This window comes from Theobroma cacao, chromosome 4, assembly GCF_053813885.1.
Source record: "Theobroma cacao isolate CCN51 chromosome 4, ASM5381388v1, whole genome shotgun sequence".
In the NCBI taxonomy this organism is placed as follows: domain Eukaryota; kingdom Viridiplantae; phylum Streptophyta; class Magnoliopsida; order Malvales; family Malvaceae; genus Theobroma; species Theobroma cacao.
In genome coordinates, this window is record NC_142642.1 from 40,503,459 (window position 1) to 40,765,099 (window position 261,641).

Below are 261,641 nucleotides of genomic sequence, written 5' to 3' on the forward strand. Positions count from 1 at the left end.
TATCAAGCATCACAAGACAGAGTTGCCATGGTAGCAGTGGTCATATGTCAAAGCAACTTGTTGGGTGAACTAGTTGCATATGAACACCTTGTCTTAGTGGCCATCCAAGAGCCTGCCTTTGATGGATTTGATACAAAAGAAAGAAAGAAAAAAAAAAGGCATACATGATTGATAATTTGATGGTCCTAATAGCATCTATTGGAGTGGAAAACACTTCCCATAAATCACGCACCCTGTCCCTATAACTTCTTCATGTTTTTCCTTACTTCAATGCATGCTTGGATTGAATCCTTTATGATTATCATGATCAAGATGAACATAGTTATAAGCAAATCCTTCTAACCGAAAGATAATTTTAGCAATTTTCAACAACATTATGATCGACCGAAATGCAAACCTGGTAGCCTAACCCAAGGTAACCTAGATAGTTGGTCTAAGTTTTGAATCAAAGTTTCATGCAAGAGTCAAGGGTAAGAAGGGAGGAATTATTAGGGGAAAAGTAAAAAGAAAAAGAGAAAAATGATTGTATATTTTGGTGACAATGATTAAGCTGACAAAATTAAATCCAAAATTTAGCCACCTAAACAATGTCAAATGATGCAATTATATTCATAATGTTAGTTAATTAAGAAGATTTAGGCACCTAATAATCCATGCGTCTGGCTAGCTGTCGTCAATTTATTTGTGAATTTATGAAAATCATAACCCTCAATTCAATATATTTCCATTTTTTTTTCCTTCTTCTAAAATAAGATTTAGATTCTTATGTACGTAAATAAATTTTGATAATATAAATATCAACATTTAAGGGTTATTAGAAGAAAGATTTTTTTTTAACTAGAAATGAGGGCAAAATTCTCATAGCTTAGTATATTATATATTAGGTTCAATTTTTTTTTCTTGATCTTGAGATTTTAGTATTATTTTGCATGATGATATTTTTTATTACATTTATATTAAAATTGATCATTAGTTATATCGAAAGATGATGATAAAGGAAAATTAATGATGGGCTGTGGACCTACCTTACTTGGGCCCAAATTCTAATATTTTAACAAATGGGCCTCTATCTTTCAAGGTCCAAAAATAAAAAGAGCAGGGTCGGATGGCTTGGGCTCCAAAAAATGGAGCCCATCTTCCAGTTTGATTGGGCCTGAAAATGGTCGTAGTTACCCTCGAAACGACGTCACGGGAGTTGCATAGTCCGACGAATCTCACTTTGACATTTTTTGGTGTTCCAAGGTCCGCCACACACCCCACCCCCACCCTCCCCTTCACGGCCACTCGCAAGCTTTCTTCGAAGGCAAAGACTCACTCTCTGGCGCAAACTTTCCTCCGATTTCAGCTCTCAAATCGAAAAGCATAGAATATGGCGGCAGAATCTTCGTCTTCATCATCGTCAGAAGTAAAGACGGAGAGGAGAGGAATTCCGGGAGCTCAATTCGTTGAAGATGTAGAGACTTATCTCTCTCAAGCAGGCCTTGATGTCAACTCTGCCCTCGCTTTTCTCCAAGAAAGGTCCCTTTCTTTTCCTCTCTTATTTTTTCTCAATTCGCTGAGCTTCCTAGACTTCGAGAATCGTCCTCCTTTTAGTCCACCGCCTGCTATTTGGCTCGTGTTTACTCTCGGTTTGCCGGTGGCTTATTTTTTTCGTTAAAGTTCAATTTTTTATCCAATTTCGTTAAATTATGAAGTTGGGTTGCTTTTATCTCTGAAGATTAGTTGGGATTGAACGATTTTAGACTTATTTGGTTTAAGTTAATGAATTTGCAGGCTTCAGCAGTATAAGTTGGTTGAGATGAAACTTCTTGCTCAGCAACGAGATCTCCAGGTATCATGTTGGGATCTTTTTCTTTTACTGACTAGTATCTATATTTTATTGTATTATTTATTATTTCGATCCGCTATACTTAGTTTTACTTACCAAAATGGGGATTTCAGTTCCATTTCTACGCATTTGGTTGTGCTCATTGTGTGGGCAAAAGTTTTGTGTGAGGCTAGAGTTTTTGCTATTTTTATACTAGTTTGTTAATTGTTATTATGGTAATGTTTTTATGAAAAAAAAAATTGAAAAATCAAGGAGAGGTTTTATGGTCAGTGTTAAAATTTCAAATTTGGTAAAACAGTTGTCGATGAGCATAGATGTGTCGAGGGAAAATTGCTGTTGATTTATTTGATTATTAAATGGTCTTAATCCTTGATGTTAGAGATATTCCAGTAAGATGGTTCTCACTTGTAAAGTCCATATATGGGGTCCATGGTAATGTGCTTTGAATTTGATTACTTGCCAAAATGCTCGTTAGTCATTAGTTCATAGCAAGAAAAAGGAAGCCAGACTAAATCATAATTACACCCTTATGTTGATACACGATATTCATCTTGTAATGCCATTTTGTAAAAGCTAGATGGAATTGCAAAGAATTCGGCATGTTAACCTGTTAGAATTGGCCTTGCTAGTTCAAGCTTTTTGTACAGGCTTACACCGGAGAAAATATATCCAACTATTAGTTCTAGATACTGAATGCAATCAAGCTTATGCCGGGGATTTATTTCGGAACAACTTGATGTGTCACATCTAAGGCTGCATAAAGGTACATCTATGTATGGGGGAAAAAGGGAGTAATAGGAAACTACATAAAGGTAATAATAAATTTTTGTTTTCCACAGCTGTGGAGCATCGATGTTGGTGTGGTGAGCAAATATGGTCCATTAATTATCTTAATTATTTGACAAGAAAGAAAATTACAAAAGAATTAATTGTATTGACTCTTTTATTATTTTCTCATGTTTGCTTTTTCATGTTTTGTGGCTGTTTATCAACATAGCTGTGTGTTTGTGTGTTTCATTTTTTAAATGTTGAAAAGACAAGAGGATAATTTAACATGTAGGGGCTCAAAAAACTTTTTGGGGATACTGTCTTGAGACCCATATTTTATGGTGTTTTTTAAATTACATGCTAATTTATGTTGGGTTAATCTATGTTCATTCCCTGCCAAAAATTTAACCAGGCTAGACATTCTCATTCATGCTTAATTTTTATTGCATATATGTATATTGCTTCTCTTATGACGTGTTGTAAGAGTCTTGAATAATGCGCTTTTCTATTGTGGTCATCAGGCAAAAATACCTGATATTGAGAAATGTTTGGATGTGGTTGCCACTTTACAAGCTAAGAAGGGTACTGGTGAGGTTCGTCTTTCTATGATATTTGACTTTTAATATCGTGGTTCTTTTTTTTATAGAAGTTTTTGATTCTTCATTTTCCTATGATATACTTGGATAAGGTTTCCATATGAGATTTGCAATGTGAAGGACTATTCTGTCTTTCTGAGCTTCTGCATTGATAGAGTAGGAAACTCTCGGTGGTCTAAATGTGGTAATCTTGTGATCTGCTACATATAGGCCCATGTTGAATGAAATGCTCAAGGTTCAGGCACTATTTTTTATTTTGGAATTTGGGAATCTAATCGTTTAAGACATTTTTATGGTACTGGATTAGGTGTGAAATGCTCAGATCCTATAAATGCATGCTTGTTGTATAGACAAGCTTGAAGCCAAGAATTTAGGATTCTTTATCTTTTAAATATCTACTATATGCTAATGATTTATAATATTACTTTTGGCGTATATAGGCTCTTATTGCTGATTTTGAAGTCTCTGAAGGCATATATTCTCGGGCTCGCATTGAGGATAATGATTCAGTTTGTTTATGGCTGGGAGCAAATGTCATGTTGGAATATTCATGCGAAGAGGTCCAATAGTTGCAATTTGGATGATTACTGTTCCTGTGCATTAACAGAACAAGACTAAGTTATTCTGTTACTTTGTGTGCAGGCCACTACTCTACTGAAAAAGAATTTGGACAATGCTAAAGCAAGTTTAGAAGTTCTTATAGCTGATTTGCAGTTCTTGAGGGATCAGGTGACAATAACGCAGGTACTATTGTTGTTCCATAATATTACTTTCTTTCTTTACCTAGTGGGTTCCTAGTAGTGATTAATGAAACCCAGCTTCTGCATCCGGTATTGGTTGGTATAATTAGAACATTCATGGGATGTGTGCAACGTGGTTCAACCCAAGAGGTGCGGAACTATAAATTCTATTCGATGAAATGGATGGAAGAAAATAGAAGTAGCTCATCTGCCTTAATCATGCTTAATACCTGCTTGGTATGTGTACTATTTATCTTCAACATGTGTTGGCTTTCGTTCTTGATTATTTTAGTACAATTGCTCAGGTAACTATTGCCCGTGTCTATAACTGGGATGTTCATCAACGAAGAATTCGTCAAGCTATGGCCACAGCTAAAGATTCATGAAACTGAAAATATCATTCCTTGATATAGATGTGGAGAGTATGCTTCTATTCTGCCATTTCGTTAGTTTTGGTAAATGGGTTGTCTGGTGTATTTCCAGTGAATCAAAATTCCGTTTTAATGGTCGCCCCATATCTTCACTTTCCGTTCCTAGGTTCTGGTTCAATGAAGTGAAAAACACATGCTCATGATGCTAAGAGCAGTTTTGATACATGATAGTAGTAGAACTCTAGTGCATCAGATGCAACAGCTGTCTTCACTATGATTGTTAGTTTGTCAGGAGCGTTTTGTTGTCTGTAACTCCATGGCATCCATCTATATTTTTTCAGTTTAATTTATGCACTAGTACTTGAAATTTGTACGCTTTTTGAATCCACCTATTACAGCAAGCTTTTGGGTTCAAATTTGAAAGTTGAGATGATGATTTAATGTGAAAGAAATTGTCGGCAAAACTTGACCAGGATGAGATGACAAGTTGTTCAGATTACTGGGTCTTTTAAGCTGAGCCTTAAATGATGTCAGCAACACCTTATCCTGCCAGAAAAGGTGTTGTTTCTGGGGAATGCTTTCAATTATGTTGTTAGTATTATTGCTACTTGGGTCACAGAAATGACATTTGTTTTAGGCCTAATCTGTGATCAAGTGAGCCGATGAAAATCATTCGATTTTTGAAGCCTAATATTTGCTGGTCCCTTAGGAAGGACACTCTTCTCTTTTTATTGTCCTGTGTGTCAGGCTTGGTTTTTCGTTTCCTTTTTTCTATTGCTTGACATGAAGTTGAACCATGAATTCGGCTGGCAGACTGCTGCTTTCAATCGGCCCAGGTTTTCTCATGCGGACCCAAGCCTGTCGGTGGCATTTATAGTCAAAAGCATGGTTAAATTAGAAGAGTTTTTATCATAGGGGTGTGTCATGTTCTTTCATAAGAACAAAGTCTCATATTTGTCTTATTTTACCGTTGGATCAAGGGGTTGAGAAGCTTTCATCTATCCATCTGCTGATTCATAAAAGCTAATGTTTGCTCTCAAGGATGCAAAAAGGTTCATATATTTTTGCAGGCCAGCAATAGATTCATAGTCTTGGGGCACTCCATTTCCACAAGTTGGCTCATCGGCCCACAAATTGTACATCTGTCTTTACGTCCTGGTCTTCAAATCTTGGCTTGATATTGACAAAATAACACAATCCTGAAATGGGAAACTCTCATATGTATCATCCAAATCTTTTTCGTGTCATCTTTAAGAAAAACAAAAACACCCCAAAACAAGGGAGAAAGTCTGTGCAATCTTCCTGACATACGATCGATGTAACAGGACATTGAAACTATTGTTTCTCATGGCGCATCCATCATCCGGTGGCCCCCTGGGCCAGGCAGCTGTTCCTATCAACCACAATTTCTTAAAAATCCTTCTCCCAAGGTTGGACCCGGTAAAAAAAAGCTTGAATCTGATCATGGCAGTCAAGATGGAAAACGTCCACTGCACCAAACCAGCAAAAGGGTCTGGTTTCACGCTCGGTTGACCCTTGAAACCGGGCCCATAAAGTATTAAAGGCTGGTACCAGATTGCCATTCCTAAGCCCCAACAGCTACCGGCATGTGGCTTGACACTTTCATATTAGTCACTTGATCCGGCACCTGTTTTTAACTCCCCACCCTTTTGTTTCCTCTCCTGACATTCCATTTCTTGAGTAGTTTATACCTGAAAACTTTACATGCCCTGTAATATAAAAATCAACAGGATTAGATTATGAATTTGCATGGATCTTCTTTCTGTAAGACCTGTGATCTATAAACATCCTCATTTGACTTCCTGTCTTCAAAGATTAGATCTTTTTCTACAACTTGTGGAAACAGTAAACGCTTGATTGATGATCATTGATCAGAGATATATATATATATATATATATATATATATATATAACAAATATATTCTATCCTGAATCAGGTCCCTCTGAGCTGTATTGACATAGAATTTCTTCTAGTGGAAAGATGCTTGAAACACCTGTTCCATGTTTTAAACTTGTTTTCTCGGATAAACTATACTCAATGGGAGAAAAGAAAGAGGAGCAGCATCTCCTTCTTTCACACTGCAAAGTCGAGTATTATCCACTTTTGTTTTAATCTCTGTAAAAGTTAAAACCGCTAAATATTTAAAGACGGAAAGGATACGTAGAATATTACATGTCCTACATATATAACCCTAAGCTGACAAAGACTTACGTAGGAAGGAAAACATACACCTCGAACACATACGAAGATAACTCAAACAAAGAGAGAAAGGAATATGAGGGAAGGGCGGAAAAAAAAAAGAAAAAGAAAGGGAGAATAGCAAAGAGACGTGCACGCAAAGCGAGGGTGATTTGTCCTGAGTGGCCCTTGCTGTAATTAAAGTGGTTTTGTCTGGTTGTGTTAGACAGACGCGTTTTAACGTTGCCAATTTTTATAGTCGGGGGGACACTGTTGACTTTGACTCCCCATGTGCTTCTCCGCCTTTTATTTTTGCAAAAAAGGCAACATATTTTTCAAACCCAAAAAACCTGACGCTGCTAACTTCTCCTTGCCGCAATCCCCGCAATGCGGTTTCCCATTCCACTCCCTCTGCTTCTAGAAATCGTTCGGGGTCAACGGATTTCTCCTTCATTTGCAATGCTTGTCATGTTTTTTTTCTTTGTCATGAATTAATTAGACACACCGACCGGCTCTTCTTCTATTAATACCGAATGACGAAAAGATCCCTTGCTTCTGTTAATTTATTGGCGATGAAATTTGTCTCTTTGATCTCTATACTTAAGACCTTTGATGTAATTCGAGATGTCCAACGATTTGATGGGGAAGTTGCCTTGAAATTCCATTAAACAAGTGGTTTCATTGCACTTGCTTGGCTCGGTGTTTCTTGGACAAAACTCCATCAGTGAAAGAAGTGGACGAGCTTCTCTGCTTTTGGCTTCAAAGCTAGCAGTTAGTATGATACCTTTCAATATTAATGAAGCAGATCCATATTAGGTGACTCTTTGTACAAGAAGTTAAGGGAAACCCCAAGTCCACTTTTAACTCTCTTTTTTTAGTTTGAGAAAACAACCATTGCCATGTACTAATCTTGAAAAGAGGGAGAGCAAAAATATTCCAAAGCATATCAATTGTTTGACTTGGTCTAAACTTTGGTGGATGTCTATTTCAAGTTGTTGGGTTGACTCTATATCAAAAACTAGTCTTTCAAGAGAAAGATAGGAAGAGGCCAATTAAGTAATAATTATGTGGACTTGGTTATTAGGTTGTGAAACCACGAAACACGATACCATAGATCACAGATGATACAGAAGTTGGACACGTAAACTGATCATGATGCATCAAAAGCAGCATCAAAACTAATAACTATACGAATAATTTTATATATGCAACAATTTCATTGAATAGTTAATTGTGTAAGTGAAAGAGAAATCATGCGAGGATCCTGCTTAGGAAATAAAATAAACGAGGGAAGGAATAAGTGGTTAATGTTCTCTAGAATCTAGCTTTGTTTTCATAATATACGTAATCAACAAGGAAGAAAGTTTCCTCTTGCAATCACAACCGCCATTAGTGGATATGATGTCAACACTAATCTAGAACCAGAATCATAACTTGTGACATGCCATGAAGAAAATATTGTAAGCCAAGAATAATTTTTTTAATTAATTAATTAAAACACAAAGAACCCAAAACTTGGGTTGATTGTTCACATAACATAATCTTTTAAAAACTAATAATAATAATCAAAGAAGTAGTTGCTTTCACAAATTAATTAATAGGAAGATTGTTTAAATATGTCTATTTTTCTCCTCTATGAATTTTTTAGCTATTAATTTATTAGATTTGTTAATCTTTCAGGCTAATCAAGGAGAATCTTAAAACTGTGAGATAAACAAAGGGAGAGCCAAATATAATATGAAATTGGGGTTTTGCTAAAATAATCAAAACTTTGGTCTATCACAATAGTTAATTTTGCTTTCACATTGTAAGGCATAAAAGACTGGGGAAAAAACTGTTTGACAAAACTAGTTGGTTGATGTTACCAGAATCATTTGATCAAATGAATTCCATTTGCTGAGTTAAGGAAGTCAATCAAAGCCTTGTTGTCTTGATCTCTTCAAAAGCTTTTCTTATTATAAAAAGCTTCAAACACAAGGTCGGTTATTGATTAAGCATGACAAAGAGTTTTAAAAAACAATGGTTATGGCTTCTTTCTTAAACTATTGTTGCAGCTATACCTTCCCAAAATTCTCTTACACCCAAAAAATATAACTATCCAAGACAGTTTAATTAGTTGGAAAAGCATGAATTGGGGCAGTTGAGCTCCAAACTATACATTGATCCTCTCTAGGGAGAGCAACTTTGCAACAAGAAAAACCTAATATATATATATATAGAGAGAGAGAGAGTTTATATTCGATGTACTGTTAAAGATAAAATAAACTTATGTACATATATGCTGAGTCCTTTTGCTTTGTTAAAATTATAATTAGATATAAAATGAAAAGGAATGGTAAGGCCAACTACAGACTTTCCAGAAATAAACTTTGCAGTCAAAATTCTGCAATTATACAAATCTGGAAGTAGAAATGACTTGTATCAGATGTCTATCTGTGCGTTCTCATTCTTATTGAAGCAAGAAAAAGATCCTTTTGAACCCAATGTTTACGGTTACCAAGCATTAAAGTCGTTCAATTCACCTTTTCTTTTAAAGTTACTTTGTACGTAGAAAAGAAAAGAAAAGACTAAAATAAGTGGAATTTGATTCCCTTCTTAAAGAATAGTGATAATGATGGCAAAATCTAGTGCACTGCCTGGGGGGTTTGACAGATTCAAATTAAATCCTTATCATGGCCCATGAGCACACCAATCATCGAGCTATGATTTTTCTTGAATGATTGATTGTATATAGTTTGGATAAAAACTCTTATTAAACCCACCTTTTTTTGAAAAAAAAAAAGCAAAGAGATTTTTATTTGGATTAGGAGATTAGAGTTACTATTCCAAAATCAAGATTAAGAAAAAATTAAAGTAAGACTCATTGCATTGTAACTTTATAGAAAAGTGAAAAAGGTTTTACATACATGTTATATGTGCAGAATTCTTTTGATATAGATCAAACTCGGGATCCGTAACACTAAATATTTTGATTTAATCAAGCCATTTACAAATGAATTTGTCTCTTTAAATATGTGATACATAGGGTTTGTAGGAGATGATAAAAGGCTACAATCATGGGGTTTTGGACACTCCCACCGCCACCCCCAACCCCATCTGGTCCAACCCCTACGCCACCATTACCGCTAAACCCTAAACCCCTAAAAACCAAGGGGAACAAAATGTACTATGCATATATATATATATATATATATATATATGGGGGTAAGATCGACCGTGCTCTCCAGACACTCCAGCATGTGCAATAGCAAATTTCCATGTGCACGAAAACAGGACCAGAAAAATAAAATCCATCCCTGTCCTACTCTTATCCTTTCCATCCAAAATATCTATAGTTAAGACAAATAATTTATTGATCTTGATCTTGTATGGCACTACTAATAATTTAAAAACATTTATTTTATATCAAAATTTAAATTTTTTTATGATATATACTCAATACTTTTTAATGTAAAAAAACATCTTAAAAAACGAAAAATCGATAGGGAAAATTAAATGAGAGAGTAATATATATGTATATATTGAGATCATGTTTTTTAATAGTTGAAGAAAAAATGTTCAAAAGCTTTGACCTTTGACCAGTTCTTGGTTCACATAAATTAAACAAAGGACATTTGGCTGGTATGGTTTTAGACTTTTGGAACCACGGTCAATACTACCACTTTAATTTTTTTTTTATTTTTGCCCGGGTCGGTGTTCGATGTATCCTAGAGGGAGTTCGGTTGGGGTGGATTCCAAAGACCAAGCGCCATATCTTTGTCGTGTTCGCCACGCTCCATCCTCTTTTAAGATATGAAGCCTTCTTTTCGCATGCACGTGAATTGAAACTTATGTTAAAAACATAAATAAATAAATATAAAAGACCAAGTTTCTTATTTTAAGAACCAAATTAATTACAGAGTGATTTATGTCTGTCTCGTAATTTGTAACCTTAATCACCAAGTAATCCAGAGTCAACCGTCGTTTAACGATTTCTACCAGATTTTTTACTAGGTCTTTTTACAAAAAAACATAGAGATCTAGATGTTACTTATAATTTAGAGATCTTTTTCTACTTAATAAATATATAATTCATATTGAAAGTGTAGATTCATGATATTTTATACTTTAATTTTTTTTCAATTGGTATTATGGATAAGTTTTTACATAAAGTTAATTTTACTTGATAAAATTATTAAAATATTTTTAATTTAAAAATTAATATATAAGGTTAATTGAGAAAAAAATCGCATAACATCATTAAAAAAAAAATTATAAAAAGTGTATATAGAATTTATCTTATTAAAGCACGATAGATTTTAGACAGATTAAAAAGAAAATTGTAGTACTACATAAGTATAATATATAAATGGAATTTAATACTACTAGTTGATTTACTTGATCGGTGAAATGTGGGCAACAGCTGTGAGAAACTAGAAGGAGGCCAGAATATATGAACGGTCACCCATTTTCTATCCTTAAAAATGTCTCTCACATGTTTCATGAAATTAATTACTAAGATTTGTACCAGCTTAGAATATATATATCATATGTTAATAATAAATAAATAAATAAATAAATATATACTTTTCTTATTTTCCTTTCTTCCCCCTTATTGGAGGACAAGGGATGATGACGAGTAATGAATCTCATGGAAATTCTTAGTTATTGACCAAATTTAATAATAGTTATTAAATTATTAAATTCTCATTGGGGTTTAGGAGATTAATGACTGGTTGTAAATATGGAGACAAAATTTAAAGAGTATGATTTGATTACAAATTAATTTAATAAGTGTTTCTAGTTTAGAAAAACACTAAGCAAGTTGATGGAAAAATGGACTCATGGGCCTTGGAAAAAACTTGGATAGAAGACTCTGGAAGAAGGAAAATACAAGCTTAAATGATATATGACCTCAGAATCTACTACTACGTCATACTTCTCCTGGATAGGACAATGAATACTAATTGGCATTAACTCAGATGATGATTAATTTATTATTAAAATTAAAAATTTACATGGATATAAATCGAAATGTATGAATTTATTTATGAATAATATAAAAATAAGAATTTAATTGCATAAAAAATTTAATGATGATTAATTTTTTTAAATTAAGTTTTTATTTTTGTGTTATGTTCAAATAAATTTTTATTTTTTATTTTTAATAAAAATTAACAGTTGTTAAATTTAATATCAATCAATAATTTTTTTTACGTAATATAATATGACTGGATGATTTGATTAGAAGATCCATTCTATATAAGTTATTATGTAATTACTTCAATTGACAAGTCATATTATATAGACAAAAATACTAATCATTATTAGGAGTGATGGTTATTTATGTCCAGTTAGAGTTAAGATTTGTATGTATAGGGTAAGAGCTTAATGAAGTATAATAAAAAATAAAAATTAATTATATATTTAAAAAGAAATTTTAAAAATACTTTTTAATTTACCACGTACAAAGCATGAAAAAAAATATATTGAGGTACAAAGAAATACATAAAGAGGCCTATATGTAATGTACGGGCCATAATCTAGTAAATATAATCGGAAGACTTAATAAGTATTTAAGTCAAAATAAAATAATTAAGCCATAAAATGAAGAGAAATTTCTTCCCAAAAAACAAAAGGATGGGAATGGGGCGTGTATAGGAAGCAACCTTATTAGGGGGGGGGGGGGGGGGGGGAGAGAGGGAATATACTAAAACCGCGTAAAAAGTGCATTGTGCTTTGGAAAGAAGACTAATCAAGAAAAGGCAGCCGTTGGATCAAACACGTAGGATTGTCAAAGGAGACAAAAATACACCTGTAATTCAATCGTTGGCTCATCTGTCCATCGAGTTTCGGCCGCGATTGGGGGACCGGAAGGAAAGGGACGGGCCGTGCGTCGTGGCAAAATGTGGTTTCACGAAAAGAAAAGAATTAGCATATAATTTTTTTCTTTCTTTTTTATTTTCTTCTAGTGGTAGAGAAAACTTGTGAGAAATTTCTTTCTTTTTGCTTTTTATTTATTTTATTATTCGGGTGTGTTTTAATTGAATAATTGACAATGAAAGGTATTTGTTTTGGAATTTTGTTCCGTAGAAATCAGGCTGTACGTTTGGAATCAGGACAGTGATAACATGGAGAGATATATACCACACGAAAACAAAAGCTAGTTATCTCATATTTGGCGTGGGATAAGGATAACTCCCCTTCATTAATTTTTTTTATTATTTTTCATAATAAAAAATTAAAATAAAATTTTAAAAATTAAACTGTTTGAAGACAGCACCAGAGTATTACGTTAACGTTACTATAAACTCGATCTCTTGCAAATGCGAAAAAAAAAAAAAAAAAAAAAGGTAAATTGAAAAATTGGAAACTTAATAAGTAGTTGTTGACGGTGTTGGCTTGTCGGGGAAGAAGTGGGCGAGTGATGAGCTGGACAACTATGCTGACGCGTATATTGCGTCAGCATTCCCAAACGCGGTTATTTTCTTTTTCTTACAAGTACAAATCCTTTTATTGGTAATTGCGTTTCCTTTTTTTAATTTCCACATCTTCTTTGTAAGCTTTTTGTTTTTTTTCTTTTCTCTCTTATGGAAAATGGTAGCAAACCCATATGACAAAAGTACCCTCTAGCTATGGTTTTGTTGAATTCAAAGTATATTTTAAGCATGTTTCTTGTTTAAATTATTGCTTTTAATCTCTTTTTTGACTTGACGAAAATTAAAACATAAAAATTTATTTTGGTGTATTTTATATTAAAATTAAAAAAAAAATAGATGGAGGGAATATGACAATGACATGGGTGGAATTAAATAATTTGATTTTGTGAATTAATAGTAGCATATATCTTGCACATGGGGGGCTAAGAGTGAAAAGTTTTTCTAGTTTTATCTTTTCTCATTGTCTTTCTACGAAATGATCTTCAAATGAGTGAACAAAATCTTGGATAAAGATTCCAAGGAAATGATCAAATCAATCTTATTCATACTGAAAAATATTCGTAAAGGGTCCAAACCACATTTCCACAAAAAATAAACACAACTTTGGATCCAACCAAAAACAAAATATTAACCATGGGTTTTAGAGCTTAATTTCACTCCTCATATTTATGCCCAGACTTCTCAAATAAAGAAAAAAATGATTAAATTGTCATATATAAATAATGTAAAATTTTATTATATTATATAATATCTGAGTATTTGATTCATTGATCGGTGTATAATTCTCTATTTAGAGAGTAAGATTCGAATTTTTTTTTTCAATTAAAAAAATTTTATTGTATTATATATATATATATATATGTGATATTCCCAAATAGTAAAACATGTGAATTCAAATAATTCACATGAAAAATATCTTCCAAATATTGAAAATGTGATTGACACGTGTAACATTTGTCATAAAAAAGGATAGAGAAGCTTTGAATTCATGATGATAAAATACAATATTGAAAAATAATTAAAATATTAATAATTGGGACAGTCCATGTATAAAATTTATATATTTTTATTTAATCACATAAAGTTATTTTATAAATATATAAAAATTTTAAAAAATTTATTAATGAAGTAATAACATTTTATTCATTAATGAGATGTGAATCAATAATAATTTAAGGGCATAAACGGTATTTCAAGAAAGAGAAAATGGCTCTTATGTACAATTAATTTAAAAGAAGAAACAAAAACAATTAGTTTTAAAAAGGCGAACCGCGAAAAGAAATTAAAATAAAAAGAAGGCCATGTCCACACACGACCGGTTAAACCAGTCAACAATCCGCGTACGCAAAAGTGGACCCAAAAAGAAAGGGGGCGGTCCTTAAGCAATAAATGCGGCCAACACCGGCCTCCCTTAATCGTCCACGTACTGTACTCATAATTAACCGGCAAATGGCGGTCGCCTCTCCAAAAAAAAATCCAAGCTGTTCTCCAAATTCCCAACCCAAAGTCCATTCACACTTCATCACCCAAACACTCCCCATTCCCTCACTCTTTTTTAAATTATATTTAATTTTATTTTATTTTATATTTATATATATTTTTTGCTAGCTTTGTTTCTATTTAAAATTTCTTTTTGGGTGGTAATGCAAAGGATTTAAACTTTTGGGAAGAGAAAGAAAGAAAGAAGAGGGTTATGTTTTGTTTAAAAATGGAGGAGAGTATGTGAAGTCTATGGAGAAGAAGAAACCAGAGGGGGAAAAGAGAGAGAATTCGATGGCAAATTTGAGGTTTTCCGACGAGAATCCGGCAGCAAGTGGTTTTGGTGGAAGCATCTTTGACATGGCAGCAGGAGCATGTGAAGGTAGTGGTGGAGATAAGTGGGGGACTTTAGGCTTCATGGACTTGCTCGGTATCCATCAAGATTTTGCTGCTCCTTCTTTATTCGATTCCTTTCAGCCTCCGATTCTTTCATCATCACCACCACCTCCACCTCCACCATCGTCCTCTGAGCTTCACCAAGAGATATTACATGAACTACAACTGGAAAATAAGCAACTTATACAGAAGCAGCAGCAGCTTCAAGGACTCCCATCGCCGGCTTCCACCGTACCGGAATCTTCAGAGGTTTTAAACAACCCGGCAACGCCCAACTCTTCTTCGATCTCTTCCTCATCGAATGAAGCCGCAAATGATGAGCAAACCAAAACCGGGGATGATGAAGAACAGGATCAAGACAAGACAAAGAAACAGTAAGCCTTTCTTGAGTCTTCATCTTACTTGTCTATAAGCTATAGGCTTTGGTTCAGTACACGGTTTAAGGTGAAGAAAGGGAAGAAGTGATGGGGTTTTTAAATGGGGTTTACTTCATTTCTGTTGTTGAGTTAGATTTTGGGGAGTGTGGGGGAACCTTTTTAACTTGTCTTGCTGAATTTTTAAGTAAAGTTTTTTTCTGTGATGGGTTTAGGTTGAAACCCAAAAAGAAGAACCAAAAAAGGCAAAGAGAGCCGAGATTTGCGTTCATGACTAAGAGTGAAGTTGATCACCTCGATGATGGCTACAGATGGAGAAAGTATGGGCAGAAAGCTGTGAAAAACAGCCCTTATCCCAGGTATCAAAATCTAATCTAAATCCCCTCATCTTGGTCCACTTATGATTACTTTTTTTAATTCAATTATCGTTTACCCCAAGAATTCAAATCACCAAAAAGGGGTATACTTTAGTTGTTTGTTTTTTAATAAGATGATTACAACAGGAGCTATTATCGTTGCACCAGCGCTGGATGCGGGGTGAAGAAGAGAGTGGAGAGATCATCCGATGATCCCACGGTCGTCGTCACCACTTACGAAGGGCAGCACACTCATCCCTGCCCGATAACCCCACGTGGAAGCATCGGAATCTCACCGGATTCCTCCACCTTCGGTGCTGCTTCTGCTGCATCTTTTATTGTCCCACAACCTCAGTATTTACATCAGCAACAACCCTATATATATACCTCATTGCCTCCTTTGAATATCACCACCGCCACCGCCACCAGTTCTAGCTTCATCAATCCCTCGTTTCCCGCTTTCCTTCAAGAGAGACGTGTCGCTCCTCCTTCAGCTTCATCACTTCGAGACCATGGACTCCTTCAGGATATTGTTCCATCCCAGATGAGGAACGAGGCAAAGGAAGAGTAGTAGAATGGGGTTTTTAATTTTATCTTGCTGGTATGTAGTTCTTCTAACTAACTCAGGGGATTCATTTCTTTAGAACAAAGAACCCCTTCACCATTTTATATATTATTTGTGTAAAATCACTAGTTTTTTTTTTTAGTCTTTGGATAACTCGTTTTGTCCTTGGTTTTTTCTCTTGTGGTTATTCTTTGTATGTAGAGAGAGTATTCAATTATGGAGATATTGGGTTGTTTCTTTCTTTATTCTTCTTCCAGTTTGCTTCACTCCAGCCATTTTTCTTCTTCTTGCTTCTTGCCCATCCTTTTCTTCCTTCCCTTTTCCATTGTGTGTGCACCCTTATTTTCAAAGAGATAGATTAGCTAGCAAGGGTCTTTAGGGTTAGGGTTTTCCTTCATGAGAAAAGTCGTTATGATCATCAGATCACTAGTTTTTAGTAACTTTTTGTATGCATACAAAATTCTTCAACTTTATGGGAAAAGGTGCATTCTAGAATAATGGGTGTGGGGAAGCCTACCCTACGAAGGAAGAGAACCCTAAAGATGGGAGGAGGGCAGTGAAAAAACAGAAAATGTGTATCCTGGTGTACATGCATGGAGGAACAAAGGATGCAGCAATAACTTTTAACCATTCCCATTAGGCTTTTTTCCTTTGGAATCCCTGACTTTTTCATCCCTTTTAAGCTAATTAACTGATAAGGAGGTGGAGTTCAATAAATGAATGGTATATATATGAACATCTTTGCAAAAGGAAACGGAGTGGTGTTTCTAGATATTAGCGGATGGTACTGAGAAACTTTTTCTTGCGAGGATCTGGTTCCACACTAGTCTTTCCCCCATTTTGCACGGTCTCAGCTAGAAAAATGTACAGTCCCTCCGAACATGCTGAGCTTTACACGTATATGGCCATACAAGATATAAAGCAGAGACATTATGAATAAACTCTTGTGGAGAAATGGCAAATAGAGATTGGGAAAATTTTCAGTTGCATGCATTTTCATCAGCTCCTTTGGCTATCACTCAAAAGAATATTCATATGCCAAGACCAGTTTATATGCCTGTATGCTTCTCGGAAGTTTCAATATATAGGCATGCACATTACAACAAATTTGGGTTTTAAGTACATTTCTCTACGCATTGAAATCTTAAAAATTATATATAGTTATTTAAATTTTTAATTACAGTTTTTACTAGTGTACTTAATCTCTATAGTTATATATTATTCATGATGTTATTAATATTTTGTATAGTGTAATCAAATTTATAAAATATGTTATTGAAAATTTTTTTAATGGTACATTTTAAATTACACAATTGTAATCAAATTTATCGAAATGGTACCGGCATTTCATAGAAAATTAAAAAAAAATAAATCGACAAATTCCACTAGTAAACTTTGATATTTAACCTAAGTAACTATAGCAAGTCTCGGCCGACAATTGAAACCGGCCGACCAAGACAGCAAGAGGAGCTTATCTATTTCCTACCTAGACTAATAATAACCCTAGCTAGGATGACTCCTTAAGGACTTGAGTTCATTGATATATGCAAGAATGCTGCCTCGAGTATTGTTGGTGTAAATAACAGGAAACCTAAGACTCACAAATTTGTCTGTGAAACCATATACATGAGAGTGACGAGGACAGAGATCTAAACGTCATGCATTAGCTGGGGGAGAACCATCTTTGGAAACAAGATTTACATTGACAAAACATGTAAGACTTTGAAGATAAGGTGCGTGAAAGAATGATCAACTTTTCCCCCAAATTGTCTTGTCAGTATCTTCATCTAAGGTGGATCCCGTTTTGGAAGATTTTTGCATGCAACAGCTGGCTTGAAAAAGTAGATCCCGCATTTCCATTTCTATACGTTCTTCATTCTTTTGAGCAATTTGGGAAATTAACTTTGCATTGATCATTCACAGTGATCCACAAAGGAAAACGTTCTGAGGGGGTTCAAAGATTGTAGCTGAACCTCCATGTGCATGAAAAGAATGAGAGGGGGGCATTCCAAGTGAGTGTGACATGATCTGCAGAAACAGGCTGTCCAACAGAAGAAGTTGTGTGATGGCTTTGGAAAGAAGATATGTAGTGTAAACATGGGTAGGTTACCAGTTCACTCAACGTCACGAAGAAGAGGGGATAAAGATTGTTTGTATTTTTCCCCTCCTCACCCATGCTATGAACATTTCCTTAATTGGTGGGGTGAAGAGGGGGTTTGCTCAAGCATTGCTGGAAAGTGGAAAGTTCAAAAGATGGAAAAGCATACCCTTGTTTTTTTCCTAACATAAAAAGAAAGAGAAAGTTGCTGTTGATATCACAATCTTTCTAAAAAAAAAACCCAAAAAAAAAGAAAGAAGAAGAAGAAGAAGCTCTCATAGTTATCTTCAATGATAATAATTGGACTGATCAAATGCCTTTATAGAAATGATATCCATCAGCTGTCTTACATCTATGCTGAAAAGTTAGGTCAGGTCACTTTCCTAGATTTATATGAGATTCTTATTAGCTTAATTCAATTAAGAAATTGTTTTTGCTTTAAATAAAATATCAGAAAGCCGTACAAAATTTCTACACTACGACCTAATTAAGAAATAATCTTGAAAATATTCTCTCTATATAATTTTAGCACCTATTTAGTTGGTACATTAAAAGTGAAATAGGAAGCTGACATTTCAACTAGATGATAATACATTAAAAAGTATATATACTGGGTGTAGATGCAAATTAATCGGGAAAATGAGAGAGAAAAAGCTTACAATTATAAGGCTAATCAAGCCTATATATGTCCGGCCAGAAATGAGCTTCACAACCAAGAGTGTTTATATGGTGAATCATCCCCATCCCTCCCTTTTTTTTTGGCCTCATCTTCCTTAACCCTAAAATTTTTTTCGACAAAACTAACTTTGGGAGAAAAATTTGAATTCAAATATTTTCGAAGAAAAAATATGATTAGAAATTAGGTTATGTCTCGATGAACTAGTTTCGATAAATTGACAAACTAAATGAAACAATAGTAGTATATGTTATTAGATTTTATAATGAAAGGTTATTTAAGGTGAAATTAAACCTTTACTTGATATAGTCTTTGTAAAATGGAAAGTAGCTAGTCTCCTAATTTCGAAAAAGGATGGATAAGTACACGTAAAGTAGTGAAGGCATCCGGGGAGGGTATTATATTTATGTAGATGAGGTTCAAAATCAAAATCTTGTCATTCAATTTAAAAAGAAATAATAATTGAGAAGAATAAAGTTGTCTATGTTGAATTTGGAGCACATAGATTCTGTGCTAGAATTGTCCGAGGATCAATTTTCAGGATCAAAAGGTGAGCGCGCAACACTTCGTGGGCGGTGTTGTGTAGTGCTCTGTCGGACCTTTCTCTTGTTGGACCTACTCCGAGTCCTGCTTTCTGGACATGAATGGGGCCTGAAAAGCAAGAAACAACTTTTTCATAAGGATTGTAAATCAAGTAGTTTTGTAAGGATCTTTGTCGATATCTAACCCGATAATATAAGATATGAGTATTTTATGTTCCAATATCTTATATTCAGATTTAAAATGAATTCGGATAAAATTTTTAATGCTCGTCATAAGTTAGAGTAGATTTCAGATATCATCCTTACTTTTCCGGTCTCGTTTTCCAACAGTTTAAACACATAAAAAAAAAAAATTGGGCTAAAGTGCATCAATTCCTGTGTTTTGGATCATTCCTTTCAATGCAACAGCCGAAGCTCAACCAAATTTTAACAGGAAAGTAGCAATTAAAATCTCAAGAAGATATCGTTACAATGATTGATATACAAATATTTTACGGAAAATATGATGGAATTAACCTTCTCACTTCGCCCACAGTTGTAGGGTGTCCAAACCACCAATAGGCACTAACTACTCTCTCTGTCAGCACAAATACAATGGTGGCAGATTGCACTGTTTCTGTTATCCTTCAAAAGCTTCAAGCAGCACATGGCGTTAGGTATATGTGCGTTTCTCATGACGAGACATAAACTTGACCTCTTCCATGGCTTGACTGCTTCTTCACTTAACCACCCCATCGGCTTGGAAGTCCTCGATTGCTCCGGTATGCTCAAACAACAATCTTATATAAGAAAATCATCTTCACTTACAGTTCCACCATCTACAGAGTAGAAGATGGCCAAGCACTTAGTTTTCTGTTTGGTGATGCTTAAGCTTTCCATCGCATTTGCTAATGTGCCAAACACCTTGAACGAAACATGTCTCGATGACATTGATATCGTGCTGCAGATTAACTTGTATAAGAACAGCTGCCCAGAGGCAGAACCTATCATCTTCTCTTGGGTTCAAAATGCGGTATCCGAGGACTCCAGGATGGCAGCTTCGCTGCTTCGTCTTCATTTCCATGATTGCTTTGTTAATGCAAGTAGTCAATCTTTTACACCAGAGTTTTTTTTTTTTTTTTGTTAATCTCTCTTTTTAGATCATCTGGTAAACATAATCCAGGATGTGGGTTTTGCAGGGTTGTGATGCTTCAGTGTTATTGGATGATACTGAGGATTTCATCGGTGAGAAAACTGCACCACCAAACTTGAATTCTCTGAGGGGGTTCGAAGTGATCGATGCCATTAAAGCTGAACTTGAGTCTGTTTGCCCTGGAATTGTTTCTTGTGCTGATATTCTTGCAACGGTTGCCAGAGACTCTGTCGTTCTAGTAAGTAAATGCTTCTGATTCCTCCCATATGAAGTAGCAGTAAAACTTGTGCCCAGTTCTGTTAGAATGAGAATTCGGATTTGCAGGCAGGGGGTCCTAGTTGGGAAGTCGAGATGGGCAGGAAAGACAGCTTGGATGCTAGCAAAGCAGCAGCCACAAACAACATTCCAGGCCCAAATTCCACCGTGCCAACACTGGTTGCCAAGTTCCGGAACGTTGGGCTCTCGTTCAATGACATGGTTGCCCTCTCCGGTGATGATTTCGTAGCATTGATCACCTTTTTGCATTTTAAAACTTCGTTTTAAAAGCTTACTGAGAAAACCGTACAATATTTGACACTACGGACAGGTGCTCACACTATGGGAATGGCTCGATGCTCCACGTTCAGCTCAAGGCTTCAAGGCTCAAACGGTCCAGACATCAATCTGGATTTCCTCGAAACTCTGCAGCATTTGTGCTCGGAATCAGACAGCAACACCAGGCTTGCACATCTCGATCTAGCGACCCCAGCAACATTCGACAACCAGTACTACGTTAACCTTCTTTCCGGTGAGGGATTGCTACCGTCCGACCAAGCCCTAGTCACTCAGGATTACCAAACTCGCCAGCTTGTACTCTCCTACGCTGAGGACCCTTTAGCTTTCTTCGAGGATTTCAAGAATTCTATGTTGAAAATGGGAAGCTTAGGGGCACTCACTGGGAATGAAGGCGAGATTCGTAGGAATTGCAGGATCGTGAACTAATGAACTTCGATTGCCTAGAAAGTTACGGTGGTTAAGTTTCTACTCCCATGTTCGTCACTGTTGTCACTATAGTAACCTTAGCATTGAGTCAAATTAAACCCTGGAAACCCTTCCCCAGATTGGTACCAAGCCATCGGGAATTGAACTCCAGGAGTTCTATCTTTGGTCCTCATAGAATTTTAAAAAGGGTGTGCTAATTTGGAACCAAAACAAAGCTCTAATCTAAGCATCTGATTATGGCCACTAATATTATGTTACACAAATACAAATGCTATTACAGAGTCGATGGCATTGATTGCCCTAATTTTAATGGCACAGAGGCTCAAAATGCCAGTAACAGCAGGAAGCAAAGGCTTCCCATTTATATTCATGAGAAGATAAACTATTGACTACTGCTGAGGAAGGGGGCTAAAAGCTACTATTACACATCTGCTCCCTGGCATTTGAGCCTCAAGCAGTTTGCTGCTGCATCCATGACCTTGTCATCACTAATGGTTATTTTCGTCAGCAGCATTCTCCAAGAGGAAACTTGTTTCCCATCAGCAGGCTCACCTCAGCTTTCCAGTTTATATTCCTGGAGATGAAGTATCTCCCATTAGAGCAAACACAAAAAAATGATCAATGATACACAATGCATAACAAGGAAAAAACTTCAAGTTATGACCAATATCGCCTAAATATCTGGACAGTAGGTCGTCTCATTTAGATGATTTCTGCTGGTGTCAACCAAACTACATACAACAACTACGAAAATGTTCTCTATACATTTTCACTTCTCTAATTTTACTTTCTATTCTAATTTCTGGGTAAACAAGTAGAACCAAAGTCCTGGAGTGCCCAACCATCCAAGGATAAAAAGGCTAACAGAAAATCAAGCAAACTTTAAAACCTTATGGCTTATTCTTCCATGCCAAATCCTGCACAGTCTGAAGCCCCTGCAGCAAAAAGACCAAAGAAATGAAGTGTTGGTGAAAACTAGCTTGGAATAAATGAAAATTACAACACTTTATACCTGTTGGAAGCGTGTTGGATTATTGGGTGATGGTGCAACTGGTAATTGTCCATAACCAAGTTCCTGTAAATTTCAAAGATGCAAAATAGGAGATCTTATGAGACAATATACAGCTAAAAAAATGTGAAAACTCAAATCCCTTGCAAAACAAAATATGTGCAATATCATTGCAAAACAATTTCATGACAACTAATAAACAAAGTGTGGACTGAAAACATATCTTAAAAGATAGAACAAGTATTGAGGTTTTCTTTTTTTTTGGCTGGGATGTTAATATAAAATTTACCTGTGTATTTTGTTGATTTCTAACTCCAGAAGCTGAGTACTGGACTTCAGCAAAATAGAGTAAGCAATGGCACATCTAAAATTTTAAAGACAATAAAAGCTATGTTTAATTAGAAAATGTAAACAACTAACCGCTGAAGGAAAAAAGGGCAGCTGTAACTGCAGAGGATGGTGGATCTGGGTTTGAAGCTGGGTCTGGAACTGCACTTGTTGTGCTTGTGAAGCTTGCTGAGGAGGGTGTGACTGAGTTTGAGGCTGTTGAACAGGTGGCTTTTGTTGTTGTTGTTGTTGTTGTTCAAACAAAGCCAATTCTTCAGGCTTCTCCCACTGCATGTTGATACAGAATAAATTCATCATACCACATGAGAATTAACTAATTAAAGCAAAGTCCCCAACAGTCAACCAAGTCTCAAATATATGTCTCACCCTGCTTTCACGTGTTAGACTATTATGATAGTATTTGAATCCATCAGGAGAAGTATGCTCTGTCCAATGACATTCCCCCGGAGTTACTGTCGGTGTCATAACCGGTGCAGCAGGAGCAGATGCAGATGAAGGGACGTCTGTACTAGGTGTACTAGCAGGAGTACTGCCAGCAGCCTGTGGTGTCATCCCAGCCCACTGAGAGAGCACCAAGCAAAATTATCAGCATATTATAATTACAGCACAACTTCACAAGCAGATGACATTACAAAAATAAACTTATTCACCACCAAGGAAAATTTAACAGGGGAAGATAGCAGTTCAGGTACTAAAGATGCGAAAGGCACATTGATGTCAAGATGTGAGACACACAATGAGGAGAATTAGGATCCAATGATTAGAAGGGCATTTAAAATCCTTAATTTTTTTTATCTGCAGAAATCTTTTTCAGAAACCAAAACAAAAAAATTCTGAATCATGAAATGGATCCCTTGTTTTTTCCTGAAAAACAATTTGGTAAGCTCCAATTTCTATTACCTCTGTGCAATAACATCAGAGGCCCTGTATGAACCCAGCCATCGTGGCCCCACATACCTGCTGTTTAGAAGCCTGTGAATTCTGCTGCAACGTCATATTTTGATTTGAAGGTTGCATCAGCTGCAATTGTTGCTGCAGCTGGGAAAATGCCTGCTGAGATGATTGAAAGCTTGCTTGCAGTGTTTGTGTTTGCTGAGACAGCATCTGAGCTAGCTGAGAAGGGGACTGCTGAAGTGGTTGCAGCAGTTGCTGCTGCATAGGAACAGGCAACTGTTGTTGATTTGATGTAGTGGGTACAGAATTGGGCTGTAAATTGGGTGGTAAGTTGACACTCAAAGGGTTTTGTAGCACTGCAGCAGATGAAGCATTCTGCTGAATCTGAGGCCGAGAAGCAGGCAACTGACCACTCACAAAATGTTGTGAGGGAAGAGCTTGACTGAAGGGTGACTGAGTAGCAGAAAGAGGAACTTGTAGTTGACCAACATGCACAGCCTGTGACTGTGAGTATGACACCGGTGCTAGAGGGTGTAGTTGAAATGAGGGAGGTAGACCCTGAGGTGATTGAAGAGGCTTCTGTAAAGGTGAAATTTGCTGACCAACCGTCGGAACTAGTGGTGAAGGTTGATTAAATCCCTGAAAGGAAATAACCTAATTCAATCTAGAGCATGAAGAGTATGAAAGCATCAAAAACATATTCAATTTTCACAAACCTGTTGTGAAGTAGAAGAAGATGAAACTGCAGGGCCAGGAAGAGATCCATCTGTAGGGCCACCGAAAGGACCACCCTAGAGTGTTCACAAGGATAATAAGCAAGAATTTGCATGTAAAATAAAATTATAAACAAAAAATTTCCACACAACATGAAAATCATAACTGAATGCTTACAAAAAGGCATAGTATGAAAGACCTAATAGGATAAAAATAAAGAGAATATGACCACAATTTAAAGAACTCAGGCTCCAATTAACAGAGTACCCAACTTACAGTAAATGTAATTTGGTTATCTACACTTTTATGAAAGAATCTTTGCTTTATTAGGCAAAACAATTTGCCAGCTTAACCATAAAAAATAAAATGCAGAAATCAACCCTAAAATGGTTTCTTAAAGTAGACTTCAGCATTCCATCCACACAATATGTTCCCACTTACCACCAAAAAGGAATATTGCTGATTAACACAGTTGCATTAGAAAAACTAAAAGTGTGCCAGAGAACAATTATTCTTACTGGATTTAAAGGTATTGCTAATTCACCAGACCTAGGGAGCAACTGACTCCCCAAACTGCGAATACCAGGAGTTGGTCCCATATTCTGTGGACTCATAGGGTGCCAAGGATTAGGTGGAACATTATCCCCCATTGCATCACCAAAGTTGGGTGCTGGTCTGCAGCGGTTAACATGAAAACATAAGTACAGAAAAATAAGCCAAATGAAATAAGGAGACAGCCAAAATGCATTAGACTATGCCGCAACATGTTAAATGGGTTGAGGGTACCTAGGCCCTGGGGCCTGGAAACGAGGACCAAAACCTGGACCTCCAAATGCAGGAGCACCACCCCTGGAAAGGAAAGCAAGTTAAAAACAGAGTACAGTTAATTCAATCAATCAGTAACATATGCCAGAGGCAACAGAAATTATAGGATGAATCAACAAACAGATACACAATCAAGTTTGATCCAAAATGAAGGGTAAGAAAATGTCTAACTCAAGCTTCAACAAAAGAAACACCCTACAGCTAACCACCCATTCATATCCCAGTTTCAAATGTACAAGCTTGCACATAAAGGAATGAATAATAACACATCTTAGGAAAAACCTTGAGTCTCCAGCTCCAGGCCTGGGCCTCTTGGGATCAGCAAAACGGACAGTTAATGGTTGATCACAACCCTACGATGTAGAAAACAGATAATCAATCGGTAGCCTTTGATAATAAAATAAGTAAACAGATTATTAAGAAAGAAATTGAATAATTCTTACTCTCATTGTATAAATTCCATTGAGAGCATCTATAGCTGCTAATGCCATGTCTCTATCAGAGTATTTAACAAAACCACATCCTTCAAAATAAATTGTAAATACATGAGGAATGAAAAGAGAAAATCTAATGATAGTGGTTTTATATAAACATTTCAGACTGAACAGAAATTATCTACAATATACAATCTTTGATAATATAATATAGCAAAAGAAACAAAAACAGAAAGCATTCATCAAATCCGAGATGGCATATAAATCAAACTCAAGGACACACCACGACTCTGCTTCAACTCATCACGCATGAGGTAAACATCTTCAACTCGACCAAATCGAGAAAAAATCTGCCAAGGAAACAGCATTTAATAGCTTGACAGAATGTATAATCTACAGAAAAGAAAAATAAACTAATAAATAATGTAAAGTGTTACATAAGTTCTGAATAACAAGAACAAAAATTTTAGAGATATATGTGACAATTGGAGTGAGACTACTAAAGGTCATTGAAAGTAAGAATCGTCTTTTGCACCAGAAGAATAAAAGAATCAGAAAAAGACGGTATAATTAAACAAATAAATGTTTATATGACATACTTCCTGAACATCCATTTCAGTAGCTTGTCTGTTGAGTGACCCAACAAACAATTTGTACTCAACTGCACCTGTCATTAAGGAAACAAAATCAGTTATGGAAAATTAGATGATATTAGGATAACAAACATAAGTATTCACCACAACATAAGAAAGAAGAAGGTACAGATAAGTCTAGAGATTTCTGTCAATCGAGTGCTTTATTCTTCAAATCTGGGCCAACTAAGCATTAATCATTCTTCTACTAATGCTCACATAGGAAACTATATTGCTTGTAATATATCTAACAGATCATGTCCACTAGTTTTCTTTCCCCTTTAATGTTCATTTTCTTCAATCCTTTGGAGTTTCAATTATGAGACATAAATTCAACAATAAACACAAATATGCTTGGACAGTGCAAGACATGAGAGACACATGCATAAACACATGTCTAGGCTTTGGAAAGACTGTTATTTGACACCTGTGCCTGTCTCAAGAAGGATAACATGCCCCTCCATTCTAAAATTAACGGGCATCAAAAAAGAAAAGGGTAAATTAGAGAAAAATTGCATCTAATAAACCAAAAAGATCTTCTATTAACACAGATTCACACATGTAAATTACAGATCAAGCTTCAAAAACCTACAAATATGTAAAACAATTACCAAGGCGTTCTCGTTCCCCATCAGCATATCTGACTTGGATAGGACCCATTCCCTGTAAATACGCATATGAAAATGTAAAACTATTTCACTTATATGAGTATGTAAAACCATTTCGGTTATATATATAAACCAAAAATAGAAGTGGCAAAAGACCTCACCCCAGGCAGAGTATGTTGATTGTGCAAGGCTCTAATAGCCCTATCTGCTTCTTCTAAGGTTGCATATTTTATAAAACAACATCCTGCACAACCGTAGAGTTTTAATTCTGATTTGGTTAGGTCACTTACACCCCCAGAAATGGTGCAGAAGGGTAGACACACAAAAACTCATGAGACAGTAAAATACATGTCATGGAGATATGCTGTTAAAGACGCATATGAATGTAACTAAAAGGGAAAAAAAAGGATCCAAAACATCTATATTATTACCATAAAAATTCCACGACTCAAATACAGAGACTTAATATAAACAGATAATCTATTTTCATTTAGCACAAATAACACAAATAAAACAAATGTCAACCGCTATAATCATAATGTTCAAAAGAGAAATATCTTCAACTAAATCATTCATATCTCAGACAAGGCAGAGTACATGCACAAATATCTAAATTTGCATAACATCCCTACCACAAAAATCATAAAGAGAACATGGTTGATCTAGATAGTAATATGAAAGCAAAAATCAAATGATGGATTAAGCCTGACAGTTCTTTAAGAGAAGTATGTTAGTAAATCATAATGTGCTTTCAACAAAATATAATGCATTTTTAAGACAAGAAAGAAGAGAGCAGGCACATTGCAACGCAGAAATGTTGTTCTTTTCATATGTGGATAACATTTATAGATACAGACACCAATATCAACAACAGGGCACAGTTCTCTTCGTCAGCAAATAGCACCATCTCCACAGCCTACTACTGTTACAAGAAATGATGCAAATCTATAAAAAGAAAAAGCTTTCAATCACACAACTATCAACCAACGGTTTGCTACCCTCAACACAAAGACCCATGAGCAAAATTGTGCCAATCATCACAAATTTAAATCCATGCAGTAAATCCAGATAAAACCAAAGAACATACAGAAATACCCTGGCAAATAAGAGGGGAGCAAAAGAACATAAATAAATAGTATCTATCTAATAAGCTTGAAGCTGAACAGCATCAACAAGCCATGAAAATAAGCACCACAATGCTTACAAACAGAATTCTAGGGGCACATGGAGCAAGGAGCTTATCACACTATAAAGAAAATCGGCAAGGCAAGATCCCAGATATCATATTACATTTTCCTCTCTTTTCCTTTTACCATAGCTTCAGGACATGCAAGCCAAGTCAAACACGCCAAAAAGAATTGCTTGTCATTAACATTTACAAAACATAAGAATATTCCAATCTTAACTCTACCTCTCTTCCAATCAGCCCCAAATATATAACATAGAGGGCATCAGCACCAGGCACATGCACATGAAGACAGAGTCAAAACTCTACAGAAACAACTACTTGTCACTGACATTATGAACACATGAGAATATGCCAAGCTACATCCTTCTCTCCCAACAAGCCCCAAATAAGATAGACAATGTGCGGAGCAATAGCACCAAGCACAACAGGCATCTAGGCTTCCATGACCCTAGAACCAATGAACAGCCTTTTATACCTCTCCCTAATGACTTTCTTCCAGCTTCATTTATTAAAAATCTCTCAGCATATCTCTTCTAGCAATCTAGTTAAGCAAATAACATAGAATGAGTAAGCACATGACAAGATAAGAGATAATGAACAGCACTAATCTTGCTGTGCAAATAAGACATCCATCTCAGTTACAGTACTAACTCATTCAAGAACGGATGTAACAATTACCCTAGAAACCATCAGTTGTAGACTTGCAGTCAAAAGATTCATGCCAAAGAAAAGGATTTCACATTTCAGCATCTCCACACGCTTCTCAAGAATGAAAATGGTTCATCAAACATAAAATTCTCACATGACAAGAACCAGAAATCAAGTTCAATTTCAATAATTCTACCCAAAATTCATTGCTGTGTTGCTGCTTTGGAGTTGACATAAGTTAATAAGCTTAATTCACATCAAAACCACAAATATGTAAAATTCCATACCAAGAAAGAATAATTGTTGTATTGCTACCTTCACTTACCATGCATTCATGAATATATACACTCAGAGAAAACATCAACTCCTCACCGATATCCCATAAAACAAAATGAAACTCTGACCAAATCTACGAATAATTCTCAAGAGAATTGGAAGTCTAACCCCAGTCCTCTCTCAAGAATGTACAAACACATCTGTCTTGGCTGACCACAACAATGAATTATAAACCAAAGACAAGGTACAAAAAGAATACATGGACAAAAAATGGCTAAGAAACAAGGCTGAATACTAAACACAATGAAATGTAAGTAGAAAATTCAATGAGACATTTCCATAAAAAATTATCATCAATGCTATATTGCACTGACCAGCCATAAACAGAAAAACAGAAATGTTTCACAAAGCCATCTGAAAGGGGGGAAACTACAATTTCAGCAAACTATGCTGTACAATCCTAGCATCCAAAACCTCCAAGTTTGATGGTAATACAACCACTCTCATTGATTGGTTAGCTTGGCCACATAAACAACCATGCTCACCAAAGATCTACCATATATATTTGGGGCAAGTTAACCACACAAACGCCCTTAGCTCAGAAACACTTAATGGGAGAAACACAACTATTGGTGCTATAAAAGTAAAAGGTTATCAGCTCATGTCACCCCTTTGCCACAAGAAATCAGTAAAGTACACCATCAACAAAGAAAAAAAGTACCAAGACATCACATAAGTCATCACATACTCAACGTGTGGAGCAAAAAATTCTAAAATCATCCTGTTGCATCCATTGTACAACTGAAGCAGCGATTTGCTGTAAATGGTCAATAGCCCTCAAGATGACACTCAAACACATCCATTGCTCCATGCACATTAAAACTTCCATATTCAAAACAGCAATTAAAGTATGATAAAACAATAAGCTCCCTCATACAGCAAAATTCATCAGCATTCACAATCTCTAGAATAAGAGGCCAGCAGTAACGATGTAATAACCATGAGAAATAAAGAATACACACCAAGAAGCATCCAAAATCGACACCCTGACAGCCTTTAGATTTCCAACAGGACATAATTGGCAGAATAAAATAAACATCCACAGATAAAACCTATGCAACCCATTACTATATTGCAAACATTTGTGGAAATTAAAAATTGACCAAAACGCCAGCCTAGAGTATAAACACAAATTTGCTGAAATCTAAACCCATCAATTAAACAAACAATGGTAAGAATTGCTACACCAGATCGAAGTCACACAATACAGCAGTATCACCAACTAGTTTTGATTGCTAACAAAGAAAAATTCCCAATTTTTTTGCAATATTAAAAGCATATATACAAACATGAGCCTGCCACCAAAATAGTCAGGCCATCCAACCTATTAAAAAAGTTAATTAAACCAACCCGTTGCGATGCAAATATAACAATCCCACAAAAATATGACGTCTGTAATGTTGCGCATAACTTCAATGGGGCATATAACCAAGGAACTTTCAACACATAAAACTATAATACCATCCATATCCGACTAACATTCAACTTGAATCCATCTCAGCAACATAAAACTGGTCCACAGACATTGCAAACCCATTTAAAAAGAAGAATTTCCAGATTCTCCGAGATAACAAGCAACCATGGAAATCATCCAAATAAAAATGTAATATACACCATTCAACAGCAATAATCATAGGATTTCGTGCTTTTATATCTGTACAACAGTAGCAAGTCCTGATATATATAGCAATGGCAACAGACACTCTCATGAAAATTTATTGTTGGCTAATGCCCCCACAACAGAATCCATTATTTCAAAAATAGGATCTACTTGTGGTACAAATCCCATACTTTTTCTATACATAAACCAGTTTTTAGCAAGTTTACATTTCTCTCCTTGTTTGACAGAATCAACATTAAGAAAGGGAGGTGGCAACCAAAACCAACAAGCCCGAAACTTGTATCAAAAACAAACTGAGACGAAGATGAGCTTAAGTTTGCTCCTATCTGCCTCTCAGCGGACCTGAAATAAGATAGGTATAATAACATATATCTAACAATAAAACAACATTTATACATACCTTGGGGTTGTCCAGTTTTTTTATCTTTGATTAAAGCAACCTCTATCACATTTCCGTGTTCTTCAAATAAGGGCCGAATCTGACAAGTGAGAATAAATGACCACTGTTTAAGAAATAATACCAAAACAAAAAGAACAAATAGACCAAGATTACATGATATTAATGCTTAGAATGGTATTTATTCAATATATGGAATCGACATCCATCAGATGAATAAGTGAATTGAATTACATCTCTGGTAGCGTAAAGGAGAGTACAAACAGGAGTGTGATACTTTCAAAAGTACGAGGCAATAATGAACTGACTTACATCCTCTTCGGTGGCTGCCCTTGGTACAGATCCCACAAAAAGTTTGGCAAAATTGCCGCCACCTCCAGCAAATCGATCTGGCAAAGCAAAATATAAAGGATAATCAGTCTATAAGATATGTAAGCTATGATGTTAAGATGCAATTACAATGGTCAGAAACTAGTAAAGGAAAGTAAATTTTGAATAATAAAATCAAAGCTATGACAATTCAAGACAAAATAATCTGTAGCAGAAAACATCCATGCAGCCATGGAACAAGAAAACTGCAGTAAATAAGGAGCACATGGTAAATTCTTTGTAAAAAGAAAATTCAGCAAATTGAAATAAATGCAAAGGAAATCACCAAAAATTTTCAAATTAACGAATTACATAATAGTTCAAGCAGCAGATAAGTAAAAAATTACGATTGAAAAATATATAACATAAAAATATAAGCAATAAAACGGACCTCTATTGGGAGAACCTCCTCCACGGCCAGAGAAAGGATACGCGCGTTTCTGTCCCGTATGAGGCTGCTGCGGCGGATGCGGCGGAGGGGATGGATAATTACCCTCAAAACCCCCACCCATAGGCCGAAACCCTCCCCCACCACCACCACCACCTCCCATTGGCCGAAAACCTCCTCCTCCGCCACCGTGATGCTGACGAGGAGGACTGTCGAACAGGCGATGCCCTCCTCCTCCACTGCCACGGAAGTTGCTAGGGCTACGACGACGGTGATGATAGAAATCTTGGTTATCGAACTTGTCGTCGAAATTACTGTTGTTGTTGTTGTTGTTGCTGCTGCTGTTTTTTCCGCCGTAGCGGTTCATGGGAGGAGCGTCAGAGAACCGCGAGGGGCCTCGAGAGTGACGGTTGTTGTTGTCGTTGTCGTTGTTGTTATTGTAGTAAGATTCTTGGTTGTTACTATTGTTGTTGCTGTTGCCATAGCGGTCGCCCCTGTACCTATCCAGCTTTGCTGTATGTTAGCTGAAACTTGAAAGTCGAATCCCTGAATTTGAATTTTACAGTGTTTGGAAGAGAAAAGAAAATGAGAAGGAAAGAAAGAAAACGGCAAGTGCAGAAAATTTTGGTTGGAGTTTTCCCAGGGTGGGGGGCACAGGGCATGTAGATGTGACTGGGCTTTATAGGTTTGGGTTTGCTTTCTTACTGTAGTGCCACAGCCCATTTCAATCTTGACTGTTCTGTGGGCTACCCCACATAGGCTCAGTTCATGAGATACCAACTCCAACTCCCCTATTCTCATTATCATATGATTCCTACCGAATAAAATTCTTGTCCCGTGTCTAGTAAATTTTTTGTTTTAAGTTATTTGTTTTCTGTTATTAAGGTTTTTGATTTAGCTATTAATAATATAAGATTAGATGTGTAACATAAAATTATGAAAGATATATCATACAGATTACCAAGTGAAATAGAAAATTTTTTATTTTTTTTAATGAACTAGAGAAAAGAATCTCTAAGTTCTAAGTTTTAACGTATGGTATTTCATTTTTATTAAAATTTCAATCAATTAACAAATATTGAAAAAGATAATTACATCCGAACATTTGATTCAATAAGTTAATGCATGATTTCTTGCTTCGAAAATCAAGATTTCCTGCAAATATATTTATAAAATAAAAGAAGAAAAAAAAAAGCTTTAACATCTTCTTTGTATTAACATCACCAACATCTAAAATGGAGATAAAGGCTGACCCTGTGATAAACACTATAGAAGACTGAATCAATACACAAGTAAAATAAAAACCAGTATGAATATGATATTAATGACCTCAAACACCACAAATACAACATTCAGCAATTTGAGCAGTACATCCAAAGAAAAGAAATTTGATTCAATAAACATCATAAGAAAAACAGAAATTTCCCTGGGGTACATGAAGTAGAGATTCAATGAAAGTATTAATATGGTAATTTAAGCATGAATCAAGTACTTGCAAAACTTCAAAGGTCATGCAACCAAATTGAGAGCACACCAAGACAAGACAAATCAATCATATGTAAGCCCTTTTCCAGGATCATAAAGTAAAACACATTAAACTAACAGTGACTTAAAGCGGGGGCCTGAATTAGCATCCTGCTTGTTGTATCGAGGGAAGGCAATCAGTCAATTTTGCAGAGATAATACTAATAGTTGATTAACTTGAGCTATCACAGAAGAAGTAAAATAAGCACACACCAGGAGCATCACAAGTAGATATAATAGAGGTGCAAGTTCTAACCACGAATTTAGAACAAGAAGAAGCTCTAAGCACCAGTTGGGATAAAGCAAGTTCACCAATGAACAAGCGGTTTATAATGCTACAGCTACCCCTTAACCTCCTCGATACAAGCTTTGGTTAAACACACTTGATGCATAAACACCAAGGTCTATCTCAAGCAAGGCACTATTAATGTCATACTATGTAAAGAAGAAGGATCAAAACTCAGCTCTCTCAACAAAACCCAAGATGGAAAAACAGTTCAAAGAGGAGGGCTATTTAATATAACTCCTTTTTTGTTCTTTTAACAAGAAAAGAAACTGGCGTTAGTTGAAAGCCAGGAAAAAGATCTATACCTAGCATCAAACCACTTAATTACAATTCAACACCATAGACCCATGCCGGAAAGAAGAATTAATCTCCATGATTATCAGTTCACTTGCACCACAGAAACACAAATTTCTCTAGGACGGATGGAACAGAGACTTTAGCAAAATGATCAATCACACAACAAAACTTAATGGCATTCCAAGGCAGCAACATTTTATCAGATATAAAGGAACTAAACATTTTAGCAGCCACCAAGAGATCACTATCACATAAGTTTCAAACTGTACGGCATTAGCATATAAAATCCATATCCATGGAACAAAAGTAAACGTGTTTTAAGCATATATAATTCTGAACAACAAAACCCATTCTAACCAGCCAGTGAAGCAATGACACCTAAACCTTCACTCCTTAGTTCTCCCAATTCCAAACATTCAATGCCTTTCCCAATTCAGAGCTGACAAAAGCATCAACACAAGCATACTGGACCTGCTCTGGAGAAAGCCAATAAGCATCCCAATCACTAGCCCCAACCTCTCTAGGCTTCCTAACCCCACGAGCACCCAAAAGTACCCCAGCCAACGTCTCCATAGACAACTGCTTACTCAACCCGCATCTGTCAGCAGCAACATCACGAGCATCAACGATCCTCATAACGGTAAGCATATGATTCGACCTCATCAGCATGTCCTCATCATGGTAGTTCCAAACGCCGACGAAAGTAGCACGAGGATCAGCCAGGAAGCGGCGGAGAGCTTGGGGCACGTGAGTTGCATGCAGGAGTTGGAAGATGAGGCATTGGCGTCCAACGCAAAGCTGGAGAGTGGCTGCTGGAGCACGGTCTCTGGAAAAGGTAGGGGTCCATTGGACCCCAAGGCCGACGACGAGTGTGTCGCGGTGGAAACGGTGGAGACTGAGGACTCTGAAGATCCATTTGCGGACAACCGAGGGAGTGGCGGTTACTGTGGTGGTAATGGTTTCTGAGAAGAAATTCACTGTGAAAATTCTGAACCTTTCTGGGTTCGGGTTGATATGGGGTAAGATGGAAATGTGGTCGCCGTTCATGGTTGATTTGCGGACAGTTTTCAGGCTCTCGAAATGGGTTTGGTTTATGGTTTCTGGTCAGGGTTTTAGAAGGGTGTAGGTCGTACGTGCAGGCAAGAGACCAGGATAAAGATTGGGTGGAAATCGGTAAAACACTGGAGCAAAACATCGCCTGCTAAATTTGTTTTTATAATTTTTTTTGTTTATGATCATTTTACGTTAAATTAAAAATAAATATTTTTTATTCTTTCAAACAACGAAAGTATCTAATTATCTTTCATTTAATTATATATATCATAAGCAAAATCACATGTCGCTATCTTAACTAATAATGAGGAAAATTAAAAATTCGAGATTTGATAAAAATAATATTTTTACTTAATTAAACTTAGTACTACTAATTATTTTTAACCATTTTGAAACCAAACTTATAAACATACTATAATAGGCTAAGCAGGTAATTAGCTTACAATATAGAACTTATATATTACTAATGAGGATAATGTTCAAAATAATCACTTTATTTAAAATAATAGATCCAATTTATTGTCTTTTTTTATAAATATTGCATGAATATTTTTTTTCACGTTATACATAGAAAATGATTTATCAAAATGGCTGAGATGTCTTTTGATTACACACATTTTACTCAAATATTTATTTGCCAAATTTAATTCGTTGGAGTTGGAGAGTGGACTCATCAAACTATTCTCCTATTGTTTTCATGCATTAAAATGATGATGTGTTTCTTTTTTTTTTATAATGTCGAAATACTATATAATAAAAAATATATGTTTTAGATCCTCACTCAACTTAAAACTTCTAAAATATATATAAAATGAAATAAAAAATCACTTTTTAGGGAAAATTTCTTTTAACAAATTGTGTACTACAAATACTAATAATTTCTATCAACATCATATATTATGATAATTGCCTAGACAATATGACCATATAAATACAAGTGTTGTCTTGTAATTATGAAATGTTTTCACATATATATATTACTTTTAGCACAATCTATTTTAAATTTGATTTTTTTTTTTACTCTCCTTGTATTATGGATATTAAATAAAGTGTATTTTGGGTATATAAATATAGGTATTCCATCACTTTAGGTATATATTTTAGATTGAGAACATAGACTCGTGATATATAGGCTTGGTTGAAAACATTGACTCGTGATTTATAGATTTACTTAAAACTCTATTTTCAGAATTTAAAGTCACACAATATTAAGCTTAAATTTTGACACGTGACATTTGATAAAGGTTGAGCTCAAGTTTTAGCTCGTGACATTTGGTATTATAGTAAATTCGAATCTTCATTAATGTGAAATTTTCATGAAAGATATAAGAATCGAAGTAGACCTAAATTCGTATAAGAGTTATTGTCATCTACAAGTAAAGAATTAATACAATCCCTTACGAGTAAAGAACCAATGCAAGAAAGGCGTTACACAATTGAGTGTAGAATGTCATGGATCTAACATCTCTAAGAGATAAGATGAGTCTTAAGTATATAAACATGAATTTTTCACCACTTATCAAACGTGTTTTTTGAATTGAAAATATGAATTCGTGATTTATAAATTAATTTAAATTATTTTTTAAAGTTTAAGACTATACAAAGTTGAGTTTAAATTTTGACTCTTAACATAAAGTTGGGACTCGTGACAGGTTGTCATCTCAACTAGTAACATAAAATAAAAATATAAAAAATTGATTACATGTAATAGAATAATAAAAATTTATTTGAATTTTTTTAATAGTTCATTAAGTTTTTTAAAATATTGTGCTTTTCTTTAATATATTTTTCTTTAAAGAGATATCTTAAAATAAAATAATTTTTTTAAAAAACTCAATAATCTTAATTTTTTATTATAAAATTTTTTTTTCATAATTTTTAATTCTTCATATTAAAAAGCATTGAATATCTTATTGTAAAAAAAATCAAATTTTAATATCAAACACATAAAAGTTAATTTTTTAATTTTCATGAAAATAAAAAAATTAATATATATTTAGGAACCAAAAGAATATTCTTTTTAAAACAATTGAGAATGTTGAAAAACTCTTTTTTTACCTCCTTGTCCTATTTTATTTATTTATATTTTATTTGAAATGTTTGAAAATATTTTTTTTTCTAAAAACTTAATATTCTTACTTTTTATATATTACAAATTTATTTTTTTAATTAAAAAGTATTGAACATTAATGTTATAAAAAAAATTTAAATTTTAACGCGACTTATATAAAATTTAAATTTTTTGTCTTAATTTTTATAGAAAAAGTTTTTCAAAACAAAGAAAGTATTTTTTTATTACATCTATAACAATATTTACCTTAGCCGTAATTACCAATCAGAAATCACGGGCAGTCTTTTCGATTCTCGCGTATATCCAAGCTTTATTCCTTTTTTTCTCTAAAGAAACAGATATCCGCCACGTAACATGAAAGTAGCAGAGAGAGAGCCACGTAAAAGCAAAACAGGAAATAAAATATTCTATTGCATCACAAAAAAGGAAAATTATTTTTTAATTTAGTGGTAAATAAATAAATAAGATAAAAAGAAGAATTTAAAAAAGGGAGGACTCCTTGAAGAGCTTAATCCAAAGTCAAAAGCTGCTCAATTAAAACTGCTGCGGTGATCAAGAAAGAGAGACAGAGAGCAATGGCGAAGCACGAAGAGCTTCCGATTCCGATTTACTCTTCATTGGAACCGGTGTACGGCGAAGGATCTCAGCTGGAAGAAGCTCAGCTTCGATTCAATAAATTGAAGTCCAAGTTTCTGGAAGTCTTCGGTCACCCTCCCGATTTATTCGCTCGATCTCCAGGTCTGATTTTTTCTCTGTTTTTGGTTGGTTAAGAAGTAAGCGAGAAATTGAATTTAAATCTCTCATTGATATTTGCGTTTTGCATGTTTAGTAATTGTTAAATTGGAACTACGTTTTGGATAATTTTCTGTTTGGTCGCTGAGAAACATCTTGAGAAAAATAGACAAACAGTATTGACTAAAAACAACTAATTGAAACGGAAAAATAGAATTCTCCTTCTAGAGTTTTTTTTTTTTTTTTGGGTTTGGCTGTTTTAATTGTGAACATTGGTGATTCTTGAACTCGTTGATTAATCATGAATCGCTGTGCAGGGCGAGTAAACTTGATTGGAGAACACATTGACTACGAAGGATACTCAGTGTTGCCAATGGCAATCCGACAAGACACGATTGTGGCAATCCGAAAGCATGATAAAGGGGAGGCTGAAAAGCTTCTCCGAATTGCTAATGTCAATGATAAGTACACTCCCTGTACTTATCCTGCTGATCCTAACCAGGTTTATGACTTTTCTTTTTTCGGGCATGTGGTAACTTGATTGTTTTCTGCCAATTATAGTTATTGTCATGCTTATGTTACACTTTGCCAACAGTTTCTTTAGGAGTTTGTATATTTAACTTCCTTTTTCTGATTGCCTTGGTTCCTGCAACATGCAAAAATGCCATTTTTGTGAGTCTGTTGGCTTACAGTATTGCTCTGAATCTGTGTCAAAATACCTGACATTGTTTATTTTGCAGGAAATTGACTTGAAAAATCATAGATGGGGCCACTATTTCATTTGTGGGTGAGATATTGAATTCTTTTGCTCCGTGTATGTAGTTATTACAAATTATTGGTATATTTATCCTTTTCCACAAGTATACAAGTACCACTATTTCATTTGTGGGTGAGATATTGAATTCTTTTGCTCCATATATGTAGTTATTACAAATTATTGGGATAGTATGCTTCCATGAAATGGTGATGCTAGTAGTATTGGTCATGTAGGTATAAAGGTTATTATGAATATGCCAAGTCAAAAGGAGTGGATGTCGGTGTGCCAGTTGGCCTTGATGTTCTTGTTGATGGAACAGTTCCTACAGGTATTTTTTGCATCAAGATTTTGCTGCTAATTGAAACTAATTGAAACTAATTGAATAATTCTTTTATATAAGAAATTGACTCTTAAGCTTACATTTCTTTATTCTAGGTTCGGGATTATCAAGCTCTGCAGCATTTGTTTGCTCATCTACAATTGCTATTATGGCTGCTTTTGATGTTAATTTCCCAAAGGTATGCTATTTTCACTGAGGTAATCACAAGTCAAATTCCGAAATCCTAATTTCCTAACATCTCTGCATTTAACAGAAAGAACTTGCCCAAGTTACATGTGATTGTGAAAGGCACATTGGAACACTATCTGGTGGGATGGACCAGGTTTATTTTTTGCTACCACGATCATGCTACCAAATTACTTTGTGATTATTGAAAATTGTTTGTCACTTATTATCTTTTTCTTTATGACAGGCAATCTCTGTGATGGCCAAAACTGGGTTTGCTGAGCTAATAGATTTCAATCCTATTCGTGCAACTGATGTGCAACTCCCTGCTGGGGGCACATTTGTGATAGCTCATTCATTGGCCGAATCCCAAAAAGCTGTTACAGCTGCTATAAATTATAATAACAGAGTTGTTGAATGTCGATTGGCTGCTGTAAGTTAATAATCCCTTAAGGGTGTGTGTTGGCACGTGTGTTTCTACGGAGACTCACAATATGCATATTTTTTGAAATTTCAGATTGTGCTTGGTATAAAGCTGGGAATGAAGGCACCAGAGGCAATATCTAAAGTCAAAACACTTTCTGATGTTGAAGCGTTATGTGTTCAATTTGCCCGTGATCGTTATTCTAATGATCCTGTCCTTGCTGTCAAGGTTTCTATTATTTAATTTTCTACCTCCACAGAATTATGGTGTTTATTTCTTGTTTTATGTTTAAATATCAGTTGCCAACACTTGAATATTCATGATATTACTCTCTCTTCTATTGTGTTAAACTATATTTTAATTTTTTTCTGCAGGAATTTTTGAAGGAGGAGCCATATACAACTGAAGAAATTGAGAAAATCACTGAGAAGAATCTTCCATCAATCTTGGGCGATAATCCGACTTCTTTGGATGTGCTAAAAGCAGCCAAGCACTTCAAGTTGCATCAGGTACATTCTTTTGGTTGAAGTTGGATGGAATTTTATTGAACTAATATCGTAATTAATTAGGATTTAGGGTTTTTTTTTATATTGCTTGAACTGATATTCCATATTCTTTATTTTAATTAGTTAGATCCATAGGATTAAATAGTAGAATTTCAATGAGCTGCTTCAAGAAATTTACAAAGAAAATTGTCTTTTTTATTTTTAGAACCTATATCCTTCCGTATTTTCCTTAGACTTTTGTATATTGTGGTGGGTCATTATTCACATTTCACCCACTTGGTTATTTCTTTACTGGAACCAGTACCAGTGATCCTGAGGTAGTGCCTTCTTCCTTGTGTGAAATTTTGTTAGATTCTGCCACTGGTCTTGATATCATTTTTGTGTATTTTTAACTGTCATCATTAGCAAGAAATATTTTGGTATATTTGTTTATATTATGGTGTATTCATTTATCACTCGATTCTAATTTCCAGAGAGCTGCTCACGTGTACTCTGAAGCCAAGCGGGTTCATGCTTTCAAGGATACCGTGTCATCAAGCTTCAGGTGACTTATAAGTTTTTATAATTAGCTATGGTCTTTCACAAGTTCTCATAAAATTTTCAAGGGATTCTTACTCCTTAATTGTTCCCTATGGTGATTTTTAACTCTGTTTTAATGGAGCTATAATCATGCACTTGAAGATTGAATGTCAGCTGATTTTGTTGGTGCCTACAGTATTGATGTTGATTGGAGTTCTTTTGCTTGTGCAACAGTTGAATATATGATTGTTAACAAGGGCTAAAAATTTATCTTTCTCCTTTTCAAATCAATATCTAAATTGTTCTGTCTGAAAACTTACGGTTATAATTATTAACTTATTGTGTAGTGAGGAGGAAAAGCTCAAGAAGCTTGGTGATCTTATGAATGAAAGCCACTACAGCTGCAGTGTTCTGTATGAATGCAGGTACAACCATCAGAATGTGCATAGCCATTCAAACTTCTCTCTAAGATCATCACTATGACCTCGTTAGAAAAAATTATTTGCTACCCCATTTATTGTTTCATCAGAGCTGAGTGGAGCCTTTTCTTATGCATTATAATGATTTTTTGGTCATATTACCAGACTCTGATGTGTCCTATGGTTACAAAATTTTTCCACTATTACCGTTACAATCATTTTCAATGTTACTGATGGCAAGTCCACGTGCGTGCTAGTTACCATTTGCTGATCTTTCCTTGTTTTCTGTAACTAGCTGCCCAGAGTTGGAGGAACTGGTAAAAGTCTGCCGAGACAACGGTGCTCTAGGAGCAAGGCTTACCGGAGCTGGATGGGGTGGTTGTGCAGTGGCCTTGGTAAAAGAGAGTATCGTACCCCAGTTCATCCTCAATTTGAAGGTACAGCCTTTGTTAGCTTGTAATTTTTTGCTCACATTTCAAACGCCACGGACGCCAGAGCCTTAACATTTTGCTTCTGCATTATCAGGAACAATTCTACAAATCGAGGAGTGACTTTGGTCTCTATGTTTTTGCTTCAAAGCCGTCAAGCGGTGCAGCCATTCTTAAAGTCTAGTCTCACTGCTTAACTTATTCATTTTACCACAAAACATTATCCAACTTTACATCTGAAGATACCATTTCATCTGTCTCTAATCCTATCCAATAAAATATTCGATTGCTCTTAACAGGATGTTGCTTGATGAAACCTTTGGAGTTTTAAGTACCAACAAATTTCAATAAAAATTTTGATTGATTTTGCATTATTCGTTTGGACTAAATCCATGGAGAGATTCATCTGATTACTGGTGCAGAGACTATTCTTCGTACCTTGACACCAGGGGGACCCAACCAGCATTGGTGTTGGGTGGTGAGGTGAATTTTGATTAATGGCGGAGGCGCCACCGGACCACCGGTATTGTGCCCACTGTGACCCGACCCCCTCACTTGGGCTTGATCAGTCCAAAAATAAGGTAGTTGCTTTTGTCTTTGATGGGCCATGGCTGATTGCAAAAGATCCAAGCCCTCGTGCCCTTGCACCATAAAAATCATCTCAAACTGTTGCCCCCCACAGTTGACGTGTACTTTAAAAGGATTAGGGCAACTCATCTAATTTAGATATGGGATCCATAATATATCAAATATAAATTCTTTTGTCGTATATATATATTTTTTAACGTGAATTAGATAGTACTTCTGGGTTTTACGATTTTTCAAAAGGTTTGATTATATAGTCTTCAGAAAATTAAGTTGTGACAAATTGGCACTAAGTCATCGATTAATCACAATTTAAGTTGTTTAATATCTCAAACAAGGTTACCCCCATGAGGCCTAAATAATGTTTTTGTCACATATGTAAGATCCTTGTAACGTGATTGTAGGCTTGCTACCTGATATGGTCCCATCCAAATCTTGCATAGACTTGCATGCATGCACCCGTCCTTGTCCAGTAAACACATTAGAGGATCCCACATGGTAGGACATAAGACTTGAACTTACCATGCAAATTATATGCTCTTTTCCATCTCCTTTTTCTCTGTTTATTTAGCTATTATTTTAATTTTCTTAAAAGTTAAAGAAAAATGGACAAATCAACTTTTCGAAACAAATATCTTTGAGTTTTGATGAGTTTTAATTCATTGATTACTCGTTCTTTCTATTAAGAGAATAGTTTTTTGTTTTTCATATCCGAATTTGATTTTTTTTTCATTTCTCGATTATGAAAGTAAAAATTCGTAATATCGGAAATAATAATAATTGATATTTTTTGAATGGGACAAGATTTGAAAGAACTATGACTCCACCAAAAATCGTATCTAATAATGGTTAAGGCATGGGTCCAAATTAAGCTTCCCAACTAGATAGCATTGAACCCTCTTGCAATTAATCCAACATATTATTTCCATTTTCCTTTGTCGTTGGGCAGCATATAGCATCTTTATCTTTTCTGGGATGCATGAATTGAAAAAAATAAAAAAGGCATTATTTGTATCAAAACTTTATTCCCAACCCTTTCTTTGTCTTGGCTTCTTTTGGAAATTTCAGCTGCCTAGAGTTTGAATTTGATCACTAAGACTATCTGAATCTTACACACTTACAAAGAGATTTTTATATTGTTTCCTCGTATTTGTTTCCCTGAGGACAAGCTTATACAATTACAAGCCCCCATATTAAAAAATGGTGGATAACCATGGGATTGTGACATCACTAGCAGGTGGATATCTTGCAGCAAGGTCCCATAAAGTTTGGGTTATTACCTTCAAAGCTGACCGTAATGTCATTCATAACACAGGTAACATGCATTTTATTTACTTCATAGCCAATCATACAATTTAGAATCTTATCTCATATGCCTTTTTCAGTCCCCCTGAAAAAGTAAACAATAGCTTCATGGTTCATGAACGAGTAAAGAGAAAATGTTTTCTTGACCAAAACAATTTATTTTTGCAAAAAAATCCAAAAACTTAAATCAAACTTATAATATTATATTTCATTAATCTTTCATTATTGTTGAATGTATTTAGTTATTGAAAATCGTTTATGTGTTGTTAGATAACGATTATTCAGTTTATTGTGTTTTATAATGTTTTGAGTACTAACTTTATCGAAATCCACGTGATCGGTTTTAAAAATTTTCAACAATGATTGATAGATTTTGCTTTGGATTGCTTTTTATATGTTCTTCACTTTTGTAGACAACCATGGCCAATTGATTCAGCATGCTGAAAATGTTAAACGTGGAAACCAAGTCGAATTTTCTGAATAAAAATTACACCATTACAGCTAAAAAGTTGAATGAAGAAGAAGGGGGGGGGGGGGGGGGGGGGGGACAAAATTAGAAAAATGAAACGCATGGTGGCAACAAAAGGGAAATAAAAGGAAAACAGAGGAGCCGATGGGGACTGCCATGTGTCGGTGCAGTTCAATGACAGCATCGAGTTTATATTTAAAAACCCAAACCAGAAACCAAAGAAATAAAAGTAAGACTCCTTTTTTTCTCTTTTTTGGTTAGAGGGGAAAGAAGTTTCGAGTTTCTTACGTTTGAAACAGTGTCTTGTCTGTTCAATCTCCAGTTATCTAGTACTTTCCAAGTTCCCTCCTCACCCTCTCCCTCTCTCTCTCTCTCTCTCTTTTGTTTTTGAATCCAAAGCTGTTAAAACCTCCACATTGCATACATTTGCCAATCTGTTTGTATATATATTCTATGGTTTTTCGTAGATGGAATAAGGAAAACATATGCCTGGTTTCTAACTTGTTTTCTGTGCATCGGATCTGGGGTCTTCTTGCTTTCTTTCCAAGGTATTTTTATATATATATATACACTTATTTCTTTGATAAAGGAAGCTTTTTTACTTTATTGGGTGTTGATAAATGTGGGGTTTTGATTGGTACATTTTCCGGGTTTGAATGGTTTTCTTATGTTTGTGTTGCTTTTGTATGCCTCAAAGCTTTGTCCTTTTGCTCTGTTTCCGAGGCTGTTGATTTTTCATTTTTTTTTAGAAAAAAGATTCAAGCTTGCCTTGGTTTTTTTGTGGTCATTTTAGGATTTTTTGTGATTGAATTTTCTATATTTTGTCAATGGATGCTGGGTCTGATCTTTGCCTCATTGGGATTATAATTTAGAGGCTTGATATTGAGGGGGTTCTGGCTAATGAGCCTAATATAAAAGGAAAAGAGAAAAATTGTTGCTTTTTTATGCATGGTGGATTATACTTTTTAGTTGAGAGGAGACACAAGCGTGTATGATAAGTTAAATTGCATTTATTGAAGATATTTTCTGAGTTTAAAGTTGTAAAGTTGCCGTCTTTGCTGCTTCAAGTTAAAGTTTAAAATGCATCTTTGTGGGAGGCAATTTTTGTCATGGGATATTCAGGTTGAAATTTTGGTCTCAGAGGCTGATGCTTGATCATTGGGAGAAGCTGACCAAATAAAAGTAGATTGAGATTGTGGGAGTGCGTTGTGATCGATTGGATGGCTCATAGGGATAAAGATTTCGAACTTGACCTTGAAAATGGAGTAGCTGTTAGTGAAGAAGAAAATTATAGTAGAAGCCCTGTTTCAGGTGTTAAAAAGAAGGCACAGCTGTTGCTTGCTAAGGTTAAAGGGAGTTTCGCGGAGGGGTCAGATGATAGAGTATCCTTGTCTGGTGATGCTTCAAATTCTGGTAGGGTATATGTGGAGAATGTGCAGGTGGTGACAAGCATGAATATGGAGGGACAAGACAGTAAAGATACTAAGGAGATGAAATCAGTGAAGGAGAAACGTAAAAGCTTGAGTAATAAAAAACCTCCTAAACCTCCTAGGCCTCCAAGAGCTCCATCACTGGATGCGGCTGACCAGAAGTTAATTAGGGAGATAGCAGAACTTGCCCGGTTGAAGCGTGCAAGAATTGAGCGGATGAAAGCTTTGAAGAAGATGAAAGCTGCTAAGGCAACATCTTCTAACAGCAACATGTTTGCCATGGTGTTTACCATCATCTTTTGTCTTGTTTTTATTTTTCAAGGTAATTTTTCCTTACTGGGTAGTACAATCTTTTCACGAACTCCAATTATCCCAAAAGATTCAAATCCTCGGCTTGGCTTGTTTTGATAGTGGAGTATTTGTTATTTATGGTGCTTTAGATTTAATAATGTTTTAGCAGCATACTTGATTTTTGCCCTTCCGATTGTTTCTGGCTTAATTCTTTCAGAATGCTGGTAAAAGATGCTCTATCACTGTTTCTTCGTTTTCATTCCTTTGTACCTTTTCCTTATGTGGGATATTTGTGTTGTTTAAATTTGTTATCTAGGCTAAGGTTGCTTAAAGCTGAGAAATTAGTGATTAGTCGGTTGCTTACTTATCAGCCAAGAAAAAGTGATTGCTTACTTCTATTCGTTTTAAGATCTTAAGAAACAGTTCTTTTAACGTGCTAGAAATGGGAGCAATTTTAATACTACCATCGGCTCTATCTCAATTAATAATTGGAATGAGATCTGCAAGAATTCGATTTCGCAAGATACTTTATTTTTGCTAATTACTATGGTGCTCTTAGTTTCATCAATATCTGTTTAACACCTGCAAGAGCCAGTTGAAATATTTATGCAAATTAGTTTTAAGAGTGAACACAGCCTCTGTTTCTGAGCTCTGAATATGGACTGAGATTGTTTTTGCTCTTTTTCTGCAGGAATGTCATCCAGAGGTACAGTGGCAAGTCTTCAAGGATCTCCTGTGCCAGCAGGACCAGTGGAGGGAGGTCTAATTTCAGTTCAGTTCTTTGGGAATCCATCTCCAAGCATTCCCAATCAACCTGACTCCCGGTCTCCCGGGTTTGTAACAATCGCAGTGGCTACAAAATTCTATTGCATTTGCATATTATTGTTGGTTTTTAAAGTTGTTAAGAATTAAGATAACAGAGGCATGGTAGTCTTGCAATACTGATTTCTTATCTGCATTCTTTTCTGCAGTTTAGTGGAGCAGGTTGCCGGTTCAGAAGATCAGGAAAAGCTGAGAAGATTTTCTGGATAAAATAAAATGTTGTTTGAATGCAAAGGTTCTATCTGTGGCTATAGATACAAATCTTTGCGGTTCACAACTTCCCTTCCCTTCGAAGCCATTTCGCCGGACCCTTTTTTGCATTCACGGCCTTCAAATCTTTACACTTTGAGTTTGCTGGTAATTTATCCCGTGCATGTAAATGCTATTTGAAGTTGGGGGTGAGCTAAATTACCGTGTAAATTTTTGGTGGCTTTTGGCCATGGTCTCAATAATTAGCCTGGACAACAACTTTACCTGGTCAGCTTATGTTGTGGGATCATGTATTCTCTATAAAGATATCCCATTAAAGAGACTCAGAATTCAAATTTCTCCCCAGATGGCACGGCAAGATTTATGCAGCCAGTTATTTTTTTTTCCTCTTATACATCATGTTCATTAAAATATGCTGTAAGAAATTCCTAGATTCATGAGAACTATGTGATTTCAAAATAATAGTTTAATAACAATGTTCTTGTTGGATGATCTGACTCCAAAATATTTTTGGGATCAACACTCTCTAGTTGACTTGTGAATCAGAATATATTTATCTGTTTTGAGTCTGGACTCTGCAGAGTCTGTAGTGAAGAGAGGTCCTATTTTAAGCTTTAGGTAATGCTGGTTTTGGTGTCTTAGCAAACCTATTATCATTAACCTTTCTTGTTTTTCACACCGATCGTTGGCTCTCTAACTGTACAGTTCGAAACGCTTCTGGTAGGAAGTGTTTTCTTGTTTGTCTGATGGCCAGGCTAATAAGATTTATGTCTTGAGACCTCCTGAATCATGTTGCTTTCTACACATAGCATGCTGTTTGCGAGCATTGCAGATGTCAGAGCTTGATCTGATTGAATTATTTTTCAAATTTTGAAGGGAGAATTCAGTTGTGCGAAGGGGGCCTGTGAAAAACCAGTTTGGAGTCCTGAAATCCGCCTGTCAAGGGGATTACTCCTTCATGTCATGTGGATTCACGTGTGCATGTTTGTTTAATCTTTGTGAGTTGGACAGGTTTGAATTGCCACAGTGAAAGAGGCACCACCTCTCTATATCTTTTGAAATCATCATTTTTAATTGCCCTTCAAACCAAAGAAAGCACTAGATTTGGCATTGATTCAAATCATGCAGAGGAGTTCCAGACTCCTGAGAGAATATCCCCCCCAAAAAACAAAAACGTGACTAAAAAACCATACAAGACACCAATGCAATTATCCAGAAGATCATAACTGGATATTTAAAGCCAATTTAGAGCAATGGAGCCTCCCATCCCATCGCATTCAACACCCTGTCAGTGTGTCACTCTCCTGCTTAGTCCTTTTTCCAGTCTGCCAATCATTGGGCTGACTTAAAACCTGACAAGGCCCAAAGCCATTTCACCCCATACAATAGCCCGGAAAGAGGTGAGAGAACAAGAAAGAAAGAGGAAAAGGGGCCAAAAAGAAGAATGAAGACGCCAAGAAAAGATGCTAAATGTATGGTTGAACTTGAAAGTTGAAACTGCTGTCCGAACCCTGAAGTACAATACTTTCCAATCCAACAGAATAAAATTTACAGGCAGGAAATAAGTGCACAAGATTTGCGTGACTAAAAACAAGCAGAAAATGAACATTTTCCTCACAAGTAAAATTCATAATCAACCCTTCAGCAAAATCTTGACAATGGCTACGGCCACATCAGAGAGGCTATGAAGAAGTTTGTTTCTATCACTTAACGGTGATGCCATAGACCCTGAAAATTTCTTTTCACAAGCATCTGCCTCCTTAGCGGCATCAGATAACCCATCACTGGCAAATTCAAACTGACCTTTACTCAGGGCCTCGATGGCTTGAGGAAGATTGTACTTGACAACTGGAATGTAAAGTTCTGCGCAATAGGCCAATGCTCTCTCCATCTCCGGGTCCGATGCTTGGTTTATCTGCGCTCGGATGTAATTCAGTGTGTCAGTTGCATTTGCCAACAGGATGTCAGCCACCACGCTTGCTAGGCCTTTCACATCTGACTCGGTGCCTTTAGAGTTTGATCTCAAGGTAGAGATGCACAAGTCATAGAATGGTGTTTGCTTGCAAATTTGGTCTACCAGATCACCACATTGGATTGATGGTAGAGAAACTGTAAGAAGAAGAAGAAGAAGAAGAAGATGGAGAGAAAAGATGGGTGGGGAAGAGATTGAGGTTTTCATCTTGTTACCAATGACAGGAGGCCGGGGAGAGAGGGGTGATTGGTTTTTGCTGCTTGGTAATCAGATTGCATGTTCTTCTTATAGAATGCTAGGCTCTTTCTTTTTGGCCATGAAATGAGCACCTTTATTGGATTTAGTTTTTGTTTTTATTCGACCAAATTTCTCTGCGTTCCCACATGAATCAATGCCACACAACAGCCACATACATTGTCTCGTTTGTGGGTAGAGAGAAAAGCTTTCACTGGTTATGGATGGAACTTTCCTTGACATTATTATCTGCAAGGTGAAGGATGAAACTCTTAAATCACAAAGTTGCCAACAATTTGGTTTCATGTAGGATGAACCTTGTCCCACTTCTTTTGATTGTTCACGAGCCAAAGAAGCTGTAAACTTGGAAAGAAATGTGTGGTTAAAAGCTACTACGTCCTTTACAAACTAGACAAGGTACACGTGTTTGGCTCTCTTAAATTCCAGAGTTAAAAATTTTGTTTCTGGAATATTCTAAGTAGCCTTGATTGAAAATGGGGATGACTCCCATTAGCAATAATGGAATTGTTTCCATGGCTAATACATTCACGTGTTTGCTTCTTATGCTGATCACGGATTTTATGTACAATCATAAAAAAATGAAAGTTACCTGTCAACACTTTGACAGATAACACTGTAGCTTGAGTATTTTATTAGTACTTCAGAGGGTGTTCTCAGCCTCCTGATGTTTCCATTTAATTGGACCTTTTTTTCCTACTCAATTCTGTCATCTTTCACCTGACAGAATGCTTTAGGGTTTAATAGGCAAAAGGGGAAGGAAGCGGTACCTTCTTGAGAAATGGCGGCAGCGGCCATTATTGAGATTTCATGCACAACTCAAGCACGACTTTGTTCGTCTGGTGATTGGCCCGGGATCTTGTTTTCACACAAGTTAAATTTCAAGGACAGCATGGATATTGTTCCCTGAATTTATAAGTTTCTGTCTCCGAAGCCTGAATGGCAATCAGGATGTCGCCATTTTTTAAGTGTTTGCATTGTAATATTATGCACTAATTAAGAACTGCTGCAGCTCTGATTTTCTGTGAATCATATAATTTACGTGGTTCGGTATCTTTTTCTTCTCTTGTCCTTGTCTATGTCGTGGATGATGTGAGTTTTGAGCCTCTGATATAAGACAGCTTATACAACAATCATAGAAGGGTGTCTGCTTGCAAACCATTGATTGGGAATTGAAAGCAAAGTTTGATAAAAAAAAAAAAAAAGGTGAATGAAATGAAACTTTGTCATCTTTTCTGGCCAAAAAGTATCTGCAGATGCTTATCCTAATTGATAATAGTTTAGAGACGTTTGGTTCGAAAAAGTATCAATCAAACGGAAGAGAGCTTGGTAATTTTACTCTTCCCTGAGAATTAAACTTTTTTCTCTCTCTGTTCGATGCTATATGTGCCACCATGAAAGTGTACAGGCATGACTGCACCAACTCTGGTGCAATTCCAATTTGTACTAGTATAAATAAACTTCCTCATGTTGGCTGGAATAACTAGTTTCCTGTTAAAGTTTTATTAAAGATGGAAAATTGACATACATTGAAGTAACATAAACTTTACTCTTGTACGCGAAATTAAATACAAAAAATAAATAAAAGACACTACTCCTTTACATTTATTGAAATCTAACTTATGAAAGATTCAATTCGTCAAGATGCCCCTTCATTCATATTCATGGTTGGCACTTCATTCATTCATATTTTTTAGTGTCCGAGGAGACAGTACCGGAGGTGGAGCCGGCTCTTGCATGGTGGTCGTCGGTTGCATGGGAAGGGACGCCGTTGCCGACGGTTTGTCAGGTGGGTCCGTCGGCCTTGCGTTGGCCGGGACATGGGTGGAAGATGGAGGGGGGGGGGAGGCGCAGCGGGAGAGAGAGAGTTTGCATGAGTTTAGGAAACCCAGCTTAGGTGTAAATTTTGCAATAACTTCCTCGTGTTCATATTGATGATACTCTTCATTTTTGTCTTATTCTGTCTTTGTTACCTTGATATCATATCTTAGCAGAAAAGAAAAGACAGGACAAATCAGCTGTTTTCCTAATCCCCAAGACGGAAAGTGAATTGGCAGTTACTTGTTACCTCTCAGAATTTTGCTCAGGAAAAGATAGAAAGAGAGGATTTTTACCCCAGTTGTTCCATTGACAGATCCAAGCACACAGGATATGGTAAAATCCATGTGTTATCTTGGTTTGATATTTTCTGCAATTAGAGCCATTTCAATGACAAGGCTGCCGACACCAATGAGGCAAATTAATGAACGTTTACATCAGGGAATCACCCCTTTTTTGGCTTAATGACCAATCATTTCTGGTGCTTTGGATTTTAATGCCAGCCAGCTAAGGCACCATCAAAAGCAAGTGTAACTGCTTAACCTTAATGGTTCCATGTATATTTCATTTTGTCAATTTCTAAAATGAATAGACTCAATTCATCGTGCTTTGAATTTAAAGAATGGGCTTGCTTTGCAGGTTGTTTCCTGTATATAGAGTTTGCGGCAATTGGCACTATGCTGATGATAGCCTGAGAACCAGAAGCTGTAACCTTTTCTGTAGGGACAATAACTTCATGTTAGCAGTCTTTCTTTTCCAGCTTGCTAAATAAATATCAAAGTTGAATAGGAAAAACCATCGATGTGATTCAGAAATGTGTTTATTGAAGATCATTTGATAGTAAAGAGAACCAATCATCAGTATAGGTTTTGCAACATGGACAAGCTAGATCAGGGCTCAGAGTAACAATGAGGCAATGGATTGAAGCACAAGAGAGAGCTGATTCACAACCTTGTTGCTATCAGATATTGGCGACTTGGGTGGGTTTGCAAACCCCTTCTCACAACTCTGAGCTTCGTTGGCAGCATCAGTTGCACTACTGACAGCAAATTTCGGATTACCTTTGAGAATCGCCTCGATGGCTACTGGGATATCAGCCTGAATAATGGCGTTGTATTTATCAACACAGCCTTGCAAGGCCTTCTGCAACTCAGGATCTGTGGCACCTCCAAGCAATCCTGTAATCTGCTGCAGGTTTGCAGTGGCTTTAACATTGACATTATCAGCTGCTATGTGAGCTAGTCCAGCCACATCTGCATTAGAACTCCGAGGGTCAGACTGCAGAGATGAGACGCAGAGATCAAAAAAGGGTGTCTGTTTGCATGTTGTTTCTATCAGATTGCTGGCTGAGTAGCTTCCAGGGAGAAAACTGAAGGAAATTGCAGCCTGAAGTATGACTAAAGGGATCATATTTGCCATGTTCGGGTGTAGGAACACAAATTTTCGAAAGAGTTGAAACCTCAAATCACTTCTGTACAAAAATGTGTTTGGTGCAAATTTATGGGCTTGAGAATGAATTTTCTAAAAGGAAAAAACACATGGAAATGGAATAAAATCCTCCAATTTTAGAATATCCGCCTTCAATTGGAATAAAATTTGAATGTGATTTCCAATTAAAGAAATCAAGATAAGATACCTAAATTATACAAATTAATAAGTTTTTCAGAATCACTTTAATTAATAATTAATTATTTCATTCCTTTTCAGAAGATTCCTACCATATCTCCACATGTATCATTTGATATTAGACCACAAGAACAGATGTTGGGAAACTGACAAGATCAGGCCCTCACAGCAGTAATTGGGCAATGGATGCAACTATTGCGGAAAGATCATGCACAGCCTTGTTGCTACCAGAAATTGGCGACTTGGGTGGGTTTCCAAATCTCCTCTCGCAATCATCAGCTTCATTGGCTGCATCAGTTGCACCCTGGACGCCGAACTTCGGATTTCCTTTGGCAACAGCTTCAATGGTAACCGGCATGTCATACTTAATGATAGTGTCGTACAAATCAACACAGTCACGCAAGGCCGTCTGCAGCTTCGGGTCTTTAGCCGCTCTAAGCAACCCGATGATTTGCCTCAGTGTTGCAGTGGCTCTGGCTTTGACTTTATCTGCTCCTATGTGGACTAGCCCCGCCAAATCGGCCCTGGAACTTCGAGGGTCTGATTGTAGAGTAGAGAGGCAGAGGTTGTAAAAGGGTGTCTTCTTGCAAGTTGTTTCTACCAGGTTGTTGGCACCACCACGACCACCCTGCAATTCCAGGGCTGAAACAGGAAGAAAAGTGAAGGAAAATGCAATCTGCAGTAGAACTAAAGGGATGATGTTCTTCATCTTCTTTTGGGTGTTGGAAGGTTTGTGAGAACAGGCCGGTCCTTGGGTTATTTTGACACCTCAACCACCTCTATAAATAGTCATGAGAAACAAGTTTCTGCAGGAAAAAAATTATAAAATTTACATGCAATACATAAAGTGAAAAGGTATGTAATCCTTATCCTCTTTTAAGAAGTTTGAACTCTCAGGAATAGACAAGGAAGATAAAACTTTTGATCATGGACAATCTTGGGACCAAGAATTGGAAGATAGGAACAAATATCAGGGAAAAATAACATTATTAAACCAACATTTCATCTCCAAACAATCGCTTCTGATGGAAAAAACTGGAGCCCATCAAGAGACGTGGTAAGGAAAATTTGTCAAAGTCTATCATATACTTGAATTCACAGTTTGGGTATCTGTAGAGAAATCATCAAAGATTATGATGTGCAAAGTACATAGAATTTCTTTTATAGCATGATCGTTCATATCATGCTTTCAAAAGGGTCCTTCTTTTTGCCATATCCATCCAGCTTTCTCACTGGTTTCAATCTTTCTGCATGCAGAGGATAACAGTGTGAGTGGATTCCTTTTGTTTCATGCTTTTTTTCTTCCTTCTATCATCTCTGTTCATACTTTATGGACAAGATAATGTTTCAAAGGGCACGTAATAAAAGCACCCGTATCATCTCTTTCCAAAGAGGGCAAAGTGATAAACAAATCGTCCCCACACTCAAAAACAGGAAGAAAAAAAGAAAGGAATGGGGCTGGGAAAATGTTGCCAATTAACTAATGAAAGCATGTAATATTATTGAAAAGCCATTAGCCAATTAGCTTATATGGGCATTATTCTAGCTCGCGTATCTTGACATATGGTATGTTTCTTCTTATGTTAGATTTCTGTCATAACTTAAATTCTAAAAGCTTAAAAGGAGGAAGCAAACCACATTACCAGCAGCTCATGTGCTATTCTTCAATTAATTGTCCCTTTGACAAAAAATATGAAGAAACTCATTATGTGTCAAAGACTAACAGCTCTCCTTCTGCTTCCTCTAATCCTTGAATTCTTACTTCTTAGCAACACCAGCAGCTTCAGTTTCAGAGATCAAAAGGAGTGGATTTGATGCAAGAAACTTGCATTTAATGCTAGTAATAAAGTTGTCCATGATCTTTCTCTTGTGGCATCTAGCATTGTAGGTTTGTTGGGTTAATTCATTATCCAAGGCCGCGGCCATGGATTGAGTCTTGAATTTGAGGGGAGCATCTGATCAGTTTTTAAGCAAAATGGGGCTGGAGTTCATACTTAAAAGAGTAATTCAATAAAATGATAAGAACAAGAGAAAGATCATCTTTTCTTTCCTCTTCTCTTTTTTTTTTTAAACTTTTTCCTTCTATTTTTTTATCTTGATCAATGCATCTAATCGAAATCTTGGGTTGTTCCTCTTTTGTTAAAATCAAAATGGAATAAAAGAATCCTCCTTGAATTAAAAAAGATTGCAGGAATCAAAAATGGCTGCCAACTCAACGTAGATGATGCAAAGCACAAGAACCAATCTTTAATTAAAGTCATCCTTACTGTGATTTTTATGTTGACTGTGAAGTGAAATAATAATCTAATGCAGAACATACAAAACAAGCCCCCTTTTTGCTTCTACCCGCCACCAATCATGAACTTTCCTGTATCTTCTTATACAATTTCTAGTTTTATCCTATCATGAACTACGCAACCAAGAAAAATTGGAAGCCAAAATTCCAAAAGCAGGATAGCAAATTTAAATTTAATTTCAGAACATAAAATGAATTCTAACCCCCAGCACTCCGATACTCGGAGTCCCCATTTGTTGACAGGTATCCAACAACATAGTGTGGAAGATGCTGCGAGTATATAGGGATCCTCTGTTGGTTGCAGTCACTCATCTTCCAACTAGCTTTTGTTCCTTTCCTGCTCAAGGTATCAAATTGAGCATACTTGGCTAATTGAGAAGCTTGCACGATGGATAATTCCATTCTTCGCAGAAGGCCTTGATAGCCATTACTGATATTCCTCCAGAAGTCCTCCCTGAGAGATTCTATATCGATGACATTAGTCTTGCCTGGTTGTAAGCCCCAGTAGAAAACGACATTTGGCTCTGCCACATCCAAATCAATGTACTCTGCAGGATTAGGGTCACAAAGACCCTGTACCTCCTCAAGCTGCAACAACTAAACCTCAGAAAGTCTCGGACAAGACCATTAAGATGGAATATATGGATAACAGAGATCTAGAATTTTGAAAATGACAAAAAAAATTACTGAAATCCCTAGCAACATAAGCCTAGCAAATGCAATCAGTAAACCCGACCCGAAATAGTTACAAGGAAGAGGGACTTCATTCAACCTTTGAAAACTCAACTACTAAGCATGAGACATACAACCGTTATTCACCATAAACTTTGAACAAAGATGACACGAGAGAGCTTTTGTTGTTTTACATTTCATTCACTGCTTCGCACCCAAGATGCATCATGAGTATGTGATTCACTCTTCAAGTCCTAGCAAAAGCACCCCTCCTTCCTCTCTTCCTCTCCGTTTTACCCCCAAAATAAGAGGAAGTTACGACAGAAGATGCTTACCTTCAAGATAAGACAGCGAAAGCGAGACTTTATCCAACCCACCCAGTCTCCAAGCTCATCCTGCTTAGAAGCTGAAACAAAAATTTTGACAAATCGGGTATATGTCTGTGTGTATGGAAAAGGCTCCAATATATTGTCAAAATCTGACTTCAGAAGATCCTGCAATACCAAGAAAGTAATTTTCTATTGTAAATGAGTTTAGAAAAAGGTAAAAATTTTTAAAAAGACAAAACACTATAGGAGAAACAAATTCCTCTATTTTCTGTACTCACCTTCATTCTTAGAAATTAGAGGTACCATCTATAAATTAGACAAATAGATAAAGAGTTTTCCTACCTTCTCCCTCCTATTAAATTAGAAAAGTGGAAGGAAAAGGGGAGGAGTGGAAAAGAAGCCGGAGAAAGATAGGAGCTTATCCATTAAAGACCAATCATAGGAGGTAAGGGAAGGGCTTAGAAGAATTAGTTCTCCTTCCGCTTCAGCTGAATGTAGGTGAAAGAAAATAAACGAGAAAGCCACTAATGGAGTGGGCTTTTCAGATTTATGTGTTATATCCTCCTTGATTCCACTCTTTTCCTTTCAATTTATTCATGTTCCATCTTTCTGAGCCACTCCTTTCTGAACCTTCCCTTTGCTTTCCTCTATCTCAATGAAAAAAAAAGGACCCAAGCTTCACACCCAACCTAAACCATTTCCTTCCTTCCCCTTTCGTTTTCCTCACCCATCATTCAGATTTCAATGCTGGAACAAAGGAATAGGAATAACAAAGAACAAACTGTACCTTGGTTAAGTTGTGGCCTCTAAGAAGCTCAGCTCTGATTTTATAGAATGTGTTTTTGGTGATATTGCAACGGCAATATTCATAAGGATTACATGGCAACCGGATGGGCATAAATAACTGTGTCTCTGTGGGATTTATAGTATGTTGTGACATTCCATCTCGCAGCACTACTGGTGTAGGCCAAGGCCATAAGGCAAATGTCTTGAAGAAATTTGAAATTAGAGCACTCAAACTGGCATTTGGATCACACTGACAAACAAAAGCAGCAAGAATTGCCAAATGAACTCCTCCAAGAAATCCATTTAACTGCAACTCAATACAGAAGTAGTTGGTATAATTAGCAACATAATCATGACAAAAAGCTAAAACTCATGCAGAAGCATCCCATAAATAAGAACTTACTAGCAAGCATTGCACTTACATTCCCATACACTCCTCGCCTTTTTGCCCATAATTTGACACATCGTAACATTGACTGGAATTTCTATAGCACACCAAACACAAGATTTACAAAGACCGAAATTGCACAAAGCAGAAAACAGTGTTTCCAGATGCCACCAAAATTTACCAATATATAACTGAAGCAACAAGTACCTCCAAGTTTGGAACAAGCTGACAAATCCGCTTGTTTGCACGCACTCCAGACAAGCTTTTCCAACCAGTTTCACCAATATCACTCAGAAAGAACGGATTGAATATGTCCACGTTCTGCAGTTCACAGGCTATACTAATCAATTTTTCAAAGGCTATCAACTTTCTCTAACATAATATCTAATGCAAAGCTTCCATGCCTACCTCAGTAACAGCTAACACTTTAAGCCGCGTATAGGGAAGATCCATTGAGATTCCATCGAACTTAAACCGCATTAAGGGTACTTTTGCATCCTGCACGCAATGGATCTCAGATACCTCTGGTCTGCTCTTAAGCATGCTATACAGAACAACAAAAAAATCCTCCTGCATCACTACAGTTACCACTATTTGAAAATATAATAATCCAAACTTCCAAATTCAAAAACAAAGACAAACTATGCAGCAATTAATATCAACTTACTGCCATGGTGGCAAAGTAAGGACCAATGCATAAAGCATCGATGTCCGACTCTGGACCATGAACCTGATAAAAAAATCGGAAAGGGTTTAAAAATTCAGCTGGCAACCTATTGTGTATTAAGCAAGTTAGCAATAAGCAAGTTTTAAAGGGAAAAGAAGCTTACCCCAAGGGCGTAAGACCCATATGTTAAAACGGTGGCACTGGTTGCAGCGATATCTTGCCTAGGGAGGAGACGTTGCCAAGCTACTCGCTTAACCCACGCCATTACTATCTGCAAAGCAAAGAATTCCAGCCTTGAAATATGAAGAAAATGAATAAAATAATCAGATGGGAGAGATCAGAGGAGGTACTTTTTTAAGTTGTTCAACGACATTTTTCCTCTTCTCTTCTTCTTCTGGAGATGGCACCAGCCCCTCCTTCACCATTAGCTGAAGAATCGAGCGTGACCTTTCGTCTTCCATTTTTCTCTGATCCCAGCCTTTAGTAGCAGTGTTTCTTCTTTTCTGCTGTGGTTGTTTGGTTTTTTTGAGCAGAACAGGCAAGGACGAGGTGGGGGACGCTGGCCGGCTGGAGGAGTAGAGTGCGGTGGGAGCAAACACGTGGCGGAAAGTGGCGGGTGCTGAGTGTTCGTTTCTTTGTACTTCCGAAGTCCACGTGGACTTTATTTGTTGGCTGCGGTCCCTATCTTGTCGGGTTGCAGCTTCCTCTAGAATCTGGTCGTTATCGTTTACGGGCCCAATGGGCTGATTGGAACTTTAAATTAAGTGGGATTCCATTCGCGCAATTTAATCGGTTCAATTTACAAAAATATTTAAAATAATATTATTAATGATAAATTTTTTTATAAAAAAAATTAATTTTAAATATTGAATACTAACCTAATAATTTTGGATTTCAACTTAAAAACATGGTAAAGGCCGGAAGGAAGGATTTAGCATTGTCACGAGTTTTGCAGCCATGGATAGAAGAATTTCGGCGGCGGCTAAAACGTGTAAGACTAATCCTTTTGGAAGAACAGGAAATTAGAAAAATGCAGAGTTTCAATCAACTATGCATCTGATGAATTTCATCATAAGCATTTACGGCTTCACAAGCAACGATTGCCCTTCTACTTGGCCACCATGATTTCTCTCCCCCATTGAACAAAACTCTCATAACTTTATCAGCTCTAACCCAATTTAACCCCAGCATAGTTGCTAGCTTAGCTTATTTTCGATGCAGGTAACCTCATTTGAATCGATGAATTCTGATTGCTTTGATCAGCCCTTACCTAAGAAATTGACATGGTTGAGTAGCTGAATACCTTCCATTGCTCAAATCGAAACAAACTGGTTCAGTTTCCAACAAGAAATTGTAATATACTCCAATGGTAACAGCCCATGTAAGCTCATGAACATTTAGCAGGTGAAATATGGTAAAAAAGAAAATGAACCCAGACTTTGGCATACAAGGAAAAACCCAGCAAAGGTTTTCAATGATTAAGCAAGCTGGGAAATTATGAAATCGAAACAGAAAAATATAACAGGAAAAATCTAGAACCCAAGAAGAAGGGGGGGGGGGGGGGGGGGGGGGGTTACGAATTTCTAACTCTGTAAATTCAGATTAAAGTCGCTACCTTACTCAGCTTCTGTACAAAAATTTGTGTATAAACTTTTCTGCTTTTGCAGAAATCAAAGCGTACACCCACAGAAAATAAAGAAGAAACAGAGCATGGCGACTAAAGCTAAGGACTCCAGGACCGTGACGAAAGTCCACAACACGTTATCCACGATGGAAAAATCCAACCACCTGAAGCTCTGCAAACTCCAACCACTGGTCAGGTACGATAAGTTGAAGTCCGGCCACCTGAAAACCGACGTCGGCAGAGAGAATTCGAAGTCCGGCCACCGGAAAACTGACGAGTACCACATGGGGCACATCTGCCTCTGTTCTGCTGCCAAGTCTCCAAGAGGGAACTCCTCTAGCTTAACCATGAAGTTGGATTTAAGGCAAGTATTTGGTGGGATATTTTCGATTCTATTTTGTCTTTTTTAATACGACTAGCTATGAATAATAATAAAACTATATAGTAAAATTGATTTATTTAATTGGCTACGCTGGATTTATCAAAAGTCCACGTGATCCAGCGGGGATTGACCCGACTGCTTCAATTAGCTAAGCATTTGAATTTAATTTCATTTATATTTATCTGTTCTTATTTTTATTTTTCTATTTTTTTAAATGACAAATAATGGCGTAGACACTAAGCAGTTGTAACACGTGTAAAACGTGAAACTGATTTGCTTAAAAACAAAATTACTTATTCTAAAAAAACAAAATTATATAATTAATTTTATATATACAAAAAAATGATGGCGATGCTTTTCATTTTTTTTCCTTTTTCTGGTGCAAAATCTGAAAATTATTGTTCAAATATTGTGAGATTTTTGAGTAATTAAAAATAAAAAAGTATTGAAGTTAAAATAATTATTTTAAAAACATTTAATTATCTTAATTGAAGTCATTTATAGTCTATTACCAAATACCAAAAGCTTAACTTAAATTTCTCGTGATTGTTGGTTTTGTTAAAAATAAAAATATCAATAAAATGAAGTCATACTTATTGATTTTGTTGAGAAAATGATTAAAATTCATAATTCAATTTTTTTAAAAAATTTGTTAAAAAATATAACCGGACGAGTTGATAATTCCATCGATGGGTATCGTTTTCAATTATTCTTTTTTTATTATCACCTAAAACAAAAGTAATAATTTAATTCAAATGGATTAATGGAGCTTATATTAGTCACTATAGAAATGAGGTGTTTTCGTGTTGGCCAATTTTTGTTGTTGGTTGCCTTCTTGGTTAAGGCTTTGAAAGCTAAATGCCAAACCCCCATCAGTTTCAACTCTCAAGATATTTTGGTCAAGTGGGAAAAAAAAAGGCATGAATTTATTTACATTTTTACCTCAACCTACTTATAGATAACTGATGAGGGAAATTTTGTTAAGCACGCATGTTTAATCCAACACAGCCGCCACGTGTCTTCTTTTGTTTCGATGTCAATGAATTAGGTCATTTTACAGAATTGAGAACATTAGATATTTCTTTCATTAATTTTTTTTTTACCAAAGGTCAATTTATTACTTCTAAATTTAGATGAGAAATTATTTTTTAATTTCATATTTATATTTACATTCACCAATTAATTACATATCAAATTTTGATTTTGCTAACAAAAATTTGACATTATATAACAATATCGTACACAATTACTTTAAAAAATAATATCTAATTATATAAGGAAGAGTTTTCATCTTTTTTATGTTCAGTTCTTGATTTTCTTTTTTTGAAATATAAAAATATTTGTCACACAACTTGTAAATTTGAATACTAAAATCCGTTTTAAAAAATCAACATTTTTAATCGATTTAAGATTGAAATTGAAATAATCAAATTGAATTATTTATAGTAGTTTTAATGGAATTTATGCAATTAATCGTTTTAATAAATATGAGTTGATGATATTTTAATCGAACCCTATTAAATTTTGCTTTGCCCAACAAATTTAATTTCCCAAGTAGTGTGAAATATTTTAAATATCATCAACTCATATTAATAGTAGTAAATTATTTATTTTAAAAAATACATCCTAAAAAAGTAAATATATATATATATATATTTATCTCTTTAAAAGAATAAAATTTTGATTATTTATTATCCTCTATCTTTTAAAATAAAAAATTATCTACTAAAATATTCGAATATTTGATTTATTAGTTGATACATGATTTCCTTTTAATAAAGAGTAGAGTTCAAATTTAAAAAAAAAACAAGTGGGGAATTAAAGCATGACAAATTGAGAATGCACCAAATTTAGCCCTTGAATGATGGATGTTAAGGTTAACGGGCCAACTTAACATTACAATCATATATCTTAAAAGAATATAAATTCCACTTACAATTTTTTTAGGATTTTCATAAAAAATTTATTCTGTTTAATGAATTTTTTATGAATAAATTATGTTTCTAGAAAAATTACATCCTTAATTTTTTAATAAAATTATCAATAATACATTTTAACATAAACAATAAGTTAATTTTTAAATTAAAAATATTTATAATATTTTTACCTAACGAAATTAAATATTATGTGAAAAAAATTAAAACTATGATGGTAATGGAATTTACTAAACAAACCCTTAACCCTAGATTCCCCAACTCGTTCCTCGCACGTGACAAGCAGGTGATGAAGAAAAGAGGGGAAGGGCGCCGCAATGATCCAAGTACCGCAAAAATTACATATTCTCTCATTGAGACCGTTCGATGTCTCTCCACGTCAGCGATCCGCGTGGATTCTGGTGTCAACGGCTGAGATCGCAGTTGCAGAAGCTACTGGTAGAGAGAGCAAACAAGCTTCCTCTCTCTCTCTCCTTCCCCCCGCTCTCTCTCTTCCAAATTTCTGATTTTAATTCTGATTTTTATTTTCTGAGAAAAAAAGACGAGAGAAATTTTCTGTCGAGTTTTCTAAAGATGAAGTTGATGGAGGAAGAGAGGGAATATGAAGAGGAAAAGGAAATTAAGGTTACGAAGGAGGAAGAGGCGGACGGTGAGGACGAAAGTGAGGTAGAAGGCGGCGAAGAGGAAGAAGAAGACGACGACGACGATGAAGATGATGATGATGATGACGGGGAAGACGATGACGACGATGACGACGACGGAGGAGAAGAGGATGATGATGAGGAAGTGCAGGTTATTCACTCTTCCGGTGGTCCTCCGGTGCAGTCAGTGGATGACGATGAGGATGACGACGAGGACGAGGATGATGAAGACGACGACGACGGTGAAGGAGACGGCGGCGACGACGACGACGACGACAGTGATGACGATGAGGAAGGTGAAGGGGAGGTAAATTCTCTTCATCTACCTTAATTCCAGTTAATTAATTATCGTAATTATTTGTAAATTGTGTGTTTTTCAAGCATTTTTCAGCTGAAAATTTCAGATCCGGTGTTTTTCTCCCCCATTTGTTTGTTAATCGATTGATTCTTTCACCAATCTGAGGTTCAGCCTTAAATTTTGAGCTCAGTTTTAATGTCTTACACAGTTTCTCGAAGGATATTTGGTGTTTCTTAAGGTTTCCTCTCAGATCTATTCGTAGAATATAACTGGCGGCTTTCATTCCATTAACTGCTTCTTTAATTATCACATCTATCTAATCACCATAAGTTCGCAGATCTAAAAGCATATACTGTTGATTTAGCTAGCTACTACGGCTGATGGCCTATTTCACGATCGAAAATCCAATCTTTTTGTCCAGGAAGTTTTAGATCTAGGCTTATATTTTTCTGTTTGTGCATTTTTGTCACTTGTTTCTCAGTTATTCTATCCAGTTGCTTTGATCTTTTATCAAAACAAAGCAAACTAATTTTTTGAGCAAGTTTTGAGTATTTTAGTGAATTCATCGGGGTTTTGTTCTTTAAATCTTGGATTGTTTTTTTTTTTTTTTTTAAGTTGGCCGTAAGAAATCCTGTGTCCCGGTGGGATTTTATCCCAAGGGAAGTAGTGATTCTTTTTGCAGTTCTTTTTTTACCACCTTTCTATGTTAGGAATCGTACATTCGATCTCCTAGCAGTCAGTTGTCGTAGTCTTTGACCCCTCTTCCTCTGTTGATACTTCTCTGTGGTAATCGTGACACCTGTCTTTTATAGAATGTTTCATCTACTGTACTTTTTGTACATCTTTCTCTTGTTCCATGTTTGGCAACTAGGAAAATCCGTGGAAAATAGGTTTGTTAATTTTGGTTTGTCACCGTGTTTACCTGCCTTGTAGGAGGATATGGGGACGGAATACCTTGTCCGGCCCGTAGGTCGTGCTGAAGATGAGGAAGATGCTAGTGATTTTGAACCAGAAGAAAATGGTGAGGAGGAGGACGTTGAGGAAGAGGGTGAAGATGAAGATGATGAAGATGAGGCTGGTGGAAAGATTGAAGCTCCACCCAAGAGGAAGAGGTCGGACAGAGATGATTCTGACGACGATGATGATGGTGGAGAGGATGATGAGAGACCCTCCAAGCGATAGGGCTGGCCCCTTATTGGTTTGAGGACTGACCATTGCCCATATAGGTCAATCTCTCTCTTTCTCTCTCCTCTTTCTAAAAAAACCCATCTCTCTGTCTTTGTGGAAAGAATGATAGGATGCGTTATGCGTTCTATTTTTTAGTTGTATCATCATGGTTCAGTACTAGTAGACTTTACATGTTCAATTTGGTAATGCATAGTTATGTTCTCCTGAAAAAAAGGAAAACTATTGGGAACAGCTGGTTTAGAATTTGTGTAAGTTTATGATCCTAGATTAAGTTGTAGACTCTGAGAAATTCCTCCGCCCCATCTTTTAGAATTGATAGCATGTTTTTCTAGTCAGATTTTCTTTCTTAAGAATTCTTGTGATCTATTGAGATGGTTGTTGGATGGCATTGTGATTCTTTTGCATGATGAGTTGATGATTGATGGTGGGTCTTGTTGCAATTTTCAATCGATTGATCTAAAATTCCAGTAGCGAATGGTTCTGTCTTTCTGTTGAAAAAGGTCTGATCTGATTCTTGGTTCGACTGGCCTCGTGGGCCTTGAACAGGTCACTGCCAACTGCGAACCCAATCCCAATCCCTGTTGGTCGGATCAGACTAGATGAATATGGTAAAAACCTGGAACCAGCCAGGACCAGGGAACTTGTCAAAACTTAATTTGGCAAACAAATGAATAAAAGAAATTATGCTGGGGGGACATCATGGGCCATGGCTGCACAATGCTATTCTGGCAATAATTTTCAGTACGTGTTGTTTTTGAAATTAAAAGCTTTTTAACCAATGAACAGATGGCACTCACTGGGGGTCTGGGCCTGAGAGAGTGAAAGAACCAGCAATGTTCACGTCCTGAATAAGGATGTAACAGACACAGACAAAAGGCTTTTGGCTTCAGCTTTGATGATTACGTGGAGACATTTTTATGTCAAAAAAGTGTCAACGTCGTGACTCCGCCGAAGAACCCACACAAAACTACTTCCCAACCTGCCAAACTTCATCAACATTGGGAGAACTTTCTTTACAGAGGGTTTCAACTTTTCAACTAAAGTTGAAACCCCCCAAGGAAGGGTAGCACTGGTTACAACCGAAAGAAAAACCTGAGTTACCGGAGTCGTCTTCATCTTCTTCCTCTAACCAATACCTCTCTAAAATCTTCACTGCCTTCTTGTAGATCTCATTGTTGCCATGGCTCTGTAGATTCTCGATTTTGTCCAATCCATCACATTCATCAATCATTTCGGTATAGATGCTTACCGCACTGTTGCCCGATTCTTTGTCAGCCTCACCAATCTTTAGAATATTCTCTAGAGCTTCAAGGCATACTGTCACAATCCTGGGGTCAGGACAGAGTAGTAGGTCACATAGTGGCTTGATACAACCTCGTTTCACCAAGTATCTGTTGAAAAAACACAAGAATTAAAACAACTTTGTTAATTGGAAACCAAGCAGGACAGTTGAATCTACTAGGGGCGAGGGGAAAGCAGATACTGAATCTGTGCTCGGGACCCGACAGAGGTAGCATTAGAAATAGCCCATGCAGCCTCTTTCTTGATCTCGAATTCAGCATGTTGAAGCAGGTGAACAAGAGGACTAATTATGTTTGCTTGAATAACAGCCTGTTGCACATAAAGTAAGAGTAAGCAATCTTTGTTAGTACTCAGAATAGTGACATATAGTCCAATTTTGACAAGGTCGGTCATTCAGAAATACTTTCGGCATGTAACCTGTATTTGACTTCTATTTCCAGCTGTGATGTTTGAAATTGTCCAGCAGGCCTCTTTCTTGATACTCTTTTTGTAGTTCTGGGAGAGGAATTCGTAGAGACAAGGGAGGCCTTGGTTGTCAATTACAACCTGAAAAACATACTTTATAAGTCAATCTCTGTCAGGACTTAGACAATATGGACAATATTTTTGATGTCTTGATCTGTTATCTAGTACAACTCTCCAAAAACAGAAGAGGTTGTAAATACTTTTTGATCACTTATGTTCTTGGCTGCCAACAGCAAGATCAAACCTGTTGAATCCAAAAGTGCAGGGATTTCCACCAGTTCACATTTCGATAAATACCTGAGTCTGAGAATCATCACCAGTAACAATGTTCCCTATAGTCCGAAGTGCAGGGACAAGCACAGTTTGTGAGGGATGACTGTAGGAAATAATAAACCCAAAAAAGAATGAGAATTGCATAAACCGGAAAGATGAAACATGAACATTATATAACCACAAGACATCTTACTGGAGAAGCTCCACCAGTCGTGGACAGATGCCTGCCTGGATCACAGCCTGAATCTTATCATTTGTACCATCCGAAAGATAAGAGAGGGCCCAGCAAGCATCTGTCAGGATTTCTTCATCACTCAATTGAATCAGGCGCTGCAAGGTTTGCAAGGCAGGCTTCACCTAAACAAGAAGAAGACAACCCAAAATGTATAACTGAAAGAAAGAGGGAAACTAGCACCGTTCTGAAAACTATCATTTCACCTGATCCTGCCTACCTGGTCAAAGGGTGCTGGTGGCTTGCCACGGCAGAAGTTCAATAAAGCCCAGGTGGCATTCCTTAGCAGAGATAGTTTAGAATGTTCATTCAACTGTGCCAGTAATGGAATTAGTCCACCATGACTAAGAACAATATCTCTAGACTTTGGTGAATCACCAGCAACATTTCCCAAAGCCCAAACAGCCTGGGAGAGTCGACAAAGGAGTCGTCAGAAGTCAAAAACCAGAAGAAAAGATATATAGCATATATCAAGACTGAAATGAAACTGACCTGCTCTCGAACATCAGCACTTGGAGAGCCAAGAAGTTGCACAAATTTGGGTACAGCACCATGTTCGATAACAACATTGGTGTGCTCAGATGTACCAGATGCAATATTAGTCAATGCCCATGCTGCCTCAAACTGAAGATGGAAAATCAAGCCCGAATGGTTCAGTGAAATAAACTCTGCATAACTTGAAAAAGTGTGAACCTTGTTAATTAATACACACCTGTAACTGAGGCTGATCATGATTGTCAAGAAACTCCACAAATCGAGGAACAATGCCTGCTTCGATCACCTGCTCGATGGGAGAGCATCTCTCTGCAGGCATATATCCGAGTTAAGATACAAGTAAAGCAACAATCAAGACAAATCTTAATAGCAAGAGCATTGAACAAACCAATTGATAATAGTTTTCGAAATAGAGTGGTAGCTTCCAATTGCAATGCTGGATTATCAGATAATACTCCTTCTACCATCGAAGGAAGGCTTTCCAACTGTCATCAAGAATGTGGTTTAGAAGTACACATGAAAAAGTCATTGTAACTGAAGCAAAACCATACATGCATACACAGATGGAAAAGTCAGCTAGTCCAATCAGATTGCAAGAGACCCTTGTCTGAAAAAGGACTACATATCCCTCCCATCTCAAGGATTAAACTACCGACCCAGGAATATGCTGCTTAGAGAAATGGTAGTGTATAACCAAAAAAGGACCCAAAATTCTTCTCTCCTTCCACTTTTGATAAGCATGGTATGGATGCATGAGCTTCTTGGTCACTGAATCACATGAACTTAGCCTATACTATCAGCAGTCAGACACCCATCTGACAAAGAAGCCCAGTTCAAGAACAGAGAGAGAGAGAGGGAGAGAGTGGAAAAGAAAAACAAAAGAAAGAAAAACTTCTTGTCAATTCTTACAATTGCAGTGGGAAGCTCACTGAACTGCAGCTGATACAGATTCTGATCGAGGAAAAAAACCCCATCTCTCCATTTCTTTAGGAGACTTTCTTCTCTCTTGCTCTTCCTTATCTCCACCAAACTGTCCTCTCTCCTCCTCCTTGCCTCCTCCGCATCCATTACTCCAGTCTTGTACCATTTCTTCCTCGTATTACTTGGTCTTACCGGCATTGCTTTCAAAACAACAATCTGCAGTTTCCAACCTCTAAGCTAGCAGCAATGATTAGTGTCGATGAATTATATAGTGACTTTGTGAGCACCTGGACAAAGGGTTTTCCTGTTTTGTTTATTGACAACTTGTTTCATGCAACAAGCGGCTTGGGACTGTCTTGTTTGTGCTTGTGCTTTTGTAAGGATCGGATTGGAGTTACATGTTCCACCAGTTCAAGACAACATAGAGCTGCAGACCCTTTGGTTTTTCGTTGTCACTTTCTCTTTCTGCTTTGTCTTTGTCATCTGATTGCCTAACTTGTTGTCCTAAATTAATTAAATCATGGATTGCAAATTCATTCCCCAAACCAATTCTTATATGCAACATTTTCTTCTTCTTTCTTGGCCGGTTATACATGCATGGAATAATTCGTTTTTATAATCAAATTAATTATAACTAAATTGGCTTATTGCGTTCATATTCAACAACCGAACCGGCATATTCATTTATATTACAAGCTCAATTTTAATAATAATAATAATAATACTCTCTAGTCCGTCTCTTTTTTATTTTCACGAAGATTAAGATAAAAATTTTAATTTTAATAAATTTTATGACACTCAATACCTTTTAATATGGAAGAGGTAAAAAAATTATAAAATATTAATTTATAACATAAAAAATAAAAGTATTAGATATCTAAAAAATTTATTTTCGTTTGTCATAAAAAAAGATGGACTTAGAAGAAAGAACGGGGTGAGTATTAATATAAAGAAATTGGTAGTATGAAGTAAACGAGGGACAAAAACATAGAAACAAATTGTTGAGTAATTATTTTAATCCTCCAGAGAGAAAATTAGGAGCACATTGATCATTTAAAGAAATTTGAAAGACGACATGAAAATGATGGATGTTAATGGATATGGTTAGTTTCAAAGCTAAGTTTTCTAATTTAAAAATATTTTAATATATTTTTTTCTTATCCAACTATACAAAATTACTACGGATTTAGTAATAAAAAATTAACCCCAACCATCATTTTCACCTCTCCAATTTTTTTCCCATTGTTTTTTATTTTTTTAAAATACCTTTTTTTCTTTTTATTATTATTATCATTTAAAAATTGAAAGTTGAGGGAGCCCAATTTCGGCTCAAAAAATAAGTATGGATTCCAGTGGGCCAAGGGTAAGGCCCACAGTTAGAATGGTCCATAGGGGGCGGTGCAATGTAGAATCCAAGGGGATTAGACAACGCCAGCCATAAATAATGGTGGGATCACTCACATCCAATTAATGTCGGTGGTATCAACAAAGGCCTTTCAGACTTTTGCCGACAGCTCAGCGATTGAGAATTCGTTGACACGTGTAATTTATTTAATTTTGATAACAATATTGAAGTCGTACTCACTTTTATTATTACTGTTTCGGTTAACATTATCATAAGTAAATAAAAAAATTTTAATTCAAAGTAATAATAATTCATATTTCATCTCCATAGAAAACGTGAAATTCATTATTTTATTTATTAGAAAGTTAAAAAAATAAACTAATAGTATCCAATGAAATTACATGAATTAATATTTTTGAGATGGTTGAATTTGAAAATTTTTTAATTAATTATGATTAATTTATATGTGAAATTAGTAATAAATTTATTAATTTCAAATCAATATAATCTATCGAAATAAATTAAATTCCATCATTTTAAGTTGTTTTTTCTGATTTTGATGTTAATCGACTAAGAGAGGTAAATTATTTGATTATTTTCATCCATTTTTGGTATTTAAAATTGACAAATTAATTGTTAAAAAATATAAATACTATTACTATTTTTAAAATAAATTTAATAAATGATGCATTAAATATAAACTCCTAAGTTAATAATGAGGAAGAAATGGTGAAAAGATTAAACACACGAGGTTGACACGTCAATATCCGTTCCCATTCTCCGCACCCAAGTAAAACTAGTAATTATTTTAATTTAAATTTAAGCATAAGCTACCACTTTTATTTATTTATTTATAAATAAAAAGGGAAAACACGGGTCTCTCAAGTCTCAACTCTCAACTAACCCGCTAAAACCACTTCGTACTCTGTTTCTTCGCATTTTCTTTTCACTCGTAACTTATTTTAATTATTTTTTAATATTTTGTCTGTATAAATAAATTAAAAAAAGGAAAATTCGCACGCACCGCTGGATTCGAATCAAATCCATCCCTCCGTGTTCTTCGTTTTCTTATCAGGTTTCTTTTTTCCTTTCCTTTCACTCGCTGAAGCCAGATTCAATCAGATCTGAGTTTTTTGTTTCTTCTTTCTTTCTTAAGCTCACTGTTACGCTGAAATGTGTGTCGTTTTGGCGTAACTCCACTGTCATTTTGTTGGAAGTTGCCGAAAAAAGAAAATGGCGATCTTCGGTCCGATCACTCCCGGTCAGGTGCGTGCTTTCAGCACTCTTTGCTGCTCTCAGATCTTGCATTTTGAACATTTTTAAAAAGATATTGCTTGAATTGCCATTTTCAGGTGTCTTTTTTTCTCGGAATATTTCCGGTGATTTCAGCTTGGATCTATGCAGAATATTTGGAGTACAAGAAAAATTCGCTCGAATCCAAAGCGTAAGCTCTGAATTCTACATTTTGCGTTTGTAATGCGATTAGAATCAACGTAATGTACTGGTGAAAAATGAGAAAAAGATAATTTCTTGTAAATAATCTTTTCTTTTCTTTTTCTTTTTTTCTATTTCTGTTAGTAGGCACTCTGATGTGAATTTAGTTGAGATCGGAAACGGTGCTGTAAAAGAAGATGATAGAGCGGTTTTATTGGAAGGCGGAGGTCTTCAATCAGCTTCTCCTAAAGCTCGGACTTCATCATCTTCCTTGTCTCCAATTTTCAAGTTTGTCATCAGAGCTGTTGATTGTTTCTCTCATGTCTTTTGATTTGTGTTGATGAGTTATTTAATTTTTTATGCTTTGTTATGCGAAGGTTTCTTATGATGGATGAGACTTTCTTGGTTGAGAATAGGTTGACACTTCGAGCTATGTAAGTGACTTTTATTTTGTTGATTGATGAATGCATCATTTCTTCCTAATAAGTAATAGTACGTAATGTAACTTGCTCCTTTTTTGCATTTCTTTTGGTGTTTATCTTCTTATAGATCTGAATTCGGTGGTCTTTTGGCGTATTATTACATATGTGACCGCACTGATGTGTTTGATTCTGCAAAAAAGGTGAAGATGATTGCTTTCTTATGATAATTCATGGTACAAATCCATCTTATAATGTTGTGGCTAAATAGATTTTAAATATTAGGGGGAAATGCTGAACTTGTGAAAAATTTAAAATGAATTTTAATTGAAGTATGGACTATTAAACACTCTACTGCTATTTTAAGATGTTGTAGCAAGTCATGCAATTCGAATTCACTGTAATGATTATCGTCTATGACGTTGTTATTGCTTGCCCAATTAAGTTCTCTCATTTCATCATCTGTCTATGCAGAATTACAATCGGGATCTTTTCTTATTCCTCTACTTCCTTCTCATCATAGTTTCAGCAATAACTTCTTTCAAGATACACCATGATAAGTCACCATTTTCGGGGAAATCTATACTTTATTTGAACAGACATCAAACTGAGGAGTGGAAAGGTTGGATGCAGGTTTGTGATTCTTTCCATGATGTAGTAAATCCTTAAAGTCTTCTTCTCAAAAGATTGTTGTCTATTTACTAGGATAGAATATGTGTGTTGGATTGCATAAATACTCTTTCGGCTAATGCTGGTTATGCTTCAAGTTTTCAGCATTACTACATCAGGATTGGTAGCCTTACTATTTTCTCTTCCTCCTTCTGTTTTACAGGTCTTATTTTTGATGTACCATTACTTTGCAGCAACAGAGATTTATAATGCTATCCGAGTTTTCATTGCTGCTTATGTGTGGATGACTGGATTTGGGAACTTCTCATATTATTATGTGCGCAAAGATTTCAGTCTTGCGAGGTTTGCACAGGTATGAATTCCCCCTAAAGTGAAGATTATAACCTTATGATTAATTTGCTTCCAACAGTGAGTATATTTTGCCGAACAGATGATGTGGCGGCTCAATTTCTTGGTGTTTTTTTGCTGTGTCATCCTCAATAATAGTTATGTGCTATACTATATATGCCCCATGCATACTCTGTTCACTCTTATGGTTTATGGGACACTTGGCATTCTGAATAAGTACAATGAGAATGGGTCAGTCATTGCTGCAAAAATCATTGCCTGCTTCTTGGTGGTTATTCTAGTCTGGGAAGTGCCTGGAGTGTTTGAAATTCTTTGGAGCCCATTTACCTTTTTTCTTGGTAAGTAACTTTCCAAAGTATAATTTCTATTTAAACTATTGTGGTTCATATTGATGGGAAACAAGTAAAAAAACATTGCAGGTTATACTGATCCTGCAAAGCCAAACTTTCCCCGCTTGCATGAGTGGCATTTCCGCTCAGGCCTTGATCGTTACATATGGATTATTGGAATGATATATGCATACTATCATCCAACTGTAAGTTCTGATGCAATTATTGGCCATCCTTTTGTTGAATCTTCTTGCTATGAATTAGTGCAATTTATTTAGGAATAATGAGGCTTATAAGCTGTCTTGCTTCTGCAATATATTTTCCTTTTGGAGTTGATGGCTTGATGCTGGGGATCTACTGTTGCAGGTTGAAAGGTGGATGGAGAAACTTGAGGAAGCAGAGGTGAAGCGGCGGGTATTAATAAAAATGGCTGTGGCAACTATAGCCCTGACGGTATCATATATATACACCTTTGGACTTGTATACTTGTTTCCTAGAATTTCCATCTCTTATTCATGTGCTTTTAATAAAACTTTTGTAGATGGGATATTTCTGGTTTGAGTACATATACAAGCTTGACAAGATCACTTACAACAAGTACCATCCTTATACCTCATGGATCCCTATAACGTAGGTGTCATCTTACTTGTGTTGATATTGACATACTAAAACTTTTGCTTTCACTTAAGTCTTGTTCCTTGTTTTGATCAGTGTCTATATATGTTTACGAAATGTCACCCAGTCCTTCCGAAGTTACAGTTTAACCCTTTTTGCGTAAGTAGGCCTTTAATCCAGCTCATGTTTCATTCTTTTACTTCCTGGAGACCAATAAGAACTAGTTTTGTCTGCTATTCATTTTTTGTTTACTAGATGGCTTGGAAAGATAACACTGGAGACCTACATCTCGCAGATCCACATCTGGCTAAGGTAAGTTGAAGTTGACAAGATTCGAATCCTTGCTTCAGCGGCTTGCAAAGAGAAGATGTGAAGCGTTTAAGTGATAGTGTAGGATACACATTAGTGCACACACACCTGCATCTATTTATTTTTTTTAACGCAATGTCCAATCAACGTGCAGATCAGGCGTCCCAGATGGTCAACCTAAACTGCTGCTTTCTCTGATCCCGGATTACCCAATGTTGAATTTCATGCTTACCACTTCCATATACGTTGCAGTAAGTAAATAGTGTCATCTTGAAACCTCAAATATCGCAAATTACTCATGCACTAACCTTTTATTTTTTGGTTTGCAGATATCTTACAGGCTCTTTGACTTGACAAATATACTGAAAACAGCATTCGTGCCAACGAAAGACGACAAACGACTTATCAACAACTTGATTACTGCTGTTGTAATCTCAAGCATTCTTTACTCATTATCTTTTGCACTCCTCAGAATCCCTCAGATGTTGGTAAGAGTTATATCTTTAGATTGATTCTATAACTAAGACTCAAATACCAAATAGCAAGAATAATCTCGAAAAAGTTGGAATATCTCTGTCTGAACAATCTTCGTTATTTCGATATTTGCAGGTGTGAAAAATTATATATGTAGAAATACTAAAAATCCACCACAGCGTAGTGCATCAGTGTGCCAGTGGAAGAGTACTACTCCATCTGCTGCAGACTTTACCTTCACAATTGTAATGTAATTACAGAATTCATCATGAGATCAATATCGAAGAAGTCAGTCATGCTGAGTCTCAGAATATGGAACATCAGCTGTATAGGGAAAGATCAACAAGTAGATATAAAACCTCCAATTGAGGTGTTATTTTTGTTCTCCATTGTTTGCCACAAACTCAGTAATAGCTACTACATGTTTCATTACCATGCCTATCTTATTGGATTCGCCATAATTATATGCGTAACAAATTGTTCTTTCTAACCCTCTAGTCTTCGAGTAAAATTCAAAGATCAATGGATGTATCCACATTAAGTTTATGGGACAAGTTGCAAAATGGGAAGCATGCATAGAAATTCAGGCACCCATTCCCAAACTTGGAATGATCACTCTGATAGCTCAAAATTCCTTATTCCATTCTCTCAGAGATCTTCTCTATATTAAAAAGAAGCTACATAGATATAGTCTCTAACTGGTAAAAGTAACAGAAAGGAAATCAAATGGTAAAGCCCGTAATGGTTTAGGGATTGATACAAAACTATTAGAATCAGCTTGCGAATTGCAACGATAACAAGAATATGTCATAGGCAGCAGCAAGGGCAGCGAGCCAGCTTCTCTTCCGGGCAAGATGTAGCAGATATTTCTTCAGAATATATGCACAATGTCATAGGCAAATCTATTTATGTTCAAGGAAGTAGCAATAAATACTTGGTTGCATTATTACTTAATTAAGCAAGACATAAAGCAGGTAGTATATATGCATCACTGCTTGAAAGTTTTTCTATTTAAAGAAAGGATACGTCCAGAATAGCACGAATGACTGCAAAATATAAGAACATTGTTAGCTGATAAAAAAGAATAGATGAAGCAGAAAATTTTTATTCCTAGTGTAGAATATTGATAAGAGGAACCTTATGCAGACAGTTGAGAAGATGTAATATCGAATCAAAACATAAAGAAGCTTACCATAAGCCCACCCATGAATCCATCGAGGATAATCCGGTTCCAGCTATCAAAATATGCATGAACTGAGAACTTTGCCTTGGCTATAAGTCCAATTGAAGTAATTGCCATGACAAGAAAATATAAGACAAACCCCATAAACCCTGTGAACCCCAAAATTCCAGCAAGAACCCCTCCGATGATAGACATAAATGTCCGGCTGCACATGAAAACGATACTCAGATATTGGCATCAACACAGAATTTAGCATCTCGGTGAATGTGAAAACAAACCTGTAATATATAACTTTCATGTTATTTTGCAAATTTTCTGCGCTAAAAGTTGGTACATCATTCATAGCTTCACTTGATTTTTTCTCGGATGAGTTTGAATCACTATGTCCAGCCATAGCTTCTTCTTTATGTGGTTTACAATTATCTGGAAACAAAAGTATAGATAAACAAATCATCCATAGATTTCATACAAACCGCAGACACTCTTGATTCCATATCTTAAAGAAACAAAGAGAAATAGCAGAACCCATATCGCAAAGAGAATTACCGAATGAAGCACAAGCAGAATACTTAAAACAGCATAGCAATATAAAATCCAAGCATTCAAAGTCACAATGTAACAGAGAAGGTTTCCTCTACAGCAGGATCATTAAACGAGTTCTTGCAAAGCAACTCAAGGAGACAATCATAAAGCCCTTATTGTGCTAATCTAAAAGATGAATTCAGCATTACCGGATGCAGAAAACAGATTTACAGAAGCATTGATCTCATTGAAATTTATCGAATTAAAGGTCAATCCATCCCTTGACTATGACAGATAATTTTATCCCAACAACTGAGATTGCTCAAGAAGCAACCATGAAAAATTAAATAAGAACAAGTTCATGGGAATGGTGGAAGAAAAACCTAAACTTTACTATTCCAATGACCCAACAAAAGAAAGGCAGCATCTTTCAAGTTTTGAAGCTTTCATCAAAAGACAGCACAGATTTTATAAAAAAATTCCAAAAATTCATCTGATTAATATGAAAGAACATAAGCCACATCAACAGACTTTCACATTAAAGAAAATTGGATTGCAGGGATGGTAATAGATCTAATCATCGAGAAATCATTCAAAAAGAAACAGGAAAATACAAGAAAAGAAACATAAAAAGTGGGGTTTTGATTATGAAAGCAGAAATTTACAAACATAAGTGAAAAAGAAAAAGAAAAAGAAAACAAAGATTTACCGAGACGATCGGAGAATCCGAGAGACCCTTCTTTTCTTTTGTTCTTCTACTAAGAACTCACTGCAGGACAGCAAACCGCGATTTGTTTGTACTTTTATTATATTTGTTACGGTTAATTCTATGTAACCCCCTATAACTTTAATAATTTCTATTGCTTTCCCTTCGAGTTTTCTTAAATTACAAAAAGAACCCTGAGCGGGTGCTGTTCGAGAGGTAAAAACGGCGTCTTCTTATTGCGTTTTATCACTGACAAGAGTACCTAAGAGTTCTTGCTCTCTGCAAAAGCGTCGTCGTCTGCTTCAGTTCCGAGTCTTTTGCAGTTCTGAACCAAAGCCCTTCTTCAAAGGTAAGTCCAATTGTTGGCTTTGTTTAGTTTGATTTCCTTTCCCCTGAATTCAGGCAGGGAAGTTTTGAGCTAGTTCGTAATCAATCATGTACTTGAAAGAAGGACGTTCTCTATTGTTGAAAGTTCAGAAACCTTCAATACCATTTATTTTGAACACAAACCCACTTTTAAAACCCCACAAAGAATCACAAACAGAACCAAACCAGACCCAACTCGAAGAATCCCAAGTACTTAGCAGATTGAAGCAAGAACCCAACATGTCTTTAGCTTTAAACTATTTCAAGTCCATAGCCAATTCAAATTCCTTTAAACACACCCCAGAAACATACCAATGCATGATCCAGAAGCTTGCACTTGAATCTGAAATAGATGGTATTCAATATCTTTTGCATCAGATGAAGTTAGAACGAATTAGCTGCAGTGAGGACTTGTTTGTAATTGTGATTGATTCTTATCACCGAAAGGGGTTAGGTGAACAAGCTTTGAAAATGTTTTATAGGATAAAGGAATTTGGGTGTGAGCCGACTGTTAAGATTTATAACTATGTGTTGGATGCGTTGCTTAGTGAAAATAGGTTCTCGATGATTTATCCGATATATAATAATATAAAGAGAGATGGTTTGGAGCCGAATTTGCCTACGTATAATATTCTTTTGAAAGCTTTGTGTAAGAATAATAAGATAGATGTGGCTTGCAAGTTGCTAAATGAAATGGCGAGTGTGGGGTATGCTCCTGATGCTGTGAGCTATACAACTATAATTTCTTCAATGTGTAAGCTTGGTAAGGTTGAAGAAGCAAGGGAGCTTGCAATGAGATATAGATCGCATGTGAGTGTTTATAATGCGTTGATAAGTGGATTTTGTGGGGAATACAAGCTTAAGGAGGCATTTGGTTTATTAGATGAAATGCTGGTGGAGGGATTAGACCCTGATGTTAGAACGTACTCGATGATTATCAGTTGCCTTTCGAGTGCGGGAAACGTTGAGTTGTCGCTTGCAGTTTTGGCCAAGATGTTTGTGAGCGGATGCAGCCCCAATATCTATACATTTTCTTCTTTGATAAAGGGGTATTTCGTGGCAGGAAGGGTGCATGAAGCTTTCGACTTCTGGAACCGGATGATTAGAGAGGGACTTGAAGCCAATGTGGTTGTCTATAATACTGTAATACATGGTCTCTGCTTAAATGGAAAGGTGAGTGAGGCTGTATCTGTCTCCTGTCAGATGGAGGAAAATGGATGCACTCCAAATGTAACCTCATATAGCTCTCTTATTAATGGATTTGCAAAGTCCAGTGACTTGGTTGGTGCATCTGAAACATGGAACAAAATGATAACTAATGGTTGTCATCCCAACGTTGTGGCATACACCAGCATGGTGGATGTCCTTTGTCGGCATTGCATGTTTGACCAAGCTCATTCTCTTATAGAGAAGATGGTGTTGGAAAACTGTCCTCCTAACACAGTTACTTTCAACACATTTATCAAAGGTTTATGTAGTAGTGGAAGAGTTGAATGGGCAGTAAAAGTACTGGATCAAATGGGGCGTTATGGTTGTGCACCTAACATAATAACATATAATGAGCTACTGGACGGTCTTGTCAAAGTAAATCGACTAGAACAAGCATTTGGGATTGTGAGAGAGATCGATGAAAAAGGGATAGAATGGAATTTAGCCTCGTACAATACCATTTTGTCTGGATTTTGTCATGCTGGTATGCTAGAGGAAGCTCTGCAACTTATCGGGAACATGCTGCTTCGAGGTACAAAACCTGATGCAATCACATATAACATAATAATCTTTACATACTGTAAGCGAGGTAAGGTGAAGATCGCTGTCCAACTTTTTGATCGCATTAGTGCTGGAGGTGACTGGCATCCAGACATAATTTCATACACTAGTCTTCTTTGGGGCCTCTGTAATTGGATTGGTTTAGAAGAGGGCATCAGTCTGCTTAATAAGATGATAAATGAAGGGATATGTCCCAATGTTGCAACATGGAATGTGTTAGTCCAATGCTTGTTTAACAGCTTAGGTCATTTGGGACCAATTCACATCTTGGATGATATTCTAGGTAATGGGTGAGAGTATGTTCAGCCAGGATTCTTTTTGGGCCAATGCAGATACGTTGCTGACTAATGATGACAAATGTAACAGATACTTCTGTTGACTAACTAGATGTACATGTTTGGAAAACCAGCAAGCAGATATCCTTGCAAAATCGGGAATAGGAAGAGAAATTGATCTGGCCAATGTTTGGACTGAGGTTCAGAATGGTGATTCTGTGGTGAATGGCAAGTATCTGCGTATCTAGCCTTCACTTTGATGCACAGAGATACGCTCAGGCAAAAGGGTGTTAGGCGAATTGGTTGAGAAGTGGACTTGTGGAATGCCTGGGAGGACATTTTAGTGCAGAAGGGAGGTGGGGGAAGCGTTGGTCTGTCAGTAAGATTTCTTTCAGCGTGATCTCTGTTTTTTGTTGTGACCGGGAGGCGGTCTGCTTGCTTGTTCTGCTGTTAGTTATGGCTATGACAGTTGTTTTTGATTATCCATGGGTTCCTAGATAGGGTGTGGGGGGAGTTAAGACTGGCCTGATGATGATGAACTCTGACTGAAAGGGTGAGTTTAAAGACTTCGTTTTTAGGAGAGGGAATGGGAAATGTTTGCTTAAAATTCTATGTTTGTGGCCTCTGTCTTTTGCCCATTTATGTAATTTTGAGGGTTATGCCACCTCCGGGATTGTGCATAGGTCTTAAAATTGCAGTTCTTTTGTACTTTTGATTGGAGTTTAACCATCGGTTACTCCTGTTAATGAATTATTCCAACTTTCAAAAAAAAAACTAGATGTACATGTTGCCAATCCTTGGTGGGTTTACATGTTTAATCAGACAAGGCTGAAAGTAAACTATGTGCCTTTGGAACCACTGGGTTCTTGCAGATAAGCAGCCATCATTTTTATTCATGCAGTGATCATGTATCCTAAAAAACATTCTCAGCCTAAATTGTTCATCCGCTTGATTGTCGATTACTCTGATTCCTGGAAACCTTGTGAGGTCCTGGAGTGTGTAATTTTTCTTTTTTGGACCAGACGATGGCATTGACATTTGTGTCCTGTAAAGATATATTTGCAGAAGAAATGGACTCGTGTAGCTCTTCCGACCATGTTTTTTTCCCAAGGCTTAGCAAGAAAACGTTGTCCAATCTGAAAGAAACGTGAGATTCAACATCGCTATGCAATCTGGAAGAAACAAGAGATTCAACTTCTCTATCCAATCTGGAAGAAACGTGAGATCTACTTCTGTTCTCTCTTTGACCTTTTGGACATGTCTTCCTCAAAACATCATCGCAACAGTGTGCTGAGATTATGTTTGTGGCTTGTTCTTCAAACCTTCACCTAAACAATTAACGCTTTAACTACATGAGATGATTTTTCTCTTTCTTGAGCTCAACTATCCTAATATCAATCCAAGTTACAAATCCTGATGGGATTTTAATTGTCTTCTACGACTTTTGAAATGAAGGAATAGCCAAATTTATCATCACAAAAGACTTTCTCAGAGACATGATACTAAGTTCCCAATGGCAATGGATGATAGGATAAAGCAAGAATTTGTCGTTGATGATGGTTTATGAGACATTGCGATTTATAGTTGTCGGACGGCAGTGTCATTTTCATGGAAAAATATTTACACGTTATTGTAATCAATTAAGTTTTATTTTACACGTAAAATTATAAAAAGAGACAATTCACGTAGGTATGTAATTTCTTGAGCAGATGATGGCATTGACATTTGTGTCTTTGTATAGAGTTTGCTAAGACATAACTGCTGATTTTCGATTATTCCGTTATGTCGATACTTTTGACCAATACACACCACATGGCTAGAACTGGCTCTGGTTCCTGGAAACCTGGTGAGAACCTGGAGTGAGTAAAATTCATTTTTACCAGGCATTGACATTGATGTCTTGGAAAGATGTTTTGCTAAGACATAACTGCATGCTGCAGCAGCAGCCGTTGCAACTGTTTTTAAAATCCCTTGGAAGGACTCGAGTTTGATGTTTCTTCTATGGCAGTCGTTGCAACTGTTTCTGACAGCTTTTAGAATCCCTTGGAAGGACTCGAGTTTGATGTTTCTTCTATGGTTGAACTGATTAGTGAGAACCAAAAACGTATGTTTGAGAGTAAAGCTTTGTTCAATTCATGGGACAATTCGCTCCTGCCGATTTTAACTTGTTCATGGATTTGTAGAATAGCCCTTGATTGATAGCCAGGAGAATCTTAACTCTCTAATTCAAATTATTTTCATTATAAAAAATTATGGTAGTACAAATTATTTGCGCTAGTTCTTAATCCAAGAGAAACATGACGGACTAGCCTAAAACAACCAGACTGCAGCTACTCAGGTATAGCGATTGGCACTGTGTAAATAAGACCTGGCAATACGGCCATTGCCTCCCTTGGGATAGAACCCTCCAGGGACGCTTTCATTGCCGCTTCCATAAACAATTCTCAAGATCTCCTCCGGGGTCCTGTCATATGAAACGGAAAATTTATCGCCAGCAAGCACGTTGCCACTGATTTTTCCTTCAGCACCCAAAATTTTGGGAACTATAAGGCCTTCATCTTTCAACCCAGCATGTCCCAGCCTGTTCCTTAGGTGTGAAATGCGATTTGTGAATTCTGCAACAGTTACCTCATATGGATGAACCTTCTCCACTGCCCGCTCATATAGCAATCCTCGGATGACAGCATCTTGGCCAGATTCTACCCCTAGGAGGCCTGCAACCAGCTGGAGAAAAACCACATGTAAGAATCAAACTCAAAAGGAAAAAAGTATTGTGTTCTTGGGGATGAAATGGGGGCTTACCCTCTTGGAAATAGCACCCTGGAGTTTTGGGTTTGCACCAACATATCCAGTGAGTCCAACATAAGGAATTACGTAGGAAGCTATCAGGTAGTTGATGCTGTTGGCATAAGGGTCAAAAGGGGGCACCAATGGCTTCTTGAATGCATGATCCATCACTTTTGCAAACGATGATGCACTCAAATCAAGTTGTGGTCTCGGAAATCCCTTCACTGTCTTCTTAATTGCCCTGCATCAAGAATGGTAGCTCCCATCAGAACCTGTCACGCAAAGAAAGAAGTAACGTACAAAATTTTTTAAAACAGAGTTAGCAGGATAAGAGACAAACTTCAAGTGTCCGACTTCTTGGAGAGCAAATTGTAGGATTACATCTCTGGTGAAAGGATCAAGATTGGCCTTTTTGGCACCAATGGGAGATGGACCTCCCATGGTTAAACTCGGATCAACTTTATCCAGGCCATAGCCCAAAGCACCATACAGGAAAAACTCAGCCTCTAAATACTCTAGATTCAGTGGAAACTCTAACAGGTTCACGTCCGATTTAGGGACCGAGACGTTTCTGTGATCTACGAAAAGCTCTCCAGGATATGCAGGAGGAAGGAGGGAGAAGACCAGGGAAGAAATGAAAACAATGGCTGCAGAGGAAAAGGCCATGGTGTTTAGCTGTCTTTGAGTACTTTTGCTGCGGATACTTTGCATGTCTACTCCAAGGCATTGGTCTTATATATAACACGAGTCTGAAGGCTGAAAAGGGCGCTGTGTCAGATGGCAAATGGAGGTGCCGGGTCAAACCTTAGAATTGCCACGTGGACGCATTGATGTTTATCAGTTACTGATTCAGGAGGACGATCAGGAAGGTTTGGTTTATGATGTTATTAAATGGCCACTGTCTTTGCCTGGTGAGGTGGCTGAAGACTTGAGCATAAAACATAGGGGAATCCAAAGATCATTTTCTTCCTAAAAAACTTGATCAAGGAAAGAAATAAAATCCAATCTGTCTTCTTTTCTATATACAATTTATGTAGATACATTATCCTTACTGGCAATCAAATCCACATGATCAGAACAAAATTTGAAAGAAAATAGAAAAACCTTTCCCTGTCACTTTTACACCCAAACATTTCATTCATTAACTGATACATGATCTCCTTACTTAAAAAGTTAAATTCGAATCTCTTTTATTCTAAATTCAAAAAATTAAAAAAATCTGTCGCTCTTAAATTTTGAGTTTTTCCCATGATTTTGATGGAAAACAAGCAAAGGTTTTGAGATCAAGATAAGATTCTCAGGAAGAGTAATTGTTCTTTCTTGGATCCTACTAAATTACTTTCTAATTTGGACATTGGACTACCGTATTGCTGTAAATTTTCTTATTGAAATGAATTTCCATCTTGGTTTTTTCTTTCATTATGTTCACATTACTGTTCATACAAATTGTTAAAATTCCTTAAATATCTTGTAACGGATAATGCCACATATTCAATTCCTATTAATCTCTTTTCTTTTTCTATTAATGGTGGATGGATCTACCTAAATGCCATTAATTCAGGGGGTTTTGCGGTGTTATTACTCGGACACTAAATAAAGAGTGGTGAATGCTGCCTCTCACCATGATACATATACATAAGATTCCTGCGTAAGTACAGACACAGCTAACCATGAAACTCTTGCAGAGATGGAATTGCTGATTGATGATTCTTTCTGAAAAGATGTTCATATCAATATAATTTCTTCATTTCATACTTAACAGTCATGAAATTTCATAAAGCTACAATGCAAACCTTCCGGGAATGGCTCTCAAACCCGAATACAAAAAGATGTTCAGACTAAAGTACCTATCTAGCAACTTTCTCAGCTTTATGACTTCGTTTACCTGTATTAGCTACACTAGCTGATTTATTATTCAAATCTTCTATGTCATCATCTTTTCCAGCAATGATACCATCTTCAACACCATTGTCTTCAAAGATATCCGAATCATCCTCCCCATCCCAATCCTCTCCAAGGTCTTCATCATCTTCGACTTCATACACATCATAATCTGCATCATCTTCTTCTTCATCATAATCATCTCCACCTGCACGAAGAGTGTGCCACTCAGGTGGAGGCGGACAATCCTCAGTGATTGCCTCATCTCTTTTTATCACCAAATGCCGAATGACTCTTTCATCTTTGTCTAACATGGTCTTAAACTCATTAATCCATCTAGCTTCCAACTCAAAGTTCATCAAGATGTAGTGGGCATTCTTAGCCTTCTTTATCTTGTATGCTAGTCTTCGAAGGCCCCAATCATTCAATCTCCATAACCTGCCTCTCTTCTCCCTCAAGAAATCTGCAGCAAGTATTTCATCGGTAAGAGAAACTTACAGCAGGTTCATGAAAGGAGTTATTCCTTTTTTCATTTTTGGAGATTATTATGGTTAAGTTCTACAAGAATATGCAATCACAAAGGTCATCTTGGAGGATGAAGGCTATCAATTTTACCCATTTTTTGACCATTTTATCTAATTTTTCAGATTCATAGAAATCTACAGTTGTTTTTAGATAGCACCCCCTTAGATATGAACTGTGTCTGTCTTTCCTCAGAAATGGCACAATAAGAACTTTTTTTTTTTTTGAAAGGCGGCACAATATGATATCTATACCAACTCTGTAAATCCGTTTCAGATATGTCCAAAGGAATATGTTGCATCTTCAAAGAAGCGATATGGGATGGGGAAGGTCACCTTGAACTTTCTCATTGACACTTCCAACCTCTTCTGCATGCTTCTCATGAATCAAATAAACAACCTCATAGTGGCGCACTGCATAAACAAGGAGAAATAAATAGTAAGAAAGTGAGCAGATATCAATCATCATTCATTATCAGTAAACACTCTACCAACCCCAAAAAAACAATCCAAGCCCTCTACACAATGATAAAAAAGTTTTGCTTCTCCATATTTGACTGAAATCAGGCCAAAATGCATCTTCAATATAACAAAGGCTAATCAAAACATGAGTTTCCTCAAATCATTCAACTCTCCAAGAAATGTCCCACTTCAAAATTCACATGCAAATCAAAAGAGACTATATTTGAGGAAAACAAAATCAAAAGCTTGAAGTTTATGATAAGTTTCTTTATACTAATCCTTCTAAACTAGCACAAACTACAAAGTAAACACAAGAAGCAGGCTTTACTGCGTTCAACGTTCAATGCACTTTGCAGCTGAAGGTTGAGAGATTCATATAACTCTTCTGCAAATTCACGAACAATTTTAATGAGCACACTGCGGGTATAACTGTATATTTGAAAAACAAAGTGGGTTACACAAACTCGGTAACCATAATTGACTTACGTTCTTCATCATCAGCAAATTCAGGGAGAAGTTTACCATCTTCTTGAACTTTCTTCTGAAAATTTCAAGTAGAAAAGCCACATCTCCAAAATTCAGTGAAACAGATTAAGCAATAAAATTTTCTCTCATAAAGCACAAAAAGAAGTACATGAAAAACGATAGCAGTTCTCTAAACACCATAAAGAAAAGCCTTGGCCTTTTGCTATTCTTAAGCCAAAAATTCTATCTTTACCAATGTCAGCGATATAACCTTTATAGAACACAAAGAGAGAAAGCAGAAATGGAGAAGGAGAAAAAAGAGAACAAGCAGAAAAGGAGACCTCCTTCAGAAGGACAGCTTCAGGGAAAAACCCAGTGGTCTCATCTGGTTTGGGGATGAAACTGTGACTGTCTTGCTTATTATCCTTGTTCTTGTTCTTCTTTGCCTCCACAATTAAAAGCTTTCTACGACCAAGGTAAGAGTTCTCTTGCGGTAATTTCAAGAAAGAGCTCTGGTTTCCAAAGAACCCACTTCCAGTTTTCAGTTTTGGAAGCCTCGGAGCAACAACTTTTGCAGGGGACTGTAGGAGTGACTCCATCGCAGGAATTGAGTGAGCGCAGAGACAGGAAGACATCACGGTTAGCCTGCTATGTATCTTTCCCCTTAATCTCGACGGATAAAAAAGATTGGGTTGGGCCATTTCTTGGGTGTTTAGTTGGCTACCACCACAAACTAATGGGTTGAATCTACATGACATTACCCTTTTCAGTGGGCTTAGATTGGCCTGAACATCGTACATGGTTGACATCCCCCGAGCCTTTGGTAAAGAAGGAAGAAGAAATTTCTCCTGAATTATGCTCCTAGCATTATCCGTGGACATTGAATGCATTGAACTTGAACGAATCTAGTTCTAGAGTTGAACAATGCGTCGCACCAAGAGCATTCCAAGGTTTTGCCCTTGGATACTTCATTCAATTATCTGTCTTTTCCATACAGTTTTAGCTTCATTGGACCTCAAAGGATAAAGCCAAGAAGAAGAATAGTCGAAACAAGGTCACTGCAAACATTTGGTAAGCCAAGAAGAAGAGTAGAAACCTTCCAGGTTTTGCAATCTATTTCATATTGGTATGATGATGCTCCATTTCTAATTATTTGAGGAAAAAAGAAAAAGATAGGAGGAGGATATAAATGCTATACAAAATCTGCATTGATATATGCTCAAGGGGCTTTCTACTCATTCTTGCCCGATAATAACTTCAACTGGATCAAGTTTTTCGTGAGACAATCACTCTTGTACGGCCAAAACTTCCTGAATTCCCAAGAGAATCTGGGGGTTACAAATCATTATGACTGCTCACCACTGTTTCTTTCCTTTTTTCCTTCTCTTGTTTCCACTACCACCACTCATATTGCTACCACTACTCTTGGAGCCACTTCCCGCTTTGGCAAATGGGCTCTCAGCAGAGCTGCTACCACTAACATTGTCAAACATGCCAGCTTGTACTGCATTCTGTAACCACTCAAAGAATTCTTCCTCTGTCATGGTTTCTTCCAGATTAGGTGTTGGTATCCTGCCAGCTCTTTGTCCTGAATTAGATCCCTTGCCGGTACCGTGCTTGGATGTCACACTAGTGTTCACATGAAAACTTGGCTTATGGGTGTTGGGTGGACATCTCATTCCCTGCAACAGATTCCAGCCGTATGAGTGTTTTATCCTCAACCACAGACACTGTAAAAGTGTGTCTGGACATGATGCAGATTGCAAGGGTGTCTAAATGGGTGTCACATGAAAGTCAGACACATTTCTTGACACCAAATGCATGAAATGGATCATATCAAGTGCCAAAGTCGATGTTTGAAAAGATTAAGGGATAATGTCACATTTAGCCCCTATAGTTTAGAAAATATCTAATGTGATACCTGTACTAAAAAAATGTGCAATGTGGTATCCAAACTTTATTTCGATGTATCAATCTACCCTAACCCATAACACCGTTACTGAAACTTTCTATTAAAATATGTTCAAAATCTCCTCATAAATGCAAACATGATGGGTGGCAGATTGACTTGATAAATACTAAGTAAACATCACTTTACCTGACAAATATACCATTCGGTAGCATTATATATCTTGCTATCAGCACAAACATAGGCAGAGGGAGCATCCACCTACACCAATAACGAAATAACTTTATGTAAAAATGCAGAACCAATTCTTATGAGTATCAACTCAAACAAGCCTTGACCCTTAACTAACTATTTTTTTCTTTTGATCTTAACTAACTAGGGTTAATATTTTAAAAGCAGTCTTCTTTTTTTTTGCAGTGTTATCCCCTCACCTCTTCATTTTTTTTTTTTAATTGTGTTTTTAGACATTGTATTATTAATTACTTATCAAATCAAAGAAATAGCAAAAGAGAAAAATATCAGCATGTAATAAGAGGTGGACAGTGCATACCTTCTGCAATAACCCGAAAAAGAAGGGCTGTGAAGATTGTTCAACCCATCCATCTCCATCTTTTGCTTGATGAAAATCTTTGCATTCCTTAGGCAAGATAAGTTCCAAATACAAAATTCATTTCTTGTAAGGGAACACCATTTTATAGAAATCAGGCTCCCTCAGCTTGATGACGGTATGCTAATTATCAAAGTCATAAACAAAGGACAAGTTAAAACACTACAAAATTTAAGAGGAAAGGAAATACCTGGCACCATCTCGCCTGAGATTTTGATTTCTTGGTATGTATCCAAACATGAGAGTTACTGCATTTTTTGCAGGCAATTCGCCTAGAATCTCCAAACAGTTCCTCCCCATCAGCCTCTGACCATGCAAATCCAGAGGAAAAGAAGCCATGTCCACCATTCTGGGCAATAAATTACAATAAAATGTCAAGTATGATGCAAAGATTGATGTACCTACTTAGAAAAAGGTTTTTAAGAACCTCAAGTAAAAAACTTCCATCCAATTTAGAAATATATTTTCCATGCAAACATGATCTACATTCTTTAAGAAGATGGATGTAAATGTAATGCTTAAGATAGCCATTTCTTGGTAATAATCAGAACAAACATTTTACAACAACATTAGTACCTTTCAAGACTCTTAACTCAAATGAACACAGGCAAGAAATAAAACACTTCACTGACAAACCTGAACACCCTCTGATACAGCTAAGAAAATGACAGAGTTCAATGAGACAGCCAAAAGTCATACACAGAAATACAGATGCACCAAATTAATGTGTTGGAAATTGTGTACAATTAGATAACTATGAGCTCAGTGATCTACAAAATCAAAAAACTATTTTGAGAACATTGTTTTCTGCTGGGAATGCATAACAGGAATGATCACAAATGAGGATACTGGGGGAAAATCAAAGCTGATTATACAAACTAAACTCTATAAGCAACTTGAACACGATTCCTTTATATTCAAGTACAAACTTGCAGGATGTATGTTCAAACCTTTTGAGAAGCATTTTGAAACCTACGAAAATAGTTTAGCAGCTCCTCCCTTCTAAGTTCATCATCGTATGCTTTTCGCTTTAAGGAATCAAGTAAGACCTACAAATGAAATTAATATTATTATCAGAAAGGAAATGTCAAACCACCAGGGGGGAGAAACATGATAAACCAAGAGATTACCTCATATGCATTTTGAAGTTTTTTAAAAGCTTCTGCAGCCTTTTCATTACCCATGTTCTTGTCAGGATGGACCAGCATTGCCTAGCAAACAGTTTGCAAAATTTCAATACCATAGACATCTTTTTCCTATTTTCAGTTAACAATAACAAATGGTGGATATCCAGTGTAAGCTGATCCAAAAGAACTTTCATAGAAACTCACTCAGATTTTACCCCATTGATCATATCACATTTCACCAATATCCAGAGTGACCATCACAAGTGGAATCTGATGTATGATCATACAAATAATGTGAAATAAACATAGGATATACCTTTTTCCTATATTCTCGCTTCAGTACATTAACATCAACATTCTGATATCGTGACAAACCCAATGCAGAATAGTGATCAGTGCAATTCAACAATCGAGCAACTTCATCTTCAGAAGTTATCTCGGTATCAACCCCACTAGTTGAAGCTAACCCAGGGCCATGATCTGCTGAAAACCCTGGGACATTTTCAGAGAATGAAGCATGCACTGACTCGTCACTAAAGAAGCCTGGTTGACCGTGCATTCCATTAGTTTCTTCGGGGTTTCCGTCAGGTCTTGCTTGCTGATTTATGTTGTTCTTTAGGTAGTAGATCAAAGCATCACTTGATATAAAAGAGAGATTTAGAGTCAAAAGCAAACCGAGCCATCCAGCATACGTCCAAGCACAATATACAGAATATATGGTGGTGATCAATAGTGCAAGACGCTCATGGCTAAATGAAAATGCCAATCCTGAACAATAGCAAACATTAGATTTCATAAGTTTGACATAGTTAATTTTGCAGATAGAACTAATCCAATCAGAAAAGGAAAAATGATCACCTCCAAGGAAGATCACAAGAAGTGTTGTCCAAAAACTTCCATAAAACCACAGGAAAATAGTTCCAAAAACAGCTACTACCAGCATTGCAAGAGTAAACCCGACAAAAACTGCTGTCAGAGCAGCCATGGCCTGAGTAATCAACATTTACACAAGTAATAAGAATGCATAATTTGTCAATAGCTCATGAAATTCCTCAAAAGAATCAATAAATCATTGTGAAAAAATGCACATTTAAGCAACCAACAGCTCAAGTCATTCCTCAACAAAATCAAATAAATCCTTTGAAAAGGAAATACAAAAATTTAGGCACTCGATATTTCAAGAAATTCTCAACATGCAAATTGAGGCATCAGGATCTCATGGAAAAAAAAAACCTTAGGAAAAACAAAGATGAGATACAACCAGGGCTTACCAAGACCATAAGAAACTTCAACATCCCGACCATGGCAATCACTGAGAACATACTGCACCATATAACTGAAAAAAGAGATGTTGTACCCATGCGCAGGAAGGAATCAATGCCCCTAAGAGTACAGTCCAACCAGACTATTGACAAGAGAAGCATTATATTTCCAAAATGCATGAGCCATTTCAACACAACGGGATATAAGTGCTCAATCTTTACTTTGACATAATCTCGGGCATTATAAATGTTAGTTGTTAGAGAAACGAAAAATGGCCTCTGCCTCTGCAGCCACTGGTTTACCACCTTCAAGGTGGATACAGCTGATGCTCTCACATTTCTTACCACCACATTATTTGAAAAGTTTACATTCTCCATGGCATCTTTGAGGTGAAAACCATTTGGAAAGCAGCCCCAAACTGCCCTTTTGTGTTTTGGATGAAGGTACCGGTCAGGTGATATCTTATTTTGTTCCCTTTCACTTGAAGCTTCCTTTGGAAGTGCATTTTCAATGCAATCCCCTGAACTACTCCCAGAAGAAATTGATTGGCCAAGACCCTCTGCAGCATCTCCATGCTTTTCCGTCGACACAATTCTCTCAGAATTCTGCCTATAGTTATTCTCAGTCCCAACCTGGTGACCTTTACTGACGCTCTCTGTAAAAGGAGTGCCTGAAGGGTTACCATTTGGTAGTTCCTCTCCTGGAAAAACCTTTACCTCACTTGCCTTTCCTCTTCCTTTTGCATCGGAGACCGGAAAACCTGCATCTGAACCCCTTTTTTTCCCATTCTTCTGCTGATTACCTTTCCGAGCCATAAAATTATTAAAATTATATGTACTACTGGAGCTTCTTAAAAAAGTCAATTCAATCTATCCCTAGTCTATCAAGAGAACCATGCAAGATAGTTGACATGAAAAAACCTCCCCTAAACAAAATCATTTCACCTGCCACCAAAGAATGCACACAGTTAACCAGCATATTTTCAAGCATGCTTAACACAAGATAAAATAACCTACAAATATTTACTTATTAAAACTCGTGCCAGGGTATGCCAAAACATATACAATAAAAGTTGCGTGCACAAAGTATTCATCAGGTTTGATGTTGCTACCCAACACCAAGCAGAACAAGTGACACGATACCAAACAGAAAAAGAAGCAACAGAGGTCTGATGTTGGCAATTGATGAACAACCGAAGACAAACCTGTATGAGAGTATAATAGCCTCGTATCAGGCACAAGCACATACTGCACAAAATTTTGGTGAAAGATAACTAGAAGACAATTTTCATAACAGCGCCAACCAGGCTTCCACAAAAATTCATCAATTTAAGAGAAGGAAATTATTCCTAGGAGGAAAGCAAAACTTGCTTGCAATTTCTCAAAGAAATGAGTTACATAAATACTCCTTTAACCAGTAATAACAGTCAACTTTTCATCACTATACTATTACCAAACACAGGTTAATTCAATAACATTAATAAACAATTCACATGCCTCTGTCAAACTGGCTGCTATGACAAGGAAGAAGAACAAAGAAACCCATTTGGGAACCAAAACCCAGAAATTTCATAACAGCAAGAGAGAAATGTTTTGAAAAAACAAAAGGGTCTGTATAAACCACAAGAAGATAACATAACTTGAAAAAAGAAATAAAGGAAAGAAAGAAAGAACACCCAGATAGTCAAATCCTGCCAAAACAAAGACTTTGGCATTTAAGAGGAAAGAAAGGGTAGGCATATTGACAATTACCTTAAACCAGGGGAAGTGCAGCTACCATGGAGAAGAAAACTGACAGATACCCAATAAAGAAAAATAATAAAAAAGCCCTAAAAATGAGAAGTAAATGAGCATCAAAGAAAAGGGAGGCTATAAAGCGTGCTATTCTTTTGTTCTTAATACTCTATAAGCTAAACTTTGGTTTTGTCTAATCTTTTTTCCACTAATTGGAAAAAGAAATAAAAAAAAAAAAGGTCGAATCGAAGGAAACGTTTTTAATAAATTAAAAGGTGTGTTCCTGGAGATAACCAAAAAAAAAAAAAAAAGAAAAGACAGAATTTTGGGGCAGTGCAGAAAAGACAGTGTCAAACACACGAAGCTGTAAACGGAACTCGTGTTGTGTTTCTTCTCATCCTAAGACCAAGATTGGATGCTGTTGTTGCGGCCTGTTTGGTTGCTGACTTTCGGTTCAGTTCAGTCCTCGAATTTCTTATTCCCGGTTAAGGTTATCATTTTGGAAGGTTTATGACGGGAAGTGTTTGTTTGTTTTTTTTTTTTCCTTTTAATTAAACAATTAACAAATTTGACATGCTTGTAAGTAATTTGAGATCATATTAATAATAATTTTTAAAATAAAAATTTTAATTCAATTTTTATTTACAATCAAGATAAAGATTAAAACTTAACGGGTTACGGTAAAACTAATGTTAATTTTAATTGCTTTAATGTACTTTGGGACAAAAAAATTGCCATAATTATTCATGGAGCTTTCTTGGCATTCCTTTTTCCTGGATATATTGAAGCCATGTACTCAGTCCTAGTTGTGTTCAATTAAATAAGAAGAGAGAAAAAAAGATAACCTCCTAGCAAAAAAAATGACCCTTCTTTTCTTGGAAGAAAACCATAAATTTGGCAATGGGTGACTATCATTTCACACTGTTGACAATGTCCAAGTTTGACAGATAATTGATGTTGAATTTATTGACATTGTAGCTGTTGCCAAAAATACATCACTAGGCAGGAATTTTCTTTACCATTATCCTAGAAAAGAAGGCAGAGGCTTGGGGTTGGGGTTGGTTTGCTAAAATTGAGATTCTGGACTAGGGGCAAGTGCAAGAACTTCAGTGTACGAGCCAGAGATGAACTGTGATTTATTTGGTAATCCTTTTTGAGATGCTCAACTTGATGAGAAACACTTTAACTAGTTTCAGGTTTAGTCCTTCTAAATATAAACATGGTAAAAAGCTCAAATACATGAGTTAAATATATTCAGGAGATGGGATGTTTGCCTCCTGGAATCTGTTTATCAAAACCATTCATGCAATTAAAATTCAACAGACTACATTCGATCTGATCATCCAAACATGTACTAAAGCATTTTCTCAGCTTTGAATGTTATGCAGAAAGCTAAAGGCATCGGTTCCTAACATGTCATACTTCATTTTCAAGCTTCCAAGATAGAGGAGAAAAAGGAAAAAGTGACATGCACAACATTTGACCTTGTGTCCACCCTAAAAATATGATTCAAAAATGACTAAAAAGATAGGAATCACTAATAATGTGTGATCTGCTTTTGCTTTCTGGGGAAGAAAAAGTTCTAGCAATTCAACAATTAAACAATTCTATAACAGGTTTTCCAAGGCAGGGAAACCTGGATGAGGAAACAAAGGTGACAAAGATAACAATTTCCCCAAGACAGAATGAAGGGATTCATATCTTTTTCGAAGTTGAACTAAGATGGTATGATTTAAACGACTACTACTGTTAACCAAGCTTTGATTAACCCTAGTGATGATCAGCCTAAATGGACTTAAAATGCTTCCAATGCTCTGATCCATGATATGAATTTGTCCCACTAACACCAATTAGTTAGAATACTGCACACAAATTTCAAAACCACAGGCATATTCTGCTTGATAAGTTGTTCATATGAAGTATCGAATACAATGAATTTTAAATGATAAAGAAAGAGTTTGGAAAATCACAAATTTATAAGTCACAACAATGATTGCAATAAGTTATTTATGTACTACAGTTTCAATACACGTTGACCACGCCTTAATCACAGGGGAAGATTGTGCTGCAAAATGCATGTGCCGAGAACCACAGTGGGAGGGTAGCACTGTTCTTCACAGAGTACATCTCCTTCCACACTTTACTCCTCTGATGGTATACTAAAACCTGTTTGTGGGTTGCCAAAAAAACATATTCACCAGTTTGAGTGATGGGGAAAATGCCAGGCACTAGTCCCCTAATGCATCTAAGACTCACGCTATCCACCATATGCCACAGTTCCCTCTCATAGTCTTTCATCACCCAAATCTTCATCCATGCATCTGAAATCTGAATCAAAGATAAACGCCCATTGGACTCCAATAAATAAACTCTATTCCCAGTACCATAACTCAGCTCATCAGGCAATGAAATCTTCCTCCAAACCTCATAAGCCAAATCAAGAGCAAGTATATAGGAACAACTACCAGTCAACCAATGAAGAGCACCATTAACAAATGCAACTTGATTCTTGTTCATGTGGGTGAAATGATCTTCTCGGAACGAAACAAACTTCCTCCACTTATTCGAATCCGAATCAAATATCAAACATATGAATGTCCCATCAGGTCTATGACCAAACGTACGATGATACCCCGCTAACACAACATTAAACTTATTCCTTGATAAATCGCATGCTAAACCAACAAGCGTGGCTTCACCATCAGGATAAAACCGGGTGACGGGCCTCTCTCTGCTCTTAGGAAGCAATTTAAACTCTCTAGTCATAGGGTTACAAACATAGTAAACACCCTTATCAGGAATGCTAGAGCAACACAACAAGCCATTACATGAAGCTCTAACCTTCACTCTATCTTTCAAGAAATCCAATGAAAATTCAGAGACACCCCTCAAATTATCAACACAAATTAAGCTTGATTTCGATTCTATCGAATCAGAAATCTCAACAAGGACCATGGGGTTCTTAGCAGACAACTCATTATAAAGTCTTACAAAATACTTGTCTGATGCTAATCTATACCAAAGTTTGCAAACAGTTTTGGTTTTAAAAAGCGACTTTACAGGCAATCTTGCAAGAATTAGTAAAATAACTTCATCAGGGAAAAAACCCATCTTTTAAATTCATAATTCAATTGAGAAAACTAAAAAAAAAATTAAATTTTGCTTACCAGATGAATAAATTTGGTGATGGGAATTGAAACCGCCTTTTCTGAGACAGAAAAAATAATTATTTTTTTCCCTTCTGGGGTTCTAAAGAATCATTTTTCCTAACAAAGAATAGTTTGGTAAAGCCAATACTGATATAGGACAAGATAGTAGTTTGAGGTATTTCGCTATGAGGTGGTCAGAGATCCGGTAAAAGTAATATGTTGGACCTTTGGCCATCGGAACAAGTTTTCAGTTACTTCAATGGCTGCGATGAAATAGGAGTGGATATGGAATTCTGGGCCCTACACAAAGTCGTTAAGGGGTCCACTAGGCATCCAAGAAATATAAGTAAATGGGCTTTTTGACATTGTCCCAAACAAAACCCAGCCGGATTCAGCTGAATAATATAGAATAAATAAAGCCCAGAAAGACAAAAAGGGTGAACTTGAAAAGGAGAACATGATGCATTTCCAATGTTTAAGTTACCGGTAAACGTTCTTGTTCTGGTAACAAGTGATTATTGTCGTGAAAATCAGTTCTTGGGGGGTTATAACATGAACTTGGGCATTGCCAAAATGACCACGTAGCCCTGTCTCTCCAATAAACAAAAGGAGTTTAATTTGAAATGATATACCATTCCAATACTCCACCTCCACCTCAAAAACAACCCCCTCGATCCTTGTTCAAACCAAAAACACCGCACCGAAAGTGAAGGAGAAAGATGTGTCGGGTAACACAAGAAACGAAGCCCAAAGCTGAGGTTTATTACGGTGACGAAACATGCAGAGAGAAGTTCACGTCGTTGTTAGAAGCAAAAGGCTTGCCAAATGGCTTGCTAACTTTGCAAGACATACAGGAATGTGGATACGTCAAGGATACTGGCTTTGTCTGGCTCAGACATAAAAAGAAGACGGACTCGTACAAGTTTAAGGATGTTGTCATCAGCTATGACAACGAAATCACAGCTTATTTCGAGCCGAACAAGATCAAGAACCTGACCGGTGTCAAAGCCAAAGAGTTCATGATTTGGGTCACCTTGACAGAAATCTACGTCGAAGAATCTCATCCTTCAGCATCTATCACATTCAAGACTCAGGTCGGCTTGTCCAGATCTTTTCCGGTATCAATGTTTAAAGTTCAGACAGTCATGTTTCCTGAGGAGGCGGAGGAAGAGGAGGGAAAGAAGGGCAACTGTGCAAGAAAGAAGCTTTACTTGCATGTTTAAAGTTTCTTAATCTGTGTATTTATTTTTCCTGTTTTTTAACTGTTTCTGCTGTTTACGTCATGATCTTTTTATATATGTGTAATGTGTGGAAAGTAAAATCATCCGGTTAGAGCAAGGTAAAGAAAAGGGAAGAATATGCAGGAAAAATGCTTGTCGGGCAAGAATATGCTTGAAAATGCCCAATTCCTGGATCCCATCTCCTCTTCCAATTACTCACGTAACCGCAGAGATAAAAGTTAGGTAAAAAAGACAGCTGCTAGCTTAAACTTGGAAGAGAATAAACTTCTTTACAAGATAGTATCAGATAAGTCAGAGAATAAACTTCTACACAGAAAAGATGTCAGCATTGCACCTGGGCAGCGCCTGCATTATATAAGACATGCTTTGAGTCATAACACCAGAGTGCAAATGAGTGACAGATACAAAAGGAACACCAAGGTTCAGACACAGTCAATGACTGACTCAAAATGGTTGCAAGTCCCTCTGTAACTCAGCTAGCATCCTGAAAAGAAGACAGTAAACAAAGCATTAGTTATAGTGGCTGTATAGAGAGTGTCATTGCGTGAGATATGAGACTGGTTCTGATGATTATGGGCAAGTGTAAGAATCCTCAGAATGCAACATGGATATGTTTCTTATCTAAATACAAGAAATACTCAAAAGTCGAAAGATACTTCCTAAGTGGGTGTTGGTGGTTATTTCTGTGGCCATATACAACTGGGAGTTTCTTAGGTGGAAGCCATAGGTTGCTTGAAGGGGAGAAACTGTAGTGCAAAATAGCTCTAATAAGAAGATTGATAAAAACTGTTCTTAGCAATGGCTGCTAGTCTTACCCTGGAAGCAATGACCCATTTTCCATTAATCCATTCTTGATGAGGCCTCAGATCACCATGTTCAAATTCTAGTTCCTCATTCGTGGTCCGGAAGTAGACTGTGTACCTCCAGCCAGTGAAAACTTTAACGATTTGACCAATCCACCACCCATCATTATACCAAGCGTCAACATTCTCAAGCAATTGATAAGGATAGGCATGCTCAGCATGAGGGGGATGGGGCCTTATGTACGAAGCATATGCCTCTTCCCTAAGCAATGCTTCTTGATCTTCTGTTTTCAGCATCAGATATTCCACCAAATATTTATCATTGCCTAATGAGTCAACAATGACAGCAGAAAACCAAGAGCCTTCAAAACCATATTCATCACTTTTGACCTCTACCTTCATTCCCTTAGGAAATTTTGCCTTAAGCCTTTTCTCCTTGACAGCCATCTTGTGTAGCAACTTGTTAGAGTTAGTTAGCAGCTGTCTTGATGTTTCCTGCATGTCATAGCTTAAGATATTCAATGCATATTGAAAGAATAAATAGGAAAACATAACAATCATGGAGATTGTTTATGTATAGAAACACAGCTAAGCATAGCAGGATTATTTCTTAAAACCATGTAACTTACAAGAAAATCTTTCCCCAAAAAAACTGGAAAATATTCATTGCTATGGATGATTAATTTTCTGCAAAATCCTACTAGCATGTTCCTTCTTTTCCAATTTCTCAAATGACTTACAAATTTTCATTGAACTAGGTACTTGATGTTGCAAAACATATCAAACTCCACCAGAATAAATTATAATTAGAATCTGTAAGTCATACCTCAGAAGCAATGGTCCATTTCCCATTGATCCAGTCCTGATGAATCCTCAGGTAAGAGTGATCAAATTCTAATTCCTCATTTGTTTGACTGAAATAGACAGCATACTTCGGTCCAGCGAGTACTCCGGAAATCACACCAACCCACCACCCGTCATTATACCATGCATCAACAACTTCACGCAGGTGAAAACTAGCAATAGGTGAAAGTTCAGGTGGACATGGTCTGATATGGCATGCATTTGCTTCCTCCCTGAAAGGCATTCCATCCTCTGTCCTTAAGGTCGTACACTCCACCAAATACTTGTCATTCCTGATATATTCGACAATGACCGCACTAAACCATGAACCCCTGAAACCTTCTTCCTCCCTAGTGACTTCCACCTCGTCATCCTTTCGAAGTTTGGCGTCTGCTGCTCTTTTTCCAAATACAATCTTCACTTTGACCCTCCTGAATTTATCATCCTTCTCCTTAGATGACTGAGTCTGTAATTCAAGGTTTTATCAACTTAGAACATATTTTGAACCCAATTGCAAAACAATGATTACATACAGCATTTAAATTCAAAACCCAGGAATTGAACCCTGAACTTTACATTATGACTCCAACAGCTTTTTCCAAAATCAAAGTTCTCACTGTAAAATGAACCACTCACCAACTTAACAAATTATAAAGGTAAAAGCTTTCATCCAGATTAAACATCAAAAACAAAAACCCATCAAAATTAATTCAACATCAAACATAAATACCGCCTAAAAGAACATATAATGCTCAGTAAGACTATAATCGAACAACACATGCACTTGAACACTAAACAAAAGAACCCATCATTAAAAATTTTAAAAATGAAGCACAGTTATACCAGTTCAGTGAAAGGCGGGACCCAGGAGCCATCATCCCATTCTCTGTGAAGCCTCAAGTTACATTGCTCAATTTCACTTTCTTCTTCTTTTTCTCCGTTTCCATCAAAACCCACAACATATTTGGAATTCTCAAGTATATCCTTGACAACCCCTTTACGCCAGCCATTCTCCCAGTGGGCGTCGACGGAGTCTCCAGGTACGAAGCAACGGTTCGGCTCACATGGCGGCAGCGGTCGTAGGTTACTCAAATCCACATATTCCTTGACGTGTTTGGTACCCTCGTTGATGACTTCGTACTCCACGAACACCGTATTCTTCCGCGTTACCGACGGGAACCGAAGCACCGTCGCCGCGTAATACGCGCCGTTTGGTCGCTTCACTTCCACTCGGTCGCCTTTGCTAATTTGGCCTTGTAATTGTCGTCGTATTTTCATTTTTTTTTCTTTTCTTATAGTTTCCCGAGAAAATTTGAGTTGAAAACAGAAAAGAAAATAAATGTAGCCGAGAGAAAAGAAAGTGATAGAAAGCGTGAGAGCAGAATCAGTGTCAGACAGACCAGCGATCACCACATAAGCTCGATGGCGGGATACTCTGAGTTGTTTCATAAATGCCCTTCACAAAGGATTTTAATTACGGAACTAGCCATCTCTCATTCTCAAACGAAACGACGGCGTTGTTTGCTTGAAAAGGAATCCGGGCATCTTACCCGGGTATCTTACTTTTGTAACTAACAACAATAGGTAATATGCTTTTCTTAACACAATTTTTACGAGGGAAAGGAGGGAGTTGAAATGATCCAACTACCCCAATGCTTAATCATTACTAAGCTTAAAGACATAGGATAAAATGATTTGCTCTTATTATCTATGGATGGACAGCGGTTGGCCGGACAAGAAAGAAGCGATGAGGGTGAGAGCCTCGCCGGGTTTGTTCAATGGCACCAGGTGACCAGCCCCTCTCACCGTCACAAGTGTCAGCCCTTGGTACTCCACCATCCTCCCTCCAACCTGTTTAACATGATAAATATTACTTTCAAATCATACTGAAATTAATGTTTATGTGACAATGGAGGGGAGATTTCAGTTTAAGTCTCTTATGAATGTATAGACAGGATGAAGATTGCAGCACACAGGGTTAAAAAAAGTAGTGAAACCTGATGGTTATGGAACCAGGACCGCCATGGTGATTTGAGAGGAAGCCCCAAGGCTTCGACGCAGTATCGAGAACTAATGAATGGTACTCTTCCATCCGTGTCCCCACTGTTAAACCAGACTAATCATTTTTTATCAAGTTTTGTAATATCCGTTAATGGAAGTATGAGCATTGGTTATACCTGTATATCCATATCTTCAGGTTTCCTTTGATGAGCTTATGGTAGATGGGTAGTACGGAGAAAACAGAAAGATTGTATGTCATCAAGATAGAATCACTGGCAAAAAGGAAAAATCATGTTGGGATTCTTATGTAAAACCTACATGCTGATTAATACATGGAATCAGGATACTTACCTGCAGCTCTCCCATTTTCCTCCTCTGCTGTTTGCATGAAGGGATGTTTGAACATCTGCCCGGTTGAAATAATCTTCTGCATATTCAGAATAACATTGATCATAACCTCCAGGGATCCTCATTCTCCTTAAGCCATAGTTTTTTACCTGCAAAATGGCATTCTTACATCATATTTCCATCCATGACTATATCAGAAAATTTGTTCCTGCAGACTCGAAAGCAGCAAGATAGATATTCACCTTACTAACAGCTGATGAACTAGTGCTGTTAATAAGACATTTGGGGGCATAGATATTATAAATATCGATTTCTGAGTATTTGTCAAAGACTTGGTTGACAGCATCACCGCATTCAATGGACCAGTCGAACAGCTTGAAATCACAAACTTGCTTCACTTTGTGGTAGAGCTGGTCTGGGATTACAGAATGGCTCCAGGCATAGTCCATTATGCCAGTGTAGTCATGGTAATCATTGGTTATCGGATTCCCTACCTGCAGCACATGCATTACCTTAGGGCTGTTTTGCTCCAGCATTCATGGAAATGGATAAAATATAACTTCCCTGGCGTGTGTGAGTTTCTTACCATAAAGCCTTTGAGTGGATACTTAATTCCATCCTTGTTCCTGTCATACACGAGCTCTGCTAGCTGAGGCACGTAATGGCCTGCAAAACAAGAAGAATGATGATTTATTTATAGAGAGAGAGAGAAAGGGGGAGAGCATCAAAACATATCTTACCCGCATAACTCTCTCCTGAGATGAAGAAATCATGAGTTTTGAACTGTGGAAATCTTTGAAGCCAGTTCACCAAGAAATTGTAGGTGTCCTCAGCTAAGAGAAATGGTAAACTTAGTTAATTAATTTTTTGTTTCAATTTGTAACTAATTAAATATCACTTCTACAACCACTGAATTACCAACAAAGGCATCGTTCAATTTTGTAAGATCAGAAGATGTATTGGTGTAAGAGAAGCCAACTCCAACAGGAGATTCTACAAACAGTATATTGGCCACTGCAGGAAGGAAAAAAAAATGATCTTCCTACCCGAAATTTCTAGAATTCATTCATAGAGTAATCGATTGTATGAATGAAAATCAAAGTAGATGAGGAGAAAGTGGTATAGAAACCTTTATTCCAAGCATATTTGTTGAAATGAAGGTCACCACCATTTTTACCAACTCTCAGTGGACCCAACTCCGAAGCTGCACCATAAGCTATCGAGGAACAACCAGGTCCTTCATTTAAGAGCAAAAGGGTAAAGAGTCAAATATATTGTAGACTCAAATTTATTTGCAAACTTGCAATAAATGCTTGCATAACCTCCATTGAGCCAGAGCAGTAGAGGCTTCTCGGATGGTTGAGACTGAGCTTCAAAGAACCAGTAGAAAAGGGCCCTACCATGCTCTTGATTTACAGTGATGTAACCTGAAAACTGTGAGATAGATGGGCTAGGCGGCTGGCCTGGTAGATTGATTACTCTATCAGATTCCTGAGCTGTCAGGTATGCTCCTGACCCTTTAATGTGAGTAATTAAGAAACCAAGGAAGAAATATGTGAATGAGGGAGAAGTTGAAACTCTTTTAGATGGAGCTATGGTGCCCATTTCTGTTTCCGAGTTCTGCAACTCTGCCACAAGTTGCAAAGCTAAGTTCAGAGAGAGTTACTGCATTTCAACATCTTGACTTGAAGTAGAGGGAAAAGATGGGGTACTTTCACTTGGCTAAAAGAGTTGACATAAGGAATTGAGTGGCTGAGATCAATTGGGAAACACCTTAACAATGTGATAAACATCACCTCAAGCTTTATTTTTATCATTGGTTTTTTGTATGGTAATGTTTGTTGCGAAGCTCATTAAGTCGTCATTTGACTAGTTGAAAGAACTATGTATGTAGTCCAAATAGCTTTCTTTCAATGATTCAGGCATCACATATTTTTATAAAACTTGCTTCTCAACTTTTAGCAATTATCTTCGCACATGCCAATCATATATTTCTTTCTGTTTTTTCTTTTCTTTTCCAATCATATATTTCAAAGCTATAGGAAAGAGTGAAAAGGTTGTCCTTTGCTAAAGTAGGCCAGAAAGAACTTGGCTAGTACCTCTGCCAATTACCATCCAAGAGGGGACAGGGTAAGCCAGAATCTGCCATTCAAGAAAGGAAAGCCCATCGTGAAGATGCGGTATTGCTCGATTCTCAAACGACAAACAAAGAGGGGGAAAGAGCAGGTGCATGAGAAACCATTGCATACACTATGCTTTTATAAAATTTCTCTGAAACTGTCCACCCTAAAGCAGAGAAATGATTAGTTCTATGATGATAAGTTGCTGCTTGCGAACGGTGGGATAACTATCACAAAATATTTCAGCCTAGGAACAGGAGGAAAAATTGAAAACACTGGTAAGAGTCTTCTATAGCAACAGCATTCAGAGAGAAAGAGAGAGAAGCACCAAATCCTGGTTTCAGTGCATTTTCACCATCTAAATCCTTTATCCTTGAGTATGCGGAAATCGTCAAAATTTCCAAGTTTATTTCTTGAGCAGATCAATGATAAATCTTGAGCCAAGTACTTGCCTGGAGATACAGCTGAAGGAAAAGAAAGGTTGCATGTTTGAATCACTATTTACAAGAACATAAGTCTTTGCCTCTTAGGGAACTGTACAGACTGAAGAAGCCAAACAGAAGAAAGAAAAATTCAAGGTATGGGGCTGCATCTTAAAAATTCCATAGAAAGGAACCAAAATGGGAAAGAAGATTTCTTAACTAGATTAGAGTTGATACACCTTGATTTTAAAATGCAATAGTCCCAACTTTAAGTAGAAATGTTGAAGGAAACAAAAGAACAGCATGGACAGGCAATCAGACACTCAGTTCAAGAGGCTGAAGAACCAATTCAGGATCAACTTTTCTGGACTTTCTATTCTTTTTGAGGGAGAAAGGTCGAAGAAGGCATCGTGCTAAGCGGCTTAATGGGTCCTGCAGACCTTCCATCTCATAGTGTCCAAAACGCCAATCTCGTTCAATGTAAGGTCGCTGTGTAGGTTTATCAAGGCCTCCTACAAACCATCAACAGTAATTATGATTCAAGTCATATTTTGCATTATATAGCAAAATTTCAGCATGTGCCGGCCGCAAGGCCATTTTAAAGTGACTACTTCGGACATTCAATAAGCATGCACAATAGTATAGTGCCTTGCATGTAATGTATTTAAGGTTGTGCCAATGGCCTCGTATGTTTTTATTTAAAGTTTAGATGTCAAACCAATAAAGAGCAACTTCATTCTATGTTTGGTCTTATCTTGAAATTTTCATGCTCATTTCTCATCACTATTATTGTCTTTCAACAGTGAGGACCGAAATCATCCACAATTCATTTGGATGTGGGTAATCATAGATCATCCTAAAGTGGGGTTTGGGATAAGAAGAACCTGCTACAGTACCTGCATACATCAGACCGTATTTATTAACTGCCCGATAGAAAGGTCTTTTTTGCTTCTCTGTAGCAGCTTTTTGAAGTTCATTCCATGCTCTCGTCCTGTCTTCACGTGTAATTTTACCTGTAGTTACCACCTGAAATCAACACACCTTGTGATGTTTCACTATAAACACATGAGAGTAGCATTAGGAAGATCAATGATGGAACATCCATGTGAAAAAGAACATAACCTTGGAAAATAGGTAATATGAAGGACGTGGCACCCGAGTAAGATCATTGGCACGGTCAACTGCTACAAGTCCAAACTTGGGACCATAACCATCAGCCCACTCCCAGTTGTCGGAAATAGTCCAAAAAAGGTAACCAAGCACAGGGACACCCTTTAATCAAGCATAAGATTTAGTACCTGGTTCTTGTAAGTAACTAATTTCAGAAAACCAAACTCTAGATTTTGTTAAAGTTTACAGTCAAACCTTGATCATTGCTGCATATACAGCAAGCAAATGTTCTAAAAGATATGGTGGACGGATCACGTCTGTCTCATCAGAAACCCCATTCTCTGTAATGATGAAGGGAACTTTAAGGTGTTTGTATCTTTCATGGAACTGAATCAGCATTCGAAACAAGCCATCTGGATAAACCCCTCGCCCTGATTCACTGTACTCATCAGTCTCTACTAGCTTCAGTCCAGTACCAGATATCACTTCCTGGTACCAGAAGAGTAAGGTCAATAGGTTTATATGTGCAGAACAAAACATTGTTCTGTTAACAGGGCAAAAAAAAGTCAAGCAGGAAAAAAGAACCTGTCCATAGTAGTTTATGCCCATAAAATCCAACTTGTCACTGATACTATCCACATATGGGAAAATGGTGAGAGAATTGGCCAATGTAACAGCAGCAACATCAAAGAGACCATATGGGCGCGTAAATGATACATTATGTGCTACCCCAACTACTTTGTTTGATAATGTGCTGCTGAAATGAAATAGAAATTGGAATGTCACAAATTTGTGACAGCAATTATAAATATAGAAAATCAGTCAAACGGGGTGAAGACATGTATATCTATGTTTGTTTATCTCCAAACACTCAATAATCCAACTTTTTTGAAATATGTGAATTTTTTTGACAAAACCCCTTTCTGCAGAGTTTCCATAAGGAGAAACCTTTGTTCATGTATAAAGTCATACGCCTTTGAATGTGCAATAGCCATCCGATGCATGACCTGTTTAAAAACACCAGTTGGTAGAGCAGAAGTGGCAACCTCCAGCATATCAGGATGACCGCCAGGCCAAGCACCCGCACAATATGTGAGCATACAGAAGACATGAGGCTCATTAAATGTTATCCAATAGTCAACCATATCGGATACTCTGTTGACAACAAGCCTGCATAGTATGCACACAAAAACAAAGTTATGAAACTGGTAGGACGTACAAAAACAAGTCATTCTTAAAGTAAAACTAGCATGATGTGGCTATTATGAAATATGAAGTAAAATAAGCAGCCTTATTCAATCTGTATCATAATTTGAGTTAAAGTTCACTTAAGAGCAGCAACGGATGAATGTTGAATTCTTACCACTCTCTCACCTAGCAACTGTAAATTTTATTTCCAGAAGTTTACCAAGACAGTTACAATTGTTTATAAAGCTTCCTTGTTGGCTTATACAAAAGAAAAATGAGAATAGAGTAGTCATCAGTACAACCTAGATTGCATTAAAAAAAGTATGATTACTGAAATCGGAGCTGCAAAAGTATAGAATTTAAACTACTACTTAATGGAAGACTTACTTGGTAAAATCTATGAAGTAGTCAACAGTTTTATCCAGCTTCCATCCACCATAATCACCAGCCCAGGGTGGCAGCGAGTGATGAAACAATGTGAGCATCACCTTCATTCCATAGGAGCGAACTCTGCTGATGATCCACTTATATCGCTCCAATGCTGCATAATTAACCTAAATAGCAACACCTTACAACCCAACTCAATGCAGACTCATTTTACTTGAATATAGGAAAAACAAGGAAACCTGGATGTCATACAGGTGTCTTAAATTTGACCAAAAATTTACATTTTATAGGCAAGGGATCGTTTCCCCAATTCATCACCTATATGGTTGCATTATAAATACCCTCCTACTTGTTTCCCTTTTACTTACTGAAATCCAAGGGTCCCTTAACAGTTATTGTAGATGAAAAGGACACCCTTATGTGTGGTGACAGGTGCATATGAGAGAGAGAGAAATTGGCATATATTTGAGCTATGACTGAGCATTTGAGCTGTCACCATAACTTTCAGATTTGTAGTGAAAATTTCTGTTGTCACCCCCATGGACATGGAACCATTTTTTGATTTTAATACCAAACCAAAACTAGATCCAGAGTGAGTTAGAATGGCATCAACTTGACTTAGTAAGTTAAACTCTAGTACCACTTGTTATTCTATATTATGAAAATGGAAAAACAAAAGATGATTTAGTAAAGTAGCACGAAACTTACAGCATCCTTAAGCCCATTAACTGGCTCCTGTGGCATGATTCGAGACCAGTCTATTCCCATTCGAAAGACACTGATGCCAGAATCTTTAGCCAGCTTCAGTTCCGTGTCAGGATCAGACCAAAATCTCAATCTCTCCTCCCTGAAACCAATTAAAGCAATCCGTTTCTCAAGTCAACAACAGATAAAATGAGTCTCATGTATATAATGATTAACCAAAAAAGTTGTAAAAACAAGAGAGAATCAGTTAATACATCCTTCATGCACCCAGGACCCATCTTGTAAATAAAGGCATCACATTACATTATAAAGCTTACGGGTGAGGAACATTGTGCCATGCAGCTACATTATGATAGCATTCCTCATTTGAAGCAGGCAATTTTCCTTCTGCTTTTTCTTCTTCCTCTACCTCATCGTCTGCAAACTTCTGGAACCCTCTTATCATGGCTTCCATGGCTACCTTAAGAGGCTTCTTCTTCTTCTTAACCATCTCGTTAGACTCTTTCCAAGTTAATATAGCTTGATGAGAGCTACCATCAGCAGCAGCAGCAGCACCCATCACTGCATCAGCTTGCAGCTGATCATCACTTGTTTCTGACTTGTGACAAGGAATTTCTTCTGCAAACTGTAGCCAAGCATCATGTAGCCTGTCTTCAACATGTGCTGGCGCTGTTGCTAATCCAAAGAAAAACACATTTTCCCCCTCACCTGAACACATAACCACCAGATAAAATTATTAAAATTTAAATGCCTCAATTTATCACATAATTAACAAATAATTAATTCCATACACTGGGAAATTTAATTCTAAGACTAAAGCCATCTTTCTACAATCAAAGAGACCAATATAAAGCCATAAATAAGCCAACAAATTCAAAGTTTTCCATTCCTCATACACTTCGAGCTTCACTCTGAAATCCCAAACACGCAACTCAAAGGCTAAAGATTACCGAAACTAAAGTCAAAGAAACAAAAGAAATTACTGGTTTAGTTGAGTGTTACCGTTGACATTGAAATCAGCAAGCGTATCAGAGGATTCGTCGATGGGAGATTTGAACCGTCGGAGATTCTTTTTCCGGTAACGAGAGAAAGACAAAGCGTTGGCTGCGATAGACACCGTCAGAATCATTCCGACGAGCTTCGTCGCCGACAAAAACAGCGCTGCGAACGCCATTGTTTTTGTTCTTGTGTTTCGGACTTCGAGAGTGGAAACACTTGCTTAATGGCTAAAGCTTGAGACTTTGGAGAGGGTAGTTATCGTTAAGACAGGGGCCTGACTTGGGAACAACTAGATACGTCCAGGTGGCAGTATTCCGACAAGGATATAACGGAATCCTGGCTTAGCCTACTACTTCACAAGGCGAGTGCCGTGCACGCCTGTAACTTTCTTAGTTTTTTTTTTTTTTTTCCAAAGAGAATGAACTCAATGTTGTCGTCATCCATGACATAAAAGAAAAAATTATCATTATCAAAAATATTATAATTAAATGTTATTTAAACTTAATCGTGAATAAAAATATAATATTAATCGATTAACCAAATTAAATCGAATTAATCGAAATTTTTGTACTCAAGCCCAATTTTTTTACTTTTACGTTTTCTATGCTAATTGTAAATTAAATAAAATTAAGTTATAACATCTTACCAATATTATAAATTTAATAATATTAAAAAGGTTTCAATGAATATAAATGAAAGAAAAATTTATAGTAGTCAAATTGTCCACCATGTGAATGTTATATTTCCTAAAATCATGAAATAAAAATTCTTATAATCTAATGTTATTTAAAAATTAATCAAACTAAATGAAAATAGAGTGCTGAGCAAAAAAAAAAAAAACGAAAATATAGCATTAACCAATTAATTGAATTAATCGAAATTTTTTGAATTCAAGTCTAATTTTGCTAATTTCATTTTTTATACTAATTAGAAAATAAATAAAATTAAATTATGAAATTTTATCGACGTTATAAGTTTAATAACATTAAATTGTTCCAACAAACATATTTAAAAATATTAAATGTTTCATAAATATAAACCAAAAATACGTTAAAATATACTTACCTATGTGTTTAAAATTCTAAATTGATCAATTCGATTAATCAAAACAAAATTTAAAACTGAAACCCATCAAATTAATCGATTTTAATCACCTTCACTTCTAAATTAATCAAAAAATTGAATTAACCAAATCGTTATAATCAAATTTATTCAATTAACTTAATTAATTAAATTTTAACTGAAAATTAAAATTAAGTTGTGATCATTGGGCTTGAAAAGCAGGTGAAAGTCATCCAAAAAGAAGGAAAAGGTGGCATGATAGGTTCGACCCAAAATAGAAAAATGAAGCCCATAAGCCCACAACATTGCCCCAACTGGACCAGGCTGGCCTGACCTAGCCTTCTGCAGTAACCTTGGCCCGCCCACATAAAATACTGAAGTTAAAATCTCCAACCCTTTACAAAAAAAAAAAAAATTCAATTTCTGAATTGTATTACTTTTAATATATTATTAATATTCGATCGTTAATTTTACATATTAAAAATTGATCGAAATAATAAAATAAAAAACTAAATTGATCGAATTCCATCAATTTTGATAAATTGTTTTCACTAACGTCACCGAAAAGAAAATTATACATAATTTTTAAATTGCATGAAGCTGGTGAATGGTCCACATTTATTATTATTATTATTATTATTATAATTATTATTATTATTAGAGTGAAGAAGGGTGAATTTTTCAGCGCCAAGTATTTTTTCCAATGAGTGTTTTTGTCAGCATGTAAAAGTGGGTAATAATCAATTAATGGGGTGTGGCCCTAATTACAATGAGAAGTCGTGGTCAATCTGCAAAAATGAAATGAGTGAATTTCTTGGTGTGGGCCTTTCAAGCTTCAGAATCAGATCATTTTTCCACCAACTGCAGCCTCTGAGGCTTCAACGGGTGAGGAAATTTTACAGGGAAATTGGGTATTTCCTGTGCAGTTGTTTCATTGTCTTAGAGGTGACATGTACCCGACTGGAAATACCTTTATCTTCGTCCTGCACAAATTAGTCACCAATGAAGGAGACTGCAGAAAGTGATGAAGTGCAATGAAAAAGGACGAAATAGGCTGTCACAATTTAACCTGGAAAACAGTAGGTAGGACCACCAAGCACCAAGATTTTTCAAAAAATTAATCAATCCTTTTGTCTGCAAGAATCTTTGCAGGGTTTTTGTTCCCGAATGGACCTCTCCAAAATATCACAACACAACAGCTCTCCAATTTGGACTCACATGCACAAGGAAAAATCAGCAAAGAGAAATTACTTTCAAAATTTCCTCTGAGACATGTACGTGAGAATAGCATTCAAAGTCTCCAACACCCTTTACTACTTTATCCCCATCTTCAACATTATTGGTTTCCTGATTTGGTTATTTGAACGTCTCATACTGCTTTGAAGCTTTCATGCAGGGCGGAGAGCCGTATGGTGTAGCTGCATGATTTGCATCCCCCTCTAATGATTTCTTCATGTAGTGGGATGTCTCCTAGTATTTCAGTGATTCCTTGTCCAAACATTGTTTCTTTGGTTCAACAGATTCAGGGCCTGATGTGTCACATCAGCTTCCCCAATCTGATATAGGCAGAACAATTTGCTGCTAGCAACTAGTGCAACAGCTTCAAGTCCAATGGTAAAATTGATGGTTCTACCCAGCTTTTTACATTGACATTTTCGCGGTGTGAAAAGAAGGGGTTAATTTTAATCTTACATGCACACACGGATAGGGCGACGTACGCAATGGCATGGGCATGACATGGGGGATTCAAAAAGCAGGCACGCACTGCAAGGAAAGGGCCAAAGGGGGGGGGGCGCTATAGAGCTAGAGCTGGACCGCAATGGCGCCCTTCCCCCTTTGAATCAGGGAATGGAACTAAAGCAGCAGCCATATGGATCAACTGATAGTGGGACAAGCATCATGATTTCATGAGCCAAAACATAGAGTGGAAGATGTGAACCAGCTTAGCCTGCCGCTGCCCTCGTGCCTGCCCGGCCTGATATTGCATATATTTAGGGGCGGGCGCGTAAGGCACTCAAGCTTTTGTTTTTGTGAACACAACAAAGTGAGACAAAAGCCAAACAAGTTCAATTAGGCCAATGTCATCATGTATTCAAACTCTACTATTTACCGTTGCTGCTTCCTATGCTAAAAAGTCATATCAGTACGTACCTGACCACAGGATGAAGGCTCTTTCACACATGCATGGTGTAACCATCGCTTTCAAAATTTACGATCTGTTTTAAGACACTGGGTTTCAAGCATATTTTGCTTTGAATGCGTTTCGATTGATCATATTCAGTTATATTTATTGGAAGGCAATGGTATTGATCAGTGAAACAGAAGTCTTAGTCAAAACAGAGTACATACAAGGCTATAATGTTTACAACAACACGTTATAGGGAAATTAAGCTTGACAGTACAACATAGAAGTTTCTATCGCAATTGATCTCTCTTTCAACAAGTCTGTTTGTTAAAGAATTAACTTCTCTGCAGATTTTTTTAAACTTGTAATTATATATATTATATTCTTTCTAGAGCTAGCGTGGAATTAATAAATAAACTTGTAAGTTTGCGTGTGATTTAGTGTTGACTGTCAATTAAGATGCTAGAAAGTGCGCAATGGTGGGAGGATCCATGCCAAAAAGTACAGTATTAATTAATGAAGAAACGCAGGCCAAGGAAATTGGGGAAAGGTGCGAGAGATTATCATTTCGAATTATTTTGACCATGTCTTAGGAGACTGTGATGGCTATGCCTCCTTTGCTCGCACGCCCTCCACCTCGAGGTTCCATACTTATTCCCCCACAAAGCAAAGACCCAACACCTAACAATTTTTTTATTAATTGCGGTTTGAGCTTTAGAAATTTCTACGATTTTCGATATGGTCCTTCCATTCTTTGAAAAACCAAACATATAGGTACTTTTTTTAATTCATTTAGATTTCAAATTCGGCATCACCTGAACACAAGGAATTTGACTGTCTAAGCTCTAATTTAATTAGTTTTGACCCCCCTGCTTAAAGACAGTTCATTAGGTAATTTATTAATTAGCTGTACTTGGATTTGCTCGTTTAGCTTATTCCTTCAATGGCCAACACATGCCCTTTCATCAACAGAAAATTAGGTTTAAAAGGTCGCCCAAAATATTATTTTCTAATAATTTACCCGTCGTGAATTTTTTAAGATATGTGTGTATATATATTAAAAAAAATTCAATAAAAAATGTTTGTATGATAAATTTAATTCGATAAACTCTATTTTTATTCTCTTTGTTAATTAGTTGCATCCCCAATTCATAAGAGATAATTAAAAAGATAATTAATTATCAAAGCCGTCTGAACAAAAAATAAAAAAGGGGGAAGATTTTGTTTACACAGTCATTGAATATAAATTATTAGGTTTTTAACTTATAGTTAGAAGGTTGTTTGCAAATATCGTGAGAAGATTGATCAAAAAAACATATATATGTATATATGTATATATACATATATATATATCTATATATTTATATGTGTATATGTATGTATATACAAACATAAAAATCATCTAGCTCGACAAGTGTAGGGCCAAACAAGACGTTGATAAAAACAGCATTTAATTTTTATCAAGTAAAAAAGTGCAAAGCTGATAGAGGAAACAGACTCTCCTTGGTGTAAGCATATGTCTTGGTGTAAACATATATCTGGAATTTAACCTGCTTTTTTCTTTTCTTTTTTTTTCTTTTTGGGGTTTGGACCTGTTGCTTTCAGGTCCATGGGCTGGCCATGAGATCTCTCCCTTTTTCTACTACTCTCTCTGGCTTTATAAGCCTAACCATCTCTCACTTTTTCCCTTACAAAAGGGACTTCACCTTTCCCTGTGCTTATTATTCTCATTAGCTGTCTTTCTCTAGAAAATATGGAGGAAAAAGAGAAGCTTTCAGAGAAGGAGAAAGCAAAGCACAGGCTTCCACATCCACAGGGTATGGAAAGCCTTTTAATAGAACGTCAAAGCTCTCTCTCATCTTCTTTTTTTTTTTTTCTTCTCTGGCCTGTCATCATTTCTTCTCTGTTGCACTTCCAGCAGGTTCAAACGTTCCAATCATTGAAATTAAAAAAAAAAAAAAGAACAGAAAGAATTTCTTCTACTGTCATGCTCTTCTTGGTTTTTGTTGCTGCTGATTGATATACATCTGTGGCAATTAATTCATATTAACAAAAGAAGATTAAGATTTGTGTTTAATCAATTCTGATATCATATTTAGTAATTAATTCTTCATTTCCTATGTCATGCAGGTCACCTAGTGATGCATGGGAGTATGATCAAGGGCAAGCGAGTACTGTCAAGGAATAAAATTATTGATGAATTATTTCAATTTAGTACCTGTAACTCATGTGTGACAGTGGCTTGTTCATCTTAATTGGGTGCTATCCTACCTGAGCTTTTTTTTCACTCTTTTTTTTTTTTTTTTCTGCCCTTCATTCTTACTTCTTTCGATTTCTTTTTCTTCTTCTTTTCTTATCTTCTTGACCTTGTAAGACCTTTTCTTGACCTTGTAAGACCCCGTTCGGTGTTCCTTGTTTTTGTTTTTCTCTCCGTTGCAGACTCTATATCAGAACTTTCTGATGTAGAGTTTGCGTATTCTTCTACCCCATTCCCGCCCAACTCTTCTTCTCCTTCCTTGTCTATCCCTCCTGAGCTGTTTGAATTAGCCTAGCCTAGCTATAGCTAGCTAGCATCTCTCCTCAAAATTGTTCTGATCACATGCCAGAAACGACCACCTGATCAACTCCCATTCTGGGGTTCTGCCCCCTTTTTTATTCCCCTTCCTTAACATGTAAACATTTAGGAAGAACTGCAGTGGTGAAATCTATGTTTGAGGTTGAGTTTGTAACAGTGGTTGAAGCAGTATCAAAAAATAAAATAAAATTGCATAGCTATGTACTGCTCAGAGTTGTTTTTTTGTACTTTTATCAACAGTAAAAGCTTTCACTTTCTTATTCTGTTAAGGCCATCAATGTCAATTGTTATTATATGTGCAGAAATATGCTTTGCAGGCATCAGTTTTCGTTGTTTTATATGTTGTTGGGCTGAGTAGCAAGAGAATAAGTATTCTCTCAGATCTGCTTGTGTGGAAGAGTTCTCCTCGTGACTGCTCTTATGTACAATAACATATCCACTGTATTATTGGAGTTCTCTATCTATATCTTTCTCACTCTCTCTCCATAACACTTTTTCTGTACCAAAAGAAAGTTGTTCGCACACAAAAGCTGATTACCCCACTGTGGGGAAGTTGGACTTTTTTTCCTCCATACCTCATGAATCAGGCAAAAGGAACCCAAAAAAGGGGCAAGAGAGACAGACTTAATGCCCTTTAATTCTCCATCCATTCTCTTTTAATTTGCTTTCTTCTTTAATGCAAGACAAGTTGGATATCAGTGAGAGACCCTAGACAGTTAAAAACTTTCATTTTGTAACATTGCTGGTATATATGATTGATGATGATCAGTACGAAAGGAATATATACTTCAGAAACCCAGTTTGACAGAGAGAGAGAGAGTGGCCTTAAACTCATATTTCATGCCATTTCAATACAGTACACTTTTTTTAGACGACTTGTCCTAGCCAAAAAGAAAAAAAAAAAGGTGAACTCTTGGGAATGTAGATTGCTGTTTTTAATGCTTATTTTTACTTGAAAAATCTTAACCAAGTGTTATATAATCTTGGTCAAGCCTTTTAACATGGAATCCAAAGTGATTCCACTATGCAATCAGACATGTACCACACAAATTTACATGTTTGAATAGTGTGTCTTTCACTCTCTCTCTCTCTCATAATCTGTATAATCTTACACGTGAGTAATGCAACAAATTTGTAATTTAGAATCCGAGAAAGAAAATGAGACGGAGAGAGTAAATAACAAGTGTCGTCTACACCATTTGTTAAAGATGTTAGTATTGCCAATTGCCATTGGCAAAGTTTTCACCCAAATTCAGAACTTGCAGTCAATATTAGGTAGGCTACATGACTTTTCAATGGGGGAGTTGGATACGGTAAACTTTTAACAAGCTAAAATGGTGAATCACCCAAGGAAGCAATAGCTTTACTCTCTTTTTTCACATTTCAACATTAACATAATTAACTCTCGAGATTCCTATACAGCATTGGGAATATGTCAGCATCATCAAAACAACAATTCTAGGCAGTTTTGGCTCGAACAATGACTTCGGCTCTACCAAACCTATCACTTCAATTATTTGTCGAAAGAAAAAAAGAAATTTGTCAGCCCTACCTCAGAGAATATATTGATTCAACATCTGTCCCCAACTATGATGTTAATCTAACATGCATTGTGAAAGGGACGTTGACAAAAAAAATGTAAGGGTATAGTTTAAGCAACGATGAAGACTTCACATGGACCTGAAATGATTCAAATATTGTTTTCTGAAATAACAATACATACGAATTCGACCCAAACACACGGCAAAAAGCTCACAAATCAGATAAGTTGTGTCAATGTTACATCCAAACCCCACCCTCCCCTCCCCTCCCCTCTCCCAAAGAAAAAAAAAAAGAAAAGAAACTTTTATAGGTTCAAATGCTTACTTGCAGATGAATAAATCTGAGGTTTCTTCAATTCCTGCAAGCAGGAATGATAAGAGTTCAACGTACAAGTGCCTTTTATGTGTTTTTGTAATCTTCTGACTTAAGGGTCCTCTTTTGTGCTCCTCATAGTCAAGAATATTTTAGATTTGTAATATCATTTAATGATTCCTGTTAGTCTTGATCGCATTCCAAAATCGAGATATAACACGATTATATTATCTTGATGACAATGTTACTTTCGTAAACAATCCATCTATATAAACTATTCATTAGTACATATTATTTAGATATAAAAACTCAACAAAAGTAAGAGTTCAACACACAAATGATTTTTATGTATTTCCGTTTCAATATTCTGACTTAAACGAGTTTTTCTTTTATGCTTTTCTATTAGTATTTGCCACGTCTGGAATCCCATACATAACACGACCATATTATTTTGGCAAATAGCCCGTCCTTATAAACTATTGGTTTAACTTCTTCTTCTTCAACATCAGAAAGATATTTATTGGATATAAAAACCTGATATAATCACGTTCAGAAAAAGATTTGTGTGAAGGGGGCCAGTCACGACATTATTCTATTCACATTTGCTCAGAGAAAAAGACCCCTTTATAGATTACAGCTTTGTGTTCTTGTCAAACAAAAAGAAATTCTCAAAATTTGGTACTTAGTAATTATCATCCTGTTAGACTTTACTTTAGAAATTTGAGTACCCAAAAGGGGGAGGGAGAGGGACGGTGACTTCTAGCACAAAATGATTGTGTCTGCAAGTGGGCATTGGAAAGCTGTATGGCTTTTTTTCCAAAAACAAAAAAAGGAAACCCTTTTGTCCTATGCCTCTCAGCCATTTACTATCTCTGTTGTCTGTGGCAGTGAATTGGGGGGGAGGGAGGAATGTGACAACATAAAAGCTAAAGCCTTCGACTTGAGGTTTGATCCGCAGCCTCATGATTTCTCTCGTATCCTGTTTCAGCTCTTTTTGTGTAAGGTATTCCCAACATCGGGCCCCCTTTTGTTTTTCAAACTTTTTACCTTCTTTGTGTAACATACTAACGTGGCTCATTCATTAGGTTTTCTTTTTTGCTTCCAAATCATTCTTTTCGTGACCTCTCAATAAACAGCATATCAGCCATTGGCTTTGATTTTGACAAGGAATTAAAAAATTGGGTAATGCTTCTCTATTGGAATCATTATCTCTACGAAGAGATTGAAATTCGGATTTTTTTTTATCTCGATTATTAAAATAATTGTGCAAATTCAATAAGTCGATGATTCTGTTAATGAATCAATACCATTAATTCGTTAGCAGAATCATTGAATTATTGAATTTATACAATTATACACCGACTTATTTTGCTTCCTTTATCTTGTATTTTCATCGTGGATATAGATTTTGATTTTTGACAAAAAAACTAAAAAAAAAAGAAAAAAAAAGGTTAGAAGCAAATTCCAAAGATTACTTATAACCTGTAAGGATTATGCATAATCTTCTCTCCAATCCTCCTTTTTTGGTAATTAATTTTGACAAATATGACAAACAAATTCGACAAATCAAGCATGGTTAACTAGTTCTGAATTTCCAAAAAGTACTCAGCCCAAACATGCTGGCAGAATTACTTAACTCTTCAACAGCAAGATTTGCTTATGAAAAGGGTAATCCTTTTCTTCTTTTCTATTGATCGAATGGAGCAAAATTATTACCTATCTCGACTAGACAATGCCCTTTTAGATGCATTCAAGCCACAGTTTTCGTGAAAGTATTTTCGATGTCTAAAGTTTTTTCTCGATCAAATACATATATATTTTACTCAAACTTTCTCATACTAAAAATTTAATCAGACTCTCTCTGTCCTTATAAAGATGAGTATAAATAAATGCTTTTTATAAATATTTAGGGACGGAGAGAATTTTTTCATGTATAATGCATGAATAGTTATTTAAAAATGATTTATGGAATTAGAATTATCCTATTCCTAGGCTGTGCGGCAGATATGTATGTATATAGATAGGGCTGGACCCTTGTGAAGGTAGTAGCTAAAAAAGGCTTAAAATAGATCATAGATGGATGGGCCAAGGACAATCTGGGTCTGGGCTGGCAAAACCACCCTTTCAAGTGCAAGCGAGCATGCAAGGATTCATGTACACATGGGAAACAATTCAATCAACAATTCTTTGATTCATGATGATGTTCATAATAATACATAACTTCCACTTGATGAAGTTTGTACAAGGTTGACCACTTAAGAAACTGAAATTTTGGTCCTTTTTTTTTTATTTTCACAAAAGGAGGAGATCCTTTTGGGTACTTCAAAGTGAGCATGGATAGCAAGCAGGAATGTCCTAGAGATGGTACTAACTACCCTTTGAATAGGTATCCATAAATATTTAAGTCGATTATATAAAATATGGGTATTTTATATTCAAATTTGATATAATTTTGAATAATAAATTTAATGAAGAGTTGCTGTTGTTGAAAATGTAGTGAAAAAAAGAATTATTACCATTATTTTTTAGCAAAAAAGGGGGTCCTTTTCCTTTCTCGAAATTGTTTTCCTTTTTCGTGTAAGAATTGCTATGAAGGAGTGGTCAAACCAGTAACTACAAAGAGAATGCCAGCTTTGTGTATGCGATGTGAGTTGTTTTCCTTTAACTTATTTTGTGTTCAAAGGACCACACGAGTCCGCCATAGCCAGGCTGATCTCACCCAATAATTGGACTTCCATGGCAATTAATGCTCGTTTGGCTTGATTTATTTTTAACTTATATACTATTTAAAAATAAAAACTTGATCAAATAGGATTTCGTAAAAAAATTTTAAATAAAAATATTTTTTAAAACAATAAAATTTGAAAAAAAAAACTTTAATTAAAAGCTTTTTTTAAAAAAAAATACGTCAGCTTATTATGATAGTTATTTTTTCCCAAAAAGATCTTCCTCTCAAAATATACTTCATCCTTTTCTCCCTACCGATCTTCCTCTCCTCTCTCCTTTTCTGTAAATCATCATTCTAGAGTTTTTTTTTTGTTCTTACAAAAATTTTAAAAAAAGATCTAAAATTCAAAACTACATTAAGGTGTTATTTCTTTTTTTTTCTATTTTATTTTTCATTTTATTTTTTATCTTTTTTTGTACTTTGAAAACTCTCTTTATTGATTGATATTTATCAATTTATTGTTTGATATGATAATTATGTGATGTTTATTTATTCTTAACTTCCTTATGGTGTATATAATATTTGATGATTATGATTGAAATAATTAATTAAATAGGTCAATGGTTATTGAGATAAATTAAATGAAAATTGAGATAATATTTGTTGATTATGGTTATTGAGATAATATTGTTCATGGAAGTGAACTTTGTTAGTAAGGACATCAATAACTAACGTGATTTTCTTGAATTATTATTACCACTTTAGACTTTTTTTTTTTTTGAGTTTTTTTCCATTGTTAGGGTTAAGAGTTCCAGTAATCGACTCACTACTTTCTTTCATCTCTCATTTTTTTATTTGATTTAATTTTTTTCTCTTGATTTTATTTATTTATTATTATTTAATAAAATTTTTTTTATGAATTATGTGTTACTTATAAATTATTTGTGGAACTTTTTTTTATGATTTATTATTAATTATAAACTTTATGTTATATACAAATCCTTTTAATATTTTAAAATTTTTATTTTAAATAGATAAAAAATTAAATTAAATTTTTTATTTTGAACAAAGAAATTCGTGATTAATAAAAAGTTATTTATTAAATACCCTTTATTCTAATTTTAACTAAAATTAGAATATATATAAGTTGTTTGGCAAAACAACTTATCTATAAAAAATGGCTTATAAAAAGTAAATTTACCAAACAATTTTAACTTAATTTTAAAAACTATTATTTTTCATAAAAATTTTATAATAACTTTTAAGTTAAAAAAAAAAATCAGACCAAACATGCTTTCCTCTAATTCTATTGCCTGCTTGCAAGATTGAATCTAATCTTAGATTATTCTTAATCTCTAAATTATCCACAAATCTTTGCCAAAACCACTACTATATATTTGTTTATATGCAGGCTTTGGTCTTCAAAGTTTTCCAACTATCAACCACTCCAATGACTTTGACATGTATGAACCCTAATTTATTCAACCCAGACATATCAAGGTTTCATTCCTGAAAAGGACTTTGAAAACTCACCTCAGCTAACATCCAATTGTACTAATAAGTTTTCTTCTTATTGATTAAGCTATGAATAAATATCTGATATATGATTTTTTATTAATAGATTTAACATGGTGGTGACAAGCATGGATTTCCAAAGAATATTCTTTAATTTAAAAAAAACACAAAACAATTATTGAAGATTTTTTCTTCACCTCCAAGTAAGTTTTGTTGGGTTGATAAGTATTCTTCCCATTTATTACAAGAATTCCTTTTACAAGGTGCATGCATGTGAATTGCATAAAGCAAACATGACTTTTCTCCTAGAAATTAATTAAGACTGTATACAGAAATGTTGAAACAAAAAAAGGGTTTGCTTTCTTTTTTCTGTTTTCAATAGGAATGAAAAGGAATGATTATCCTTTTGTTGACTTCCCCACCTCAACATAAAATTATTTATGAAAATAGTTTATAAGTGTAGTATGATTCTTAAGTTATGGTTTTCTGTTATTCTTTGTTTTTTTTAGTTCATATTAATTTAAAATACATCAAAATCAAAATTTTTATTTTAATTTTTGTAAAAGTAAAAAAAAAAAGATAAATATATAAAGACGAAAAGAGTATCATTGCATACAATTGATAAATGGCCAACGGATGAAAAATGAGATCAGCCCCGATGAATATTTCATTGGATGAAATATTATTTTTTAAGGTTTTTTTTTTTTCGAATTTCCTCCATTTGATTTGAAGAGTGGGAAGGCTTACATATGAACCTACCATCAAGGAAGAACCCATGCTTATTCATTTATGCCAAATTGAATAACAAAAGGAAGACTTCCTTTGACACATTCTTCTTCCCTTCTTCATTTGATGGCAATGGGGTTGATCAGTACAAAACGCACCAACTCAAACACAAAATAAAACAAAATGTTAAAAACTGTCAAGTGACAAATCAAAAGCTGCGGTCGGTGTGTAGTTTAGCCTTAGGCATGCTTAATCTGTCTCCTCCTTTCGGGCCATGGCCCATTCTTGTTTGCCCTATTTAAGCCTCTAGGGTTCCCTGATCCCACCCCAATTATAAATATGAAATCTCCCCATGATTTCTGCTATACCCTTAATTTTGACAAGAACACATGCATGCATGTACACTATTCCATCCACTTCATATAGTTTGTTCAATCTTGGGGGTATAAGCCATTAAAAACTAATGCATCATGCTACATATAGGAAAAATTATGCAAGGATGGATCAATCGAGCGAAAGTGGTGCAAAAAAAATTTTTAAAAATCGTTGTTTCCATATGTGAATTATATATATACAAGGTTGGGGTTGTGACGTTTAAGACTTATCTTTTTTCTTTCTTATAAGGGTAATGTCATAGTGGCATGTTTCTTTCAAGTTTGAATCTATTTTTTAGGTGACTGTTGTATTTATTTGACTCTATTATTGTATGGGGGGGGGAGTTCTTTTCACAAAAAGAGGAGGGGGGAGAAGGAAGATAATGAGTTCATTGATTAAATCCTGACCTGAATCTTTATAGATATATTTGAAAGCAAAGGATTGATTAAGAAAGATGGGTGTTGGCTCAATTATTGCATGTCTTCCTTTAAATAAAATTGAATGCATCTTCTGTCTAATCTGTTATTGGTGGGTTGGACCTTCAGATTGCTAGAAAGGAGACACCTGATTGGGCTTGAAATGGGCAACCACTGCCATGTGGCACTTGAAAGCCATAAACAAAATCTGATCCTTGTGAAACAACAAGTCAATTATTCATGGCTACCCCAGAATTCCTTTTAGGTTTGTGCATGCATATATAAACCACAGCTGATAATAACCATATATAGGAACCTGAACGATTCATATCTCCTGTTATTCAAAGAGTTAGGTCCGAATACATATACAATAATGAATAAAATGAATTGGATAGCAAATGATGCATGTTCCCATCAATTCAGGATTCATGAACAGTAATCTGTATATGCTATATATATAGAGATACAATTGGTTTTCAGACTTGCCCATTTACCTTTTTCTTCTGAATCAATTAGTGGTGTGTGTGCCAGGTTTCTTTAATTAGTGAAAGAGGAGTAAATGTGCTTACAGAGGAGTAGCCTATTAAATGAAGAGGGAAGGCTAGAAATGGGTTGGGAAAGAAAGAGGGGGGGAAACTTCTCTTACCTTTCCTTCTTGCTTTTCTTGTTCAATAAGTTGGTCTTTTGCCAATTTCCATGGAAGTAAGTGTAGAGACTGTGGACTACATGGGAATGAGGGAACCCCCTACTTCATTTAAGGGGGTCAACAAACCATTTTAAATTTCCAATATATGCTACTATTAGAAGCAGATTGGGTGATCTTAACCTTACTTTTAAATCCATCCAAGTCCATTATTAGACACCAAATTTGGACAGAATGAATTATTAATATAAAAAGCTTGGCTTAGTATTGTCTGATTGCACACTCTTAGCACCATCTGCTCCAGGAATAATATGAAGTTGTCTAATATGATGCCTTGCACAAACTAAGGAAAGAAATCCAAAAAATGGCCAAGTAAATACTTTATAATCCAACATCCAACAGTTCTACATTATCTATTGTCAATGTCCTGAGTGTAAAATCTTCGGTGTCTGGTGGGTAGGTGCCATGGAGATGTGCGAACAACCCAGGGAACCTTAAAACCCAGAAATATATAAAGAAGGAAAAACACGTGGAGTTGAAAGGTAAGCCTCGAAATCTGAGTGCGACAGGCAAGAGTTCTGGCCAACCGTGGCTCATGTCAACAGTCAGCACTGTAGGGAAATGAGTCAACAAAATCACAAAACCATGGAGAATATAGTATTACCCCTTCTGTTTACTTGCAACCCAAGGTTTAAAGTCAAAAAGGGTTCGTTGAGAGAAGGAAAAAGGATTCAATTAGAGGGAGGGTTAAAAAAACAAGTCAAGGGAGAGTGAGGAAAGTCAACTATTTTTTTCTGAAACAGGCATTTGCTACTTGTACAGTTGTACTTCACCCAAGGTCTTCGATTCCCTGAATCATCAAGAGGAACAGATTTTAATAATAAATCCCTTTTAACTTTTATCAGATTCTCTTTGTTTTCTTAAATATCGTAGGCTCTCACGCTTCTTTTGATAACACTCTTGCCCTTCTTCTTCTTCTTTTTCTTCTTCTTCTGACTTCTCCATTGCCATCAGCCCTTTTTGGCCGTCTGGTTTTTGTTTATCTTTCCTTGTTTACGCCTCCCCTCTCTCACAGTCACATTCATAGATATATATCCCATATATATTAGCATATCAGAATCCTTGCAGTCTTTAGTTTTTTTGTTTTCTTGTAGCTGGTTTCGTTGGAGGTCCAAATAGAACAGATATGGTATTGGCTTCACCAAACCCAATTCGGGCTGAAAAGGTCCAACCGATTGAGCTTCCTGTCATAGACCTTTCAGCTGAGAGATCAGAGGTGTCAAAGCTCATTGTAGAAGCTTGTGAAGAGTATGGTTTCTTCAAGGTGATCAACCATGGAGTCTCTGACGACATCATTGGCCAAATGGAAGAAGAAGGTCTCAACTTCTTCACAAAGCCGCTTTCCGAGAAACAAAAAGCTGGGCCTGCCACTCCTTTTGGCTATGGTTGCAAGAACATTGGCTTCAATGGTGATATTGGAGAAGTTGAATACCTTCTCCTCGATACCAACCCTCTCTCCGTTTCTCAGAGATCCAATAGCATCTCCAATGACCCCAACAAGTTCAGGTACTCACTCAACACCATACTTTATTAATTTCCTTAAGTTTTTTCCATTCTTCCAAATGTTGCATGCTTAGTTGTTTGCCCTTTTCTTCAACGGCGGCCAAATGATAGATAGATAAAAACAGTGTACGACTAGTATATGAATAAGCTATTGACAGAAATGTTTTAAAATTTTCTTTTTTCTTTTTTTTGTTATGAGTTTGGGGCCATGCTCGGTAGCTATAGCTCTTGCCAGCATGCTTTTCTACTGATTTGTTCAATTCTGATGAATCCATGAACGTGGAATTTTGGAACTATGTAGCGATGAGTTGTAATCTTCTTTTCCATCCCATCCCATCCCATCCCATCCCATCCCATCGCACTCAACTCCACCTATCCATGCGTTAAATGGCAATGATTACCATATTCTGCTGATGTTGTGGCCTAAACTACTGATAGTTGTAGTTCCTTTCTTTTACCATGGAGCAAGAAGGGTTGCATATGGGTCCTAGTTTGCAGAAATCTGCTGTGCCATAGCCAAGTTGCTCTCTTTCTTTCTTTTTTAATACTAATATTCTTTCAGACGATTTGGTGAAACTGAATTCTCTTTCCTAACTGGGAAACAGAAAGAAAAAAAAAAGAGCAAAGTTTTATTGAGTCAGTGTCATCTTAATCTGTCGGTACAACTTGGGTTGTTTTTCTTTATTTAGGCAGGAAAGAAAACCAACCTTTTTATGACAGAATTGAGCAACATAAATCATAGGTTTCAGTCGAATAACATGTTTGAGAACAGATCATGTCTTGTTCTGTTTACTTTGGTAAAGAATTAAGGACAAATTAAAGACATGTAGAGGAAAAACAGTTTCCCATTTGGATGAATGGGAATCAAGATACTTACACAAATTATGAAGAGAAAATTAGAAAGAAAAAAAAGAAGAAGATTCAAAATCAGGAATACACGTGAGTTTTTAAAAATACCTTCATTCAAAGTCACATGGGACTGTGGTATGTGGGATATGGTTCTCCTCTCTTCTCCTACAAGGTGGGATAATATGTCAGAGACACTTCCCCTTGTTTGCTGTCAGTCCCCAGTTCCACGCGCTGCAAGTAGGCGCGTATGTGGAACATCACCTCTTAGGAGAAATGTGGGTTGCAAGGAAAGTACCATGACATTAAAGATTGGAAATCGGAATGACAAGTCAGAACGAGAGGGCTTTGCATCAGAAGAAGGTCTAATCAAATCAAAGGGAATTGAAAGGCGGATTTTTTTTTTTTTTAAAACAAAAAGAGAGAAAAATAACAATTGACTTTTCTTCCGAATTGAGGCAGACACGAAATGGAAAAACTGAAAAAGCAAAGCTAAAAAAAGTGGGAACAGTGGTTCAGGCTGAGACAGCAGGGTTTCAGTGTGAGTTTTTTTTATTTAAACCCAAAGCCTACAAACTCTACAACTGCTGCCCCTTCTTGCTAGTTGCTTGTTTTTCCAATGTGGTGATGGTGATTATGTCTGTGTATGGTGACAGCTCTGCTGTGATTGGTTACATACAAGCAGTTAGGGGGTTGGCATGTGAGATCTTGGATCTGATGGCAGAGGGATTGTGGGTCCAGGATTCATCAGTGTTCAGCAGGATGATCAAGGACGTCGAAAGTGACGCCCTTTTCAGGCTCAATCACTATCCGCCCATTCTCTGCAAGGATAGGGAAACGTCACCCTCCTCATTTCATAGTCACAGCAGCAGCAAGGTTGGATTTGGGGAGCATTCCGACCCTCAGATATTGACCATCCTGAGATCCAACGATGTAAGTGGCCTGCAAATTTCTCTGGGTGATGGGGTGTGGGTCCCCGTCCCCCCTGACCCCACTGCCTTTTGTGTGAATGTGGGTGATGTTTTACAGGTTGGTCCATTTCTCTCCTCGCCTTCCCTTCTCTCTCTCTCTCTCTCTCTAATCATAACAACCTCTTAAACCAATATCGGAAAGAAAAGGTGAATCGGATTGATAGAAAGTTGGAAAAACTGATATGCTTTGGGAATCACTGCAAATTTTCACTGCAGCTTTGGACTGATCACCCTGGTATAAGGGCCCCCCACATACCTGTTTCTATCCAATGAACACCAGGGTGCTTGAGTAATTGATGACTAACTTTGTTTGAAAACAAATGGAACTGAAAAGTTTCTGGTTGGTTGGGCTGTATTTCCATTTATAGTTCTTGCAAACAACTATGGATAATCCAGAAAGTTTGCTAACGGTCACCAACATCCTTCTTTTTGCTTTTTTTCTCTAGAAACAATTTTGGGTGACATTTCAGAGTTGGGGGGGACACAAACAGAACAGCATTAACTGGCACGTCTAGGTTCGATGCCGTGCAGGGACATGCTGATGTTAAAGCTAGGCTTGTGTCTTTGAAAGATATGCCAAATTCTTGTAATTCATACAAAATAAATAAGCTTTAAGAACTAATTTGAGATAGAAAAGGCAGCTAGTGCAAAAAGGTTGTAATTAAGGTTAGAGTCGGAGACATTCCTTCATGGAGTTCAAACATAATTGTACTAAAACAGTATGAATAGTTGGTGAACAGTTTCTTACTGTAAGCACATTAAACTAACAATGATACATGCATGTTTTTCTTACATTTTGAAGGCTATGAGCAATGGGAGGTTTCTGAGCGTGAGGCACAGAGCCTTGACCAATCCCTACAAGTCGAGAATGTCAATGGCCTATTTTGGGGCACCCCCACTCCATGCTTGCGTCACTGCCCCCGCAGAGTTGGTCACAACCAACAGGCCTTTGCTGTACAGGCCTTTTACTTGGGGTGAGTACAAGAAAGCTTCATATTCTCTCCGGCTCGGAGATAGCCGCCTTGACCTTTTCAGAACAGCACAACAGTAGAGAATGAACCAGTTGCTTGATAGAGTTCACATTGTCTTTTGCTGTTCGGATGGGGGGATTTTGGCTGTAATCCTTCACAATGTAGTCCTATACTTGTTGTTTGGGACGGGAGAAATGGTTTATGTTAATTATATTATTGTAATTTAGCCATCAGTGAAAAGTTCTCTTTTCCAAGCTTTCTGGTAGTCTGTTGTGCAGTTGATTCTTGAGTTTGCCTCATGACTAGTTAAATACTCTACCTCTAGTAATCTTGAAAAGTTGATCCCCACATTGCTGTCACCAAAAAGGAATGGTCCTGATCAAGAAAGGGTCGACATCCACAAAGAGAAAAAGAGGCTATGGCTAGGCCATGCTAAATATGCAGAATGCCGACTGCTGTGTACATCTCAATGGAGGATGAGATGACCTTAGGATCAGGGAATGCCATAGTGAAAAGGACAGCATGGGGGACCAAAAAGATTGTTGCATCAAGCAATTAGTATGGGTATTCATTCCAGTTTGAAGGGCCTGTCTGTCAAGAGACCATAAAGTTGAAGCTACTATGTGGCTCACAGAAAGAGATGGTTTTAGCCAACCTTTCATCCTGCCCTTGGCCGAGTTTCACTGTAAATCAACCAAGAAGATGTTAGTATTCAAAACACCCTTTGCTAGCCTCGCCAGGGTATTAATAGAACTTGGTTTTGGGACTGGTTTTGCTTCTAGCTGGAAGGAGATAAGACAAATACTGGGTTTTGTGTCAAAATCCAAAAACAAGAATGCAACAGATATTAAGACCAGCCAATGAAAGAACGAGGAGCTTATCATTATTGTTGTTGTGTTGGATTAGACCATTCACTTTTAAGAAAAATTGTTTGCTGGTCCACTATTGTTCTGGACGTGGGGGCATGCATTCAAGCTACTTTTCCACAGTAAAAGCATAATGCACTACAGTTTAGTTGCTTAGGATTCGATTTGATGTTTCGGTTCAAGTGTTTCAGATATGTAGTAGACATGGATTCATGCACAGATGGTAGGGTAGGTTCCTGTGACGCGTGGAACCCATGCACAAAAAGGGCCCTACGTCTCAGGTCTCACTGTGGGCTTTGAGCCGTTTGACAACGACGCAGTTGGACTCATTTCCAGATTGGACTCCAAATTGAATTTGGGTTCATTCTCTCTCGCTTCCTCTCCCACTATATCAAAACTCCTTTATAGCAAAACTTGTAATCATGTCTGAACAAAGTCAAATGCAAACCCTTTATATCAAAACTTGGAAGCCTTCAGAGCCTAATCTCAATTTTCTTTCAAGCTCCTGCTACTTCCTTAGGATCCCTTGCAATTTGAATCCTGTATCAGAAGGAAAAAGAAGAATGAAAGCGGATGATGCATGCTGTTCACAGTCCTGTACCACTGGACCGTGCAATAAATTGAAGTGGAGAAGACTTTGCGAAGCATCTGCAAAACTTTATAAGGAATTCAGACATGATTTCGTGATAAAATGGTATCAAATCGGATTTGATTTTGATCAAATTCACGTCAAGCACTTCCAAATAAAAACAGATAAAGTAGAGGATTATGTCAGGCCTTGCATTTTAAAAGTAGAATCATGTTTTAATTCTAGATTTTAGGTTAGAGTTTTGGAAAGAGGGCAATAACCTTGTGACACTGTGTACCATCTTGGTCGAGTTGGTCCAGGAAATGTCCAAGGTTCCCCTACAAAAACGTAAATCTACCCTTGTCCGAAAGAACGAGGGCTGATGAAAACGTGGTGGAAGCTTTAAGGGCAATGGAAGAAGAGCTAGGGTCGGCGTTGCCTTGGAACTGGCCGCTGCTGGCTCTCTCAAACTAAATAAAGCAAAAAGCATTCGGGGAAAATGACCATGGGAGTCGAGCTAGGTCTCCCATGGTTACAGTCATGCTTTTACGCAACAATCACAAACGAATACCCTCAATTGGGCTCAAGGCAACAACAGTACATATACAAACATCATCGAGGTAAAAACATCAAGAGTTCTCTATGGAAAGAAAGTGTCATGTATATATTGCAATAATGAAGTCATATGTTCAATTATTCAGATTTTTTAGAACCGTACAAATATGTTAAGAGGCTACCAAAAACTGAGCCACCTAATTCAAGTCAGTCCTCCATGAATGATACAACAAACAAGTACTACTTTACATGAATGACGGCTGTTAGTTCTAGGAATATTTTCTGAAGTTCACTAAACTCTGTCCTTTGGTTTAGTTATAGTCATCTCCATGTCTCGTTCAGCACTTGAGTGTTCATCTAAACCTTTTTTTAATTCTCCTATGCTTGCTAGTGCATTTTATTAAGGAACGGTCATTACTGGCCGTGACTTTAAGATTTAGCAGCCAGGCGTGAGCACTTCCTTCGACCGGTTTTGCCAAGGCCACAAACACAGGTCTCAAGAAGCTCATAGTCTTCCTCCCAAAACAAAAGGGATGCCTTCTGTGGGTTCTGCAGTAGCATCTTTGAGGTAAGGAAACCAGCAACTGTCCATGTCTGGAAGAGCCGGGATTGCTTCCCTATAAACTTCCCACTTCTTGTGTCATAGTATTCAGGCCATTGATCCGCTGACAGCCTTTCCTCTGCCAGAGCAACTGCTTTTTGTGCTAATTCTGGTTTGCCCATCTTTATACAGGCCACCGTAAACTGATAAAACAAAAAGCAAACCATTCAAGGAGTATAATTACGGGACTCAGGATCATTACAATCATTACATGACCAAGGTGTAACAGATAGGTAATTGATTGCATAATCAACCTTCACAAGCATTATAAAAGATTTCAAAATCCAGATAACTTGATCAAATATAAGCTTTACCTGCCACAGGAGGGTTGGCCAAGATCCACCATTGTGATATGACCACGGGCTGCAAAGATGAGAGTCAGTTTCTAAACAATTGTATTCACCCATTTGCTATGTTTATCGAAAAGTTAAAGAACATAGTAATACAATGATAAGAGTCTCACGTATTCTTTGGGTCACTTCCAGTGATTATCCGCCATTCATCAGACTCTAGAGCAGGGTAAATAATCTTAAGAGGCATGTTAGCCACAAAATCATCCCATTTAGCCTCAATCAAATTCAAAACATCCTCATTCTGTTTTGAAGTCCCCAAAGAAGAAACGATGGCCCAAAGATTTCCAAGGGTGAAAAACCTAAAATCCATATGAGCAGGTTGCAAATTGCCAATGAAGTAGCCACCTTCATCAGGAATCCAATCTACTAGCCAGGAAGGAATCTGATCTGGATAGATATTGAACTTGTTGATGGCATCTGTCGAATATTCCTCTGTCTTGTAACGATATATCTCATTGATTTTCTTCATATCAACCCAGTAATACTCTCTGATGTGAAATGAGAGTGCACTGAGTCGGCTGTTAATGGCAGCGACCAAATTCTTGGTTGCATCATTAACAGTGAGCATCTCACGAGAGCAACGCAGAGCAGAATAAAATAAGGCCTGCAAAATCGGGTATTAGGGAAACACGACTATAAGACAAAGCAAAGCAAGAGTAAGGGTTAAACATAATAAATCGACAAGTGAAATGTTTAATATATGTGCTAAAAACTATTCTGCCTACTTGAATTTCAAGAGGGTGGCCATGAATACCCATTCGTCTATCAATCATACAGGAGCCATCAGTGACCAACAGAGAAGGAAACATGTCAAACCCATCAGTTAAACACAAATTAAGGATCAGACTTATGCCTGTTTGCACATCCACCCTCTCTTGTAACGTATAGTCACCAGTTATCTTTCCATAAGCTCTCAACAAGATAATCCACCACAACCCTGTGAAGATAGTAACCAAGTGATTATGATTCTAGAAATTCTCACAGCAAAAATTACAACTTGATTAATGTAATGTCAAAAAGATATAACCATTATTTGGAAATAAACACTATGATAGTCAGAGAATAAAAACCTAGAAATAAAACTATTTTGACAGTATCCAATGTTGAAGAAGTAGTTATCAATAAATGCTGCAGTGACTAAAAGTCATATATCATACCAGAATCAACAGGGGCAACACGACCAATGGCTGATTCACCGAAATCAGCATCTAAAACCTCTTCGAATGCTTCACTGCTTCCATCAAGAGGGGCAGTTCTAACTTTAAAACTTGCTGGCATCAACCCTTGCCCAGGGCTGTAGCAGTCCACAGTCTTCTCCCAACTCTGAAACCAACAACAACATCATCAAAGAAGAGCCAAGCCCAAAAATAATATAAGAAAGCCCATCAATACATCACCCCAATCTAATAACCAGAATATATTAATTCACAAGTTAAAGTAATGAAGCTCCTTTGATACTATTTGATGATGGCATTCCCTGGTGCTCCATAAAATGCACAACATACATGTAAAATGGCATCAAATGAGTAATATGTGCATATTTTCCACTTCCTAAATTGTTCTTCTACGGCATCACTGCGACATGCAAACACCAAAACTAAATCTGCATCAATTCACATTCATCTATGGACTAAATGTTAACATAGCATTGATAAATCTTTCTAATTTCTTACAATTTGCGAAATCAGCTGTAATATCATAAAGTTCCAATCAATTCACATAAGGTGTTCAACTTGCCACCAATCATCAAAAGCCCACTTATATTGTAATTAAAATGCAAAGGCAAAGTTAAACTATAAAGATCATACGTACCTGTAACTGCAATGTGTGAAGAAGAAAATTCTTCACAATCTCTGGCTCTCCATTTAGCAGAAAAGCAAGCGCTGAAGGTACAAAGTCACGGATAAATATCTGATCATAGTTCAATGGCTGCTTGTCTGCTGGATCATTAGCAGCTACAGTCCCCACTGGATGTCCACAATAGTTCACAACAGCACCACGTAGTATCTTCCATGCCTCTTTCTCAATCTCAGACACCTCTCTCTCAATCTCAGTCTCAGTCAAATTCAAACCCTTTACATTATCAATATTTACACCTGACTCATTAACATCTATACCAGTATTGTCCTCTTTAACTAATCCATTACCTGTCTCTATCCTCTCAATCACCAGAGGCTTCACATTCAACCCGCCTTGAATGTAAATCCTCTCAAAGTTCTTCTCGTTAACATGAGGTTCAACTGATGTCGAATGGTTCCTAAAATCTGACGCTACTTTGGGAATTACTAAAACACCCCTAGACCTACCTTTATTGACACAAAAACTACCCGTAAAACCCCTAGACTGACCCCAGCTTGAATCGGACACACTAAAAGCCCGCCGATTCGAATCAACAGCACAGTTATAACCTACAATCTGTGATTTACTATGCTTATAACAGTGGAACCTACGGCGATCAACTGCCTTAGAAAGTGATTTCGACAAATTGTGGATACCTGAACGGTTCATTTTAGGGGGAGATAACCCGAAAATGGAAGAGCTTTTATAACTAATTAGGATTCTACAACAAGGTTTCATGCTAGAGATTCCAATACAAGTGCTAGACTTCATTTTTTTTTCCTTTTTTTTCCCTTCTAGTGAATTCAAGAATCCAATTTCTATAAATATATATATATATATATATATATATGCACACAGCTCTGTTAATCTTAAAAATTGAAGAACAGAGAAACAAAGACAAGCCTAAATCTAGAAAAAAAAAAGGAAGATAATTCAATAATTAATTAAATACTAAGATTAAAACTAAAAATGGAATTGGAAATTCTTTTAAGTGGAAATACTCACAGTTGCAATTGAATCGAGAAACAGAGAGCTTTGTCTGAAGATTTGTAGATTTGGGAAAGAAAGGCGTTCGATGGTATTTATAGATAAAAAAAAGGAAAAATCCAAATGGCCTTGACTTACATTTATGCCCCTGCACGTGAATGGCCTTTTTAATATTGTTGGTTCGAGTTTACCATAAAATCCTACGCAACGATGACGTTGTTGTTATTATCTTTGATTTTCTATTTTCTTTTTCAACTTTTTTATATTGAAAAAATAAGAAAAAAAGGAATTTTTTTTTGTTTCCATTAACTGGTGGTAACTTTGTTTGAGGTTGACAGTTAAAATCTTTTTCTTCGTACACCATTTCCTAAATATCATCTTTTCGACAAAAATAATAATTATTAATTTGTAATTTTCATAATAGGAGAAATTAATTAAAATTTATGTTAGATGTTCTAATTTAATTATCAACATATAACCTTAAATTTGTATAGTTAAAATCTATTAATAATTTTAGATAAAAAAAGTATGAGAAAGAACATTGATCTAAAACCAAAATCGAAAACAACTATCATTAATCTTGTATATATTTGGTTTAAATTATATATTTTATTAAAAGCACAAATAAAGTAATTTGATTGTTTAAAAACTTGTAAATTTATAAAATGTAGGTAGATTTTTCGGACATATTGAACTTTCAATTTTCGTGGAATGAAATGTATTTTTCTGACAATGACAAGAAAGAAAATTAAAAGCGTGAAAAAAGAAAAAAAAAACATGCTTTCTTTAAAATAATAAAAAAATGATCTCAGAAGGGTACGACAGTCTTAATAAAATTTGCAATTACGAATGGATCAGGTTGGTAGGCGGTGGTCCCCATCTTTACTCGTTAAACAAATGTGCGGAAATCAAGGCTGCTTTCTGACGTGGAATTTTATGAATGGATAAAATCGTAGGTAAAGCACCGTATATGTATATGTACCTGTGTACGTACATTTAAACGTGGACGAGAATCATTGGCTAAAAATAACAGCTGTTTTTCTTTTTTTTTTTGAGCCATTCTACGAATATATATATATATATATATATATATATATATATATATATATATATAAAAAGGAAAAAAGGGGAAAAATATCTTAAGGGACGAAAAAGATACATTCGTCTGGGTAAATGGCGATATTTTGGTAGGAAAAAATTTTGTTGTGCTTTTTGTTGGCACGTGTGGAATCAATATCTCTGTTTTATGTCATTGTTAATTTCTCATACGCACGAAACGCGTTCGTCACCGCAAAGTCCTGTGGCAGTTAATGTAATTATCACGTTAAGCATTTTTTTAAAAAAATTAAATAAAATCTTTTAATCTCGTGTTAATAAATAGAAAGATGTTGAAAAGTTTATAACATTATGAATCGAGCAAACGAGTTTCATACGTTAGAAATAGAAGTGGTCCACACACGCTAATAAAGAAACGTCAAGACATTTCTATTTTTGTTTCTTTCTTTACTTTTTTTTCTCTTTTTAAAATTACTTTTGTGCATAATAATGAAATTTCCATTTCATGCATGTGAAAAAAATTACGTGCGAAAATCGAGCCGATATTCTTTTCAAGCTTAAAAATGAGTTTATTCAAGGAAAAGTAATTGATATTTATCTAGGTGTTATGTTGATAAAATTGATCTATTTTTTAGTTTTAAAAAAATAACAAATTACTTTTTGTTGAGTATGGGGTTTCAGTGTTTAATATTTTTAATTATGTTTGTTCTGAGATTACTAAGCTTGTGACATTATTAAGATTTGATAATTTAATTTAATTTATTTAAAAAATTTAATTAATTCAATTATGAACCGAATTGATTAAATTAATCGACCAATGGTTAAATTTGATTTTCGGTTAATTCAGTTAATTTATAAAATTTATTTGGTTTTTGTTGTGAGCAGTGTCTTTGAACCAATCGGAAGTAAGCCCATCATAAGAAGGATGGCCCAACCATATACAAGTAAAATGAAAAATCAATATTATAGCAGGCTTGACTCTGAGCCCAGAAGCCGGGCTTGGACATGCCGGCTGACCATTCCCATAAAAGTCTTTTCTGGGCCCATGCCATAGGGAATAGAGCCTCCAAATCTAAACAACACCAAACCACCATGATTCACGACATATGGAACCGACTTGCGTTGTGTGTGTTTCTCACCTTAAGCCCTATACCCAAAATGGAAAACGAAAATGGTTTAGGTGAAAAGCTGAAGAACCTAATGAAGTATGCAAATCCTCAAAGATAAACTAAACTAGCCTTTAGTGTTTTTTCAATGCTTACGGAGTCAAACTTTCAGGTTGAAGACCGTCTTTCAAATGGCTGTGTCACCCCCCCCCGCGTTGCTGCTAAATCATTGGCATTAAATTAAAAAGATTAAAAAGAATTCAGTCTGCTTGACCCATGTTTTTCTTGGGGGTGTTTCATTCTTCTTGTTTAATCCCACTAGGCTGCTTTATCTTACTAAGAAATCATTTGATTAGCCAGTTAGAACGAGGCTTATGATGTAATCCTTGTCGTCACCCTCACTCTTTCCATTATCAAATTTGCAAATTCTATCCCTAAATCTATGACTAAATTAATTAAGCAGTAGAATGTAGCTTTTGACCACACAGCAGTTCTTCCCTGCTTGGACTGCCTGATATCATCTTGCAGTATTTTTCTACATTATAATGTGCTTCACGCAAACACACTGTACACAGAATTTGATCAAGGCATACACAAATAAAGCTTTATCTAATACTTGAAAGTGCTTTATTATGATTGTTTCCATATCTGTTATATTTTATGTATATTGGGTTGTTTTTTCTTTTGGTACTGAGAGAAGAGGTTTGACCTTAAACTCGTTTTTGAATAAAAGGGTACAACGAATTGAGTTGGATTTGGATTTCGAACCTTGTTTACTTGAACATGTGCACCTAAGCAAAGGAGGGGGTATGGTGGCAAGCACATATGCCTTTCAATGTTAACTTCCATTTCCATTTAAGGAAATGAAAGTTAGGAAGAAGAAACATCAGATAAATGAATGGCTAAGCTCATTTAGCCTTGGAGGAAGTATGGGGTGGTTTGTGAACAGCAATTTAGCAAAAGGGTTGTGTTGGGCATAACCGTAATTGAGAGGAAAAGTGTTTGGTTTCTTGCCTTGCGTGGTTTAATTAAAGTTCCCATCATTACTCTTATCTTATACTGAGGATCAAGATCAAGAGAACAACATGTAACATATGCTGCACCCATCTTAATTTTATTACGCATCTAATTACAACCATATCTCTCTCCACCAGCCATTTTTGATTATTTTAATTAATCAACAATTTTGTTTTGCATTTTAGTTATTGATATACTGTACCTCCTATCAAAACATGGATTCACATGGGTTTTTTTTTATGACATATTGTGGACATTTGATGTTTGGTTTTCTGGTAGTAGTATGAGCAATCTTTGGTGTTGCTTAGGCTCTAGCAAGCTCTTGATTAGTATCAATTAATACAATTTGATCTCTATCTTGTTTTTCAATTATATTTTAAAAGAGACAAACTCGTTCGTTGATGAATTGATAAAAATCAAAATTCTACGAACAAGTGATTTCTCTTCTTGTTTGTAAAAAATTTCAATTAGAAAGATTTATCACATGTTTGATATTGAAGAATCAATTTCAATTCATATTGTATATGTTTTGCCTTTTATGATAATCTTCAAGTCCTTTTATCGAAAAATGAAGTGGAAGGATGAATATAAATAAAGGTCTTTTTTTTTTCTCTTGTATGTAGCACAAAACTTGTACCTTACTTAGGACAATAACCGTCATGTGTTAGAAATTTGGGGGAGGGGGGTGTCATAAATTTTGTTTTTTGTATTTGCTAGACTAGGATAAGCACAACAACAACATATGTTCTTACTTATAGTGGAACCCCATCATGAGCAATTGCTTTATTGGTTACGGGTTGGAAAGATCTTGTGCACGTTTTTGGTAATATGGTGAGTGCTGTAGAAATTTGAAAGATACATGACATTGATTCATTGATAACTTTTGGTTGAACTCCATGAAAGTTGTGGCTAGGAGGCTTAGAGAACTTCAAGGATCGCTTTCAAAAGGAAAGCTTCACGCAAGTGAACAAAAAAATAAATAAGAAAGAAAAAAGGGAATGGTGTGTGTGGAAACATATGTCAGTTGGCTTGAAATGGTACTGAAGATTGAGGCTAAAAATGCATCATGAGACCATGGATACCTCTTTTAATTTACTAAGAATGAGAGATCTGAATTAATGTGAATCTGGTGGCCTTTGATCTTATCTCTCTTTTATCTTGTTTTGGGGGGTGCGGGGAAGAAAGCTTACTAACTGTTTTATCTTGAAGAGGAAAGAAAGAAGAGAACTAAAATAATTATGCTGTGGTTTACCATTAATTTCCATGAAGCTAATTCCAAGGTTCATCCTAGTGGTGCAATATCAGTAATGGAAGCATGCGTGGAGGGAGCATGGCACTGTGCTGCTGGCCTGGCCTTGAACCTCTTGATTAATGCTGCATTTCGGATGCATCAGCATGTTAAAATTTCTGTAAATATAGTCTATAAACAAGAACCTGTCTCAGATTTTACAAATGTTTGCAGTGATTCCCACCTCAAACCTATAGTGCCTACCCATACAAAACTGTAGCAGGTGATGTACGAAAAATTAAAAGCTACAGAAGGCGCTGTGACTGTTCAACATTAAGCTAGAATTTCCACATTAAATGAACTATAGGTTGAGGCCCTGGAATTAGGTGCATGTATAGCAAGGGTCACCCCCTTTACAGTTAAGGCTAACCCAAGCTTACCCTTTTATTTTTTTTCTCCTCCAAAATGAATATTTTGAAGGTTAGGAATCTAAAGCCATCCTAGTGACATTTCTTCTTAATTTCCTTCCCTGATCTCCTTCCATATTCTCTCTTTCCTTTTTAATTTTCCAGGGGATAAACCAATATTGATGTAAACATCTCTTACAAATTCTTAGTCATGAAAAAGAAAACAAAAGGTCGTGTGGGGTAGGAAGACTTTTCCTCCTGTTGACCAACGCAAGAGAATCACATTTCACATGCACAGAAACCCCACCTCCCCCCCTCCCCCCTTATCAAATAGCAGCAGCTGAAGGACCCCTCCCACAGTCTCCTATGGAAAGATACATTGTAACTCTAATACCCAAGGCCATGAAAGGTAGCTTTCCAACAGGTTCCGAATCCTGTACTGATAGCATGAGATGCCACCTGGATCTCCACGTGGCTCTAGTCTGGACCCCACATCTTGGCAAAAGTCAGTGGCTGGTGGCCCCCCATGATCAGAAAAGTTTTATTTGGAAGGAAAGGGGTAGGGTAAAAACACTGAACGTGGCTCCAAGACAACTGCCGAGCTCTGTTTGTGGATTCCAGTTGTAGCTGAATTTTAGTCTTTGCTCTCTTTTGCATTTCGCATGATCTCTTTTTATTAATTTCATCGACATAAGTAACCGAAGAATGAAAATGATGTAAACAAAGAATAAAGGAAAAGGGTTGTCTTCTTCTTCTTCTTCTTCTTTTTTTAGTGTAAAAACTTCAATGAATAATCAAAATAAACATCTACTCTAACTAATATCTATATAAATAATGCTTTTCAAAAAAAAAATACCTATATGAAGAATATGGCACATTGTTTAATTTAAGAGGCGTTATAAATTCATAAAGATTAGACTAATGGCATATTAAAATTGGGTTGCTTATTATTTTGACATAAAGAAATTCTTTAATTGTGTATGATTAAATTAATAGTATATACTTGACGGGTTTATAATATAAAGAGTTAAATAATTAATTAATTAATGAAAATTTACGAGTACTCAAGATTATGTGCAGTAGCAACATGAACATCAGCACATGAAAAAGTGATCAATTTACGGATTCATTTAATTATTATTAATTTACTTTTTTATTTCATTTTGTTAATTAAATTTAAATAATTAAAGGAATTAAAAAGGGGAAGAAGGTAAGTCTTACGTGGAATTTGTTGCATAGGGGTTGTTTCAAGGGTTGCGGCTGTGAGTGCTTGGTGGTGGGAGGTGGAAGCCTAAATAAATAAAAAAATACAGATAAATATATATTTCAAAGGACACGTGTCATCATCCTAACACCACAATCGGATGGGACCACATGGTGGCTTCTTTCATAGGCACGCGGCCTACAAAGATTCCCAGCCGCCATTCCCTCTCTCTTTCTCTCTCCACACTATTCCATCACGTGCTTCACCATCTCGTTATCCTCGCACGTGCCACTTCCTTTTTCTTAATAGAAAAATTAATTATTTTGTAAAGTAAATTGTATGTATTATCAATATATATTTTAATTATTCACACTTATGTATGGTTGCTGTCACCGTCTGCATAATTTTGCATAGTAAATGTATAAAATACATTAAATAAATATATTAAGAGAAATAATTATACCATTATCAAAACATACATCAAGTAATACTCGTATGTGAACGGAATTTAATTTACCCGGTCCGTCTTTGTCTCAATTTTTTGATTATTTTAAATTTCATAAAAATTAAAAAAAATATATTTAGAGACTGAAAGAGTGGTAAAAGAAAAAGTTTTGTCCTGTTAGACGGACGAAGCAAAAACTTTGTCCGTACAAAAGCAAACCAAAAAACAAAACTAGGTAATGGAGAGAGTTTGCTATTGTACTTTTTTTTTTCACTTACAACATGATTAGATTAGATTAGATGATTGTTTGAACCAAAAAAAAAAAGGTCTCTTAATGGCCAACTTAAACGCGAAAAGGGATGAATAGGATGCTGCCACGTTTCCTAAATCTTTAATTTATTGTAATTAAGCCCTTTTCTTTTTGGTAATCTAGAAGCTTAGGGGAGGATGTGTGGTTCAGGCCCCATGGACAAGGTTTCAATAAAGTAGAAATCACTTGAAGAAGAGTTACATGATGCAAAAAATTCTAATGATAGATAGACATCTTAAGGGAAACAGAAAGTGGAACCAATTATTCATATTTAATCCATTATTTTAACTCATTTTCCTAATTAAAAATAAAAGAAAAATAAGAAGAAAATCAATTAAGTCAATATCATTGAATGAGATTAAGTAAAAACAAAAGCCTCAAATTACAAGTTTTTTTTCCTTTTACCACCCCCAAATAAAAAATAGAAAGGCCTAAAGTAACAAAATACAAACTAATTGATCCAAATTCTATAGATGTTCTAATATATTATTCAGTTTTTTTTTTAACTCTAACTCTCTCTCTCTCTCCCTCTCCCTTTTTTACCCTACATGTTGAGTTTTTCAATTTTTTTTCCTCCATTTATTGTATTTTGATAAATATTTTTTCACATGTTGAAGTTGAACTGCTGCTGTAAGAAGTAAAAATCCTCAGGGTTGAAGAAATTGTCTGATGCATCATCACCACCATCTAACCAGGGGTTGTTGGTGTTGTTCTGCTCCATGGACTGGAAATCCATGCCATGGTTGTAGTAATTACCGGAGGGACTTATCAGGGAGTCAGAGTAACCGGCTTGGCTAGCTTGGAAGTAGTTATCCGGATTAGGGTTGTTGGAAACCGGGATGTTGCTGTAATAATCGGTGGTCAGGTCGGAAACCGGCGAGACTTGGGTCCCGAAAGAGTCTGATGAGGCTGCGGTGCTTGAATTCTCCGGGGTGTAACTTGGGGTTACTTGTGCACGTCCAAAGTCATTTCCTAGAACCCCATGAGGCAAGACCATTTGCCCCGTGCCGACGTTGGGCGCCGTCGTGGTGGCGGAAGCGGATGTGGTGGTAACGGAGGTGGAGGAGGTGGCGGTGGCTGCAGCAGCAGCAGCTTGAATTCTTTCAGCTAACCTAGGCATCCAGAGGTAACGCATGGTGTCCTTGAATTGCTTGCTGTTCACGTCACATTTAAGCTGCTTCGCATGCTTCTGGACACGGGTTCTCCAGTAGTTCTTGATCTCATTGTCCGTTCTTCCAGGCAATTGTTGGGCTATTTTGGACCATCTGTAATCGTTCGATAGAAAACAAAAATCACTATAAATTATATCGGAAAAAAAAACATCATGAAACCGATGGTCGAGAGAGTTAAGGTTAAAGCATTTACCGATTGCCCCATCGAGAGTGAAGCTCAAGGATCAAGAGTTGTTCCTCAAGAGTGATGTTCCCACGTCGAACATCGGGTCGGAGATAATTCAACCATCGTAATCTGCAGCTCTTTCCTGTTCGCTTCAGACCTGTTTCATCCGAAATTCTATTTAGACACGACAAGTTTTTTTTTTTTTGGTAAAGTTAATTTGGAAAACAAATGTTTGGGGGGGAAGAAAACGAGAGCTCATTTTCTCCCATACTTTTAACTTTCATGATTGAGTTCTCCTATTCGGACATCATCAACCTCACATTCAAAGCCCACAAATTCTCTAAAATATGCTGTAGCTTTTCCATGAAACGTGCAGCTTTTACTTTTTTTTTCAAGTTGGTATTTTCTTATACCAAACAATCCTCGGGGGGTTCCATTGATCAAACAATTGGGGAGAAAAAGAAAAGAATCAAACCCCCCCAGGATTTTTTTTGCTTAGAAAAGAGAGAAGGGAGAGAGAGAGAGGATTAAAAGAAGGAAAAGGAAAGGAAAGGAAAGGAAAGCAGGAACTTTGCACTTTTGCTTCACGGCGATGGAAGGGGACTTTCTTTTTTTCCATTTCATTAAAATCATGAAAGGACATGGAGATGGAAACAAGACCCAAAACAAAGTTTGAATCAACTTGTCAACTTGTTGTACTATGGCAACCTCTCCTTGCCACATGTTCTCTATCACCACCACCAACAACACCAAAAACAAAAATAAAAATAGAAAGATAAATAGTAAATATTAGTACTATTATACCTGCGCAACGAGCAAGAGAGTTCCATCGGCCTTCGCCATGAGTAGCAATGTAATTGATGAGCTTAAAGTCTTCTTCAACAGTCCAAGGACCTCTTCTCAAGTCCATCTCCTCTTCACTCTGGACGTCTGCGCTACAGCCCCTTGCTTTAACATCCATTTCCCTTAAATGAAGAGTCTGATTGATTGAAATGAATTTGAAGGACAAAAGGTTTTGATATAGAGGATACGTATCTGTTGAGAGAGAAAGAAAGAGAGAAAAAGATCAGAGAGAGAGTTGGATTAATACAGGGAAGATAAAGAAGTGGGGTTTTATAGATGGAGATTGGTTAGAAAATGGAGAAAAAAAAGGTAATAGGGAACTTGGGTTTAATTAAACAATTAATTAAACACTTAAGCTCGATAGTAATTATAGTTAGCAAATAGCAACAGGGGATTGGCTTTGAAGTTTGACCCTTTGACTTTCTTCGTTTCTCTCTCTCTCTCTCTCTCTCTCTGTGTGCAACTATGTTAAATTATATCAGTTCCGTGGGAATCGTTTTCTTTTCTTTGTTTTTTCTTTTTTTTAAAAAAAATTTTCTTCGCTTCCAAACAAGTTGTCTCTATTCCTATTGATTCGAGTCTCCAATCTTGTCTCTGCTTGGTACCATCCCCTTGCATTTTAGACTTTAGCTCATACGCAAGCCAATTCTCACTAACAACTCAAGGGAGAGAGAAAAATTGAAAACAATATGCATGTTACTATTGTTGGTGCCATGGATAAAAAGTGAAATGTTCATGACGTGGTGCCGATTAGGTAACAATTTTTTACTTCCGCATAACATGTTTCGTTGAATTATCTAACGAGGTTGGTAATGATGTGTATCGTTTCCGATTACTTAACTGATTCATACCATGAATACTGATTGATTTCTAGCTTCATATAATAACTTGGTTGCTTTCAACAGTTCTATTTTACTATTTTCTTATGTAGTAAGCATAGTTTTCACTAATTCAATTACTGTATCGCTTGTGATATATTAATAAATTTCTTTTAACTTAGCAAAAAAAATATAATTACTAATTTTGGGTATGAATTTCATATTCATATAGTTGAATTAAAGATTAAGCTCTGATTAACACGAAATGAATTAATGTTCTTCTAATAGTAGATTGGTCAATTAAGAATAATATATTAATTAATGAGATAGAAGTATATTTTTCGGTACATTATATATAAAATATATATTTACATTATATTGTCAATGACATAATAATAATAATAATAATAACAATTATAATAATAATAATAATAATAATTATTATTATTATTATATTGTCTAATTTATTAAATGTCGTTGCTAATTGCTACATTGCTTAGGCGGCTGTGCCTGTGGGCATGGCTCTACGACCACCCTCAACTTGCTATTAAAACCCATGCAAGCGATGTGCAATTCTAATGTAATGGCTCACGACCTGCGTACTCTTGTTTTCATTCGCTCTCTTCAGTCTCTGCTCTCTCCACCCCACCTCTTCCCTTTCAAACCCCCAACTAACAAACAATCGCCATAGCTTTCAATAGCTTTCGTCCTTGCTTTTCCTCACCACCATTTACTCAACTTTTCTCACTCTGTAAACTTGCTTTCTTTGAAGAATTAAGAAAGAAAAAAAAATGGTTGATTTTAGTTTTATTTCAACCTAAAAATAAAATAGAGTCAAAATGTTTTTTTATAAATTCTTTGATCAAGTTTATCGGAACATTTAAGTCATCGGTTAATGCATGATCTTTTGTTTAAGGAGTAGGGTTTGAATTCCCCATTTTCTCAATTATAATAATAAAAAAAATTAACGTTGATGAATCTCAAATATTTTATGTTTAGTGGTAACGGAGTGAAAAACGTCTGTTAAATTTTACAGAGATTTGCTTTTACATGTCTGATTATTTCAATATTTTGGAATATCAATTGATTGAGAAATTAAAATTGAGCTAATTTAATCAAAAAATAAAAGATTGAAAAAACCCATGAAATTATTATTATTATTATTATTTGCAATTTTGACATTGTGAGAGTGTTGGACTTGTCTCGAATTGGAAAAGTCTAACAGTACCATGGCATAACTTGCAAGACTAAAAAGGAAAAAAAATGGCAAGCATGCAGTCTTTATATCTTATAAGAGTAGCGTTAGGGCGGCTTTAGCAATCTTTTTATTACTACATAGAAGGAAGATATAGGGGGGGGAGAGGACTCATCTTTCCCCAGTTTCCACTTCATTAATTACCCAGAGTTATGGCTAGCTTTCCCTAAATTCAAAGGCAACGATCGTATCAGTTTGGACTTGAATGATACTTTTGCATGAGAGATGCCCTCTTCAAACTGGCAGATTTTCTTCTACTTCCCCTTTTTTCTTTTTTCGCCAGAGATCAGTTCCTGCTTCCTAAAGTGATAATTCTTAGTGTAGTGAGAGTATAATAGAAGAAGAATGCACCGTACCTGATGAAAAAGATATAAATCAGGTTACACAAAAGGGAAGTATTTCTGAGGTGGAGTGAAGCTGGTCACCACCGTCATTTTTTAGTTTTTAATTTTTTTATTATTATATGTATAAAATTTAAAATTTATAAGTTTATAATCTGTATGATTGAATTTTATTTACTTTTTTATGCAAAATCTTGAATCCACCTATGAGTATCTCTCTTGAAACATTAAAAGCAAAACATCACTTTTAAACCATTTATCAATAGGTTAAAATTCGTATAGTGTCAGTAATTTCATAAAAGCAGGGAAATAAAGGTGAGAATGGCAATCAAAAGAGAGTAGATTGAACAATTGGAATAACATTCAGCCAAGAAATGAGAAATGTTTTTTCTTTTTTTGGGGAGGGGAATTTAAATTCTATGGAGATGGTTTAAATTACCTCAATATATTAATTTGCAGTGAGGAGGTGGACCACCGGGAGGGAAGACATAGATGCCACTAAAAGAAAATACCACACGTTTTCTTTTTCTTTTATATTTCATTATATATATATATATATATATATATATAACAATTATTTATTTTTTCTTTTGTGGTCTGACCTGCTTGGGTTGTTTGAACTGCGGTATGGGTATTTAAGGGTCCTAATTAGGGAGGGACTACTCACCAATGTTATTATTACCCATTTAATTAATATTAATTAAGTAATTATTTTATGGGAAAGAAATTAATGAATCATTATTTTCGAGCAGCTAAGCATAACACTTCATCTTCGATCCATAACATTTTTTTCTTACAATATTAAATACGTTAATATATAAAATGAAAATCATATACAAAATTTAATTCAATGTATCACTTAAATTATAAATAAATTGATCGATGAATTTTTCAAAGATGGTGTTCGATGTTTACAAAATTTGTGATTACTTATCAATTAATCTATTGGTGGTTAAATGAATGAATTGATTTTTTTCTCAGAAAAAAAAATAAAATAATTTATTGAATACCCGAGTGATAGGTAATTGCCGTGATATTAATTTGATATGTTTGCATCTGTATTTGTTTCAAATACTCTTTAAATGGGGTTGGCGATGGGAGTCAAAAGGCGATTGGCGGCTTTTCTCCTCTGTAACAGTAACTGATGGACCGACCCAAGGGACACTGGGAAAATTATTGACGCTGCTAATTTTATACTATGATCAGTAGCTTTGTATCTTATCACTGTTTACTAGTCTTTGTTCATGTTGTATGCACTGTTCACCTAGTAGCAAATTTAGTAAAACCTTATTGATAATAATATAATAATAAGGCCAAAAATACATAGACTGTTTCCATGACAACAACTAAACAAATATAACAAAAATGAAAGCATAGCAGCCGGATTTGGCCCATTGATTATATATATATTGACAAAATATTTTAAAAAAATTTATAAATTATTCAAAAAAATTCAAATAAGTTATTATAATTAATGGTTGATTAATTGTTATTAATTAAAATATCAATTATCATTTCGTACCCATGTGATGTTGACGTAACACTGATGTTTAGGGTAAAAAATATTATATAGCTATATCATAATGTCATATCAACATGTTACGTTATAATTATGACATATTAACATATTATGTTAACGTCAGTATAAAATGACAATTAACAATCTAACATATTGATTGAGTCCGTTATTAATTATAAATGTTATTTATTTAACTCAACATAAAAGTATAAAACTTAACTTAATATAATAAAAAATAAAAATTTATTTTAACTTTCTTGAATAATTTAAAGAATTTTTTACATATTATGTCAAATATATATTAGGTTTAACGATATGGAAAAAATTTTCCCATTAAACTTTCTTTCCTTGTCCTTTCCCCATGTTAATGGAAATTGATTACATCTTGGGAAGTTGGGCAATAAGTATGATTTACAAAGCCAAACCAAAATGAGTGAATGATCTTCAATGTTTTCAAATACCAACCTTGTTTGTTAAACATATATATAGGTGGATGACCACTTTTATTACATCCATACAAATTTTGGGTTGCAACCCCACATGTGGGTATATAGTTTAATAAACCAATAACACAAGAGGGTTAAGAATTTCCCTTTCCCTATCTCTCTCTTTCTATCTAGTTAAGCAAAATTCCTAAAAGATAATTGTTGGGAGAAATAGACAAAAACCTTTTGATATTGAGTGAGAGTGAGTGTCACGCTTTGTTGATTAATTTTCCATGTGTATGCCGACAGAGTACATATATAGTTTTTTTTTATTTAATTTTTCCTTTATTAATATTGGGCCACCTAAATGATTAATTATACTCTGTAAAAAGGACTACTATGTGTTTTTGGACACCATATGTCCACGCTCCAAGTCAACCACGCATCATGGGAAAGCTATAATTTATTAATTGTGGGCAACTTATTATTTGGGGCAAAGAAAAATATAATAAATTGTATTTATATGGTTTTTTTCAAAAAACCAAATTCTAACCATTAGAATATTTCAAAAACTCCAATACATGTGTGCATATATTATTGAATCTTTTTACTTAATTGTTACCATTTAATTAGTTTTATGTTAGATACTTTTGTTTATCTTTGATCATATCAAAGTCAAATTTCATATCTTTAACGGGTTTTTGTCATGTTGTCGTTTTATTTTTTGCTTAATTAATTTCGTATACCGTATCTATATCACTTCACCTAAACAAAACATTAAAAATATTATACTTGTTTCTATATAAATCTTTTTTTTTTTTGTTAATGTTACATATCATCAAATATTACCAATTCATTTTAAGTTTTAGATTAGATGCATGCACATACCTTTATGAATATTAAATATATGCAATTATCTATGTAATGATCATCACGTGTTAATGAACAGAAGAATAAAAAATAACAAAGAAATAAGAGAGAAAAGAGATGTTGCTTATGGCAATGCTTTAGATCCCATCCCTTGCTATTACTCAAAGAGTATCCAATACCATGTTTGTCTCTTATTGTAGGGGACACAATCCTTTTCTTCCCTTCCAAAAAAATCTTTTATTTTGTTTTGTTTTGGTCGGAGGAATAGTGCTTTAAGGAATGTTATTGGACGGTGCTTATTCTCACTAAGCATCAAATGCCAACCATAATTAGTTTGTTTGCATCTACTTCTCAAAGAAAGAAGCAAAGAAGGGGGAACCACCCAAGGAAAAAAAAAAAAAAAAAAAAACCTCAATGCTTAGAGGACCCACCTAATAATTACAAGCTTCAAATCCATTTTAGATGTAAATGACAACTTTAATTTAGGGTACTAAATTATATTAATTAATCTTTAATTAGTGATACTAAGGTGGCCCTATTAGTATAAACTACAGCCAATAGTTTCCACAAAATTAATTAATTATTGTGATTAGTTATTTTTTTAATATGATTAAGAGAGGAAGATGCTGTTTACTTTACTTGATTTAAGTTTATTAAAATGTACGAATAGTATCAAAGATTAGGGTACGTCTTGCTTCGCATCAAAAATTAATTTGAAGTTGATTTATATTCTCGTGTAAAATTAATTTTTTAAATATCAAATTAAAAGCTAACCTTTATGCAATTATGCACTATCTATCTGTCCAATGTTTTATTTTATGGTAATTTATAAGAATTTCATATGATAACCAACCTTGCCCGTATGAGTAGAATAATGTGATGGTGCCTACAACTTGTAAAAAAGTCTCTCATAGTCATTGCTCCGCAACTCCTTATACACTTCATACCCTAGTTCTTTACCAATCCTTAAGGCTTTTAAACAAATAGATGATGATTAAATTTTAGTGATGCATAGCAAGGCATCAGTGTTGGCTTTCCCATTTTATAATCAAATTAAGAATTAATGCTATCAATGGTCATTTTAAACATGGAATATTATATTTTTTATTGGGATCCTTTTGAAAAAATTAATAGATATATATTGAGAAAAGCTTGGGCTCATAACCCTTTTTTTTCCAAGTTGTAATCAGTGATAAATAAAGAAGAAATGATGATAGGAAAGGAAAAGGGATAACTCTAAAAAGAAATGGATTAGGGAATGTACTGAGTGTGAAAAGGGCTTTTGTTGTTCTTGAAAAAGTGGAAGTCTAGAGAGATTCCAAGAGGCATCAAAGGATATTTTTTTTTCATTTTTTTAATTTGTTATTATTCTTAATACTTTAATTGCTTACCCCCCAGAAGGGGACTGGAAGGAGAAAAGCACAACACAAAAAACAATTAGAAGAAAATTCAATCTCTAGGACACGTGCCCCACCCCACCTAATCGTTTCTTATGGGATTTAAACACTACTACCTGTCACTGCTAATCCTCCATAATCCCACCATCTCTATTATCAGTCCATTTCAAAATAAAGGCACCAACTCCATATTTCCCCTTTTCTCATCTACACAGCTCTAATCAGTGCACAATTGATTCATGATGCCCAAAAAAGTAAAACGAATTATTAGTGTTTTGGAATTTCTTTTGTTCCTTTTTGATTCAATTCTTTAATTCTTAAACCAAAGTTAAGAAAAAATAAATATTTACGGTGTTATCTTCAAGAACTTTCATAGTATTATTTGAAAATTTTTATTACGAATAATTTTTACTTTAATGATTCTGTCCGATAAAGAATTTATTTTTTGAGAATATAATTTTTTAGAATCTCTATAAGATTGGATCCGAATAAAAGAGTTCCTATGTGATAATAAGCTGATTTGGAAACTACCTTTTTTATTTTCTATTATGCAAATTAAGTGATTTAGTTGCAAAAAAAAAAAAAAAATGGTTGGATACATTTGTTGCCTAAAAGCCTAGTATGTGGTTAGGGGTGGCAACAATTTCTTCTCATATGAAACTGAGAACCCATTTCTATGACTAAATACTTTTGACCAAAGTAAATTATGTGATGATGCTTACAGGAAAATAAATAAATTTATATATAAAGTAATAAGCAAATGAAATGTTGACATGGAAAGATACTAAGTCATAACTGGTAGCCTACTGAAAATCATCATTTTTTGGTTCTGCAATTGTTGCTGTCAAGTTCTTGCATGCAGCCTTTTTTTTCATTTTCTTCTTCACTTTGAGCAGCTAGACTTTTAAGTGGGTCATAAGCTTGGCCAGTTTTTCAACCCAAACCTCAGTGTTTTGATGGCAGAAACTCTGCAGAATTTGAACTCCATAATTCCTTCTCTTTTGCTTTTTATTGGTGACAGATCAGATGACTATGCACAGGCAAAAAGCGCCTTAATTTATCCCTAGCTCTGAGATGAATATGTAGGGTATAGTACCTTACAACTATATAGATAAAATTTGTCACTTAGCAATGCTGACAAAATTTACATTTCCAAGTGCATAGACCCCATTTTTTCATGGAGTGATAGACCTACAATTTGGAATCAAGAACCTAAAGCAACAATCAGGTTAGTGAATGGTTGAAAGTTTGACAAAAACAAAGACACTTGCTGCAACAACAACAAATGGAGAAAAGTCAAAAATTGTTTCCAAAAATCAATATCCAAAACCATGTTGCAAGATAAACTAATTAATCAAATCTCATTGAAAGCCGGTAACTGCGAGAGAAAAGGAATACTTAAGACGAAGGAATAAATAAACTGAGTTCTTTGAGAGTGACAACCATCCATTGTTTCCTGGTCTTTTGTCAAAAAGCTAGCCGGGTTTTCTGGGAGTATGGGGTTTGACGATTCTCATGGACGGTGTGTTCATGTCCATGGACAGGAATCAAGATCCCTCTCTCTCTCTCTCTTTCCCCCATTGTTAATTACCATTAACCATAATATCAAACATTTATACATAGTTTAATTAGTATTAGTATGAGTTTTTTACTCTAATTTCTTCTTCTCAATCTGAAGCGTCTTTGACCCAAACTTATATGTTTGTATACCTTCTTTTTTCCTTGTTCTCTCTCGATTTGTTTGACTCTTTTGAGGCATGCGTATATATATATATATATATAAATTTTTTTCCTATAAGAGGTATATGTTAGGTATAAAAGTTTTATCCATTGTTTGACGCCTGTATTTCTTTTTCTCAAAGAAGAATAGTAAACTTAGACAGTTGCTTAAACAGGTGGAAAAGGGGGCGTCCGAGTTGAAATTATATCAATCCATTGTATCTTTCATGATAGTTGTACCATCACCAAATCATTAGTAGGAAAATTTAGGAAGAATTTCGACTAAAATTTTTCGTTAGATATAATACCATAAAAATTATCAGAAAATGGACTCTTAACTGTATCTGATATATTAGTATATGTCAGTCGTTGAAGTGAAAGAGAAACCCCATCTTTCATTTCAAGCTCAATGCCTCATCCTAGGCTAGCTAGCAGCCAAGGAGATAATGTTGACTCTGGCTTGAAAGCTCTTAAAGTTTTTGCCATTAAAGAAACAGTTCTTTCATCTACGTTTCATCATAGTAAGTTGGAACTTTTCCTCTGTTGAGTCAGGTTTACTACTCACTGGTTTGATTGGCTGATTCCCATGGGAAAACATTGAGCTATAGTAGGATTAAATATATTGATTAGAGGTAAAGTAAATTTGGGTTTTTAATTTAGAAAGAATCGATTATGAATTTTTAATTTATAAAAAAACACACATATCTCGTGAAAAAACGAAAAAACAGATAAAGAAAAGTATCCAAATGAGTCATTAAACTAATCTTAGTACTTGTACAAAGTGGCATGCTTCATTTAGCTAAGAATGGAATTAAAAAAGCCGCCATAGCAGCAAAGAAAAAGACGAGCACCCAAATGTCTCATCTCTTTGATGCACGCCTGCATTACAAAGCTTTGTGTTTTTTATAAGATTAAACAATTTTGTCTTTGTTCCCCAACAGTGTTTCCCATTTAATATTAAAGTATACGTAACTATGTTGGTTTCTAACTCTAAAAAAAATTAAAATGATGACGAGTTCATGTAAAGATCATAATCAGAGCATGTAAAGCAGCTATTGTTGCTGCACAACTAGGCAAAGGTCCATGATTACAACTTTGGGTTTGCTTTGTTTTAATGTAATATTCTCGTATCTGGTACAATGGAGGAGTTTGCACACAACTCTGGGCTATGATTTTCCTTTGTCAAGGTTCACACCGTGGAAGAGACTAGTTGGCAGAGAGAGCGAGATCGGATTACGGTGGAGAAGACCTTTCAAAACGTGGAAACACCACGTGTTATGTCGACCGTGGCGATGTTCTTGGACACATGGTGGATCAGCCACGGGTCTAAAACAGTGGGGACCAAATCCCCACTTTAGGGTAGGTGACCTTTCAAGAGGGAGATGGGGTGATCATCATCCATGTGTATGTATCCCTTTTCGCTTCAAAAATATCCGATGCTCACATTGGATAAAAGGGGTCCCCAATCTTTCTGGCTAGCGAGAGAGTTCATTTTACAGGTAACCATCCCCATAAGTAGGCAAAGTGCAATATTAACATGGGTGTCAGGTGATTGGTGGAAATAAGCATATTGGATGCCTCTGTTAGCTAGCCAAATAGGAACAAAAGATCCTCTTCCTTCTAATTTTACGTTAGGGGTGTCTGATTCAGCGTCCAAGTAACATACCATTGGTTATCAAATGAGAGCAGAAAATTGTTATTCAACCAAATAGTATATCATTAATCCGAACTAATTAGAGTCTGTCACCTTTTGTTGAAAATGTAACCATTTTTACCAATTATATTCAAGGTCAGAGGAAGAGGAGGATCAAAGCAGCGAGATAAAGGGAATCTTTTAGTTAACCGTCCATATATAGATACGTCTTCATGTAAAAAATTGACCACAATCACCATCAAATTATATCATTTCCATCGACTCATTTAATTAATTAGGACATATGTTCAAGGATAATTACTTGTATGTAAAAATGTTCCTGAATAAGTATGATAAATGTTGATTCAAATACCATGGGAAGCATGGAATTTATAGCTTGATGGATATGATAAAGATGACGATAAGATTAGATGTGAAAATGACGATAATAAGGAGGATCGATGATGGTGATGAAGTTGACGTACGGTAATGGAGATGTAACTACAGTACCTGCATAAAGAAATAAAAGGCTTCAGATTGTGATGTTTAGGGCATGGGCTAAGGTGAGAGATATGACTAGGAAAAGGAAGAAAACTCATGTACCTTGGTCCAGATTCAATGGCACCTCTTTGGTCATGTCCAAGCTGGAAAAGGACATGCATATCGTTTTCTTTTTAAATGCTTTTGTCCCCCCTAATTTCTTTTTTCCACAGTTGGCTTCATTTAATAACTAGGATTTACTTTCCTAGTTATATATTGGTCAAACAATTCCTAGTTAATCACCCTTTTTTTCCTCCCCTGGTTTGATGAAGTGAACTTAAAATTTTCATTTGGGTCATGCCATTTGTCAGAATTAATAGATGGCGTTTACGTTTGTATAAATCTTTGATTGAACAAAAACCCACTAAGTTCATTTTCCAATAGGGGTTGGAATAATTGTACGGTCTTGGGAAGTAAATTTCCATAATCTTTTTGACAATGCAGACTAAAACTGTCCCCATTTTTCAGAAAATACGTTATAAACAAAGATAATTAACTTCACTTTTGCAGACTAAGTAATTCACCTTTTTTTTTTATTAAAAGGTAATTAGTGGTTTCATTACTCGTAACAGCGTATAAAAAACTTTCCTTTTGTTGTACTAGAGCAGACAACACATACAGGACACGAAGCTGCTTGTCATTATTTGTCCTGCATGGGAAATGAAATTAACTTCGCTTCATATTAAAATTACTCGAAACTTTAAAGGACGGAGAATGTTTATATCGTGAATGCTATCGCAAAGCTGATTAATTGTTATTTTATGACACAGTTGGGCCCTTTCCCTTGACATTTCCCCAACCGAGGAAGAAAAGAATAATGCAAATTGTTGCTATGGTTAGCCTACGACGGTGATTGACCACTCAAACTGGCTCGTGCGCGGATCATGCCTATAGCAATACATCGACAATTATAGAAAGGAAACATTGCTGCCTCGAGCAGGCCGGTTTCATACTTTGAACCAAGCCAGCCATCCCTCTAAAGTGGAAAGCAAAGATGGAAACATAAGCTTTGTTCATTCCATCCTTGGCATTTCGAGACATTCGGTTGGTTAAAAGCCCAACATTACTATTTGATTAATTCCAATCAAAGTTGCATTCAATTATTTTATTCATGGAAAGCCCTAGTGAAACTACTTATCCACCATAAAATTAACACCATCAAATGTGAATGCTACATGCCCATTGTGTTGCTTTTGTATATTTTAGTGATTGTTGGGGGCGACTTTTATAATCCCAAAACACTAGGCAGACCAAAGTTTATATTAAGCAATATACTTAAGCCATCATCATGTGCTTTTCTTCTCTTCTTTTTCTTTAGCGACATGAAAAGTTTCAACACACCTATTTTAAAGCCTATGAAAGCCCTCTTTTTTTTTTTCGACACAACAAAACATGAAAAACATTCGTGCGTCTTATCAGTGTCTGCGTGATTTCTTTTTTATTTCTTGTCAACAAAGGAAGCGAAATTAAATATTACTTTCATAACAATGATTTAGTTCGACTTGAATGATTAAAGGTGTGCGATAAATTAGGGTTAAAGTTGGTGTCTAAAATTCTCGAAAGAAGAAGAAAAAAAAAAAACAAAACATGGGCTAGCAATTAGAATTCCATGTACTGTAGTTTGAAAATGGGAAATGATTCCACGATTTTCTAAATGACATTAATTGTTCCCCAAGTGGAACTAATTAATAATATATATTGTCTAAACTCTAAAGTGGTTCTTATCAAGAACGCTTGAAATCGGATGGATATTAACTTCAATTAATCTTCGGTTCAACTTAATCGAAACAACAATTGAATGAAGTGGTCAAGTCAAAAACAAAGTTTTACTCAAGAAGATAAAAATCAAAGGGAATTAAAGGAACAAAGTCAAAGAAAAGAGTGGTCAACCAGAAAATTTTACCCATAAAAATCTAAGCTGACTTTTGCAAGTGGACGAGGCAAAAGAGTCAGCTCCGTAAGCATTAATGTTGCATTTAGATAATGTGATGGGCAAAGATAATCTAATATCGGCTCACTGAATTGGAACGAGACACTAAAAATTAGTTAAAACTTTGCAAATCCTAATTTGCAGCCAAACCTAATTGCTTTTGACATTGAGAAACATTGGCTATAGAAGTTTCCATTGCAACTATGTGGTCAAAACCTTGGTCGTTGGTTCATTACTTTATTTTTATTTTTTGTTTTTGGGCTTGTTTATTGAAAATTGAAAAGCCTAGTTGGAAGCCCAGATGGATCAGGCTGACCCGATGGTTCGGTATGCTAGTTGGGCTTAATGGGTTTTATTCAGATGAATTAGGCCACTCCCTCAATTCCCAAGTTTCTTTCAGACAGTTTGCATGGGCCTACTTGCATGAATTACGATACGTTCAAATACTTTAATATAAAAATGGATTTTTTTTCACATTATAGTTTATGTTTTTTTAATTAATTCGTTATAAATAAATTATATTCCCATATGGTTAATTTTGTTTTATAAAATTATCAAAATATTTTAAATATGATTGAGGTAGTATTAAAATTATATACATTTCTAAACTGAAGTTTTTTGAATTAAAAAAATTTATTTAGTAATATTCACTTATAAGTCAACAAAAAATGTGTTTCAATTTATTTATTAATTTAATTAACGAGGAAAAAAAAGCTTTGTGTATACTATTTTTCTCCTTTTCCTTTGGGGCAGATATTCAAGAGCCAAATGGAGCGTTTTGGGATTTCCTTATAAGCCGTGGATTTACTTTATTCACGACACATCGTGTTTTTTTTTTTTTTAACTTTCCCACTTCACAGTACAAGGAATTATAGCGCGAGAAAATTCTCCCAACTCCTCTAGCTTCCTCTTTAGTCCTTGCTTTATTCATTTCTCCAATTTTCTCTCCATCCAAACACCAGGCGTGTCTCTCTAAATTTCTCTTGCTTTACTTCATCGATCGTCTTATTTCACTCGAGCAAAAGGTTTTTTCCTAGGTCAACTCGATCACGGCATAGAACATTTTGATCGAATCGAAGGAAACCTTCAATTTGCGCGCTGGAATATTGATTTGTTGCGGGGCTTAGGGTTTGTTGGAGGCGGTGAGATTCGAGAATGTTCTTCTCGGGTGATCCGACGACTCGGAAACGTGTTGATTTGGGAGGTCGGAGTTCGAAGGAGAGAGATAGGCAGAAACTTCTAGAACAAACGCGGTTGGAGCGGAACCGCCGCCTCTGGTTGCGGCAACAGAACTCCGCAGCTCTCAAGATTCAGGTTGGCTTTTGTTCTACTCAATTTGAATTATGCCGTTTCTTAGCTTTGATAATAAATTTTTTTTTCTGTTAATTGTTGAAGACACTGGAACTCGAACTTTATTTGCATTGAGCTGAAAATTAATCTCTTGAAATTTTCCATGCGTTTTTAATTTAAATACGAGTATGTTCAATGGACAGCTGTGGAAGAGGGGAGGGAGGGGGGGGGGGGGGGGATAAGCGGTTGAGGTAGCCTTTTGTTCGGGATTCTGCTGAATAACATGCTTCTATGCTGTCATGTTTTCCAAATTTTGTAGGTTTGTTTGGAGTGGGACAGAACTGGTTACGGTGGATATGTTGCACTGTTTTAGTATTATGTATAGGTTCTTCTGTTGTGTTGGATAAGAGATTGGTGTAATTTTGGGTATGAAATATAGGTGGAAATGGCAAATAATAAAGTGAACGGATATGGGTTTATACCGAATGTTTTCCTTGTAACTGCTTTATATTGGGAATGAGATTCAATGCCAAGGCATTTGATGCATTTTGGTATTTAAATGGTAAAGATGTTCTTGATTCTTTCTTAGTTATTATCTACTTTATGATTAGCAACATCAGAGACTCATCACTAAACTGAATTGGCGTTGGTGTAGGTAGTATATGAGAATCTTTTAGCTATTTCTTTCGGTTAGGCTGAATAAAATGGTTGTCTGGATTTGCCTATAAGAACTTGCTGGTATAGTGTTTGCAAAGTGTTGACTAATTACTAGCTACAGAAATACTTCAGAGGGAGAAAGGTAGTGGAAGCTGAACATGCCAAGGTGCGAGAGCAGTTCTACCAAACCTATGGGAAGCACTGCCAAAATGTGGACAGGTAAATTTGTACATCCATATCCAAGTGTCTTAAAGGTGTTTTCATTGAAAATTCTTGGTTCATTTTAATAATAGTTTATTTTAATATCAACAAAGTGAATTGAGATACACTTTTAATAGGACTGTTTTATTGCTTTTCTGAATGACTTCTTCTTTCATGTGATTTTCTGATTTTGTTCAGATTGTCTCTGTTTATGCAGGCATTGTTTTGGTCCAGACTCGGAGTTTCTCCGCCAGCTAATTTTCTTCTTTAATGCTGGGAATACAGATGATTTTTTAGTTCTTGTTGAGACTTGCCGATTACTTCAGCATTTTGTTCGAGATAGTGGTATTTTTATTGGATTGTTGTATTATGGATAAGTTGTGTAATTTTTTTATTGTATTCTGCATATGTTTATGGTAGTGTTTATCTTTCTTTCTTTCTCTAAGTTTTGCATAAAATTATGCAGCAGGGGATGTCGTGGGACTCTTTGCAGGCATGGACTACTCATCCTATCATTCTTTGGCTGCCTACAGAGTGAAGCGACTGTCATTTGCTTGTATTCAGGCTATACATCAGAACAGGTTAGTGAATCAAACCTTCTTGTGTTAGCTAGGTGTTGTCTTATTAATCATTTTTATTTTTGTTTCACATGATGGAGCTTGTGTTCTTTTATCTATGACAGTGGCTTTTAGATGATCTTTAGAACCCAAGGGATCTAAAATAGAAAAACAAAAATGGGTCAAATGAAGGCCTGATCGTGATGATAACTTAATATATGTGTTCTCATGCGCCCATCTCTCTCTCTTTTGCCCCACTTTCTCATTGTTTGTGTCTGGCACTGTAATGTCTAGTAGAATTTATACTCTTATTCTGTTTGTAATTTTGAAAGTAATATTACTTAGTTTTTTTATTGGATAGAAATCAATTGAAAGATCAACTTTTGATGACTCCAGAGGAGTCTAGTGCACCAACAGCCATCTTGCTTGAAGCACTGGTCTTGTTGTTAGATCTTAAACTGCCATGGGCTTGTAAGACAGTAGGTTATCTCATGCAAAGAAACGTATTCTCTCTGTTGAGAGAAGTTGTTCAAAAAGTAAAGGTATGTTTTTTTGTTACCCTGGTTTTAGGTTTTGGTTCTTTAATTGGATATGATCTTTATGTAGCCATTTTGGTATCCCTATATCTGGTATTGTGCATCTTAAAACTTGTGATTTAGTAATTGCCTTGCTGCTTTTCTGATGCTACCTTAATTTTGTGGTGTAGGAAAATGTAAATGCTAGGGGTTCTTTTGGGAAAATATCTGCATTGGAGCGTGTCCTTGCTCTTATGATTTCTCATGTTGGTCAGAGTCCGTGTATTTGCTCAAATATTAATCCACAGTGGAGTTTCTTGTCCCAGATTCTTACAATCCCTTTCTTATGGCAGCTTTTTCCGTACTTAAAAGAGGTAGATTTGTTCTACATCTTACTTGTTTGAAACTTTATAAGTTGTTTCTTCGAGCTTAATTCAATCTTGATAGTGATGGCATGTGGTGCTGAAAAACTTCAAAGCATATTCTTTCTATTCTACTTGGTTGTTTCTGAGAACAAGCTGTACATATTTTCGTTGCAACATAATTTTTGTTTTCATTTTATGTTTGTTGCAGATTATAATTTTATAATGTTTTACTATCTAGGTTTTTGCATCTCGGAGCTTGAGCCAATACTACACTAATCAGATGGCTTTGTGCGTGCAAAATCATGCTAATGTACTTCCCACTGATATACCAAATGAGTTTCCTGGTTATGCTTGTCTTCTTGGTAATTTATTAGAAACTGCAGGTGCTGCTCTATCTCAGCCTGACTGCTCATTTGAAATGGTAAGAAACTGATTTTTCATTTTAATGAGACCATATGCTTTTCTCCTACTAGCTTCTTTTGTATTCATTAGGCATAAATGTGGTCATTCTATATATATTGCTTTTGAATAATATTTTCCTTTTGATGTAATTGAATGCTATGAAAATGTGCATATTTAAATGCGAGTGTATTGTTGAGATATTGGACTCAATTAACTTCTCTGACTTCTGTTAATTCTTTCAAGTTTTGACCTTAATATTTCTGTTAAAGCTGATTTTATGTTTGCATTAAATGCGATTATCTACTTTTATGTTTGCATTAAAGTTGCTTCTTATGCTAATTTTTTTTTCAATATTTAATATAATTAGGTTTTGAAGCTAGTTTTTTACTTTTTTTTTTAAATTTTGAGCAGGCCATAGACCTTGCAGCAGTTACAACATTCTTGTTGGAAGCTCTTCCTCCTATAAAATCCTCAAGCAGAGAAAGTAGAGAAAGTATGCCTTGCCTCTTGATATGCCTCTCTCTGTCTCTCTCTTTTCTCCATTTATATGCCAATTGGTTTTTTTTAGCACTTCAACAAGAAAATTATAAGTTTGGTTATAGTACAGCAACTATGACTTGATATTTGGCTCACTGATTCTTGTTTAAATTGGTTCATTGAAATGTACATGCATAAAATTTTTGGCCTCAGGTTCCATGGTTGGGGATGATGATATGACCATAGGTGACGAAGTGGGAGAAATACTTTTGGATCGTAATTTGGAACTGCAGATAACCAATGCTATAGATTCACGCTTTCTTCTGCAATTGGTAGGCAGTCTTGACACTTTCTGTTAGTTTGAAAATGACTTGGCTATCCTTATGAAATTGGTGTTTTCTTTTCAATAGTAAAGAAAGGTTTCAAATTTTTATTCTTCTGGGGCAGACCAATGTGTTATTTGGAGGGATTTCCACTGTCCATGGTTTACATACTGAAGGACCAGATGATAAGGAGGTGGCAGCTGTTGGTGCTGCTTGTGCGTTTCTGCATGTTACATTCAATACTTTACCTCTAGAGAGAATCATGACTGTACTAGCATATAGAACTGAACTTATTCCGGTGCTTTGGAATTTCATGAAACGATGCCATCAAAATCAAAAGTGGTCATCCTTGCCTGAGCGAGTTTCATATCTCTTGGGAGATGCACCTGGCTGGCTGCTACCTCTGTCTGTTTTCTGTCCTGTGTACAAGTAAGATGCTTGCTTGATTTTTGGAAGAATCATTTTATGCAGTTCCTGTTGTGTGTTTCATTCTTAACTCGTTTATGCAGTTCCTTTTGTAAATGCTAAATGGTATTTTGAGATTGATGACTCACTAGTCTGGTTTCTTTGTGGTTGATCAGGCACATGCTTATGATAGTTGATAATGAGGAGTTTTATGAGCAGGAGAAGCCACTGTCTTTGAAGGATGTCAGATGCCTAATCATCATTCTGAGACAGGTAGCTTCATTTTTGTGACACTGTAGTTCAACAACCTATTATTTAAACTGTGGAGCAGTTTTAATTTTGATTCAGAAAAATAACTTGTTTTCACTGGACTTTCTTTAAATTAAGGAAATGATTTATGGATATTTATGGACCATATGATAGCATCGGTGGCAACCCTGATTGTTATGACTACCATGAAATTGCTAGTGCAGGTGTAACCTGGCTTAATGGTCTGACTAACATTCATGTAATTCTTCTATTTTCCAATATAGGCTTTGTGGCAGCTCCTATGGGTGAACCCTTCAGCTCACCCTGGTTCTGGGAAATCTGTCTCCAACACTTCTGCTCATACGAGGCACCCTGTTGAAGCTATTCAAAATAGGGTTGGTACTGTAGCCTCTGAGCTTCTCTCACAGGTAGGTTCCAGTGTGACTTGTTGAATTTCTGGCTTCTCACTTGTTTACATTTTGTCTTTTGCTTGATATATCAAATTATTGGGCCAGTGCTCAATACATATAAATATAATGATGCATTTGTTGAGAATAATGGCACATAGGAAAACATTATGATCTTTTTAACATTTCTGTTTTTTTTGTTATTTAAAACTGCTCTTATAGTTGCAAGATTGGAACAATCGGCGGCAGTTTACTCCCCCCAGCGACTTTCATGCTGATGGTGTAAATGACTTTTTCATTTCTCAGGTAATAGCTTCTCAATTGCAGCTTTAAGTTTCCAATACCAATTTTTTTTTTTTGCAGCTTGTTCTGATCTCAATTTTTCTTAGCAGGCCGTAATGGAAGGCACAAAAGCACATGACATATTACAGCAAGCACCTTTTTTGATTCCATTTACCAGCAGAGTTAAAATATTCACTGTAAGTGAATAATTAGCAAATTTTGCTTCTGATCTTTAGTTGGAAATTGTTGGATCTTGAAGAATAAGATCAAGCTGTTGATATGACTATCATTATATGAATTCCTTGGCTGGGATGTTGGGGAGTTAGCTGGGAAAATTAGTCTAATATTTGGATTCTTTTTCACTATTACCGACTTTTTGTTATTTGCTTTGCTTTGTATGTCCGTTCTATAACTCCATCCACCAGTCACAACTAGCATCAGTTAGGCAGAGACAAGGGGCTCATGGTGTTTTTACCAGAAACCGATTCAGAATACGAAGGGATCACATTTTGGAAGATGCTTATAATCAGATGAGCGCATTGTCTGAAGAGGATCTTCGAGGATTGGTATGCTTTATTTAAGTATTCTCACATATGAAAACCTTATTATCTTAAATGGCTTTGCCGAATCTGGTCTCTGCCCTCTTGACACTGTTTAGCAATGATATAATCGGTTTCTTTTGTCTACAGATTCGTGTAACATTTGTCAATGAATTTGGAGTGGAGGAGGCTGGTATTGATGGTGGTGGAATTTTCAAAGATTTTATGGAGAATATTACTCGAGCTGCATTCGATGTACAGTATGGGTTATTTAAGGTTGTTAATCTATGCTACTGCTTACTCCTCTTCTTCTTTTCATATACATCAATAAGCTGGCTGGCACATGTATCCATATATATATATATATATTTTAATATATCAATTTTGGTAAAGAAGCCAGTAGTGGCTTCGTTATCTTTCTCCAGTGATTATTGGATTTAAGATGCCATGCTTCATTCTGATCGAACAGGTTCAGAGAGAATATCAATTTTCAAATTCTGCTGAACAAGGGAAGAATAAAAATAAGCAGATTTTCTTGATCGAGATATATTTTTTAAATAATAAAAATATCTTAATGTACTTGGCTTGATTTGTAAACAAATGTGGTTCAATGGAAATTATAAATGATAAAGCTGAATGCAACACTGATTGTAATCTGAACTTGGTATAAAGATGTAGAATAGATCATGGAGTTCAAACGGAGGGTGTCATTACCCTCTGCTACTAGCTGTCTTCTGAGACTAGCATGTTCGTTATTGAAGCTTCATTACCATTTCTTGTTTTTCATTCAAAGTCAACTTTGGTTGTCACTAATCAGGATCGTTCTGTTGTATTTGTTAACTTGTCCCACTTGTTATATATTGTTTTGTTTTTAATAACATGTGTTTTTATTCCTCTGACATACTGCTTGGCATGGCAAGCCAGGAAACAGCTGATCACCTTCTATACCCTAATCCTGGATCAGGAATGATACATGAACAACACCTCCAATTTTACCATTTCTTGGGAACACTTCTTGCAAAGGTATTTCATTCTATTACAGAAGCTTAATCCATTCAGTCCGATGCTGTATTTATATCTAATATTTAATTTGCCTGTATGCCATCTCAGCTTTATCTATAACAGGGCTTATTGATGATGTATAATGTTACCTTTGTTGTAGGCCATGTTTGAAGGGATTCTTGTGGATATACCATTTGCAACATTCTTTTTGAGCAAATTGAAACAAAAGTAAGGTTTTGAATGGTTTCTCTCCTCTGAAAGAGCTTGTTTTATATTGTATTCTAGAGATACTGATTCATGCATATCTTCCTCTTCCATTGATTAGGTACAACTATTTAAATGACTTGCCTTCCTTGGACCCAGAATTATATCGCCACCTTATTTTCCTAAAGGTGATTTTTCTTGATCTTTTTCTTTTTTAATCTCTTGCATTTATACTTAATGGAAAACTAGTGACTTGGTTCGCGTAGTCATCCTTTCACAAGGTCTACATTTTATGGCTCTAGCCTTCTAATTTCCTCCTATGCTATGACTTTCAGCATTATAAAGGGGACATTGCAGGGTTGGAGCTCTACTTTGTAATTGTGAATAATGAATATGGAGAGCAAACAGAAGACGAGTTGCTTCCCGGAGGAAAAAACATACGTGTTACTAATGAGAATGTTATCACATTTATTCACCTTGTGTCTAACCACCGTTTGAATTTTCAGGTAGTGAGATCCTTCATTTCTAATTAGTTTATTGAGCCTTTCTTATACCTTTCATGATACTGACACAAATGATGTCATTTGCAGATACGACAACAAAGTTCGCATTTCCTTAGGGGATTTCAGCAGCTTATACAGAAAGATTGGATTGATATGTTCAATGAACATGAATTGCAGGTATTGTGGTCTACTTCGAATTTTTGCAGGTTATATTCACTTTGCAGGCAATAGTTTCCTAATCTTACTTTGAAGTCATTATCTGCCTATTTGAACATGATAGATGAGTTGGCCGGAATTCCTTTTCACTTAAAAAAGTTAATGAACCTTCAAATTGTTATGCCCTGTGAACTGCAGGTTTTGCTTGAGATTTGCAATTTGTCATGCCTGAATGTCTTTAAAAATATTGTTCACATTTCCTAGCATTAACATGGATTTTGATTCTATCATACTTTGTATGTGAGGCGCTCAATTTGCAACATCATTTCCATGGTGGTCTAAGAACTTGAAACTATTATTGCACTCACCCTGGATCAAACATGAGCTTATTTATTTATTTTTTTAAACAAGAATTTTTTCATCACTTGAGTGCACCTGTTTAATGTCATTTTCCATCTTCACTTAAATCCTTGACATCTATTGCAGCTTCTGATATCTGGTTCACTTGAAAGCTTGGATGTTGATGACTTACGACGCAACACCAATTACGCGGGTGGCTATCACAGTGTAAGTTCTTTGCCCCTCTCCTCATCTTTTTTTGTTGGATCGGAATGAGTTGTTATGCACCAAATGTGCTATATTTTTCTTAGTTTTATTCCAGTTGAAATGACAAGGAGTGCAAATTGTTATAGAATAAACTTGTTGCCCTATCTGTCATTATTATCAAGAGTCAGTTCTTTGTATGTCAGAAGCTTATTTTTCACTTTGTTGTTTGACAGGAGCACTATGTCATTGATGTGTTTTGGGAAGTCCTCAAAAGCTTTTCACTGGAAAATCAAAAGAAGTTTCTGAAGTGAGTTACATCATATGTGATCTGTGTGCTGGTTGTCCTCCTATGTTGGCTGCTTCAATTATTAGCTTTAAGAATAATGTGCATGAGAGAGGATAATAACTAGATAAGGTTCTTTTTTAGGTTTGTGACTGGGTGTTCCCGAGGACCACTGCTGGGATTCAAATATCTTGAACCATTATTCTGCATACAAAGGTAATAATTGACCAAATATACTCTGGAGATATGATAATTTGTTAGTCAGGTGGATGACAGTGACAGAAGTGCAATGGATAATACTTCCTTTTACCTCCTCTGTATTTCTTTTTTTTTTTTTTTGCAATTAGAAATTATAGATTTTTTGGTCGACTCTTTTGCAGGGCTGCTGGTACTGCCTCTGAAGAAGCATTAGACCGATTACCCACATCAGCTACTTGTATGAACCTTCTAAAGCTTCCACCATATAGAAGGTTTGTTTCTCTCTTTTAATAGCTTAGCATAGAGTAAGTAAGACTATGAGACGTGAATTTCTTGGCATCGAAATTGAATTGCTGTTTGTGGTGGTGATAATTCACACTTCTGAGGGCATACTAAGGATTTGGAAGTCGCATACAAATTAACCCGTAAAGAAAAAAAGAACAAGCTGTTCTCTTCTGCACTATTGTAGTTATTCTGCCTGTACGACCTGCCTCTTGCCTTCCTACCACCCAAAATCTGATAAAAAGTTGCTGATTAACACCATCATTGTTTACTTAGATACTCACTTTTCCTTTCGCGGCAATGTGATTAACTTCCACATGGTTTGTTTTTGGTGCAGCAAAGAGCAACTAGAAACCAAATTGCTGTATGCCATAAATGCAGATGCTGGTTTTGATTTAAGTTGATATACCCTGTGAATTGCCAATCCTAGACAAAGCGATGCTCTGCATTGGCATCTATACTAAATTCGAGTCAGTCCTATGAGAATCTCCTATTGCTTGGGTGTCGAGGACCATCGGAGCTGCAAGCAAGGGGAGGCTACAGAGAAGTGATGAATGCTTGGCCTGGGCCAAGCATAAACAGTGTATAGATAAATAACTGTCCACCCTGCTAGTTGAGTTGAAATGTACATACGTGGAGTCCATTCTCTTATGCGAAGGTTAAACAATCATATGCAGAAGCAGGAATTTGCGATATCTCTGGACACTCTTGAAAGCATCACGCCTGCAAGGGCTTCTCGCGGTAGTGGGTCTTGTCAAGGGTGTTCTTTACTTAAGCTGTGGCCACAGTCCAAAATAAACTATTCTTGTACCATCCATTTGTAAATTGGGAAAAAAAAAAGATGGTCTGTTACGTACTGTTGTGAGTAATTTCCAACAGTTGATATATAGTTATACGCTATTTGAAAGAACAATTATTTTCTTGGGGTACTTATTTTGGTTTCCACTGTTGGATCCCCTCTCTGTCTCTCTGTTGCTTTGTACCAAATTTTTACCAACATAGATGGTTGCAAAAGTTTTAGAAGTGTTTAAGAATATTTAAACAAGTTATGTTTTATTGTATTCAATTGTCAAATAAATTTTTATAATTAATAATTAATTTTATTTTATATTTAAGTGATGTTGATATTATTTATTATAAAATGTCAGTATGTCAGGTTATTTTATTTAGTATAAAATAATAAATAATATTTTGATTAAATTAATTATTAATTATAAAAATTTATTTAATTTAAAATAAAAATATAAAAACTTACTTGATGTAAAATAAAAATATATAAATTTAATTAAATATGATAAAAAATAAAAAATTGATTTAAATATTTTTAAATAATTAAATTTTTTTTTTAAATATTATGCGTTGGTTTTTGTAACTATGATATGAAAACATTCAGGCCCCTTAGCCTTGAGGCCTCGGCCCCATCCCTAAACTTCCAGCCCAATCGAGGAACCCAGAGCCAGCATGTGGCGGTTGCCTCCAGTCCAAGGCTCCGGGCTGAAGCTCTGCAGGGTCTGCAACACCAACCAAAATCACATTTCCTTCGATTTTTCTCTTGCGCTTCCAAGGTTCCCAAAGAGAGAGCACGAAATCAGTAAGTAGTTCCCTAACACGCCCCAAAGTAAGAGAAAATTGAAAAAGAAAAGAATAAAAAGGGGGAATGGTGAAGGTGCGCATGAACACGGCCGATGTGGCCGCCGAAGTCAAGTGCTTGCGAAGATTGATCGGCATGCGCTGTTCCAACGTCTACGATCTCTCGCCCAAGGTTTTTTTTTTTTACGCAATTTTTCCTTATTTCTTTATTCAGAAAAATCATTTTAGTAATATCATGCGATTAATTGGAAACGGTTCGCGGCCTGTAGACGTATGTATTCAAGCTGATGAATAGCAGCGGCATTACGGAGTCGGGAGAGAGCGAGAAGGTTTTGTTGTTAATGGAGAGCGGTGTCCGATTGCATACCACTGCTTATGTTCGGTATGTTTCTTCTGCTGTTTATATTTCTTCTTTATGATGTCGATTGTTTTTTTGTATTCTTTGAAATGTTCATTACAAGCTTACAAAGTAGTAAAAAGAAGAGAAAAAAGTTAATCAAATTGTTGTTAAATGTTTGTAGGGATAAGAGTAACACTCCTTCTGGCTTTACTCTCAAATTACGAAAGCATATTCGAACTAGAAGGCTTGAAGATGTACGGCAGCTCGGTTATGATAGGGTATGCTTTTTTTCTTTTTACTTTGCTTTGATTTCTGGGTTTTTGTTTTGGTTTTTGAGTTTTTTGTCTAATTTCTATAAGCTTTTGTGGACAGATAATCCTTTTCCAATTTGGATTAGGTGCTAATGCACATTATGTAATATTGGAATTGTATGCCCAAGGAAACATTCTCCTCACTGATTCTTCTTTCACAGTCTTGACTCTTCTTCGTTCACATAGGTAGCTCTTTTGATATTACATTTCTCTTACTCTTCACATTTACCTATTTGTGAATGCTTTAAAAATGGCATTCTTGCATTTTCTTAATGAAATACCATTTTTTAAATTCATGGTTTGGATGTTTGCTAGCTTGTTAAGCCAACTAGTTTGATAAAGGAACTGTACAACTTCATTCATGACAGGGATGATGATAAAGGGTTTGCGATCATGTCACGCCATCGTTATCCTACTGAGATTTGCCGGCATTTTGAGCGAACTACCATTTCAAAGCTGCAGGCAGCCCTCACTTCTGCTAGTGAACCTGTTGAGAATGAAGCCACTAAGGTTAATGAAGCCGGGAATAATTTGCCTGACGCACGAAAAGAAAAAGAAAAGCAGGATAGTCGCAAGGGTGGGAAACCTTCTGAGTCAAACAAAAAGGCCAGTGATAACACTCGTGCTAAACAAGCTACATTGAAGAATGTTCTCGGGGAGGCATTGGGTTATGGGCCTGCACTTTCTGAGCATATTATTTTAGATGCTGGCCTGGTTCCAAGTACAAAAGTTACCAAAGATAGCAAGTTTGATGATGATAAAATTCAAGTTTTGGCCCAAGCTGTTGCAAAATTTGAGGACTGGTTACAGGATGTTATATCAGGTGACAAGGTTCCTGAAGGATACATTTTAATGCAGAAAAGGAATCCAGGAAAGGATGGCCCACTGTCCGAAGGAACTACTGATCAGGTTGCTGTTGTATTACTGAGAACCACTTGTTATCAATATGTTGCAGAACTGAGTTGAGCATTCATTCCGCACACGCATGAATGAAGCTATGATGTGGGATTTCCTGCTTCATTGTGCTCTTGCTAATTGTTGTGTGGTTATTCTCTGCAGATATATGATGAATTCTGCCCTATTTTATTGAACCAGTTCAAGTCAAGAGACTATGTGAATTTTGAAACATTTGATGCAGCTTTGGATGAATTCTACAGCAAAATTGAGAGCCAAAGGTCTGAGCAACAGCAAAAGAGCAAGGAGAGCTCTGCGATTCAGAAATTAAACAAGATTCGCTTGGATCAGGTTTGTGATATGATTTCCAAGATATGTTGCTTTGTGACCTTGATAGCATGTCTATCATTTAGCTGATAATCCAAGGTATGTAGTGTTTGTTCATCGTCGTGTTAATGCAAGTCATGTTTTTCTGTAGGAAAATCGTGTTCATATGCTGAAGAAAGAAGTTGATAATTGTGTCCAAATGGCAGAATTGATTGAGTACAACCTAGAAGATGTGGATGCTGCCATATTAGCTGTTCGTGTAGCTCTTGCAAAGGGTATGAATTGGGAGGATCTTGCTCGTATGGTGAAGGAAGAGAAGAAATCTGGAAATCCTGTGGCTGGCCTAATTGACAAGCTCTATCTTGAAAGGAATTGCATGACATTACTACTGAGCAACAATCTTGATGAAATGGATGATGATGAAAAGACACTCCCAGTGGATAAGGTGCTATTTCAGTTTAAAATTTAGGTTCCCCTTGTCAAAGCCCCATCCCTTTATACATCTGTATCTATTTATGTTTCTTTGATTAATATTTATGCACATAATTTATCTGCTTCTGAAGAAATCTGTGTCCATTTACCTGAATTTGCCCAATATTGACAATTATGAGTTCTTAATGTAGCATATATTTGTCAATGAATTTGAAAAACTATGAGATGACTTGGGAAACATAAACAATAATTGCATTGTTGAAATTATATGTTATTCAGTTCGATTAAATTGAAGGCTTAGGTATTGACAAGTCTGATGTTTTATCGTCTTAATCATCTCTATCATCATCCTCATCATTACTTGTACCTCCTTCGAGGGGGTTCTTTACATCTCTGCATAATTTCCTATATCTGTAAATATAAATGTTTCAATGCCCGAAAACTGCACCCTAATTATCTGATTTGCCATCACTTCTTTTTCACTTTGAAAAGGTTGAAGTTGATTTGGCACTTTCAGCTCATGCCAATGCTCGACGTTGGTATGAATCGAAGAAAAAGCAAGAGAGCAAACAGGAAAAGACTATCACAGCACATGAGAAGGCTTTTAAGGCAGCTGAGAGAAAGACTCGTCTTCAGCTTTCACAGGTAGCTTTAACTGTTAACATACTTATTTCTGTCGTGTCAACCAGAAACACATTTTAAGTTTGATTGGTAGAAAATATTGTGGAATATATTTATTTAAGAGTAAGAATACTTTATCAGCAGCCTCTTCTTGTAGGGCTTTGGACCTGCTCCAAGTCTGACAGACTTCAAATTGGTGCTTTGTGGTTGTATGAACTGTATTGCTCTTTGTTTTAGCTTGCCGAGTTCATTTTTAATGAATTGCAGGAAAAAACTGTTGCATCAATTACACATATGCGCAAAGTTCATTGGTTTGAGAAATTTAATTGGTTCATCAGCAGTGAAAACTATTTAGTTATTAGTGGACGTGATGCTCAACAGAATGAGATGATTGTCAAGAGATATATGTCAAAAGGGGATCTGTAAGTGAATTATTTTTTAATGTTTACATTTTTGTTCATTTTGTTCTTTCTGAGCTATTTCATTATAAGTTTCACCATGGATGTTCTTGGTTCAAAGTGCTAAGCAATGAGTTCACCGTGAAAATGAATTGTCTGGTAACATAGTTTTAAGACAATTGTTCTCTTTCTCAGAGTTTCATTAGAAGTTGATCAAGTGGAGGACATGGGTGAGGAAGAGTTTTTCACTCTAATTTAGATTTCTTTCTGCTTCTTGTTTCTTGGGGAAATGAGCATTCCTTAATTGTTTCAGTATTTTTCTACTTATTAGTTTTCCAAATATGGTTTATCATATAGAATTTGAATTTTGATAGTTATTTTCATAATGAAACAGGTATGTCCATGCAGATTTGCATGGGGCTTCTAGTACAATAATCAAGAATCACAGGCCTGAGCAGCCAGTACCACCTCTCACTTTAAACCAAGCTGGATGTTTTACAGTAAATAATCTTTCTCTGTCCTTTATTAATTCTTTCTCTTTTTTGTGTATTTCTGGGAAGAATAAAATGCAATATATGCAGCTAAAATTTCAATTTTGTGAAATAGGTTTGTCACAGCCAGGCATGGGATTCGAAAATTGTTACCAGTGCTTGGTGGGTTTATCCTCACCAGGTCAGTAAAACTGCTCCTACAGGGGAATATCTTACTGTTGGGAGTTTCATGATACGCGGGAAGAAGAACTTTCTTCCTCCACATCCTCTTATAATGGGATTTGGGTTATTGTTTCGCTTGGATGAAAGCTCCTTGGGATCACATTTAAATGAAAGGAGGGTGAGGGGTGAGGAGGAAGGGATAAATGATGTTGAAGAAACTGGTCCTCTCATAGAAAATTCTGAGTCAGAATCAGAGAAAGGTGATGAAGCAATTGATGTACCTGAATTAGCAGTTGAAGGCAGGACTGGCTTGAATGATGTTGGTAATGCAAATATATCTGACGTTGTGGACGGTGGTGTTGCTTCTGTCAGTCCGCAACTTGAGGATCTCCTTGATCGAACTCTAGTGCTTGGATCTGCTGCTGTCTTGGGTAAAAATTCTGTTCTTGGAACTTCTCAAAATGATTTGGTAGAGGAAGATAATCATGAAGAGAAGAAAGCTACAGTTAGGGATAAGCCTTATATTTCAAAAGCTGAAAGAAAAAAGCTCAAGAAAGGACCAAGCAGTAATGATGTTAATGCTAGTATTGAGAAGGGAAACAAGAAGGCAAAAGAGAATGGTAATGCTGTTAGTCAACCTGAAAATATTGTGGGAAATAAGAAACCAGGTGGTGGAAAAATAAGCCGTGGGCAGAGAGGCAAGCTCAAGAAAATAAAGAAGTATGCTGATCAGGATGAGGAAGAGAGGAGCATTCGGATGGCATTACTGGCTGTGAGTACACCAACTTGAATGTTCTTTGCAGGCCAACATAGATATTTTTTCCACCCTGAAAATATTTATAAACCTTGTAGAGCTCTCTCTCTCTCTTGGAGAGAAGGAGGGTCTTCATTCCTCATATTCTACTGGTTATGGTTTAATAATCACTTTCTAGACTAAAACTGAATTCCTATGAATTGCAGTCTTCAGGGAAAGGTAACAAGAATGATGGAGGGTTAGATGATGCAAATGCTACTACCAACAACAACCAGAAACCAGGTGCTAGTGGTATGTCCCTTCCTGCGCTATAGGTGGCAAATCAGATGTTTTTCAAATTTCTAGTAACTCAAGTAGAGGATCCTATTATGGGGCGGTAAAATTCACTTGTTTTGAATTTGCAGCTCCTGAAGATGCCCCAAAGATATGTTATAAATGCAAAAGGGCAGGTCATCTTTCTCGGGATTGTCCCGAACATCCTGATGATACTTTGCATGATCATGCAAATGGAATTGGAGATAAACGCCATGCAGGTTTGGATGAAAGTAATGAGTTGGACAGGGTGGTCATGGAGGAAGATGATGTCCATGAGATAGGCGAAGAAGAGAAAGGGAGATTAAATGATGTGGATTACTTGACCGGAAATCCTCTGCCGAGTGATATTCTCTTATATGCTGTGCCTGTCTGTGGTCCTTATAGTGCAGTGCAATCATATAAATACAGTGTTAAGATAATACCTGGCACTGCAAAGAAAGGAAAAGGTATGAGAATTCTTTAGTTTACAAAATTGAAATTATGTCATTATCATTTTGAATTCTTTATTGTGTTTCTTGTCACTAGGATTTAAATTGGTGTCAATAAAATTTTACTTATTTTCATGGGACAATCTTAGTTTTGAGTCCAAAAGCAATGTTTATTTTATTTAATTTTTTGCTTTTCTTTGAAATTCCTCTGTAGCTGCAAAGACTGCCATGAATCTGTTTAGCCACACGCCAGAAGCAAGCAACAGAGAGAAGGAATTGATGAAAGCATGCACAGATCCTGAGCTAGTTGCTGCAATTATCGGCAATGTGAAGATCACAGCTGCTGGTCTCACTCAACTGAAACAGAAGCAAAAGAAGGGCAAGAAGAGTAACAAAGGAGAAAGCTAAGCAGTGCACTAGAAGAAAGGTCTAACGAATACAAGTCTCACATACTTTTTCTTTTTGCATGTACAAGAAAATTTTGTTTTTCTTCTTCTGTGTGTTGGATTTGCAGTCATCAGTGATCACCACAATGCGATCTGCAGCTTGAATGTAAGCACTTTATAAGTTGAAATAGAGAATGTGTATCCTTCATTTGTTCCAGTACCTATACCTTTTACTTTGATTGAGTAATGAAAACCTGGGAGAAGAGCAGAGGGGAGCAAAGCTATATTTGCACCATGGAAGAGAATTTTTATCTCATTTGGCTGTAACAAAGCACTAGGACCAATTTTACAAAGTAAATAATGTGAACATTACAGCCGGGAGTGCAGCAGAAAATTAGGAAAAACAAATACAAAGTGGGTACAGGGCTATGCAAATGAATTAAGAATCTTCTCCTTCAGGAACATCACTCAGGTCCAAACCTTCTGCTGGCAAGTCTGATGTAAGGGGACCCAAAATCCCATCAGAGCTCAGAGTTAAGCCACTCTGCAAAAATGAATCACAAAGGGAACAGTCAAGTTAACCAGATAGCCGTATAATCTAACAGCACTTCTTGATCGAGCAAAGTAGTAACTATTGTTGTACCTCAGGCTGGAATCTAAGCATGTCAGCACGAGCCATAGCTTCTGCTTGAGCTATTCTCTGCCTGAATGTCTGAGCCATCTCTTCAGCCTGTTAGAAAAGGAAAAGCCATAGTTAAGAGTTACATTGAGAAGGTCCAAAGCACCATAAAAAACTGCGAAAGAGTATTGAGACCGTTATTGGAAACTACCTTCTCGAAAACAAGCGTTGGATTGCGAATCATGTCTCCAGGGGTAGGCTCTAATTTCTTTGTAGAAAGACTTACTCGGCCTCTTTCACGGTCATGGCTCAGTATCATTACCTATATCATTTGACATGGTCTTTAAAATATATTTCTAAGAAAAACACAACTTCTTGCCAAGAATTAACTTGATAATAGAAGTCACCTTCAGAGTGTCACCAGGCTGAAGGACTGTAGCAATATCTGAGACACGATCATGACTAATCTGACTGACATGAAGAAGGCCATTAATTCCTCCAATATCAATGAATGCACCATATGGTTTCAGGCTCTGAACATTTCCAAGGACAACTGATCCGATTCCTAGCTGCGCCTGGCTGTCGGCCATGGCCTTGCGGTTACTGAGGACAAGCCTGGACTGTTCCTCATCAACCTCCACAAACTTCAAAGGGATCTCCTTATCTAGAAGCTCTTCTGCAGTGGTTTTCTGATGAGACATGAAAACATAAATTACTAAGGATAATTTAAATTTCCATGCACAACCATACAGAGCTAGTTGGGCTAAAATGCAATTCAGGACAATGCAGCATAACTTGTCACTCTTAAGATATGCTGAAAAAATCATGAAATGATTGACATCAGAAAATCAGATTTCGAGTACACAATGGTAGGTAAAATACTTAAGCAAAATATAGATCTCAAAGGGAGTTGGAGTTTAGTACAGTAAAACAAAGAGTGTCAAAAAGATGCAGTTGGGGATCATAGAACTAACCGATGATATCTGCGAGAAAGGAACAAAACCCCGAAGACCCTCCACCAATGCCACTACTCCACCCTTGTTTGCACCAACAACCTACATATATCAGTTAGTCAAAGAGCACCAGAGTGAGAATGCATGAATAAGTATAAAATTTTACAGAAAGCTCCAGACACATGATACCATTAGCCCTACAAGAGTTTTGACTTTATTACAAAAGCAGATACAATTGGAAGAGGATACGCACCTTACCCTTCACAACAACATCCTCGGCTTGAAGCTGCCTGCATCTTTCCCAGGCAAGCTCAAATTGAATGGACCTTAAGCTCAAGACTAAGCTATCATCAGCTTCAATTTCACCAATAATCACAAATTCCTCCCTTAAACCAGGAACTATCCCTGCTTCTTCTACATGTTTGATTTTGTGAATGCAGGCCTCTTGGACCGGTAGGTAAGCAGAAGATTTTGCAGTAATGTCAACCAATGCCCCATTGGCATCTGTGGAGAAAACTGTTCCTTTTACCTGAAAATGTACATTTTTCAATCTTATTATAGAACATCATGCACAAAATAAAAGTTCAATTACTCTTCTACACAGCTAACATCAGCAAGAATGAATAAGAAACACAAAAAGAGAAGCTCAAAATAAAACTACATAAACTCCACGTCCAACCAAAACTAGCCCCAAACAGAATTTGGACGTAATTCGCATAAAATACTTCACTTGAGCTCATCCATTAACAAAATCTCACTCTTGCCTATTTTGCACTATCAGGATAAAGAAAGACTCAAACTTGAAATACAAATTTCAAATAATAACATAAGTACCCAATTCACATAATCCGCTAATAATTCCTAATCCAAGCTAATACCATAAACCAAAAGAAAAGGACAGATACCTTGGTTCCAAGCTCAGAATCAAAGTCATATTTTTCGAGAGCATTTTGAAAGTCCTCAAGAGTGAAGGAAACGCCTTCCATGGGAGCAGTACGACAGCGTTCATAGGCTTCCTCGAACATTTTCTTGAGCTCAAGCCTGCCTTTGGTCTGTGCATTTGAGATAGCAACAGATGAAACTATTGGAGAAGCAAAAGCACCCACTCTCTGGGTTTGCTTTGGTTTCATTGACAAGCCAGAAGAGGAGAGAGGTGGACATCTTAGGCCTGTGAATTGTTGAGCCAAAGACGCCATTTTTTCCCTTCTACCTTGTGTTTTTTCGATTCCGTTTATCCGAGATAAGGTAAAGAACAGAGGAAAGAGTGAATGAGTTTGTGAAATGTTGGGGGTCCCACCTAATCAACGGCCCAAACTAATTGATCAACCCTGACTCCTCCCCTGCTTGCGTCTATTGGAATAGGAAAAAATTGGGTTCGGGTTTACGTTATTTCAGGTTTGGATCAACTCCTTTTTCAGACAAAACCTGGGTTGGGATAGGGAGCATGTACCCAAGCTCAACAGCCTAGTAAGTGTAGTTATAACGAGATATAAGGTAGTACTCGCATACCACAGATTATGCATGGAGAAATGATTTAGAAACTATATATATATATTATCGAATAAGAGAGACGGTTTTTACTCTCAAATTAGCAATTAAAAACGACTCATTTAAAAAATTAACTATATATATATATATATAATATATATATCTTCTTTTGATCGAATAAAAAAGACGTTTTTTCTTCTAAATTGTTAATTAAACATGATTTATCTCAGTAATTAACTATATATATTCTCTTGATCAAATAATAGAGACGTTTTTTGCTTCCAAATTAAGTATTAAATATGGCTCATCTATATATATACATGGAGCCTATATATCTGCATTTGCCTTAGCTTGGGGCGGCTCAATACTTTTCAAGGTCTAAAATGATTAAATATTTAAATATGACCCTGACTAAATAAAAAAAATTAAATTAGATCCCTTTTATTGAAATTAAAAAAAAATTATTGTTAATTGGAGATCATTAAAAAGCATATTACATTCATTGAAAATAAAAAAAAATAATTGAGAATTATTAGTATTATGAGAATTGAGAAGTGATTCAAAAATAAAAATTTGATAGAAGCATAATTGAGAAAGTAAGAGAATATGTAATTTTATTAATTATTTTGACTTTCACATAAGTAAGAAAGTGAGACAAATAATTGACAATTAATAAGAGGTAGGAAGTGAAAGAAAACAAATATTTAATAGACACTTTATTTAAAAAATATTTTATTAATTATTTTAACTTTTATATATAATTAAGTATATTATATAAAATTATGAGACATAGAAAATTATGAAACCTAAAGTAAGGGCTTTGCTGGCTTTATGCTAAAACCGGCCTTGGCCTTAGCCAGAAAAGATTGTATTCTCTTATATACGTACGGTACGATGAAGCAAAAGATGAAACTCGCTTCACTCAATGCAACTCCCCGTCCAATCCAGTCGAGTAAGGCATTAGCATAGCAATGAATTAGAGAATAGCAACCTTAAAAATATTGGAATGATTACTCATACCTACCCTTGGTGTCTATAAAACCAAAGGTTTTAAATTTAAATATACATATGTGTGATTGTACAAAATTAAAGATTCGAAAGAGATTACCATCTTAATTATTTAAAGATTAAATTAAGATCAATATTAATATGTTTAAATTGTATAATTTATATAAATATATATACATGCTGACATATTTTGGATCTTGTTTTCTATCATATAACAACATCTTTCCCTGGATCACATATAAAGGAAGAAACACATATGTATCTACCCTTGGCACGATGCACACTTGTTTCTTGGTTTAGTTTTCACAACAAAAAACAAAGATCCCCACCCAGAATTATTTAGCTTAGATTCCATTTCCTTTTTCTGGCATTATGTACACTTGTTCACAACAATACGATGAGAGGAATATCCACAACATAACTGAAAACGACTCTCGTATATTTTGATGTTGTTCATCATTATCATCATCATCAACTAAACTATCTCGAACTGAAAGAATATTTTACTTTTCGAATGTCACTAATATAACTTAACTTGATTCTCACAACATGTTGAAAACCCTTTTTTTCTTTTGTTTTTTTCTTAAAAGAAAAATGAATTTCCCTTTATTTGCAGACTATGGAAGCAATTCAATGTAAAATGCATTTGGTCGGAACATAAGTCCAAAAATTTACAGTGTTTGAACCGTACGGAACATTTTCTTTTCTTCAATCGCTTTTATAATTAGGTATTTCTCCTTTTTTGCTTTATTCTCCTTCTCCTTACAAATCAAACGACTTCCATCTCCTATTTGCTTGCGGATTTTGAACAGCACAAAGGAATCCAATCTTTGCCTTTTGTGTAGGTACATGTTGGCCTTTAATTATGGCTAACAATTAGGTTGCACAAATGGTATTATTACCCAAAAAGGAAAGTTGCAAATAATAGAACAACACAAATATGAAAATACAAGTAAAATGTTCATGAAATTTTAGGTCATAGTTCCTTCTTTGCTTATAAGTTTTAGGTGTATTACTTGACATAGTTATTTTTTATGTTATTTATATCATGATTGAGTGAATTATTTGATAAAGTCGGCTCTTCGCATCAACTTTGTCTACTTTAATGTAATCCAATTTATCATATCATTATGCCTTCTTCGTACATAGAATTCTCTCTTTAGAACCGAGAACCATAGGTTAAAATGGATTAATTATTTGATTTGGATATGGAAATAACTTTAAAGAGTAAAACTCAAGTGAAATCTTGGGAAATCATTTCCCCTTAAATGCTTTAATCATACATATAGTATAGAGTTAATTAACATCAAATTAAGGGCTGCCCTTATATTTCTCCAATGAATCATCAATCCTAATTGTGATCTCCACAACTTAATTGCAACGTAAATTAGGACAGTATTAACCAGCAAGATGTTAACACGTGGCATACATTTCCATCGTCACTGCAAAGAGGAAGACAAAAGTTAGCCACGTACCATCAACATCCGAAGAATAAACTTCCAAAGTTTCAGTTATTACCCTGCTTTGTTTTGAGTTATCCTCACCACCGACTACCGCTCGATAAGGATCAAATCCTGAAACTCAATCAGGACCCTTGATCCAATCAGATTTAAACATGTTACAGACGTGGTAGCTCTTTTACCCGTCGGATCATCAATCGACTGAGACAGAAAAAGATTGCCCTCTCTCAGGGTTCTCTCTTTAGCTTTTCATGTGTCGAATGCGGAGAATGGGCATGTGTAAAAGACCAATTTTTCTTCTGCATGCCATGCGTACATTGCAGGAAAGTATTCAGTATCTTTTGGAAAGAGATTCAAAAGGCCAAAATATTACCCCAAATTTTGCTTCATGCCATTTCCATTTACCACCTCCTTTTCTCAAAGCTTATATATAGATCCCAACCCTTGTTCACCATCTCGTTCCAACCCACACATCCTCTTCACTCTTCCTGTTAACTTTGTCTTGGTCGGTTTGCTTAGCTTTTTGTCTCTTCTCTTCCTCTTCCAACAAAGAAATGTCTCCGACTGATGATACTACCAAGAGGGCTTACGTGACCTTTTTGGCTGGATCTGGAGACTACGTGAAGGGCGTGGTGGGTTTAGCTAAGGGTTTAAGGAAGGCTGAGTCTGTGTACCCTTTGGTGGTGGCTGTTCTTCCTGACGTGCCCGAAGAGCACCGCGAGATTCTCCGATCTCAGGGCTGCGTCGTCCGGGAGATTGAGCCTGTTTATCCACCAGAGAACCAGACCCAGTTTGCCATGGCTTACTATGTTATCAACTACTCGAAACTTCGTATTTGGGAGGTAAGAAGATGTAGCAATTTTTCCTTTGCTAATTTGCACCTTGCTTTCTTGGAATGACATCCATGCAACGTGTGGCATGGCATGCAACCTTTAAAATCTAAGTTTGTGCATAAATGCATGTTCTTGTCTTTTATTCTTTAATTTTAAATGTATCATTGCCTAAATTATACACGTGATATATAATTTACTTTTACACGTGTAAAATACATAATAAAAATGAACATTTAATTTTTTTCATTAATTTTATACTTTAATGTTGTAAACACAAATATTTATCTTTCTTTAATTTCGACTACAAATTTTTTTTATTAATATATAACAAACCAAATTACCTTTTAAAAAATTTCACTTTGAATTGCGATTGCTTTATCATAGGTTTTCTTTTTCATTAGTTACATTCTTTTTTTTTCTTCATGAAAAACACAGAAAAGGGTATTTAATTATTGAATTCCAATAGAATTTGATAATGGATTGTTTTTAAGTCTAAGAAACTTGATTACTAAATATTGATGATTATTAATCTGTTTGTAGTTCGTGGAGTACAAGAAGATGATATACTTGGATGGTGACATCCAAGTGTTCGACAACATCGATCACCTGTTCGACTTGGCCGATGGGTATTTCTACGCTGTCATGGACTGCTTCTGCGAGAAGACATGGTCGAGCTCTCCTCAGTACAAGATTGGGTATTGCCAACAAAGCCCTGAAAAAGTGCAGTGGCCTGTCGAAATGGGCTCTCCTCCTCCTCTCTACTTCAACGCCGGCATGTTCGTCTACGAGCCTGACCTCCTCACGTACCATCATCTCCTCGAGACCCTCAAAGTCACTCCTCCAACTTCATTCGCTGAGCAGGATTTTCTGAATATGTTCTTCAGGGGAATTTACAAGCCAATCCCACCTGTTTACAACCTCGTCTTGGCTATGCTGTGGCGTCACCGTGAAAATGTAGACCTTGACAAAGTGAAGGTGGTTCATTACTGTGCTGCGGTAAGCTTTCATCTTTTCTTCCTTCCAATTTCCATAGATAGATCGTTGTTCTAACCTTTTTAATCAGGGAGCAAAGCCATGGAGGTACACTGGGAAGGAAGAGAACATGGAGAGGGATGACATAAAGCTGCTGGTGAAGAAATGGTGGGATATTTATGAAGACGAATCTCTAGATTACAAGAACGCCATGCAGGGTGAACCTGGAAAGCTTGGATCCTTGATCTCTACACTCAATGAAGATGGTGTGGTTCACCAGCGGAGCGCTCCATCTGCGGCTTAAACAATCTTATTTATACTATATACTTATTAGTTTTGGGGCACTTAATTCTCGCTTTAAAGGCTACCGCCCCCGCCCCGTATAATGCTGTTTTAATTGAAAGTTTTTAAAGTTCTATATATCATGGGTGTTTAAAGAATATAATCATGGCCGATCACGCCTCATTGACTCTTATAGTATTGGAAATAAACAAGTGATTCTGCTGTCTATTGAACTTCTCCTCTTTTGCCTTTTGAATTATGGTAATCTCCTTTGCTAATTAATTCTGTGTAAGTAGCAGTTAATTTTTAGAAACACAATTTAATTTCTTACATATTAGTAAAATGACTTTTTCTTTTGAAAAGCAATATCTCGTATCTTAAGTAATAGAAATAAGATTACATGAATGTCAAATTGATACTGTAATCATAAAAAACTGAATTAAACTTAAAGTAAAAGATAATCTACAAATGAAAAGACAAATGCTTATGTTCACAGTGTTACTTTCTAGAGTACGATATATGAAAAACTTAAATGGTCACAGAATTGCTTGAAACTTCTATTAAGAATAATCCCTGCCTTAATCTATTAAGAAATTTCTTTAAGACTGATTGAAGAATTGAAGATGTGCTTGATTCTTCAGAGGACAGTAGAGTGGTGTTAATAAAATTTCATCACATCCATTAAAACAACACACTTGTCTAAATAATTTTTCTCCATTGTATCATGAGCTTGATTTCGTGAAAATTAATTACTGTTAAACCTTGACACGTAATCTTTTTATATGTATAAACAAAGAATATACATATTGATATAAATCTTTATTGAGTAGTCCTTGGATTTGCATTAAAAACTTATGATCATGTCACATAAAAAATTAAGGAATTGTAATTACTAATTAATAAGAAAGGAAAAAGGGTAATAAATCTAACCATCAATACTTTTTCACGTGATTTCTTGTGATTCTCCAACAATTTGGTTCAAATTATTCACTGACACAGTTAACTTCAATCTCAAAAAAGGTTATAAATTCTATAACCAAAACTGAATTTTCGGTTTCGGTTTGATCTAACCATGGAAATAATCAAGCTCAAATTCACCCACCCTTGACTGTTTTTCCCCATATAAAAACTTGCATGTGTTCTTAAAAGGAAACGATCAAAGCATTCATGATTCATAACCTTATAGCTAATTTTGATTTCAAGGCAGTTGGAATCATAATCATATTTAGGAAAAATTAATTAAATAGTCACCTGCCTTGTCATTTATTTTTTATTCTTATTTCCATTTTCACCACCCCTTTGGTGTTGTTTATATAAGGGAGGCATGCATTCCCCAACTTCACATCTCCAAAAAATCACATTTTTTTATTCAGAATTTTTGTTTTCCTTACATTTGTCATCAAATCCCTTTCGGGTCTTTTGTCTTTTGATTGTTTTTGAGTTAACAAGATGTCTCAAAGTGCTGTGGCTGATCAGGAAGTGCCCAACAGGGCTTATGTGACCTTTTTGGCTGGCAATGGAGATTATGTGAAGGGTGTGGTGGGTTTAGTCAAGGGTTTGAGGAAAGCAGAATCCGCTTACCCTTTGGTTGTGGCCATCCTGCCTGATGTGCCCCAAGAGCACCGGGATATTCTTGAATCTCAGGGCTGTATTGTCCGGGAGATCCAACCGGTATATCCGCCTGCCAACCACACCCAGTTTGCCATGGCCTATTATGTTGTCAACTACTCCAAGCTTCGTATTTGGGAGGTAAAAACGAAAATGTTAGCCTTTCTCAGTTTATGTTACTTTGTTGTATTTGTTATTCACTTATTTGTTATGTTACCATACCCTTTACTATATTTCTATATTACCATATTACTTACATGTAATTAATTCATGGAATTGGTCTAAAACAAAGTCACCTCTTGTTCGTGTTTTAATTGTAGTTTGTGGAGTATGACAAGATGGTATACTTGGACGGAGATATTCAAGTATTCGAGAATGTAGATCACCTTTTTGATTCCCCGAATGGGTATTTGTATGCTGTCATGGACTGTTTCTGTGAAAAGACATGGGCTAACTCGCCTCAGTACAAGATTGGATACTGCCAGCAGTGCCCTGAGAAGGTTCACTGGCCAGCAAAGTTAGGGTCGCCACCTCCGCCTTACTTCAACGCCGGCATGTTTGTGTTTGAGCCTAATCCTTTTACCTACCATGATCTACTTCAGACCCTCAAGATCACCACTCCAACTTCATTTGCTGAGCAGGTAAGTGACCATGCATCAACCTCCCTGATTATTTCAATGCCTTCATTTGCTTATGTATTTGGTTTTCCTTATTTAATTTTGCTGCAGGACTTCCTCAACAGTTTCTTCAGGAATGTCTACAGGCCTATCCCTCCTGTTTACAACCTTGTTTTGGCTATGCTGTGGCGCCACCCTGAAAATGTGGACCTCGACAAAGTCAAGGTTGTTCATTATTGTGCTGCGGTAAGAGTCTTTGAATCATGCAACCCCACGTTTATATATTCAATTATTAACATTTCCTATTGTTTATTTTAACCATAAATTCGGTTTTTGTGATGAATGAAGGGATCAAAGCCTTGGAGGTACACTGGGGAGGAGGAGAACATGCAAAGGGAAGATATCAAGGTTCTGGTGAAGAAGTGGTGGGAAATATACGAGAATGAGTCTCTGGATTACAAGAATTGCAGGCCTGAGCAGGGTAACATGAAACCTTTGGTTTCCACTCTGCCTGCAGCTAATCCCCTTCTTCAGCAGGGAAGCAGTAGTGGTCCATCTGCAGCTTGATTAGGATATATCTAGTATATTAGGTAATTATATAGATTTGGTGGAACTCATGAAAATATTTTACGCATGTGTGTTGACTTTGAAAACTTGTAATGTTTATGCTATTTTATTATTGAAGTAAATGAAACTGGAATTTTAATAGTTTGCTTTGAGCCCAATTTAAGCTTCTTCTAGCCCAACGTATCTTATCGTGTACAGTTTCTTTGGGTTCCAACTCTGTAGCCCATCCACACATTATAGAACTGTGGAAATGACCACAATGGCTTTGTAAGTTTTTGACCGATGAAGTGAAATGAAAAGCAGTTGATGTTCAGTTGTTGAGGGGAGAGAAGCGTCAACCAAACTGATTACTTTGCGAGAGAGAGAGAGAGAGAGGAGGAGAAACATGGAGGAAGCAAAAGGGGTTGTGAAGCACGTATTGCTGGCAAAGTTCAAAGATGAAACAACACCTGAGAAGATTGAGGAACTCATCAAAGGCTATGCCAATCTTGTCAATCTCATTGAACCTATGAAAGCTTTTCAATGGTACTATATCTTATTATGAATGCTCCCCTTTTCAATCACTGCTTTTTTCCTGTTTCTTTTGCTGATACCCATCAAAGCTTTAAATTTATTGTTCCTAGCTTGGTAAGATGGATAATTTTGAGATCCACCCACCCATTTGTTCATAACGATGGTTTTTGTCTGTCTTTTTTAAATTTTTTTGTTCTTTGGTTAATATTTTTTGAAGTCTGTATTATGAGATCTATAGTTATAGTTGTGATCTTTCTCTATGAGGATAGAACTTGGTCCTATTATGAAGCTTAAACTGTAACAATCTTGATAATCAATGGCATATGCAATCAAAATGATGCTGAAATTAAATAGAATAGTACTTTAGCAATGACGGGAAGAAGAATCTTCAATCCTTGAATGTGCTTCATAGAATGCTTCCCCCACATCGGTATCGCGCAGTCAGGATTTTACTGCTGGAAATGCTCTTTACAAGGATGAAACTTTGATTGACAAGAAAAAGAACTCCTCTCTTTACCAAATGTGTTGATTAACAAACAATAGAATGTAGTTGGTAAACCAAACTTCTGATTCTTACTAATGCGTTTGGGAAGATGGAGGAAATTAACTGAGAATTGGTAGTTCTCTCTCAAGTAAAGCATTCTTTTCTCTACCTCAAGATTAGAATGATCGTCATTTCGCCTATACTTTTAGGCCCTTGTTTGTGCCTAGTTAATTTTTGGCCTTTGCACTAAAATTCGTTTCCATCATATCATATTATTGTTGCTTGTAACAGGGGCAAGGATGTTAGCATTGAGAACCTGCATCAAGGTTTCACTCATGTGTTTGAATCCACATTTGAAAGTACTGAGGGCCTTGCAGAATATGTAGCTCATCCTGTTCATGTCGAATTCGCAAACTTGTTTTTAGGCCACCTGGAGAAAGTCCTTGTAATCGACTACAAGCCCATGATTGCTGGTTGCTAAGTTAAACAGTATAGAATCTGTTGTCAAGTGTCCTGCAATATAGTTTCTGAATGTTGAGATTTTCACGATTCTGGTCATGTCTGTTGGATTAAATAAAAAGACATCTTGTATCAATGTGATAGAGATACTGTTCTCGTTCTCCTTGTTTCTTGTTTTGAACTGTATCTTTTGACACAAACCATTGGGCTGGGTGATTCCACCAGGGTCACCAAAGCTCAAACTTTTGAGCACAATCTTGGTTTCTTGTTCATCTTCTGATGTTGGAGCATGTAATTGTCTTTCTGCTACTTGCTTCTGCCCTGCAAAACCAAGGGAAAGTGTTAAAAAGGATCTTGGTTTTCAAGAGCAATAAAACCTTTTGGACAAACTCTTCCTAAATCACGAACAAATCCCATTACACTTTTGAGCATTTATCTTACCTGGTCCAACTCCAACCTCATTTCCTTGTATTCACATTCTCACATTAATTTTGCCAATTCCCATTTTGCTAGTCCCCAACACTAAGGAAAAAACTTGGGGAATTTTACTATGATACTTGGTTAAAACAAGTGGTTTAGGAGGTTTTTATGTATAAAGAAAATGTCTTGCATTTTTTTCTAATTATATTATTATTTAAATGGTATTAAATTCCAATATGATTAAATAATGATATTTAATATTATTATTATTGAAAACAAAAAACAATGTCCCTAAATTTATAAGAATTAACACTATCATTTAAATTAAATATATATATAAAAAAAAAAAAAAGCCCCACAGAGCCAGGGTCCAAACGGTGCCGTTTTTAGCATTTTAGCAGGGGCACTAGCAGGTAAGATGTCTCAATTTCCTTCTCCTTTGTACTTGACTACTTGCTCTCTGTGTGTCGCGAGGGTTTTTCAGCGATTTCTTCCCCTTCCATTGTCATGCCACCCAAACAGCGTCTTCGCTGATTTTTCCGGAAAGATATTCGATTGCCTCTCGTTTAAACAAACCCCAAAGCCTGGTATAGCTTTTTTTCTGTTCCCAATGGCTACGACCACTGACGGGCTCGACGACTCAGGTGCCGAACTTTGCGTCTCTTTTTTTTTTTTTTTTGGAGCTTTTGAAGGCTTTCTTTGACCCAAAAAGGTTAATTCTTTGGTTAATTAGAACAAGAAAAAAGAATCCTTTTTATGTTAGTATTATTCTTTTTTAAAAAAAAAGTTTATGTAGTTTTATTCTTTTAAATTTTTTCTTTTTCAACTGGGTTTCCTTTTTTACCTGGGATTTCTTATTTATTTTGGAATTTATATTGCATCTTCGTGCATGGAAAGGAAGGAAAATGGTATGGGGTGCATGTAATTTTGTTCAATTCAAAGAGACTAATTACAATAGTTTCTATACTAGAGAATTTTGCTTGATGGGTAGATATTACTTTTTTCAAAGTCTTTGTCATTTTCTGTTTCCTCCCTTGTGTTTCAGGAAATGTAAACGAAAAAGAGGGAACATTGAATGAGTCTGTGAAAGTAGATGCTATGGCCTTGAATTCAGAGTCCCTGCGTGAAGATGCTGGTGAGATATTTATGATTTGCTCACTTAATATTCTTTCATTAATCCTGATTTTGCTTTGGTGAGAGCTATGTCTATCATTTCAAAACAACAAGCTGGTAGTATGAAGCGGAGGATATCAAATGTTTTGTTTTTCCCATGATGCTAGGAGCGAAAGCACGAGTGGATGCAATGTGGGAGCAGATGAATAAGGGAATACCTAAGAATGCTCTCAGACAATTTTCTAGGGATAATTCCTCAACCAGAAGTAAAACTTCACCCAAGGCTTCCAATGTGAGGATTTTTTCATTCTCGTCCTTTTTTAATGGAGCTAATTATAAGTAGATAGTCGCGGTGTAATTGTTTGCCTTTGATTTATTTCGTAGAATTGGATGAAGTATCTGCAAATGAAACCACCAAATCCTGGGCAAGACAAACAGACAGAGGCGAAGTCTCCAAGTGTTGTGGAGAATGGAACAAGTGATAAGGATCAGTTAGGGCAAGTTGATAAAGGAATATCTGTGGAGAATGGTTTAACTGTGGATACTAAATTTTCTCAGAAGACGTCCAATGTAAGCGGTTTTTCCTTTCAATTTTGTTGCCCTGGTAGGTAATTGGCTAGAATTGAACTTTTAGCCAGATTATGCTTAACAGAAATGGATGATGCAGCTGAGCTTGCCACCAAAGAAAACAGAAGGCCTTAATAAAGATGAATCGCTGAAGGAGCCTGGTGTGATGCAGAACAGCATCAGTGATGAGGCAAAGAAGCTTGCAGCTGCTGCTCTCTCAGCAGTGAAGGATGCTGCAGCAGCTGCAGCTGCTGCATCTAATAGAGGGAAAATTGAGGTAAACACTTCTTTCTCCAACTCTTGTTAGAAAAAAAAATGCAGCTACCAGTTAGAAAATGCCTTAACCATGCAATTGCATGGGTTATCTGAGCATGCAAGTGTGGATCTCTTTCTTCACTGGCAATGCTTGCTTCTGACTTTGCTTCGAAATTGTCTTTAAAGAAATGTTTGAACTATGATGAGCCATGTTTCAATACCTGAGCGCTCCAAAAGATTATGTACGTCTTTGGTCTTCTAAGCACTTTGGTCTATTAATGTTTCTCGATGCAAACACATGATAAACTTGAAACTCCTAGGGCTAGGAATGCTTTTGTAGTCTGTAGATCAGCCAACTCCATGCCTGAGCAATGTTGTTACATTCGATCTTTCCATTTGCAGATCACTGAGGTTCGAGACTTTGCTGGTCAAGAAATTGAAATTCGAAAGCGTATTGATGCTGATTCGAAAGAGGCGGCTGAAAAGGCGAAAGCTGCTGCACCTTCTGCCGTAGATGCTGTTCTTGAACAAATCAAAAAGAAGCCAAAGCTCAGCGTGCTTGACAAGACGAAAAAAGATTGGGGAGAATTCAAGGAAGAGAATAAGGGGATGGAAGAAGAGTTGGATGCTTACAAGAAGAGCTCAAACCAGTATCTGGATAAGGTTTCTTTCTTGCAGCGGACTGATTATCGGGAATTTGAGAGAGAGAGAGATGCAAGGCTTGCTCTACAGGCTAGGAGGAGACCAGACATGCGGGAGGACCCATGACAGTCCTAAGTAGCCTTTTTTTTTTTATTGCAGCATGAAAGACCCAGAGTTGATGAGTGTAGAGCAAGGGGCCTTTGTTCCCATAATTAGGAGGAAAGGTCCTTTAGCAAATACATATCTGACTCATCTTTTGTGCTTAAAATGCAAGTTATATACATTCAATCTTTTTGGGATCTCTGGTTCTTTCCCTCGTATCAATCAGATTTGGTAATGCATTACTCTTGCTTGTATGCTTCTCCTGGACTTAAGTTGGCTTTTAAGAAAGAACATCACTGAAAGGGCAGTAGGTTAACATGTAAGGTTACACGCGTTAGTTTTGAAATCCTAAGCTACCATGTTTTGGCTTTCTTATTTGTTTACATGTGTGGCACATTTGAGTGGCACATTTGAGCACCGGATTCTAATTCATTTATGGCATGATTGGTTCACTGGAATTGAATAGTCATTCAAAGGGAATAGAATAGAAGAAAAATAGTTATTATGTAGATTGTTTCATGAGAATGAAATAGGATAGAAATTGTTATTATTATTTATTCAATTATTTGATTGGCAAGAATAATTTTAAGAATGGTTAAGGAATAATGTGTAAATGATAAAAATACTTTATATTAAAATTTAAAAATTTTTTAATTAAAAAATAAAAGAAATTATGATGAGAAATAAATATTTTTTATTAAAATTAAAGAATTTATTTTGTTAAAAGATAAAAATATTCTGAGCAATAAAATCAAAATAATCTTTACTATAATTAAATAATATTTTCATCAAAATATAAATATATTTTTATTTTGTATTAGAAGATAATTAAACTTTTTATTATAATTAAATAATATTTAATATTAAAATATATTCTTTATTAATTTAAATAATACTAAATAATATTATTTGTTACATTTATTATATTTAAATAATAATATTAAGTAATATGTTTTATAATATTTATTATAGTGAAATAATATTAATATTTTAAATAATATTTAAATATTTTTATTTCTCTTTTTTTGAAAATGAGGTAAAAAATTGTGTCTTTTGTGCTTTAGAAAGAGGAGTGAGGAAGAGAGAGAAAAAAATAAGTTTAGTATTTTTTATAAGGTAATTTTTTAAATTGTAAAAAAATATATTTATCTAATTAACTTTTTTTCTTATTCCCAATAATTTAAAATAACTATTACCAAGGGGACCTTAATAATGACTATTCACACTTCTCTTAAAATAGTTATTTTTAAGAATAACCATTTCATTGAACCAAATGCAATTTTATTTAAAAAATGAGAATAAAAGAGGAATGGCTATTCCATTCCCCTCAACCAAGCATACCCTTAAGCTTTAAAGGTAGGTAAGAAGAAATCATACAGCAAACTGTAACTTGCATGCCCTGCCTGTATAAACAAGTGCTTTTCCACTTATATCACAAACTATCTATTGACCGACAAAGTATTAACTCAAACAAGCCCCTCCAAGATGGGAAAACTGCAATGTATAACAGGGAATGAGCAAAGCATGAAATCTGCTCCAGCGAATTAGGTTGTTTATTAATTGCACATCACAAAATGACTGAACATGCTTAGTTATTATACCATTCAGAAAACAGGGAAAGAAGAATAGCAAATCTCTATTCCAGCATGCCATCTGCTTCAAGTAAGGACAAACAAGAAAGTGAAGATTTTGTGCTGAGTCATGTTGAAAATTGTCAAACAAAAATCAAGAAGACATAAAATCTAGATTTCTAGACGTGAATGGGCTTGTCATAGGTGGCCATTGCGGCTTCCTTCAATGCCTCACTCATTGTAGGATGAGCATGGCACACACGTGCGATGTCCTCACTTGATGCATCATAGTTAATGGCAAGGACTGCTTCATGGATGAGCTCTCCAGCATTGGGTGCCATGATATGAACTCCCAGAATTTTGTCCGACTCCTTATCAGCCAGTATCTTGACTATTCCTTCAGCATCATCAATAGCCTTGGCTCGGCTATTTGCCAAGAAAGGGAACTTCCCAACACGGTATTCAATACCAAGTGCCTTAACCTGCTCCTCAGTCTTCCCAACAGACGCAACCTCAGGATGAGTGTAGACAACTCCAGGGACCTTATCATAATCAACATGGCCATGTTTACCAGCTATAAACTCCACACAAGCAAAGCCATCCTCTTCTGCTTTGTGGGCTAACATTGGCCCTGGAATTACATCTCCAATGGCATAGACACCTGGCACATTTGTAGCAAATCTATCGTTGACTAAAATTCGTCCTATCTTATCAGTTTCCACTCCTATCTTGTCCAAGCCAAGCCCAGCTGTGAATGGAGTTCTACCAGCAGAAACAAGAACAACATCAGCTTCAAGTGTGGTTTGCTCTCCACCAGCAGCTGGTTCAACTGTCAACTTCACACCATTTCCAGTAGTTTCAACTCCTACCACCTTAGTTTTGAGCATGAATTTCATCTTCTGCTTCTCAAGTGCACGTTGGAATTGCTTGCGGACCTCTCCATCCATTGTTGGAACAATATCCGGAGCAAACTCAACAACAGTGACCTCTGAGCCCAGTCGGCCCCACACTGAACCCATCTCAAGCCCAATGTAGCCTGCCCCAATAACTATGAGCTTCTTAGGGACTTCTGACAACGCTAAAGCTCCAGTTGATGACACAATTCTCTTTTCATCAATGGTGATACCAGGTAAAGATTTGACATCAGAACCAGTGGCAATTATGATATTCTTGCCTTTTACAACAGTGCTCCCACCTTCAATCGTGTCTACAGAAACTTCAGAGGGAGAAATGAACTTGCCATAGCCTTTGACATAGTTTACCTTGTTCTTCTTGAATAAGCCTTCAATACCACGGGTCAGATTAGAAACAGCTTTGTCCTTTTGGGCCATCATGGCGGACAAATCAACCTCAACAGAAGAAAATTTCACACCATGGCCAGGGAATGAATGCTTAGCTTCATGGTACATGTGGGAGGAATGAAGAAGTGCCTGGATGAAACAAGCAACATTAGAAAGATAAGAACTCTAATGTGACAAGTAGCCTGCAGGAACTTGGAAGGAAACTAATAAAGTTAACTTGAAGACTAAAGATAAAAGCATATGGTAATCAAGTATGTATTTTCAACACTGAATTGAATCGAAAAGAATGATAAAGATCAGATTTTTTACCAAAAAGATAACATTTTTATCCCCTTCATTGTCGTAAAAACAGATATGGCCAGAAAGATACGATTTGCAATGCCATTTCGACTTTACAAATATAATACCCGATCATAGTTCTTTTAAAGGGTATTCAGAACAGAAATTGAGACAACCAATTGAACACCAGGATCAGCTTTACATACATTTTCACCATAATTCACGACCTATCAGAACATTTGCCCATACAAACATATGCAAATCTTACTAAAGATTAACGATCATAGTCGATTGACCAACCATAAATTTTAAAAAAGAGAAGAAATTTAGATCCAAAAATCAAACCGCAGAGTATACCTTAGAAGGGATGCAGCCAACGTTGAGGCAGGTACCACCAAGGGTCCCGCGCTTCTCGATACAGGTTGTCTTGAGACCCAGTTGTGCGGCCTTGATAGCGGCCACGTAACCGCCGGGTCCGCCGCCGATGACGACGACATCGTTCTCTTCAGATCCTGAAGCGAAACCCCTTGAGAAATAGCTGAGCGAAAACGAGTACTTCAACGCATCTGCGGGTGAATTCGACAGGTTCCGGGACAAAAGGTATGCCTTTCTTCTGGCCAAGCTTGCCAAAGCCATTTTATCTTAATTTTTCACTCGTTTTTTTTTTTTTTTTGTTTTGTTTTCGTTTCTGAAAATTGTATTATAAACAAAGATGCAAGAGAGTTTGGCCTGTATGGATCAAACCCTTGCTTTAGACTGCGGCTTTTGAAAGTGTGATGAATAAAAATATTACAGCTAGAAGAATAAAAACCTGGTTTTTATTGTCTTTTCTTAATTTGGGCAGCTCCAATTTTCTATCTTTTCTGCAAAATCAGTGATCTGCTGCGACGGCTGTCTATGGCTTGGATGCTGCTCTTCCCGGTAGAATACAAGACACGTGGATAGTGAATGATCTGAAAATCTGGGTGATGCTGGATTAGTTGACCGTAAGATATTGAACAGGCACACCATGTTTGGAGTTTGGTAGGTGGGGTCCAATCATTCATGGTCTACCAATCTGAACCGTTGAATGGAGTTGATGGGCTCATATCTGGCAACTCTGATAGAATCATCTGAAGGACCGCAAGAACTTGATAGGCTTTCATCGTTCCTACTGGTCAGATGCCGCTTGGAATTATTTTTGTCTCTTGTTTTGATTGGGGTCTTCTTATTTCTGCATGGAAAAAGCCCCAGAAAATGGTGGCCTCACAAGCCCTACCATCACCCTCAACAGGTGTATATGGTGGTGGGCAGAAGAAGTTCCCGCTAAGGTGATGAGATTATCCTGTACCAATCATTTCGCCAAACTTTCCAATCAAATTTAACCCAGGATGATGATGCAGACAACAAACCAACAATAACACTATTCATTTCTAACTACATAACCTGATTTGAACAATGAAAAGGGGCTAAAGCTTCAGATTTCACTTTTGCTTCTCTTGAAACAAGGGATATGGGAACGTTAACTGTCTGTCAAGCATCTGTTGTGCTTGACAATAAACATCAGGGTCCCTGCAGATGCAAAGCTTGTTGAAGCCATTCCATGATTCTACAAGAAATACCAAATGCTTCTACAAGGATGAGAATGAGAAACAAACAAGAATACTAACCGAATCTCCTTTGGGAGAACGGTCTGATCAAAGATATAAGTCCATTTTCGCAGTGAACAAAGAAACATTACAATTGATAATAATCGCGCAATGTAGTTATACCACCAGAAATAACATAAAACACACGCCGACATTGTTTACTCTCCTACACGTACAAAACTGCTGGCTGCTTTTTCTAAACTAGCTGAAACAGCCAAAAACAGATTGAAACGATTTCTCCCATTAGGAATGACAGTAAATAAACGAGAAATAATTTGTATATACATTCAATTGCCTTCTAACAAGCTCTTCAACCTATTCCTAGCCTCCTCAGAGAGATTGCAGCACCTAAACCTTCGTCGTTGGAGAGGAGATGACTCAATAGGAGCAGGGCATGAGAAGCAGATAATAATTGCAGTGAGGTTATCTGATGAATTCAGGCGTGATGCTTCGTTGACTAATTCTCTGGCACATTCTTCTGGGTTATCATGCTGCCTTAGACCACGGCGAACAAGGCTAACAGCAAACTGGCTTGACATTACATCCCAAATGCCATCACAACCAATGATCAAAAACTCATCATCCTCTGTTAACACAGTCTGTCTAACATCCGGCTCTGCAATCAGAGGTGATGATGGTCCAAGAGGAAATTTCAAATCCCAATCTCCAAGAGCTCGTGTGACAGAGAGATAACCATTAAGATACCCATCATCAATGTAGCCACCCAACTCCTCAACTCGCTTGCGTTCTGGCGAGTAGGAAGGTCTATGATCTTGAGACATTTCAACTGCAACACCTTTTCGGCAGAGAACAGCTCGGCAATCACCAGCATTTGCAACCAGAAGATGCCTTCCAAGCACAAGAGCAGTCAGCACCGTTGTTCCACAAGAACTGCTAACACTGCCTTCAGCAGCCAAGGCAAGGTCCGCCAACAAGAATGCCTTCCTATGAGAATCCTCCAACTCTTTCAAGAAAACAGCATCGATATCAGATACTTGTGGCAAATCAAAATCTTCAAAAAATAGCCTTGTAGCATTCCTCTTGATATAAGCAGCTGCATCAGGACCACCATGACCATCAAAAACAGCATAGAAAGCACTTGGCATTGAAGGCTTAAAGATAGAACCCAGGTGGGAAGATAGATCATCAATCCTAATATGTTCATCATCCATAGATCTCCGTGGACCAATATCAGCATAGCTGCCAGAACGAATTCTTGGTACAGATTTGACAGCAGATGACTCAATAACAGCATCTCCAATGGTCTCGGCGCAAGCTGCAACCTACAGAACATAGGAAAAAGAAGGTAAGCCCACGTTCTTACATATGTAAAATCAAAATAAAGCTTTTCATACGGTGATTCCTGAAGCTACTAAGATTCAATGAAAATACGTACTATAATTCGCCCATAAACCAGAAAACCGATGAAACATCTAGGGTGGAACTCTGGATCTACGAAGGTTAGCAAAGCATAGCAAATTTGCCTCAAACCCGTTATAGAAAACGTACAATTCTCATATCTCAGTTTTTTCCCCTAATTCAAATCTAGTAATCCTCATTGCCCACCGACCAGGGTATAATTCTGGGTCGAAATTCACCTCGAATTTACCAAAAACTATCAAAATACCAAAACTTGAAGGGAACAAAAAATCCTTTTTCGATCAAACCCCATCAAATAAGATCCCAACCCTAACAGCGGCCAATCAAATGTAGTTGCCATACGAAATTCAAGCCAATAATTCAAAAGAAACATCGAATTCTAACCAAATTAAAGAAAAAAAAAACACGAAAGAACGAAAATCACGAAGAAAAGAGAGGGAAACACGCACCGATTCGAAGCGAGAAACTTGGGTGGAAATCGACATAACATCTACAACTTGGTGACGATAAATGATGTCGGCTTCTGCTACCATATTTTGACTTACTATCATCTCTAAAACCAACTCCTTTTCTTCTTCTTCAAGCTTAGCTCTTCCAGGAACAACGAATTACAGCTTAGGGTTTTGTTTTTTTCCCTTTTTTTCTTCTTCTTTTCGGATTTCTTTCTCGGCGGGGATTCGTATTCCGTCGACGAAAACAATATGGTTTCTTGTTCAGAAAATTAGTCTCGCGAGTACTGGGGACGCATGGCCTTTTAACAACGGGATTAGCCGGTAATACTGACCGACACGTGTGCGTAAAGCTGAGCTGGACTGGATTTGAGATTAATGTAATGTGCTGACAGGTGACGTGAAGGTTTTTAGTGACGGATTTACCCTTTCCGTGGTGGACTTCGCGGCGCCTACCAATGGGGACAATCTGGCAAAGAGAAGTTGACTTTGTGGTTTCTCTTTTCTTCACATTTGTTGGGTAATAATTATATTTTTTTAACCCAAAAAAAAAAGAAAAAAAGAGCTTCCTTTTCCTTGAAGGAGTGTACAAATAGTGCTGCTCATAAAGGGGAAGGATACTTCTTGCTTGTGCTTTGCTTGGTTTTGGAATTTCCTTTTGTTTTCTCCTTCTCTTTGCTTCCATATGAAGTTTGGTATTTTAACACTTTTAATTTTTAAGTTTGGGATTAATCCCGTCGGTCAAATGAATAGTTTGTGTAGTTGCCGATCAGGGTTCGATACTTGCGGAGAGTACTTTAAAAGTTAAATCTTTAATGCACCATATTAACATGAGAGAATGTTAATATATACTAATATATTTGCACGGGTTAATATAAACAAAAAGAGTATAAATTTAATTAGTTATTTTATTATTATGTTGATCAATTAGATATTAATATTTATATATATATATATATATATATATATGTTCGAGTAAGTTCAATTGGCAAAGAGAACAATCTATTTTTCTATCAATCAAGGCTTGATTATTGTGATGAGTACTTTAACAATAAAATCTTTAAATATACCAAATTGGTGTATGAAAATATTTCTTAAAAATTGTCCGTTTGTGAAGAATATTAGGTCTAGATGAAATCTAAGAATATCCTAACCCTATTTATAAAAAAAAAAAAAAAACCTAATATAAAGACAAACACATGTATATATATTGTTAATATTTTATGATATAAAATGGGTTTAAACTCTAATTAAGGATAGACATGTTTGTATTAAAGTAGATAAAATTCACATGTAGAAATATGGCATGTTCAAGGAGGATCAATGTGTAGAAACGTGTTGTACTTGTTTTGTCACGCCACAATCACAAATGGGGTATTTAAATGTAGGAATAAAGGGTGAATAATTAACTCATTCCAATTCCACACCTTTTTGCTCTTGAAGTGGCGTGATCTGTCCACCCACGTTTCCTTCAAGCCCTTGCCCCTTTCTTTTTTGGCATTTGTTTAGTGGCCACCGTAACACTCCAAACCCAATAATTGCATTACCATCCCAATTAATCTCTCTCTCTCTCTCTCTCTCTATTGATTCATTATTTCAAGTTCAAGATTAATCAACTATAGCTTATCTCTCAAGCCCTCTTCATTCATTTTAAACTTACCTAACAAGTTAATCTAATGGTAATGGTATAATGATGTAATATCTTTGTTTATAATGGATTTATTTAACTATTTTTATCATATTTTTAATTTTTTTTATTTATAAATGAAAATTTTATTCTGAGATATTTTAAAGAAAATTCGAAAAGAGTTTGAGTTTAAATTATGATAATTTATTACTTATTGATTGAGTTTATTGTTGAATTGAATGATTGGTTTAGCTTTTAACTTAAGACACGGGGGAAGAAAAACCAAGTGAAAAAGCATAAAATTGTTGTGGAAACGTGTCGCCGCAAGGATCATTTATGTTTAGCTGGTTAGGCCTCCATTCATATTCAATCTCATCGTTCTGTTTGCCACTCATTTGGCCAACAATCTGCCATCAGCACCCAGTACGACTAGGTCGGTGGCGACGGTTCACCAATCACTTTGACCAGAGTCTACAAAGCCAAAATTCTACGTGGTATTAATTTTATGGAAAGTAGGGGTACCTAGAACTGGTAGTCTGGCATCTTTAGCAGCACATAAAAGTAGATAATGTGACGTTTTCCTACATCCATTGCACTGGTTTTAGTGCACCCAGGAGGGATTAGCATCTTTCTTTTCAGGTGGATTGAAGCTGAGGCATAACCAACTATGCATGCCAACCAGCCAATCTGCCCGCAGGATATTCCGTGTCATAGTCAGCCATTGCCTCTTGCTTTGTTGCGCCCAACCAGCTACTGATGCTTCATATGCGTCACCATTCCCATTATACATATTTATCGTTTTGATTCATTAATTCTTACAATTTTATTTCACAAATTAATATTTATGTAAATATTTAAATATTCAATTTCACTCTAATACATCACTTTTTAAAAACTATAACATTTTTTTAATATAAAATTCACAACTTTTTTATAAAACTGTGACGAAAAGAGGAAAAAAATGCTAATGTTTCAGGTTCTTGTTTCCTCGTTCTAACGGGTCTAGCCTTTCCCTTTTATCAAACAAAGACATTGGTGATTGTTCGAACTACTTAGTCTTTTAATGCGAGGGTGTTAAGGAAACCACAACTATCTTTTCTTTCTTCTCTGCCTATGGTGAACACTTGTAAAGTCAACATGAAATAGTCTTTTAATGCGAGGGTGTCAAGGATACCACAACCATCTGTTGTTTCTTTTCTGCCTATGGTGAACACTTGTAAAGTCAACATGAAATAGTTTGCGTGCCATGTCATTCTTAAACTTTTCCTTTGATAGGAAGAAGTCTTCACTTCAACCTACCATTAAAGCTGAAGGGCTCTATCCTTATGATTTGTGGCAGTTTGATAGAGGCTTACAACCAATGAATTTGAGTTTAACCTGCGGAAAAAGATTAGTTGTAGAATAGTTGCACAAAGAATTGCATAGTTTAAGAGTTTGTAGAAATTTGATCATTCAGAGTTGAGTCATATGCCACAGAAAACAGTTCCAGCGACCATCTTCCTACCATCTCCCCATCATACACCATAATGGTAAAAAATAACAAATGAAATGAATAATATGATACCAAATGTGATTGCACATTGCACAAGTCAAAGGAGACAATTCTGACACCGTCCAAGACTCATAACAGTTGAAGAGTGTAGATTACCGGTGCTTAAAGCTCATAGTGGCATAATCGTTCTATGTCATAATGGCATGAACTGCATAAACACTATCAGACCCCAAAAGGGTTTGTCTTGGTTTTGATGTTAAACGTGTCAAGCTGTTGAAAGCGTTTGAGTATGGTTGAATTGTTACTCACAGCAATGGGCCTGGTGCTCTTTCTGCAACTTTTCCCAAAGGCATAACACCATCCTCGGGCCTTGATAGTGTGCGAGAATGTAATTTGATTCACATCCGGCATTGTAGAATCTCTCATCAGTGATATAATGCACTTCTCGACCACTATTTTTGAATTCTTCAATCCATATACCCATCGCAACATCTTCTAGTTTGAAAAGCTGCCAAGGCATAATGGTAAGAAAATAATTTGAAGAGACAAAAAAATAGAAGCATGTTAAACTCATAGAATGATGAAGACCCTTCTATAGATATGCGGTCCTTGGTCCTTCCTCAAAGATATGTCCGACATCCAAAGTAAATGATAAATGTAACTCTACCTTGCCTAACGTTTCCGTTGTAATTGCACTAACAGCGATTAAATTGTTTTTCAAGTTGTTTACTGAATTCCTGAGATCGAATCATTGAGCATATATTTTGATAAGTTACATGACCTAAAGGCATCTTCAAGAATTTCAAATCCACAAAGTGAGATCAGGCATTCCTTTTGCGGATTACCTCCCGTTTCCCCAACAGATCTTATAATTAATACACGTGGTAGTCAGCAAATTTGCTCATGCTCTTTGCAAGCAAGTAAAATTTACCTTGAGTTCTCTTTCCTGGTGGCCTCGGACAATGAATTTTGCAATGTCTCGAGAGATAATATAACCTGGACCATGGGCCCATGGTGGATATGAAGAATGCGGCCATTCCTGTGGAAAAAGTACCCATTAGCAGTAAGCCCAAAGGAGATCAACATATGATTAAAGTTTGACTGAGACAAATACCTCGTTACTGATGTACCATTTGCTGTCTTTATCCCTATGAGGAGATGAATCGAATGCTATACGGCCATATAACAGGCCATCAGATGCCTTTTCCTTCAGGCTGGAGAGAACTTCATCAATCCTGACAAAGGCATCATCATCTGTTTTCATGATATATTTTGCAGGGAGAATTTTAGTCTGCATATTTGATTGAAAGAAAAATGAAAACAGAGATATCAATTAGTCAGTGTAGAATTTATAGCCATGAATGTAAGACATCTAGAGCAGCCTTGCCCACTTCAGGATATGGTGAACCATAAAATCACTAGGTCCTAGCACATCCACTGACAAAACAAAAGAGAGATGCTTTCTTAAGATATTAGTTTTATTCACTACAGATTTAGTAGCTCCATTATAACCAGCATAAACTCCTCTATTAAAGCCACAAAAATTAAACTTTCTTAGTGCGTCTTTCAGCCTTTTTCTATTGCTTCATGCTATCAATCCTATGACTGCATACAGACGCAATCAATGACAGAAATATGCCTTTAAGATCTACACACAAATTAGGACTTATATCTGCAGGTCAAAGAAAAGACTATAGTCATAACTTTCTATGCTTAATGTACGCATCAACTTACCCCCAAAATGCAAATTGCAATAGTTTTCAAACTGATCAGACTATAGTAATCAACAAAGGGCATGAATTGGATGTCTCCATATGCTTGAGCTTCTTTCCACAGCTCAAAGTTGACTTGTCTATTCTTATTCTGCAGGTACAAAAAATATCAAAACAATCAGCAAACAGTTTTGTATGCAGTCAAAACTGTTATATAAAACACTTTAGAAGAATGAGTCATGTATCTGAGTTCCACTACAGCCAAGTTAGCTGATCCATAAGCATATAGGCCCCTTGTATCATTCTTAATTCAAGAACATGAAGGAGAATGTGACTATTATCTTGATAGGATAGAATTGTGCCTAAACCATCAAGTTTTTACTCACAAGGCCAATGAAAAACCGAACTGCTACATCCCCAGAGCGTACAGCCTGAAATTGCATCCAAGATCTTCTCAATGCCATACGACGCTCAAAATTATTTCCAGTGGAGAAGACCCCAACCAACATTAGAAGTCTTTTCCTAGAAACTGCAGGAGCTTTAAGAAGCTTGGAATTAACTATTAAATCATGGTCTTCAGGAACAGGCAAGCCTTTGGCGAAGGCAGATAAGAGATCCAAACCACCTGCCACTTTGACTCCACTAACTGACCATGGTTCAAGTTTCTGCATGTGTAGAGATTGGACAGGGTCAGAGTGATTACTCCTATCCAAATAGGACAATTAGAAGACCATACCTGCTTTGCATTTTAATATTAATTGTATATAAATTCATACCTTACCTCCCTGTATGCAAATGATGTTTCATGTCTTCCATTTACAGTCATATGGAAACCCTCTAAACCAACCCATAAAGTGGCAGTGAATGGGTTCCCTTCAATGAATGGGAAATTAGCACTTGCATGGCTGCGTGCCTGGGAAGCATTTGTCAAGGCATTACCACTAGAAAGACTTACATTCTGATTTTCTTCCATAAGGCTTCTGACAAGTTGTTCATTGCAAAGACCAAGTCTGTCAACTGTAAGATGTGCTTAGATATGTTAGGTAACTAAAAACAAGATTCTTTCTATAAATAAAAGGAGCAACAGATATTACAATGAACGAAGATGGTTAGAGAAGAGGAAGTGGTACTGGAGTATTGTAGAACTACATTAGCAAGGAAAACACGCATGAAATGAAATTGTTTTAACATGCCCATTGATACTTTTCTTTCCCCCTAGAAATGATAGTGACTAGAAGGTAACTCGATTGTTGAACATGAAATGTGCCCTTTTCTGCCTCCAAATCTTTCCATCTAATTTTCAGAATAACACTTAAGATGTCATAGTATCAAATATGTTTAGATGATGCAGTAGACAGAATGATCAAGTCAAGAAAGAGTTAACACAGAGTAAATAACAGGTGGATAAATTCTTGTAAGAACTGTATCTTACAGTCAATATGAAGCAGTACATAAAATTTGAACAGAACCATTATGCACAGAAAGAGGTCAATATGAACTAACATCAGATAATCCAAAATGTGAGCCAAGAACTGTTAAGAGATAAATACCTTTTAAATTATTTGAAGATACATGAGCAGGACACCTTTCCTCCTTTCCCCAGCCAAGTTCATTAGTCCATGTATTTTGAACTATAAATGGCTCTTCTGTCATATTATCTCCGGCAACACTGACATTGTAATGCAATATAACAGAAGGCTGTGGTTCCCCTGAAAAGTTTGATCCTGCAAGCTCAATTTCAAAACTCCTATAGCGACCATCAGGGATCCCAATCACTGTGATGGATGAATCCTCAACTAGACCACAAGGCAACTCGAGTATATTTCCACCACTGAACAATGTCTTGTCCAGGTTGCTAACAGAGAAAGGGCAGTTTTTCTCTTTTAGTCTGATATTATGACTGGTAGTTTTCTCTTCCTCAATCACAGCAAGTAACTCTTTCCATGCTATAGCAGCCTCTTTGATCCCCTGACCAGTTTCAGGTAAAGCATCAGACCTTGACAATAGCAAGCGCATATGAGGCCACAAAAGCAAGGCCTTTGACTCCTCAGAAATATTTGTTGGAGCATACAAATCATTGAGCCCTTCAACATTGATAAGTTTGGGTTTCTTTATTAAGGCTAATTTCTTCACTTCCACCTTGGGAGATTTAATGGAATCATTTTCCTTCGTATGAGAATCTTTGGGTGGATGGTTATTGAAGAAGTCATAAGCTGACTGCTTTTTTGGTTGGGTTTCTCTAAGGCTATAACTGAAAACCAAGATTATAGCAAGAACTACAATCAACACGCCACCATACCACTTTTTCATTCTGAATAACCCAAAAGCTAAACTTAATGATTTCATCCGTGCAAAACAACCAGCTCTTCTGCTTGGCCAATTTTAAACGAATATTAAAAAGGAAATATCCTCATTCCTGGATTCTTGTCTTCCATTTACCTTTATTCCCTTGTCTTTAAGGATTTTGCTCACTGTCAACAGAAAAGATTGAAAAAAGAAAAAGAAACAAACTTTTACCAGCAATTACAAGCAAATGAACTGACCCCTGCAGTCCATTACATAAATTTAAAGCAGAAGAAAAGCATAATTTATCAGCACAGCAAGAAGGTTGTAAGCATAGCCAATCAACCATGGTAAAAAGACACAAAGAAATTGCATCCTTTCACAGTTTGATGCTGTATATCAGCTCCTGAGCTAGAAAACTGGAAAATCATCTTTAGTAATGAAAAAAAAAATGGAAAAGGCAGAGCCAGCTCGAAAACTCAATCTAAGGCTTCTGCACTCATTGTCTTTTTAATTCAAATAAACATAAGCATCAAGCATCGAGCATCAGTTTCTTCCAAAATGATCAGTTGAATGAAGTGGGTATTTTGCTTCATGCTTACCTCAAACTCGAGATCTCAACAATCTGAAGCAGACCCTACCAAAAATGAAGTCTTGTTAAAAACTCAACAACTAAAAAAAGTCTAATTTTTTAAAGATTCAAACCCAAGAGCCTTAAGGAATGGAAGGGGGAACTGTCGTTTTCTTACAAAGATCTCTGTCTCCTAATTTCCCTGTCGGAACCCCGAAGCAACAATCAGCCAAACATTTACTTCTGGAACGGCAGCGTTTTAAGGTGCGCTGATTAGAGTGAAACTTTCACTGCAGGCACCAGTATTGCCGTACCCCTCCACTTTGGTATTATTCATATATATGTATATATATATATATATATAGATATATATATATTGAAAATCAGTAAGAAGGCATCCATGAGAATTAATTAATTAATAATACAGCAACCACATTCACGAAGGGATCTGAAACAACTTAAGATAAAATCCATTCACGATGCTAATAAAGATCAACAAAGTTTGCTGTTTTTGAGCCAATTACTGGGAAAGTGGTCTTCATTATTGAAGAACTTATTATTTTACAAGCATTTAAAGCCTCCGTTACCCGGCCCCCAGGAATACTTTCCTTCAGTTTGAGAACAGAGGTAAAACCTGCCAGCTTCCAAGAGACAGCAAGGCTTCCATAACTCGCGGTTCATTCACTGAGTTGAGAACTTGAAAAGCTCCATCTGGCAAGTCAGCTGACATAGGAATTGGCAGACTATCACTGGCCATCCTGGAAAGAGTTGGATACTTTTGGGCTGCGGATTTCCACCATGCCAATAAATCAAAATCCGTCGTCCCTGGTTTCACCAATGGCTCCTGCAGATAAACTATAAGCTCATCATCCAGCTTTGAAGGGTCTGTTAGTGCTGGGTGCTTGCCATGGAAACCTTGGGGCCGAGGGAGACAGTACATGTAATAGGCCCAGCGAATTGCCCAGAAAAGATGAAGGGTACCAAAGCGGCTGCTGGCGCCCGTTCCCATTGAGCAACAAAGAAGTATACTGCATCTTACAGCGGGGATCCAGCGCAACTTGGGTGGCCAATAACTTGAAGGAATCCTTGGCGTACTTATCAAACTTGTTTAACATATTCTTAGCAAAAAGTTTGTTCAAGCCATCTGAACCTCTGAAATCTTTCACCAAACCTTTCCAAGCCTTTTCAAAATTTTGAAAATATATGATGGCAGCAGCTGGATGTTGTCGTATTGGGTGATATATATCCCATTTCTCGATAAGAGGGTCTGGGAGGAACAGCCTGGTAATTTCTCCTGGTTTATTCCATTCAGCAGCACATTCCCCATCCGAATATGCCCCTAAAGTCTTCGTAGGTTTGTAATCCACAAAAGGAATCCAATCCGTTTTGAATAATCCTATGTCCACCCAGGATTTCAGCATCTCATCGAATGCATCTAGAGCCATTGCTCCAAACACATCATCACAACTGCGCACATGAAATCACCGGCCACCAAGCGGGTGCTGCTTCGTTTCCTGAACTTGAGCTTGAAGCGGCATAGCTATTTTGTCAGAATAGTTAGTGTTTTTGATAGTGACGGTGGAGATTTTGTTCATAATCCCCCACTCCTGAATATCAATGGTAGCAGTGTTGGCAATGAGGTAAGGATCTTCTGCCAAGTTGCCATAGCTATGCAATGCAAGAACCCATTTGCAATATTCCCAGCTCTCATTAATAAAATGGCCAGCCACATTTGTTATTAGATTTACTGAGAGGCTGATCTGTCTATCCGAAGCCAGTATAAATGCAACCTTTGCCTTCAGTTTGTTTTCTGTAAATGCTCTCAGGCATTCAGCAGTGACAGCATCAGAATTGCCAGACCCGGCTGCCAGGATAGTAGCGAGGGCGTTCGGGCCAGAGGATTATCGATAACTTCCTTGACAGGAGAAGAATCACCATCAGAATCTTCTTCGACGTCAACATAACCATCATCTGAATCTTCTTGGAGACAGAATCACCACTAGAACTAAAAGAGTGGTCATCACCCTCCGAAGAGTAAATGTTATCCTTGATTTCGCGGACTTCCGTTAAAACAGATTCAACATCAGAGGAGACGTCACCACCAACACCCTCAGCCCTGTTGTTATTGTTGTTGTAATCATCCTCCATCGTATCTAAGACCTAAGAAATGATCCATCTAAATAATAATTTTTTTATTAAAAAAAAAAGAAAAGATAATCAATTCAAGTATTCATAATCTGCTAGCGGAAATGCAAAGAAAATAAAAACGAAACCATACTAACCTTTATACAATTTCACCGCCTTATACATTAAGAACTTCTCTAGTTCCAAATGAAAGCAAGTGAACCTATGTGTATGTGTGTATATATATGAACTAAGATGATACATTTTTTTTTATTAATAATTTATATTATAAAAGGCTATAGCAAGTTTAAATTCTCGTAATAATCAACTTTAAAAGTAAAAATAACGGTTTAATTTTAAATCTATACAGGTAAACTTACATGTATTTATCAAATAGATGATATCGTGGTTAATAATCTACATTATAAAAGGAAACATCATGTTTAAATTTTGTAATAATTTACTTTGAAAGTAAGCATAACATTCTAATTATAACTCTAAGCGAACAAAATACTTTAATTCTACGTCTTTATGTTGGCTATGCATGCAGTCTGAACAAATTCATTTACCCCGCTTATTACTCTTTTTTTTTTTTTTTTTTTTCCATTTTGGCTTCTGCAAATTAATCAGAAATTATATTCTATATAATAACCAAAGGAAAAACACGTTCTAGTCTTTCTATTTGGTTTTGATTTCCCTTTTGTTTGGTTATAGGGAAAACGACAAGCATTCTTTGAATATAAACATATATACTTCTTGTTGCTGACTGCTATGAAATCCCTCGAGCCAAGTGAATTTGATGGTTCTGATTTCTCAAGGTGAACAAAGCCTTACATATATATATATATATTCTACAATCTGTATATTTGATTCATAGTTTTCGGTACAGAAAATTATGGAAAAAATGTTTACTAAAAAACACTTTCTACATAGTACTTACTCTAAATGGAAAACTATAGAATGACAGAATGGATTATTTACCTTTTTCAAGTCACAAAATAAATGCCAAAAGGGATGATCCATACATTGATTCATACTATTAAAAAGAAACATTACTTTGTTTGAATTGGGTAAGATTGTGAGTTAGATAAAAAAATCACACCATTTGTTTAAATTACAAATTGAAATGAGATGAAATGAAAAAAAAAAAAAATCAAATTACTTGTCTTTAGAATATAAGATGACAAATTAGATTCCAATTCCAATGATTTATAAAATGACTCAGCTTTGTTACTTTCTCTATTTTACTCGAATCAAATGAGATATTGGAATTTTTTTTTTTTTGTCTTTTTTATCATAAGATAATAAATAAAATTACAAATCGGATGATCTGTAAAAGGAAATGATCATTCATTCGAAACCTGAATTTCCTTTTATATATATATATATATATATATATATATCAAAACCGAATTAGGAATTTTGAATATATTTCATCTAAAAAGTTGACTAATTGAAAACGATATATTATACACTGCACCATACACTTAGGGCCAACTGCTGAACTTTGCTTACCAGCCACGATGATGCATGATTATGATGAGCCAGAAAACCAGCTTTCTTGTGTCAACTGTAGACATGTACAAGAAATGTTAAAAACTGTACATTTCGAGAAGCGCCTGATGAATTGTATCAATCAGATAGCTTTTTCTATGAAGAGATACCTATTTACATTCAACAATGTCCGAGGTACGTATCAAGCATCTAATGTTCGCGGGGGGCGATATCGACCATATCCATATTTTCTAAGGGGCTTGGCAAAGTATTCCTCCACTACAAAACTCCCAATGGTGTAATAATACCCTTACACTGAGCTGATGCTCATTCAAATGGTCAAAAACGGAAGCTTCAATGCCATACCTTAGCTGGCGGGGATATGGGTGCTGAAACATTTTGATTCCCCAGTAGTAGTCTTGGAAATTGATGTTAAAAATTCGCCATTGGCACAGATTCTTAAGTTAGTTGATGCTGCTGCCAAAGGTTGATCTCATAGGAACCAATGCAGGCACCTGTTGAGGAGACAAAGTGCAGGTCACTTCTTTCGGAATCATTTCAACACCAGTTCCAACAGTAACCGGTGAATATGGTTTTGTAACTTTCTTCTTGAGCATCTCCTGAATCATTGAAAGAAGCTTTTACTGAGAGAAAAAATCTCAAAATTATAGGATCATCCAAGGCCATGCTTAGAGACGCTCCAATCTATGTTTCGTACACTTGAATTTTTCGATATTCGTACCGAAAATGTCAATGCCAGCAAACCATCTATGCTTATATATTTTCGTTAACTAAAACAAAGATCCTAGCACTTTATGATAAAACTTTGAAAAAACTACTTAAAAATAGGAAAACATTTGTCAAAGTCTAAAAACATACAGTGCAATAACCAATGCTGTATAAATGAAATAAAGAGTCCAATCTGGAAAAACTAACCTTCGCAAGGTTTTGTCCATATGTATTCATTGCTCGTTCAATTGAAGAGTAAACTTCAAGAGCTTGATGAGTATCTCGGCTGCATTTTATGACACGAACTTGTTCTTTTGTATCTGTTGGTCTAGTCTTTAAATAAAGTATGAGCCGTGAAGGTGGAGCTTTTGGTTGGTCTTTCTTTCCCTGAGTTAACTCCATTGTTGCCAGATCATCCCACATTACATCCCACAAAACTGAACACGGATCCCTCACTGGGTTGAATTTCCTCTGAGTGATATTAGTGGTTTGCTGAAAAAGGCAAAATGCAGTGTGATCCTTTAGTTTGGCCTCCAGGTTTAGTAATAGAAAAAAGGCACCAGTCAAACCATAAAATGTTTCTAACCAAACTAGTTGACATACTTGCAATAATATTATTCTTCGATGAGTAACCATAATAGTTTTTCCCTTTGGTAGCAAGAAATGATCTTCATATGCATCTGATAATGCAAATTTTCCCCGTACTTTGAATAGATCAACCTGGCCAAAGAAAGAACCTGACTCCGCCAATTGCAATATGACCTTCAAGATCGACACATATGCAAGTAGGTTAAAAACTTGTACTCAAAACATAAGCAGGTGATCATAAAAACCAAGTTTTCAAACATAAATAAAACAGAGACAAGTAAATGCGAAAGTATAACAGAAAATGGATGGACAAAATTATAATAAAAAGGGATCTCTTTCCACTTGCCCTTTGACTTAATGTATTCAAAGCCAATTATACCTGCTAAAAGGACACAAAAAATAAAGTACCTGCCCTTGTGCTTTGTACTCATCATATGGTCGAAGCAGATTATCACCACTAATTACACGAGGCAGCCTCCTGCGGAGGAGCTGTTCATCTGAAGCTATAGCAGATGCTATCTTCATCCTCATAGCATTTGCACCTTCAGTAGTTTTCGACAAAAGATCCAGAACCCCACTCACTGGCTGTGCAGCTGCACCTATTATTCCTTTTCCAACACCCTGAACAAAGCCCTCAACACCGGAAGTTTTTGCGCCTTCAAGAGGCTTTGTTAATATGCCAGTAACTCCTCTGAACAGGCCTTTCGCTAGTGCTCCACCCCCTTCCCTAATAACATCACCCAAGTCCTCTACACCCTTGTTCTCCTGCCAGAACAAGCACATTGAAAAGAAAATATGAATGTTCCAGAATGGTTAACTGCCCAAAACCAGACAAGTATTACCCAAAAAGAGGCCCATTGAATGATTATTGGCTTTAATAGACCATAGCATAGAAAATATGTAACAACAGCATGAGCAGGAAAAAGAGAAAAAAGGTTGTCAGTCAATTATTTGTACTACCATATTCTTGAAGTAGGGAGAAAAGTGCTTCCTAATCCTATGGTAGCCTATTGTATTTATACTAAGAGTTATAAGGTACAGAAGAAAATATTATCCTTACTGCACATTACACCTTATAACACATCCTACAAGAGATCCTTTTTTGACTGGAAAATTTCAGTCTGTTCTAAAATTTATCAATTCCCCTGCTGTAGACATGTTTTAAGGGTGCCAGCAGAGAAATCAGCAGAGGAAATTAAAGATGGCATACCAAGGCAAGAAGGGGTTTATTAATCAATCATTAACTTACGCTCTAATTAATCATTGGACTATCTAGTTACACAATGAAATCAAACACTATTACTAAAGCTAATTTTACAAGAGTATAAAGTCATGCCATTCAAAATTCACCTACTCGCTCTCAACCAAATGATGTTAGCAAGATGTAGTAGACACATCCCTTTTGTCAGTTATTCAAAAAGTTATCACACACGTGTTACCCATCTCTGAGGGTTAGGGCTATCACACACATCTTGCAAGTAGATCAAGCACCAGAGCGGGCAGTGTATGCTTAGTAATCAAGATTTTGGGTTTGTGACATACCTGTCTCTGCCGGCTTTGAATAAATTTCTTATCCATTGATAAAGCAGCCACTCCTTTACTCATATGTCCAAGAGCACTGCTTGCGTTGCCCAATATATCAAGGCCAGAGAGCAATTGAAGCGGTTGGCCAAGAAGATCCTTTTTGACGTTTGAAATAGCATTATTAATCATAGTACTCTGCCTCATGCACACATTCTCATGAAACCTTTGGTTTATCTTGACCTGTTATTCAACAGTTGTGTTACAATGTGCATAACCAACACCAAATAGCCCATGAAAGTTAGTTAAGAAATTCTTGAGATGTAAATATAGCTCTGAGAGTTGCTAGTGTTACTTCATCCATAGGATGGTACTTAATTAATGGAAAACATAGTAGATAATAGAGTGTTACAGCTTAGTCTTATGCCACCAACCCTTGTAATTACCAAACCAAATGGATCTATCAACGTATGTACTGCAACTTTGAGATATTAGGAGGCCATGATATCTTAACAGATATTTATTACAACAAGGTAGACAATTCTTCTAGCTTCCATATACTTACATGATTGGCTTTTCAGATCCAGCCAGAGAATTAAAAGTCAAACTACAGAAAGGATCGACAAACGAGGAAACAAAAAGAGATTAAATGTAAAACTTACTGACAAATTCTCAGTGTTCCCTAATGCAGTCATTAAGGATGACCAAAAACCAAGTACTCCCCTAGGCCGTTGGCTAGGTGACATAGCCATTGAAACTTTCAGTCGAACTTCTGAGATGTTGAGAACCCTGTATTTCCAAGTAAACATAAGTGATAAGACTCAAGCAATCAAATACAGAGCAAAGCACAATTTGATACCAAAATTGAAGAAAGGTTCTCTCATACCCAATTTGAATGATCGGATCAACTGAAACTGCGGTAGTTTTAGTATCATATAACCTACTGAGGTTGACCTGCTGTATCATCTCATGAATGCGCCATATAATAGGTTCATGAATGTTTATCAAAAATGCAGAATTATCAGGCCCCTGGTAATAAGCCAATCAAAATGAATATGACTAGATGAGTGACTACTATAGGAAAAAACAATAAACACTCTGCTCGAACTTTGAGATTTAAATGCTCACATGGAAATCTATATATGGATAGACACATAGATCCAGTGATCCATTTGTCTGTAGAGTCACAGAAATTTTCAACATATAATCTGTCTCCTGCCCAATTCTCTGTGGCCTGAAGAGAACTGGTGTTGGAGTTAATGGCAACTGGTTATCCATTTGAATTCCGCTCATTCTTAATTTGAACCTGAAATAACAAAAAGATATAATCAGTAAACAATCACAAATAGCTAGATAACAGGGAAAAATTTTGGAACAAGATACTACATTTTTGGACATCTATTTTGCCTACATGATAAGCAGACAATTAATAAGGTTCTCTGCAGAATAGGTTGCCACAATGCAGATTTGTGCTAAATCTAAGGCTTTCAATTTACAAATTCAGAGCCTTTTTTGAGGTAAGAAGGGGCCCTAATATTTGAGGGACACCAGCTAGAACTTTTTAGTACTCAACTTGCACAATTAATGAATTTATGCATAAGAAAAGCACACGGAGAGGTATATTTTTGCACAAGTGTAATTGTGATAAGAAATCCTATAAAAATCATAACAAGTCCACAATGAGTTGATGGACAATTTATTACTTGAAACGGAACTGCCAACAAAAGCAGAGCATCATGAAACCAATCACATGTAACAATTTCACGATTTCATGAATAAAACCAAGTTTAATTTTTTACCATAAGGAATGTTACGATTGGCATTTCTAATAAAAAATTTACAGAAAAGTTTTTTGTCGAAATGGAGCAATTCTTCGTGGGACAACCAAATTTGTCTTGTGATAACATAAATCTTGCTTTATTGCAGCATTGGAATTTATTAAAAGCAGAGCATACCTGCTAAACCCAGTGCCCAAGCCAGTTGAATATGCCAAATGAAGATTTTGCACTGACAGATATAATAGCTCCTCAGGCGTATGGTCAATAATGGACACCCCAAGCTCCGCAAGCTCAACTATAACATGAAACTCACATTCTGAGGTGGACTGCAATTGCTGTTGATTAGGCTCATTTCTAGAGAACTCTGACAATGAGGATGGAATTTTTTGGCTGGTGATTGGTGTAGGCTCATTTTCAGGCATCCAGTCACTGATCTTAACAACATTTACTTTTTCTTCTTTTAGGATGGTAACTCGTAAAGCTCTGGCAGGTCGTGTCACATCAACGGGCTGGTGATCGAAAATCTCATCAATATTGTAGATTTCTGACCTTGATGGGTCAGTCCCATCTGCAAGGATTTCCAACAAATGTTGTCGACCAAGATCTTCCCATAAGAAAGAAACAGCAGTGTTGGGAAGAAGAAAGTGCCATGAATCACTGGTACCATCCACTTGCCGGCAGCGAAGTGGTAAAAAAATGGAACGATTCTCAATCCTGTTCCCAGAAAATAATAATATTAGAAATGAAAGAGAAGATTAGAAAAATATAAAAGGGAATTCAAGAAAGGGGACATATGCATGTAGAACTGAAAAAATCCAACCAGATCAGAAAGATCTACCCGACACACCCAAAACCTAACCTAATCCAACCCAATTTGACTCTAAAAGCCAATGACCTGAACCTAAAAGAACCTAATCACACATGAAGCAACCCTAGCCCAAATGGACCTGAATAATCCCAAACTTCAATTGTGCATAATTTTTATTCTTTTCCCATTTTAAACTTCAAATTGATTAAGAAATAATAGATGCTATGATAAAAATCATTTAAACAAATGACCTGAAGTAGAACTCTATTTGAATGCATTTAACAAAGTCAACGACCTAAAACTGAGCAATTCAAACACAAAGTGACCCAAAATCGAGATGATTCATACATGACCCCAACAGAAAATAACCAAACCCAAACTGACCCAAAATTTAAATGACCAACCAGAACTCAACTTGACCCACCAAACTGCCACCCTTAATGCCTGGGAAACAAGTCAGGTAAACTTTAAACAGGAAAGGAAAAAAAAAAAAAACCCTTTTCCATTTACTATTCTGTAAGTATTTAAGGAAGTTTTAAGAGTGTATACACAGGTGTAATATGTAACCTGTAAGGACTTGACGAGGAATTTGGACGGAAGATAACTTCATAGCGTGAGCTTTTTGTTCCACTCCGAACTTCAACCTTAAACAGCAACTGATCACTTCCAGTGTCATTTTTCAAAGAAACACGCATCACACCTTCACTAGAAACACTAAAAGGTGTACTCCACTTATATCCATCCACCCACAACTAAAATAAAATGAAGTCCAATTAGTTAAAGCAGCTATTATAACAATATATGCAGGGAAATATATCGAGCCATTGGTATGAATGATTTACACTGACCTTCAACAGCTCAATTTTTGAAGAACTCTGCCATCTAAAGAGTTTTGGAGGATCAGCGGGATGGATCCATTCCACTATCTGACAATCACACTGCTGCAGGCAAAGACTGAAACCAACCCTATTGATAAATAACATGTGTGGCTGAAGATGAATGACCTGAATGTCAACCATTTTTATTAGTTAATAACTGACTAAAAAATCTATAAATAAATATCAATACACTATTTTTTAAGCATGTTCCAGGACTCAGAGCTTCCTTGTCTTGAATCATTATACCACCCGTACATTCTAATTCAATAACAGTGGCTACCAGGCCAAATAGGTGACAATTTACAAATCCTATAGGTTACACAGACAATCTACAGTTCAGAACATAGTTGGACCCAGATTTATTGGGTCCAAAACTAGCAAGAAAGGAATAGAGGCTTTTTCCCTAAAGAAGACCCACAACCTCTAATAGATTTCTTAAACTAACTACATGCCTTTATCCACACAAGCAATAATGCTTATTAGTCTGGTGTACAAGAAAGTTCAAATGAAAAAGGCCACTCACTCCAACCTAATGCTGCATAATCTATTTGCCTGAGTATGTTGCAGCAAAGATTTGGTTTCAGGTTGTAGGAAGAGTCTATCATGGAACATTGATGATAATAGCAAGTATGCAAGCATAAGAAGATTGCAAAATCAAAGCACTAGTTATTAAAGTTCATGCAACTTCAACAAGAAATTTAGAGCATAGAATCTCTAAGGCCCAAGCAGGCACTAACTGGCAACTTTTTAATAGAAATAAGCAGAAAAAAGTAACACATAAAGCCATAATGTTTCTGACGTCATGCTTGAATAATCTGAATGCCTATTGGAAATTTATCCTATGCCATAAGCCAAAAAAAAAAAGAATGGCATAGACTTTAAAAATCCCAATTAAGGTATGAATCACAATGAAGGCCAAATTTACAAGGATGGCTAAAGATAACTTCCAAAAGTTAGAACAAGATTGTAAAAACAATAAAAAGTACAAAGAAGAAGCCCCAATAACAATGTATAAGAAATAAAAGAATAAACCACTACTCTAGTTATCAGAGAATGGAAGCAAGAATCACAATAATATATAAAACACCTACAATCTTTTAGAAGCTAGTTTTTCACCTTTGTTCTGTCTGAGGTCATATTCACTAGAGCTGAAAGCTTATAGTATGACCCATCTGAACTGTATGCTTTTACATCAACACGTTCCTGGAACAGAAGTTACTTCATTTAGCATCACATATGACTAAAACACCACCAAGCAATTTATCTGAAGCTTTACCCCTTTCCACCAAGCCCACAAAAGAGGAAAAGGAAACAAGATTCATAAGCATGTAGACATTTTGATCCCCTAACATATTACCTTCTTTTCAAGCTCAAGAAGGGAAATCCCAGGACTGTAAGTTTCAGAATTACGAATAGCAACGGCAATGCCAACCCGAGGGGACACATATGTATCCTTCTGCGATGGAAACAGCATAACACCACTACGACCTGCAAAGTCTTGTGGGGAAAGCATACTAGGTATTGGACTGGTGTCCTCAATAGCTTCAAGTACTTGGATGTTTCTCCTTGAACCAGAATGTCTCCTTTCCATTGAGTATGAAGGGGTCCTCAAAACTGTTCTCGCAGATTTAACTGCTCTAGATAGTGAGTGTGAATCCATGTCTGCACTGTCTGAACCTTCAATTTCCACCACTTGATATGCTAGAGGCAGTGATGAATCATTAATGATCCAATATGGAACAAAAAACCTTATCGTTTTTGGTGCAGCACTGGTTCCTCCCATATCTCGTTCAATGCTCACACGCAATCTCCTGCAAAACCATGTGATAAGATCATGGATGATACAAGCCAGAATTATTTTGCACAAAAAAAAATAAATATATAAAAGGATGCAGTAACCTTAAGACTATTCCCCCAATTTGTCATTAATATATCATTTCACTGTGCAAATTGTACCCAAGTTCTTTCTTTTTAGTAATAAAGTTGATCATGAAGAAACAGAATCATATATATATATACATATATTCCTTTCACTTATCTTATGAATCCATTGTCAATAAAAGATAAAGTGAACTATGACATCAAATCTCACACCATTCCACTCAGTTTTCTGCACACTTAAAACTGACAATTTGCAAGGAGAAACAAACATGAGACAAATAATATATCATTTCCTTCCATTTCATTTATGAACAAGTACCAACCACACGTCTGTTAAGAAGGGGGGACATCAAATTATGAGGATCATGCTGACAAATCACAAGAGATGTAGGAAGCAAAATTATTAGAGGTGATGACACATGAAAAAAGAAATTGGAGCCACAACCTTTTACTTTTCTGGTGGAACATCCAGAAAGATGAAACGTGAGCATTAGAAGAAAGATCCAGAATAAGAACTGGGTCCTGCAAATAATAATACATTCACCACAAAAGAATTAAAAGATTTAGTACACGTTGGCTTGCAGATGAGAAAAAAAAAAACATGCATTGTTAGATTAAAGTTACCTTTTCCAGGGCCCAACCACCCTGTACAAAGAATGTAAGATATATAGGTCTTTGGACATCCACTGAATATATATGAGCACTCTTGCGCGAAGATATGATACTATGCCCTCGCTCAATATAGTTCCCTTCCTTTGCTTTTTCCCAGATCGTGAACTTAGCTGGACAGGACAGTCGATTTTCCAACTTCAAAGGAGAATTAACAGAGATCTTCCAATCATAAACAGGTTGATTAAGCTCTGTATGAAGGGCTGACGCATCTGCACCTACACTGAGCCAAATTTGTCTGCTTCCAACACTAGGGCAACAACAAAGAAGTACATCCTTCTTCTCTAGTTCATTTAACTTAAGAGCACAATTGGGCATTTTGCTTCCCTGTGGCAAAGTATTTTGTCTATATAGTGAACCTTGATCTAAGCAAGGTTGGTCCTTTCCACTTGCAAAACTAGAACCCCCAGCAACAACAATGCTTTGACCCCAAGCATACGAGGGCTGAGGATAATCGACACAAGGACGGACACGTAAACACTGGTCAGATTCTTTAGATGTACTTCCCCATGGTAATACAGTAGAACATCCAGGGCTTATGGTAGTGAAGTCACTCTTTGCGTAACTTTTGCCTTGGTCAGCAATTTGTTGTCTTGTTCTGATCCAGCGCCGCCTGCGCACATCATGACCTGATTTAATATATGACTTTGAAGAAGTTGGGGGCCATCTCAGACTTTGATAGTCAGGCCCATAAGCCCAGCCATCCTCATCAACAAATTGGGATTTATCAATAGTCCATGTTGATATCCATTGCCAACCCTTGGGAAGAGGAGGTTCAAAAAAATCCTTCAAGATAAATGTGAAGTAAGAAACCAAAATCAAGAGAGAAGGGGCTATATATATATTGATGGTGATGCAAAAAATAAATCCGAACAAGATGGAAACAGTCATCATGGAAAATCACTAACCTTTGATGAATATGAGAAGTCTTTGGTGCTCCAGCGCCCAGGATCATTACCACGAAAACCAGACCACTTATTGCCCCAACCAGTAATTGGTTGATAGCGTTGATTTTCAAAGATTTCTTCTACCACTATGTTATGACTGCTTGATCCTGAATCATGAATCATTGAAACATGACATACTGAAATATCCAAATTAACATCTGAATCATTTACAACCATTGCAAGACCTCTGAAAATAGCATGCTTCTTTCCATTTTTCATGACAACTTCCATTGCAATAAATTCACTCCGTAATGATTTGGGAACTACTGACAATGGAAGCAGTGAACGAATGCTCTCCCATGAACCCTCTGTTCCAAGCCTAACCCAGAAACCTGTATCATTGTCAGAACCATCCTTGCTTTCTGCATCTCTTTGAAAAAGTGCAGTTGTATTCCTCTCAAAACAAGAAGTGGAAACACAGAGGTATCCATAGTCATATATATCTTCAACGATGTCGGACTGAACCAGTAAAAGAGAAAAGTAAAGAAATGACACATACTAAAATTCCATTGAAACAAAGAAATGTTAAGTAATTGCACCGTAGATGCAGAAAAGATTAATTCACCTTTCTCCTTAGTGGATATGATTCAATAGTCTCAATACCATTACGTTGAGACAGCATCCTTGCTGAAGATACCTTCTTTAAAATATTTGCACCATGTCCAACAGGAAAAGAAAGCGCACCAACAACTTCACCTGCTTTATTAAATTACAACATGAACAGACTAATAAACATATACATGTTCATGTTTGAGGAAAGAGGATGACTTGCAATCTGACAGAAGCAAGTGAATATTTGATGTATACAAAAAAATTAATAAAAAAAACCTCTAGAAGAATATTATTGATTTAGCAGAAAAAACTAGATAAAATTAAATCAATAAATAACAACTTCAAACATAATGGAGAACAAATGAAAGAGTAGAGTAACATGGTAATGAATGGCAAAAACTCATCATAGAAATTTCTATGGCCATAAAAATAGAGTGCTTATTACCAAAACCTACATGAAATTGAATGCACTAACATCAACTCATACAAGTATAAGAGGCACACAGACTTTGCATTCTGTCACAAGCATCAAAAGCCAGAAAAATTCCTATATCTAGTATTTATGTGAATTTGCATTTTAATTCAAGCTGAAGCACCAGTAAAACATACCTTTACCAGCTTTAGCTGAAAGGTTTGTTACCTCCACCTCCAACTTAGCAACCCCCTACAAAAAGCACGTGCAGAAATTCCTTAGCTATTTGCCCAGAAAACAATAGCTCTTCCATTCCATATCAGCATCAAAGCGTTCTTAATTGTGCTTAGAGAACATGACATTTTACTATAACTGCATTTTTTAGTACCTTTGATTAACTTACATACCATACTTTTAAAGCAACATGAATATGTTAGCTACTTCTACTGAAGTACCACAAGCTAATAACATGCCTCCTTTTAACAATAAAAAGAAACAACAACAAAAAGGAAAGAATTAAATTGTTAAATACAAAACAGACCTTACAGGGAACTTCAAATATGAAAAGTTCATTCCACTTTGCATTGCCTTTATTTGGGTACTCCATGTCTGAAACTAAGGGCTTAACACATTTTGTCCTTGCACTCTGCGGGAAAAGTTTTTGCTGATCTGTTGCTTGACTATCAATTACAAGTCGCAAAGCACAAAAGAAGTTGTGGCTATTACCATCATCAATTATAGGTAAATCCTGCCAAACATTAACAAGTCATATTTTTGTTTAGAAATTAGCAATCAAATAATAAATGAACATATACTGGCCAAAAGAAAAGGAATATATGAAGCAAAAACTTCAATCATGATAGAACCTTGGCTACAAGAATCTGTACAGCAACATAATAGCGCGCTTCCCTAGATTCCTCGGCAACATTTAACCTGTCCGAAAACCTTGCAGGTGGAATCCAAACTGAAGCACAGTCACCATGATGAAGTTGGTCAACCACTTCAGAATTCTGCTCAATCCTTTTAAGGAACAGATCATTCCCAAGTTTATTCTCCACTATCACAGTCCGTAAATCATCTTCATCCAGGGCAGAAAAGACCAGATCTTCATGTCCAGAAGCACCACCGGTGTCCTGAGAAATAATAGATAGTTAGATATTTTAAAGCACATACTCAGTATGGAAATCAACTCAGCAACTTCTCAAACCAAAATCAAGGTCCAAATTCCAATTGACCTCAATCAGCTTGGTCGCTTTCTGTTCAAGCTCTAACTGTCGTCTCCACGAAAGAATGGTCTCCACTAAAGTATCAAGATTTGCTGCACTGACATTTATATTTAAAATGTTGGTAGCAGCAATGCGCATCCTCTTCCCAAGTCTTGATGGTGCATGCACATTGGCCTCATATGTTTCAAACCTAGAAAAAGGAAACCAAAAGATAAAATATTTAACAAAGGACACCAAATTACAAGCTGGTGTTTTTTTTTATTTTGCCGCTCTCTCTCTTAGTAGGCAATAGTAAATAGAATGAGGCAGAAACTAACTTGAATATGCCATCAAATGGCTCCACCAAGGGCTCCCATGCTTCTAACTGCGTGTTAAAGGTTGAAGCAGCAATAGAGGAAACGAGGACTGCATTCATAGCCTCCAGCCGACCATGTGTTGCCAACTTGATATTGGTGATAGTCATGTCAAATAGCGGTGTCATCTGAAACGATCCAAATTCATCATAAAGAGAGCACAATATGATGCAAAAGGTCCAGGGTGTATTTTTTTAAGAAAACATACCATTCCATGTAGGCTGTCTAAAACAGTTAGCGAGAAGTATCTTAATTTAACCTCAGCAGTTACATTTTCCCGTGTCTTCGGCTTCACAGAATCACCAATAGTGTAAGCCAACCGTGTTGATGGCTTTTTCATATCAGAGCGAGCAAGAAAAGTACAAGCCTACAGAATTACAGGCAGCCACAAACACTATCATCTGTCTTTTCTTCCTAGTAAAAATTCAAAGAATGAAGCACCATAGGCTAAGAAGATTATACCAGACCTGAACTTAGTTAAAAAGCAAAGTTTTTGATAAACTTATATGTTTCATATTCAAAAAAGACCTATCTTAGAGTTCCGAAAAATTCAAAGTGACAATTATGAACAATGACTTTGATGAGCATTTATCTAAACCTGATTTTCAACTTTCCAAAGACTCCAGCACTGGGATGCCTTTGAGCTCCAAGAGCTGGAAATGGGCACTTCAGGAATGTTGGCTGGGTTAACAAGATCCATCCTAGGGCAGCAAAACAAATCCATGCACGGAGCTTCATCTGTTCTGGAAACTATACACCCTAAAGAAGCATAACCAGGGGGAGCTATTGGGTACCAGAAGAAAACTTCATCAAAACCTTTCCCTGTGATATGGGCAACTTTAGTAAATTGCACAGGCTTTGCAGAGATTTCTGGATCATCAGACTTAAAAATTATGCCCAGAGCAGGTGGTTCTAAGCTGGAAAGGACAAAAAGATGATGCCAAATGTTAATAGAAAACTCATTAAAGAGATCAACAAGTACTGATAAATGATAACCATAAAGAGTTTGAAAAAGAAACATTCCAAGATAAAAAAAGATCTAACCCTTCAGTTATGCAATCACCCACTACAGCATAACCACGACGTGAAATAGGCCGCCAAATTGATACCGGTCTACGGAGGTCACTGCCCTTGTCCCACCACATTCTCTCAAAGTGAGGGGTCGACACATAACAACTAGTTGCTTTTGAAATTGACCTGAGAATGTCCCACCCAGATGAACTAGCACTCTGATTACTTGTTTGCTGACTAGCATGATCATTGACTACAGCCAACTCAGGAACAGATTCCTTAAGAGATGCATAGGACCAAACTGAATTCCAGAGAAGAAGATGACTCAGGTCAGAACTATTTTTTTTGGAAGGGCATTCAGCTGAAGAATGGGCATAAAATGATCCAATAACATTGTCCAAATGCCAGATGCTAAATCCAGAAGTGAACCGCTGATTTGATGAGGCACTCAGCATGCATTCTGAATAAGTTGTAGATGTTACAAGGTCAGAGCGAAGGCAATAAACAGCATGATTTGGTGGTGGATATTTTCCTATATTTGCTACACAACCCATTGAAGTATACCCTGGGGGTGGAACTGGCATCCAAAGGGAACAATCACTGTCAACATCAGAATGACCATCCACTCCTTCCAATCCAAGGATATGAGAGAAAAAGCCAATAAGATTAAAACCTACTGGCTTCCGCACACGCCCATATGTATTACTTATGGCCAGTACTGCCTGTGAAGGAGGAATTGGCCTGGAGAACAATAAAAGGAAAAGCATCTTTCTATTTAATGATTAAGATATTGATGAAAAAAAAAATTTAAAGTTTGCTGATACAAAAATAATTACAAACAAATGACAAATACTGATTCCAAATCATGAAATTTTACTGAACCTAAGGCTCCCAAAATTAATACTAAACCTGTCAAGCATTCACATCTTAAAAGATCAAAAACATGGTCATGATCATGATCTATCGCTTGGCCAAAATCAAATCCACAGACAAGCCCAAAAACAAAAGACATATAGAGAGAAACACAGCCTATAAACAAACTAAAAATAGAGCATTCAATACTCAACACATCCTCACAAAAGCCCACACACCTATCCCTTGAGTATAGATGTCAACTGTGAACAGCACAGACCAGGACTCTGTTTGAATCTATAGGTTAATAGATGATTAACCAATATCACCAACCTACAACTAATTCTAGTATGGAAGAAACAGAAACAAAGAACCCTGAACCTTTAAGTCTTTAACCATGATGGATCGAGGGAAATAATATTTTTACCTTGATGTTACACAATCTCCTAATATAACATAGTTTGATGGAGCTTGTGGCCTCCAAATGGTAAGATTGTTATGAGATCCATTTTCTGCAGACAAGGTAAAACAATAAGATGGAAAAACAAAACCAAAAAATTTAAACAAAACATAGTGAGAAAATGCATCACAACTGCTCCAACTAAATTGAAGAAAACCTTTAGGTGACACCCAAATTCTATCGAAATTGGTGCAGGGAGCCAGTGGAACTGCATTTCCAAATTGCAACGCTGCAGCAGCTTGGTTTTGAAGGTTAAGTAGCAGCGAAATTGCACTTAATGAAAGATGAATACAAATATCAGTTGATATCAAAGACATGTTTGTTTTCTCTTTAATGGAAGTATATCCCCCCGAAATATCCAGTGGATCCAGAATGATAAGACCAGAACCAGCCTCAATTGTGAGATCCTTGACCACGGCACGAATCCAGGTATCATTTTCCTTTGATGCATACCTGTTCATAAGATGAATACACAAAAAGATAAATAAAACACATTCACATTATTCTCATCAACTACTTGATTTTCACTAAAGAAAAAGGATATTGTTCAGAAACCGTATTCGAAATACCCTTCCTCCATGTCAAAAAAAAAACATATATTAAATAAAACACAACGTTGGCAGAACAGAAGGGAAAAAAGATAGAGAGAGAATGTTGACACTAATATAGAGATATAAAAAACCAACAGAATAGAAATTCCCTGAACAACATAACAACATTCATTTCAATCAGACATATATCAGACAGGTATATTAATAATTCTGCACAAGAAATTGTGAACAACTTATTACACTGATTAAGGAAAAATAAGTAATATGGTTACTTTTCTTTTAAGCAAGAATAAAATTGAAACTGAAAGCAGGGTGTTGTCAGCTGGATAAATAAGTTAGCAAAGAGCAAATATTTCTGTTCACTGAACTACAATTACCAAATGAGCATCAATGATAAAGAACAAAGAAAGAATAGTGAGTACATCACTTTGTCTTATTTGACGTCCAGATTAATGTTTTGACACATAGGAAAATTAGCATACATGGATTCAATCCATTTATCCCACCATCTGTACATGTGTAAATCAATACAAGCATACACATATTGTGGGCTAGTCATATACACATATCTCCTAATCTGACAATTCAGGGCACAGACACGCACATATATATGCTATGAGAGAGAGAGAGAGAGAGAGAGTGCACAGCTTGGGTGGTTTAGGAATAGTAGGGATAGAGCTGCAAACATCTTTTATTTCAATTTACTATTTAACCTCCAACGAAACAAAATGGATGCTACAACTTTATCTTTCCTCCTAGCATTCTTTAACACTAAACAAAACAAAAGATAAAATCTCTTTGAGAATCCATTTATTACCTCTTAGCATGCACCAGAAAAATGAAAATAACCGTGAGAAGATACAAAAATATTGAAACAAGATCTAATGCTACTCTTACATAAAGTTCAAATCCATTTTTGCGCGCAAAAGCCTTTCACCATAAGACGAATCATCCAGGTAAGACTTGGTACCATCAAAGAACGTGAACTCTGGAGCAACAACCTAACCACATATAATTTTAATCAGGTATTGCAAAATGAGGAAAACTGAAGTTCAAGAATGATGAGAAAAGGATCCTCATTAGCCAAAAGTTATAACCAGATCAAAGACCATATCAAAGAAAAACATATAATTGAACTGTAAACTTATTTCCAATACTACCATGTCAAACAGTGCAAGAAATGTTAAAGCTATATAGGCCACAAAGCCAGTGCCCAGTGTGCTATAAATGGATACATTCACAAATACAGACAGACATACTGACATTTAGTTAATTCAGCTCCATATACACAAGCAAGTCAGCAGCTTTCTGTAAGCCATTGCTAATCTTTCTGAGAAAGAGCAGTTTACAACATTGTAAACAATGCATATCTCATCCCCAAGGGACACCTATTCCATCAAGTTAGTATTTGTTTCATATTTAGTTTCCTAGAAATCCTATTTCACCATTTGCAGCACCATAGAGACAGGGTTCCGAATGGAGAAAATTCGAACTCTGTGAAGCAACAGTTAAAAGCCAACAGAAGAATGATTGCAGCAGAGGATAGACAAAACAATATGAGGTGTACACAGATGCCAATCATCGAAAATCTTTTCTATAAACTGCTTCATTTCATTAGTTAATTGCACACCAAGAATATTAATAATATATAACAACATTCCAAACCCACGTCTCAGAGGAAGAGACAATGTCAAACCAATGTTTTTACAACATTCACTTGACAGAGTGAAACCAAAACGAGCACAAACTAATTAATCCTAATACATTACAAAAAGTTCAAGAGCATAAAGATGAAGATTAGACCTCAGAGATCCCTTAAGAATACACTAGAGCAAAACTTAGTTGTTTAATTATTCGTTTTAAAGAAGAGAAAAACTACCATAAAACCAAATGAAAGGATCGTAGAATTCATAGTTTGGGGGGGGGGGGGGGGAAGTAAGTGCTGGTAGCAGAATGGAATCAAACCTGGAAAATTTGAATACAAAAAACAGAATTGGCTTTAATTCGAAAAGCTAACAACAATACGTTTTTTTAAAAATCCAGCTTAAAGGATTATTTAATATAGACAAGAACTTTTAATGGAATTATACCTACCTGCGCTTCAAAAGTGAAACTCTGCACAACATTCGGGTCATCTTCTGAATATGAAGAAGCCTTTGCATTGTTTATTAACTCATCCATATTTTCTACAATCTTCTTGTCATCATCAGAACTTGAATTATCCATCAACAATACGTTAACATCATCTTCAGGTAAGACTGAGTAGCTGCTATCATTGCTCAAGTATGTATACTTTCTCAAAAGAGAACCATTCTGATGAATGAAGGAATTTTTCAAAAGAAAAAAAAAATGAGAAAGACATAGCAGTTACAGTCAAGAAGCTTTAAAATACAGAAAATTATAAACAACATTACACATGACAGCAATTCTCAATCATGACCATCAACAATTACATTAACACACTATCAAGTATAATCTTTGCTCTCCGTATATAGTGTGAAATCATTCAAAGCATAACTCAACCATGAGACAAAAGTCATAAAAATGTGTTGGTGCATTAGAAAATCATATTCTTGAAGCCAAACTGTATTTGTCAGTATGTAAAATTTATAAATTTCACGCTTGTGGATAAGCATAGAAGGAATGAAAGGCAAGACCAATTTGTCAGAGCCCATACATATTCTTGTCTCACAGGAATTGACCATTAACTAGTAATATTACCTTTTTAGTGAGATCATTCAGGATTAGTTGTGAAATGCCATGTATTTTGCTCAGAATGATTCTATTGTTGCCTATTTTCTATGATGGCAAAAAATGCAATACAAAACAGACATACATTAATACTCAGAAATATTCCAGTTCACGTAACTATCATTTCTCATTAATTTTTTCTTTTACGCAAAGTAGTTGAAAGACTTCTACTTAAACACAAAAGTGCAGAAGTACAAATACCTCAATTTTTACGTTGACAAATCGCAACCTCTTACCACATCCAATGATCACAATAGGACGAAACCTTGCCAAGTGTGACTCCTTCGTATCATTCTCTTCACTTAAAACTATAGTCTTTCCACAACCATCATATGTATACTCATAAATGCCATGGGTATCAGCAACCAACTGTCTACTCGGTGACAAGTGCACAACATCTTCATTCTGTTTATAAATACTATCAGAAAGCACAATGCTATTGTTTTTACTTATTGGATCATTCTTGGGGTCCATCGTTTCTTCCCTTCCAGTTATTGCCCCCAATGCTGGCACAAAAAACTCACCCAAAGCAAGAAGGAAATCCGGCACAACAAGTACTCGAGGCTGCTGAACTCTAAGCACAAAAGACTGAGAGGACAATCGCCATCTATAATCCATCAAGAACATTGTTGAAATTGGTACATCCAAGTCAAGACTAGCTTCAGAATTTACTCTGCTAAAGCTGCTCTTGTTTACGAAGAAAGGAAAGTTTCCAGTGGAAGATTGTTTGGAAGCATCAGCAGATGATCCAAGCATGAGGCGCATTTCAGACTTTGTATTGGAGCGGATATCCAGAACAGAAAAAGTGGGAATAGTTACATACAGATCTGTTTCTGACAATGAAGTCAAGCGGTATGATACCCAAAGACCTTCCAGCTAAAAGAAACAAGAAAAGTACAGGTAAGTGGAGACATGTAACATTCAATAAATGAAAAATAATCAAGCTATTGACTTTTTTCTTAATTACCAACAACACATGTTTAGCCAAGAGCGAGATATTACATAAGCAAACAAAAAATATAGCCACAAAATAAAATAATAATAATTAGTAAATATCAACACTCACAGCTATACGAGCTAAAGGTGATTCCTCATGAATGCCATTACACAACTCCAACAGTGCATAATTTACTTCAGCTGCCACAATGGTTACACTACGTGATAGAAGCATCTGACTATTCATGTTGACCTTATCAACCAGCAGCCTCATTGTATCTTTAGAACCAGATTTGCTGCCACGGAAACTAGGAGGAAGGCTTGGTGTTTCATTTAAATTCATATACGTACAATTCAGAATAACATCATATTCTTTATCAGACATTACACTATGCAAAAACCCAACCTGCCCAGAAGAACATCAAAAGGAATTAACTAAATAATCATAAAGCAACTACTAAAACAGAACTTCAAAAAGGCATCACCAGCAAGCTACTCAGTCCAAGTCAAATTCCTCAAATGATTAAGATATGGGACAAACTTAAGGAATGACATTCTAAAAACATCCAAAAGATCACCTTCACTTCCAAAGCAAATGTTGGGACCTTTCTAAAAACATCCCTCAAACTCCGTCGAACATAAACATCGAGCCCTCTGCTTTCACGAATCAGTGGTTTACCAATACAACCATCAATTCCCACAGACATGTTTACTCCAAGAATCTGGAAATTTGAGAATGTTAACCATAGCTCAATAATCAAATTTGTGGTACTATATAATCATAAGTAATATACCTCAGCATGAAGAATATCAAGATGAACAGCTGAAGGATCTTTTTCTCGAAATCCATGCCAACTTATTTCATTTGTGATCTTTAGCAGACCCACATCAAGTTGAATGAAGCTGCAACGAGAAAATACATTACTAGTGTTCACACTAGGAAAGAGGAACACCCAAAAAAGCTAATGACATTCGAATTCAGACCCTGAGAAACAAATAGAAGGAAAACTTTTTGAATAGAAGAGTCATGATATTACAAGGAAGGGAGCCGGAGGGTAGGGGGGAATCCTGCATAGGATGCAATATGCAAATGAAGGAATGTGCAACTCAAACAGTGTCACTGCCCCAATTGAAACATTATTCCAAAGCTACTCACAGTTCTAGAAAACATATAAAATGTTGACAGAAAATAGTTAGTTATACATAAGCCAGATAAATTCATGCTAGTACGAATTGTCAACGTAAATTCATGCTCATATAAATTGACAACATCATCTTAGTAAAAATTCACCATTCACGTTTTAACTATATGTTGAAACTTGTTCAATGCAGAAAGTTTTGGAAGATACTTTCAAGAAAATAGATTTATTGGTCAACCTAATGAGTATTATATAACAAGTGCTAGTGATGTATTGAGCATACTCTTTGCTCATTGAATTCCTTGGAACTATAATTATCGGAGTGTCGAGTGTGAGATCCAGCTTCAAAGCAGCAGCTCCATCAATTTCAGACTTCTGAATTAACCACTCAAAATCACCAACTTTATCAACAAGTTTAATTACTTCTTCTGTATGTGGCGTGGCAAGCTCCATGAAATAAACTGTTATCTGAAGAACCAAGTTTCCAGTCGTTTATAGACCCATAATATCAAACATTATGATAAGAACAAGATAAAGTAAAAATAGCTTATGGCTAAGTGAACACAGACTTAATGAAACTCAAAAATTATAAATTTTGAGCATTTGTAAATAAGCAAAGTTCACTTGTCATAATATGATGATGCCAACACTAAAACTGCACATAATTCAAACTGCATTCCAGCATACCTCCTGAACAAACCTATAGAGAAAAACAATTCGAACAGCAGAAAGTCGCCCGCACAAGCTGTAATCATACCCTTCATAATCATCATCTCCAGCACTGTAAGAATTAAATTTGAACTGGAAAAAAAGAAAATGTGAAATAAGCAAACATGTGTACAATCAATGTAATCTAAATGCCTCATGTGCCAGTAAACATATAAAGTGAACATAATAATGTACCTTTATAAGGGATTCAACCCCTGGATTACGTATATCACATAGCCAACCCAAGCAGTTATCTGTTCCAAGTGACATATCCCGGAGTCTCAAATTTCCCAATGTTCCTTCAATAGAAAGGGATGCTGGATGGACCTTAATAGGAAAATTTAAAAAAAAAATCAAGTCAGAAAATAGAAAATTTATGGAACTGAATCCTGAGTGTGGCCAAAGTTTACAAATATAAAAAAAAAAAAAAATCAATTAAAAAATGAGAATAGAATTCATATTGCAAAAGTGAAACCAGAAGATACAGCATTATTGGGTCATTAACAAGCTTCTCTTTTCACCTTAAGATCTAAAAGGAAACTTTCTTGCACAAACATTGCCAGCTGAGATCCGTCCTCCTTGTTAAGAAATACAGTGACACTATCAACGTTCATGTTCAAATAAAATACAACACGAGCTTTACCATACCCCAGCAACCCTTCAATACGACCACTTTCTTCAGCCTTTTCTTTGTTCATCAAAGGTTTATTATCCAAAGCTTCATTTACATCTGTAACACTTGCCGTGTAACTCACAGAGCCCAGATCAAAGCCAAAACCAATCAAAGCAACTAGAGTGGGTCTGTTGCAAAAAAACTCCAGCTTGGACATACGAATACTCATCTGAAAATTTCAATTGAACCAATTAGCTGCGCAATTTAACTCAATTTCAATCAAGGAAATTCAACTGGAGGTCAATGATGCTCATTTTGTACCTGTGTGTCTATTCCATCATAAAGAGGTGAACCAGAACCTCTCGTTGAGAAAGTAACAGATACAAAATCCAAATCCTCACCACCTTGAGCTTCATAAAATATCTCTCTAGAAAGTCCTTTTCCTTGCACCAAATCCTTTTCATGAATTAACAATTCAGCAGACTCAAATCCAGAAGCATCCTTCATATCCATATATTGTGAAAGAGCATCAGAATCTGTCAGAGACATAAATTCTGGCAGAGCATCCTTGAAAGTATCATCATCATCTGGGTGCACCACAGACATCTCAGTTCCACGAGGATCACAACTTCGATCAGATTGAAGTGAACTGTCCATTTTCAGCACAGAGCAGGCTAAGTACTGTGGATTGCCCGACAGACGACCTTGAAGCTCATCATTAATTTTCAAAGAATGCAGCTTCGTCTTCACCACTAGGTCACTCCCCAAACTAATCATATTCACCTGTTACAAAATATGGCTGAATAGGTAATAGCAACAAATAAACTATGCACTGGTACTAAATATAGCTGTTTACAATTGAATATAAAATTTAAAAGATCTTAAAAGCTCCATTCTTTAACAAGAGATCAAATCACAGTCGTAAAATATCAAACATAAAAGACAAACAAGTTGGCATCTCTGCTGGAGATTCCGACAGGCATGCAGACACACCCACTAATAAAGTATAAAGCAGAAAGCACGGGCACAAAATCTTCTATTTGTTTGAGAATGTTGAAATATATTTTTGTTTTAGGGCATACAAAAGTACATCAGTATACTTATTTCAGAACATTGAAAGAAATAATAGGCTACCTGGCCATTCACCCAGACCAAGATCAATTGTTAGGGCATAAAGAAAGCTGACTCCCCGTTCAGAACTTAATGGTATTTCATTAACTGAAAACATCTAATTTTAATGTTATATTGCTTTTCTCACCTGACTAGTATTGTATACAAGAAATCATACAAAAATATCTCTTTCCAATACCAAGAGTGGAATTCAACAATACATATAAGCACCTCATTGAAAGCACTCTTCCAAAGCACATTCAGTTTCTGCTTCTTCATAGTCAATCATTAAGGGGAAGAATGATACTGATAATTATACTGATGCCTATGCGGACTGTTATAGAATAGAAAATGTGTAAATATTCTTTTATTAATAAACGTGATTATAGGAATTAGAAATCACCATAATTATAGGGATTTTATTTTCTTTATTTTCTTTATTCTTTTCCTATTTTAGAGTGTTTAGGCTGTATATATAGATGATGTATTATGAATGAAAAATGCTGTGTTTTCACTTCCTAAATAACATGGTATTAGAGCTGTTTTGGCAGATCTGTTTCCTTTGAAACAGAGTTCGTAGTTTCTGGTTCTATTCCACACACCGGCCATCTGTCGGAGATTCACTCCGGTCTTCTCTTCTGGTCTTTACGCCGGAAGGTTTCAACAAGATAATTTTGTATTTTTATTGATTTTGTTACTGCGTTTTTAAGATGGCAAAGTCTGTGCCAGAGAAAAAATCAATGGTAGTAGCTGATGTGATTCCTGTGATGACAAAGATCACAAAGCATAAACTTAATGGTTCCAATTATTTGGATTGGAGCAAGACAGTTCGGGTCTATTTAAGAAGCATTGATAAGGATGATCATATTACAAATGATCCTCATACTGATAATACAAGCCAAACCTGGATGAAGGAAGACGCACGGCTGTTCCTGCAGATTCGAAATTCCATTAATAGTGAGATTATTAGCCTGATTAATCATTGTGAGTTTGTTACAGAGTTGATGAATTATTTTGATTTTTTTATATTCTGGTAAAGGGAATATCTCTAATATTTATGAGGTATATAAAGCATTTTATCGTGCAGAGAAACAAGATAGGTCTCTCACAACCTATTTTATGGATTTTAAAAAAAATTTATGAGGAGCTTAGTGTTCTGTTGCCTTTTAGTCCTGATGTGAAGGTTCAATAGGCTCAACGGGAGCAAATGGTGGTTATGAGTTTTCTTGCAGGTCTCCCTCCAGAGCTTGAAACTGTCAAATCTCAGATTCTTTCTGGTTCTGAGATCTCGTCTTTGCATAATACCTTTACGAGAGTACTTCGTACAGAAAGCTCTAGCTTCACGTTGGCTCAGACTAATAACAGTGCTCTTGTAAGTCGTCAGAATAATAGAAATGATAACAAAGGAGGGGGAACAGGCAATCGTAACCGAGATGTTGATAGTCGTAGTAAAGAGTCGGGAGGAATTGTGTGCTATTATTGTCATGAGCCAGGCCATACAAAGCGTTTTTGCAGAAAACTCCAAAATAAGTCTCAACGAGGTCAATCAGCAACATCTTTTGATAAAACTATTCAAGTTTCTGCAGATGAATTTGCTCAATTCTCTCAGCACCAGGAATTATTACAATCCACTACTTCTCCTATCACAGCTATCGCTGAGTCAAGTAACTCCACTACATGTCTTATTTCCTCATCATCCAAATGGATCATTGATTCTGGTGCCTCAGATCATATGACAGGTAATTCGAATCTATTTTCCACTTTCCAATCATATACAACCTCCTCTAATGTTACTTTAGCCGATGGATCAACCTCTTGTGTTCTTGGTTCTGGAACTATTAATCCAACTCCATCAATTTCATTGTCCAATGTCTTAAATCTACCTAAGTTTTCTTTTAATCTAATCTCTGTTCGTAAACTCACTCGTGCTTTGGATTATTATATTTCATTCTTTCTCGATTTTTGTCTATTTCAGGATCTTACGACGAAGCGAATTATTGGTAAAGGTCGTGAGTCTAGAGGTCTCTACTACCTTGACGCACAGGTGCCGAGATCCATTGCTTGTTCAAGTGTATTGACCCCCTTTGAGGTGCATTGTCAGTTGGGACATCTTTCTCTGTCTTCCTTAAAAAAATTGTCCTCAATTTCAAAATGTATCTTTGTTAGATTGTGAGTCATGTCAGTTTGCCAAACATCATCGTCTCCCTTCAATGTCTAGAGTCAATAAACGGGCTATGTCCATTTTTGAGTTAGTCCATTCTGATGTTTGGGGTCCTTGTCCTATTGTGTCTAAATCTGGTTTTAAATACTTTGTTACTTTTATTTAGAACTATTCTCATGTCACTTGGCTATACTTAATGAAAAATCATTCTGAGTTATTTTCTATTTTTTGTGCCTTTTGTGCTGAAATAAAAACACAATTCAATGTTTCCGTGCACACATTGCGAAGTGATAATGCTAGAGAATATTTTTTCGATAAATTTCAGTCTTATATAATTCAGAATGGCATTCTCCATCAATCTTCTTGTATTGATACACCCTCTCAAAATAGAGTTGCCGAGAGAAAAAATAGACATCTCCTTGAGGTAGCCCAAGCACTTCTTTTTCAGATGAAAGTTCCTAAACAGTTTTAGGCTGATGCTGTCTCCACCGCTTGTTTTCTAATTAATCGGATGCCTTCCTCTGTCCTTCATGGTGGTATTCCCTATACTGTCCTCTTTCCTTCCAAGTCTTTGTTTCCTATTGAACCTAGGATATTTGATAGTACATGTTTTGTTCGTGATGTTCGTCACTAGGCCGCCAAATTAGACCCAAAATTTCTCACATGTGTTTTCTTAGGGTATTCTCATCTTCAAAAAGGTTACAAATGTTATTCTCCTACTTTTAACCGATATCTTGTCTCTGCAAATGTCACTTTCCTTGAAAATACTTCTTTCTTTTCCTCATCTTCTAGTTATGATAATCAAGGGGAGGAAGATGATCTACTAGTTTATACTGTAACCTATTCTGTCAGTACCACAGATATTCTTGCACCTGATCCTGCACCTGCTCGACCACCTATTGTCCATGTCTATTCCAGATGACCAAAGGCTCAGACCACATGCCCTTTACCAAGTCCCTTCGTCGTCAGATCCAATCTCTAGTGATCATGATCCTAGTCTTCATCTCCCTATTGCTCTTGGCAAAAGGTAAACATCAGTGTACTTATCCTATTTCATCCTTTGTTTCTTATGATCACTTGTCTTATTCTTCTAGTTCGTTTGTTGCATCCTTGGATTCTGTTTCAATTCCTAAAACTATTTATGAAGCCTTGTTCCATCCTGGCTGGCGTGCTGCTATGATAGAGGAGATGGTGGCTTTAGATGGTAATGGTACTTGAGATTTGGTAGATTTGCCTACTGGGAAGAAAGCTATTGGGTGCAAATGGATGTTTGCTGTAAAAGTTAATCCTGATGGATCAGTGACTCGCCTTAGAGCCCGTCTTGTTGCTAAAGGGTATGCCCAGACTTATGGTGTTGATTATTCAAATACTTTCTCTCCAGTAGCTAAACTTACCTCTGTTCATTTATTCATCTCTATGGCGGCTACCTATGATTGGCCTTTACATCAATTAGACATCAAGAATGCTTTTTTACATGGTGACCTCCAAGAGGAAGTGTATATGGAGCAACCACCCAGGTTTGTTGCTCAGGGGGAGTATGGGAAAGTCTGCCATTTTCGAAAATCCTTGTATGGCCTGAAGCAAAGCCCTCGTGCTTGGTTTGGCAAATTCAGTGAGGCAGTTCAGGAGTTTGGGATGAAGAAGAGTAAGTGTGATCACTCAGTGTTTTATAAATAGTCCAAGGCAAGCATAATCTTAAAAGTAGTGTATGTTGGTGATATTGTCATTACTGGGAGTGACACTGCAAGTATTTCATCTCTCAAATCCCTTCTTCATACCTAGTTTCAGACACAAGATTTGGGGTTGTTGAAGTATTTTTTGGGTGTTGAGGTGACAAGGAGTAAGAAAGGTATATTCTTGTCTCAAAAAAAATATGTTCTTGACTTGTTGACTGAGATAAGAAAATTGGGTGCTAAGCCGTGTAATGCACCAATAACTCCTAATTTGCAACTTACAAAAGAAGATGGTGAATTGTTTGAAGACCCTGAAAAGTATAGAAGGCTGGTTGGAAAATTGAATTATCTTACAGTGACTCATCCTGATATTGCTTACTCTGTTAGTGTTGTAAGTCAGTTTATGTCTACTCCAACAATTAACCATTGGGCAGCTTTGAAACAAATCCTATGTTATTTGAAAGGGGCTCCAGGATGTGGTCTATTTTATGGTAATCATGGACACACTAATATTGAATGTTTTTCAGATGCAGATTGGGCAAGTTCCAAGAGTGATAGGAGATCCACTATGGGATATTGTGTTTTTATTGGAGGAAATCTGGTCTCATGGAAAAGTAACAAGCAGAATGTAGTATCTCAGTCTAGTGCAGAATCAGAATACAGAGCTATGGTACAAACTGTGTGTGAGGTAGTGTGGATGTATCAGTTATTAAGTGCAGCTGGTCTTAAGTCTTCTTTGCCAGCAAAGCTGTGGTGTAATAATCAAGCTGCTCTCCATATTGCCTTCAATCCCATGTTTCATGAACGAACTAAGCATATTGAAATTGATTGTCATTTTGTTCGTGAAAAGATTCAGCAGAAGTTCATCTCTACACGATATGTTAAAACTGAAGACCAACTAGGAGATATCTTCACAAAAGCATTGAATGGACCTCGAGTTGATCATATTCATAGCAAGCTGGGAATGATTAACATCTATGCTCCAGCTTGAGGGGGAATGTTATAAAATAGAAAATATGTAAATATTCTTTGATTAATAAACATGATTATAGGAATTAGAAATCACCATAATTATAGGGATTTGAGAATCATCATAATTATAGGGATTTTATTTTCTTTGTTTTCTTTATTCTATTCCTATTTTAAAGATGTTTAGGCTGTATATATAGATGATGTATTATGAATGAAATATGCTGTGTTTTCTCTTCCTAAATAACACGAACTGAACCTGCAACCTTTGACAACCTTATCAAGTCCTCAGGAACAACTTCCTGTATGATGGTCAGCTATAAAAATGGAGTAGTTGTTCGTCGCCAATGAGGCTTACAATATATCAAAATTTGCAGCGTTCAAAATGAAAGAAAAATGGCTCTACTGCAATTCTACCACAATTAAAAACAGCACCAACATGAAAGAGCTCCCAAGAAAAAAGGGTTCAGATATAGATGCCATCTGTACCTCCTATCTCAGTAAGAGTTACATGACAGGATGTTTACTGCCACTGTTTCCAGTTTCAGATCACCAAAAGATAGGGTCTCCTCAACATTATTGTAAAATTATTTGCAAGATATTTTACACCATTAAGGTCCATCTATACCATATCTCAAGGTATAGGATGCGCAAACTGGGTTTAATCAATCATCAGTGCAATTCAAAGATGCAGCATCCTAGATAACAACAGGATAAACCTAACTATCTCAGATATTCTGATGCTATTCCATATATACCATAATCAAGAACTGAAAAACAGATAACAAAGTTATTAAATGAACAAATTCAAAAAATTTCAGTTGGAACCCCGTTTAAAATATCTCAGCTATTGTTCCTGTTAACAATTCCAAATTGGTTACCTTAAACCACCATAAAATAGCACTAAATAACAACAGAAAGTGACAAACCTTTCCACCACTAGCAAGAACCTCAAGAATCAGACGCTCTTCTAGTTTCTCTGCAACACATTCTCCGGTCTGCAACATGGTATGGATAAAAATTGGATTGCTCAATCAGTAAATACTGTAACAGACATTACAACAAAGACATTTGCTAGGTGCCTAGAAGATAGTTCTGGCCAAAAGTCATTACAAAACCATCAAGCATTTGAGAAATTATACGACAGCTAACCTTTCCATATATGCATAACTTTGTCTCCACAACTGCCCCATTAATAACAAGGTCAGCAGCTTTTGAATTTCTCATTTGAGGATCATCAGATTCACTTATACCATCACTTGTTTCTCCAAGTACATCAACAGATGGACGAGCCTACATGAATAGGACGTCCAAGTAATAAGCACCTATAAGAAATAAACACAAAGAATGAAAAGGAAATCCAATGTCATCGTCATACAGAGGCTTGATATGTGGCTTGTATAAGTCCTCTCAACCAAGTAACCTTCTCTTCCTCCCCTCGGAATTCGATAACCCAGGTACTTGAAGACTCCAAAGCCTGGAAAAAATAGTCATGTTTACAGTGATGACAGAAAACAAGTACTCAACTCTGTATAAAAAACACAAGAACATAAAGCATAGGTATAATAGGATGCCTGACATAACCCAAGTGTGGTGCCTCTTAGTGGTTTTGTTTTACCTATCAACACAAAAAAATTCAAGTTTAACTTTTCCATATACCTACCTAAATACCCATGATATGCAGTTTGCAAAAGCACACTTATTATATCATAACTATTAAGCTTATATTAAATAATGAATAAAATAATTTTACCTTATATAATAAAACAGAATACTTTCAGACAACCAGCTATAAATGAGAGGTGAGAAATATTCTAGAGTTTACTGAAGATCTAGCAACAAAACATTACTTTACTTGCAAAACCAAATGACTCACCTTTTGAGTGTCCATGCCTCTAGAACTCACAGCTATACAAAATGGAGACCCTCCAATATTTGTTGATGGGACCTCATGCACCTGTCTTCCAGCCATGCTGCAGCAATCCAAAATTAAGTTAAGAGTCCCTAAAAATGACATAGGGACTAACAAATAAAAAGGGAAAACCAGTGAAAATTCAAAAAGATTAATGCTGCAAAACTACCAACTACCCAGCAGATTAACAGCCAACTAGCCAAGGAACAAAGGCAGAGAGACAAGGAAAGGCCCAAACCTCAAGTACCGCTGGTGGTTCTGAGATTTTTCAGATTCCAAGACATAAAGATAGAATCCAGATAATACAACAAAACAGGGCTGCCATGAAGCAACAGAGTTTCCAATACCCTGAACCAATAAAGTCAATAATGGTTGAAATCAGAAGCATATGGGAGGCCACTATAGAACTAACTTTTATATTGGAGTTAATAACCAACCCGCCAAACTAGGATTTTAGCATCAGTAGCAAGATCTGCAGCACTCCAAGGAGCGGCTCCAGCTTGCAAATCAACTACACCAGGCTGAACACAGGGATCCATAGCAACATATAATATATCCATGAGTTCCATAAGTCTGCAGTATCTTGCTGGTGAAAAGTGAATGCCAAGATTTGGCACTTGAACAGAAACACGTGTTGATGGGTAACTTGGGTGAGGAACTTTAATCTGCATTGCCAATACACAAGTATGATTGCTGTAAGTTCACATTATAAAATTTCAATATGAAGCTCTTATAGTGACCAGTAGTACTCAACGCACAAAAACTTAAAAAAAAAATTTAAATCATACCTGATCAACAACTACTGCCATTCTACACCTATCAATAAGAGAATAGAAATGGTCAACCTTCTCCAACCCAGGAGACATCATTACTGATTGTTTATTAGAATTTGGTTGGACCAAGGTGCAGTTCTGACAATCAGAACCACAATCTGTAAAAAAAGCAGCAATATCCCTTCCAGATATGTAGAAACGAGAATAGAGATTCTGCCTCTGTACATCAGACTGCCTCTCCTGCCATGATAATTAACTTTTTAAGCAAAGAAATGTAATGAATGGTACTTTGAAAGGTTAATACACATACCATGGTATGCAACGTAAAATGACCAAAATCCAAAAGAAAATGGCTATCACACTTGGAAGAACCACGTGTCCTTAGAGGAATGGTGACTTTTGGAGCATCAAGGTCAATGTCCAGAGCAAATCTGAGAAACCAAGCAGAAAATGAATAATCCTAGGTAAAATATCATGCTTCTCTCTTTACAAAAATCAAGAAAACCCAACTTAACAAACTAATAAAGCACGCACTGATCCAAAACATAAGCTCAGTAACTTACCCTTTATGAAAATAAATAATAAAAAAAAATTAAGAAAGAATTGTCCCAAATATTTATCTAGGCTCATCAAGGAGGAACCATGAAGAAGGCATAAAAAAGGACAATGTGGAGAAACTTCTTATTCTATTCTTTTTCAATTTTCAACTACTGTGAATATTAAAACATCAACTTGTTTGAATAATAATCATAACTAAGCAAAATCCAGCTAGCTTCCTTTTCATTGTAATCCTAATTTAGAATCGTTTCCTCTTTTGAACCTGAAGTTACATTTCTTTTTTTGTCATGCTCTGCACTGACTTGGACTTCTTTGCCACTTTAAAAGCCAAGATTTTCAATAGATACCATGTCCATGCAACAATACCAAACCATGCATCAATGTTGGTCTTCACTTCAATCAAATGAAATTTAGAATAACAAGGCAGAGCAAGCTCCGAAGAACATGACCTATACAAAGATGATTTATATAAAGTGAAAAGGCCAACCCTGTCCATGTGCCAGATATAACTTAGCTAAATTCATCTCATTCTGTCTCAATTAGTGCCACCAAACAACTGAGTGATGTTGACATTTATAATGTCTCTCATCTATTACTCGTCCACTGCAATGCATCCTTAACGAACAGTCATTTTAGAAACATTTCTAACTTTGCACTGGAATGCAATACTTGTCTGAAGCCACTTTACATCGTCCGATTAGCAGATCAAAACGAATACAAAGCAGAAAACATAGTATTAAGTGACCAAAATGCACTCAAATTAAAATGCTCAAACCAATGAGAAATGAAGAACACAATTGAAATTAGAAACAAGCATTTAACCTGCTTTGTTCCTCTAACACTGTCTGAAACTGCTCCTGTGCTCGACGAGTCACTTTTTCGATCTTTGTCTACCATTGGTTTCAAATAATGATCAGCATAAAAGATAATAGAGAATGTTGCTATGCTCGTTTTATTAATGTCATTACCTGCAATGCAGTAGCAGTTTCCAGTGCAACAGTTGGACTAACAGCATTACTCCTCTTCACAAAATCAAAAAAGCGATCACAACTTTCCTTGAAAACCTGCAAAGTCATAAGAAGTGATCAAGCCTCATCTGCTAGGAGATGTAAAAGAGGATATGAAATGTAAATGTAAAAGACCCCCAAAATATATGTGGTCTTGCCAAATGCATTTACAATTATAATGCACAAAATGGATTATCTCAAAAGACAACAAATGGTCTAATCACCAGGAAGAGGCAAAATACCACAATATAAACATCAGAGGGAGCAAAAAAAAAATTACAACAAATTTAACCATTCCCAAGCTCATATCTTAAACTAAAGGGCAACAATGTCAACTTTAAAGCTAGAAACAAGGTCTCTCCATAGAGATTTTCATATATGAATAAGTTAGCCAATCAACATTATCCAGATAAACAATCACTCTAGTCCAGATGCTCAGACCAAATTAGACCAGGGAATTTACAATGTGTACTTGATAGTTTCATCATGAATAATAATACCATTATGCCTTAAGTGTTAAGGGCTCCAGAGAAGGCCTCACAAGATCTAGTGGAGGTACCAATTTTGCTCTATTGCTTCCATCTGGGATTTGAATACAAGTGATATTGCTCCTCAGACAGCAGTCAGCTAGACGTTTCATAAGTCAGTCGGGGATACTTACTACCTAAAAAATTTTATGAATCTATAAAGGACTATTACTACCTCATATTAATTGTTGCCCTCCTAACTGGAAAGGCTCGGTGACAATTTTGGAGATCGTTAGCATAGTATTATAACAGTTAAATGATCTACAAGACACAATCTATTTCACAAGCCATGAAGTACAAGTCAGGATAAGTGATGCAAGTAAATAGATCCATCTGTAAGTTGATGCACACCCAGCCATCCCCTTTTCCTTCTAGGATCAAAGAAATTACCGTAACATGGCAGGGGGATATTATAGCCGACAATCTCCAATCAACATTCTCTCCTACTGGTGAGTGTACAAAACTAGCAGTTAATGCATTCACCTTTTTCTCACTGCAGACACTCTGCAGAAAAAGACCCAACATCAGCAAGAACATATATATATATTGCAAAACATGGATCAATCTGGCAACAGCATAGGTTTTGAATCTATTAAATAAGGATGAGTTAACCTTCTGAAGGAAAGAAAAAGGACACAAAGAAGTATATTACAATATCAATCAGACAATAAATAATTTAAAAACATGCTTGCTATCTAAAATTAAAATAAGCTGGTTGATATGCTCATAACATCCTTTCTGGTTTCATCTTAATTGGGATTTTAGTTATTATCACTTAGGACCTGTCAGAAAAAAACAGTTCAAAACGTGGTATTGAACAAACCTGAGCAAGTGAACCTTCAGGGGCTGACAGACCATAGAATCTTAACCTTACATCACAATGGGTACTGCGATGTTTAAACTTTGCTGAAACATGAAGTTCTTCAAATCTACCACAAACAATCTCCGTCCGGTTTATATTGATGATCCTCGCAGCAGCTTGACTAATGGACACAGTTACCAAAAGCCGGATCATGTTCTGCATGTCTTTCGCTGAATGTGACATTAATTCCTCATCGGGCTGGTAACTAAGTAACTTATTGATTGCCTGCCATTCTTCTTTACTCAGCCTTTCCTCATTTAACTGTGATCCATCCAAAGCTTCCCCATCAGATGCATCTTCAGATTGTGTACGCCTGAGGTTAAAAGTGAATAGAATTTGCTTAAAAATTAGTGTTTGAGGAAAAAAGTTAAATACAACATAATCACAGAACTCAATAACAAAGACGAGGTATTGTTTTTACATTTCACCTACCATCCCAATGAAAACCAACTTTTCTTCTGAAGCCTCCTTCGTTCAGCTGCTTGCTTTGACTTTACAGATTTAACCTTGGCATGTGCAAGTAACCTAATTGATCCAAGTGGAAATGGAAAATGCCGAACATTAGATGGGAGTGAAGATATAAAATTGTTAAAAATATGAACTGTATGTTCATACCCTTGATTACTTCTAATAACAGATTTGCATATACAACCTGGAGCAAACTCTTCAACAATTGAAAAAAACCTCATCACATAAATGGAATAAAACATAGTAATCCAACAACATCAAATCCTGGTGAGTATTGGGACATAAAGAAAAATCCTGACCAAGGACCAGACCTAGAGAAAACATTCATGACAGTGTATCTCTCTCTCTGTTTGGTAAACTATGCCACAGTTTCTATTGCTTGACTGGCCATATCTGTCCCTTGTCTGAAATCATTTTTTAAAAATTTTCCTGGTGTATCTGGAGGCATCTAACACAGGTCCACCCATGTCAAATGCATATCCATATCATACAAGGTCACTATACTGGTACATAATGGGTAAAGCTGCAACCATGATGCACGCATGACTGCTGGTTTCACTGTCATCTAATTTCTTAAAATTATTTAGAAAAAATCACTCCACTTTCAACAAGATATTGCTGCATAAATACCCCTAAATGGCAAGAAAGTTCATGTAGCAAACACAATAGCTGTCAAACTTAATGATGCTGTCTCATTGGTAGTGGTGGTTACTACCTAAGGATACATCAGACACCAAATAGCAAGTTCAGGTTGATACAGGACTTTAAAAACTAACTTAGCTAAAACAAACATAAAAGTTATCAGCCTTGCAGGTTGATAATTTTGTGCAATAATTACTTAAGCAATGCATGATCACTATTTGCTCACAATAAGCTACACCATCAGATTGCTGCATGAGCATAAATGAATTTGTGCAATAATTTCTTAAACAATATCTTTATCCCATCTACTAATCCATTTTTTTCAGAATTAGTTAAAAGATTGCGATGTGATCCCAGCATGCATATCTTTATCCCATCAATGATCAAGTTTTACTTCATTTGAAAGAGAGGGAGGGGAAGAGTAAGGCAAAGCTAAATCTTCTTACCTCCATAGAAGAATAACTTTCGAGTCAAGATCTTTCTCAATGTCTCTAATTTCTGAGTTGTCAACATTTGATAACTGTTGTAGCAAACTGGCATACAAGTGAATGTAACGTCGACGGAGCTGGCACATGTGCCAAATTTGATCCCATGAGAATCGGTAGCTGAAGTAACAATGCATTTTAGCAAATCATGAAGAGACACAACTGATCTCAAAAAAATGTTGAATTCAAATGTATTTCTTCAGATTAACAAACAAGAGGTACTCTTGTTGATAATTGTCAAATTAAAAAAATTTTACAAAAAGAGTACTGTCTATACCACATTTTTCTCTGTTGCAGTGCAGCCTGAGCGAAATAACGCCACCACAAAATATAAGACTCCTTCGAAACTGGCACCACAGGTCTTAAATGAGAAATTTCAACATATGTCCTATATCTTGAAATAACTTCTAAAAGTTTTATCGAATCATGATATTGTGCCTGTAAAAGGGGGGAAACAGGTAAATTTCAACACTCGAACAGAATAGCCTTTCTCTTTCTCATTGTTTCTTGGTTGGCAATGCAAACGTGAACTTTTAAATCTATTTTATTCTCTAGAAAACAAAGAAAATGGAGAACTATATATATATATATATAGAAAAAATAAGAATAGGAACCTCTGTAATAGTTAAGGAGACATCACTTAAGACAAGAGAAGCCTTCTCAAAAGGAATATCTGGATTATTTCTTTCTTGATTTCCAAGTCGATGATACTGAAGTACTCCATTGATTGGTGACACCAGGTAACTGCGATTCATAGCCCACTTAGAAACCACTTTACAATCAGCAGCAGGTTCATTTATACCATCTTCAAACACCTGGACAAACAACAATTCAGAAAAAAGAAGGGAGATTTAAAATCTAGTGTAATATTTCAGTTAACCTTCATCATACTACCATGATTAAGTTATGGAACTACTGAAGTAAATGAGATTACAATTCCATTATAAGCCAAACCTCAATCCATTCTTTAGGACTAAGATCTTCCCATTTCTTATCCATATTCCAAGGCAGGCTATCCGAATCATGATACATAGCAAGCCTCTCCAGTTGCAAAGACTGAACATAAACTTCAAAAGCATTAGCACAATAATTTTGCTTGTCATTCAAATAGAAGAAGCAGCAGTAGTCATTATAACAAACCATTCACAAAGACGAAACCTAAAAGGGAAAGCAGCAAAAACTTAAAAGTTGGAAAGGAGAATGAACCCGCCATCTTCTCTCATACATAAAAATGTGACAGACATTTGTTAAAGTCATTCTTCAGTTTTTGCATGCATGCAGAATTGTTTAAACTATACCAGCCATTTTCACCTCCTAGTTTCACAATTCATCATCTCCAAATATGGTATTATATCCAAATGGCAGATCATGTTTTCAATTGAGTTTAAAAATTCAATGAAAAGAAAAGAAAAGAAAGGTAAATAAGTTTGCATGTTCATCTAACCCCATAATCAACTGATGAAATTCAGTTGCAATGATGGCTATAAAGTTTTCAATTCTAGAAGCCTTGTACCATCCTCGATGGAAACTATATTCTCTGATATTGAATAATCATAAAAAGCACTTAAGCTCACAACTTCAGGGAGCCCAGATGATGGATTAATTGATTCATATATTTGATTCCAACCCCTCAGAATTCAAGGTAAAGTTCTTAGCAAATATACAACACAAAAGTTGAAACATCAGAAAGGGCATTTTTTACCACCATAATTTGAAAAGCAGATTCCCATTTATCAAACTGGAAATTTTATTATTCAAAGACAAACATCATCTTTTCTTGAGAAATTTCCAGAAAAACTTTATTAGGTCTGAAACAAGGAGAAACAATGCCACCGAACAGAGTTATCTCAAATCACCATTCCACAAGATCAAGATGCATCCTGATCCCACACTCTATTTGGATGCAATACCCTCTATTTCAAGAAATAACCATACTGTTTAACAATTAACTTGTTTTATGAAACAACTAATACCCTTCTCAACTATTTCTAAAGGACAGCAGCATAAGTTATATGGCAGGAAAAAGATAGAGCTGACCTTACGCAACTTATCCAGAGCACCACTAGTATCAAAGGTCTCATTTCCTTGCTCATCCATAGTAACAGCGGCAAGCTTAGCAAGGGTAACACCAGAAGCAAACGGATGGCCTGGATTACTACAAGATTACAGTTCATTAAATAGCAAAGCAAACATGTCAGGAAAGGAGGACAAGGTTAAACAGCTTAAGAAAACTACAAAACCAAAAATGGACAGAGAAGTGAAAACACCAAAAAAGGCACATGACCACCACCTGACACAATCCTCATATCTGATATGTACATTGCTGATAGATATCTTCAGATTTCCAATTATTGTAGAAATCAAAGAACCAAGCCACGAATTTCCAGGAGGAGGCTGCAGACACAACTCAAACAACAGAGGGAAAGAAAAGAGTTAGCAGTGGGTCACTATTACTTGCAAAAAGCAGCACATTTTCCCCAAGATACGTGTAAAACAATTAACATATGAAGAGTCATCCATCTACATTTTACCAAGAAGAGTACAAAAGTATATTAGCGAGAAGTGAAATAAGTACTAGCCTGATAAAACAAATTGAATTCCAGACCTTATTTAACAAAAATAAAAAAACAAAACAGTACTCAGAGCAAATAAATTGTGTTTAGCATCCAAAGACATACACTTCCCAGATTCGACCCCGACATTGCCTCAAGAGTTGCTGATTCTGCTTCCTGCAGGTGATAACATAAATTTAAAACAATTATGTGTACATGCATGCATGCATGATTGGAGATGAATAATGCAAAATTCCAAAATTCTCATACAGTCGCGTGCCAACAAATTATGCAAATGCATTTACGATAAAACATTTTGAGTGGACAATTCAAGGTATGTGCACAACATGCAGGTTTAGGGTGATTATTTCAGGTTCCCTTCAGTTTATGAAAATGTTGTGTTGTGAACAATCTACCAATATTATCATTTGTCTTTAAAACAAAAGGAATAACAAATGTTCAACTCAACAAAACAGAAAAAGTTCATAATAAAAAGTACAATATTCTCAAAACCGTTTTCTGTAAATTTGATGCTAAGAAATATCTAATTCACTACAATCAAAGCTCCTGTAACATATCTCTATCCAGCAATGTATTACCATAAATGAAATGACTACAATAAAATCCAGAATAGATGTGGAGAGGGTAAGAGCCAGAGGAGAAGAAGAAGAAGCCTCTGATATTCCAGTCTCAATGAAATCTTGAATGATTTAGGCATTAGATATGCAAAACATCAGTACATTAAGGATTCCAGTCAATGAAAAATGTATAGAATCACGAACTTGACATGAAAAAATGCGATTGGTAAAAGTTTACTCCAACAAGATTATACTTGGAGAAGGGGCAATGAAATATGTACAAATGCTATAAGCTACAATAATGTATTTTATTTATATATGAACACAAAATATTTACCTCAATTTGTTGAATTTTAGCTTGAAAAAGTTTTTCCCGATCCTCCTCCTGTAAAATATTGAAATAAAATTTCAAATCAAAATAGAAAAAAGTATTACTTGATAAGACAAAACATAAAATGAAATTCCCTCTATCAAATAAAATATCAACCTACCTTGAGAGTCCGGCCATCAGGAGCTGGGTGAGCAAGAACAAATACACGATCAATGAGAACAATTACAGGTTCTTTACCTAAACTTTTCCAAGGAACCTACAATATAAAATTTCAAATATGAATAAGAACACAAATAATTAGAAAACATATATATGTCAAAGCATATTTAAGAAACTACTATCAAAAAAAAGGAAGGATTTACTTTTCTAAGACCTTCCAGTGGCCAAAGTGCCAGAAGATAACAGAAAATGAAACAAAAACTACTGATGAAAATAGCTACCTTCAAAGTTATGGTGCCCACAAAACCAGCTCTGACAGTAACTGGAAGATTTAAAGCGTTCAGTGCCTCTGCCTTGAGTTTTAAATCTTTGAGGACAACATCACCTGTAGGAAGAAGGAAAATTTGTAAAGAGATGCCATCATGTTTCACTTCCCAAAATGCTTCCATAAGTAACCATCATTTAAAAATTGTAGTTCAAACAGATGGGTAAAAGGGATCAGCAAAAAATGCAAGAACAAAGTGTATTTCTGAAGAAACCTTTCCAAACACTGATTCTTAAAGTCTCTAATGAGAGACCATGAACATATTCCCCCAAGTATCTTCGAAGCAAATGCAGAACCTACAAACAAAGAACAATATGCACAAATTCAGAAGCCTGAAAGAAATGTGAACACAAGGATATTTCCACAAATTAATTATCTTCAAGTACAATTATAAGTAATAACATGAGAAAATAAAAAAAAAAAACCTCAAAGGTGCAAGGATTACAAAAAAAAAAGACCTAAAAATCCCAGGCACATATGATGATTGAATGAATGAATATAGGGAAAAAAAAATAAAAAGAAACCGCCAAACACATCAGTGACCATGTTGTTATTAGCTTACATACCTTGGTATCATTTCGCAATATATATCCCTACGGACAAAACTTGTAAAAATTAAGCGTACTTTACGTATCGTTTCCTCACTCTTCTCTCATCGTCTACACTGAACTGATATTATGCCCTATGTGATGATCAGCTCGCAACTCATTTTGCATTCTAGTTTACAACCGTTCCGTTACAAACTTAATTATAAAAGATTCATAAATTCGGTTCCTCCGATCTAAATTGTTAACTTATACTCATCAAACTATAACAATATAATTAACAAATTAAATAAAACCGAAATTCATAGCCTTTCAATTATATTCTCAAACACTACTGCTCTCACTTAAAAAGGTGATGTAAAAGGAGAAAGAGAAGAAGCTTACGTGAGCTTCAAACATGGCGATGATCGAAACGGTTCCTCCCCACCTAAAAATAGGAACCGAGCCTAATTAAGTTGTGCAAATTGAGGGTGATCGAGGTCCAACGAAAGCCATTTCGGAGGATTGATTCTGGGAGTGCGGGATCGAACTAGGGTTTCCTCGAGAGGCGAAATATTTGATCCAGTGCACCATACACCAAGAGAAGCGGACGGTTTGTTTTTTTCCAAGGAAGAAAACGGGGAAATGCAAGAAATGAGAAGAAATTTTTGAAGTGTAAAATAAAACTGTTCTGTCACCAATACACGTCCAGGTCGTTTGCAATTTGCAAATGCTGGCGAATCAATCAAAGTTACATAAATGACCTTCAAGTTGCTCCTTTTTTTCAAAACTTGTTTTCTGTTATCAAAATTTTTCAAACATTTTATATAATTCAAAATGTTTTTCCTTTTTTATTTTGGTATTATTTATAAGGTAGGAATGAGAATAGATACTTCACACATTCACATATCTTACCTTATTTAACTCAATTAAATAAGATTAGGATATTTTATAATAAAATTTGGACAAAATTTGAATATTAAAAGTAATTACTTTACATCACGAATTTGGATAATTATCATAATATATTGATTATTCAAAATTGATTATAAATAATAAATTTTAATATTAAATTTAATCTTAAATATTTTTATTTATAAATTATTTATAATTAATGTAATATTTACTAAATTTGTTAATTATTTTAAATATAATTTTAAATTTTAATTTATTTTAATCTTCATTTAAAATGACTTTTCAAAAAAAAATCTTCATTAACAATATACATAAGAATTTATTTTTTTATTTCGAATTTGAGTTTAAATTCAAATCCTTTAAAAATATCAGTGATCGAATTCAGATATTAAATATTTAATTTTATTTGAATTAAAACTCAATTAACTCAAATTAATGAATATTTTACCCATTATCATTTATAATAATAAATAGCATCATATTTTGTACTATATGTTGTTGTTTAATGTGCCGTCTTCGTACTTTTGTCTTAACCTTGAAGGACGGTACCAAGTCGGACCAAACTAAATTGTGTGAACCTTTTGGCATTTAGTTTTGGGTTTTTTATTAAAAAATATTAAATCTGGATCATCTTAATTTCGAGTTCATCGATATTAATTAAAAAATTTGACAAAAAAACAAAAAAAAAAAAGGTGTTGGTAAAAATCAAGTTCAATTTCTATTGTTGACATTTGAATAGGAATAATATCCCATTGTACTAAATAATAATTTCTGTTGTTGACATTTGGAGAGGAATAATAACCCATTGTACTAAATAATAATAACAACAATAAATTTTGTACGCATTGCATCAATTAATAAAACTTCTACATATATTCATTGGTTATCAAAGCTAGCAATATCTTTGTTTTCAATTAATTCGAGTTGTTGAAGCAAACTCGTAATTTTCTCTTTTTTTTAATTAAATTAAATATTGGGAAATTATGAAATTCAATGATAAAACATATATAATAATTGTTTGATATTTAATATGGCATGATAAAGAAGGGGACCCTTTGGGCTTTGATCACGAGTGATAAATGTTCAAAAGTCACATGTGTCCAACTAAACATATATATATATATATATATACACGAGTAAAACTCATATTATCATAATTCCTATGAGTTTCTTTTGCCTTAGTCATTCACTGCATACTTTTGATATGAGCGAACCATTTTGCTTTGGAACCAATGGATATTTACTTTATTTGATAAATGTACAAGTATTCCCTACCATAAAGTTCTTTCCCTTTCGTATCCATATAATTTTAGGTTTGTGGAGAAGGATTAACACTTGAAAGATGTTATATACTCACATTTTCTTCATAAGTAGTTTATTGCATTAATGATTTGATATGATCTTTCAATGTACGATGTATATATATTTCTTCAGAAAAATCATGAAAACTAAATTTATAATATAAAGAGTAAAAATATTAATTTTTTAAAAAAGGAAAAAAATTTTATTTTGAGATATTAAAAAAATAGATAAAAAAAATAAAAAGGGTTAATGTTTTGTAGAAATTAAGTACTAATGCTAGTAGGGCCTCGAGGGGCAATGGAATGGGCATGGGCTGCTCTTTGTGTATTAGAATTGTAATCGCCTAGTTCAAAAGTGCTTGGGCCAGATCCACCACAAATATCCAGATGTCTTCCTCCTTCCATGATATTACAGGAGGACTATCGACATTTTTATTCTCTACGTGATTCCCACTGTTATTACACAAGGTAAAATATTTATATATTTTTTTATCGATATTACATTGAAGTTTATTAATTTAAAAAATAGATATTTAGACTCAAAACTCTTAACATTATTAATAAAAAAAATTAAATATCTTTTTTCTTTTTCTCTTAATTTTTTTTTCAAATAATTTAACCGACCGACGACGCTCAATCAGCCACTTCGTAACTAGATTTAGTATTCCTCGATACTAAAGAGCGCCAGCTCTGAAGCTCCATATCACACCTAGATAGCTCCCTCAGAGGTGAGTTTCGATGCTCCCCTAAGGGAGTCGATGGCTCCCTTTCTCTAAGGGAGTGCAGGTTTGGCCACGCTCTCATGAAGGAGTGTGATTCTCCGACTAGATCTGGCCAAGTAGTTTTTTTTTTTTTTTAAGAAAGAAAAAAAATAAAAAAATAAATATTTATATAGTATTGTAATTTTTGATATATTAGAGAGTAAAATTATTTTAAAAAATATTATTATATCAATAAATTAACAAAAATCTTAATATTTGATTAATAGTTGAATTTATATATTTTAAAAAAATATTTTGTTTAAGACGAAATGCACGTTTTTCAAACTAATGGACTTCATTTTATTTGTGATCAAAACCTAAAATTGTCGACCTTTTTTTCTCTATTATATACAATACAACAAGAGGATGGAAATCCTCTACCCCTATATTGTGCCCCTTTTTTTGTCCTGTTCATATTTGTTTGCCACGTAAGTCTTTTTTTAACTTTATTTAACCCTATAAAAAAGTTAGTTATCGACAACTTCATTGTTGATTGGTTTTTTGAAATTTATAAATTCAATTGTTATAGAATAATTTTTGGGTTGTAAAAATTGTATAACTTGTATTAGATTAGTTGGGGAGAGAGAGAAAGGAACAAAATTGCAAATTAAAAAATTGTAGAGTTTACATATTGTAAACTCAAAAAAATTAAAATTATAAGATAGTAAAAAAAAACCTAAAATACAATTCAGCAATTCTAAAAATCAAAATCTACAAAACAACATAAAACTCGACAAAACACTCGACTTTTTTTACATATTTTTTTAAAAATAAAATAGAATTCCAAATTTCTTGAATTAAAAAGAAAAAGCCAAGAAATAAAACCTTCATAGAAAATCTAATTTCCAATTTTCAAACCCTCTTAACTCTATTAGCCCCAGGTTTCCTTTCAGTGCTAATCACAAATGATTGGTTGTTGACAGCAACAGGAGGTTTCTTATTCTCTTTGCTCATACTTCTAAGCAGGTACTTAAGAGTCTGAGTCTTGTTCCTCTCCACGGAATAAGCAGCAGTCACTGACTTCCTGAAGCTCTCGAGCTTCTTCGAGGCTCTTTTCTTCGAAGATTCAACTGTAGAGACCTTAAAAATAATGTTGCCGTTAACTAACGTTTTTTATATGATTAAACAAAGTTAAAAAAAATCCTAATCTAAGAGACACATGACAAACTCGTATGAACGGAGCAAGGAAAGGGGCACAATATAGCGGCAGAGGATTTCCATCCTACAACAAGAGCATCGACACTAGTCTCCCACTTGCATCCACGCACAATAAACTGAAAACAAAGAAAATCTCATATTTGTCCACCCGTTACTCTGATCCAAGCCCCCCATGCCATGAGTTTCCATTCATGGAATCATCACAAGAAGTTGGCAAAAAAAACTACTGGTTTTCAAGCGGTCCACGTGGTGCAATATCTCCCTATTCCCATTCTCCCTGCACAGAAAAAGATTCACAGATGGAAATATATATGTTTCTTTTTGGGTTTGTCAGGAAAGCGAAGCATCGTTTTTATTAATTCTTAAATGAGACGTGTCAGTGGGGTGTGGGGGGACTAGATCAGACCGTTTGCTGAATCTGTTGATATTCACCGACTGTTCTGGTCCAGATTGTCACCATTCCTCAGTGTATCAATTCTTGAATACTTTACCCACCGATGAACAAACAAAGTTCATATACAACTTTAGCAGCCAAGCCTCTGCAAAATTTTCATGTGAAAGAAGGAAATCGGACAAGCTGCCAAGCATATTATATTATTTTCTAAATCACCTCTGCCATGTCAAACCAGACAAGGCAAAGGTCAAATACTCAGCAGTTCACAATTTTTATTTCAGGGTTTTTTGTTCCCCTTGAAAGAGAAGAATATATATATATATATATATATATATGTAGGTTTCCATGGTGGCTGACTTGATTTCTTGAATGAAAACAAAAGCTGTTTCGTCCTTGTAAACTTATAAAAGCACATTGTTATTTTTTTTCCTGTTAAATGTTGAGCTGGAAACCTCCTGCAATTATGTTCTTCAATATTTAAGCAATTGGGCATTTGCTTTATTGTTTCTACCAGCCACAACCGGCAGAAGGGGTTTAGACAGAACGGTTAGTCTTAAAACAATGAGAGGTTAACTAATTAATTAAGCTGCTTAACACCTGTCTCCTGCTTTGTCTGTTCATACAGTGTCTGCTCTGTTGTCGTCCAAAGCAATGAGATCTCAGGGGTCCAAGCCCTTGTGTTTAAGAATCTAATCCCGCTCCCACTTTTAATCTCCCCACCCGTGACACGCAGAAACTACAACCCGTGAATTCCCAAGCGACACGTGCCGCTTCTTCATCTCGCCATTTGACAGAGAAAAGATCCATCTTGAAACGTCTCACCACATTCAATTTACCATCAGGACCAGATTGCTGCATGTGAATTGCTTGTGTTGGAACTCTGAGATAGAGAGCAGCAGCAGCAGCAGCAGCAGCTAGAACTACCTTTCGGACTCTTTTGCGCCCATCCTGGTTCGGAAGGCCCCACTGGCTCTTAGCCAATCAATGTGAGAAAAGCACCCAATGCACCAACCAAACGAACCAATGGCTCAAGCGCGTGCATCCAAGGGAATCCCACGTGTCATAGCTCTCAGCCACAAACTCAGCATCAATGCTTGTGTCAGGCAGGAATAAAAGGAAAAAGAGATTTGTTGCTCCAAACACTCTCTCTCTGAATCACTAAGCCCTGACTTTTTTTGAGCCTTTAAACCCACCCGTGAACCCATGCATGCATAATTTCATTTCCTTCAGACACATACTAACCTCTATAAAAGCCTCTTTAAGCTCACTCTTTGGCTACACCAAGCCACATTGATGCAACATTTCTGTATCTTAAAACACCTCCATATACCACTTTCATTGGCTTTGCATGTTGTTGCTCTAAACAGGTACGACGACGACACGTGGACTCGTTTCCTAACTTTGTGTCAGGTAAATTTTTTTTTGGCTCTTGATTTAAGGCATTGGGATATATAAATTTCCTTTGTTTATGTTAGTTTCGATGTTGTCACATGAGGTATGAAAGTTGTTTTTGAGAGTTCTTTTCTTATGGGGGGAGTTTTTTAGCCTTATGGACCATAGAATTTGGATCCACCCGTGAATGGTTTAATTCTGTTGTCGTCCACCTGCTACATGCTTCCGACTTCTCTATCACCACAAGAGCTAAACAACAACAGAGTGTCACGAGACTTGTTGCTTTTACATCAAAAAACCCACATTCATCTACAGATTGCAGCTGCTGTTTGTTTATCCTTATTTTTCTTTTCATCCCCACAGTGGCCAAACCAGCTAGATTATTTAGAGAGAGACTTCATGAACGAGCAGTCAGGTCATTAATGGTTTCACATGAAGAATGCAATTGGACCCTCATCATTGCTAACTTCTGAATTACTGTTGATGTGAAGTTTATATTCTCAGTGAATGGTGCAAAGGGTAATCAAAAGCATTAATTTAGTTCCATTATTTTCTTCTCTTTTCAACGTATTAATCACTTCTGGTTTGTGTTAAGGAGAAAGTTTCAGACATTTCTTTGGAAATGCAGATTAGAAATGAGTACTACTGAAATTTCCTCCTGCCCCAGTGGCAAGTAATTTGGAGTAATATTGCTATGTACTACTTCAGCATGGGGATGGGGCGCGATGGATGGAAATCCTTTTGCCCCCCTGCTTAGAGAAGCTGGACACTTAAAATACCTTAAAAAGAGTCATGCTATAGTTTTGGCACTTCATTGTAGAAAACATAGGCCGCAAGGCAGATCACAAGCTTTCACTGTTGAGTTATGCAATTCCTTCCCGCATCACCTCGCTAAAATCAACAGAAGTAGGGAATAAAAATAATAGGGAAGATTGAAAAGTGAGGAAACATGAGCTCTCTGGACCACACACCACATGGCATAAAAGCAGGGAAATAATGTGTTATTTAAAAAAACGGGTGAGATGAACAGAAAGAAATCTACTGAAGCACCAAGCCAGGCCCCTTCTGCCAAATTTGCCACAGAGAAAGCCAACCTCCAAAAATGCCCTTCAAAGACTACATTCCTAGAATTGATGATGTTAAATCAACCAGAACTTGACACGTGTTGAAGTGTTAGAAAACATCAGTTTTTTGGTGGAGATGCTGTTTGAGTATAAATTAGAGCCTCTAGGCTTCAAAGCCTTCTACTGGTCCTTAACTCTTTGGCTAAATTAGCTTACTTCAAAGATCCGATACATATCTCATTCTTTCTTCTGTCTCCTCTCATTTACATCTTTGGAGTTAGAATTATATTTTACTTCCATTTTTAAACTTCTGCATTTGAGAGCATTTTGTTCTTCCTGCTTAATATTGATACATTCTTCATTCTCGGAACATTTGGTTTGCCTTCAGCATATTGTCTCCCGCTAATGGACCTTGCTCGTGGATTTTTATTCATTTGGGTTTTGGCAATTCTCTGCCTTCATCATGATTCAAGCAATGTGGACGCAAGATACCATTACCACAAGAAGCAGAAAGAGAAAGGCTCCAATAAAGGGTCTCCTGTTTCTCCATCCCCTGTTTATGCTCCTGATCCCCAGGGGCCTGTTCCTTCTTCCCCGGTTGATGTTCCTGCTCCTCAAGACCCTGTCCCTTCAACTCCTGCTGAAACTCCTTCTAACACTCCATCTATTCCTTCAGACCCCTATCCAAATGATCCTGGGAGTACAAGTTCAGACTGCATTTTCGACGTGACTTCCTTTGGTGCAGTTGGCGATGGTTCTTCAGATGACACCGCAGCATTCAGGGAAGCATGGAAAGCTGCCTGTGCGGTAGAGTCAGCCACTATTCTGGCTCCCTCAGATAAAGTGTTCATTATCACTTCGACTATCTTCTCAGGGCCATGCAAACCCGGACTTGTACTCCAAGTAAGAATTTGATCCGTTATTATTCAAGTTCGGCTTCCATTTTTGCTTGTCTTAACTTTCAGTACATATTAGTAACATTTAGTTTGTGTAGCTCGCTAATGATAGAGGTTTGTGTCATTGATTGTGAAAGATTGATGGAGTCCTGATGCCACCGGATGGCCCTGATTGCTGGCCAAAAGCAGATAGCCGCAAGCAATGGCTTGTGTTTTATCGACTTGATGACATGAAACTCACGGGGAATGGAATCATTGAAGGAAATGGACAGAAGTGGTGGGAACTCCCTTGCAAACCTCACAGGGTAATCATCTTCTAATCAATTCTTCATTTAATTGTTTGTTTCATAATTAACATTCTATTTAAGTTAAAATCATATATATGCTGCTAAATTCTTTTCGATGAGACTATGTAGGGTCCAAATGGTTCAACTCTATCAGGACCATGTGACAGCCCTGCTGTAAGTATAATTTACCAGAAAAATAATTCAGTGGCTCATGATATGCAAACAAAGCTCATTTTTTAACTACTTATGGTCTTTGTTCAGATGATCCGGTTCTTCATGAGTTCCAACTTAGTAGTCAGTGGCATAAGGATCCAAAACAGTCCTCAGTTTCACATGAAATTCGATGGGTGTGAAGGGGTTTTGATAGAAAAGCTGTCCATATCTACCCCTAAACTTAGCCCCAACACTGATGGGATCCACATTGAGAACACAAAATCTGTTGGAATATACAACTCAATGATAAGCAATGGTAGGGGAAAAAGGAACTTGTCTTTTGTACTCAATTGGACAGTCATTCATCCGCCGTGTTCATGTAGTATTCATATGTAATAATGATCAAGACTCTTGATTTTAAACAGGGGATGATTGCATTTCGATTGGTCCTGGGTGCTCAAATGTGGACATTGAAGGAGTCACCTGCGGGCCTAGTCACGGGATCAGGTACGTACTCCATTTTGTCAATAGATGGAATTCGAACTAATGCTGGCATGCTATCCTCAGCCATCCTTTTTAATTTCACCTGTAAAGATTGCTCAAAATGCAGTCGAATCTGATGATGCCTGCAATTGTAAGGAGATGGAAACAATAAGTGACTTCTAACCCTACTAGAAATAAGCCTTTGAAAGTATGTTTATAGTCAGGTTTTTCCTGCCTCATTCACTTTCGTTTGATGAAAAGGTTAATCACTACTTATCATAGGAACAAACTCATGTGCAAATGGTTAAGGTCGGTCTCATCTGTCATGTTCGAAAGTAAATGAATGCATCAACTGTTAGCTTTTGTGCTATTACTAGTTGTCACGTCTTGAACGGCTTGACCATAAATAAAGAAAAAAAAAGGAAGAAATTAAACATGAAGGGAAGGAATGAGGTGGCGTCATAAAGTTCTAGACTGGACCACTATCAGCAGAAAACTCGCGGCCCTCATCAATTGGTTCTGTTTTTTTTTTTTTTTTTGACATTTTAGAGTGACTAACTGAGTCTAGTTCATTTCTGCAGCATTGGGAGCCTTGGGGTGCATAATTCCCAGGCCTGTGTTTCCAACGTAACCGTCCGCAACGCCATCATAAGGGAATCAGACAATGGAGTCAGGATCAAGACTTGGCAAGGGGGCACGGGTTCTGTATCAGGCATATCGTTTGAGAACATACAGATGGAGAATGTTAGGAACTGCATAATCGTAGACCAATACTACTGCTTGACAAAGGCTTGTCTGAACCAAACCTCAGCTGTTTTTGTCACAGATGTGCAATACAGGAACATCAAAGGCACCTACGATGTAAGAAACACTCCAATCCACTTCGCTTGCAGCGACACGGTGCCCTGCACAAACATAACGATGTCAGAAGTTGAGCTTCTGCCGCAAGAAGGAGAGTTGTTGGACGATCCATTTTGTTGGAATGCTTATGGAGTTGAAGAGACCTTAACTATACCTCCCATTGGCTGCTTACAGGAAGGGATGCCCCAGACCATCGCAGAGACCTCTCAGTATGGTTGCTGAGAAGGGTAGATTTTAGTTTTTCTTTTATTAATATATATGTGGAATACTGTATAGAGCCCAGTCCAAGGGTAGAGGGGACATTATCTGAAATATCTGTTAATGGGTTTGTCCTTTTTACTTTAGGCTTCATCCCTGTTAGGGTTATTTTTCCCTTATTGTGTGATGAGATGTACTAGTAGAATTGCCCAAATGGGTCTATATTTTGTTGGCCCTGGGGTGAAATGGTTTGGGTTTGTTTTACTCTCTTACATATATATACTTATATAAAGTATTTTATCAGTATTTTTCAGCCTGCTTGGTTTTTCTAGTTTCTGTCAGTGTCTTTGACTTTAATGCGTTGATCATTGCTACATGGTGAAGACTTAGTAATAAATCAAGTAGAATCCTTGTAATTAACTCCAATTTAGTTTATAAAGGATAATTTCTTAATCATAAGTTAAAATGGGTAAGAAACCTTTCATTCGGTAGTATAGTTGTTCAAAACAGTACAAATGATAAGTTTGACTTATACGACTCATAAATATATTAATTTTAGAAGAAGTAGATAGAATGTTTAATCTCGTATTGATTAAATAAGAGATTCTAAAAAAAATTTATAAACATGAGTATTACATAATTTATAAATTAATTTTTTTAAAAAAAATAATAATATTTGTGACAATATGATATCAAAACGAATGAAATCTAAATTCAGTTCACATCAATTATTTTCTAAGAGAGACAAATAAGGTGATTGACAATGACGAAGATGCCATTAGATCAAGTGAGTGAGAAATTTTACCTCAAATGTTCAAAAAAAGTAAATAGTGTTTTTTTAATCTGATATTGAGCTAGTAAAGGGATTATGAAAAGTTTATATGTGTACGGACATTACAACACTTATCAATATTAAGGTTTTTTTTAGAAAATAATGATCTTTTGACAAAATAAAGTAAAAAATATGAAAAATATGTGATCTAGAGTTTCATACCTTGGAAAGTAATATATCACGCAAAATATGAAATCATTGTTTATATTTTCAGAATGAAAAAATAACACGCTTAGAATAAACAAATATTATTATGAATCATGTCGGGTCAGAAGTTCAGCCCATCGACTGCCCAATTTGAGTTTATAAGGCCTAATGTAAACTGTAGAAAGAAAGCTATCAGGGTCAAAACCGCCCAGTATAGGCCCAACTCATATCCACCACTGTTCGTGCAATCTAATCGGTAAGCCCCACTCCCCCCCCCCCCCCCCCCCTTCCCCCCGGCTCCCTGGTTTTTCCAGTTTCCAGTTGCGAGCCGCGACGCGAGGTTCGATCTTCATTCTCCATCAATTCATTTTTTTTGTACACAGTTCCGTTTTTCCAGATTTCGATTCCTTCCGTGCACCGTTAATCGAATGCCATGTTGTGATTTGCTTGATCAGATAATTTATTTAAACTCGAAACAAATTTCGAAGCAGAAGAAAAGAGAAAAAGAAAGAAAGAAATGCCGTCTCTCCAAACAGCGTTGCCCCCTGAGCTTGCTAACAATGTGATCAGAGTTAGTATCCTTCCATTTATCTCGATTTCTTTTTTGTTTTTCTTTTCTTGTTATTTGAAATTAATAAATACTCTCTGTATTGAAACTTAGTTTGAAATGATTCGGTTGTTTGATTCCTTACGGTTTTTCTTAATCTTTTTGGTTGCAGCTTTACCGGGAGTGTCTTCGAAGAGCTAAATACATAGGGCATAAGGTAACCTGATCATTCAAAGAGTTCACTCTATGTAAATATCAAAATTTAACAAGTTTGAGAGCATTTTGTTGGTTTGTTTATTTATTTACTGTATAGTTAGCTGGAACCATCTTGTTTCGTGGTTTGATATCATATACTGCTTGCAGAATAATTTAGAGAAAGTTATCACAGAAGAGAAATGCAGGTTAGTTGTCATGTAAAGTCCAGTCTAATGAGGGTCTTTTAGTTCCGTTCTCATCTTCTTGATATGCTGGCTGCAATAGATGTCCCTGATAGAGTATTTTGCAGGATTTTTAGCTTATTTTAGCAGATTCTAGTTTCTTAATCCCCATGGTCTTGACTCTCAACTAGTTATTTTTAAAACTTTATTTGCTTTGGTGAGGGGACCCTATCTCCTTATTTGTGATGTTACAGAAATATTTTTAATACTTCGGAGCGAAACAAGGATGAGGATGAAGATGGTTGCATTTACTATTGGTGGAACCGGGAAGTACTTTTGAATGATGACAAAACTTTAGTCAGAGTGTCAGATATTGTGCATTATCCACTCTTATGTTGCCTTTGGTTGGCATACTCTTCCATTGAAAGGAAGAATGTTGTTCTATGGTTGGCATTTACCGAGATTTTTGGGGTAGAAGTATGTTATAGAGGATAAATAATTTGGCAGTTGTCATTCGTAGGACATGGGCTTCAGTTGATCCGCTATGTCATGAATAGCTTTTAAAGGTCTTCTATTCATTTTAGCTCATAGTTGCCAGAGGCTTTATTCCTTATATTTAGCTCAAAAGTAAACTAATGAGTAAACATTACAAGTTTTATTGGTATGTACTGCAAATCTGGTAGTAAAGGATGATGTTTTATTTTATCAAGAGAATATATAAAGATCTATGGATCTAGTAGAACAATTTTGATGATGGTGCAAAGATATTGGATCAAGAACCTGGGTCTTGAATCCTTGACCTGCTTTGTATGTACCTGGGGTACCAGTAGTGTTGGTTACATACATACTTAGGCTACTAACATCCTGAAGCTGAAGCATGTACTTTTTAATTTTGTCTCCAATCATATTGTGAGTATGCGGGAAATTAACTTCCAGCCAATATTTAATTTGCTGTGCAGCAACATAATACAGCTTTGGTTGTTGATATGGTGAGGCAGCAGTTCAAAAAGCATATGCATGAGACAGATCCAGAGAAGATTCAGAAGTTGAAGGATGAGTGAGTCTTGGTTTTCCTTGTTTCTGACATTTTAAAACCATCTGTTAGTGGGGTCTGCTTGGACTGTCGTAGAAGAATGTAGTTACATATTGATGGTGTATCACAATGGAATAATCTTATTGTCATTTTGGCTAGAATTTTGAAGACATGAAGCTCTTTATCCTCAAGCCAGATCGAAGGAGATTTGAGTCACCTATATGCATGCTTTCTATTGAATTTCAACTCATTAACAAAGTTTTAGCATTGTCTTAATTTGAGTTGTTTCTTTGCAGTGCTGCAAGGGGACTTATAAACCACATACTCTATGAGTCTGAGCAGATGTCTGGACGTAAATTTAGCAAGAGCTCTTGATAGTGTTGGAGTTTTTATTTGAGATGTTGGTGTATAAGACAAAGTTATGACTGCTAAACCAAGTAATAAAGAGGCTTGGGTTTTGGGATTCCTAATTATTTTCCCGGTGTAGAAGCATTATGATCAGTGAACCGTGCATGAGTTTTTTACTTAATAATTGAAGTTTGTATGATGCATGATGCTAAGGTAGTTGCAAGTTCTGTGGGTTCAACAAATAATTATCTTGCAATTGCCAGTGATGGTGCAGTTTCATCTACCAGTCTGATGTGTTATCTCTTGTATATTCATTTCAATATTCCTGAATACTACCTGCAAGATTTTATTTCTTTCTGTTCGGAAGAAGTTGAAACAGATTCGAGTTTAGCATATATCTGTTTTGGAAGTGCCAATATTTACCTTGGGTTCTTAACTGAGTTGCTACCTTCAAAACTATCCTAAGGACAGTGATATGGAAGGCATTCCTAGTAAGATCCCACTACCAAGGTTATGGCCTATGGACCCAAATATGAACTTCTCATTCATGAGGAGTAACAGGAAAAAAACTATAGCCTCTACTTTCAACTCAATGCCCTTCTACCAACATCTTGTTATCCTTAGTTTTGCCCCTCCAAAGTGAATAGCTTCATCGTTTAGCTACCTTACTGTCTGATGATTCTCATTCTCAGCCATAAAGCATAGGGTGCTTTATAGAATCATTGTTCGGTTCCAAGCTTCAAGCATCAACAATGATTCCCGGAAAAAGTGCCTGCCATTTATTTTACTCCTCGTGGTGGTTTACAGTCTAATCTAGCATGGAGATGAATGGAACAGTGAAAGCTTTCAAACCCTGAGATAACTACACATTTCACAGTTCTGATATTGAAAGGGTATTGACTTTTGTTACTCTCGAGGAAATTGTCCCTTCTAAGGCGTTTGGCTACATGAACATGAACTAAACCCAGGTCGCTTTTGAGGTTGCTTGTTGTCTTTCATGGTGGACAAAATGATAGAATTTAATACTTTTCCAAGACTAATGAAAAAGGAGCTTTTAGAGGATGGTTTCGTGACCAACTTGTGCTATTAGATTTGACAGAAGCGTTTGTCCTCCGGATCAGCTAATAGTCATGAATCTGTTAACAAAAGCAGAATTTCCTTTTTCCATCTCAGGGGGAATTGTCTGGAAAATTAAAGTGAAACAGAGGATTGGCCTTCTATTATTAACTGAATATCTGATTCCTTCCGTTAATGGAGAGCAAGGTAGTATATTTTACAAAAGTGATAGCCAAGATTAAGAGCTTCAAAATTAAAAAAAAAAAAAAAAAAGTGAAAGTGAGGGAAATGTTGCAGACTTCCTGCATGCTCATAAAACTATTTTCTACTTATATATTTTTTTCTTTGTGGCAGCTTGGTACAATACTTGCCTATTTATGTCATATTCCTAACCACTTTTTCCTAAATTTGATGGCTTGCCTTCATGAGTTCTCGGACTGAATGACCCTCTTCCAACTTTCCCGGGACTTTGCTCCTCTCTCAGTTCGCTTACTCTGGGGCTGTACACCTTCTCTGAGAAACGTGGGCTCTGCAGACTCTTAAATTCTTTGGATGGTGTTGCAGTGGAGCTTGTTACCTTTGGGCTGCACATTCGTCTGATCTCACCCCTGCTTCGTGTGATCATTCCATCTAAAATCTCTTCATCATCAGCAAATGAAGCTGTCCTAACCAGCTCTCCTTCCTGCTGTAGAAAACCAACATTAACCATCAAGAAAAAATGGGCTCAACAGGCCACTACTATCCATTAAACGTAAGGTCAATGGTGCATAGCATTCAAAGGGTACTCTAATGATATCTATAATCATTTGCTATGCTGCTGTTCAGGAGCTAAAGAATTATGGTATGAACTTACAGTTACAAGGTTGAATGGTACAGCTGGTGACTCTTCATACTCTGCGGCATCCAAATCTTGAAGGTGTGGCCCTTTGAAAAACTTGGGTAAAATGTATTGTCTCACAGGAACCAAAAGCATGATCATTAATGGGAAAAGAACCCCAGCAATTGGGATCCAAGTAATCCCAAAACAAACAAACAAGTAAGCAGTCTGGAAGATCGTGAATACTGCAATTGTCTTGAAAGGTACAGTTTCCACAAAAGTGGCATGGTACTCCTCCAGTACTCTAAAACAAATAATTGAGTAAATAAGCAGGCTAAATAATTGGGAATCGGTTAAAACTTAAAAATACACTGCAAGATGATAAAGTAAATGGACATAAGAGGTTACTTATATCTTCTACTTGGAGCTGTGAAGAGCAACAATATCCGCTCCCAGAACTGGTTCCCTGGCAAGCTTTCAATGGCCATGAATGCAAAATAGCCCCAAAGCACTGAGGTTGGGATCTTTTTAATGAAAGGCATTGCTGCAACACATCCTCCAACCATTGTAGCTTGAAGCAAGTTACTGAGCCGCTGTTCTTTTACCTCAACAGGCAGCAGATCATCAATTTCCTTCTCAACATCAAATACTGTCTCATCAACCGGGGCATTAATATTTCCCATGTTTGAAGCCATTTGAATGGTTGACTCTTTCAGTTCCTTTAATCCCTGTTCAGGAAAGAAGTTTAGGCTGGGTTACTCAACCATCGGCATAAAGGATTGTGGACTTTTGGTTAAGAAAAAGTAAAATCATGTCAGTGGCAGATTTTATGTGAAGAAATCGTTATAAACTGAGTACCCGGGCAGAAGGTTCTTGGTAGATTAGTGGAGTCTGCATCTGTTGATATGCTTCTTGCATGCTTTCGTACACTTGTCCCAAGCTTCCATTCTTACGCATACATTTGCGGGCTGTTGCTACTAGTCTGTTTCGAAGCAACTATGCAGAGAGAAAAAACTTTTTAATGTATTGACATAATGACATTCATGGTCATAACATGAAGAACTTGAGGCCGAGCCACTTGACATTATAAAAAGCATAACTGTAATTGGATAGAATTACCTGGTGCTTCAATGTAGCTAAGCTTTTAGTATGCATAGGAGATTGTGGAATGACACCATTTGCTGGAGGGATGCCAATAAGACCACATAAAATTGTCTGCCAAGCAATTACAAAATTTACACTCATTATTAGAGCCAGCTCAGTGCAAAACGAGATAAAAGTAGCAGAAAACAAAGTGCACATCAAAATGGAGAAAGTAGGGAACAGGAAGCCCATCTACCAAGAATCCCAGAAGAAGTAAATCATAATGAAAAGAAGGTGGCTTTCTCAAATTGAATTCCTTCTGCTGAGCGAGTTGAGCAGCTACACTGTGGTCAAAATAATACAAGACGGCGATCATTGTTGCTGGAATGAAAGCTCCAATTATGTAAAGCACTGGAACCTTTAGCATATCCTGTTAGTTTTACCATTTATCATCATTCATCAATATACCTTTCTCTTTAAAAAAAAAGGAAATAATTTTGTTAGAGAAGACCTAAAACTATAGAAAAGGAAATATCCGATCTTGTCAAGTTAAAAACGAAAACTCAATTACCTTGATGACAGTCCAGTTCTCATATGCACCTGGTGACCATGGATTGGGACTGAAGAGGCGCCTTGGAATTCCTTTTGGAATAGTTCCTGCTGGTACATAAGAAATAGCTGTCCAGACCAGAACCATCAATGGCACACCATAGTCTGCTATGAAGCCTCGCAATGATCCTTTGGGAAGATAAAGATAATTGAGTAAATTTTCAGTAAAGCTGACACTTATTAACATGCAGCCTATTCACTGGTCCATCTCTTCTTGGGCATGAATTTCAGACATTTTCAAAGTAGTCCACTTCTTGTCTGATTGCGTTCAAGGGAAGTGGAAGGCAATTCCTTCACCCTCCTCAATCAAATAGGCTCTAACTAATAACATTTTTGGCTATGGCAGGGTTTGAAGGATAGACTGAAAAATACAATTTAGAGTTTAACTGAAACCAAGGTTTTAAAGGCTTACTGGATAATGGCCTATGATAGCTAATGGATTTCAGTCATGAGAATTTTTATTTTTCTAAAAAATTTATGTTGGATATGTGAACTTGTAGTGGTGGGACTAGGAGCATGTAAGGATACTAACAAAAACTCACCAGATCCAAATCGCCAAGATCGTGCTTTTCGGCTTCTTAATGCAGTAAGCAGAAGGCCAAATGACAAAACCAAAGCGAACATCCCATTTGCAAATCTCCATGAAGGTTGAAACTCAACCAACTTTGGATTTTCTCTTTCAGGTATGCGAAACTCATCAACAAGGCCCTATCCCAATTCAGTAGTTTATAGTTTGAAATTCGTTCAACAGAAATTTTGCGTGGTAGAAGAAGCAACTTTAAATCTTTATTTGTTTGCCTGTATGGTGTAAGGATGGAATAAAACAAGGATGTTTCTCACCTTAATAGCTTGCTGCATGAAGAGCATTGCAATAAGAAGGCCAAACAACTCCCCAGCAAGACGAGTAAATCTGTTGATAATGGAGCAAGCTCCTAAGATAGCCAGCAGGAACAGCAAGATCGCAGTCCACACGCACACCCTGCATGTCCATAAATGCTTGAGTGAATATTATAAATTTCCATAAAAACCAATCAGATGCCTAAAGATAAAAGCCGGAAGCAAAAATCACAAAATCAGCTTTATCTGCTAGCAAGAAATGAAGAAGTTACCATCCAGTCCATGCAAGAAAGAGCTCTGATCCCAAATCCAGCCTATTCTTGGCAAAATTGAACATAAATGTGTACATAATTACAGTTGGCTCTGCAACTCCAAGGATCAGCAAAGGCTGACCTCCTATGATAGAGTGTATTATTCCACACAGTGCAGTGGAGGCCAACGTTTGGACTGCTGTGAGAACCCCATCTGTCAACACAAAGCAACAATCAAGAACATGAAGCAGTTGAGACCTTCAAGCAAATATATATATATAGAGCCACACATGCCAATAAGTTCTGATTTCGTCGACCAGTCATACTCATTCCATTCTAGGCGCAATCTTTATCTCCACCCCATAAAATAAGTGGCAAAATTTACATAAAAATGTATACTTTTACCTGTATCTCTTTCCAACTGTTCTCCAAATGAAATAACAGGAATTGCTGATGCGAAAAATATATATGTGGTGGGGGCCAAAATCCTACAAAGAATTATACAATTATAAAACCAACATCAAGCAAATAAACTGAACAGATGCTTTTGTGCTTGAGCCGTGTAATCTGATATCCCTTGTTTCTATAGCAATGTATAGCTCTCCAATGTTTGTAATGACAAGACAACAAGGTACCTGAAACCTGCCCCGAAACCACCAGTCCAGTCTTGCTTGTAGCACTTCAGTCTCCCTCGAAGGTCATTCTTGATTCCACGAAATGGAACAAAGCTCTCTTCCATTGTTTGTTATGAGAACTAAGACAACTAAGCGCTCTCTTGAATTCTGGAACTATGGTGCTAGAAGTTTAGAAGTTGTTGCAAAGATACAACATTCATAGTGCCATTATGGTATGTAGAAGCTGGTCATTGGAGGTACACACAATATTAAATCTGTGTAGACAAGAAACCCATATGGCAAAATCAACTCAAACTTTAGAAAGATGCTAAAAAAAAACGGTGCTACAAGAGAACCCAGATAGAGATTTAAATTGTATATATATATTACACTAACAGGAAAAAAGAAAAAATTTTGACATCATTAAATCAATATTCAGTCTCAAGGGGCACACTTCAAAACCCAGAATAAGAATGCTGAAGATATTTAGAAATGATTCAAGCATTGGATGTTTAAGTTACAGAAAAGACAATCCTTTTAGCTTACATCGAAGATTTACCTTCTCAGAGAAATGTGGACACAGAGAAGAGTTGCAAGGAAAGCTCCAAATATATAGGCCTGAAACAAAGGAGTTGAGGGAATTTAACTGTAGACTTTTGAGGCTGAGAGTAATGTGGGTCAACAGAGAATGAAATGAACATCACTGTCAGTGCACAACAGCAAGAAAACAAATACTACATTCAAGCTTGTTGTAAAGGAGGCTCAAAAAAGTTAGTAGCATTCAAGGAAAAAAAAGTAAATAAATGAAATTTTCATGTGGAAAAACAGGAGATTCAAAGTAGACGCATTATAGAGTTCTCACCAATGCCAAAGAAAGGAAAAAATGTTTGCTTTTCTCTCTTGGCTTAAAAGAGGAAGAAAGAGTTTTTAGAGATGGTAGCCTTGAAAGAAGGCTTTTTCATTGAACGTGAGAGAGAGGGATAGAGAGATAATGCCAGTCTATGACAAGCTGTCTTGCAAAGAAGCACCCAAGAAGTAGCTTCTCTTACCTGCACAGTATATTTCTTATTGTCACTTTCCCTGTTGTTTGAATAATTTATCCTGAAATAGAAAAATTTATCTTTTGTGCATATACTGTATCTTTATTGAAGAATAAGCTGCAACATACTGGTGCTTTTAACTCATCTAAAAATGCAAAAAAGTTGTAGTTGTTGGAGATGGATTCTCTCTTCATTCATGGTATGTCACTCAAGACTCAAGATAATAGTAATCAAATGATATTTTGGTGCCAATCATAATTTGTCTTAACTTCTTGCCTTTTGTATGGTATAATAATGATCTTAGGATTCAGATTTGAGATTTTTATTCAGTACTACTATTGTTTTTATCTGCATTACTTTTTTGACCTTCTGTTCATGAATTGGGGATGGATTCCTCTTCATGTTTAGTGGTTCAATCCCCAAACCTTTGTCATTTTCCTCTTTATTTGTCTTGAAATTGTTGTCACAACTTGGAAAATACTAATTTTCATTAGAACTATGATCATACTACCAAATAAGATGACAGTACAAAAAAGTGTCAACCACACTCAAAAACAGAGAAAGCCAAGAAAAAGTATTTTGAATTGTTCTACTACCAATTGGCTAGACAAGGGGGAAGGAAAAAAAAAAGGGTAGCTAATGGCAAATTTGAATAATATAAGAATGATATGATTATGTTTCTGGAGTATCTTTTTCAGAGTTTGAAAAGAGGAAGAAAGATAATAAGTTGAGGGGCTCTCATCCCTTCATTCATTGCAAATTTGCAATCACAATCTAATCCTAACAAGCAACACCATCAAGGTTTTATACTAATAAACTCAAAACTTCAAAAAACTTGGTTCAATTTCCCATCCTCCAAAGTGCAAACTACACCACAGAAGAATAATAAAAATGTGAGAATTTTTCTTGGTTTCCCAAGAAAATTTATAAAAAATAAATCCAACATAGTAATACAAATAACAAAGGGTGTACAAGGATGAATGTTGCTAGAGTGAAACAAATGTTGACCTTGATACATGCCGTATGATCTGCTGAAACATCCTCCTTTCTTACGGTCCAATCATTATCTCTTCTTCCTGGATATTAATTGTTTTATTAATGTCTATTATATAAGTAATAGTTTAAGCCTTGATATCTTAATCTTGGGTATACTATTACCTGAACATGTTCCTTCTGAATTATTGCAAGAAACAGCATTTTTCACTACCCATAACTCAAGGGGACATCAGCATTTTGTCTTCCAAGAAGTGAAGGGAGAATGGAAAATGGGTTTTTATGGGCAGTCCTAGAAGGCCCAGTGAACAGATTCTTCTGTTGCATTGTCAGGTTTTAGAAGGCCTGATGGACCCAAAGTGTCAACTCCAACAAGGCCTCGCCTTGCTGCGGTGCATGACTAGTGATTATTTTTTGTTCAAATGTATGGTCGGGGTTAAGCACTCTTCACAGGATTCCAATTCATTAATTTTGTTCTGCTAAGAAAAGGGTTTTAGAAAAAAAATATTTATTATATCAAAGTGATGGAAAATCTGGTCCAAGTAAATATTAGTATAAGTTTATCACCTGTGCAGTGAATCATGGTGATGAGGACACTGAGGAGTGGCACCCTTTTTTCTTTTAGCAAAATTGTTGGTTGTTGAATT

The 261,641-nt window shown here is 36.2% G+C and overlaps 41 protein-coding genes, 1 long non-coding RNA gene and 1 pseudogene across 74 annotated transcripts; 19 read left to right on the forward strand and 24 right to left on the reverse strand.

Moving 5' to 3' along the window:
* The first annotated feature begins 1,240 nt into the window (after positions 1-1,240).
* On the forward strand, positions 1,241-4,679 carry PFD3 (prefoldin 3). The gene is made up of 6 exons (XM_007035778.3): positions 1,241-1,518; positions 1,774-1,831; positions 3,118-3,189; positions 3,633-3,752; positions 3,835-3,936; positions 4,238-4,679. The coding sequence occupies exons 1-6, from the start codon at positions 1,370-1,372 to the stop codon at positions 4,316-4,318; spliced, it is 582 nt and encodes a 193-aa protein (XP_007035840.1). The 5' UTR covers positions 1,241-1,369; the 3' UTR covers positions 4,319-4,679.
* A 9,769-nt stretch (positions 4,680-14,448) lies between these two features.
* Positions 14,449-16,337, forward strand: WRKY48 (WRKY DNA-binding protein 48). Its single transcript, XM_007035780.3, has 3 exons — positions 14,449-15,171; positions 15,387-15,530; positions 15,675-16,337. Exons 1-3 carry the CDS (start codon positions 14,654-14,656, stop codon positions 16,096-16,098), a joined length of 1,086 nt encoding a protein of 361 aa, XP_007035842.3. The 5' UTR covers positions 14,449-14,653; the 3' UTR covers positions 16,099-16,337.
* A 3,710-nt stretch (positions 16,338-20,047) lies between these two features.
* On the forward strand, positions 20,048-21,569 carry LOC18603684 (peroxidase superfamily protein). The gene is made up of 4 exons (XM_018119734.2): positions 20,048-20,486; positions 20,587-20,778; positions 20,865-21,030; positions 21,127-21,569. Exons 1-4 carry the CDS (start codon positions 20,241-20,243, stop codon positions 21,519-21,521), a joined length of 999 nt encoding a protein of 332 aa, XP_017975223.1. The 5' UTR covers positions 20,048-20,240; the 3' UTR covers positions 21,522-21,569.
* Positions 21,570-21,733: 164 nt separating this feature from the next.
* FCA (flowering time control protein FCA) lies at positions 21,734-32,572 on the reverse strand. 2 transcript variants are annotated; one of them, XM_007035783.3, is made up of 19 exons: positions 31,937-32,572; positions 31,489-31,565; positions 31,180-31,258; positions 27,147-27,229; positions 26,989-27,040; positions 26,345-26,412; positions 26,029-26,095; positions 25,755-25,834; positions 25,594-25,664; positions 25,273-25,335; positions 25,005-25,161; positions 24,489-24,563; positions 23,836-24,411; positions 23,245-23,439; positions 22,951-23,145; positions 22,820-22,858; positions 22,534-22,596; positions 22,411-22,456; positions 21,734-22,095 (listed from the first exon to the last, which is right to left on the reverse strand). In XM_007035783.3, exons 1-18 carry the CDS (start codon positions 32,298-32,300, stop codon positions 22,412-22,414), a joined length of 2,349 nt encoding a protein of 782 aa, XP_007035845.3. In that variant the 5' UTR covers positions 32,301-32,572; the 3' UTR covers positions 21,734-22,095; position 22,411. The 2 variants fall into 2 exon arrangements, with proteins under 2 accessions (XP_007035845.3, XP_017975222.2); XM_018119733.2 differs by lacking the exon at positions 22,820-22,858.
* A 1,861-nt stretch (positions 32,573-34,433) lies between these two features.
* LOC18603686 (3'-5' exonuclease-like) lies at positions 34,434-35,087 on the reverse strand. The gene has a single exon (XM_007035787.3). It carries the CDS (start codon positions 35,085-35,087, stop codon positions 34,434-34,436), a length of 654 nt encoding a protein of 217 aa, XP_007035849.3.
* A 2,567-nt stretch (positions 35,088-37,654) lies between these two features.
* GALK (Mevalonate/galactokinase family protein) lies at positions 37,655-41,828 on the forward strand. The gene is made up of 13 exons (XM_007035788.3): positions 37,655-37,902; positions 38,214-38,398; positions 38,637-38,683; positions 38,887-38,981; positions 39,089-39,171; positions 39,247-39,315; positions 39,406-39,591; positions 39,676-39,810; positions 39,957-40,091; positions 40,562-40,632; positions 40,955-41,032; positions 41,322-41,463; positions 41,552-41,828. The coding sequence occupies exons 1-13, from the start codon at positions 37,740-37,742 to the stop codon at positions 41,636-41,638; spliced, it is 1,476 nt and encodes a 491-aa protein (XP_007035850.1). The 5' UTR covers positions 37,655-37,739; the 3' UTR covers positions 41,639-41,828.
* A 2,218-nt stretch (positions 41,829-44,046) lies between these two features.
* On the forward strand, positions 44,047-47,058 carry LOC18603689 (uncharacterized). Its single transcript, XM_007035791.3, has 4 exons — positions 44,047-44,361; positions 44,955-45,565; positions 46,226-46,367; positions 46,506-47,058. The coding sequence occupies exons 2-4, from the start codon at positions 45,034-45,036 to the stop codon at positions 46,564-46,566; spliced, it is 735 nt and encodes a 244-aa protein (XP_007035853.3). The 5' UTR covers positions 44,047-44,361; positions 44,955-45,033; the 3' UTR covers positions 46,567-47,058.
* Positions 47,059-48,028: 970 nt separating this feature from the next.
* On the reverse strand, positions 48,029-49,054 carry LOC18603690 (Plant invertase/pectin methylesterase inhibitor superfamily protein). Its single transcript, XM_018120053.2, has one exon. It carries the CDS (start codon positions 48,743-48,745, stop codon positions 48,200-48,202), a length of 546 nt encoding a protein of 181 aa, XP_017975542.2. The 5' UTR covers positions 48,746-49,054; the 3' UTR covers positions 48,029-48,199.
* Positions 49,055-51,412: 2,358 nt separating this feature from the next.
* On the reverse strand, positions 51,413-52,088 carry LOC18603692 (cell wall / vacuolar inhibitor of fructosidase 1-like). Its single transcript, XM_007035796.3, has one exon. The coding sequence runs from the start codon at positions 52,025-52,027 to the stop codon at positions 51,506-51,508; it is 522 nt and encodes a 173-aa protein (XP_007035858.3). The 5' UTR covers positions 52,028-52,088; the 3' UTR covers positions 51,413-51,505.
* A 240-nt stretch (positions 52,089-52,328) lies between these two features.
* On the reverse strand, positions 52,329-53,080 carry LOC18603693 (cell wall / vacuolar inhibitor of fructosidase 1 pseudogene; annotated as a pseudogene).
* A 1,376-nt stretch (positions 53,081-54,456) lies between these two features.
* PAPS3 (poly(A) polymerase 3) lies at positions 54,457-58,134 on the reverse strand. Of its 5 annotated transcripts, none has more exons than XM_088805937.1 (9): positions 57,723-58,134; positions 57,536-57,643; positions 57,373-57,435; positions 57,114-57,275; positions 56,913-57,026; positions 56,740-56,802; positions 56,319-56,624; positions 55,538-55,696; positions 54,457-55,127 (listed from the first exon to the last, which is right to left on the reverse strand). In XM_088805937.1, exons 1-9 carry the CDS (start codon positions 57,831-57,833, stop codon positions 54,729-54,731), a joined length of 1,485 nt encoding a protein of 494 aa, XP_088662063.1. In that variant the 5' UTR covers positions 57,834-58,134; the 3' UTR covers positions 54,457-54,728. The 5 variants fall into 5 exon arrangements, with proteins under 5 accessions (XP_088662063.1, XP_088662064.1, XP_088662065.1 ...); XM_088805938.1 differs by having other exon boundaries at positions 57,114-57,203; positions 57,723-58,131; XM_088805940.1 differs by having other exon boundaries at positions 54,481-55,127; positions 57,114-57,249; positions 57,723-58,128.
* Positions 58,135-58,968: 834 nt separating this feature from the next.
* On the reverse strand, positions 58,969-59,395 carry LOC108661812 (uncharacterized). The gene has a single exon (XM_018120296.2). It carries the CDS (start codon positions 59,343-59,345, stop codon positions 59,043-59,045), a length of 303 nt encoding a protein of 100 aa, XP_017975785.2. The 5' UTR covers positions 59,346-59,395; the 3' UTR covers positions 58,969-59,042.
* Positions 59,396-61,662: 2,267 nt separating this feature from the next.
* LOC18603695 (uncharacterized) lies at positions 61,663-63,774 on the forward strand. The gene is made up of 2 exons (XM_018120086.2): positions 61,663-62,260; positions 63,185-63,774. The coding sequence occupies exons 1-2, from the start codon at positions 61,679-61,681 to the stop codon at positions 63,431-63,433; spliced, it is 831 nt and encodes a 276-aa protein (XP_017975575.2). The 5' UTR covers positions 61,663-61,678; the 3' UTR covers positions 63,434-63,774.
* A 543-nt stretch (positions 63,775-64,317) lies between these two features.
* On the reverse strand, positions 64,318-67,495 carry LOC18603696 (importin subunit alpha-4-like). Its single transcript, XM_018120085.2, has 10 exons — positions 67,116-67,495; positions 66,595-66,691; positions 66,424-66,515; positions 66,204-66,335; positions 65,932-66,117; positions 65,673-65,836; positions 65,504-65,582; positions 65,159-65,287; positions 64,923-65,050; positions 64,318-64,830 (listed from the first exon to the last, which is right to left on the reverse strand). The coding sequence occupies exons 1-10, from the start codon at positions 67,323-67,325 to the stop codon at positions 64,473-64,475; spliced, it is 1,575 nt and encodes a 524-aa protein (XP_017975574.2). The 5' UTR covers positions 67,326-67,495; the 3' UTR covers positions 64,318-64,472.
* Positions 67,496-69,360: 1,865 nt separating this feature from the next.
* On the forward strand, positions 69,361-73,520 carry RWA2 (O-acetyltransferase family protein). Of its 2 annotated transcripts, none has more exons than XM_018119938.2 (16): positions 69,361-69,738; positions 69,825-69,916; positions 70,051-70,194; positions 70,284-70,340; positions 70,456-70,528; positions 70,800-70,958; positions 71,158-71,307; positions 71,386-71,641; positions 71,723-71,838; positions 71,999-72,085; positions 72,174-72,262; positions 72,344-72,406; positions 72,503-72,559; positions 72,711-72,807; positions 72,886-73,044; positions 73,166-73,520. In XM_018119938.2, the coding sequence occupies exons 1-16, from the start codon at positions 69,706-69,708 to the stop codon at positions 73,169-73,171; spliced, it is 1,638 nt and encodes a 545-aa protein (XP_017975427.2). In that variant the 5' UTR covers positions 69,361-69,705; the 3' UTR covers positions 73,172-73,520. The 2 variants fall into 2 exon arrangements, with proteins under 2 accessions (XP_017975427.2, XP_007035865.3); XM_007035803.3 differs by having other exon boundaries at positions 69,365-69,738; positions 70,054-70,194.
* Positions 73,521-73,651: 131 nt separating this feature from the next.
* Positions 73,652-75,597, reverse strand: LOC18603698 (Rab5-interacting family protein). Its single transcript, XM_007035804.3, has 5 exons — positions 75,445-75,597; positions 74,492-74,636; positions 74,223-74,418; positions 74,057-74,076; positions 73,652-73,932 (listed from the first exon to the last, which is right to left on the reverse strand). Exons 2-5 carry the CDS (start codon positions 74,605-74,607, stop codon positions 73,902-73,904), a joined length of 363 nt encoding a protein of 120 aa, XP_007035866.3. The 5' UTR covers positions 74,608-74,636; positions 75,445-75,597; the 3' UTR covers positions 73,652-73,901.
* Positions 75,598-75,715: 118 nt separating this feature from the next.
* LOC18603699 (Pentatricopeptide repeat (PPR) superfamily protein) lies at positions 75,716-78,812 on the forward strand. Its single transcript, XM_007035805.3, has one exon. The coding sequence runs from the start codon at positions 75,877-75,879 to the stop codon at positions 77,869-77,871; it is 1,995 nt and encodes a 664-aa protein (XP_007035867.3). The 5' UTR covers positions 75,716-75,876; the 3' UTR covers positions 77,872-78,812.
* Positions 78,813-80,065: 1,253 nt separating this feature from the next.
* On the reverse strand, positions 80,066-81,356 carry LOC18603700 (desiccation-related protein PCC13-62-like). Its single transcript, XM_018118836.2, has 3 exons — positions 80,980-81,356; positions 80,655-80,880; positions 80,066-80,576 (listed from the first exon to the last, which is right to left on the reverse strand). The coding sequence occupies exons 1-3, from the start codon at positions 81,348-81,350 to the stop codon at positions 80,187-80,189; spliced, it is 987 nt and encodes a 328-aa protein (XP_017974325.2). The 5' UTR covers positions 81,351-81,356; the 3' UTR covers positions 80,066-80,186.
* Positions 81,357-82,363: 1,007 nt separating this feature from the next.
* LOC18603701 (Translation elongation factor EF1B/ribosomal protein S6 family protein) lies at positions 82,364-85,000 on the reverse strand. The gene is made up of 5 exons (XM_007035807.3): positions 84,310-85,000; positions 83,990-84,044; positions 83,832-83,888; positions 83,378-83,455; positions 82,364-82,983 (listed from the first exon to the last, which is right to left on the reverse strand). The coding sequence occupies exons 1-5, from the start codon at positions 84,856-84,858 to the stop codon at positions 82,487-82,489; spliced, it is 1,236 nt and encodes a 411-aa protein (XP_007035869.3). The 5' UTR covers positions 84,859-85,000; the 3' UTR covers positions 82,364-82,486.
* Positions 85,001-85,052: 52 nt separating this feature from the next.
* LOC18603702 (Chaperone DnaJ-domain superfamily protein) lies at positions 85,053-94,005 on the reverse strand. 3 transcript variants are annotated; one of them, XM_088805277.1, is made up of 11 exons: positions 90,626-90,970; positions 89,901-90,078; positions 88,883-89,818; positions 88,470-88,599; positions 87,928-88,379; positions 87,615-87,695; positions 87,435-87,533; positions 86,675-86,833; positions 86,428-86,514; positions 86,067-86,138; positions 85,053-85,650 (listed from the first exon to the last, which is right to left on the reverse strand). In XM_088805277.1, the coding sequence occupies exons 3-11, from the start codon at positions 89,687-89,689 to the stop codon at positions 85,324-85,326; spliced, it is 2,214 nt and encodes a 737-aa protein (XP_088661403.1). In that variant the 5' UTR covers positions 89,690-89,818; positions 89,901-90,078; positions 90,626-90,970; the 3' UTR covers positions 85,053-85,323. The 3 variants fall into 3 exon arrangements, with proteins under 3 accessions (XP_088661403.1, XP_017975019.2, XP_007035870.3); XM_018119530.2 differs by lacking the exons at positions 89,901-90,078; positions 90,626-90,970 and adding an exon at positions 93,775-94,005; XM_007035808.3 differs by lacking the exon at positions 89,901-90,078.
* On the reverse strand, positions 92,481-93,767 carry LOC18603703 (F-box family protein). Its single transcript, XM_018119531.2, has one exon. It carries the CDS (start codon positions 93,716-93,718, stop codon positions 92,651-92,653), a length of 1,068 nt encoding a protein of 355 aa, XP_017975020.1. The 5' UTR covers positions 93,719-93,767; the 3' UTR covers positions 92,481-92,650.
* Positions 94,006-94,228: 223 nt separating the features above from the next.
* LOC18603704 (plant/protein (Protein of unknown function, DUF538)) lies at positions 94,229-95,080 on the forward strand. Its single transcript, XM_007035812.3, is given in 2 exon segments — positions 94,229-94,561; positions 94,563-95,080. Coding segments are annotated over 2 exon segments (444 nt in total). The 5' UTR covers positions 94,229-94,534; the 3' UTR covers positions 94,980-95,080.
* Positions 95,081-95,215: 135 nt separating this feature from the next.
* LOC18603705 (agenet domain-containing protein) lies at positions 95,216-98,092 on the reverse strand. Its single transcript, XM_007035815.3, has 4 exons — positions 97,487-98,092; positions 96,627-97,109; positions 95,813-96,295; positions 95,216-95,481 (listed from the first exon to the last, which is right to left on the reverse strand). The coding sequence occupies exons 1-4, from the start codon at positions 98,090-98,092 to the stop codon at positions 95,470-95,472; spliced, it is 1,584 nt and encodes a 527-aa protein (XP_007035877.3). The 3' UTR covers positions 95,216-95,469.
* On the reverse strand, positions 97,584-100,731 carry SCPL33 (serine carboxypeptidase-like 33). 2 transcript variants are annotated; one of them, XM_018119928.2, is made up of 10 exons: positions 100,315-100,723; positions 100,122-100,229; positions 99,911-100,006; positions 99,733-99,825; positions 99,579-99,658; positions 99,235-99,486; positions 98,996-99,141; positions 98,821-98,916; positions 98,641-98,746; positions 97,584-98,494 (listed from the first exon to the last, which is right to left on the reverse strand). In XM_018119928.2, the coding sequence occupies exons 1-10, from the start codon at positions 100,595-100,597 to the stop codon at positions 98,348-98,350; spliced, it is 1,407 nt and encodes a 468-aa protein (XP_017975417.2). In that variant the 5' UTR covers positions 100,598-100,723; the 3' UTR covers positions 97,584-98,347. The 2 variants fall into 2 exon arrangements, with proteins under 2 accessions (XP_017975417.2, XP_017975418.2); XM_018119929.2 differs by lacking the exon at positions 97,584-98,494 and having other exon boundaries at positions 98,641-98,759; positions 100,315-100,731.
* Positions 100,732-101,500: 769 nt separating this feature from the next.
* Positions 101,501-106,309, reverse strand: SFR2 (Glycosyl hydrolase superfamily protein). Of its 3 annotated transcripts, none has more exons than XM_007035820.3 (10): positions 105,927-106,305; positions 105,242-105,632; positions 104,928-105,066; positions 104,220-104,386; positions 103,593-103,814; positions 103,230-103,398; positions 102,900-103,133; positions 102,657-102,806; positions 102,431-102,560; positions 101,501-102,046 (listed from the first exon to the last, which is right to left on the reverse strand). In XM_007035820.3, exons 1-10 carry the CDS (start codon positions 106,096-106,098, stop codon positions 101,850-101,852), a joined length of 1,971 nt encoding a protein of 656 aa, XP_007035882.3. In that variant the 5' UTR covers positions 106,099-106,305; the 3' UTR covers positions 101,501-101,849. The 3 variants fall into 3 exon arrangements, with proteins under 3 accessions (XP_007035882.3, XP_007035883.3, XP_017975601.2); XM_007035821.3 differs by having other exon boundaries at positions 103,230-103,401; positions 105,927-106,304; XM_018120112.2 differs by having other exon boundaries at positions 102,900-103,398; positions 105,927-106,309.
* A 4,478-nt stretch (positions 106,310-110,787) lies between these two features.
* On the forward strand, positions 110,788-111,954 carry LOC18603708 (uncharacterized). Its single transcript, XR_001927351.2, has 2 exons — positions 110,788-110,927; positions 111,241-111,954. It is a non-coding gene; the product is annotated as an uncharacterized LOC18603708 (long non-coding RNA).
* Positions 111,955-120,608: 8,654 nt separating this feature from the next.
* LOC18603710 (gibberellin 2-beta-dioxygenase 2-like) lies at positions 120,609-124,498 on the forward strand. Its single transcript, XM_007035825.3, has 3 exons — positions 120,609-121,448; positions 122,948-123,320; positions 124,065-124,498. Exons 1-3 carry the CDS (start codon positions 121,069-121,071, stop codon positions 124,311-124,313), a joined length of 1,002 nt encoding a protein of 333 aa, XP_007035887.3. The 5' UTR covers positions 120,609-121,068; the 3' UTR covers positions 124,314-124,498.
* A 1,834-nt stretch (positions 124,499-126,332) lies between these two features.
* A/N-INVC (Plant neutral invertase family protein) lies at positions 126,333-130,035 on the reverse strand. The gene is made up of 6 exons (XM_018119952.2): positions 128,989-130,035; positions 128,334-128,499; positions 127,902-128,113; positions 127,287-127,780; positions 127,138-127,186; positions 126,333-126,966 (listed from the first exon to the last, which is right to left on the reverse strand). The coding sequence occupies exons 1-6, from the start codon at positions 129,784-129,786 to the stop codon at positions 126,652-126,654; spliced, it is 2,034 nt and encodes a 677-aa protein (XP_017975441.2). The 5' UTR covers positions 129,787-130,035; the 3' UTR covers positions 126,333-126,651.
* Positions 130,036-137,096: 7,061 nt separating this feature from the next.
* MYB108 (myb domain protein 108) lies at positions 137,097-139,212 on the reverse strand. 2 transcript variants are annotated; one of them, XM_007035830.3, is made up of 3 exons: positions 138,918-139,212; positions 138,141-138,270; positions 137,097-138,040 (listed from the first exon to the last, which is right to left on the reverse strand). In XM_007035830.3, the coding sequence occupies exons 1-3, from the start codon at positions 139,072-139,074 to the stop codon at positions 137,380-137,382; spliced, it is 948 nt and encodes a 315-aa protein (XP_007035892.3). In that variant the 5' UTR covers positions 139,075-139,212; the 3' UTR covers positions 137,097-137,379. The 2 variants fall into 2 exon arrangements, with proteins under 2 accessions (XP_007035892.3, XP_007035893.3); XM_007035831.3 differs by lacking the exon at positions 138,918-139,212 and adding an exon at positions 138,385-138,744.
* Positions 139,213-152,238: 13,026 nt separating this feature from the next.
* Positions 152,239-162,179, forward strand: UPL6 (ubiquitin protein ligase 6). 5 transcript variants are annotated; one of them, XM_088805585.1, is made up of 26 exons: positions 152,239-152,717; positions 153,466-153,569; positions 153,769-153,896; positions 154,018-154,132; positions 154,470-154,650; positions 154,815-154,997; positions 155,227-155,409; positions 155,802-155,883; positions 156,081-156,199; positions 156,315-156,619; positions 156,772-156,868; positions 157,129-157,272; positions 157,474-157,557; positions 157,644-157,730; positions 157,959-158,099; positions 158,223-158,348; positions 158,997-159,095; positions 159,235-159,302; positions 159,400-159,466; positions 159,614-159,784; positions 159,869-159,958; positions 160,424-160,504; positions 160,717-160,790; positions 160,911-160,982; positions 161,147-161,236; positions 161,584-162,179. In XM_088805585.1, exons 1-26 carry the CDS (start codon positions 152,559-152,561, stop codon positions 161,648-161,650), a joined length of 3,117 nt encoding a protein of 1,038 aa, XP_088661711.1. In that variant the 5' UTR covers positions 152,239-152,558; the 3' UTR covers positions 161,651-162,179. The 5 variants fall into 5 exon arrangements, with proteins under 5 accessions (XP_088661711.1, XP_088661712.1, XP_088661713.1 ...); XM_088805586.1 differs by having other exon boundaries at positions 154,021-154,132; XM_088805587.1 differs by having other exon boundaries at positions 153,769-153,893; positions 154,021-154,132.
* A 551-nt stretch (positions 162,180-162,730) lies between these two features.
* On the forward strand, positions 162,731-168,912 carry EMB1441 (zinc knuckle (CCHC-type) family protein). Its single transcript, XM_018119695.2, has 14 exons — positions 162,731-163,008; positions 163,106-163,218; positions 163,358-163,454; positions 163,549-163,673; positions 163,856-164,396; positions 164,547-164,732; positions 164,860-165,153; positions 165,633-165,785; positions 166,029-166,183; positions 166,554-166,659; positions 166,766-167,584; positions 167,773-167,857; positions 167,971-168,327; positions 168,524-168,912. Exons 1-14 carry the CDS (start codon positions 162,904-162,906, stop codon positions 168,715-168,717), a joined length of 3,330 nt encoding a protein of 1,109 aa, XP_017975184.2. The 5' UTR covers positions 162,731-162,903; the 3' UTR covers positions 168,718-168,912.
* A 69-nt stretch (positions 168,913-168,981) lies between these two features.
* RPS1 (ribosomal protein S1) lies at positions 168,982-171,586 on the reverse strand. Its single transcript, XM_018119696.2, has 7 exons — positions 171,173-171,586; positions 170,521-170,796; positions 170,289-170,369; positions 169,722-170,003; positions 169,526-169,636; positions 169,339-169,425; positions 168,982-169,239 (listed from the first exon to the last, which is right to left on the reverse strand). The coding sequence occupies exons 1-7, from the start codon at positions 171,461-171,463 to the stop codon at positions 169,135-169,137; spliced, it is 1,233 nt and encodes a 410-aa protein (XP_017975185.2). The 5' UTR covers positions 171,464-171,586; the 3' UTR covers positions 168,982-169,134.
* Positions 171,587-174,617: 3,031 nt separating this feature from the next.
* Positions 174,618-176,538, forward strand: LOC18603717 (galactinol synthase 2-like). Its single transcript, XM_018119259.2, has 3 exons — positions 174,618-175,065; positions 175,597-176,052; positions 176,120-176,538. Exons 1-3 carry the CDS (start codon positions 174,778-174,780, stop codon positions 176,330-176,332), a joined length of 957 nt encoding a protein of 318 aa, XP_017974748.2. The 5' UTR covers positions 174,618-174,777; the 3' UTR covers positions 176,333-176,538.
* A 1,221-nt stretch (positions 176,539-177,759) lies between these two features.
* LOC18603718 (galactinol synthase 1-like) lies at positions 177,760-179,197 on the forward strand. Its single transcript, XM_007035840.3, has 4 exons — positions 177,760-178,059; positions 178,239-178,559; positions 178,647-178,781; positions 178,884-179,197. Exons 1-4 carry the CDS (start codon positions 177,760-177,762, stop codon positions 179,100-179,102), a joined length of 975 nt encoding a protein of 324 aa, XP_007035902.1. The 3' UTR covers positions 179,103-179,197.
* Positions 179,198-179,361: 164 nt separating this feature from the next.
* Positions 179,362-180,830, forward strand: HS1 (heat stable protein 1). Its single transcript, XM_007035843.3, has 2 exons — positions 179,362-179,627; positions 180,391-180,830. Exons 1-2 carry the CDS (start codon positions 179,488-179,490, stop codon positions 180,578-180,580), a joined length of 330 nt encoding a protein of 109 aa, XP_007035905.3. The 5' UTR covers positions 179,362-179,487; the 3' UTR covers positions 180,581-180,830.
* A 567-nt stretch (positions 180,831-181,397) lies between these two features.
* LOC18603720 (craniofacial development-like protein) lies at positions 181,398-183,915 on the forward strand. Of its 2 annotated transcripts, none has more exons than XM_007035844.3 (6): positions 181,398-181,622; positions 182,024-182,113; positions 182,259-182,383; positions 182,476-182,661; positions 182,744-182,935; positions 183,316-183,915. In XM_007035844.3, the coding sequence occupies exons 1-6, from the start codon at positions 181,589-181,591 to the stop codon at positions 183,679-183,681; spliced, it is 993 nt and encodes a 330-aa protein (XP_007035906.3). In that variant the 5' UTR covers positions 181,398-181,588; the 3' UTR covers positions 183,682-183,915. The 2 variants fall into 2 exon arrangements, with proteins under 2 accessions (XP_007035906.3, XP_007035907.3); XM_007035845.3 differs by having other exon boundaries at positions 181,401-181,622; positions 182,759-182,935.
* Positions 183,916-185,189: 1,274 nt separating this feature from the next.
* LOC18603721 (dihydrolipoyl dehydrogenase 1, mitochondrial) lies at positions 185,190-187,590 on the reverse strand. The gene is made up of 2 exons (XM_018119575.2): positions 187,166-187,590; positions 185,190-186,658 (listed from the first exon to the last, which is right to left on the reverse strand). The coding sequence occupies exons 1-2, from the start codon at positions 187,442-187,444 to the stop codon at positions 185,408-185,410; spliced, it is 1,530 nt and encodes a 509-aa protein (XP_017975064.2). The 5' UTR covers positions 187,445-187,590; the 3' UTR covers positions 185,190-185,407.
* A 911-nt stretch (positions 187,591-188,501) lies between these two features.
* LOC18603722 (putative protein phosphatase 2C 13) lies at positions 188,502-190,545 on the reverse strand. The gene is made up of 2 exons (XM_007035847.3): positions 190,266-190,545; positions 188,502-189,719 (listed from the first exon to the last, which is right to left on the reverse strand). The coding sequence occupies exons 1-2, from the start codon at positions 190,365-190,367 to the stop codon at positions 188,724-188,726; spliced, it is 1,098 nt and encodes a 365-aa protein (XP_007035909.1). The 5' UTR covers positions 190,368-190,545; the 3' UTR covers positions 188,502-188,723.
* A 2,764-nt stretch (positions 190,546-193,309) lies between these two features.
* On the reverse strand, positions 193,310-198,247 carry LOC18603723 (Galactosyltransferase family protein). 2 transcript variants are annotated; one of them, XM_018120405.2, is made up of 9 exons: positions 198,129-198,247; positions 197,982-198,016; positions 196,647-197,567; positions 195,878-196,113; positions 195,483-195,761; positions 195,119-195,247; positions 194,499-194,675; positions 194,316-194,423; positions 193,310-193,892 (listed from the first exon to the last, which is right to left on the reverse strand). In XM_018120405.2, exons 3-9 carry the CDS (start codon positions 197,440-197,442, stop codon positions 193,686-193,688), a joined length of 1,932 nt encoding a protein of 643 aa, XP_017975894.2. In that variant the 5' UTR covers positions 197,443-197,567; positions 197,982-198,016; positions 198,129-198,247; the 3' UTR covers positions 193,310-193,685. The 2 variants fall into 2 exon arrangements, with proteins under 2 accessions (XP_017975894.2, XP_007035910.3); XM_007035848.3 differs by lacking the exon at positions 198,129-198,247 and having other exon boundaries at positions 197,982-198,119.
* A 3,240-nt stretch (positions 198,248-201,487) lies between these two features.
* LOC18603726 (calcium-dependent lipid-binding family protein) lies at positions 201,488-241,216 on the reverse strand. 4 transcript variants are annotated; one of them, XR_016025690.1, is made up of 64 exons: positions 240,953-241,216; positions 240,238-240,319; positions 239,980-240,083; positions 239,700-239,795; positions 239,546-239,593; positions 238,757-238,807; positions 238,369-238,472; positions 238,116-238,233; positions 237,033-237,134; positions 236,693-236,893; positions 236,356-236,516; positions 236,040-236,198; positions 234,916-235,008; positions 234,445-234,796; positions 234,012-234,125; positions 233,056-233,151; positions 232,910-232,977; positions 231,840-231,960; positions 231,545-231,769; positions 231,194-231,421; positions 230,995-231,104; positions 230,721-230,817; positions 230,223-230,321; positions 229,997-230,137; positions 229,774-229,842; positions 223,253-223,714; positions 222,840-223,160; positions 222,514-222,645; positions 222,298-222,411; positions 221,894-222,078; positions 221,266-221,374; positions 221,050-221,193; positions 220,602-220,877; positions 219,737-220,411; positions 218,879-219,097; positions 217,682-217,785; positions 216,391-216,686; positions 216,201-216,285; positions 214,955-215,662; positions 214,509-214,827; positions 214,119-214,277; positions 213,875-214,038; positions 213,567-213,747; positions 213,198-213,464; positions 212,873-213,079; positions 212,529-212,583; positions 211,933-212,063; positions 211,329-211,826; positions 210,376-211,206; positions 210,197-210,273; positions 209,228-209,681; positions 208,987-209,073; positions 207,841-207,996; positions 207,560-207,744; positions 206,362-206,898; positions 205,535-205,712; positions 205,293-205,435; positions 205,069-205,195; positions 204,428-204,649; positions 203,294-203,650; positions 202,901-203,059; positions 202,505-202,789; positions 201,739-202,188; positions 201,488-201,644 (listed from the first exon to the last, which is right to left on the reverse strand). XR_016025690.1 is itself a non-coding variant. In XM_088805109.1 (63 exons), exons 1-63 carry the CDS (start codon positions 240,965-240,967, stop codon positions 202,033-202,035), a joined length of 12,714 nt encoding a protein of 4,237 aa, XP_088661235.1. In that variant the 5' UTR covers positions 240,968-241,216; the 3' UTR covers positions 201,488-202,032. The 4 variants fall into 4 exon arrangements, 3 of the variants coding, with proteins under 3 accessions (XP_088661235.1, XP_017974971.2, XP_088661236.1); XM_088805109.1 differs by having other exon boundaries at positions 201,488-202,083; XM_018119482.2 differs by having other exon boundaries at positions 201,488-202,188.
* A 5,028-nt stretch (positions 241,217-246,244) lies between these two features.
* On the forward strand, positions 246,245-250,723 carry LOC18603730 (Pectin lyase-like superfamily protein). Of its 2 annotated transcripts, XM_088806025.1 has the most exons (8): positions 246,245-246,486; positions 246,832-246,987; positions 247,921-248,435; positions 248,566-248,733; positions 248,845-248,889; positions 248,977-249,184; positions 249,294-249,375; positions 249,933-250,723. In XM_088806025.1, exons 3-8 carry the CDS (start codon positions 247,938-247,940, stop codon positions 250,432-250,434), a joined length of 1,503 nt encoding a protein of 500 aa, XP_088662151.1. In that variant the 5' UTR covers positions 246,245-246,486; positions 246,832-246,987; positions 247,921-247,937; the 3' UTR covers positions 250,435-250,723. The 2 variants fall into 2 exon arrangements, with proteins under 2 accessions (XP_088662151.1, XP_017975812.2); XM_018120323.2 differs by lacking the exon at positions 246,832-246,987.
* Positions 250,724-251,626: 903 nt separating this feature from the next.
* EMB2786 (COMPLEX 1 LYR-like protein) lies at positions 251,627-253,819 on the forward strand. Of its 3 annotated transcripts, none has more exons than XM_007035862.3 (5): positions 251,627-251,729; positions 251,845-251,960; positions 252,109-252,153; positions 253,273-253,370; positions 253,643-253,819. In XM_007035862.3, exons 2-5 carry the CDS (start codon positions 251,907-251,909, stop codon positions 253,719-253,721), a joined length of 276 nt encoding a protein of 91 aa, XP_007035924.1. In that variant the 5' UTR covers positions 251,627-251,729; positions 251,845-251,906; the 3' UTR covers positions 253,722-253,819. The 3 variants fall into 3 exon arrangements, with proteins under 3 accessions (XP_007035924.1, XP_088661580.1, XP_088661581.1); XM_088805454.1 differs by lacking the exons at positions 253,273-253,370; positions 253,643-253,819 and adding exons at positions 252,300-252,337; positions 252,568-253,266; XM_088805455.1 differs by lacking the exons at positions 251,627-251,729; positions 253,273-253,370; positions 253,643-253,819 and adding exons at positions 252,300-252,337; positions 252,568-253,266 and having other exon boundaries at positions 251,736-251,960.
* A 1,084-nt stretch (positions 253,820-254,903) lies between these two features.
* Positions 254,904-261,074, reverse strand: LOC18603732 (HCO3- transporter family). 9 transcript variants are annotated; one of them, XM_088805451.1, is made up of 14 exons: positions 261,010-261,074; positions 259,521-259,579; positions 258,983-259,205; positions 258,753-258,835; positions 258,369-258,561; positions 258,100-258,238; positions 257,802-257,967; positions 257,222-257,388; positions 256,907-257,080; positions 256,687-256,782; positions 256,426-256,563; positions 255,976-256,295; positions 255,604-255,871; positions 254,904-255,435 (listed from the first exon to the last, which is right to left on the reverse strand). In XM_088805451.1, the coding sequence occupies exons 3-14, from the start codon at positions 259,084-259,086 to the stop codon at positions 255,139-255,141; spliced, it is 2,145 nt and encodes a 714-aa protein (XP_088661577.1). In that variant the 5' UTR covers positions 259,087-259,205; positions 259,521-259,579; positions 261,010-261,074; the 3' UTR covers positions 254,904-255,138. The 9 variants fall into 9 exon arrangements, with proteins under 9 accessions (XP_088661577.1, XP_088661575.1, XP_088661578.1 ...); XM_088805449.1 differs by having other exon boundaries at positions 258,983-259,236; positions 261,010-261,028; XM_088805452.1 differs by lacking the exon at positions 261,010-261,074 and adding an exon at positions 259,824-259,987.
* Between the last annotated feature and the right edge of the window lie 567 nt (positions 261,075-261,641).

Coding starts and splice junctions, on each gene's coding strand:
- PFD3 (XM_007035778.3), top strand. CDS start 1,370: ATGGCGGCAGAATCTTCGTCTTCATCATCGTCAGAAGTAAAGACGGAG. Junction 3,190..3,632: donor CTAAGAAGGGTACTGGTGAG/GTTCGTCTTTCT, acceptor TGGCGTATATAG/GCTCTTATTGCTGATTTTGA. Junction 3,937..4,237: donor ATCAGGTGACAATAACGCAG/GTACTATTGTTG, acceptor ACAATTGCTCAG/GTAACTATTGCCCGTGTCTA.
- WRKY48 (XM_007035780.3), top strand. CDS start 14,654: ATGGAGAAGAAGAAACCAGAGGGGGAAAAGAGAGAGAATTCGATGGCA. Junction 15,172..15,386: donor CAAGACAAGACAAAGAAACA/GTAAGCCTTTCT, acceptor TGATGGGTTTAG/GTTGAAACCCAAAAAGAAGA. Junction 15,531..15,674: donor AAAAACAGCCCTTATCCCAG/GTATCAAAATCT, acceptor TGATTACAACAG/GAGCTATTATCGTTGCACCA.
- LOC18603684 (XM_018119734.2), top strand. CDS start 20,241: ATGGCCAAGCACTTAGTTTTCTGTTTGGTGATGCTTAAGCTTTCCATC. Junction 20,487..20,586: donor TCCATGATTGCTTTGTTAAT/GCAAGTAGTCAA, acceptor TGGGTTTTGCAG/GGTTGTGATGCTTCAGTGTT. Junction 20,779..20,864: donor CCAGAGACTCTGTCGTTCTA/GTAAGTAAATGC, acceptor TCGGATTTGCAG/GCAGGGGGTCCTAGTTGGGA.
- FCA (XM_007035783.3), bottom strand. CDS start 32,300: ATGAACCGCTACGGCGGAAAAAACAGCAGCAGCAACAACAACAACAAC. Junction 27,041..27,146: donor ATCAACATACTCTGCCTGGG/GTGAGGTCTTTT, acceptor GCGTATTTACAG/GGAATGGGTCCTATCCAAGT. Junction 25,835..26,028: donor TGAGTTGAAGCAGAGTCGTG/GTGTGTCCTTGA, acceptor TTTATTTTGAAG/GATGTGGTTTTGTTAAATAC.
- LOC18603686 (XM_007035787.3), bottom strand. CDS start 35,087: ATGAACGGCGACCACATTTCCATCTTACCCCATATCAACCCGAACCCA.
- GALK (XM_007035788.3), top strand. CDS start 37,740: ATGGCGAAGCACGAAGAGCTTCCGATTCCGATTTACTCTTCATTGGAA. Junction 39,316..39,405: donor TATCTGGTGGGATGGACCAG/GTTTATTTTTTG, acceptor TCTTTATGACAG/GCAATCTCTGTGATGGCCAA. Junction 39,811..39,956: donor ATCCTGTCCTTGCTGTCAAG/GTTTCTATTATT, acceptor TTTTTTCTGCAG/GAATTTTTGAAGGAGGAGCC.
- LOC18603689 (XM_007035791.3), top strand. CDS start 45,034: ATGGCTCATAGGGATAAAGATTTCGAACTTGACCTTGAAAATGGAGTA. Junction 45,566..46,225: donor TCTTGTTTTTATTTTTCAAG/GTAATTTTTCCT, acceptor CTTTTTCTGCAG/GAATGTCATCCAGAGGTACA. Junction 46,368..46,505: donor CCTGACTCCCGGTCTCCCGG/GTTTGTAACAAT, acceptor TCTTTTCTGCAG/TTTAGTGGAGCAGGTTGCCG.
- LOC18603690 (XM_018120053.2), bottom strand. CDS start 48,745: ATGAAAACCTCAATCTCTTCCCCACCCATCTTTTCTCTCCATCTTCTT.
- LOC18603692 (XM_007035796.3), bottom strand. CDS start 52,027: ATGGCAAATATGATCCCTTTAGTCATACTTCAGGCTGCAATTTCCTTC.
- PAPS3 (XM_088805937.1), bottom strand. CDS start 57,833: ATGGAAGACGAAAGGTCACGCTCGATTCTTCAGCTAATGGTGAAGGAG. Junction 57,644..57,722: donor TCGTTGAACAACTTAAAAAA/GTACCTCCTCTG, acceptor TTTGCTTTGCAG/ATAGTAATGGCGTGGGTTAA. Junction 55,697..56,318: donor GAGGCCACAACTTAACCAAG/GTACAGTTTGTT, acceptor TTGGTATTGCAG/GATCTTCTGAAGTCAGATTT.
- LOC108661812 (XM_018120296.2), bottom strand. CDS start 59,345: ATGGTTAAGCTAGAGGAGTTCCCTCTTGGAGACTTGGCAGCAGAACAG.
- LOC18603695 (XM_018120086.2), top strand. CDS start 61,679: ATGTCTCTCCACGTCAGCGATCCGCGTGGATTCTGGTGTCAACGGCTG. Junction 62,261..63,184: donor ATGAGGAAGGTGAAGGGGAG/GTAAATTCTCTT, acceptor CCTGCCTTGTAG/GAGGATATGGGGACGGAATA.
- LOC18603696 (XM_018120085.2), bottom strand. CDS start 67,325: ATGCCGGTAAGACCAAGTAATACGAGGAAGAAATGGTACAAGACTGGA. Junction 65,583..65,672: donor CGACTGGTGGAGCTTCTCCA/GTAAGATGTCTT, acceptor TATTTCCTACAG/TCATCCCTCACAAACTGTGC. Junction 65,051..65,158: donor GAAATAGAAGTCAAATACAG/GTTACATGCCGA, acceptor TATGTGCAACAG/GCTGTTATTCAAGCAAACAT.
- RWA2 (XM_018119938.2), top strand. CDS start 69,706: ATGGCGATCTTCGGTCCGATCACTCCCGGTCAG. Junction 70,959..71,157: donor AGTGGAAAGGTTGGATGCAG/GTTTGTGATTCT, acceptor TCTGTTTTACAG/GTCTTATTTTTGATGTACCA. Junction 72,407..72,502: donor TACAGTTTAACCCTTTTTGC/GTAAGTAGGCCT, acceptor TTTGTTTACTAG/ATGGCTTGGAAAGATAACAC.
- LOC18603698 (XM_007035804.3), bottom strand. CDS start 74,607: ATGGCTGGACATAGTGATTCAAACTCATCCGAGAAAAAATCAAGTGAA. Junction 74,419..74,491: donor ATGAAAGTTATATATTACAG/GTTTGTTTTCAC, acceptor TTTCATGTGCAG/CCGGACATTTATGTCTATCA. Junction 73,933..74,056: donor TCATTCGTGCTATTCTGGAC/GTATCCTTTCTT, acceptor GAACATAAATAG/ATTTGCCTATGACATTGTGC.
- LOC18603699 (XM_007035805.3), top strand. CDS start 75,877: ATGTACTTGAAAGAAGGACGTTCTCTATTGTTGAAAGTTCAGAAACCT.
- LOC18603700 (XM_018118836.2), bottom strand. CDS start 81,350: ATGCAAAGTATCCGCAGCAAAAGTACTCAAAGACAGCTAAACACCATG. Junction 80,881..80,979: donor CAAGAAGTCGGACACTTGAA/GTTTGTCTCTTA, acceptor TTCTTGATGCAG/GGCAATTAAGAAGACAGTGA. Junction 80,577..80,654: donor AGGGTGCTATTTCCAAGAGG/GTAAGCCCCCAT, acceptor GTTTTTCTCCAG/CTGGTTGCAGGCCTCCTAGG.
- LOC18603701 (XM_007035807.3), bottom strand. CDS start 84,858: ATGCATTCAATGTCCACGGATAATGCTAGGAGCATAATTCAGGAGAAA. Junction 84,045..84,309: donor AAGCTGTCCTTCTGAAGGAG/GTCTCCTTTTCT, acceptor TGAAATTTTCAG/AAGAAAGTTCAAGAAGATGG. Junction 83,456..83,831: donor TGCATTGAACGTTGAACGCA/GTAAAGCCTGCT, acceptor TTGTTTATGCAG/TGCGCCACTATGAGGTTGTT.
- LOC18603702 (XM_018119530.2), bottom strand. CDS start 89,689: ATGGCTCGGAAAGGTAATCAGCAGAAGAATGGGAAAAAAAGGGGTTCA. Junction 86,834..87,434: donor TTCAAAATGCTTCTCAAAAG/GTTTGAACATAC, acceptor TTTATTGCCCAG/AATGGTGGACATGGCTTCTT. Junction 86,515..86,674: donor CTCAGGCGAGATGGTGCCAG/GTATTTCCTTTC, acceptor ATCTTGCCTAAG/GAATGCAAAGATTTTCATCA.
- LOC18603703 (XM_018119531.2), bottom strand. CDS start 93,718: ATGGGTTTTTTCCCTGATGAAGTTATTTTACTAATTCTTGCAAGATTG.
- LOC18603705 (XM_007035815.3), bottom strand. CDS start 98,092: ATGAAACAACTCAGAGTATCCCGCCATCGAGCTTATGTGGTGATCGCT. Junction 97,110..97,486: donor TCCCGCCTTTCACTGAACTG/GTATAACTGTGC, acceptor CTTGAATTACAG/ACTCAGTCATCTAAGGAGAA. Junction 96,296..96,626: donor AATGGACCATTGCTTCTGAG/GTATGACTTACA, acceptor TATGACATGCAG/GAAACATCAAGACAGCTGCT.
- SCPL33 (XM_018119928.2), bottom strand. CDS start 100,597: ATGGGCACCATAGCTCCATCTAAAAGAGTTTCAACTTCTCCCTCATTC. Junction 100,230..100,314: donor ACTGCTCTGGCTCAATGGAG/GTTATGCAAGCA, acceptor TCTTAAATGAAG/GACCTGGTTGTTCCTCGATA. Junction 99,142..99,234: donor GTTCATCAGCTGTTAGTAAG/GTGAATATCTAT, acceptor GCCATTTTGCAG/GTAAAAAACTATGGCTTAAG.
- SFR2 (XM_018120112.2), bottom strand. CDS start 106,098: ATGGCGTTCGCAGCGCTGTTTTTGTCGGCGACGAAGCTCGTCGGAATG. Junction 102,807..102,899: donor TATATGCAGCAATGATCAAG/GTTTGACTGTAA, acceptor GCTTGATTAAAG/GGTGTCCCTGTGCTTGGTTA. Junction 102,561..102,656: donor CATATTACCTATTTTCCAAG/GTTATGTTCTTT, acceptor TGTTGATTTCAG/GTGGTAACTACAGGTAAAAT.
- LOC18603710 (XM_007035825.3), top strand. CDS start 121,069: ATGGTATTGGCTTCACCAAACCCAATTCGGGCTGAAAAGGTCCAACCG. Junction 121,449..122,947: donor AATGACCCCAACAAGTTCAG/GTACTCACTCAA, acceptor GTATGGTGACAG/CTCTGCTGTGATTGGTTACA. Junction 123,321..124,064: donor ATGTGGGTGATGTTTTACAG/GTTGGTCCATTT, acceptor TACATTTTGAAG/GCTATGAGCAATGGGAGGTT.
- A/N-INVC (XM_018119952.2), bottom strand. CDS start 129,786: ATGAAGTCTAGCACTTGTATTGGAATCTCTAGCATGAAACCTTGTTGT. Junction 127,781..127,901: donor GCCACCCTCTTGAAATTCAA/GTAGGCAGAATA, acceptor CCGATTTTGCAG/GCCTTATTTTATTCTGCTCT. Junction 127,187..127,286: donor GGAAGTGACCCAAAGAATAC/GTGAGACTCTTA, acceptor TCATCTTTGCAG/CCCGTGGTCATATCACAATG.
- MYB108 (XM_007035830.3), bottom strand. CDS start 139,074: ATGGATGTTAAAGCAAGGGGCTGTAGCGCAGACGTCCAGAGTGAAGAG. Junction 138,271..138,917: donor CTCTCTTGCTCGTTGCGCAG/GTATAATAGTAC, acceptor CGGATGAAACAG/GTCTGAAGCGAACAGGAAAG. Junction 138,041..138,140: donor CACTCTCGATGGGGCAATCG/GTAAATGCTTTA, acceptor GAACGATTACAG/ATGGTCCAAAATAGCCCAAC.
- UPL6 (XM_088805585.1), top strand. CDS start 152,559: ATGTTCTTCTCGGGTGATCCGACGACTCGGAAACGTGTTGATTTGGGA. Junction 152,718..153,465: donor CCGCAGCTCTCAAGATTCAG/GTTGGCTTTTGT, acceptor ACTAATTACTAG/CTACAGAAATACTTCAGAGG. Junction 159,959..160,423: donor TCAATGAACATGAATTGCAG/GTATTGTGGTCT, acceptor CATCTATTGCAG/CTTCTGATATCTGGTTCACT.
- EMB1441 (XM_018119695.2), top strand. CDS start 162,904: ATGGTGAAGGTGCGCATGAACACGGCCGATGTGGCCGCCGAAGTCAAG. Junction 164,733..164,859: donor ACAAGATTCGCTTGGATCAG/GTTTGTGATATG, acceptor GTTTTTCTGTAG/GAAAATCGTGTTCATATGCT. Junction 167,858..167,970: donor CCAGAAACCAGGTGCTAGTG/GTATGTCCCTTC, acceptor TTGAATTTGCAG/CTCCTGAAGATGCCCCAAAG.
- RPS1 (XM_018119696.2), bottom strand. CDS start 171,463: ATGGCGTCTTTGGCTCAACAATTCACAGGCCTAAGATGTCCACCTCTC. Junction 170,797..171,172: donor ATTCTGAGCTTGGAACCAAG/GTATCTGTCCTT, acceptor GTACATTTTCAG/GTAAAAGGAACAGTTTTCTC. Junction 170,004..170,288: donor CTTTCTCGCAGATATCATCG/GTTAGTTCTATG, acceptor ATGTCTCATCAG/AAAACCACTGCAGAAGAGCT.
- LOC18603717 (XM_018119259.2), top strand. CDS start 174,778: ATGTCTCCGACTGATGATACTACCAAGAGGGCTTACGTGACCTTTTTG. Junction 175,066..175,596: donor CGAAACTTCGTATTTGGGAG/GTAAGAAGATGT, acceptor ATCTGTTTGTAG/TTCGTGGAGTACAAGAAGAT. Junction 176,053..176,119: donor TGGTTCATTACTGTGCTGCG/GTAAGCTTTCAT, acceptor CTTTTTAATCAG/GGAGCAAAGCCATGGAGGTA.
- LOC18603718 (XM_007035840.3), top strand. CDS start 177,760: ATGTCTCAAAGTGCTGTGGCTGATCAGGAAGTGCCCAACAGGGCTTAT. Junction 178,060..178,238: donor CCAAGCTTCGTATTTGGGAG/GTAAAAACGAAA, acceptor TTTTAATTGTAG/TTTGTGGAGTATGACAAGAT. Junction 178,782..178,883: donor TTGTTCATTATTGTGCTGCG/GTAAGAGTCTTT, acceptor TGATGAATGAAG/GGATCAAAGCCTTGGAGGTA.
- HS1 (XM_007035843.3), top strand. CDS start 179,488: ATGGAGGAAGCAAAAGGGGTTGTGAAGCACGTATTGCTGGCAAAGTTC. Junction 179,628..180,390: donor CCTATGAAAGCTTTTCAATG/GTACTATATCTT, acceptor TGCTTGTAACAG/GGGCAAGGATGTTAGCATTG.
- LOC18603720 (XM_007035844.3), top strand. CDS start 181,589: ATGGCTACGACCACTGACGGGCTCGACGACTCAG. Junction 182,114..182,258: donor GTCCCTGCGTGAAGATGCTG/GTGAGATATTTA, acceptor CCATGATGCTAG/GAGCGAAAGCACGAGTGGAT. Junction 182,662..182,743: donor TTTCTCAGAAGACGTCCAAT/GTAAGCGGTTTT, acceptor TATGCTTAACAG/AAATGGATGATGCAGCTGAG.
- LOC18603721 (XM_018119575.2), bottom strand. CDS start 187,444: ATGGCTTTGGCAAGCTTGGCCAGAAGAAAGGCATACCTTTTGTCCCGG. Junction 186,659..187,165: donor TTGGCTGCATCCCTTCTAAG/GTATACTCTGCG, acceptor TGTTTCATCCAG/GCACTTCTTCATTCCTCCCA.
- LOC18603722 (XM_007035847.3), bottom strand. CDS start 190,367: ATGATAGTAAGTCAAAATATGGTAGCAGAAGCCGACATCATTTATCGT. Junction 189,720..190,265: donor AAGTTTCTCGCTTCGAATCG/GTGCGTGTTTCC, acceptor TATGTTCTGTAG/GTTGCAGCTTGCGCCGAGAC.
- LOC18603723 (XM_018120405.2), bottom strand. CDS start 197,442: ATGAAATCATTAAGTTTAGCTTTTGGGTTATTCAGAATGAAAAAGTGG. Junction 196,114..196,646: donor ATCTTCAAATAATTTAAAAG/GTATTTATCTCT, acceptor CACATCTTACAG/TTGACAGACTTGGTCTTTGC. Junction 193,893..194,315: donor ACCAGGAAAGAGAACTCAAG/GTAAATTTTACT, acceptor ATGCCTTGGCAG/CTTTTCAAACTAGAAGATGT.
- LOC18603726 (XM_018119482.2), bottom strand. Junction 237,135..238,115: donor CTCTGGATAAGTTGCGTAAG/GTCAGCTCTATC, acceptor GTTTATGTTCAG/TCTTTGCAACTGGAGAGGCT. Junction 205,713..206,361: donor TTGGGCACTGGGTTTAGCAG/GTATGCTCTGCT, acceptor TTGTTATTTCAG/GTTCAAATTAAGAATGAGCG.
- LOC18603730 (XM_088806025.1), top strand. CDS start 247,938: ATGGACCTTGCTCGTGGATTTTTATTCATTTGGGTTTTGGCAATTCTC. Junction 248,436..248,565: donor AACCCGGACTTGTACTCCAA/GTAAGAATTTGA, acceptor TGATTGTGAAAG/ATTGATGGAGTCCTGATGCC. Junction 248,890..248,976: donor GACCATGTGACAGCCCTGCT/GTAAGTATAATT, acceptor GTCTTTGTTCAG/ATGATCCGGTTCTTCATGAG.
- EMB2786 (XM_088805454.1), top strand. CDS start 251,907: ATGCCGTCTCTCCAAACAGCGTTGCCCCCTGAGCTTGCTAACAATGTG. Junction 252,154..252,299: donor CTAAATACATAGGGCATAAG/GTAACCTGATCA, acceptor TACTGCTTGCAG/AATAATTTAGAGAAAGTTAT. Junction 252,338..252,567: donor ATCACAGAAGAGAAATGCAG/GTTAGTTGTCAT, acceptor GTGATGTTACAG/AAATATTTTTAATACTTCGG.
- LOC18603732 (XM_088805451.1), bottom strand. CDS start 259,086: ATGGAAGAGAGCTTTGTTCCATTTCGTGGAATCAAGAATGACCTTCGA. Junction 258,562..258,752: donor ACAGTTGGAAAGAGATACAG/GTAAAAGTATAC, acceptor TTGTGTTGACAG/ATGGGGTTCTCACAGCAGTC. Junction 257,081..257,221: donor AGAACTGGACTGTCATCAAG/GTAATTGAGTTT, acceptor TAAAACTAACAG/GATATGCTAAAGGTTCCAGT.